Source organism: Trachurus japonicus, chromosome 19 (assembly GCF_045865225.1).
Source record: "Trachurus japonicus isolate A0001 chromosome 19, Traja_1.0".
NCBI lineage: Eukaryota > Metazoa > Chordata > Actinopteri > Carangiformes > Carangidae > Trachurus > Trachurus japonicus.
In genome coordinates, this window is record NC_140925.1 from 579152 (window position 1) to 866397 (window position 287246).

The window sequence follows — 287246 nt, forward strand, 5'->3', positions numbered from 1 at the left end:
TTTCCGGTTCGTCCAAATTTGACGAGAGCCGAGTTCCCCTTCTGATGGAACATATGGAAATATATTAGGCTATATTGTATAATAATAATATATATTCCCAGTTCGTCCAAATTTGACGAACCAGGAAGAGGAGCTTCAAGAAGCTTCCACTACAAACAAGCTTGAAATATAGACTTGTTTATTTTTTTCCGGGACAATTTCTCATTTCAGGGCTTCAATACAAGACGGACATTACTAGGGCTGACCCAAAAAAATCGAAGCTTCGAAGCTTCGTTCGTTGCCATTTTTTTTTTCTTCCTTTTTTCCTTCCTGACACCGGTTCTCATCGGCACTTGTTACATTAAAATGAGTAGGCGACTTGGCATCTGGAAACCTGCCTGATTTTGGAGATATGCAGTGTTAGTTTGCCATTACTGTCATTATTTACGCTATAACCCCCCCCCCCCCCCGCCCCGTTACGATCGTGCACCCCCCGGCCGTCGGAGCTTCGATTAAAATTGATTTTATGTCCGCGAAGCTTCGATTATCAAAATATGATAATCTGGTCAGCCCTAGACATTACATACGAGCAGCATGGAGGTATTTGGATGTTTTTTGGTGTGTCTTTTTGTTATGAAGACAGTTGGTATCCATTAGCAACCGTTATATGGACATGCACTGCTACGCCGAGACCCCCTGTAACTCAGAGAAGCCACGGAGGACTCTGAAACTTCTCCCAGCCCTTAGTCCACATGAGGGGGAGGAGGAGATAATGAGTTAGGGAATTTCAATTTTGGGTGAACTATCCCTTTAACAACTATTACAAACATGTTCCTGAGGGGACGAGAGGCCCGGAGCGACACCTGAACTCCACACGGGGACCACGGCAACAGGTCAGACCTGAATCTGGATCCACTTCACCTGGACCTGCTCCACATTCCTTTGTTTTTTCTTTTTTTTCACTGTTGTTTACTTGTTTTTATTTGCAATTATATCGTTTAGAAAACCTATAAAGACAGACAGTCCACACAGACACAATCCCATCCCCGACCCTGCAGAATATGAAAACACACGATAGAAAGCAGTTCAACACATACAGCTACCATACAATTATACATAATGACATTCAGCCAATGGAAGCTTCGATTTGAGGGATTGTTTTCATTAGAGGCCCCATTGAGACAAAGTCCTGGTTTGTCCTTCACACTGTAGCTACATCAGGTTCAATATGACAGAGTTTCATTCCACCGTCGTGCAGTTGTTGATTTACAATGTGTTAAAGGGACAACCAGGAGTTTTGTTAAAGTGAAGTGTTTCCTCACTACATTTCTGAGCCTCCGCACCGTGAAATTCTTTGACCGGCGCAAGACAGACTCATGTTTTCATTCATCAAGAATTAAAGTCAGAGGTTGGAAGACGATCACATACCGTCGTAGTTCCCACCATAAACGGAGATTCATACGGCGGCGTTATTCTCATGACTCGCCACGAAACCGAAAGTAAAGAAACGCTGGTCGGCTCGCCCAGCATTTCCACCACCACTAATAATAACAAAATAACCATAGACACAAAACCATAGATTTATCTAAAATGGACCATTAACAAGTGGTAACGGAGATTCATCCACATTAATATCAGACTTTTTATAACCAAATAGAAACTCATCGTTGTCCCTTTAAACTACATTTTCTAGCAGCTGTGGTGGGTAATAAACTCAGTCTGTTGCTGCTCCACATTCCTGCTTCAGGCTGATCGGCTCCAGATGCTCTGACTCCTCTGAGCCGGGGATCGAACCTCCGATCCCTGTACCCGCTGAGCTGCTGTCCCCTCAGGTAACAGGTACACAGATACACCTGTTACCTGTTACCTGAGGGGACAGCAGCTCAGGGGGGGCGGTGAGCTGTTTGTTCTGCAGCTCAAACACAAACTGTTGGTTTGGTCTCAAACGACTCAGTCACTGGGTGAGTTGGTGTAAACCACCGCCGGCTGTGACAAAAACATGATATTAAAGCTTTTTATTCTGCACTTAAAGGAGACATATTATGCTAAACTCACTTTTTCATAGCTTTAGTATAATGTGTATTTGCCTCTTCACCCCTTAAACGTCAGTTTTGACGACTACGTCAACATTTTGTAAACTGTCATAGTCAGAAAATGTGTCTCTTAACAAGCCGTTTTAATTTCACCCGGTTTATTACATCACAAGCTGGGTGATGTGAACATTCAAGCCCTCGCTCCCGTGGTTACCATGGTTACCTCAGCTACCAGAGCGAAGGATCTAAAGCAAGGGTGTCAAACATGCGGCCCGTGGGCCAGAACCGGCCCTGCGGAGGGTCCAATCTGGCCCTCAGGATGAATTTGTCAAGTGTGAAAATTTGAAATTGCACATATTTTTATCAATAAATTTCAAGTGGTTCATAATATGTTTTGTAAAAGGATAGTTCAGTAACTGCAAACATACAAAAACAGAGGAAAATTTCAATTTTAAAAATATATTTAAAGGTTATTGTGCTATTATTTTACTATAGTCCGGCCCACTTGAGATTAAATTGTGCTGTTTGTTGCCCCTGAACTAAATTGAGTTTGACATCCCTGTTCTAAACCGACTGTTTAGAGCAGGGCTGTGAAACTGGTGTGTAGTGAACCCAGCTGTGCTCAATCTGATAGCAGCATGTTAGTAACGTTACTGTTAGACATCAAGGTGCCATGTCAAGAAGCAGAGATGAGCAGAATATCCCTTTATTCCCTTTAATGTATTTTATTCAGCACTTAAGTAGCCTAATTATTATCAGTGAGATCCATAGTCTGAACCTGAACCTGAACTCCTTCATCTTTGTCTTTCAAGACCCAGAGAGACAAACTGCAAACAAAGAACTAAACCAGACTGAACTAACAACACAACACAGACACACAATCAACCTGATTACAGTCTGATGAGTTTAACAACACAACACAGACACACAATCAACCTGATTACAGTCTGATGAGTTTAACAACACAACAACACAACAGAGAACAAACAGAGGAGAAAGAAACACTGTGATGCCTCAGGAAGAGTGAGTCTGTCACATGGAGCTGCTGCTGCTGCTGCTGCTGCTGCTGCTGCTGCTGCTGCTGCTGCTGCTGCTGCTGCTGCTGCTGCTGCACAGGACCAAACTGGACTGCACTCAAACACAGTCAGAGGATTCAAGACTCAGTCCTCTGATGGAGAAACTGGAAGACAACCATGTTCACCTGTTCACCTGTACACCTTTCTACCTGTACAACATTACATCTTTATCTTTATCTCTACATCTCTCTATCCGTCTATCTCTCTCTCTATCTGTCTGTGGTAGCGACCTTAGCGATGCTCCTCCGGTCACAGCTGTTTCTACCTGAGCGCGTGTCGGTCGGTCGGTCGGTCGGACACCTGTCTGTCACACTGACGTCACACTGACGTCACACCGAAGCTGCGTTTTGGTGTAAAACACAAAATAAAAGCACTGAAACAGAGAATAATAAAGAGTTGTTACCTCAGAGTAAACCAGCCCCATGTCTCTGTCTCTGTCTGTGTGTGTGTCGACCGGCGGGAACTCACCTGGAGACGTCAACACCACACACCTGCTGCACGCGCACTTCCTGTCACCTTCTTTCAGAATAAAAGACCCACGCTCTCTGACTCTGTCGCTGCTTTTCATTTACTTAAATCAAACCTCCACAGTTCATTTAAAGGTGAACTCGTCACTCCACAGTGTGAACAGGACGGAAGTAAATACATTTAATGTTATTGTTCAGAAATAAAAGTTTAAACCGCCTGCTTTTATTTTGTAGTAGCAGCTGTGTGACTTCCTGTGTGTCACCGTCTCACTGCGGAGGAGCTGACGGATCAAACTGAAGGAAGAGAAAAGAATTCTTCTATCTGTGATTCAGTCATCTGACTCACACACACACACACACACACACACACACACACACACACACACACACACACACACACACACACACACACACACACACACACACACACACACACACACACACACACACACACACACAGCCTGTTCACACCTTGTTGTGATGAGACGAGTCCTCACAGGAACCAGAATCAGAGGCCAGATGGAACTGGATGAGAACAGATACAGATACAACCAAGGAGATGAAATCAGTAAATACATAAATCAAAGTTGTGGTATTGGTAGAGATACAGTAGCTACCATTCAACAGGTAGAAGAATTACACAGAGAGAAAAGAGAAAGGCCATGTTGGCTCAGGATCGAGTTGCACCTTATGCTCCACAGGGGTTCACCTGACAAAAAAAATTATAAATAAAATAAAAAAACTTTATGGATAGGTCTGAAGTTGCTGAACAGATTTGATGTGTTGAAAGTGAAAAAAATGTCATATATGAGATTTTTATTGCAGTTTAATGAGAGGGTCCTGAGGGTAACAGGTGGGGGGGGGGGGCACAAGGGTTAAGTTTGATCCCCATTAGCTGATGTAGTTTACATCAACTCTTCTTCCTGGGGTCCGATCATTGATAAACAGACACACCTGTATGAGGTCATCAGGTGTACGGTGGCCCCGAGGGACCAATCAGAAAACACAACAACTAAAGAGAAAACACAAATTAAGCGTATAGCGTTAGTTCTGGCAGGCCATGACGTCAAGCTCTAATCAGCACAGCGTAACTGTCTTCACCTGTGCAGGTCAGCTGATGGCTCAGCTGACTCCCCTATTGGGGAACTGCATTCAGGGCGCGCTGTTTAAACTGCTGTAGCCCGACGTCACCTCCCTTGCTGCTGCTGCTTCCTCTGCCGGCTTTTTTGCAACCCACCTCCGCCCCAGCTCCTCCTGTCATTATATCTTGTTGGTTGCTCTGCTCTGTCTGGGTTTTCTTTGCTGCTGCGCTCCCTGCTTATGCCGTTCATGATGGCTCGTGAAGGGCAGGAAGGTGCTCTTCCTGCCTCAGGCTTTCCACGCAAGCACGTGGAAGAGCAGGGGGTCCCAGAACAGTACCATACCGCCAAACTAAACTGTGCAAGTAAATTAATATTATTTTGACATAGTGGTCCTGACAGAACAGTCATTTGCCGTTAAAAACGCACTTCCCTCGCTTTTAACTCACCTTCATTTGAATTTGTTTTATCTGTCATTCTCTAAAAGCACTTGCAGTCTGTTCTTTTACTCTGCCCTTGCCTTGTCTCCTTACCTTGTCTCCTTACCTTGTCTCCTTACCTTGTCTCCTTGCCTTGTCTCCTTACCTTGTCTCCTTACCTTGTCTCCTTACCTTGTCTCCTTGCCTTGTCTCCTTACCTTGTCTCCTTGCCTTGTCTCCTTGCCTTGTCTCCTTACCTTGTCTCCTTACCTTGTCTCCTTGCCTTGTCTCCTTACCTTGTCTCCTTGCCTTGTCTCCTTACCTTGTCTCCTTGCCTTGTCTCCTTGCCTTGTCTCCTTACCTTGTCTCCTTACCTTGTCTCCTTACCTTGTCTCCTTACCTTGCCTCCTTGCCTTGTCTCCTTACCTTGTCTCCTTGCCTTGTCTCCTTGCCTTGTCTCCTTACCTTGTCTCCTTACCTTGTCTCCTTGCCTTGTCTCCTTGCCTTGTCTCCTTACCTTGTCTCCTTGCCTTGTCTCCTTACCTTGTCTCCTTGCCTTGTCTCCTTACCTTGTCTCCTTGCCTTGTCTCCTTACCTTGTCTCCTTGCCTTGTCTCCTTGCCTTGTCTCCTTACCTTGTCTCCTTACCTTGTCTCCTTACCTTGTCTCCTTGCCTTGTCTCCTTACCTTGTCTCCTTGCCTTGTCTCCTTGCCTTGTCTCCTTACCTTGTCTCCTTACCTTGTCTCCTTGCCTTGTCTCCTTACCTTGTCTCCTTGCCTTGTCTCCTTGCCTTGTCTCCTTACCTTGTCTCCTTACCTTGTCTCCTTGCCTTGTCTCCTTACCTTGTCTCCTTGCCTTGTCTCCTTGCCTTGTCTCCTTGCCTTGTCTCCTTACCTTGTCTCCTTGCCTTGTCTCCTTACCTTGTCTCCTTGCCTTGTCTCCTTACCTTGTCTCCTTACCTTGTCTCCTTACCTTGTCTCCTTGCCTTGTCTCCTTACCTTGTCTCCTTACCTTGTCTCCTTGCCTTGTCTCCTTACCTTGTCTCCTTGCCTTGTCTCCTTGCCTTGTCTCCTTACCTTGTCTCCTTACCTTGTCTCCTTACCTTGTCTCCTTGCCTTGTCTCCTTACCTTGTCTCCTTACCTTGTCTCCTTACCTTGTCTCCTTACTTTGTCTCCTTACCTTGTCTCCTTACCTTGTCTCCTTGCCTTGTCTCCTTGCCTTTTCTTGTTTGTTTTAAAGTGACTTTGTGTTTGTTGTGTTTCTGTTTTTTACCTTAATCTTAAATCTTTTTTGTCTCAATGTAAAACACTTTGGCCCCTGTGGTTTTTTAATGTGCTATATAAATAAAGTTGATTGCCGCCCCCCCCCCCCTCACCAGAGGCTGCCTTCATCAACTCCTGCTAACATGTCCATATTTCTCACATTCTGTGACATAAACTATAAACTGTTTTCTTGTCTGTAACAACATCTCTGTCCCGTCTAAGGACAGAGATGTTGTTATGATGGGATGTAAAGTCCTTTGAGACAAACTGGTGGTAAAACGGACTATACTAATAAAATTGCCTTGCCTGTGTGGGTCTGGTACCAGTAAACTTAGTCAGTGTGAGACCTCTTCTCTGATCCTCTCCGCCGTGTTGCGCATGCGCAGCTTCTCCGCCCACGCGGTAACCGGAAGGTTGAGGAGTGAAGAGGAGTGAGTCATCTTCTCTAGAGCAGCAGAGAAGATCTTTGTCTGTTTCTGTCTCCACCATCTCTGTCCCCGTCGCTGCTGCTGCTGCTGCTGCTGCTGCGGCTTCACTCCGTAGCTCTGATTCATTTCTCTAGGGACTAGTCCTCTAGTCCTCTAGTCCTCTAGTCCTCTAGTCCTCTAGTCCTCTAGACCTCTAGACCTCTAGTCCTCTAGTCCTCTAGTCCTCTAGTCCTCTAGACCTCTAGACCAGGACCCGAGACCCGGTCTGGTACTGAGACCCGGATCTGAACTGCACGTGACGGTGGGAGGTCGACGGAGCTCAGGTACACACACCTTTATGTTCCTCTTCTCAGTCCTCTGGTAGCTACTCCTCTACTCCTCCTTCTGCTCCTCCTCCTGGTCCTTCTTCTGAGTCCTCTGATCCACTACTCCTCCTTCTAGTCCTCTTTCTGGTCCTCATCTCAGTAGCTACTCCTCCTGCTCCTCCTGCTCCTCCTTCTAGTCCGCCTTCTAGTCCTCTGTTCCTCTAGTGTTCTGGTCCTCCTCTAGTCCTCTAGTCTTCCGATCCTCTTTCTGATCCTCATCTCAGTCCTCTAGTAGCTACTCCTCCTTCTGGTTCTCCTCTGCTCCTCCACCTAGTCCTCTAGTCTTCTGCTCCTCTAGTCCTCTAGTCCTCTAGTCCTCTAGTCCTCTGCTCCTCCACCTAGTCCTCTAGTCTTCTGCTCCTCTAGTCCTCTGCTCCTCTAGTCCTCTAGTCCTCTAGTCCTCTGCTCCTCCACCTAGTCCTCTAGTCTTCTGCTCCTCTAGTCCTCTGCTCCTCTAGTCCTCTGCTCCTCTAGTCCTCTGCTCCTCTAGTCCTCTAGTCTTCTGATCCTCTTTCTGATCCTCATCTCAGTCCTCTAGTAGCTACTCCTCCTGGTCCTCCTCTACTCTTCCTTCTGCTCCTCTGGTCCTCTAGTGTTCTGTTCCTCTAGTCCTCTGGTCCTCTAATCTTCTGTTCCTCTAGTCTTCTGGTCCTCTAGTCCTCTGGTCCTCTAGTCCTCTGGTCCTCTAGTCTTCTGTTCCTCTACTCCTCCTTCTAGTCCTCTAGTCCTCTAGTCCTCTAGTCCTCTAGTCTTCTGGCCCTCTAGTCTTCTGTTCCTCTAGTCCTCTAGTCTTCTGGTCCTCTAGTCCTCTAGTCTTCTGGTCATCTAGTCCTCTAGTCTTCTGTTCCTCTAGTCTTCTGGTCCTCTAGTCTTCTGGTCCTCTAGTCTTCTGTTCCTCTAGTCCTCTAGTCTTCTGTTCCTCTAGTCATCTAGTCTTCTGGTCCTCTAGTCTTCTGGTCCTCTAGTCTTCTGTTCCTCTAGTCCTCTAATCTTCTGTTCCTCTAGTCATCTAGTCTTCTGGTCCTCTAGTCCTCTTGTCTTCTGTTCCTCTGGTCCTCTAGTCCTCTAATCTTCTGGTCCTCTAATCTTCTGGTCCTCTAGTCTTCTGGTCCTCTAGTCCTCTAGTCTTCTGGTCCTCTAGTCTTCTGTTCCTCTAGTCCTCTAATCTTCTGGTCCTCTAATCTTCTGGTCCTCTAGTCCTCTAGTCTTCTGTTCCTCTAATCTTCTGGTCCTCTAGTTCTCTTGTCTTCTGTTCCTCTGTTCCTCTAGTCTTCTGGTCCTCTAATCTTCTGGTCCTCTAGTCCTCTAGTCCTCTAATCTTCTGGTCCTCTAATCTTCTGGTCATCTAGTCTTCTGGTCCTCTAGTCTTCTGTTCCTCTAGTCCTCTAATCTTCTGGTCCTCTAGTCTTCTGTTCCTCTAGTCCTCTAATCTTCTGGTCCTCTAGTCTTCTGTTCCTCTAGTCCTCTAATCTTCTGGTCCTCTAGTCCTTTAATCTTCTGTTCCTCTAGTCTTCTGTTCCTCTAGTCCTCTAGTCTTCTGTTCCTCTAGTCCTCTAGTCCTCTAGTCCTCTAGTCTTCTGGCCCTCTAGTCTTCTGTTCCTCTAGTCCTCTAGTCTTCTGGTCCTCTAGTCCTCTAGTCTTCTGGTCATCTAGTCCTCTAGTCTTCTGTTCCTCTAGTCTTCTGGTCCTCTAGTCTTCTGGTCCTCTAGTCTTCTGTTCCTCTAGTCCTCTAGTCTTCTGTTCCTCTAGTCATCTAGTCTTCTGGTCCTCTAGTCTTCTGGTCCTCTAGTCTTCTGTTCCTCTAGTCCTCTAATCTTCTGTTCCTCTAGTCATCTAGTCTTCTGGTCCTCTAGTCCTCTTGTCTTCTGTTCCTCTGGTCCTCTAGTCCTCTAATCTTCTGGTCCTCTAATCTTCTGGTCCTCTAGTCTTCTGGTCCTCTAGTCCTCTAGTCTTCTGGTCCTCTAGTCCTCTAATCTTCTGGTCCTCTAATCTTCTGGTCCTCTAGTCCTCTAGTCTTCTGTTCCTCTAATCTTCTGGTCCTCTAGTTCTCTTGTCTTCTGTTCCTCTGTTCCTCTAGTCTTCTGGTCCTCTAATCTTCTGATCCTCTAATCTTCTGGTCCTCTAATCTTCTGGTCATCTAGTCTTCTGGTCCTCTAGTCTTCTGGTCCTCTAGTCTTCTGTTCCTCTAGTCCTCTAATCTTCTGGTCCTCTAGTCTTCTGTTCCTCTAGTCCTCTAATCTTCTGGTCCTCTAGTCTTCTGTTCCTCTAGTCCTCTAATCTTCTGTTCCTCTAGTCTTCTGTTCCTCTAGTCCTCTAATCTTCTGGTCCTCTAGTCTTCTGTTCCTCTAGTCCTCTAATCTTCTGGTCCTCTAGTCTTCTGTTCCTCTAGTCCTCTAATCTTCTGTTCCTCTAGTCTTCTGTTCCTCTAGTCCTCTAGTCCTCAGTTCCTCTAGTCCTCTAGTCTTCTGTTCCTCTAGTCTTCTGTTCCTCTAGTCTTCTGTTCCTCTAGTCCTCTAGTCTTCTGTTCCTCTAGTCCTCTAGTCTTCTGGTCCTCTAGTCTTCTGGTCCTCTAGTCCTCTAGTCTTCTGGTCCTCTAGTCCTCTGGTCCTCTAGTCTTCTGGTCTTCTGTTCCTCTAGTCTTCTGTTCCTCTAGTCTTCTGGTCCTCTAGTCTTCTGGTCCTCTAGTCTTCTGTTCCTCTAGTCCTCTAGTCTTCTGTTCCTCTAGTCTTCTGTTCCTCTAGTCCTCTAGTCTTCTGTTCCTCTAGTCTTCTGGTCCTCTAGTCTTCTGGTCCTCTAGTCCTCTAGTCTTCTGTTCCTCTAGTCCTCTAGTCCTCTAGTCTTCTGTTCCTCTAGTCCTCTGGTCCTCTAGTCTTCTGTTCCTCTAGTCCTCTAGTCCTCTGGTCCTCTAGTCTTCTGTTCCTCTGGTCCTTTAGTCCTCTAGTCTTCTGTTCCTCTAGTCTTCTGTTCCTCTAGTCTTCTGGTCCTCTAGTCTTCTGTTCCTCTAGTCTTCTGTTCCTCTGGTCCTTTAGTCCTCTAGTCCTCTGGTCCTCTAGTCCTCTGTTCCTCTAGTCTTCTGTTCCTCTAGTCTTCTGTTCCTCTAGTCCTCTGGTCCTCTAGTCCTCTGATCCTCTAGTCCTCTAGTCCTCTAGTCCTCTGTTCCTCTAGTCCTCTAGTCCTCTGGTCCTCTAGTCTTCTGTTCCTCTGGTCCTTTAGTCCTCTAGTCTTCTGTTCCTCTAGTCCTCTAGTCTTCTGGTCCTCTAGTCTTCTGGTCCTCTAGTCCTCTAGTCTTCTGTTCCTCTAGTCCTCTGTTCCTCTAGTCTTCTGTTCCTCTAGTCTTCTGTTCCTCTAGTCCTCTGTTCCTCTAGTCTTCTGTTCCTCTAGTCCTCTAGTCCTCTAGTCTTCTGTTCCTCTAGTCTTCTGTTCCTCTAGTCCTCTAGTCTTCTGTTCCTCTAGTCTTCTGTTCCTCTAGTCTTCTGTTCCTCTGGTCCTTTAGTCCTCTAGTCCTCTGGTCCTCTAGTCCTCTGGTCCTCTAGTCCTCTGGTCCTCTAGTCCTCTGATCCTCTAGTCCTCTAGTCCTCTAATCTTCTGGTCCTCTAGTCTTCTGTTCCTCTAGTCCTCTAATCTTCTGTTCCTCTAGTCTTCTGTTCCTCTAGTCCTCTAATCTTCTGGTCCTCTAGTCTTCTGTTCCTCTAGTCCTCTAATCTTCTGGTCCTCTAGTCTTCTGTTCCTCTAGTCCTCTAATCTTCTGTTCCTCTAGTCTTCTGTTCCTCTAGTCCTCTAGTCCTCAGTTCCTCTAGTCCTCTAGTCTTCTGTTCCTCTAGTCTTCTGTTCCTCTAGTCCTCTAGTCTTCTGTTCCTCTAGTCCTCTAGTCTTCTGGTCCTCTAGTCTTCTGGTCCTCTAGTCCTCTAGTCTTCTGGTCCTCTAGTCCTCTGGTCCTCTAGTCTTCTGGTCTTCTGTTCCTCTAGTCTTCTGTTCCTCTAGTCTTCTGGTCCTCTAGTCTTCTGGTCCTCTAGTCTTCTGTTCCTCTAGTCCTCTAGTCTTCTGTTCCTCTAGTCTTCTGTTCCTCTAGTCCTCTAGTCTTCTGGTCCTCTAGTCTTCTGTTCCTCTAGTCCTCTAATCTTCTGGTCCTCTAGTCTTCTGTTCCTCTAGTCCTCTGTTCCTCTAGTCTTCTGTTACTCTAGTCTTCTGTTCCTCTAGTCCTCTGTTCCTCTAGTCTTCTGTTCCTCTAGTCCTCTGTTCCTGTAGTCTTCTGTTCCTCTAGTCCTCTAGTCCTCTAGTCTTCTGTTCCTCTAGTCTTCTGTTCCTCTAGTCCTCTAGTCTTCTGTTCCTCTAGTCTTCTGGTCCTCTAGTCTTCTGGTCCTCTAGTCCTCTAGTCTTCTGTTCCTCTAGTCCTCTAGTCCTCTAGTCTTCTGTTCCTCTAGTCCTCTGGTCCTCTAGTCTTCTGTTCCTCTAGTCCTCTAGTCCTCTGGTCCTCTAGTCTTCTGTTCCTCTGGTCCTTTAGTCCTCTAGTCTTCTGTTCCTCTAGTCTTCTGTTCCTCTAGTCTTCTGGTCCTCTAGTCTTCTGTTCCTCTAGTCTTCTGTTCCTCTGGTCCTTTAGTCCTCTAGTCCTCTGGTCCTCTAGTCCTCTGTTCCTCTAGTCTTCTGTTCCTCTAGTCTTCTGTTCCTCTAGTCCTCTGGTCCTCTAGTCCTCTGATCCTCTAGTCCTCTAGTCCTCTAGTCCTCTGTTCCTCTAGTCCTCTAGTCCTCTGGTCCTCTAGTCTTCTGTTCCTCTGGTCCTTTAGTCCTCTAGTCTTCTGTTCCTCTAGTCCTCTAGTCTTCTGGTCCTCTAGTCTTCTGGTCCTCTAGTCCTCTAGTCTTCTGTTCCTCTAGTCCTCTGTTCCTCTAGTCTTCTGTTCCTCTAGTCTTCTGTTCCTCTAGTCCTCTGTTCCTCTAGTCTTCTGTTCCTCTAGTCCTCTAGTCCTCTAGTCTTCTGTTCCTCTAGTCTTCTGTTCCTCTAGTCCTCTAGTCTTCTGTTCCTCTAGTCTTCTGTTCCTCTAGTCTTCTGTTCCTCTAGTCCTCTGTTCCTCTAGTCTTCTGTTCCTCTAGTCCTCTAGTCCTCTAGTCTTCTGTTCCTCTAGTCCTCTAGTCCTCTGGTCCTCTAGTCTTCTGTTCCTCTAGTCTTCTGTTCCTCTAGTCTTCTGTTCCTCTAGTCTTCTGTTCCTCTAGTCTTCTGTTCCTCTGGTCCTTTAGTCCTCTAGTCCTCTGTTCCTCTAGTCTTCTGTTCCTCTGATCCTCTAGTCCTCTAGTCCTCTAGTCGTCTAGTCCTCCTGAGTCCAGCTGCCGTGTTGTGTTCACTGTCACTGAGAGAAAAGAGGAAACGGTGGTTTCAGTTTCCTTCTGTCTCATGTGGTAAAACAGAACCAGGTGTTGGTCACAAGCTTTTATTTTGAAACTCAGAGGAGTTCAATGTTTAACAGCTTCAGACCCTCGACTCACCTCACCTGTCCCTCAGGTGGTTAGGTTCAGTCTGAGGTGAGGTGAGTCCCTCAGTGAGAGGATTCCTGTTGAACCGGATCACCCAGATGTTTCTCCGTCAGAGGGAATGTGGACGGACAGGAAGTCACCGCCACGAGGAGCTGCTCCACACCTGGTCTCAGTGATCAGCATCAGTGATGTGCAGCATCAGGTTGCCGTGACGATGGTCTCCAGGCTGCATGGCGGTGCTTGTTGCCGTGGCGACGTGGCGAGGCCGGGTGTCGATGCTGCTCTTTGTGTCCGTTCTTCCTCTCTGTTGTTGTTTAAGTGGATGAGTCAGTGGATCATTAGTTACCGGTCGTCATGGTAACCGTGGTGATGATGATGATGATGATGGGATGAGAGGCGCCTCGCCAGCCAGCCGCCACACGGCCGCCTCTGATTGGCTGTTAGCTTTAGCCACGTGCTAACTGTCAGTGAAGTGTCTTCTGTCCTGTTTGTCTCTGCAGTGAAGCATCATGGGAGGTGGCAGACGGACGTGGGCCGAGGAGTGACACACACACACACACACACACACACACACACACACACACACACACACACACCATGGACCAAGGCTTCAGTCTAAATACACTGGTAAGTGTGTGTGTGTGTGTGTGTGTGTGGATCTGAGCTTGTGGAGCGAATGTTTTGTTTTCTCTCTGTTGCATTTTTTTTCTTCCTCTCACACTGCAAAAACTCAAAAATCTTACCAAGAATATTTGTCTTATTTCTAGTCAAAACAAATCTAATTATCCCTAAAATCAGACTCATCACATTAAAAAGCAGCTTGTTTTTAGACACTTTTTACTTCTTTCAAGCAGATTTTCACTTGAAATAAGTAGAAAAATCTGATAGTGGAGCAAGTTTTTCTTTCTTATTACAAACACAAAAAACTTGCTTTCACTGGCAGATTTTTCTACTTATTTCAAGTGAAAATTAGTTTGAAACAAGTGAAAATGATCTAAAAACAAGTTCATTTTTAGGTGATGAGTCTTATTTTAAGTGGAAAGAGATTAGTTTTGATTAGAAATGAGACATTTTGACAAGAAACAAGACAAATATTCTTGGAAAGATGTAGAGTTTTTACAGTGCAGCTGAGCTAAACACACCTGAAACCACCTGGTCAGTGCAGAGATAACCCTGCGGGTGTTTTTTCGGTCTTTCATCCACACGTGGTCGTGAGCTCCTGAAACCAGAGTGTTTTGTAGTCGGAGTGTGGAAGTATAATCCACATTTTGCTGAATTTAGTTCGCCATTGTTGTTTTTCCGGTTGTTTTTCCAGCCTTGTGATTGGCTGAAGTGGCCGTCCTGTTAGGAGTGCTATCGCCACCTGCTGCTTTGTCATGTGCATGACGTCGCTTGAGGAGGATTTTGCGGTTTCATGTGTGGATGTGGATTTTTTTTAAAACTGGAGGCCAAAAGTTTGGTTTCAGAAACTCCCGTGTTGGTGTGGACGAGGCCTCAGAAAGATCTGAAACTGGAAAAAAGATCTGAAACTGAAAACATAAAACATGCAGCAAGAAAACGGATCCCAAATGTCACAACATATGAAAGTGAAAAACAATGACCATAATTGACCCTTTGTCAAGGCCCCGCCCCCCACGGTTACTGTTGCTAGGTTGGACAAACAATGGTCACGGAAGGGTTAACTCCCATTGGAAACCATTGAAAATTAGGCAGATTTAAATTGCTTGTAAAGAAAATTTTAATTAACTTATGCATCAGAAAAATAGTGTCCATGATAGAGGACAGACGTGGCTCAATAGCGATTGAACGGGCATTACCTGACTTTTCCGAAAAATGGGGAAAAATCATTGTTTTGGTCACTCACTAGCTAGTAGCTAACGACGCTAGCTAGCGTTAGCTACAAGCTAACGCCTAATCTCCGCCGATCTCCCGTTTTTCCTCGTAAAACTTCACAAAGTTCAAAAGACATTAGCAGCGGTAATGTTACGTTTGCTAGATAATTATGAAGGTATTAGATCCTCTCTGTCTATGAACACGACCAGAGAGTGGACTGGAGGATGAATGAGCTTCAATAGCACTTCAGTACAGCCAGGGAAAACAGGCTCACTTCTCATGAGGACTGCACACAACAACAACAACAAACAAAACTTTGCAGTTAACCCCTGACCTATGCCTAGAGCTCCCCCTAGTGGACCACCCCCAAACCCTATTATTAAGCTCAACTAACAGAAGGTTAAAGTAATATGTTATACAGTACACATGGGCCAAGTAGCCTATGTTTATTGATGTCTTAGGTTTGGGGAATGGGATAAAAATGACTCCAGGAATACGTTACAGATATCGTGAGTTGCTATTGCAGGAACCCCAGGCACATTTTAACTATATTGAAAAATTATTAAGTAGTTTTTGCCAAAAAAATTGCTGTCTACCTATCTCGTTTCATAGGGTTTCATTCCAGGGTTGTCCAACCTTAGAATGTTGTGCAACATGTGACATGGGGAGAAGCGCTCTGATTGGTGGATCAGCAGACCAATCAGAAGGCCAACAAAGGGTCAATTATATTTAACCTGAAAAACTGATTTTATTTATACGTTGATGTATTTTTCACATTTCAAATGTCATTTTTCAAGTAGAAACCATTCGACCCCCACAAAGCTCCCTGAGCTCTGAGACCTTCAGATTAAAAGTCTGCACCCCCCCCACCCCCTCCCCCCAGTGAACAGAGGACTGCTTATCAGTCTGTAACAAATGCTGCATTCAGGCTCACAGCAGAGACGGTAAATCGGAGTTTCCTGCCTGAAGACGCAGACACATGTTAATGTGATGGGGGGGGGGGGCTTCAGGACCGTGATGTCATGTTAGACCAGTTAAACCAGACGACTTGACAGAAATACTGGACGACTGGGTCAAAGGGACATTTAGGGATTTAGATAATAACACAACATTACCACACAGAGTTGTTTTAGAGGGAAATACAGAGACTGTTGATGAAAAACTGTCCCTGAAGGCAACGTGCATCAGTGGTTTTACATGAATTTCCCTCTAAAACAACTCTGTGTGGTAACGTTGTGTTATTATCTCATAGTGTGGTGAATGTGCAGCTCACAACTTGTCCACCAGAGCGTTGTGGAGTTGTTGGATTGTGTATTTGATGAGTTTGATGGAGGGAAACCAAGAAATCCCATAATGAGCCTCCGTAGCGTAGCTCTGAGCAGCTCACGGCTCTGCTCCGCCGTTCTAAAAACAGCTTGCACCGACAATTAAAGGTAACGAACCTACTGCTATGACTATAGGGGTTATGGTGATGGGCCAGTTTGACTAAATGTTGAACTATCCCTTTAAGCTGGGAGTCAAACAGTGTGTGTGTGTGTGTAGAAGAAGCTGGCTGCGGAGCCCGACTACACGGACGTGACTCTGACGGCGGCGGAGCGTGTGCGAGCGCTGGGGAAGCTGGGCGTTACCGTGGAGATCAACGAGGACGTGGCGCCGCGCCGCTACTTCCGCTCCGGCGTGGAGATGGAGCGGATGGCGGCCGTCTACCTGGAGGAGGGAAGTCTGGAGAACGCCTTCGTCCTCTACACCAAGTTCATCACGTAAGACACAAGACACGCCCCCTCTGACATCACAGCCAGACACGCCCCCTCTGACATCACAGACAGACACGCCCCCTCTGACATCACAGCTAGACACGCCCCCTCTGACATCACAGACAGACACGCCCCCTCTGACATCACAGCTAGACACGCCCCCTCTGACATCACAGACAGACACGCCCCCTCTGACATCACAGACAGACACGCCCCCTCTGACATCACAGCACCAGACACGCCCCCTCTGACATCACAGCCAGACACGCCCCCTCTGACATCACAGCACCAGACACGCCCCCTCTGACATCACAGCACCAGACACGCCCCCTCTGACATCACAGCTAGACACGCCCCCTCTGACATCACAGACAGACACGCCCCCTCTGACATCACAGCACCAGACACGCCCCCTCTGACATCACAGCTAGACACGCCCCCTCTGACATCACAGCACCAGACACGCCCCCTCTGACATCACAGCCAGACACGCCCCCTCTGACATCACAGCACCAGACACGCCCCCTCTGACATCACAGCTAGACACGCCCCCTCTGACATCACAGCTAGACACGCCCCCTCTGACATCACAGCACCAGACACGCCCCCTCTGACATCACAGCACCAGACACGCCCCCTCTGACATCACAGCTAGACACGCCCCCTCTGACATCACAGACAGACACGCCCCCTCTGACATCACAGCCAGACACGCCCCCTCTGACATCACAGCTAGACACGCCCCCTCTGACATCACAGCTAGACACGCCCCCTCTGACATCACAGACAGACACGCCCCCTCTGACATCACAGACAGACACGCCCCCTCTGACATCACAGACAGACACGCCCCCTCTGACATCACAGACAGACACGCCCCCTCTGACATCACAGCACCAGACACGCCCCCTCTGACATCACAGCACCAGACACGCCCCCTCTGACATCACAGACAGACACGCCCCCTCTGACATCACAGCACCAGACACGCCCCCTCTGACATCACAGCCAGACACGCCCCCTCTGACATCACAGCACCAGACACGCCCCCTCTGACATCACAGCACCAGACACGCCCCCTCTGACATCACAGCACCAGACACGCCCCCTCTGACATCACAGCCAGACACGCCCCCTCTGACATCACAGACAGACACGCCCCCTCTGACATCACAGCCAGACACGCCCCCTCTGACATCACGGCGCCGTGTGTTCAGTCTGTTTGTAGAGAAGCTGCCGGCTCACAGAGACTACCAGCAGAGCAGCGTCAGCGACAAGACGCTCATCATGAAGGTAACAACATGACCTCTGTCTTTCTTTCAATGGGCTTTTTATTAGAGACAAAGCATGTATAAGACATTATGAAGTCATTATGATGATTTTATGTCCACCATCCACCCACGACACAACATAACCCCTTGTGTCCAAACAACCGAACATGGACATACAGGACATACTCATACAGCCACTGAGAAAAAATAAATACAGTTAATAGAAATAGAAGAAAAAGAAAGAAAAAAAGTGGATAGACAGAATAAAAATCATACAAATGATTAACAACCATACTTAGAAAGAAAGAGGAAAGGAAAAAAATAAAAATAAAATAAAAAAATAATAATAATATTTGCGCTAGTATGGTTTTGGAAATGTGGATACGATGCACTACTTTAAATTGCAAAAGTGCATGTCGAGAACACATAGAAGAGGAGTGTATTTGATCTATCACCGAGTGGTAACACGACCTCTGACCTCTGTTCCAGCAGGTGTCGGTGTACTCGGGGAGTAACGGATTACGTCATTTAATTACAAAACTACATCATTGTAATCAGTTACATTACCAGGGAAAATGTGTAGCCTAATTAGATTACAGCTGCTTTTAGAAATTAAAAAATCTCAGATTTATCAAATAGTTTTTCCATGTCAACGTCGTCCTCTGATTGGTTCACTGCAAAAACTCTAAATCTTACCAAGAATATTTGTCTAATTTCTAGTCAAAACAAATCTCATTCTACTCAAAATAAGACTCATCACATTAAAGTAGTTTGTTTTTAGACACTTTTTACTTCTTTCAAGCAGATTTTCACTTGAAATAAGTAGAAAAATCTGATAGTGGAGCAAGTTTTTCTTTCTTATTACAAACACAAAAAACTTGCAAGTAAAAATTATGTTTGAAACAAGTGAAAACGATCTGAAAACAAGTAAATTTTTAGGTGATGAGTCTTATTTTAAGTGGAAAGAGTTTAGTATTGAGTAGAAATGAGACATTTTGACAAGAAACAAGACAAATATTCTTGGAAAGATGTTGAGTTTTTGCAGTGTCCCTCTAGTTGTGAAAGTCTAGATGCAAATTCTTCACTATTTTTCTTCCTTGGTCTTGACTCAAACCTTTAACCCAACTGCATTTACAGATATGAAATGTTTAGAGCTGCAACTAACGGTTATTTTCATTATCGATTAATCTGTCGATTATTTAAACAATTAATCGATTAGTTGTTTGGTCAATAAAACATCAATCAGTGTTTCTCAAACCACCAGACGACATCGTCCTCAAATGTCTTGTTTTGTCCACAAACCAAAGAGAGACTCAGTTTATTGTCATAAAGGAACAAAGAAACCAGAAATATTCACATTGAAGAAGCTGGAATCAGAGAATCTGGACTTTCTTTTAATTAAAAAACTACTCAAACTGATTATTAGATTATCAAAATAGTTGACAATTAATTTAATAATTGATTATTGTTCGTTTAATTGATGCATTGTTGCAGCTCTAGAAATGTTAGACTGTTATGTGTTATGGTTTTTGTTCTGACACAAAGTTGTTCACAGTTGTAGTTAAAGTTTAATAGGGAGCAATTTGATTGAATTTGTCCACATGCCAGTGACTGCTGTGAAGGTTTATGTGCAGATGTGTTGAGATGACGACAGATGTTCAGTGTAAACCATAGACTGTATAAAGGATGTGTATATAAACAGATGTTCTCACAGTAAAAGAGGAACTGGAGTTCTTTTATTTCATCGTCTTCATGTGGTTTTAAGTTACGGTTGAAGGATTTACACACTAACAGGTTTTAAAATGTGAAAATGGTTAAAACAGTTGAGAGAATTTATTCAAAATTAAGAAAAGTAATCAAAATGTAATCAAATGCAATTAGTTACATTATGTGTGTGTGTGTGTGTGTGCAGACGCTACAGGAAGTGGCGTTCCCGCGGCGAGACGAGCTGAAGCGGCGTCTGGAGGAGAAGTACAGCAGGGAACACACTCAGTACCTCAGAGCTCAGGTCAGTCTGCGCCGGCCAATCAGCTTTGACCTCTGACCTCCTCGGCCAATCAGACGGTGTTGTTTCCCCAGAGCCAGGCCGTGGTGGCGGCGGACGGGTGTGGCCAGCAGCTGCAGGGCCTCTCCCTATTGGAGGAGGACAGGAGGCGGGGCTTGCTGCTGGAGGGCGAGCGGCAGCGCGTCGCGGCGCTCCGACGGATGCAGATCGAGTCGGAGCAGTTCCGCTACTTCGAGGATCAGCTGAGGCGTCAGGAGCTGGCCAATAGGAGAGGAGAGGAGGCGGAGCTAAAGGTACCAACACACAGGCAGCAGTCTGGTCACATGATACAAACCTAAGGTGACCAGATTTCCAAAATGAAAATCGGGGACATTTTCAGGGCGTGGTCAAAATTAAAATGTTATCGTTATGAAATGAATAACAGGGGCAATTACATGTTAATGTATTTTGACAAAGCAAATGAGTATCCAATGAGAAGTTACCCTTAGCCCTTTCAACCTCTCAGTCACTTCTGGCTACCAGTTCAACAGCATCAGCAATAAACAACATCATCAAATGCTGTATTATAACTAGAGAATAGCCACCTCTGTTCAGGCTGCAGGAGATGTTTATTCTATCGTATGTCTCCAGCATTTAACATTAGAGCAAAAACAACAACAACAAAACAGAATTTATTCTGACTCAGTAATGGTCATTGCTAAGGCCAGGTCATTGTACAGGCCACACCCATTGACATAAAAGAGTCCTATTTTATTAGCCAACTCTGCCAGACAGGCACTATTGCAGACACAGATGCCAAATTATTTTTAGGAGCTAAATAATATTTGTTTGGACACAAACTGTTAACTGATATGAAGAACTTGAATTCTGATTGGACTCTGATTCTTCTTATGTTTTTTTTTTTATGTGTCAATTTATGTCAATCAACTCATGGGAGTTCGTCAACACGTGCACTCTTCCACTCGTGACTTAAGCCATATTTCACAGCAAAGCGTTACATGAGAGGATTTACACTTATGCTGTGCACTCCTTGTGATAGAAAGTCAGTACAAACTCTGAGTGCAACCTGCAACGCGTGCTTCACCCAAGGACGGTGGCCCTAAAATAAAAAGGAGGGGCTCTCCAGCCGGCTCCCCCGTCACTCACCTGCAGCTGCACAGACGAGCAGAGGAGCGCTCTGGCGTGGATGCGCCGCAGCACAGCGGGAGCAGCGCGTGTGTGTTTTTAAAAAAAAAAAAAAAAAAAGCAAACAAAAAGAGACCGGCCGGTCGACACAAGCCATTTACCGCACACGTAGCGTCAGCACGTTAGTTCAACCGGTTTAACCCTATGGTTTAACCATAATAAGTTTTTGCATCCATACGCAACTTTTTCTCCCCCATTCAAATCGGGGACATTTTCGGGGACAGCTTTAACCGGGGACAGGTCGGCCAAATCGGGGACTGTCCCCGAAAATCCGGGACGTCTGGTCACCCTATACAAACCACCATCAGAATCGCCAACATTTCTTTTTTTTCCGTGTCTTGCCTCACTCCCGAGTCCATGACCAGCAGATAGACACCATCCTTTCGACTGTGCGTGCAGTAACCATGGAGATAGAGCCGTATCGCCGTAATTAGCTTAGCTCAAACACTGGAAGTGTATGGGTAGTGTTAGCCTGCCTCCGCCTAAAATCGCTAATTAGCTTAGCTCAAACACTGGAAGTGTATGGGTAGTGTTAGCCTGCCTCCACCTAAAGTCGCTAATTAGCTTAGCTCAAACGCTGGAAGTGTATGGGTAGTGTTAGCCTGCCTCCACCTAAAGTCACTAATTAGCTTAGCTCAAACACTGAAAGTGTATGGGTAGTGTTAGCCTGCCTCCACCTAAAGTCGCTAATTAGCTTAGCTCAAACACTGAAAGTGTATGGGTAGTGTTAGCCTGCCTCCACCTAAAGTCGCTAATTAGCTTAGCTCAAACACTGGAAGTGTATGAGTAGTGTTAGCCTGCCTCCACCTAAAGTCGTAATTAGCTTAGCTCAAACACTGGAAGTGTATGGGTAGTGTTAGCCTGCCTCCACCTAAAGTCGCTAATTAGCTTAGCTCAAACACTGGAAGTGTATGGGTAGTGTTAGCCTGCCTCCACCTAAAGTCGCTAATTAGCTTAGCTCAAACACTGGAAGTGTATGGGTAGTGTTAGCCTGACTCCACCTAAAGTCGCTAATTAGCTTAGCTCAAACGCTGGAAGTGTATGGGTAGTGTTAGCCTGCCTCCTAGCTGAAATCAGCAGTCAGAAGCTGATTTCATTTTAGCTCTAAACTCTGTAAATATTTCACTTTATCCACATTTCAAACATGTTTAGGTGAGAAAGTAGCCGTTTAGATCAGCAGTGTGTCGTTAATTTGTCTAAATACCAGCTGTTTACTATTTTGTTCAGACGAATTCGGCGCTACTCAAGCTAGCCGTTGTGACCAACGCACTTCCAGTTAGTTTCACAAAATAAAACACTCGTTGTCCTCACAGTCGTGTTTTGTGATTGGCTGGTGATATGAACACCGGTCCTGGTCCAGACCGGTGCTACTGGTCTTCCTGGTCCTGCTGGTCCTGCTGGTTCTGTTGCCGTGACTACGTTACTACGTTTGTCCTGCAGGTGGAGACCAAAGTGCCTCAGGTGACGGACGGCTCGTCGCTCCCTCAGCAGCCAATCAGAGACGCCGTTCGGTCCCAGGGGGCGGACCCTAACAGAAACAGGCCGCCGCCTCCAACCGGCCAATCAGCTGCTACGCTGGCTGGAGTGCACTGTGAGCGCACACACACACACACACACACACACACACACACACACACACACACACACACACTGAGACACACACACACACACACACACACAGTTACTCAGTCCGTGCTGTGTGTGTTAACCCCGTGTCGCTGTGTGTTTGTTTCGCTGCAGCTCAGCGGGTGGAGCGTCTGAGGCGGGTGGTGATTCCCAGAGACCTGACGTACCGGTTCCTCCTGATCTCAGACACCAACACGGCCAGAGGCATCGAGACCTGTGGAGTGCTGTGTGGACGACTGGTTAGGCTGCTTTACTAGTTACTAGTTACTGACTAGTTACTGACTGGTTACTAGTTACTGACTGGTTACTAGTTACTGACTGATTACTGACACCAACACGGCCAGAGGCATCGAGACCTGTGGAGTGCTGTGTGGACGACTGGTTAGGCTGCTTTACTAGTTACTGACTAGTTACTGACTGGTTACTAGTTACTGACTAGTTACTGACTGGTTACTGACTGGTTACTGACTGGTTACTAGTTACTGACTAGTTACTGACTGGTTACTAGTTACTGACTGGTTACTGACTGGTTACTAGTTACTGGTTACTGACTGGTTACTAGTTACTGACTGGTTACTGACTGGTTACTGGTTACTGACTGGTTACTGACTAGTTACTAGTTACTGGTTACTGACTGGTTACTGGTTACTGACTGGTTACTGGTTACTGACTTGTTACTGGTTACTGACTAGTTACTGACTAGTTACTGACTAGTTACTGACTGGTTACTGGTTACTAACTGGTTACGAGTTACTGACTAGTTACTGTCTCTATGTCTCAGACCCACAACGAGCTGGTTACAGACTAGTTACTGACTGGTTACTAGTTACTAGTTACAGACTAGTTACTGACTGTCTCTCTGTGTCTCAGACCCACAACGAGCTGGTTACAGACTAGTTACTGACTGGTTACTAGTTACAGACTAGTTACTAGTTACTGACTGGTTACTAGTTACTGACTGTCTCTCTGTGTCTCAGACCCACAACGAGCTGGTTACAGACTAGTCACTGACTAGTTACTGATTGGTTACTGACTGGTTACTAGTTACTAGTTACTAGTTACTAACTGTGTCTCTATGTCTCAGACTCACAACGAGCTGGTTACAGACTAGTTACTAGTTACTAGTTACTAGTTACTGTCTCTCTCTGTGTCTCAGACCCACAACGAGCTGGTTACAGACTAGTCACTGACTAGTTACTGATTGGTTACAGACTAGTTACTAGTTACTAGTTACTAGTTACTGACTGTCTCTCTGTGCCTCAGACCCACAACGAGCTGGTTACAGACTAGTTACTGACTAGTTACTAGTTACTGTCTCTCTCTGTGCCTCAGACCCACAACGAGCTGGTTCTGACCCACGTCGTGATCCCGAAGCAGTCGGCCGGTCCAGATTTCTGTGACATGGAGAACGTGGAGGAACTCTTCAGCTTCCAGGACCAACAGAAGCTGCTGACGCTGGGCTGGATCCATGTACGGCCACACGGCAAGCACACGTTAAGAACACGCTAAGCACACGCTAAGCACACGCTAAGCACACGCTAGACACATGCCAAACCAACACTAAACACACGGTAAGCACAGGCTAAGCACACGCTAAGCACACGCTAAGCACATGCTAAGCACACGCTAGACACACGCTAAGCACAGGCTAGACACATGCTAAGCACAGGCTAGACACATGCTAAGCACACGCTAGACACACGCTAAACACATGCTAGACACACGCTAAGCAAACGCTAAGCACACGCTAAGCACAGGCTAGACACACGCTAAGCACAGGCTAAGCAAACGCTAAGCACACGCTAAGCACAGGCTAGACACATGCTAAGCACACGCTAAACACATGCTAGACACACGCTAAGCACACACTAAACACATGCTAGACACACGCTAAGCAAACGCTAAGCACACGCTAAGCACAGGCTAGACACGCGCTAGACACAGGCTAAGCACACGCTAGACACACGCTAAGCAAACGCTAAGCAGACGCTAAGCACAGGCTAGACACACGCTAAGCACATGCTAGACACGCGCTAGACACAGGCTAAGCAAACGCCAAGCACACGCTAAGCACATGCCAAACCAACGCTAAACACACGCTAATCACACACTAGACAGATGCTAGACATGGGCTAGACCCACGTTAAGCACATGCTAGACACACGCTAAGCACACGCTAGACACGCGCTAGACGCACATTAAGACACGCTAAGCACACGCTAGACACATGTTTAACATACACTAAACACATGCTAGGAACACGCTTGCTAGACGCACATTAAGACACATGCTGAACACGCGCTAGACACGCTAAACACACGCTAGACACACGCTAGACACACGCTAGACACACGTTAAACACACACTAAACACACGCTAAACACACGCTAGACACACTAAAAACACGCTAAACACACGCTAGACACACATTAAACACACACTAAACACACGTTAAACACATGCTAGACACACTAAAAGCACGCTTAACACACGCTAGACACACTAAAAACATGCTAGACACACGTTAAATACACGCTAAACACACGCTAAGAGCTCCAACAGGAAACAGAACACATGACTCTCTGTGTTGACGACTCTGAGGATTCGTCTCCTCTTCCACCGTGTCACATGTTCTTCATCAGCACGTCGTCATGGAGACGGGGATGTATGTGAGCTTCATTTGCATGATCCCAGATCGCCATGGCAACAGCTCCTGTGGTTGAAGCAGCAGAGATGGGAGCAGACGGACAGAGGCGTCACTCTGCAGAGATAGGAGCAGACGGACAGAGGCGTCACTCTGCTGACTGTCGATGTGCAGAGATAGGAGCAGACGGACAGAGGTGTCACTCTGCTGACTGTCGATGTGCAGAGATAGGAGCAGACGGACAGAGGCGTCACTCTGCTGACTGTCGATGTGCAGAGATAGGAGCAGACGGACAGAGGCGTCACTCTGCTGACCGTCGCTGTGCAGAGATAGGAACAGACGGACAGAGGCGTCACTCTGCTGACCGTCGGTGTGCAGAGATAGGAACAGACGGACAGAGGCGTCACTCTGCAGAGATAGGAACAGACGGACAGAGGCGTCACTCTGCAGAGATAGGAACAGACGGACAGAGGCGTCACTCTGCAGAGATAGGAACAGACGGACAGAGGCGTCACTCTGCTGACTGTCGGTGTGCAGAGATAGGAGCAGACGGACAGAGGCGTCACTCCGCTGACTGTCGGTGTGCAGACAGAGATAGGAGCGGACGGACAGAGGCGTCACTCTGCTGACTGTCGATGTGCAGAGATAGGAGCAGACGGACAGAGGTATCACTCTGCTGACTGTCGGTGTGCAGAGATAGGAGCGGACGGACAGAGGCGTCACTCTGCTGACTGTCGGTGTGCAGAGATATGAGCAGACGGACAGAGGTATCACTCTGCTGACTGTCGGTGTGCTGTGTGTTTCAGACTCATCCCACCCAGACGGCGTTCCTCTCCAGCGTCGACCTGCACACACACTGCTCCTACCAGCTGATGCTGCCCGAGGCCGTCGCCATCGTCTGCGCCCCCAAACACAACGAGTACGACGCACACACACACACACACACTAACACGCAGGGCCAGCCCAAACCTCCATGCGCCCGAAGCAAAACTTTATTTTGGGGCCAATAATACTGATTATTGATCATTTACACACCTAGTTACCCATTACCACACGTATTAAAGGGATAGTTCACCCAAAATTGAAATTTCACTCATTATCTCCTCCCCCTCATGTGGACTAAGGGCTGGGAGAAGTTTCAGAGTCCTCCGTGGCTTCTCTGAGTTACAGCGGGGCTCCGTGTAGCAGTGCATGTCCATATGACGGTTGAGAACGGAGCTCACTTTTCTTCATCGAAAAAGACACACCAAATAAACATCCAAATACCTCCATGCTGCTCGTCTGTAATGTCCCTCTTGTATTGAAGCCCCGACATGAGAAATTGTTCAGAAAAAAATTAAATGAGTCTATGTTTTAAGCTTGTTTATAGCGGAAGCTCCTTCACTGCTCTGCCTGTGTCTGTGCAAATTGCCCAAGATTTGCACAGACACAGGAAGAGCAGTGAACTGAGACACTGGGAGCTTCCGCTATAAACAAGCTTAAAATATAGACTTTACAGACGAGCTGTGTGGAGGTATTTGGATGTTTTTTGGTGTGTCTTTTTGGACGAAGAAAAGTGAGCTCCGTTCTCAACCGTCATATGGACATGCAGTGCTGCACGGAGCCCCGCTGTAACTAAGAGAAGCCACGGAGGACTCTGAAATCATTTCTTTATGAATCATCGTCCTTGTCTGGCAGGTTTTTACCCGTCTATGGTTTTAATCTGAAGTTCAGCTCAAAGTGCAGCCTGGGGTTGATTCACACGTCACATTCACAGTGATGTAGAACTGAGTGGGAAACTGAAGGACATCCAGGCCGACTAACAAACTAATAGACGATGCATTTTCTGTAGACACATCATCTGCTTTTTTATTTTTGGTTTTATATGAACTGCAACAACAACAACATTTATGTATTTAAGCAGCAGTTCTGTCTGGATCAACAGAAGTTGCTCTATAGATTTAAAACAGTTAGTTGCATTGTGGCGCCCCCCAGTGGTCATGGAGCCCAAAGAGGAGGTTAGTTCTCTTAGATGAATGAATGAATGAATTAATGTTTTATGCATATCCATATGAGATTACAAGACACAATAACAAATACAAAAACAAAGACTAGACAGTCCTTCCTGTTGGTGTTACCTGCTGCAGGTGTGACATAAATAAACTATTTAAGATTACTTTCAGTACTCAGCTATATATCGCTCTTCGTCTCATTGCCCAAGCCTTTTCAAGAAATAAAGAAAAAGCAAAAATAATCAAATGTAAAAGATGCTTTAGGTTCTCAGCATCGTCTAACCACACAAACCCATTATTTGGATCTACTTTACTAAACAGTTTGTTTCTTATAGAGTCATAGAAAGGACAGTAGAACACAAAATGACTTTAATTCTCCACCTCTTGGATGTCACATAAATTACAAATTCTATCGTCTTCTGCTGTGCCGACACATCTGCCTTATATCTTGGGCCGGCTCTGCACACACACACACACACACACACACACACACACACACACACACACACAGGTAACTCTAACCTCCCTCTCTCTCTCAGTACCGGTGTGTTCCGGTTGACCGGCTCGGGGATGTCGGAGGTGTCCGGCTGCAGAATGAAAGGTTTCCACCCCCACTCCAAGGAGCCGCCGCTCTTCACCGTGAGCACCTCTCTCTCTCTCTCTCTCTCCGTTCACTCTCTTTAGGTCCCTGAACGCCTCATGCACATTTGGAGCTATGCTAATATTTCCCCCCGTTTCCAGTGTTTGTGCTAAGCTAAGCTAAGATAAGCTACAGAGGAAACAAGAGGATTCACCTCAAAGTTCAGCTACAGATCAATAATTAACAGTATCAGTGTGCAGGTAAAAGCTGCTCATGTAGAGCTGGTTCTGGTTCTGGTTCTCAACCTGTGGTCCGGGGACCCCCAGCGGTCCTTCAGAGGGTAAAAGGGGGTCCCCAACTTTTTATTTAAATTTTACCACAATCTTTTTCCAGAAATTTTACATTTTTTCATGAAATTTCTTGAAAGTTGTTCCAAAAATTCACGCCATTAGCAGTAATTTCAATGTACATTGACTTGAAAAAAGTGACGTTTAAATATTTCTGTATTGGTGTTTGTTTCAAACTGTTGTCCAATGGGGGTCGATGGGTCTTTGATGTAAAAGAGTTTGAGAACCGCTGATGTAGAGGAGATCTGTCAGGCTTTTCTTTAGATTTAGATTGATTTATTTGTCATTGTGCCGTTTACAACCAAATATTGTTGTTGGAGCGAAACCTCCAGATGTCTAAAAGAAGAAGAAAGAAATAGAAAAGCAAAAATAATAGCTCAGTGAATCTACAGAAGTAATTTAAACTTAAACACATGTTTGTGTGTCTCTCAGGTGTGTAAACATGTGGTGGTGAGAGAGTCAAAGATCAGTCTGCTGGACCTCAGATGACAGAGAGGAGCCGCTGCAGTGCTTCGGTTTGTCAAGTGGAAACTGTGAACACCTGTGTGTGTGTGTGTGTGTGTGTGTGTGTGTGTGTGTGTGTGTGTGTGTGTGTGTGTGTGTGTGTGAGACTGTGTGTGTTTGTTTACAAAAACTGTGACAGGTGAAGTGACCGAGTGCCTTCACATCAACACATGAATGTTTCCTGTCAGCAGCACTGAGAGAGAGTGAGACACTGAGAGAGTGAGACACAGAGACTGAGACACTGAGACACTAGGTGTGTTTCCATGACCTCTAGAAATGCGCAAAACCTAAATATCGCAATAAAAGACAGATAATGGAAACAGAAACACCATTTTGAAAAAACTCTCAAATATCGCTAAAAAGTTTTTACGCTCTCATGAGGTGTTTGTTTTTCAGATGTATTGATATAAACGTGTATCGCAAAAGTGTAATGGAAACACTTATTTTACATTTACATTACATGTCACCGGCGTCACCAGAATTGTGTGTGTCCACGCTGTGTTGGTTTATGTGACTGGAGGCGACGAATGAACCACATGTGTGTTGTCATGCTGCTGACCTGGGCATTGTTTCTCAATAAATTAGAAAAAACCTTTCCTATCATTCCCCTTTTCCGTGCATGGTTGAAGGAGATCAGCTCCACGCTCCACTCCCTCCTGCTCCGACATGTCCCCTCTAGTCACATAAACCAGTACGGGTGTGTGGAACATGTCCCCTCTAGTCACATAAACCAGTACGAGTGTGTGGAACATGTCCCCTCTAGTCACATAAACCAGTACGGGTGTGTGGAACATGTCCCCTCTAGTCACATAAACCAGTACGGGTGTGTGGAACATGTCCCCTCTAGTCACATAAACCAGTACGGGTGTGTGGAACATGTCCCCTCTAGTCACATAAACCAGTACGGGTGTGTGGAACATGTCCCCTTTAGTCACATAAACCAGTACGGGTGTGTGAAACATGTCCCCTCTAGTCACATAAACCAGTACGGGTGTGTGGAACATGTCCCCTCTAGTCACATAAACCAGTACGGGTGTGTGGAACATGTCCCCTCTAGTCACATAAACCAGTACGGGTGTGTGGAACATGTCCCCTCTAGTCACATAAACCAGTACGGGTGTGTGGAACATGTCCCCTTTAGTCACATAAACCAGTACGGGTGTGTGGAACATGTCCCCTCTAGTCACATAAACCAGTACGGGTGTGTGGAACATGTCCCCTCTAGTCACATAAACCAGTACGGGTGTGTGGAACATGTCCCCTCTAGTCACATAAACCAGTACGGGTGTGTGGACCATGTCTCCTCTAGTCACATAAACCAGTACGGGTGTGTGGAACATGTCTCCTCTAGTCACATAAACCAGTACGGGTGTGTGGAACATGTCTCCTTTAGTCACATAAACCAGTACGGGTGTGTGGACCATGTCTCCTCTAGTCACATAAACCAGTACGGGTGTGTGGAACATGTCCCCTCTAGTCACATAAACCAGTACGGGTGTGTGGAACATGTCCCCTCTAGTCACATAAACCAGTACGGGTGTGTGGAACATGTCTCCTTTAGTCACATAAACCAGTACGGGTGTGTGGAACATGTCCCCTCTAGTCACATAAACCAGTACGGGTGTGTGGAACATGTCCCCTCTAGTCACATAAACCAGTACGGGTGTGTGGAACATGTCTCCTCTAGTCACATAAACCAGTACGGGTGTGTGGAACATGTCTCCTCTAGTCACATAAACCAGTACGGGTGTGTGGAACATGTCTCCTTTAGTCACATAAACCAGTACGGGTGTGTGGACCATGTCTCCTCTAGTCACATAAACCAGTACGGGTGTGTGGACCATGTCCCCTCTAGTCACATAAACCAGTACGGGTGTGTGGAACATGTCCCCTCTAGTCACATAAACCAGTACGGGTGTGTGGAACATGTCTCCTTTAGTCACATAAACCAGTACGGGTGTGTGGACTCAACCACCTCATCAACGCTGCCGGCGCTACACGGGCTTTTGCCTTTCAGCAATCAAGCGCTGTTTTCGTCTTTGAGACGCTTACGTCCAGCTTCCTCAATGTGAAGTTTCGCAGAGCGGGAATTATGGGATATCGCGAGACTAGATTACGGCTCATTCGCCAAACACCTTTCAATGGAAACACCCGCAAATAGCAGTTGTACTTTTTCGAAGTTTCAGAAATATCACTTTTATTTTGCGAAAATCTGTAATGGAAACGCAGCTAGTGAGAGAGTGAGACACTGAGAGAGTGAGACACAGAGAGAGTGAGACACTGAGAGAGTGAGACACCTGAGAGAGTGAGAGAGTGAGACACTGAGAGAGTGAGACAGTGAGAGAGTGAGAGAGTGAGACAGTGAGAGAGTGAGACACTGTGAGAGTGAGACACTGTGAGAGTGAGACACCTGTCCAATCCTCTGTGACAATTTGTCAGATCTGATTCTTCTTGTCCAATAAAAACTGTTAAAGTTTTACAGCGCAGTCCTTTTTCATTGGCTGGTGGATTAATCCTGATCATTGGTTGGTGGTCGACTCGCTGCATTTCAAAGTCAAGTGTTTGTGTGTGTGTGTGTTACTGCCGGCTCCCAGTGCTCCAAGGTTAGAAGGAAACAGTGAGTTACCATGTTTTTGTAGCAGTTAGCATAGTTAGCACCTGTCGGAGCTTTATGCTGCGTTGAGACACTCAGAGTTTTCTACTGGGAAAGATCCGAGTTCCGACATCAAACGCACCACGCCAGAATAACCAAAAACCATCCGATACGTATCTCGATACACGGGGTAAGATACGTTTCAGGAACGACTCTGGTTTTCTGATTCAAATTGGTTTTTCGTTACACCGCTAGTATTTTGCCATTTAAATGCATTTTAATTGATTTGATTGAGTTTTACCGTTGACGGTAGGCCTATCCCTCGCATCAGTGCAGATTGTTGTGACGTCAGACAGTTGATGCTTGGCCAAGTCGGGGGTTTTTTTCTCAGACTTCGCCAAGTTGGAGTTCGCGTTTGATTGCACTTTTCCAAGTTGGAGGTTGGAAAGATCTGAGTTTAGCATATTGTTCTTCTGTTCAGCCATTTTCTTTATACTTATTCCAAGTTCCTCTTCCCTTATTTTGTCTTTAACTACTCCTTCCTACTTTGTGCTATTTCAACAATTAAAATATCAAAATGTGCAGCTTTTTCTGGACATTATCGGAATGACTTTTCTCTTTTCAACTATTAATCCTTTTTTAAATATTAATTCTCCCACAAACTTCATTTGACTTTTAAACTGTAGACAAACTTTTAATCTATTCCTGTATGACTCATCTTATTGATATCTTCAACAGTTTCAGATTGGCAGTTTTAAAATCATTACATTTTTTTTGACAAAATCCAGCTTTATAATGGGTGTGTATTGCGTCTAACGAGCAGAGTTTAGAGTGAGAGAGAGGCAAAAAAACATTTTGGATTTTTTGGATAAACTGTCACCACCGCCACAAATTAAAATCTAGACACATGATTTTCTCCACGTTTGTAGCCACACTTATCTTCTTGCTAAAAATCTGGTCAAAAACGCAAAGAGACTTAGAAAATAATTTTAAATATGTTTTAAATGCAGCCTGGGTGCTCTGTCTCTCTGCCATTCACCCCAGTACAAACTTTTTCACAGCAGAGTAGAAGGAGCTCAATTTTGTAACTCGCTGGAAAGGACATTAGCCTATACTTTGTTTGAATTCACCAGAAAATAGTCACATGTCACAAAAAAGTCCTCTACTTACTTGGTGTGGCTCATTTCTACTCTATTCTTTTTTTTTTATAAGCAGAAGCCAGTGAGCCTCTTATACAGGGGTTTCTTTTGCCCTTCTCTCATTGAATGCAACTGTAGTCAAGTGGTTAGATCACTGGGCTGATGATCCTAAAGGTCTTCTGTTCTGACCATGAGCTTGTGGGTTTGATTCCTCCCTTGGTCACCTTTGCATGTTGATCACTAAGCTGCTTTCAGCATTCACATGTATTTCCTTTGGGAAATACAAATTCTAGTTAGCATCTGTTGTTTCTGAACACTGAGCGTCTGTCAGTTAGCCTGTCAGAGCAGTTAGGAGTTAACATGTATTAGCCTGTGTGTTAGCCTGTGTGTGTGTGTGTGTGTGTGTGTGTGTGTGTGTGTGTGTGTGTGTTAGCCTGTGTTTTAGCCTGTGTGTGAGCCTGTGTTTTAGCCTGTATTAGCCTGTGTGTTAGCCTGTGTTTTAGCCTGTTTTTAGCCTGTGTTTTAGCCAGTGTGTTAGCCTGTGTTAACCTGTGTATTAGCCTGTGTTTTAGCCTGTATTAGCCTGTGTTAGCCTGTGTTAACCTGTGTGTTAGCCTGTGTTAGCCTGTAGTGTGTTAACCTGTGTGTTAATCTGTGTGTTAGCCTGTATTAGCATGTGTTTTAGCCTGTATTAACCTGTGTGTTAGCCTGTGTGTTAGCCTGTATTAGCCAGTGAGGACTCGGACACAGTCGTCTTGTATGACAGCTCTTTATTGTCTTCCTGGGGCCATCTCATCGTCACCTCCATGTTGGCGACGTCACATCACACATTCTCTACAACACGCTACGGACACGGGCCACGCCCCCTGCACAGGCCACGCCCCCTGTTCAGGCCACGCCTCCTGCTCAGGCCACGCCCCCTGGTCAGGCCACGCCCCCTGCAGCTCACCCACCCAGAGTCCAACCAATGTGACGTCATCAGACACTCTGGGACATCATCATCCTAACGCAGGTAGAAAACACCGGCAGGCGACATTCAAGCTTTATTCATCAAAAATAAAAACACAAACTTTTGACAAGACACAGTAACAAAATGGAGGAGGGGAGGGGGGGGGGGGGGTCGGGGGGGTCGGGGGGGGTCGGAGGTGAAGCGAGGGGCGGTGGAGGGAAGTGGGCGGGGCAAAGATGGAGGACAAACGGCGCATTCACAGTTTTGAGGTGAGTGGAGAGTGGGTTTGGGGGGAGGGGGGTTTGATCTTCTGACGACGGTTCTGTAAATAATAAAGGTTCAGTTCACAAAAACACGTGGATCCACTGGAGACGACATCACTTCCTGTTCCCGGCTGACGTCCTTCCTTCCTGCTGTCGCCCCCGTGTGGCCGTTTTCGTTGTTGTTTTTCTTTGGGAGCTGATCTGGGACCGGTCTACTACTTGTGCTCAGTGAGGTTAACGTGAAGACATGAAGAGAGGAGCTGAAACTAGAAACCACAGAGGGGTGGTGGTGGCAGTGGTGGTGGTGGGGGGAGAAGGAGAAGGAGTAGGGGGGGGGCGGGGGGGCGTTGACCTTCTAGAAACACTTGCGGTGGACGATGGACGGACCGGCCTCGTCGTACTCCTGCTTACTGATCCACATCTGCTGGAAGGTGGAGAGGGAGGCCAGGATGGAGCCGCCGATCCACACCGAGTACTTCCTCTCAGGGGGGGCGATGATCTGAGGGGGAGGGGGGGGGGTGAAAGGGTTAAAACTCTGTGACACTGAATTAACACTGCAAAAACTGAAAATCTTTCCAAGAATATTTGTCTTATTTCTTGTCAAAATGTCTCATTTCTAGTCCAAACTAACCTCTTTTCACTTAAAATTAGACTCATCACCTAAAAATGAACTTGTTTTTAGATCATTTTCACTTGTTTCAAACTAATTTTCAATTGAAATAAGTAGAAAAATCTGCCAGTGAAAGCAAGTTTTTTGTGTTTGTAATAAGAAAGAAAAACTTGCTCCACTATCAGATTTTTCTACTTATTTCAAGTGAAAATCTGCTTGAAAGAAGTAAAAAGTGTCTAAAAACAAGCTGCTTTTTATGTGACGAGTCTGATTTTAGGTAGAATGAGATTTGTTTTGACTAGAAATAAGACAAATATTCTTCTGGAATGTAGTTCCGGCTGTATTTCCCTCTAAAACAACTCTGTGTGGTAACGTTGTGTTATTATCTCATAGCGTGGTGAATGTGCAGCTCACAACTTGTCCACCAGAGCGTTGTGGAGTTGTTGGATTGTGTATTTGATGAGTTTGATGAGGGAAACCAAGAAATCCCATAATGAGCCTCCGTAGCGTAGCTCTGAGCAGCTCACGGCTCTGCTCCGCCGTTCTAAAAACAACATGCACCTATAATTGAAGGTGATGAACCTGCTGCTATGACTATAGGGATTATGGTGAGAGGAGGATCTGACTAAATGTTGAACTACGTAAACAAACGATTCAAAGTCTAGAGAGACAGTAGCAGCTGACTCTGATCTGTTTCTCAGGTGGTTGAACAGATTAAAACCTGTTTTAACGAGACTCATCAACGTGTTCAGACATGGTCACCTTGATCTTCATGGTGCTGGGGGCCAGAGCGGTGATCTCCTTCTGCATGCGGTCGGCGATGCCCGGGTACATGGTGGTCCCTCCAGACAGCACGTTGTTGGCGTACAGGTCTTTACGGATGTCGATGTCGCACTTCATGATGCTGTTGTAGGTCGTCTCGTGGATGCCGGCCGACTCCATACCTGCAGGACCGGAGGCAAGGCAAGGCAGTTTTATTAGTATAGCCCGTTTTTACCAACAGTTTGTCTCAAAGGGCTTCACATCCCATCATAACAATATCCTCTGTCCATCTAGAGTAGTGATCTGATTAGAGAAAGTGTCCCTGAGATGTTTTTGGTCCAAACACAATGACCTCAGTTTTATCTGAATTCAGTAGCAGGAAGTTAGAGGACATCCAGGATCTAATGTCTTTCAGACAGTCTTGCAGATTGATGAGGCGGCTTCTGTCATCTGGCTCCATGGACAAGTAGAGTTGCGTATCATCCGCATAACAGTGAAATTTGATTGAGTGCTTCCGGATGATGCCACCTAATGGGAGCATGTAAAGAATGAAGAGGATTGGCCCTAAGACTGAACCCTGCGGTACACCATACGTAACTCTGCTGTACTCTGAGTGGTCGTTATTAACACACTGCAAAAACTCAAAATCTTTCCAAGAATATTTGTCTTTTTTCTTGTCAAAATTTCTAATTTCTAGTCAAAACTAATCTATTTCCACTTAAAATAAGACTCATCACCTAAAAATCAACTTGTTTTTAGATCATTTTCACTTGTTTCAAACTAAATTTCACTTGAAATAAGTAGAAAAATCTGCTGTTTAAGCAGCTGTTTTTTGTGTTTGTAATAAGAAAGAAAAACTTGCTCCACTATCAGATTTTTCTACTTATTTCAAGTGAAAATCTGCTTGAAAGAAGTAAAAAGTGTCTAAAAACAAGCTGCTTTTTATGTGATGAGTCTTATTTTAGGTAGAATTAGATTTGTTTTTGACTAGAAATAACATTTTGACTAGAAATAAGACAAATATTCTTGGTAAGATTTTGAATTTTTGCAGTGTAAGTATGACTTAAACCATTTTAGGGCCTTTTCATGGTCTAGTCTAGGGAGGACGGTTAGACAGTTAGACAGTGAGACAGACGGTTAGACAGTTAGACGGTTAGAGAGGAAGACAGTAAGACAGACAGGAGGACGGTGAGACAGGAGGACAGTTAGATGGTGAGACAGTGAGACGGTTAGACGGTTAGAGAGGAGGACAGTGAGACAGACAGGAGGACAGTTAGACAGTGGACTGACCGATGAAGGACGGCTGGAAGAGCGTCTCGGGGCAGCGGAAGCGCTCGTTGCCGATGGTGATGACCTGACCGTCAGGAAGCTCGTAGCTCTTCTCCAGAGAGGACGAGGTCGCCGCCGTGCCCATCTCGTTCTCGAAGTCCAGCGCCACGTAGCACAGCTTCTCCTTGATGTCTCGCACGATCTCTCTCTCAGCTGCACACACACAACAACACAACAACACAACACAACACAACACAACACACGGTCAGTCAGACTCTCTGTCGCCGCGCGGAGCAGCTGTCCCTAACCCTGTAACCCTCCGTACCACTGTTCCCTCTCAGGTGTTTTACTGCTCCTCCTCTTTGCCCAGAAGACAAAAAAGTTGCACTCAAATATCCCGACTAGTTTACTGTTTATTTCTCCCTAATGTGGCTTTGAACTGTGAAATGTAGCTATGACCTGAACCGTGGTCTGTAGTGCAACTACCATTGAAGTTTTTGCTTGAGAATTATTATTACTGTTCATATCAAGAAGCTTCAGTGCCAAGAGTTGATGACACCAACTTGATGTTAGTTAGTTTTTTCATATTGTTCATATGACAATAAATGCAAAATCTATTTTGCCAAAACAATATAGTATTTTGTTCTCATTAACTGTAACTGACCTATATATGGAGCAGCCTCAGTAATGTTGTCAAAATAATCTGTTATTAATCATTATAGTAATAGCCAATAGTATTGATATGTGGAGTTGGACAGAGGCCAGAGCAGCAGCATGTGGACGTTCTGTCTCACAGTCGCTCCAGCAGCTCATCAGGGAGTTGAGTTTCTGCTCAGGAGTTTTGAAAGTTAGAAGGAACATTGCTCCGTACCCGTGGTAACGAAGCTGTAGCCGCGCTCGGTCAGGATCTTCATGAGGTAGTCGGTGAGGTCACGGCCCGCCAGGTCCAACCTCATGATGGCGTGAGGCAGCGCGTAGCCCTCGTAGATCGGCACGTTGTGGGTCACGCCGTCGCCCGAGTCCAGCACGATACCTGCACAACGGGGTCAAAGGTCACAGCCTGGCCGTTAGTAAGAGAGCAGCTGTCTGAAAGGCTTTTATGTTGAAAAGCTTCAAGTGTCTGAAGGCTTTTATGTTGAAAAACTGCAGCTGTTTGAAAGGCTTTTATGTTGAAAAGCTGCAGCTGTTTGAAAGGCTTTTATGTTGAAAAGCTGCAGCTGTTTGAAAGGCTTTTATGTTGAAAAGCTACAGCTGGGAAAAATGTCAAAGAAGAACTGGAAAAAATGTTGGCAGTGGAACTTCCAATGGACTCTTTGTTATTTTTTATTAGATGTGTTTCCTGACCACCTGTTAACCACAGAACAATGTTATATATTACACATTTTGTTGATGATTGCAAGAAAAATGATGACTATAAATTGGATGAAGCCTGACCCCCCCATGATCCCTCAGTGGTTACAGAAAGTAAAACATGTCTACATGATGGAATATATGATGGCCCAATTACAGCTAAAAGTAGCTGTTTTTATGAGAAGGTGGACCCAAGTTACCGATTATTATATTATCACTTAAGACTCTTATACACGATTATTATCTAAAATATCCCTTTTTTTGGAATACAGAACCAGATAAAATATGTGCAATACCCTTAACAGTGCTATTTGTGTGACAGATGAGACCCGATCTCAAGATGTTTTGATCTGTTTTCCTTTGTGATGTTAATTGCCTGTTAATGTGCATAAAGGCAATAAAGTTCAAAAAAAGAAAAGCTGCAGCTGAAAGGCTTTTATGTTGAAAAGCTTCAAGTGTCTGAAGGCTTTTATGTTGAAAAGCTGCAGCTGTCTGAAAGGCTTTTATGTTGAAAAGCTGCAGCTGTCTGAAAGGCTTTTATGTTGAAAAGCTGCAGCTGTCTGAAAGGCTTTTATGTTGAAAAGCTGCAGCTGTTTGAAAAGGCTTTTATGTTGAAAAGCTGCAGCTGTTTGAAAAGGCTTTTATGTTGAAAAGCAGCAGGTGTCTGAAGGCTTTTATGTTGAAAAGCTGCAGCTGTCTGAAAGGCTTTTATGTTGAAAAGCTGCAGCTGTCTGAAAGGCTTTTATGTTGAAAAGCTGCAGCTGTTTGAAAAGGCTTTTATGTTGAAAAGCTGCAGCTGTTTGAAAAGGCTTTTATGTTGAAAAGCAGCAGGTGTCTGAAGGCTTTTATGTTGAAAAGCTGCAGCTGTCTGAAAGGCTTTTATGTTGAAAAGCTGCAGCTGTCTGAAAGGCTTTTATGTTGAAAAGCTGCAGCTGTTTGAAAAGGCTTTTATGTTGAAAAGCTGCAGCTGTCTGAAGGCTTTTATGTTGAAAAGCTGCAGCTGTCTGAAGGCTTTTATGTTGAAAAGCTGCAGCTGTTTAAAAGGCTTTTATGTTGAAAAGCTGCAGCTGTCTGAAAGGCTTTTATGTTGAAAAGCTGCAGCTGTTTAAAAGGCTTTTATGTTGAAAAGCTGCAGCTGTCTGAAGGCTTTTATGTTGAAAAGCTGCAGCTGTTTAAAAGGCTTTTATGTTGAAAAGCTGCAGCTGTCTGAAAGGCTTTTATGTTGAAAAGCTGCAGCTGTTTGAGGCTTTTATGTTGAAAAGCTGCAGCTGTTTGAAAGGCTTTTATGTTGAAAAGCTGCAGCTATTTGAGGCTTTTATGTTGAAAAGCTGCAGCTGAAAGGCTTTTATGTTGAAAAGCTGCAGCTGTTTGAGGCTTTTATGTTGAAAAGCTGCAGCTGAAAGGCTTTTATGTTGAAAAGCTGCAGCTGAAAGGCTTTTATGTTGAAAAGCAGCAGCTGCAGCTGAAAGGCTTTTATGTTGAAAAGCTGCAGCTGAAAGGCTTTTATGTTGAAAAGCTGCAGCTGAAAGGCTTTTATGTTGAAAAGCAGCAGCTGCAGCTGAAAGGCTTTTATGTTGAAAAGCTGCAGCTGAAAGGCTTTTATGTTGAAAAGCTGCAGCTGTCTGAGGCTTTTATGTTGAAAAGCTGCCGGTGTTTGGAAGGCTTTTATGTTGAAAAGCAGCGTGTGGTCCAACCTGTGGTTCGTCCCGAGGCGTACAGAGACAGGACGGCCTGGATCGCCACGTACATGGCCGGGACGTTGAAGGTCTCGAACATGATCTGGACACAAACACAGACACGGTTAACGGATGGGGAGGAGTGATGCATGCTGGGAGGGGGCGTGGCCTTGGAGGGGGCGTGGCCTCTGAGCGGTGAGGTCATCACCTGAGTCATCTTCTCGCGGTTGGCCTTGGGGTTGAGCGGAGCCTCGGTCAGCAGCGTGGGATGTTCCTCTGGAGCCACTCGCAGCTCGTTGTAGAACGAGTGATGCCAGATCTAGACCAATCAGAGCAAGCAGAGGGGGTCGTCACGGCAACGCCTAACCAATCAGAGCTGCAGCTGTGAGGACGAGGATGAGGACGAGGCTAGGGATGTCACGATTATAGATGTGTTTGGTACGATTATTGTCAGAGAAATTATCATGATTATTATGCATTAATTAATTTCACAACATAAAATCACATATAGCTAGATAAAATATACATTACTAATTATAAAAATCTATAAAAATATGACCAATTATTAACCCACCGGGGGAAGTGTTTGAAATATTCAAGTCATTAATTGTCATCGATACCAAATGTTTAAGTTAATTTTAATCTTTTTTTTTTTATTACAAATGACACTTTAACATTTAACTTCCTCCCAATTCAGCATTACTTTAGTTAAATGAACCAATATCTGTGTATTCACCTTTACTTTGGTGCACATCTGCCGATACGGTTCATACATAATCTTTTTTGGGAAAGTGACGGTATTTAGTATTTATTAATTTTGCCGTTTAATACTGTGATTAACTGTAAAAACAAGTAACATGACATCCCTAGCCGAGGCGGCGGCTCAGACCTTCTCCATGTCGTCCCAGTTGGTGATGATGCCGTGTTCGATGGGATACTTCAGGGTGAGGATTCCTCTCTTGCTCTGAGCCTCGTCTCCCACGTAGCTGTCCTTCTGTCCCATCCCCACCATCACCCCCTACAGACGGAGAGACAGAGACAGAGACAGTAGATTATCCACCTGGACTTTTCTGCTTTAATATCTGGTAATATCTGATGTTCTTCTGTTTGTGCTTCTTCTGGAACTGGAATCAATGTGAACGATTGGTTCTTTTGTTTTCTCTTATGGCTAAGTGTTGTGGCAGACAGGATATGGTGACTTCGTTGGCCTAAAGGCAAGACAATTTTATCTGTATAGCCCGTTTTTACCAACAGTTTCTCTCAAAGGGCTTCACATCCCATCATAACAACATCCTCTGTCCTTAGACCAGTGGTTCTCAAACTTTTTTTTACATCAAGGACCAAATTAGACCACGGACCCCCATTGGACAGAATTTTGACATATGCAAATATTTGTTCTGAAGATGAAGGATGTTACTTTTTTTGTCAATGTACATTCAAATCAGGGCCAATGAAGTGAATTTTTGGAAATATTATAGAGAAATTTCTGGAAAAAATGGTACAATTGTGTTTTTGGAGAAAAAAAAAAGTAAAAAATGAATAATAATAAAAACAAGGGGTAAGAAAAATCTCAAAAACTTCTCAATTCTAGAAAAAAGCAGTAAAATTTCAGGAAAAGGTTGGGGACCCCCCAGTTTGAGAACCACTGGCTTAGACCCTCACATCCACTGAGGAGAAACTCCATGGAAAACCCTTTTAACAGGGAAAACCAGGAGAAAGCTCAGGGTGAGCTAAAGGTTAATGGGTAGGTCAAAGGTCATTCACCATGTGTATAGGAGCTCCTCTCTGTCTAGAGAAGGAGGAGGTTTTGGAGTCAGATAAACGTTTATAAGTTCAGAGTTTTAGGCCATGGAGAGAGAGTTCTCACATTGGCACCAGAGATGCTCCACTGTTCTCCTGGTAAATAAACTCTTTGTGAATACAGTCTGATTCTGGTGATGCCTTGTCTTCACCAACACATCGGTATGTAAACCATAATAGACTCACCTGGTGTCGGGGTCGGCCCACGATGGAGGGGAAGACGGCCCTGGGAGCGTCGTCCCCGGCGAACCCGGCCTTACACAGACCTGAGCCGTTGTCACAGACCAGAGCGGTGCTCTCCTCATCATCACACATGACTGCAGGGGGCGCTGTGGAGGAGCTACGACACTACGACACCGAACCACACTGCAGCATGGGGAGAGAAACACAGACACTTCATTACCCAGAAGCCCCGGCTGCTGTTTACACATCCACCGTCACTGAGTCAGAAAACTGGTCATCACATTGATCACATCAAATACTCGAACTACTACTGTTGTTCATTTGCACTTCTACTGCTGCTGTTGTACCTTCTATATATATATATATATATATATATATATATATATATATAGGAGTATATAAAAGGCACATATACATATATATTCTCTAGATCTGTAGATGTTTTAGATGTTTATTTTTGCACCGAGGGAGAGAAACACAGCTTTAATCCTCTGTGTGTCTGGTACATAGTGTAGAATTAACAAGTTGACTTTGATAAATGAAGTAACTGATTAATTAATTATCTGTTTTAATAATAATCCAGTAATAATTACTAATGAACCCAAAGTGACACCTGTGGACAACAACATGGCCGACATCAAGACACAAACAGGATTTAACAAAATAAAATAAAAGCAACAGATAAAACCCTGAAAAGAAGAAAGATAAAGATGAAGTCTCTGTGTGTGTGTGAGCATCAGCCGTTCCACCTGAAACCTGCAGTCATGAGTTTTCCTCAGACTCGTCCACTTCACCCAAATTGGAGTTGTGAGGTTTTCACGTGACATCCCCTCCCCACCCTACCCCACCCTCTCCCCCCCCCCCCTCTCCACCCTTCTCCCACTAAAACTAAAACTACTACTGTCCTTTACTGAATGAACACGGCACTCTGGGAAAACTTCCTAATTAGGACATGAAGCCGAGTCCTGCCTGTGTTTGGTATGCTCTCTCTCCCTGGGCTCGCTCTACCTCGCTCGCCCACTGCTTCTCCCCCCTTTACCCCCCCCCCCCCCCCTCCTCCCCCCTCCCCTCTTCATCTGTCCTCCCTCGTCTCTCCTCGTCTCCCCCTCTCGGAGACTTTAGTCCATATTTAGTCATGGACTGTGAATCAGATGTTTGTGTGATGTTCAGCAGCAGCAGTAGAAAGGGTTCAGTCTGCCCTCAGTGCTGTCTGCTGCTGCACACACACACACACACACACACACACACACACACACACACACACACACACACCTGGCCACGCCCCCCTTGCTACACCAACACTGCAAAAACTCTACATCTTTCCAAGAATATCTGTCTTATTTCTTGTCAAAATGTCTAATTTCTATTCAAACTAATCTCTTTCCACTTAAAATAAGACTCATCACCTAAAAATTAACTTATTTTTAGATCATTTTCACTTGTTTCAAACTAATTTTCACTTGAAATAAGTAGAAAAATCTGCCAGTGAAAGCAAGTTTTTTGTGTTTGTAATAAGAAAGAAAAACTTGCTCCACTATCAGATTTTTCTACTTATTTCAAGTGAAAATCTGCTTGAAAGAAGTAAAAAGTGTCTAAAAACAAGCTGCTTTTTATGTGATGAGTCTTATTTTAAGTAGAATGAGATTAGTTTTGACTAGAAATAAGACAAATATTCTTGGTAAGATTTTGAGTTTTTGCAGTGAAGGCAAGGCAATTTTATTTGTATAGCCCGTTTCTACCAGCAGTTTGTCTCAAAGGGCTTTACATCCCATCATAACAACATCCTCTGTCCTTAGACCCTCACATCCACTGAGGAAAAACTCCATGGAAAACCCTTTTAACAGGGAAAACCAGGAGAAAGCTCAGGGTGAGCAACAGAGGAGGGATGACAGCTGTTACACCTCTGTCTCTCTCAGTGGTAAATAATAATAAATACCTTTAAGTTCAAATTAAATTGAGACAAAATAAATTTGTTCCAGACAAAACTAAAAACTATAGAAAAACTAGAGGGGAGGGTGAGTGCTGCAGAGGCCAGAGGAAAAAAGAGTAAAACAAAGTGTAGTGGCTCAAGGTTCTGGTCAAGGGAGAATAACAGAAATAAGTTGAGAGAAAACGGACTGTCTGTGGAGGATGGTGGACGTGTCGACGCTGTCTTCATCAGAGGTCACACCCTGATGAAGACAGCATCCAAACGCCTTGGGTCCTTTTTTATTTATTAAAATCTCTGCTACACCTCCAGAGCCTCGGGAAGCAGCACCATCCTCCACAGACACACAGTTTATTTCTAAGAAGAAGGTGAAGATGAAGATGAAGATGTCACTACAGTCTGTCAGACAGGAGGAGGAGGAGGAGGTGCTGCCTCCTGCAGGTCAAGTTCAACTGTTTCACTTCATATCCTGAAAGATGCTAAAATTAAATAAGAATTGAACAGTTTTTTTGTCTGATGGAGAGCAGATTGAGATCAATACGTCCTGAACCTCTGGGCCTCCGTAGTCTGAGCAGAGTCTTCCTCTGTTTAATCTGTGTCAACCTGTCAGTCAGTGCTCAGGGCAGCACTGAACCAACACACACTTTACACCTGACACACACACACACACACACACACACACACACACACACACACACACACACACACAGTTCTGACCCAGTGAACCAGTCAGGAAACACAGAGCGACGACGTGAAGACGTTTGTTTCATGAAGCTCAAAACTGAAAAGTCTGAAGAGTCTGGTCGGATGGAGAGAAGAGGAGGAGGAGGAGGAGGAGGAGGAAGAAGAAGAGGAGGAAGATGAAGAAGAGGAGGAGGAAGAAGAGGAAGATGAAGAGGAGGTGAAGCATCAGAGACTAAAAATACCAAAGTACAAGTCCAGTCTGGTCTGTGTGGAGAGGAGCAGTGAGGAGATGGAAGGACAGAGAGGAGGTGAAGAAGATGTGATGAGGAGGTGATAAAGAGATGATGAAGAGGTGAAGAGGAGGTGATGAAGGAGAGGTGATGAGGAGATGAGGAGGTGAAGGAGAGGAGGTTAAGAGCAGTTAACACAGGAGGAGGAGGAGAGAGGAGATGATAAAAGAGGTGAAGAAGGAGAACATAGGAGGTGATGATGTGAAGCGGAGATGAAGAGGAGGTGTAGAGAAGGTGCAGAGAAGATGAAGGAGGAGAAGAGGAGATGATGGAGAGGTGATAAAGGAGGTGTAGAGGAGGAGAAGAGGAGATGATGAAGAGGTGATAAAGGAGGTGTAGAGGAGGAGAAGAGGAGATGATGGAGAGGTGATAAAGGAGGTGCAGAGGAGGAGAAGAGGAGATGATGGAGAGGTGATAAAGGAGGTGTAGAGGAGGAGAAGAGGAGTCTTACCTTACGGTGCAGGCTGTGGGCCGTGGGGAGGGGGCAGGACAGAAGTGAAGTCTGAGTGTCTGAGAGCGACTTTATCAACCTTCCTCCTCCTCCTCCTCCTCCTCCTCCTCCTCTCCTCCTCCATCCCTCCATCCCAAACAAGGCCTGGACCTCCTCCTCTCCTCCTCACTCCCTCTCTCCCCTGCTTGATTCCTTATAGGGCAGGCCCCGACGGCAGCAGCCAATCAGACGGCTCGAGCCGCGGCCGGACTTTCTCCCATCATTCACAGCATTCCTCAGAGGGAGACGAAGAGACGAAGGCTGAATCTGATGTTTTGATAAAACATCAGATTCTTTCACTGATCAACAACTAAACAACTGATATTTCTACTGATCAACTGAATGAATCAATGAATCAACAGGTGTTTGATCTTTATTAGTTAACCCCGTCCTCTCCAGGTGTCTCCTCCTCTGTGTCTCTAACCCTCCTCTCCTCCATGTGCTTCATCTGTTTCCAACGAAGCCGGTGAGAAATCAATCCATGGAGCGGTGGATAAGGTTATTGATCATCTACCATGTTACCATGGTTACCATGTGTATATGTGTGTAGTCTTATCTGTCATCAACAAGAGATTACAGAGTTAAGGTGGAAATACTTGAAAGGTCACTACTTGGTGACTCCATCCATAATTGCTGGCTTCTATGACGAGGACAGCAAAGTAAGAATTTCATTGTCAGGGAAACTCACCTTTCCACTGTGCAAATGACAATAAACACTTTGAACTTTGAACTTGAACTTGAACTGATCTAACACGTCCTGTTAGCGTCTCGTCAGCTACATGCTAATCAGCAGCTGATCACAAACAGAACAGAAAACTCACTCATAATGATAATCCATCAGAAAAACAATACTGAAGATGTTTGTTTGGTTAGTGCACAACAAACTCATTCAACATCTGTGACGATACGATATGATAGCCTACTCAATTGTCCCACTCAGGGAAATTTGTCTTGGACTACATGGAACTTGGAATACATCATCAGCCATACCATAACTGACAACACATACATACACTATACATAAATAATACATGCTAAAAGATCAACATATAAAATTGAAAAATTATTGGACAAACTTCGGCCTCAAGCAGCATTGTTAAGGAATTTAAAGGAGGTTGGTTAGAATGAGATCTTAAAACGGTTGAGTTTACAGTGAGGGATCTTTATTGTAGAAGGTCATACTCCAAATGAAGAATATGGGATGGGTCCATCACCATCCTCTGGCTTGCCTGTTGTGATTAGCTACAGTGCTAATTAGGGCCACGGGGCAAACACACCGAGGCACTATTCTGTACCAAATTTCGATTTGAAACCCAGACAATTATCAAAAAATTATGTATCAAAATGTTTGGTTCGATCAAGATCACTGTGCTATTACTTTTCTCTACAGAATCCAGTTTTTTCATGATGTAAGTTGCAAAAAACTGCAAAAAATTTCTCAGAGAATGAATGGGATGAGGTCAGAAAACAAACAAATTATTGGACTTTTTCAAACATCTACTGCTCCGGCATACTTTCACCTAGAGACTCCATTTAAACTTCAAAATGTAGACACAAGTCTTGTCTATTTGTGTATTAATCCATGTGTCAATCACTGTTCAATGACAATGATCATTTTTGGAGAAATGTTGAGATTATAATGGGTGTGTATTGCGCGGAATGTTCGGGCTAGAGTGGGAGAAGTTGTCTGAAATTGTCTGAAACATTTCTCTTTCCAGGCTGCTCACGGCCACAATTTACACTCTACACACATGAATTTTTCCACAGTTGTAGACAAACTTATTCTGTTTCTCACCATGTGCTCAACAAAGCAGAGATACTTGCAGAATTTAAACTGTGAGCCTCTCAGTGCGGCCACGTCTGTCTCTGCTCCTCATTGACTCTTAAGATTTTCTGAGAGAAGCAGAACGGACCCCTGTTTATAACTTGCAAGTGTCTCCAAAATATTTACTGTAGAAACACCAGAATCACACCAAATCGTTCAGGAAGTCCTTACAACGACCACGGTCTGCTTCTTTTTCTAATAGGAGTTACTGTTTTGTCAGAATAAGCCCAAATGTGAGACCAGCGCAGAGGCAGAAAATCACCCCTTTTCTCTTCGATTCTGTCTGTCTCAGCCTGGGGTGACTCTATTGTCATGGCAACCACCTCAAGTTGCCGTGGTAACCTCTGAGCCTCAGGCCAGAGCCAATGAGACCAGTTGTCAAACACAACCACACACACCAACACACTGTCTGATCAGCTCTGTCTTGACCTTAAGATCGTGGGTTTGATTCCCATGTTGACAGAGATGCCCCCCCAGCAGTAGCCCCCCGTGGCCCACTCAAAACTTCTCAGAGGATATTTTCTAGTTTACAGTTACTGTATCATACTGTTATCTAAGCTTTAACGCAGTTGATGATGATGCTAGTGGCTGCACTCGTTAGCATAGCAGCGTAGCTAATGATGCTAATGTCCGTTACTGCAGCAGCTGTAGCATCAGTTAACAACACAACACTTTACCTGATGTTAACTGGATCATGTAGCACATAGCTTAGCAAAACGTAGCACATGAGCACCATGACACGTTCACTACAGTTTTTGTCTCCTCATTCAGCTGCACAGCAGAGTCTCAGAAGGTCCTTCAAGTCCTCCAGGACCTCCATGAATTCTGCTCCAAGACCTCCAATGCCTAATTACAATTCTAGTTTTCATCCCTAGCCCTAGCCCTTAACCCTTGCCCCTTGAAACGGAGCTACAATTCGTAGGGATTGACCTTCGAACCCTATGAATTGGGACGCCCCTTCAACAGTCACATACGTCATCAGTCGTCTCTGCTGGCTTTCACATAAGCAGACGTGACAAGCTTTTGCCACAAATCTTGTATTCAAAACCATGTTAACTTAATGTAAATGTGGTGGTTTGTGTCCGTAGGCTCCAGAGCCCCGAGGCAGCGCTAACTAATGCGACTGCCACAATTGTTACATTTCATCACTGAGACCAACATTTATCTCCTAGAAATACTTTAACCAGCCGGTGGTAAACCTCTAAAAACCTGCGGGTAAGTTAATTAGCGATGGTTTTCTCCCCCGGGATGAGGACGGAGGTTGGCCGGCTGACCAGCTCTCTGGACGGGTGGTGTCTCTGTGACGAGACGTTGATCTGCTCCACAGGTGGAGCTTCACTTCTCCCAGAAACATGGGAGCAAACGTCTAAACAGCCTCATGTGGATAAACCCACCGCACATTGGGATCTAAACAGCTACTTTCTCCGATGCTCCAATTCCTCCACGAACTCCAGGACCTCTTGGACCTCTGCTCTGAGATTCTGGAAACAGGTTTGTGTTTCCATTGTGTCCTTTGTGACGTGTGGACACGAGGACAGACCTCGACCTGGTTCTGGTTCTGGTCCATCAACGCCCAGTTCAACAGTCTGATGCTGTGATGACAAAATAAAAGACTGAGATTAAACTGTCACTGCTGACGACGCCTCCTCTGGTTCTGGTTCTGGTTTCAGGACTCGGCCGTGTTGACGGTGTCACTGACTTCAGGTTGACTCGCCGCCTGGCTGCTGAGCTAACGATGCTAACGGCGGTCTGTCATCACCAGCAGCTGCTTCACAAACAGCAACAAGGAACTGGTCTGGAGCCGCTGACTCCAGGGCCAGAGAGAGACACAGGCCTTTCCTTCAAAATAAAAGCACCAAGCTCATAAAATGTGGTGAAACTCTTTAATTTAAGGAATATAATTTACAAGAAAGTCCCAGAGCCATTAAAGCAGAAGTCAGCGATCCGGTGGTTTTGTCTAACTTCCTGTCAGCAGATGGAGTTAGCAGTCCCCGCCCTCGTCCCTACGTCACCACATTCAGGCGCATCCCTTGGCTGCACACACAGAGAGGACTGCCCCTTTATGCCGTTCTCTCTCCTCATTGGATAAAGGTTGTAGGATACAAGGAAAGTTTTCTCCTGGGCTCAGAGCAGAGCAGAGTGACTGACAGACCCGTGTTTCAGACCAAACACTCTATAGAAGTGATTGCTGTCGGAAGATACAACTATTTAAGACTTAGATTAACACAAACATTCACCTGACTTCTGCTTTAAGTTAACATTTTGCTTCTATTTTATAAGTTTTATGTTGGTGAATACTTTTACTTTGGTGAATTTGGTGATTTCCGGTTCCGCTAGAAGAAGTCGGAGCGTAACAGACACCAGGATGCGATGCTAACAAGGAACTGGAGACTCTAGTGGAAAAGACAAAGTGAGAAACTTATTCATTGTCTTTGGCTCCTCCCACCTGGAGGCGAACGCCGCTTTGCACACAGTGCAGAGTAGACGACCAGGTGCTGCAGTGAGGCCTCTACGCCCTGAGCTCTGACTGACAGGCTGACAGCAGCTGACAGGTGTTGAATCCTCCTGAGTCGACTGACCCCCCGTTCGCCCCCATCGATCTGTCACTAGCTGCTTAGACTGGTCTAGGATCAGCGTCTGACCTCGGAGCAGCAGCCAATAGGAGGCCACGATGCAAACGTTACATGTTGTTATAATTAATACGTTTGTACTCACACAGCTCAGGGAGGACGACACTTATCTTTCTTTTAAAAGAAATGTAAAACTGTGGTTGAGAGACGGTCAAGTATGTGACCATCTGCTCTGAAACTGTAATGTATTTGTATTTTATTGTATGCACTGTGATGTATTGTATACTATGTATTTTATAAGTAGGCATAGTACTGTTTTGTGTTTGTTTTTTTGTTTCTTTTTTAATGCATTTTAGTTATTGTAGTGCTGCAGTCACCTGCCCCAGAGACTACAGTTGATTAGCCAACTTAGCTAAACCAGCATGTTTACAGAAATGTTTATTAATCTGCATTGTCTCTATATATACTAATAAACTAAACTAAACAATTTATCACTGATAATCAATAATCACAACAAGACGATCGATACGAAGCCTCTGATCCTCCTCTGTCTGTCTGACTCTCAGCTCCTGATATGGCAGTGTAGCATGTTCACACACACACACACACACACACACACACACACACACACACACACACACACACACACACACACACACACACACTGTATACACTTCAGCCGCGTGCCAAACAGTGACATCATCAGTTTACACGACACACGACGACGAACCCCTTCTGAGGAGATCCCACACACACACACACACACACACACACTGAGGTGGTGATGTCATCGTCCACCAGACTGAACTGACCTGAAACCACGGGTCCTATACGACCTCTGACCTCTGACCTCACAGCGACCCCCCCCCCCTCCTCATTCATGTGGTTATGAAACATTTGTTTACATGTTTCTGTGACATCATCATGTGGATTTAATCAACTTCCTGTTAAATGTTTGAAAAGAAAATACTTCCTAATCTTCATCTTCATCATTGGCACATAATTATATATGCGTGACCTCACTGTGACCTCACTGTGACCTCACTGTTAAATGTTATCTGAGAGAAAGGAGTCTGACTGATTCATTGATTGATTAGTTTATTGATGCAGGTTGATCAAATCCCACGCGGAAAAAACCTGTAGGTTTTAATAAAGGTTTGAATATACGTGACTGACATAAAATTGGCCATTTTCATATAGGCATATATGCTAAAATATATGGTGCATATAGGCTACTGTATGCAGCCTATATGCACAGATAAACTGCATATAGGTTTCATATATGTGCATATATCCTATGTGCATATATCCTCATGAGGATATGCGCATATGAAACCTATATGCAGTTTATCTGTGCACCATATATTTTAGCATATATGCGTATATATGAAAACAGCCAATTTTATGTATGTCACATATATTCAAACCTGTAGGTTTTTTCCGGGTGGGATGTCAAACAGGATGTGAGTATTTTGTACTGTGAAATATTTCTGTGTCACTGTGTCATATCGGGGGGGGGGGGGGCAGTTCATCTCCTTAAAAAGACAAACACAGCATGAGGGAGGGAGAGGAGGAGGAGGAGAAGGAGGAAGAAGAAGGAGAATGTTTTGTGTTTGACTCTCAGATCCATATATGGAGTTGTTGAAAAGGATTCTGGGAGATGTAGGAAACTGAACTAAAACAACCAGGACTGGATCAGTCTGTGACCGATTTTCAAACAGTTTGTTTTGTTATGAATGTCTGAAATGTAGTTACGATACTGGTACCTAATGTCACCAATATGTTAATCATGTAGTTTTCTATGAAGGTAACATTATGTAAGTTCATATCTATATACTAGTGACAACATAACACTGCAGAGAGGGAGAGGGAGCGGTCCGATCCTCCTCTGTCTCTCACCCTGAACTCTCTCCTAGTTTCTCTCCTAGTTTCTCCTTGTGGACGTGACGGTCAGAGGTCAGAGGTCAGAGGATGTTGTTATGATGCTGGGTACAGACCTCAGAGACAAAAACTCAAAATCTTTCCAAAGATATTTGTCTAATTTCTTGTCAAAATGTCTCATTTCTAGTCAAAACTAATCTCTTTCCACTTAAAATAAGACTCATCACCTAAAAATGAACTTGTTTTCAGATCATTTTCACTTGTTTCAAACTAATTTTCACTTGAAATAAATAGAAAAATCTGCCAGTGAAAGCAAGTTTTTTGTGTTTGTAATAAGAAAGAAAAACTTGCTCCACTATCAGATTTTTCTACTTATTTCAAGTGAAAATCTGCTTGAAAGAAGTAAAAAGTGTCTAAAAACAAGCTGCTTTTAATGTGATGAGTCTGATTTTAATATAATGAGATTTGTTTTTGACTAGAAATGAGATAAATATTCTTGGTGAGATTTAGAGTTTTTGCAGTGTGGTGGTAAAAATAGGCTCCACCAATAAAACGGCCTTGTCCACCCAACATGGCCGCCTGTCTGCACCTCCTTGGATGAAACACCTGCACCAGGACGCAGCCTGATGACATCATCAGTGGTCACCGGCGCTGAGGCTCATGGGTAACGTAGTGAATAGACGGAGGAACGCGTGATGGTCAAACATGTCGGCCTATCAGCTGCTTCTCCTTATAAGGAAACTTTACTACAGGAAACACGACCACTTCCTGCTGCTCAGGCTCAGGCTCCGCCCCCTCAGCCTCGGAGAGATGGAGAGAGATTTAACCATCACATGAACACACCTTCACACCACAAACTGTACAACACAACACAACACAACACAACACAACACAACACAACACAACACAACACAACACAACACAACACAACAACAAATTAAATGGACACATCAACAGAAGAAGTTAAAAAGTCAAAGTAAAAAAAGTTGTATGCTGGAAAAATGTTTTGTTTGGCTTCACTGAATATGATAAAAAACTAAACTCCCAGTTTTATTTGATTCATTTACTCCTAATTTGGTAACACTTTACAATAAGGATCCCTTAATTAATGTTAATTAGTAGATTATTAAGCATTAATTACAGATATATTAACAATCATTATTATGTATTACTTAGGGGTAGGAAACACATTAATTAATGTAGCCTATAGTAAGCAGTTAATTAATGTTAACTACTCAAAGTAATCAATTAAAAGTTGAATAATATAATTAGTTATCATTATGTATGCATTACTCAGCATTAATTAACACATTAGTTTATATATTAATGCTTAATAATGTACTAGCTAACGTTATAGGGACTCTTATTGTAAAGTGTTACCAGTTATTTGATCTAAATGTTCTGTTAGAAGCCAGACGTCCTAGAACTGTCTGCATGTTGGTCAGTAATAATATTTCTCCTCCCTCCCTAAAAAGCTGTTAAACGTACGACCTCTGTAGCTTTACAACAGATTTATTTAACTTTATATCTTTTTCCTGGTGTATTTAGACAAGGCAGTTTTATCTGTATAGCCCGTTTTTTACCACCAGTTTGTCTCAAAGGGCTTTACATCCCATCATAACAACATCCTCTGTCCTTAGACCCTCACATCCACTGAGGAAAAACTCCATGGAACGACCCTTTTAACAGGGAAAACCAGGAGAAACTTTATGACGGTTTGGTTGTGTTTTAATGTTGTGTAGGCGACACTTCATCTCTAACTGTGTTCAGCCCTGTGTTTACTCTGGTTGTCAATAAAGATATGTTTAAAAAAAAAAAAAAGCGAGAGGGGGAGAGTGTGAGTCCTAATAAGGGAAGCTGCTGCTGCGTCGGGGGCGGAGCCTCCGTCTCCAAGTGTCCATCAGCATGTCCTTGTTTAGTTACAGTTCATCTCACACACACACACACACACACACACACACACACACACACACACACACACACACACACACACACACACACACACACACACACACACACACACACACACACACACACAGCTTGTTGTTGTGTGTTGACTTCCCATCATGCACCTGGACACAGAAACAGAGGTGAAGCTGCAGCTGAAACAGCAGGTAGAGCAGAGAGAGTGTGTGTGTCTGCGCCTCCATTCATGCCACTGACACACACACACACACACACACACACACACACACACACACACACACACATTCCTGAGCTGGTTGTGCTGTGTTGATGTTAGTCGACCAATCAGAGGCCGTTTCTCAGCGTCTGTACCGAGTCCAGCTGTTTTCCCATTTTCGGTCAAAGTCCAGGCAAAGTGTGTGTGTGTGTGTGTGTGTGTGTGTGTGTGTGTGTGTGGTCCACTACACTACAGACGACTTGATAACTTGTTACCAGGGCAACGAGGTCACAGCTTCCATCCCCTGCAGACTCAGAGGTCAGAGGTCAGACTGGAGGTGTGTGTGTGTTAACAGGTGGAGGAGGGACATCCCCCCCCCTCCCCCCTCCCCCATCCTGTCTGTGATGCTGCAGCGCCCCCTCCTGATTGGCTGCTGTATGTGCAGCGTTGCCGTAGTAACGGCCGCTGCCCAGCAGGTGGCGCCGTCTCCCTGACACACAGAGAGAGTTTTATTTTCTTGTGCAGCGCATGCCTACAAAAAAAATAAAAATTCTAATGTTTTTATTGTGAAGCAGACAGTCTGTCAAATATACATCCATCTTGGTTTATGCAATGCTTCAATATTTTGTGATATAAGTAACAAAGGTGTCCTACAAATAAGTAAATAATTGAAAGAAAAAAAAAAATGGGAGAAAAATCTGAAAAATATACAAAAATACAGTGCACTGCAGAGGAGATGGATGAATAAAAGAAAATGGCATCAAAGGGCTCTCACACCATCACAACTAATAATCAGTACACTGGACTTTGCTCTCTGTGGATTGGACCGTTCTGTGACTCTGTGACTCTGTGACTTTGTGACATGTCAGGCTACAAGATGAGACTGTTGTTCACTCATGACGGACAAATATGGACACATGTGCAGCAGACACACATGTAATCTGTATGTACTGTCTAGAGCTAGACTGCAGCTCTGTATACTACCTACTGCTGGAACATGTTATGTCCAAATGTCATAAGTAAAAGAATGTTATATCAAAATGTAAAAAAAAAAAAGCAAAAGAAAAGAAAAGATTATGATAAATATTTTATTCTGTGGGTAACGGGGGCGGGACTAGATCAGCTTTTGCTTCTCCCGCTTTCCCTTTTGGCCATGTGGATTGTATTACTGAACTAAGATGAAGTGTGATGATGATGATTTAAATTGACATGAAATAAACAAATTGATTGATTGATTGATTGATTGATTGATTGATTGATTGATTGATTTGTCTTATTTTTTCTACACTGCACATTGTCCTTGTAACTATGTGTGTGAATGGGACTTCTACACCTGCTGCTGCTGTGTCCTGCTACTGTCTCCAGTGTCTTGGTCCATCCCAGGCAGCAGGAGAGGGACATCACATCTGGATTCATCCATTTAGACTCGCACTTTATCTATTTAAACTTGCACTTGCACTTTATACCAGGCACTTTACAGATCACATGCACTTTATAGGTATGACTGTGTATATGATTGTGAACCACTGTTATAATTCTTGTGTATTTCTGTCTGTTTGTGTGTTACCTGCCAAGGGACTACGGATGCTAATTAGCAAGTTGCTAACTCTGACGCATTTACATTTGTGCACAGTCGTACGAATGTTCATTAATGTGTATTGTCCCTTTAAATAAATGAATAAATCCTCCTCCTGGAGGAGCTGCTGCTCTTATCAGTGATGTCATCATGGTCATGTGATCTGGGAAATACGAGCCGGGAGTTTTTCCTTTGGATTTTCCCAGAAAGCAGGAAACACACACACACACACACACACACACACACACACACACACACACACACACACACACACACACACACACATTCACTATTAGTGAGTCATACAGTTTGACTGAGGATCAAAGATGTTTATCAGAGTGAAGACGCTGTGGGACTGTGTAGTACTTTATATTTAACATAAACTATCATCTATTATATAATAGCTACATATATATATATATATATATATATATATCTATATACATTATTACCCCCCCCCCCCCCCATATGAAAATGTCACTTTTTTCTAAGTATTTCCCAAGTGCTGTTAAACAGAGCGAAGGGTTTCTAACACAGTGTTTTCAAACATTGTAGTTTTATTTTAAATGCTTACATTAATTTGTGTTTTGCACAAAGAAACAGACTTATTTCATCATTATCAGCCCCCCCCCAACCCCCTCCTTTCTGCTGTGTAACAGTGAACAGTGTGTTTTCTGTCTGCAGTGGAATCTCAGCCTGTTCTTCTCTCACTCCTCCAGACTGTAAATAAATGCAAGAATCCAAAATACAACTATGATGCTGGAAAAAAGCTGTGTTAAAAAAAATCCTTTCCTCAGCACTTAGGAAATACTTACAAAAAAGTGACATTTTCATAGAGGGGTAATAATGTCTTCCCCAGCTGTATATAATAGATCTATATCTATCTATATTTAAATAGCCCTTAAACACTCCAGGTGAGCTGAGGAGACCTGGTGTGCAGCTGAGGGGGGAGGAAGAGGAGGAGGAGAGAGAGAAAGAGAAAGAGAGGAGGAAGAGGGGGAGGGTTCTATTCTTCTGTCTCAGTGTTTTTGTGATAAATCGTTGAATCTGCAGTTCCCTCTCATTTTCACAACTCCTGAGCAGAAACTCAACTCCCTGATGATCTGCTTCAGCGACTACGTCCACATGCTGCTGCTCTGGCCTCTGTCCAACTCCACATATCAATACTATTGGCTATTACTATAATGATTAATAACAGATTATTTTGACAACATTACCTAGGCTGCTCCATGTCTAGGTCAGTAACAAAATACTATATTGTTTTGGCAAATAGAGTTTACATTTATTACCATATGAACAATATGAAAAAACTAACTAACATCAAGTTGGTGTCATCAACTCTTGGCACTGAAGCTTCTTGATATGAACAGTAATAATAATTCTCAAGCAAAAACTTCAATGGTAGTTGCACTACAGACCACGGTTAAGGTCATAGCTACATCTCACAATTCAAAGCCACATGAGGGAGAAATAAACAGGAAACTAGTCGGGGATGTTTGAGTGTGCAACTTTTTTGTCTTCTGGGCAAAGAGGTGGAGCAGTAAAACACCTGAGAGGGAACAGTGAGGGGGGGTGAGGGGGGGTCAGAGCAGGACTCGTCCTCCTGCCTCGACAGGCGATCGATGAGTCAGTCTCAGGTATGTGTGCAGGAGGACACGCTCCAGTGAGCCGGTCTCTGCAGGTCTCTGCTGGTCCAGGTGAGAAGGTGAAGGAACAGGTTCAGACTGAGGAACAGCTGCTACACACATATTATAATTATATTTTTATTATTGCGGATGGAAATTAGCTTTGAGCTAAATCCGGCATATTTACATGACGTGATGTGCTCGTCACAAGTTGTTCATTAATGTGCACTCAGTGTCCTGGTCAAATAAACAGTACACATGTCATCATTAGCTGTCTTTAGTTTAGACCATAGACCAGGGGTCTCAAACTCCCGGCCCGGGGGCCACATCTGGCCCGCGTCTTGACGTAAAAAATAAGGCTGTCAAAGTTAACGCGTTAATGCAAAATGCTTTTAACGGCACTATTTTTTTTAATGCACGATTAATGCGCTAACCTTGGGCCGCTCCGTAGTTTGGCCGTCTTATAATGTTACAAAAAACCTGCATGTTTTTTCTCCTCATGTTCCTAAACTAGAGAACTTGTTCTTCTTATCACCAAACAAGGCTGCTCTCTCTCTCTGACAGTTGATTTTTAAATACCATGAAAATGGTATTTGGAAGCATGGAAAACATAAGAAACATCTGGATGTTTCTTATGTTTTCCATTCATATTGCTGGTATTTCAAGCAAAAACAAAAAAAGATGCGATTAACTCAGGAAATTTTGAGATTAATCGCGATTAAAAATTTTAATCGTTTGACAGCCCTAATTATCATACAATATTTGAAAATCAACCCCGTTTTCAGAAATATTTTAATTTTTTTTTTTATACTTGTCTCGAACACTGAAGTGGCCTCCACTGAGACGATCAGTGCCAGCAGTGGCCCCCAGCTCATTTGAGTTTGAGACCCCTGCCATAGACTGTAAAAAGAATGGACGTAGCGTCCGTGACGTCCCCCATTGGTTGTGGGGAGTCGTTGTTGTGACTCCAACATGGCGGCCTGAACAGCGCCATGTTGGATTGGCCGGCCGAGAACCCGCCCACTGGCCTGGAAGCAGCTGTCCACGGAGCTGCTCGGACCTGTCACTCAACGTCTCTGCCCCCTTGGTTTAAACATGAACGACCTCTGTCTGTTGGGATGTTAATGTTATAATGTATGCTGATGATGCTGCTTTATAGAAGTGCAACCGAGGCCTTGACATTAACAAAGTTAATGACCAAGGTTATACAACCCATGTGTTAGGGGGCGTTCACACCGAACGCGACAGACGCGAATACAATCGCTTCAGACACTTGTATCGCGCCGCTTGGTCATTTTGGATCATTCGCGTCTGTCGTGCTTGTCGCTCTAGTCGCTCTAGACGCTCTAGACGCTCCGCCTGCTCATGTTTGAACCGCTACTCTCAACCCGCTCTCTTTCCACAGCGATCGAGGCTGATGTCACCACCGTTGCTGCACTGTACTACCGCTGTACAAGTCTCAGAAACACCAGAAAACCACATCATTGCATCATTTACATTGATTTACAATGTAGAGTTGCCGCTCCATTCGCGTCTATCGCGTTTGGTGTGAACGACCCTTTACAGTAAATGTTGAAAAGACTGTAACCATGTTCTCTACCAACAGGTGTAAACTTTGATTGTAGTAAATGGGTAAAAATAAAACATGTAGAGCAATGTAAACCCCTGGGGTGGGGGTGTAACTCTTATTCAACACTCACACCCTTTAAAGGGCATGTCAAACAGTTGAGTAACACACTGAAATATAATTTAGCAAAGTTACGACACATAAGAAACATGCAAACCTCAATGCAAATAAATATGGTGGGAGACCGGGGGCAGTTGCAACACTTTTTACATTTTTCTCAGTTACTCAGAGACTATTTGGACTCGGCTCACCAAACTTTTATAGATTAAACACACATGTGTCAGCTAATTAGTCACACCATTTAAAGGTGGTTACATATCACACATCAATCACAATGTTCATTTGAATGGAAGAATCCAGATGTTGCAACTGACCCCAGACGTGGGGACGGTTGCAACATATTAAACATACATTACATTTCACTAATTAACTTTTGATTTTTGTCATAGTGTTCCTAAAATATGCATTGTCTTACAATAATACTATAGTATTATTTAGTTATTTAGTAATATTTATCAGAGAACTGTTGGAGTTTTGTTTTGCATAGAACATAGGCCTGGAGTCAATGTGGTAATAGTTAACAGTGGTAATAAAACTCAATAGCTCAGTGTGAGACAAGAAGAATGGAACTATTTTCAATACAAAAAACTTTTATAAACACGTACTCTACTTTTGGATGATTTATTCACTATATGACATCAAATAAATTTACTTCTCTATAGGAAAATATACAGTACAGTATGTGGTTACTTCTGTCCCATAGAATAAGATACAACTAAGCTGTAGATACAAATAGCATATTTCATTATAGGAAGTTATCTGGGGAATTATTTTGAAATCTTAGTCTCTCATGGTTTAATATAAAGGCTGTTCTGTTCATCATGAGGAATAAAACAGATATATTGTGCCCATTTTAAGCTAAAAATGTTTCATTTTATACATTAGCATTTACATTTGCATAGTGCTTCCATATTCAAATGGCAGTTGTTGCAACCGTCCCCACCCTGTCAGCCATGACACAACATCATGTACTAGATACACAATGACACTGACACATCTAACCATGTCATTTGATAGTCAACTAAACAGTGATTCAAACTAGGTAGGTTTGGATTAAAGGGACAACGAGGAGTTTTGGAAAGCGAAGTGTTTCCTACTACATTTACCATGAGCCTCCACGCGCACGGTGAAATTCTTACACCGGCGCAAGACGGATGAAAGAAAAAACATTTGCCAAGAATGTTTTCATTCATCAACAATGAAGAGTCAGAGGTTGGAAGACGATCACATACCGTCGTAGTTCCCACCATAAACGGAGATTCATACGGCGGCGTTATTCTCATGACTCGCCACGAAACCGAAAGTAAAGAACCGCTGGTCGGCTCGCCCAGCATTTCCACCACCACTAATAATAACAAAATAACCATAGAGACAAAACCATAGATTTATCTAAAATGGACCATTAACAAGTGGTAACGGAGATTCATCCACATTAATATCAGACTTTTTTACCAATCCAAATACAAACTCCTGGTTGTCCCTTTAATTCATACAAAAGATCAGGAAAGTCTGACAAAAATACAGCTCAAGAAAAAAGCTACTTTCATCCCCTTAAAACAACTTAGTCTCAGTACAAGAAACAGGAGCAGAAGCTGAATATGTCTTCTCTATTCTTGGTGGTCGAGGGTCGAACTGTGAATGTTCAGTGTGAGTGTTTCTGATTGGAGAAATAAGACTTGTTACAACTCTCCCCAGTCTCCCCTAGTTTGAGCTTTGAAAACTTGATCATACTGTATATTCATTCAAATGTCTGTTTACTCCACAGAATGTTTTACAGTGCTTCTTCTCCCCTCCTGAAAAGGTTTGTTACACTCTCTTTATTTCTTCTTTTCCATGTGTGACCGTGAGTCAGTGGACGGTGCTTACCACAGAATTTACTTTATGTCCAAATCCCAAAACATTCTCATGCTTATCAAAGCGCTGGTTGTTGAGTAAGAGAAGCTTGCTCACAGTGTTGAGTTCCATGTGACTGAGTGTTATTGATATGTGTGTGTGTGTGTGTGTGTGTATGTGTGGTTCTTAGAGGAGGTGAGGACTGTTGTCTGTGTGTGTGCTTTTATCCTGTCATATGTCAGTGATTTTACAGTTATTGTCTCTCCACCTGTTCTTACCTGCCCAGGGACTATACAGGTGGGAATTAGCAAATGGCTCAACACATCTTCTTTCCTATGAGATGAATGTTTTTTGTGCATCGTCCCTGTTTTAAATAAATAAATTCTGATCCTAATTCCTGTCAATATCATTAATGTTCTAATCTAACAACACACAGACTGTATGAAGGTTGAAGGTTCTTTTATATTATCATCGTCTTTCACCATAAACCACTGACATGATAAATAACAACTGACAACTTAAATGTCAACAGTAGATTCATGTGACAGAAGCAGGAAGTGATGTCATCACGGCCGGTGGAGAAGAGTCTGAAGGACCTCGTGGTTCCTCGTGGTCCAGAGTCCAGACCAGGACAGAACTGGACCTTTAACAGCAGATGGTCCCACAGCGTCAGAAGCTACGTCCTTCAGAGGCTGAGTCCTTCACTGCAAAAACTCTAAATCTTACCAAGAATATTTGTCTTATTTCTAGTCAAAACAAATCTCATTCTACTTAAAATAAGACTCATCACATTAAAAGCAGCTTGTTTTTAGACACTTTTTACTTCTTTCAAGCAGATTTTCACTTGAAATAAGTAGAAAAATCTGATAGTGGAGCAAGTTTTTCTTTCTTATTACAAACACACAAAAAACTTGCATTCACTGGCAGATTTTTCTACTTATTTCAAGTGAAAATTAGTTTGAAACAAGTGAAAATGATCTAAAAACAAGTTCATTTTTAGGTGATGAGTCTTATTTTAAGTGGAAAGAGATTAGTTTTGACTAGAAATGAGACATTTTGACAAGAAAGAAGACAAATATTCTTGGAAAGATGTTGAGTTTTTGCAGTGGACATGTCCTTCAGATGCCTTTGACAGCGTTGGGACGAGGTCTGTCCCGGTCTCCTCCGTGGTGGCGTCCTGTATCCAGCTCTGAAGGCCGTCCCACCTACCACCTACCAACGATGGACAGAAGGCTGGGACCTCTGAAGGACGAGGAGGAGGTGGGAGATCCTGGAAAAACTGTTTTCACAGGTTGGTTTTGAAAATACACGATTCAGAAGTCCAATCCCTTTTCCTTCTTCCTTCTTCTCTCTGAAGCAGGAACGGCCAATGGTTGTTCAGCGTTGGGTTCAGGTCAAGGTGAAGCCTCGTCATCTTCTGTTGGACTTTGTAGTTTGGCCTTGGTGTCTCTACTCTGTCTGTGTTTCTGCCTTCATCAACTCCTGCTGACATTTCCATATTTTGCACATTCTGTGACAAACTGTAAACTGTTGTCTTGTCTGTAACAACATCTCTGTCCTGGGTGATGATCCCTCCTCTGTTGCTCACCCTGAGCTTTCTCCTGGTTTTCCCTGTTAAAAGGGTATTCTATGGAGTTTTTCCTCAGTGGATGTGAGGGTCTAAGGACAGAGGATGTTGTTATGATGGGATGTAAAGCCCTTTGAGACAAACTGGTGGTAAAAACGGGCTATACAAATAAAATTGCCTTGCCTTGCCTCGCTGCTCGCCACAGTATCGTCGAAAGCTGAAGCATCGGAAACTTTCCAGCAGCTTTTATTCATGGCTCATTCACAGGTAAGAAAACACCTGACATCATAGTAAACCAGAGGATTACTGACGCTGTCTGAGCACGCACACCATTAGTGAACAGATGGCTGGTTGATTGGGGTTTTTTGTTGTTTTTTTTGGTTTATTGTTTGCACTATAATAAAACATTACAAACAAAGAGTATATCACATAAAAGAAAAAGAAAATACAATAGATAATATATGATAAACTACAATGAATCAGTGCTGGAGAGGTTAGAAACCCTGGGAGGGCTTATCCAGAACCTCACCATAAAATAAATAAGTAAAATTAACAAATGAATTAATGAGAGAAAAAGAAACCAAATAACCAAAATTAGAAATGAATCAAGAGAATCAAGAGATAAATTACAATGGCAACTATTTAAAAAAAAGAGAGAGAAAAAACCCCACAGAGTATTAAGACAATCAGATGATCTTTTAATTTCCTTTTCTAGACGGGTAGGGAGGGAGAGCTGTTAGTCAGGTGGATATACTTGTTCCATTAAGTTGCACCTTTATATTTGATGGAAAACTGAGCTCTAGTGGTGCAACAGAGTGGAATATGCAGCAGCTTCGACTGCCCAGTTGTTCTGGAGGGAATGTTTGAGTTATTTTGAAAGTATTGTTGGAAATGATATGGAAGTGTGTGTCCCTGATACTGGACCTTGAAGACAAAAACACACGTTTCCACAGTGTTGACACGTCAAGATCCACTGTGACATTCAAACTGACTGGTTGGTGTTTTTACTGGATGCTCCGTCCCACTGGGGACTGGACCTTTATCACTCCGTTACTTTCCTGCAGACAGGGTGTGAACAGGGTTTCAAATAATACAATAATAAAAGCTCCAGAAATAATCTAACCTCTAACCTCTAACCTTAACTCTTTAACATAAACACCCGGCGTCTGTAGTTCAGTCATCATCATCGTCATCATCATCATCCTCATTCCAGTAAAAATGAAAATTCAACAGAAACAACAAAAGATTCAGTCGCTTGATGTGACCGCCTCAGTGTGATGTCACTTCCTCCAGGAGCTTCATGTAAACGGACGTTTTCCTGAAAGTGTTGAAGTGTTTCCCCGTCACACACACACATTTACACACATTAACACACATTTACACACACACACACACACACACACATGGACTGTTTTAACTCTGCTTATCGCTGGCTCAGTGTTTGCACTTTTATTGTGTGACTCTTCCTGTTTGCTTGGGAATTCCTCCATGATGATGACGAGGGGCTACAGGGAAATTCCTCTGCTCTGAGTCTGGTTAGACCACCACCACCACCACCACCACCACCACCACCAAACACACAGGGAATGATTTCTAGGAAGCTCTTGTTTTCCTCTAAGTGTGGTCTGCTCTGATCCAGTCTGAAGCTGCAATGAGAACACACTGTTAAGCATTAATAAATACTCAATTTATCATTTATAACACATGAATACTCATTAGTATGCAGTTTATAAACAGTTAAAGGGATAGTTCACCTTAGAATGATATTTCGCTCATTATCTACTCACCCTCATGTTGACTAAGGGCTGGGAGAAGTTTCAGAGTCCACCGTCCCTTCTCTGAGTTACAGGGGGTCTTGGCGTAGCAGTGCATGTCCATATAACGGTTGCAAAGGGACACCAGAGCTCTTCGTAAAAAAACACACACAAAAAAACATCCAAATACCTCCATGATGCTCGTATGTAATGTCCGTCTTGTATTGAAGCCCCAAATTGCGTAATTGTCCCGAAAAAAATTAAATAAGTCTATATTTTAAGCTTGTTTGTAGCGGAAGCTTCTCGAAGCTCCTCTTCCTGGTCCGTCCAAATCTCGCGTGATTCGCAGTAACCGCACTGACGCATGCTGACGCCGGCGCAAATCACGCGAGATTTGGACGGACCAGGAAGAGGAGCTTCGAGAAGCTTCCGCTACAAACAAGCTTGGAATGTGGACTTATTTAATTTTTTTCGGGACAATTACGCAATTTGGGGCTTCAGCACAAGACGGACATTACATACGAGCATCATGGAGGTATTTGGATGTTTTTTTGTGTGTGTTTTTTTACGAAGAGCTCCGGTGTCGCTTTGCAACCGTTATATGGACATGCACTGCTACACCAAGACCCCCTGTAACTCAGAGAAGCCACGGAGGAATCTGAAACTTCTTCCAGCCCTTAGTCAACATGAAGGTGAGTAGATAATGAGCGAAATATCATTCTAGGGTGAACTATCCTTTTAAAAATGTTATGCTCATCATTGATAAGGACTTACTGCATTATAAACTACATACTAATGAGTATTCATGCATTATAAATGAAGAATTCAGTATTTATTCATGCTTAACAGTGTTTTTTCCAGATGCTAACCCACTAATATGACCTGCTGCATAGACCAAATATTTAAACTGACACACACAGAGCTAAACCTCTTCTCAAGTCTCCACAACTTTAAACACATTTTCTGTTTCACACACATTTTAATTCAAAATGTCACTTTTTAAATTCACCGAACACGGTTCTCTGCATGAGACACGACACTCTGACAGAAAGTCACATGTTTGCTTCAACGCTGCCGTTCTGCAGTGGAAAAACATTTGCACACCGGTGGACAGAAAGGAAAGGAGCGGAACAACGTGGACTTGGCGAAGAAACTCCTGCACACTTTCTTCTTACTTGCAATATTGTCCCATATAATAATAATATAATAATGTCCCATTGGTTGGGTTTAGGAAATGAAGAAAGGAGTTGTAGTCCAGTAGGCTAATTTTAGGCCAAAAAAGGGGTCAACGTTAAACAAATTGCAACAGAAGCAAACTCAACTGGTTTTGTTTCCTCAACATGTCCTGAGTGAGGGAAAAAAAATCCCAGAAGAATCCCATTAGGGGAAAGTTTCGAAAAACACCCAAACATATCCCATTTATACGCATATTAAAAAAAATGTTCACGTGTATAGGGTAAAATTTTTAACCTTTAGATATCTCCATGAAAATTACTGAGTTGATTACTTACATTAAGACAAACAAAAAATGTATTACAAGTTTTTTGAAATTCTTTGTTAACATGAGCAAATTTGCATAAATTTGCATAAATCCCACTGTTTTGACGGCACATGATATGAATCATGAATCATGTTAACAAAGAATTTCAAAAAACTTGTAATACATTTTTTGTTTGTCTTAATGTCAGTAATCAACTCAGTAATTTTCATGGAGATATCTAAAGGTTAAAAATTTGACCCTATTCACGTGAAATTTTTTTTTTATATGCGTATAAATGGGATATGTTTGGGTGTTTTTCTAAACTTTCCCCTAATGGGATTCTTCTGGGCTTTTTTCCCTCACTCAGGTTATGTTGAAGATACAAAACCAGTTGAGTTTGATTCTGTTGCAGTTTGTTTAACCTTTTCTCATAAAATGACTGGACTATTGGTTAAGTTTAGTAAAAAGACCAGGTAGAGGCTGGACAGGCCAGATAGAGAGAGTCCAGATAAGTAGAGAGAGTCCATCAGCAACAGCGGGGAACATAGGACCTTTTTTGGGGAAAAACGGGGAACATAGGACCCTTTTTCAGAAAAAGGGTCCTAAGTTCCCCAGTGTGTATTGCGACCGGGGAACATAGGACCTTTTTTGGGGAAAATGGGGAAAAATGGGGACCTTTTTTCAAAAAGAGGGTCCTATATTCCCCGTTCAGGGAACATGGGACCCGGGGAACATGGGTACGCTCCCCAAAAAGGTCACGTCCTGTAATGTTGGAGGTCTCTGACTACGTTGTAATACGGCGGCTGTGAATAAAGAGACTCCTGTCCTCCAGCAGCTGATTCCTCTGTGATCCTCAACTCTTCAGGTGTGAACAGCAGCTTCAGCTGAACTCTCTGTCCCTCATGATTCACAGTGAGCCAGCATGACTCAGCTGTCACAGTGACAGAGAAGGAGTGTTACCACATCAGCTCTGTTTGCAACAGCATCGCTCACACTCCACAGTGGACGACATCCACACACCAGGAGGTGGCGCTAGAGAGGGAGCTGAAGAACATGTGAAGAACATGTGAACAGTGTTGGGAAAGTTCACTTTCTACATGAACTAGTTCAAAGTCAAGTTCTCAAATTTTAAAATGAAATGCGTTCAGTTGACGTTCGCCAAAATATGAACAAGTTCATTGAACGCGTTCAGGCACAAACTGCATGTGAAGAACATGTGAAGAACATGTGAAGAACATGTGAAGAACATGTGAAGAACAGAGCTAACAGTCGTGTCTGTCTGAACAGCTGCTAATGCTAACGGTAGCAGGTAGGTGAGTGTGAACTCTGCTCCCGGGCTTAACGAGGCCGAAAAGCAGTGAAAAGATGATTTCATTCACTGAAATAAAAAGTTAATAAAAAATAAAACATAAATAAAAACTAAACTGAACTGCAGCTTTGTTTTCCTGGTCCTTTTTCTCACTCGAATGCAGAGCATTTACAGTAAAAGCTTGACTTTTGATTGAGCTCCAGGTGACGGGTAAAGAACAAAATTAAAAGTTGTGGTAAACCATCAGGATCAACTTTAAATCAAACTATTTATTTTAATCTGAGCCATTGCTTGTGGGGCCGGTCCATTTACACAACATCTTTCAGAAAAGAGAATTTTATAAAATTGGAAAAAAGTCAACAAATTCCTACTTCTCAATGATTTTGCAATGGTGCCATTTTTGCGGCTTCTGAGCTAAAATGTTTAAAGCTTGTTTATAGAGTGAGAATCTAGTCAGTGGCTGAGTCAGTGGCCTGGTGATGCAATAGGACAAATGTGAAAGAACCATGGCATGCAGATATAAACGAGCTGCCTTAAAGGAGAGACATGACCTGATGAGTCTAAAACAGTTCAGACTAGTTTTTACAGTTTTAGAATGTGCTTCAAACTTAAGTTGAGGATCTAGAGTTATACCTAAATATTTAAACTCATTTACCACCTCAATTTCTTTACCGACAATAGTGATTTGAAATTTCTCTAGGACTTTCTTTCTTATTGAGAAGCACATTGATATTAAGTGTTAAGTGATTCCTTTGTAGCCATTCTGAAACAGTAACCATCTGTCTGCTTAATTAAGATATCTGAGGCTTGACGGGGATTCTTTGCTGAAACATAAAACACTGTGTCATCAGCATACATCTGACATTCAGTGTCTGTACAAATGGTCGGCAAATCATTTATGTCTAACTGTGTGTTCACACCAAAAGCTTCCAAAGCGTCAAAACGCCGGAAGTCAATTCATTTTCAATGAGAGCCGACGACACTGAGCCACCAAAGCGTCCACAGCTTCCAAAGCTTCACCAAACGAGAAGTTGAGCCCTGGTTAACTTTAGGGTAATTAGCTATGACGCAGTAACCGGCGGCAACCTGTCAGAATAGAGATGTCCTCCGGCTCCTTTTTTTTCCTCTTTTTTTTGTCCTTCAACTCTCCAATGACCAGCGCACTCGAACTTTGACGTCAGTCACGTGACGAGCGACCAAAGCAGCTAAAAATATTTGCCGTTTTGGGAGCTGTCTGGTCTGAAGCGCACCCTCGAGCGTTTTTGACACTTATTTGGAAGCTTTTGGTGTGAACGCACAGTAAGCAAAAAAGAACAGGACCTAAACCTATTAAACTCTCTACAAAAACTAATAAAACAAAACAAATGAAATCAGGAGCAATAGAATAAAGAGTAGCAGCAGCAGCAGCAGCATGAGCAGTGTCCTGGGGGAAGTCCTTCAGTGATTCCTGATAGTTGGATCAGTCAGAGTTGCTGTAACTGCTGAGTGGAGCGATGTGGTTTTGTGGGTGGGGGGTGTGATGTCAGCGGTCCAGACAGTGGGCGGTGTGTGTCTGAGGAGATGCTGCCGACCTTCTTCTTCCTCTTGTGGTCGGTGTAGAAGCTGTCCAGATGTGGAGCAGAGGAGGTCCAGCTGCACACCGCAAAAACTCAACATCTTACCAAGAATATTTGTCTTATTTCTAGTCAAAACAAATCTAATTATACTAAAAATAAGACTCATCACATAAAAAGCAGCTTGTTTTCAGACACTTTTTACTTCCTTCAGCTTCCTCAACACAAACAGTCGTAGCTGGACTTTGTTGACCAGGCTGTAGGTGGTGAAGGTCCACGTCAGAGTCACCAGAGTGACTTGACTCCACGGAACTCCACTGTTTCTCCATGTGCATGAAGGAACAATAACTGTTTATCAGGGAGTCCAGTGAACACACACTAATTATACTAAAAATAAGACTCATCACATTAAAAAGCAGCTTGTTTTTAGACACTTTTTACTTCTTTCAAGCAGATTTCCACTTGAAATAAGTAGAAAAATCTGATAGTGGAGCAAGTTTTTCTTTTTTTATTACAAACAAAAAACTTTCTTTCACTGGCAGATTTTTCTACTTATTTCAAGTGAAATTTTTTTTGAAACAAGTGAAAACTGTCTAAAAACAAGTTAAAGAGATTAGTTTTGACTAAAATTGAGACATTTTGACAAGAAATAGGACAAATATTCTTGGAAAGATTTTGAGTTTTTGCAGTGCAGCTTGTGCAGCAGCTCTGAATGTCTCAGCTTCCTCAACACAAACAGTCGTAGCTGGACTTTGTTGACCAGGCTGCAGGTGTTGAGGGTCCACGTCAGATGATTCACCAGAGTGATTTAACTCCACGGAACAATAACTGTTTATCAGGGAGTCCAGTGAACACACACAACCAGCTGTGTTTGACTTTCAGGTGAGGCGTTGTTGACGTCTGGTTCTTACGAAGGAGTATTAGGGCCAGCCAAAAAAAAAAAAAAGTCCAGCACAAGAAAAAAAAAAGCCAGGCAAAAAACAACAACAAAAAAACTGCAGGCTTGACCAGGTACCACAACAAAGCGACAAGCGACTGACTGCTCCATGACGGCAGCAGAGTGACAGACAGGCTCTTGTAGCAGTATTAAATACTACAAATACTACAGGAGAGGAGGAGGAGATAGGCCTATCCTGTATAGTATTTGTATTAGTAAATACTACAGGAGGAGGCAGAGACCTGGATCGCGGTGGTCTAGTCACGGAGGTGTCTCCAGTCACGTTTAGTCGCGTTAGCTCATATAACGTCTCTATTAACCTATAAATGATTGTGTGTGTTTGTTTTGGGGGGGGGGGGGGGGGGGGGGCAGCAATGAAGAACATGCATTGCTGATTGCTGTACGCAGGGTCGGCCCTAGGATGTTGGTGGCCCCCTAAACAAGGTTTTTGTTTGTGGCCCTGCACTCTAAGCTCAAACACCAAATCACTGGTTAAAACTGAATACAGACGTGTTTATCCCTCTGAGGTTTGAGGCCATTTTCTCCACTTTTACATATTTTCTTAAATGTATCTTTTTAAGATACTTGCAGATGTAACAATACTTTGTTTGTTTGTCCTAGAACACTGTAGAAAGAAATAATTTAGGACAAATGCTGGAAATTTGAGGTCTGCTTTTTGAAAAATGTCAAATCCCTTGTGAAAACACTCCTTCAGTCATGAGAATGAACTGTTTTGGTGCTTGAAATAGGATATGAATACAGTAATAGATACGTGTAGAAAACAAGTCTAAAATGACATTTTGTAAGATTGCTTTTTGAGCACAAATGTTGTCATTCTGCCGTTCTATTTTCACCAAATGTCTCAAATGTGAGATAAAAGAAGCTGAATATTGACTTCACATTACATATAAAGCTCATAGCTGCACGTGCAGACCTCAGGATGTTTAAATGACTTGATGAACCCCGGTACCTTTCTGATCATGTGGCCCCCCACCTAACGGCTGTGGCCCTAAACAACCGCATAGAGGGTTTATGCCAGCGGCCGACCCTGGGTGTACGTCAGCAGCAGTGGACACGGAAGTGATTCGTGTGCCAATTCTGAAGTCGGCCTACTGTACCGCTTAAGTTTTCTTGTTTTCATTGTCATACTCCGGCATTGAGTCAAAGTTAATCTGCTTTATTGTTCACTTTTATGGCGCTGCAGAGTTTGGCAGCCTGTCTGTCACTCTGCTGCTGTCATGGAGCCCTAATACTCCTTCGTAGGTTCTTTGTTTACCCAAGAATCAAAAATACATGAATAAATAAGAGAAAGTTTTAAAGTTTCTTATCAAAGTTTATTTTCACATTATTCAGTCTCTTTACAACACAAACACTCTTCTTCTCTCGCTCTGCTCCTCCTCCTCTCCACCTGCTTCACTTTCACTTCACTTTCACTCTACACTCATCATCATCTTCATCATCATCACTCATCTCACTTCCTCTGATCCACCTTAAACAAACCAGATCCACCTTAAATGGCGCTGTGGTGGAGAACCACTGACCTGTAGCTTATTACAACAAGATCATGGATGTTCAGTGAAGAACATCTGGCAACAGGTTTGTTCAATATGAACGTTTCTCCTGTTCACAATTACACTGTAAAAAAACAACAGTGTTGGTTCAGTGCTGGTGCAACGATAAACACTCTCTACGTACGTACACGTACTTACATGTACACATGTACTCAGTATACCTACAGTACATACATGCATATTCTGTACCTGTGTATTTTATACACAGGAAATGTACAGTCACAGTAAATCTCCTTGTGCAACATTTTGCTCTTGACTTCAGATCCTTCTTCAATGAAATACATTCTTGAACAGACTCAGTCGAAGTTGTGGAATGTAAATAAATGGAATGTAAATAAATAAATAACATATATATAATATATATATAGAGGGTATGCGTTTACGTCACGTTGCCCTCGGCAACACCCGCCTTCGTTCCTTGCGTCGTTTTTAAACTTTGGTGTCTCTGCCACTCGTCTTTTTGCCACTCAGTGGACGTTCCACAGCGACTTCCTGTGACGTCATGTGCATACCCTCTATGAAAATAAAACAGACAGTAATAATCAGTCTTTAGTGTCCAATGGCTTCAGTCCTCATCAGTCCACAGACTCTTATTCCGTGCACAGCGTGCCGGCCAGACGGTCCCAGTGGGTGAAGTAGGGGGCGAAGTTGCACCTGGACTTGAGGTGGTGCAGGTCGTGGTGCTTCGCGCCCCCGTACAGCCCCAGAGGCACCAGGCGGTGCGTGGCCCAGGGCAGGTCGTAGCCGCAGTGGTCCTCCACCGACAGCCAGATGTTGAGCAGGAAGAAGGCCAGCTCGGTGAGGGGGTGGCAGCCCAGCAGCACCGGGTTGGCTGCGGCGAAGAAGCCCAGACTCAGAGTCTCCCAGGCGCCGGAGTACTCGGTGGTCAGGGCCGAGGTGGAGGTGAAGGTGTGGTGCACCTGAGGAGCAGAGGAGCATTGATTATTGACTGATCAAGTGAATCTTCTGTTTATCTGAGAGATTATTAGATCATTGACATTGTGACGGTCATCAATTCAATTCAATTCATTTACTAAAGGGACAACGAGGAGTTTCTCCATCGGCAGAACGAAAAATTCATTTAACGTACATGAACAGACATCAACATCAGACCAGACGTTTTACATACAGACTACACATTTAACACAGACGGAGTTTGGAGATGAAACAAACCTTGTGGAAGGTGCGGTAGAGCCAGGGGACCTTATGGTGCAGCAGGTGCCAGACGAAGCTCTGGAAGTCGAAGAGCAGGAGGCAGACCAGCACCTGGGCCAGCAGCCGGGGGAGGGGCGGGGCTTCCTCCGGCAGCTGCACCGGCCTCAGGTACCAGTGCATCACGGTGAGCGGGAAGATGAAGACCAGGTGGTTGTAGAGCGTCAGACTCAGGGCGCTCCGGGCCGAGTCCCAGCTGACGGAGCTCTGAGGCTGCAGCTTGTAGCGGCGCACCGCGGCCCAGCGGGTGGACAGCAGGTCCAGCAGCAGGAAGGGCAGGCAGCAGCACAGGTAGACGCCGACCGAGAAGAACACGGGGAAGAACGGCGAGTGCAGCAGGGAGGAGTGTCCCAGCAAGAAAGTCCAGAGCGGCTGCAGAAACATGCTTCCATCAGAGTCGTTCAGAGTTTAGTTACCGACGGAGAGTTTCATCACCGGCTTTTATAAAGTCTCACTGGCCGCACCCCCCGAACTCCACCCCCACGCCCTTATAGGGTCACCCTTCCTGCTCTGTCAATGGGTTAGTTGGGTTGTTACATGTCCCGTGGCGTTCTTCCAGTCCAGCCCTCACAGACTCCACCACTGCCAGAGAGCACGCCTCTATGTTTACTGGAAGTGTGCGAGTGTGTGTGTGTATTGTGGCCCACTGTCAAATCTTCACATCAGTGAGTCAGCGAGTGAGACCTTCCTGCCTCCTTATTGTAGGTCAGAAATAACTCTGACTTACGATAAAGGAATTACAGTTTATTTACTTAATATTATTCATTTTTACAATGAACTAACGTAGACAGAGAGAGCTCCAGGTTTCTTTATTGTTAATGGACGGAGCAGTTTACTGTCAGTATTAGTCCAACGTTGCTTGTCACAACTGAGTATAGTTTGTGATTAATATCTGATGGTTTGGTCAGATCTGATCCAAGAACAGTTGTTTTCAGTCTGTCGCTCACAGTCCTTGTGCATGTTGAAAGTAAAAGGTAAATGATCGGTCCCAGACCAGACACAGTCAACAACACTGTGTGGTCATGATAACATGAGAGGAGGATAAGTGTTGTCCCGTGCCTGTTTACAGCATCTGGACCTTCAGACTTTCACTTACAGCTGACATCAGTCCAGGACTGGAGTCTTTAGCAGGCGGAGGGGAACTGGACCTCTGCGCCCTCTGGTGCTGAAACCAACACCAGATGGGGCTGGTTTGTTCCTGAAGGCCTGTGAAGGCAGCACGGTGACATCTACTGGTTGGTTGCAGTCACTGCACCTCACTGGTTGTAATAGTTCTTTAACGGACGGGGATTGTAGACTTCAGCCACAGCATCCTAGTGAGGTTTGGAAGCTGCACCAAGGCTGAGAGGAAGGCCCTATGAGAGTAATAAACACCACACAGTCCAACACCAACACACCCCTCACCCCTCACCCCTCAAAGACATCTACTGGTCCCAATGCCGACAAGGGGCAAACAACGTAGTAAAAGACTCAAAGCAAGGCAATTTTATTAGTATAGCCCATTTTTACAAACAGTTTGTCTCAAAGGGCTTTACATCCCATCATAACAACATCCTCTGCCCTTAGAGCCTCACATCCACTGAGGAAAAACTCCATGGAAAACCCTTTTAACAGGGAAAACCAGGAGAAAGCTCAGGGTGAGCAACAGAGGAGGGATGCAGAACATGGAAATGGTTAACAAGAGCTGATGAAGGCAGCTTCTGGTGGGAGGAAAGGCCAGCTCATCACACTCAGGAAACCTCCACTTCACTCTTCTGCCCTCTGGAAAGTGCTTTAGATGTTTGAAGGCCTGCACATCAAGATACCAGGACAGTTTTTATTCTTGTGCCACTAAGGAGCTGAACAGCAACTCTGTCATGAAACTAAAATACATTTATCAGCTACAAGATGTTCCCCCTACAAACCACAGGAAGCCAAATTACTGACTGATACGTTTCCTTCTGGAGATAAGAGGTTTCCTCAGGACAGCATGAGACAGCATTCACTCTGAGAAAAAAAAAAGGTTTCTCTCTGATAAATGAACATAAACAAATTAAACTCTCCTCTTTACAACATGTCAGAGAGGACGATTAGTTTCAGTTTCGTTTCTTTGTCCGATCTCAGGTCTCAGTTTCTGTGACGTCTCTCAGCTGATCCATAACTGGTCCATAACTCTCCTGCTCATCATCAGCTTCAGACCTGGTCTGGGTGTTTTCTGTTTTGCAGCTGAATCTTAACTGATTGTTTCATCATGAGGTGAGTTTACTTCACTCAAACTAAGAAATAAAAGGACAGCAATGTATTATTATTATTATTGTATTAGTCTAATCTGATGGTCCCTAAATGTCTCTTCAGATTAGTTTGTTCAGTCTTCTCCAACACTGAACTTTTATAAAGGTGAAGAATAAAAAAAATCCAGTACAGGATTAATTGATATTTTAATGTGCACCTTGTTTGGGAAACTTAAAACCCTGTTGGTTTTAAATATTAGATCTGAAGCACTTCAGTGAACAGGCCTTTCTCTGGGATCCAGTTGTTTTTGAGTGTCGGTAGTTTGATGCTGTTCAGTCGCACTTGTTCTCAAAATGGAGCTAAACGGCAACAAAACAAAGGGAGTGTTGTCAAATAGAAACAAGTTGCCAGCAGTTTTCTGTTCATCCCACAACACCCTCTACAGATCCCAAGGCATCTCAGTTGATGAGAACCTTTCTCTTCAGTGTCACTTTGATCCTTCTGAATTAAGTAAAAATTCAAAAGTTGTGTTTTTAGTTGAATGTCAGGAAACAGCTCGTAGCCTCTTCTTGATCTCGGTGACGTCATTTACACGAATTCCTCTGCCAGTTTTACAGATGTTGGACATGATTTATCATAGAGCACTAAGATTTATAACAGTCTGTAAACGTGCACTTTGTTCTCTCTGAAACTAGTTGTTGTTTTGCAGTGATGTCACTTCACCTGTAGATCCATCCTTGGAGTACTGCCAACATAGTATAGTTACAGTCTACACTCCCAGACCTTTAACACCATCAGTATCGTTTCCTCAGCACTTGACAAAAAAGCCTTTTCCTGCTCCGCCCATTCCACCTGCTACAGCATCGTCTGGAGTCTTCCAGCTTGATCCCAATGAGGGATTTTCAATTTATCTGGAAAAACCTTATTGGAAATTTGTTCTTGTTTTTGGTTTTAAGTATATTGATCTGTTCCAACTCAGTACTTCAACTTGAATGTTGTTTGTTCTGGACTAATAAATGTGTTTGTCTGCAAACAATTGTGTGTCTGTTGAAACATGTCTCTTGAGGTCTCTTGCCTCAGTGAGATTCTGGAACTGGACCCAAATGCCGACACAGACACTAGAACACAAAGGCAACACTGTGCATAAACGCAGATGATCCAACAAAGAGCAATGAGAAAACACTGAGGTAAAATACACAAGGGTGAAATGAAACACAGGAGGGGCAACCAAACATAGGTGAGACACATGAGGTGATCTCTGCTTGAAAAAGGTCCTGTGGACCGAAATGTTGTTTGTTTTATTAAAGTCTTTTGCAAGTGCCTTGACAGTGTGCGGGAGACCCTTTTTTCATTTGTTCATTCCTAACCTATGCTCCAACGCACCTGTTTTTTAAGATTTTTTAGGTGTGCATCAGCCTCCACACCTTGACACATGAGGTGATGACAGGAAGAAGAGCACAGGGAGGCAAGAGACAGGGATCTTCAAAATAAACAGGGAACAAGGGACAAACCATAACACCCCCCCTAAGGGTTGGATTCCAGACATCCTACTAGAAGACCAACACTGACGAGGGTGGGTGGTGAAAGTCTAGAGGAGGAACACAAGGGAAAGACAACAAGAACCACGTAGAACAAGAAGACCAAGACTCTGAGGCCAGCGGGGAGGCTGGCCATGAAGATACTGGAGGACCACCGGTCAGATGGACATGAAGTCCGTCTGGGAGCGTCAGCCAAGACCACCGAAGGTGAAAGCACCGAGGCATCGGACTGACATGGTGCCAAATCAACACTGGCTGGACACTGGAGATGGGAGTCAGAACCAATGAGACTGATATCTCGGGACTGCTGGGCACCAGGCAGGAACCAGGAGACCGGGGGCTGATTCACATCAGAGCTGGGGAGTGCAGAGGACTGGCATCTTTACCAGAGCCCAGAATGAGGCTGGGGCTGCTGATGGAGGCAAGAGGAAACCTCACTGGATGGCCTTGCAGAAGGTGTATCTGAGACCAACAACTCCTTTCTGTCTTTACTGCTTGGTAAACAAAGAACTCAAAAAGAGTCAACATCTGAGGAGCTGGTCTATGTTTCTGGAACCTGACCCACATGTAGACAGGCTGGAGAAAATCCCAACTGACATAGGCCAATGGCAGGGTTCAGTCAGTCAAATCCAGGACCTTCCTGCTTGGTGGTAACAGTGCTGACCACTGCCTTCTGTGCTGTTTAAATAAGAATAAATGAAGAGTTAACCTGACAGTTGTGTGCCCATGGCTTGACAACTCATTGATGTTCATGATGTTTGTCTCTTCCAGTGATTCCTGCAGTGTTCTACACTCCAGACTTCTTCAGCTGCAGAGTCGCTTCACATGGGATCTGAAGAAGGATGACCTGGATCTGGAAAACCTCAGCATTCGACTCCAGGACGACCTAGAGCTTCAGCTGTGGCAGGATGGTTCTGGGGCTCGCTCCTTCAGCTTCTTGGCTTACGTCAGGTACAGCAGCTAAAATATCTTTATTTCTGATGTGTTAAACTGAAGTGAACACCATCATGTGGAAAATGTCTCTCCTCAGGTATCTCCAGGATCAACCAGAGGACGCGGAGTCACTTCTTACCCAATCAGAGGAGAGTACCAGATATTGTTATGGCGAGGAGAGCGAGAAGCGGCTCATTGTGATTTATGGAGACCTGGCCTGGCTGAAGTACCACACTGGACACTACAAAGAGTCAGAAAGCTACTGTCAGAAGGTCGATGACATCCTGGTGAGCATCCAGACGCTGCTCTATGAGAACTCGTATCAGCTCCAGATTCAACTCTGTCCAAGTCACTCACTCTTCCTTCTGTCAACAGTCCAAGTTTCCTACTGGCGGTTCCACAGATCTCCACCCAGAGGTGTATGGAGAGAAGGCCTGGACCTACCTTAAGTTTTCAAGGTCTTACTACGACAAAGCCATCGACCTTTTCCACAAAGCATTGGAGCTGCAGCCTGATGACAGCGAGTTGAATGCTGGCCTTGCTATCGCACTTTATCGCATAGAAACAGTGAGTTGCTAAAGGAAACTAAAGCCTGAAGCTCTTGGCTGAACCAAAGTTGCACATTGAGTGGGAGGATCCATTAGTGGTTACTAGGGATGGGTACCTTTCACATTTAGATCAATACAATGTCGATACCTGGTTCCTGGGAACTGATACCGGTTAGAGATGATTAATTATTCATACTAAATAATTAAAGTTTTGCTTTTAAAACAATTTAGCTAATTACAATCTCATTTACAGTCAGGTTCAGAAACATTCCAGGAATCCTCTGAAGAGTCTCCGGCCACCAAGCAGCTCCGCAGAGCTCTGAACATCAACCCTTCTAATGCTGTCCTGATGTCCATGCTGGCTCTGAAGATGACGGAGTGCCATAAAAACAAAGAGGCTGAAAACCTTGTAGAGAAAGCACGGAGGACCGAACCTGACAATCCTTATGTCACCCGGTACATTGCCAAGTACCTACGTTATCAGGTAGGTCAGAATAATCATAAATCATATTTCCAACCCTCTGTCTGACTCTGTCCTTGTTCTCTGATCTGGTGGTTAAAATATTCATTCTGACCTTAAACAATCTGTATATCTGTGCCCATGTGGCAGGGTGAAACTGAGCAGTCCATTGAGCTGCTGAAGAAAGCACTGAAGAGGACGAGTCAGTCATCCTTCCTCCACCACCAGCTCGCTCTGTGCTACAAGAAGATGAAGATTGATGAACAGACCAAGAAGCCCCACGACAACCAAAGTATACACACACATGCCTTAGTACTTTGCCCTGCCATAGAAACTCCATTAATCGGATTTACCTTTTATTGCACTAGAAGTGAAGCAGTGGAAGGATCTAACTATTCAACACCTTAAGAAAGCTGTCAAGATAAGGCCTTCATTTATTCTTGCGACTGCTGATCTGGCCCTGATGTATGGAGAGGAAAGGGACCTTAGCAGGTACTGTCTGTCCCTCTGTCTGGTTCTGTCTGTCCCTGTATCTTCTTTTCTTGGACTCATCATCATCTCTTTCAGGGCTGAGGAGCTGTTCCAACAGGCGTTGATGATGATTAAGTCAGAGTCTGACAAGAGCATTTGGCAATTCGCCCATCGGCGCTATGCTGACTTTCATCATTATCACACCAAACAGCAGGCAGTGGCGATTGATCATTACACCCAGGTAGGTTTATATCTATATTTCCAGCTAATACATCAAATAATTCACACTACGTACCTACCTACCTACACAAACCAAACTTATCATAACTACGGATAATCAGACCTTTGGTTGAGGCTGACTCAGGTGCCTGGTGTGAAGGTCAGAGGTCTGGACTATGAAGCAAGTTCAACATATGCAGGATAACTTTTTGTTGCCTGGTTTCACTGAACCTAACATTGGTCTGTGTTCTGTTTCCTCCACACAACAGGGACTGCTGATAACATCCAAGACATGGGAGTTCAAAAGATGTGCTAAGGTGAGAATCAGGTTCCCCAGAAAGTGAACGACACACAGCTGTAAAGGTCTGTCAGGAAGTGTGTCCAACTGACACAGAGGCTTTTACCTTTTTACAAAACAAAAATGTGGCGACTGGACAGTCTCTAACACCTGGTGGTGTGGACATCATGTCACCAGCTGAAAATAAACCTGTGTTCATGTGTTTTTACTCCAGAAGCTGAAGCAGATCGCAGACAGACGTCTCTCTGTGGACAAGACCGATGGAAAGGCCTACGCTCTGCTCGCTGTGGTGGCCAAAGCTGAAGACGACAAGAAGGCGGCTGCTGACTTGTATGAGAAAGCTCTGGGCTGTGACGGAGACAATGACGAGTACCTGTCGGCTCTGTGTTCACTGCGCATGGAGCTGCAGTGACCTGAGAACACCTGAGGTCACTGGAACCACTGCTGTTCTGCTGCACCGGGATCAGGGACATCACTGGACCAGCACCGTCACCTGGTCTCCTTCACTTACCCAGGAGATGCTTCAATATATAAGGAGATATAATTAGCAGATGCATGTATATTGATTAGGTGTGTGAATATTTAAGGGACAACGAGGAGTTTTGTTAAAGCGAAGTGTTTCCACACTACATATATGAGCCTCCGCACCGTGAAATTCTTTGACCGGTGCAAGACAGACTCATGTTTTCATTCATCAAGAATTAAAGTCAGAGGTTGGAAGACGATCACATACCGTCGTAGTTCCCACCATAAACGGAGATTCGGCGGCGTTATTCTCATGACTCGCCACGAAACCGAAAGTAAAGAAACGCTGGTCGGCTCGCCCAGCATTTCCACCACCACTAATAATAACAAAATAACCATAGAGACAAAACCATAGATTTATCTAAAATGGACCATTAACAAGTGGTAACGTAGATTCATCCACATTAATATCAGACTTTTTATAACCAAATAGAAACTCCTGGTTGTCCCTCTAAGATGTATGTAGCCTATATTTGCTCTGTGATATTTATTTGATTTAAGTTAAACCTGTTGTTTTGATGCTCACATGTTGTAGGAAACATCACATGCACATTTAAAACATTCCAATCAAACACTGTCTCCCACTATCACATGACCTCAGATAAACGTTGCTGTTGCCATGGCACTGCCTCCATGTTGTGTCTTTATTCTCCACATAGTTGTTGGGTTGAGTTGTGATGAATTTCTGTGGTTCAGGATCAAATGTTCAAGCTGCTGTTACTGTTGTTGTTTACCTGGAGTCACGTAAAGGTGAAACCACGGCCTCTGACACTGACACGAGGGGAGCTGGCTCTGATTGGTTTGGACGAAGCAGCCGGGGAGTTGAAGGTCAAACATCTCCACTGGACACCTGGACAGGAAGTCCACCATTAATGATGTCATGGTCATGTGACAGTGATATAAAAAGTCATAAACCCTGCTGCTGCTCTATGTTCGAGCAAAGAGGCAGAAAACTTTAGCATCAGTTCAGCTCTACAGCAGAATTTACTCTGCCATAACACACAAATATATTTAAAACATTCAACAATGAGCACAAATGTGACTGTCAGAGGTATAACTCCAGCTAAGTCTACAGTTAAAGTAATAATCACGAATGTAACATAAAGGAAAGCAGTTCAACGTGGTGTGAAATCTACGTATTAACCCTTATATATCTTTTCAGTTTCATTAACATAAGAAAACAAACAAACCCCTTACTGTCTCATTAGCATTTCCATTGTACCACATTTTACTTTAGCAGTTAGCAACAGATCCAGCAACCTAGCATTGCAGCCAACAGCAGAACATCTTAATTTCACACATTACTACCAAACTACTCAGCTCTAAATTACATTTCTACACTCTTGTCCCTTGTTTAGGATAATGTACTTCAGAGGAATATGAACCCACCTGTATGTTTGCAGAAAACTTCAGCTCTACTGCAGGATTTATTCTGCAGTGTCTGCCTCTATGGGGTTTTAGGTTTCTCACAGGTGCAGGGCGCCCCCTACTGGTATGTTGGAGTATCGTACTAACACTACAACAAGGAGAGGACAATGAAATCAGCTCCTAAATCACACTTTAAGAAACAACAAAAGAAAAAATACATGTAGGGGTGTCTGTTTTATTTTTTTAATTTTTTAATTTTTTTACCACACTTAAACTTTTACAATGAACTTAGTAATAAACGTATTATTATTTTAGGCACAGTGACATGTGGAGGGTGGTGACAGTCAGAGATAAAAGGTTTCCTCAGGACAACATGAGACAGCATTCACTCTGAACAAAACACACAACAAACAGGGTTCTCTCTCTGGTAAATGAACATCAACTATTTCAACTCTCCTCTTTATATGATTTCAGAGAGGACAGTGAATGCATCACCACATAGTTTAAGTTTCGTTTCTTTGTCCGGACTTAGGTTTCAGTTTCTGTGACGTCTCTCAGCTGATGAAGCAGCCGGGTCCATAACTCTCCTGCTCATCATCAGCTTCAGACCTGGTTTGGGTGTTTTCTGTTTTGCAGCTGAATCTGAACTGACTGTTTCATCATGAGGTGAGTTTACTTCACTCAAACTAACAAATAAAAGCACAGAAGTGTATAGTGTTAGTGGGTTATTAATGTTTCTGACGGTCCCTGAATGTCTCTTTTTTTATATAAAGGTGAAGAATTAAAGGTTCACTGGAGATGATCAGAGTTTTAATCCAGTACAGGATTAATTGATATTTTAATGTGCACTTTGTTTGGGAAACTTAAAACCCTGTTGGTTTTAAATATTAGATCTGAAGCACTTCAGTGAACAGGCTTTTCTCTGGGATCCAGTTGTTTTTGAGTGTCTGTAGTTTGATGCTGTTCAGTCGCACTTGTTCTCAAAATGGAGCTAAATGGCAACAAAACAAAGGGAGTGTTGTCTAATAGAAACAAGTTGCCAGCAGTTTTCTGTTCATCTCAGTTGATGAAAACCTTTCTCTTCAGTGTCACTTTAATCCTTCTGAATTAAGTAAAAATTCAAAAGTTGTGTTTTTAGTTGAACAGCTCGTTGTCTCTTCTTGATCCCGGTGACATCATTTACATGAGTCCTCTGCCAGCTTTACGGATGTTGGACATGGTTTATCATAGAGCACGAAGATTTATAACAGGCTGTAAACGTACACTTTGTTCTCTCTGAAACTACAGACATTTGCAGTGATGTCACTTCATTTGCAGATCCGCCCTTGGAGTACTGCCAACACAGTGTAGTTACACACTCCCAGTGTAGTTACAAACTCCCAGACCTTTAACACCATCAGTATAGTTTCCTGAGAAAACACTTCGGTAAAATACACAAGGGAGAAATGAAACACAGGAGGGGCAATCAAACACTGGGCTGGGGAGTGCAGAGGACTGGCATCTTGACCAGAGCCCAGAATGAGGCTGAGGCTGCTGACGGAGGCAAGAGGAAACCTCACTGGATGGCCTTGCAGAAGGTGTATCTGAGACTGACAGCTCCTTTCTGTCTTTACTGCTTGGTAAACAAAGAACTCAAAAAGAGTCGACATCTGAGGAGCTGGTCTATGTTTGTGGAACCTGACCCAAATGCAGACAGGCTGGAGAAAATCCCAACTGACATAGGCCAATGGCAAGGTTCAGTCAGTCAAACCCAGGACCTTCCTGCTCAGTGGTAACAGTGCTGACCACTGCCTCCTGTGCTGTTTAAACAAGAATAAATGAAGAGTTAACCTGACAGTTGTGTGCCCATGGCTTGACAACTCCATGATGTTTGTCTCTTCCAGTGATTCCTGCAGTGCTCTACACTCCAGACTTCTTCAGCTGCAGAGTCGCTTCACCTGGGATCTGAAGAAGGATGACCTGGATCTGGAAAACCTCAGCACTCGACTCCAAGACCACATAGAGCTTCAGCTGGGACAGCGATATTCTGTGGCTCGCTCCTACAGCTTCTTGGCTTACGTCAGGTACAGTGGCTAAAATATCCAGCATTCAACTACATAAAGAGAGTTGAGAGTTGTGTAGGAGCTTATTTTTCTAAAACCTGAATGGGACACTTCTGTTTTTAGAGCGGTGATGTGTAGATATGAGCTTTTCCTTTAGACACCAAAACAGCATTTGATGCAGTTGATTAATTGGGACTGTCCATGTACAATAAAACAATAAAGTAAAAGTAAAGTAAAGCATCAGCTGCATCAGTCAGCGCATCCGTGTTCTAAGTGAGGGTTCTTTCAAAAGCTCCTGACTCCGGTGTTATTTTTTTTATCTTTCTATGTGTCTTTTTAACCATTGTTGTGAGTACGTGAGTATGTGTGCTATGTAGGAATGTGTGGTATCATTGTGTTGGGGATGTCTGCTTCTACAACGAAGTTCCTAACGGAAAGATAAAGTACTTTTGACTTTGACTTGACTTTGATTTATGATGTGTTCACTTTCTGTACGTACTCAACAGTGAAACTTTAAACTGAAGTGAACACCATCATGTGGAAAATGTCTCTCCTCAGGTATCTCCAGGATCAACCAGAGGAGGCGGAGTCACTTCTTACCCAATCAGAGGAGAAGACCAGAGAGTGTTATGGCGAGGAGAGCGAGAAGCGGCTCATTGTGACGTATGGAGACCTGGCCTGGCTGAAGTACCACACTGGACACTACAAAGAGTCAGAAAGCTACTGTCAGAAGGTCGATGACATCCTGGTGAGCATCCAGACGCTGCTCTATGAGAACTCGTATCAGCTCCAGATTCAACTCTGTCCAAGTCACTCACTCTTCCTTCTTTCAACAGTCCGAGTTTCCGACTGGCGGTTCCACAGATCTCCACCCAGAGGTGTATGGAGAGAAGGCCTGGACATACATTAAGTTTTCAAGGTCTTACTACGACAAAGCCATCAAATGTTTCCACAAAGCATTGGAGCTGCAGCCTGATGACAACGAGTCGAATGCTGGCCTTGCTATCGCACTTTATCGCACAGAAACAGTGAGTTGCTAAAGGAAACTAAAGCCTGAAGCTCTTGGCTGAACCAAAGTTGCACATTCAGTGGGAGCATCCATTACAGATGATTTCAAACACTTAAGGGTCAATTAAAGTTTCAGTGACTCAAGTCTTCTTTGAAAATGTCTCAGTCCAAGAACTTGAAACAATAAACTGATCACAATCTCATTTACAGCCAGGTTCAAAAAAATCCAAGAAATCCTCAGAGGAGTCCCCGGCCACCAAGCAGCTCCGGAGAGCTCTGGAAATCAACCCTGATGATGGGGTCCTGATGGCCATGCTGGCTCTGAAGATGATGACCTACCAGAAAAAACAAGAGGCTGAAACGCTTGTAGAGAGAGCACTGAGGACCGAACCTGACAACCCTCGCGTCACTCGGTACATTGCCAAGTACCTACGTAATCAGGTAGGTCAGAAATTATGTCTAACCCTAGTGATATTGGCAGCTGGCTTAAGAATATCCATTAAGTTAAGTGCTGCCCAGGACAGATGCGATATTCCTGAAGCATCCAGATGCTGAACAACCTCATTAACCTTGACGAGGGGTTCTGATTGCCCTTAACTGGGCACATGACTCTTGACTCATGACTTCTCTGATCTGGTGGTTGAAACGTTCTTTCTGACCTTAAACAATCTGTACATGTGACAGGGTGAAACTGAGCGGTCCATTGAGCTGCTGAAGAAAGCACTGGAGAGGACGAGTCAGTCAGCCTTCCTCCACCACCAGCTCGCTCTGTGCTACAAGAACAAGAAGATTGCTGAACAGACCAAGAGGCCATACAACAACCAAAGTATACACGCATATATATATAGGTCTAAAAATACTTTGTCCTGCCATAGAAACTCCATTAATCTGATCTACCTTTTAATGCACCACACTAGAAGTGAAGCAGTGGAGGCGTCTCTCTATTCAACACCTTGAGGAAGCCGTCAAGTTAAAGCCTTCATTTATCCTTGCGACTGCTGATCTGGCCCTGATGTATGGAGAGGAAAAGGACTTCAAAAGGTACCGTCAGTCTGTCTCTCTGTCTGGTTCTGTCTTTCTTTTCTTGGACTCATCATCATCTCTTTCAGGGCTGAGGAGCTGTTCCAGCACGTCTTGAAGATGATTAAGCCAGAGTCAGAGAAGAGCGTTTGGCAAGTTGTCCATCACCGCTATGCTGACTTTCATAACTATCACACCAAAAAGCAGGCAGTGGCGATTGATCATTACACCCAGGTAGGTGTATATATTTGTGGCTAATACATCAAATAATTCACACTACGCACCTACCTACACAAACCAAACGTATCATTACTACGGATAATCAGACCTTTGGTTGAGGCTGACTCAGGTGCCTGGTGTGAAGGTCAGAGGTCTGGACTATGAAGCAAGTTCAACATATGCAGGATAACTTTTTGTTGCCTGGTTTCACTGAACCTAACATTGGTCTGTGTTCTGTTTCCTCCACACAACAGGGTCTGCTGATAACATCCAAGACATGGGAGTTCAAAAAATGTGCTAAGGTGAGAATCCGGTTCCCCAGAAAGCCGGTGCATATTCTCATTTGCCCAGGTCATACAGAAAACCCACACATACAGACCAATATCTACTTTTCGACTCTCACCACCCTCTGGAACATAAGCTTGGTGTTATCAGAACCTTGCAACACAGAGCTGATAACGTGCCCACCAGCTCACAGGCCCAAGGGGCAGAACACAAGCACCTGAGAGGCGCCCTCACAACTTGTGGTTACCCTAACTGGACCTTTGTGAAAACTGCAGCTGCTTCCAGAAAGAAAACCAGCAAAGTGGTTGAGAAAGAAAGACAAAACAAGAGAAACAACATAGTCATTCCATATGTGTCTGGAGTATCAGAAAAACTCAGGAGGATCTTTAACAAACACCGTATCCCTGTGTATTTCAAACCCAGCAACACACTCAGACAGAGACTGGTACATCCCAAGGACAGAACACCACACACCCACAAAAGCAATCTGGTGTATGCAGTCCAATGCAACGAGGAATGCAAAGACCTCTACATTGGAGAAACAAAACAACCACTGCATAAACGCATGGCCCAACACAGGAGAGCAAACTCCTCAGGCCTGGACTCTGCTGTCCATTTACATCTCAAGGAGAAAGCCCACTCCTTTGAGGACAGCCATGTCCAAATCCTAGACAGAGAGGACAGATGGTTTGAAAGAGGAGTCAAAGAAGCCATCTATGTAAAAGTAGAGAAACCATCCCTCAACAGGGGAGGTGGCCTCAGACACCACCTATCTCCAATTTACAATGCTGCCCTTCCATCCCTTCCCAGGAGATTCAACAATCTAGCCTCAAAGAACAACCACTGTTCACAAGTGGCAAGTGACTCCAACGACTGTCGTTATAACAACATAGGGCACTAACGAAGTCGAAACCAACTTTCCACCAAAGACAGTCATTTAAACGACTGTCATTGGCACTTGGAGCACAAAAGGGAACCAGTAGCCATGTTTCCATCCAAAACTGATTCGCATTACTGGGCAATGCGCATTAAAAGAAATTCGAATCATGTGTGTTTCCATCTACGGACTTTGCACCCCCGCCCCCGGCCGGACTGACGGTCTGATTTGAACACATAGCGCGATTTAGCTCATGTTTATTACCGTCATAACGCGACCCGTGTGTGTGTGTGTGTGTGGGAGAGAGAGAGAGAGAGAGAGAGTTGCGCCGCCCCAGACTTTAATGATAAACTCTGGACGCGCTGGTTGATAAGTTTGGTTTTTACTGAGGAGGAACTATGAAGAACTGTGCAGTAATCACATATGAAGGTGTGTGGGGGCTTTTATTTTGCCGTGGCGATGCGCCACAATTAATTAATTGTTGTGTGACAGCGGAAACCCTGATGTTGTCTTGTGAGTGAACTGCAACACGGGAGCAGATGGGGTGAAAGTGGCTACGTCACACTTGATTCGCATACAGCTGTTTCCATCCCATTCGAATCAACCAAAACCCGGCCATAGCGAGCGTATTTCATTTTGTGCGAATCAGGGGATTTTAATGCGAATCACGGCGTTTCCATCATCATTTTCCCGATGCGATACATCTAGATGCGCATCTAAACAGCTGATGGAAACGCACCTAGTGACATCATCACCCTTGTGAACGCCCACACAAGAGGTTAAATAGTGAGTCTCCACACCAGATAGTTGGACCAGTCCCAGCCTGGTCAGATGCGTACATGAACTGATGAAGCCTCTTGGATGAGAGGTGAAACGTCTTCCTAGACAAATAACTAAGTCCAGTTGCTTTACATTTAACCTCTTTTAAAAAAAAAAAAAAAAAAAAGGTTCCCCAGAAAGTGAACACTGGCGGCAGTGGCTCAGGTGGTAGAGCGGGTTGTCCAATGAACAGAGGGTTGGCAGTTCAAATCCCGCTCTGTCCCAGTTGCTGCCGTAGTGTCCTTGGGCAAGACACCTTACCCACCTTGCTCCTGATGGGTCGTGGTTTGCGCCTTGGGTGAATGTGATGTACTGTAAAGCGCTTTGGGTATCGTTTCAGGTAGAAAAGCGCTATATAAATACAGACCATTTACCATACAGACCATTTACACAGCTGTAAAGGCAGCTGCAGTGTGTCCAACTGACACTTTTTTTTTTACAAAACCAACCCAGTCAGGTGAAGCAGTAGTGTGTTTCTCAATGTGTCCTCCACTGGTCCACAAACAGTCTGATCTCTCCTGTTAAGGAGGGGGGGACTTTGTCTCCATGTGGCGACTGGACAGTCTCTAACACCTGGTGGTGTGGACACGGTCCAATGTAACTGTCATGTCACCAGCTGAAAATAAACCTGTGTTCATGTGTTTTTACTCCAGAAGCTGAAGCAGATCGCAGAGCGACGTCTCTCTGCGGACAAGACCGATGGAAAGGCCTACGCTCTGCTCGCTGTGGTGGCCAAAGCTGAAGGCCACAAGAAGGAGGCTGCTGACTTCTATGAGAAAGCTCTGGGCTGTGACGGAGACAATGACGAGTACCTGTCGGCTCTGTGTTCACTGCGCATGGAGCTGCAGTGACCTGAGAACACCTGAGGTCACTGGAACCACTGCTGTTCTGCTGCACCGGGATCAGGGACATCACTGGACCAGCACCGTCACCTGGTCTTCACTTACCCAGGAGATGCTTCAATATATAAGGAGAGATATGTATAATTAGCAGATGTATGTATGTGAATATGAAGGAGATGTATGTAGCCTATATTTGCTCTGTGATATTTATTTGATTTAAGTTAAACCTGTCGTTTTGATGCTCACATGTTGTAGGAAACATCACATGCACATTTAAAACATCCCAATCAAACACTGTCTCCCACTATCACATGACCTCAGATAAACGTTGCTGTTGCCATGGCACTGCCTCCATGTTGTGTCTTTATTCTCCACATAGTTGTTGGGTTGAGTTGTGATGAATTTCTGTGGTTCAGGATCAAATGTTCAAGCTGCTGTTACTGTTGTTGTTTACCTGGAGTCACGTAAAGGTGAAACCACGGCCTCTGCCACTGACACGAGGGGAGCTGGCTCTGATTGGTTTGGACGAAGCAGCCGGGGAGTTGAAGGTCAAACATCTCCACTGGACACCTGGACAGGAAGTCCACCATTAATGATGTCATGGTCATGTGACAGTGATAGAAAAAGTCATAAACTCTGCTGCCACTGTATGTATGAGCAAAGAGGCAGAAAACTTTAGCATCAGTTCAGCTCTACAGCAGGATTTACTCTGCCATAACAAGTCACACAAATATATTTAAAACATTCAACAATGAGCATAAATGTGACTGTCAGAGGTATAACTCCAGCTAAGTCTACAGTTAAAGTAATAATCACACATGTAACAAAGGAAAGCAGTTCAACGTGGTGTGAAATCTACGTATTAACCCTTATATATCTTTTCAGTTTCATTAACATAAGAAAACAAACAAACCCCTTACGTGTCTCATTAGCATTTCCATTGTACCACATTTTACTTTAGCAGTTAGCAACAGATCCAGCAACCTAGCATTGCAGCCAACAGCAGAACATCTTAATTTCACACATTACTACCAAACTACTCAGCTCTAAATTACATTTCTACACTCTTGTCCCTTGTTTTGGGATAATGCATGCACTTCAGAGGAATATGAACCCACCTGTATGTCTGCAGAAAACTTCAGCTCTACTACAGGATTTATTCTGCAGTGTCTGCCTCTATGTGTTTTTAGGTTCTTCACAGGTGCAGGGCGCCCCCTACTGGCATTTTGGAGTATCGTACTAACACTACGACAAGGAGAGGACAATGAAATCAGCTCCTAAATCACACTTTAAGAAACAACAAAACAAAAAATACATGTAGGGGTGTCTGTTTTTTTTATTTTTTTTATTTTTTTTACACTTTTACAATGAACTTAGTAATAAACGTATTATTATTTTAGGCACAGTGACATGTGGAGGGTGGTGACAGTCAGAGATAAAAGGTTTCCTCAGGACAACATGAGACAGCATTCACTCTGAACAAAACAAACAGGGTTCTCTCTGGTAAATGAACATCAACTATTTTAACTCTCCCCTTTACATGATTTCAGAGAGGACAGTGAATGCATCACCACACAGTTTCAGTTTGGTTTTTTTGATATCAGGTCTCAAGTTTCTGTGCCGCTGATGAAGCAGCCAGGTTCCTGACTCTCCTCCTGCTTATCATCATCATCAGCTTCAGACCTGGTTTTGGGTGTTTTCTGTTTTGCAGCTGAGTCTGAACTGAAAGTTTCATCATGAGGTGAGTTTACTTCACTGAAACTAACACATAAAAGCACAGCAGCGTATAGTGTTAGTGGGTTATTAGTCTGTCTGACGGTCCCTGGGTCTCTTCAGTGACTCATAAACCAAACTCTCCTTCGTCCTCATCAGTCTACAGGTCTCAGCAGATCTGGTCTACAGGGTTTGTCCAGGTTTGTTCATTAGTGCAGATCCACTTATTTTGTTTGCCATGATCACTGATAGTTACTAATAAAGAAAAGATTTGCTGTCTGTGTTAATGAATGGAACTTAGATGTAAAACTGTGTGAAATGTCTGTGGTTCCTCACTGAGAACCTATCACACAGTTGAATGAGTCGTCTGCTCTTCAAAGGCAAAACTCACTCACTACACAATAACATACTACGTATCTGACAAATGACAATAATAATCAGTGTTGGGCAAGCTACTTGGAAAATGTAGTGAGCTAAGCTACAAGTTACTCTACATGAAATAAAGCTTCACTACACTGAAGCTACCCACCAGAGAAATGTAGCAAGCTACGCTACAATGCTTCAGCCTACACCTTTTCGGTCAAAGTAAATTGTTTTGCTTGTTGTGTTTTTGTTCTGATTTGTTTTGTTTTGTATTTATACCTTTATATTTGTCTATTGTATTTGTTTTTATGAGACCGAAATAAACATACTAAACTAAACTAAACTAAACTAAACAATAAAATGACAATACATACATCAAAGCTATATATATATATATATATATATTTTTTTTTTTACATCAAACCAATTTAATTCCAAGTAGGGGTGCACCGAATGGCATGTTTTTGGCGGAAGCCGAATACCGAATAAAATCAAAACGCTTGGCCGAATAACCGAATAATAACGAATACCGAAAGTGGTTTTAAAGTTGTTGTTTTTTTTTTTTTTAATAGGGCCTATTGGATAAATAAAATATTTTTTTAGACTTAATTTTCAAAGAAAGTAAATGTTTATTGACTATTCTGACAGTTTTTGAATATTCCAGTTGCCGTTGCTCATCAAAAAAGCACAAGAAGTTAAAAAAAAAAATTTCATTTATATCGGCCCATTGTGAGTGCTGAAAGATCTATGCAAGTACATTCCAAAAAAACCCAAGTGTCTTTTAAAACAGTGGTCCCTAACCTTTCTTGGTCAGATTTTTTAAAAATTCATCAATTAGGCTACTAGACATTTAGATAGCCTCATTTGAATTTCAGGCGACCCCACGTGGGGTCCCGACCCCAAGGTTGGGAAACACTGTTTTAAAAGACGTCGGCCACGGACGGAGTGGGCGACATGCTGGGACGAGGAACTTTCGTTTTAACTGCTGCAGCCGTCTCTCCCTCGTACTCAGCATGCTGTTCAGGGTGTTTGGTTTTTAAATGATTCATTAAAAGGTGCGTTCCTACAGGAACGGTCCCCTGGCTCACTCAGCGACGTGCAACGGTGCGCGCGGTCGCTGTGTAGCGATAAAGTTGTCCAGCTCATAGTCCAGCTACGGCTCTGATTCACAAACTTAACTATCCGTCCTCCTCTGTCACCTGCTGCGTGGATGGGCATCAGCAGAAGGATACGTACATGACGTCACATGGAAGCGGTGCATTTAAGGTCTACAAAATGCCTGGGGAAATGTAGCTTCTGTGGACGCTACCGCACTACTGATCAATAAAATAGCTTAACTACTGAAAAGCTATTTGATGTAGAAAACAGCAATGCTACGACCACGCTACTGAGAAATGTAGTTAAGTTACTAACGCCGCTTCTTGTAACGTCGCTACTGCCCAACACTGATAATAATGTGCAGCTTTTACATTTTAAAGGAAACACTGCCACGGCATGCTGTGAGCTAACCTTAGCTCACAGCAGGGTGGTGATCCGAGCCGCGCAGGGAAGTTACATTGTGCAGTTTCAGCCAACGTGACCCGGCTCAGGCTGCAGCGGCAGCACCATTCATCCTATTAACAGGGATGCAAACGGGTCAGGACCAAAAAAGAGAGGAATTGTCTGGCGTACTAACAAATTAGTAGGCTACATTACAATATCATGGAAAAGTCAATTTCCAGTAGTTCAACCCCAACCAAGTATTGAGTGCATATAGATGGACATAGTTTTCAGAAGGCCAACATTTCTATATTAAAAATGCTTAAAAAATAAAAAAAACATCCTTTGCAATATCTCAATTTTAGAGATACTGAATTTTAGGTCTTCACTGAATGTTAGTCATAATTATTACTATTAAAATAAACTGAATTGTTTCATTCAGTGTGTAATGGACATATAGGCCTCTATAATGTGTTAGTTTCACTTTAACTGAACACATTCTACATCTGAGGCGACGTCTTTCCACTTAGGGCTTCCTGCACCTCTGAAACGGGGCAGAGCTCCGTGGGAAACACCTGCCTGACACAGCAACGTAGGGAACCGTGCATGTCCGCGGCGCACAGCTCCATGGACATGCACGTTAATGAGCGCGCATGTCGCACGTCAACATTGGAGGTCGGCTGTTATCAGTATAATCAGAGACCATGAATGAGTTCGCCTCAGTTTCACGTGATTGTCACTGTCAGCCTGTTAGAAAAACATTTTACTGACCCCGGCTGAGACGCTGAGACCCCCCCCCTCCCAAAAACAAAAACTCTTCGGATCTGGACGATTCACACAAGTCACCTAATTGGTCATGAAAAAAGTGAGTTTCGCTTTTCGGCGCGCTGTTTGCATTCATGTATTAACCATTTCTCTACCATTGCAATGAGTCTGGAAACATTATTTTAAGGCCGAAAAACTCCGCAATGTTGCTTTAAAGAGCTCTTTATAAGTTTTGCTAGTGCTACAGTCAGTGTTAGCATTATCTCACAAAGAGCTACAGCCACTGTTTTGTCTATAAGATCAGATGTAATAACACATGGGGGCTTCAGTGACTGAGTATCAGGAAGCTGGAGGCAACTTTGACAACAGATGGTTAGGGTTTACTGTCTATTCTTCTGTTGGTGAGTGAAGAATAGACAATAAAACAGCTGCTAAAGCTAATACTGGCTAATGGTTAAACTACCTGACAGTCATGTGCCTTTGTTGGTGGACAGCTCCATAATGTTTGTTGTTGCAGCGTGCTATACTCCAGACTTCTTCAGCTGCAGAGTCGCTTCACCTGGGATCTGAAGAAGGACGATATGGATCTGGAAAGCCTCAGCATTCGACTCAAGGACCACATAGAGCTTCAGCTGGGACAGCGTGGTTCAGTGGCTCGCTCCTACAGCTTCTTGGCTTACGTCAGGTACAGTAGCTAAAATATCTTTATTTCTGATGTGTTCACTTACTGTACATTCTCAAGACTATTTAAACTACAGTAAAACTTTAAGCTGAAGTGAATGCTGTGATATGGAAAATGTCTCTCCTCAGGTATCTCCAGGATCAACCAAAAGAGGCGCAGTCACTTCTTTGGAAATCGGAGCAGAAGACCAGAGAGTGTTATGGCGAGGAGAGCGAGAAGCGGCTCATTGTGACGTATGGAGACCTGGCCTGGCTGAAGTACTACACTGGATACTACAAAGAGTCAGAAAGCTACTGTCAGAAGGTCGATGACATCCTGGTGAGCATCCAGACGCTGCTCTATGAGAACTCGTATCAGCTCCAGATTCAACTCTGTCCAAGTCACTCACTCTTCCTTCTGTCAACAGTCCAAGTTTCCGACTGGCGGTTCCACAGATCTCCACCCAGAGGTGTACGGAGAGAAGGCCTGGACCTACCTTAAGTTTTCAAGGTCTTACTACGACAAAGCCATTGAATGTTTCCACAAAGCATTGGAGCTGCAGCCTGATGACAGCGAGTTGAATGCCGGCCTTGCTATCGCACTTTATCGCACAGAAGCAGTAAGTTGCTAAAGGAAACTAAAACCTGAAGTTCTTGGCTGAACCAAAGTTGCACATTGAGTGGGAGCATCCATTAGTGGTTACTAGGGATGGGTACCTTTCACATTTAGACAGATTTGATGCCGATACCTGGTTCCTGGGAACTGGTATGTACCGAGTTCGGTACTAATCCCTAATGGTTACAGATGATTAATTATTCAAACACTTAAGTGTCAATTGAAGTTTAAGTGACTCAAGTTTTCTTTGAAAATGTCTCCGTCCAAGAACTTGAAACAATAAACTGACCATAATGTCATTTACAGCCAGGTCCAGAAACATCACAGGAATCCTCAGATGAGTCCCCGGCCACCAAGCAGCTCCGCAAAGCTCTGGAAATCAACCCTGATGATGCTATGCTGATGTCCATGCTGGCTCTGAAGATGACGGAGTGCCATAAAAACCAAGAGGCTGAAAATCTTGTAGAAAGAGCGCTCAGGATCGACCCTGACAACCCTCGTGTCACCCGGTACATTGCCAAGTACCTACGTAATCAGGTAGGTCAGAATAATCATAAATCATATTTCCAACCCTGGTGATATTGGCAGCTGGCTTAAGAGAATATCCATTAAGTCCTGGTCCTGATTCTGGCCAGGACAGATGCGATATTCCTGAAGCATCCAGATGCTGAACAACCTCATTAACCTTGACGAGGGGTTCTGATTGCCCTTAACTGGCCACAATGACTCCTTGTTCTCTGATCTGGTGGTTAAAGCATTCTTTCTGTCCTTAAACAATCTGTACCTCTGTGCCCATGTGACAGGGTGAAACTGAGCGGTCCATTGAGCTGCTGAAGAAAACACTGGAGAGGACGAGTCAGTCAGCCTTCCTCCACCACCAGCTCGCTCTGTGCTACAAGACAAAGAAGACTGCTGAACAGATCAAGAAGCCCCATGACAACCAAAGTATACACACATATATAGGTCTAAAAGTACTTTGGTCTGACATAGAAACTCTATTAATCTGACCTACCTTTTATTGCACCACAGTAGAAGTGAAGCAGTGGAGGTGTCTGTCTATTCAACACCTTAAGGAAGCCATCAAGATAAAGCCTTCATTTGTCCTCGCAATTGCGGATCTGGCCCTGATGTATGGAGAGGAAAAGGACTTCAAAAGGTACCGTCAGTCTGTCCCTCTGTCTGGTTCTGTCTTCGTTTCTTGGACTCATCATCATCTTTTTCACTCTCAGGGCTGAGGAGCTGTTCCAGCAGGCCTTGAAGATGATTCAAGAGTCAGAGCCAGAGAAAGTAAATTGGCAGATTGTCCATCAGCGCTATGCTGAATTTAATTTCTATGTGGTCAAAGAGATGGCTAAAGCATCTGATCACTACACCCAGGTAGGTGCATGTCTGCGCATGTGTTGACAATACATAAAATCATTTAGACTACACAAGTCAAGAGCCCCCAGTTGGAATTGTTAACCTGAGAATCAAAGGGTCACCTCTATGTGACTGGAAGTGACTTAAGGAATTCTTTTGACTGTTGCCTTTGCTCATGAGCTCAACAGGGTTCAGGGAATTTGACCTTTTTGAATTGGTGGGTTGCTGGGCAGTGCATGGCTCTCCATGAGGACCTAATTACACATTTGGACACTTTCAGACACACCCGATGGTAGGTATGTGAGAGTGACCGGTGACTAAAAATCCAGTGTAAAGAGAGGGAGCATCAAGAACAGCACATGGGCACCAGCCCTGGATTGACAGGGGCCAAGCTGAGAGGCACTTTAAAGGGTGCACTCGCACCAGGCAATTGTACCATGCTCAAGCACATTTGCTCCCTAAAGTCCAGATTACTTGGCTACTATGCAAGTGTATGTGTGGATTTTCAGCACGGCATGGAACAACTGGCCCTAGTCAAGTGTGACTGCAACCTAAGGATACAGTATTGAATCCTCGTGAGAATGAGACACAACCTTTTGCCAAATTAAGGAACATCCTGTGACGAAACTTATTTTGCAATGTAGAGCAGAAGGATAGGTGAAGGAGAAAGAAGAGAGCCAGGAAACATGCAGTCATCTTGTTGAACCCCTTTGGCTTTGTCAAAAACCTACTAGGACAAGTATAGCCTAGGTATAAGTCTTAAACTGTCAAGGGGAGGTTGCCCAGTTCCTCCAAAACACCTTGAGAGATCCACAGAGAAATCAAGCATTTCATTCCAAGAAGACAGATCAATGAAATGCCTGGAACACACAAGTATTGTCACCCAGTCTGGGAAACGAGATCTGGCGAGACAAGATCCTGTGTTTGGACTTGACTTGCCTACCTCAATGGAGAGGGAATGGAGAGAAGGGCTCACAAAGGCACAACAATTTAGGTCTACTAAGGTGATTGAAAGCCTGGACATGCTATCCTACCCAGGGTCTAGTGGCCAGACATAGGAGAGGAGGATCAGCAGCTTCATTCATAGGTGGCTAGGTTTCCCTGCAACCTGTCCCTGTAGAGGGCAGCGTTAACAGACCTGGATTTAGCTCTGAGGACCATAAAGACATGTTGATAGTGATGGGGCACCTGCTACAGGGGATCAATGTGACCTGACAGCCATGTGCCTTCATTGGTGGACAGCTCCATGATCTCTCGCAGTGATCCACACTTCTGCAGCTGCAGAGTTGTGTCACCTTGGATCCGAAGAAAGGATGATATGGACTTGAAAAACCTCAGCACTCGACTCAAGGACCGTGTAGCACTCTGACAGTACAGGGCCATGGCTCACTCAGACAGCTTCTTGGCCTACATCAAGTACAGTGGTTAAAGTGTGGGGAATATGGCTAAAGGCCCAGCTGGTCTTGGTTACTTCCTCAGGACTTTAATTCACAAAGTTAAGGGAGAAGAGAAGCACCCTCTTGTCCAGGAGGAAGTTCAGTCAGATGTGGAAGAAGAGAAAGCAAGCAGGATGAAGGATCTGGAACAGCAGGAAGCATGGACAAGATGGGGAACTGCGCAAGAGCGGCTCACATAAAGCAACAGGCTGTGTACAGTGGTTTACCAAGTCCTGCAAACCTCCACATCTGGGGGAAGAGTGAATCCCCATTTTGTGCCCTCAGATTTAGAAGAGGAGCAGATTCAAAGAAGCTCCTCGAAGGTTCTTCCAGAAGGCGGATACCGCTGGTGGTATGATCAAGCACAGAGAGCAGTTACCTCACCCAAGATCAGTACCCAGCCTCCCAGAGATGGGGACTCGAGTTTGCGACTCGAACTCGAGTCGCACTTAAGTCGCACCCACAGAGACTTCAGACTTGACTTGGACTCGTGCCCAAAAGACTTCAGACTCGACTCGGACTCGTGTTTTGAGACTCGTGAACAATCATTATTTTTTTGGCTCGTGCCTCCCTCCTGACAGAACGACCGACGATCTTTTTTTTTTTTGCCGTTAACACACCACTAGCGGAGCAGCGCCACATGGCTGGTAACGTTATTCAGATGGAGGTTAGATCTTCATATTGAACTCCTACAGAGTGCAGCCAAACACCAGTGTCTAAAGAGAGAGGAACAGCAGAGCTCCTCTGACAGCGCAGTCAGCTGCGGGTGAGTGACAGGTGACTGTGAACTGGCTTTTTTTTTTTTTTTTTAATAGCGGCACCGTTCGTAGCCTACATGTAGGGTACAACGTCCGTTTGTTGTCAGACCTTCCTTCATGGGGACTAGCTGCTGCATAACTGGCACATATCAGGCTACTGTAGGATAAATCCTCCTGTTTATTTAAGTTTTTGCTGCGCAATATGACTGAAGGCAGTATGGAAGTCGACACGCCCCCATGAGTTGACGGAGCTAATTAAAAAAATAATAACAACCAGTTCTTCTCTCAGAAACATGCGGTTCCAGAAAGGTTTTGCTGCACATAAAGATGTGAGCTATAGGTACCATACAGATCTAATGACCTATAATTAACAGCCTAAATCATTTTCCATGTTGTTCATCTGGGTTTTCTGAATTCAACAAAGCAAAAAAAAGAGAAAAGGCCAGTGCAGAGGGACAGAGCAGCCTTGATTCTTTCTTGACTCAGAATACAGTTTCCTTTAAAGGAAAGCTTTCATTGTGTGTTTTCTTCATATTGCAATATCCTGTTTAAAATGATCATATAATAAACAACTAATCAATACTGTATAGATAAAGGAGTGATAATAACCAACAGTAAATGCTTTGAATTTCTTAGATATAGCTGTGCAGTATCCTTAGTAGACTGGATAGCAGCAGATGATAGAAGGGTCATTACAACCAGAAGAGACAGGAGGCTTTTATTTTTTAGAGACTTGAGACTTGACTTGGACTCGTGACCAAAGACTTGAGACTTGATGAAGTCTCACCCCTCAAAGACTTGAGACTTGACTTGGACTCGTGACCAAAGACTTGAGACTTGACTTGGACTTGCAAAAAAAGACTTGTGAACATCTCTGCGAGCCTCCTCACCTCAGCAGCCAAATGGAAACTGAGAGTTGATCTTGACAAGCAGCTGTGGTTGCCACAACATATTGTCTCAACAACTCTCTGATCTTGGTAGAACAGGCTGTACCCTGGGAGCAGAGCATGGATGAAGCCTAAGAGTAAAAGTGCACCAAGTGCCAGGAGCTGACAGGTGCTTTAATGAGGGAGCTGAAGCAGGTTCAACATACACAGGATTTCTTCTTGTCATCTGTTTTAAAAGCAGTAGTAAGCGATCCGGTGGTTTTGTCTAACTTCCTGTCAGCCGATGGAGTTAGCAGCTCCCGCCCTCGTCATGGATCTATTGGTCCTCGTCCCTACGTCACCACATTCAGGCGCATCCCTTGGCTGCACACACAGAGAGGACTGCCCCTTTATGCCGTTCTCTCTCCTCATTGGATAAAGGTTGTAGGATACAAGGAAAGTTTTCTCCTGGGCTCAGAGCAGAGCAGAGTGACTGACAGACCCGTGTTTCAGACCAAACACTCTATAGAAGTGATTGCTGTCGGAAGATACAACTATTTAAGACTTAGATTAACACAAACATTCTCATTCCCATTCTTACTTCTGCTTTAACTGAATGTAACATTGTTTGTGTTTTGTTTATCCACTCAACAGTGTCTGTTAATACCACTGAAGTCATGGGAGTCCAAAAATTCTGCCAAGGTAAGTCTCAGGTTTCACAGACCTGCTGATGCAGTCGTGCATAATGAAGGTTGTGTTTGCATCCCAACTCGTCTCAGAGACTCTGCTGCTTGTTTTACTGTTGACTCTCATTTGTCATGCTCCACGGAGAAAACATTATATTCTTGCTCCGCGAGTCCGAATTTACTGCAGCAGTAGGAACTGTACAGTCGTGGTGGAGGCACCAATCTTGTTAGATGTAGGTTGTCAAGTTAGTAACCAAAATTTTATTTTATGTATGTATTTTTACTCCAGATGCTGAAAAAGATTGCAGAGATACGTCTCTCTGAGGACAAGGACGATGGACAGGCCTACGCTCTGCTCGCTGTGGTGGCCAAAGCTGAAGGCCACAAGAAGGAGGCTGCTGACTTCTATGAGAAAGCTCTGGACTGTGATGAAGACAATGACGAGTACCTGTCGGCTCTGTGTTCACTGCGCATGGAGATATCTATCAGAAAACTAGATGACTCACCCAACGCTGCTGACCAATGACACGGCATCACCACACGGCCTCCATCTTGGCTCGGTCCACCCGCTCCCTCAGAGCATTAGCTAAAGGTGTTAGCTACAAGTTTCATTCCTCCTGGCCAGTAGGTGTCGCACTCAAATTCGCCCACTCTCGCTCCAACCTTCAATTGGACTGGTTGCCAGGTAACACGCCTATCTAGTTGTTCCCCCAATTCCAATCCGCCCCCTAAAGACTCAGGACCTGAACCCTCACTGACTAAAGTGACGTCAGCTGTAAGTGACAGAGTGTGAGAGTGTGTGAGGGTCCAGATGCTGTAAACATGAATGGAACAGCACTTACACACTCTCACGACATGTTACCTTGACAACAACATGTTGTTGACTCTGGTCTTGGACCGATAATTTACCGTAGTTTCAACGCGCACAACGTGTGTGAGGGGGACGGACTCAAAACAAAATGTTCCTGGATCAGATCTGATCAAATCATCATCAATAATCACAAACTGCACGTTAATACTGACAGTAAACTTCTTCTCTTTTTTTTCTTTCTTTCTTTTTTTTGGTTGTTGCTCCTGTCCATTAACAATAAAGAGAGCGGCGGAGCTCTCTCTGTCCACGTGTGTTAATTTACTTTTTTTTTTTTTAACACTATTCCGACGGCATCTCATGTGTTTGACTTCACAGCGCTATGAACTGTGGGTAATTCCCCTACCCAAAGTCAGCATCGGTGCTGACTTACGGTAAGGGGGGGGGGGCAGTAAGGGCTCATTCACTGACTCACTGACTTGGTGATCTGACAGTGGAACAGCCCTCACACACTCACGGACTTCCCGTGAACGCGCCTCTAAGTCAGTGAGTCCGTGAGGGGTCGGATTGGAATTGGGCAGTTAAGTCCTGACATCACAAATTTATTTCCATGTCCACTGGCGTTATCGAGTCCAAAAACACAACAAAGTCGGCTACCTCATAGTCACGGTCCCATGACAAACAATGAAAACCAGTTATTTATGAATGTATACAGAGACGATATCATTACGTAATAAGTTTGTTTATCTGCTAATTGATTGATCACAGTTAACGCGAAGAAGCTGCTCGGCTACAGGCAGCATTAGCCGCTGTTAGCCTGGCTAACAGAGGCTAACGCTAACACTCAAAACATATGGACGGCGGAGCAGCTCCTGTATGGGGAGCGTGGCTCTGTCTTTGAAGGCACCAGAGTTGAACCATTAAGCGGCTACTGTCTCTACTCTATTTGAATTAAATGAATTCAATCCCTTTTTTTACTCTCAGAGATGTGTCATGGAAGAAAGAGTTTACAGATTCACTGGTTCTGCCATTGTTTACAACTTGTAACTGCCGGCGCTTGGACCCAGAAATTGAATATTTGCCACGGCTAGTAGCTAAAGCTAAGCTAACGGTAACCATATTTAACGAGCAGCAGCTCCGGTGTTGACAGCAGACTGGAAACACATCTGAATCATTTCACACTAACTCACCTGCAGACGAACCAGACGAACCCGCAGCATCACGTCAGCACTGGAAACGTTACAGCACCGGCTGACCGTTAGTTAGCATTAGCACGATGCTAGTTCTCCACAGAGCTATCACGATCTGGCCCCCTCTGAGCTCCGCCCAATATAATACATCCATGGCTCCACCTCATGCTGTTGCCCAGAGATCAAATCATGTCGACGTTGCCAACGCAACCAGATGTAAACATTTATATATTTTGGACCCGTCAAAATTTATAAAACAATTATTTATAGGCTATTCCATTTTTTTTTATAATCTGAAAAATTAATACTTTTATTCTGCACTCCTCTAGATTTTCTGTGGATGTATTATTTTTTGAAAAATTAATCATTTTGATGAAAAACTTGTAGCTATAACCTTTAAGCCTGTGGTGCATGTTCTACTAAAATTGTACATCTGTACAATCTGTACAAACTGTACATCTCAATAAACTGGAATATCATGGAAAAGTCCACTTCCAGTAGTTCAAGTCAAAGAGCCCAACCAAGTACTGAGTTCATATAGATGGACATACTTTTCAGATGGTCGACATTTCCATATTAAAAATGCTTTTTTAAATTGATCTTTTGTAATATTCAATTTGTTTTGAAATGCTGAATTTTAGGTTTTCATTAAATGTGAAGCCATAATCATTACAATTAAAATGAATTCAATAAATAAAGAGATGAAATGTTTCATTCTGTGTGTAATGGATCTACATAATGTTTATAGCCTCACAATGTAGGATTCGTGGTACTGGTACTCTGGTTGTACACTGTCTGCTACTGTCTTTATCCAGAGACATAGAGATGTACTTTTAATGGTGATATTTATTAGAATTCCTATTTTTAATGGGGTATTTATTCATTTTCTTACATGTAACTAGCAGACTTTGCACACAGCTGCCAACCCTGTTTTTTTCCTTTCTGGTTTCTCTGTTATGTTAAGTGTTTGTGCTATGAGCATGTGGTGTGCGAGCCACCAAATGGAATTGCCCTTTAAGGGATTAATAAAGTAGTCTTGAGTCTTGAGTCTTTCCCAGAGAAGCACAGTAGCCTAAGGGCGCTTTCACACCTGACCATTTGTTCCGAAACAGGGAGCGTTTACGTCATATATCGGTTCGTTTGGTCAGATGTGAACACAGCAATCGCGCTCGATGCGGAACAAAACAAGCGGGCCGAGATCGCTTGGGAGAGGCGGTCTCGGCTCGTTTCCATCCGAGCCCTGGAGCGGTTCGTTTGTAGTGAGAACGCAACCGACACATGTATCGGAACAAATTGACTGGTTACCTGGCAACCGGAGGAGGAGGACCACGGGCAACTGCCCCAAAAACATAATGGAGCATCAGCAGCGTGTCGTCTTGGCCTTAAAACAGGAAAGCCGGTGGCCAAAAGAAAAGAAAGACGCAAACTCAAGCCACGAGTCCACCAGCCTTTCCAAGCTGACCCGCGGCGATCAGCACCGGGCAGAGCTCCGCAAACAACCCCTATAACTAGTCATGCTACGGTGCCCGTTTACTAGAAGAAAAAAAGAGTCAAACTGTAGGGTGTGTTAGAGCAGTGGTTCTCAACCTTTTTGAGTCGCGACCCCCAATTTCACATGCACTGCTGTCCGCGACCCCCCGCCCCAACACACAAACACACACACGCCGGTGTGAACGCATGATGGATAAAGCGCAGCGCTGTCCGCGGTGGGTTTTTTTTTTTGCCTTTTTAGTTCTTGATCCCTGCACTGAAAAAAATAATTGGCTGCTGTAGTTTTGTCTCCATGGCCAATATTCCGACCTGGAGGTTTTCATCAGGGCAAAAGAACAAAACAAAGTGACGTAGTTTAAATAGATGCGGCTGGCGAGTTGATGCGGTGTCCACGGGGGGCGACCGCCATTCCGAAGGACCGCCATTCCGACGGTCTGCCAGTCCGAAAATTCCCGAAGGTCCGTCATTTCGAACTTCCCGAGGGGCCGCCGTTCCGAATGTGTTTTATTTTGAAAATTGACCGGATTCTCTCGTGGTTTGACTTCCTGCCCGGCTTGACACGACGCGCCGCGGGGACAGCGCCCGACCGGCCCCTCCCCCTCCCCCTCCAAAGTTTTACCCAGGTGCGAGTCTGATGCATTACATCCATTTGATGCAGCCGCGGCACTCCTGCTGAAAATAAATGTCCTTGCTCTGTGCTTTGGTTAGGTTTAGGCAATGTAGAAAGGAGTTGGTTAAGTTTAGTAAAAAGGTTAGGTAGAGGCCAATAAAATCTCTATTAATATATATCTCCCCCGGGAGTCGAACTCTGATCCACCACGTCAAGTGCAGATGCTCTGACCACTACGCTACCACCGCAATTAGGCTTATTTACTCCGTGCCGTAAACCATTCAAGATTTTTTCAGGTTCGGAATGGCACCCTTTCTTTCAGGTTCGTAATGGCACCCTTTTCCCATAAATAATTAAGGGTCGGCATTCCGACAAATTAAAGTAAACGTTCGGAGTGGCGGCCCTTCGGAATGGCACCCTGGAACCGGTGTCCACACACCCGGGCTGGTTTATGTGACATGCGAGGACCTGTCGGCGCAGGAGCGAGTGGAGCGTGGATGCAAGCCAATCTCCTTCAACCATGCACGGAAAAGGGGAATGACAAGAAAAGTTTTTCTAATTTATTAAGAAACAATGCCCAGGTCAGCAATGCATGCCAAGAAACATGTCGTTCATTCGCCCCCTCCAGCCACATCAACTGGGGTCGGGAGGGACCCCAAGGTTGAGAATGGCTGTGTTAGAGGACAATTCATCTGACATAACTATGACACCTGAAACTGAAAACACAGCTTGACCAACACAACCTGACCACCTCTCTCTCTCTCTGTCTCTCTCTCTCTCACGGGCAGTGACACGCTCTGTCATTCATTCACGTGTCAGCACTGAGACAGCGGACAGCACGCTTGGTCACTAGCTAATAATAATAATAATAATAATAATAATAAATAATAATGTAGCCTATTAGACTACATTTGTAGCTATAGCACATTATAGGCATACTTCAAGGTCTCGCCCCAGCCATAAACCAGTCAGCTTGGGCATTTTTTTAATTGAACTTAAACTAAATACTCGTCTGCCCAAATATTAATAAGAAATTGAACCTCCTCACTACTGCAAGTCAGCCCGCGGTTCATTGTTGCCATTGTTGCTGATCAGCTGATGGGGTGTTGTTAGGGCCGTTGCTATGGCGCTGTTCCACAGCGCAAAGCGCTGTACCGCTTTAGAATCATGCAATGTGAACACAAACGGCCCAGAAAAAAGAACGCAACAGTTGTATCGGTTTAGTTGCTGAATCGGAACAACTGCAGGTGTGAAAACGCCCTAAGTGAATTTGTTGCCGCCGCCGGTTAACCGGTGTTCTTACATAGTGCAGTTTCAGCCGCCGTGAGCCCACTCAGACAGCAGCAGCACCATTCATCATCATTTTCTACCACTTCAACGAGTTTAGAAACATTATTTTAGGATCAAAAAACTACATAGTGTTGCTTTAAGTTTCACTTTTTAAATTGAATTACTGATATAAATAAACTTTTCCATGATTCTAATTTACCTTAGACGCACCTGTAAGCCCCCCCACACCCCCAAAACACCAAACAGCTGCTGCCACCTTCACCTCACACGTTACCATAGTTACAGAGACTTTACGTTTATTTACATTAACACAAAGAAACATTTTCAGAATAAAATACCAGATTTGATTTGACTGCTGCTGATGGTTGAGGCTTTTATTTTGACAGGAAAAATCTCATTTACTTATAAAACTTGTTAGAAAATACTTTTATTTAAGGCGTGTGTGTGTGTGTGTGTGTGTGTGTGTGTGTGTGTGTGTGTGTGTGTGTGTGTGTCAGTGCTGGCTCGGTGTGTGTGTTGTGGTGAAGTCCAGCTGTGTGTCCTCGGTGGTGGTCAGGACTCTGTCCACTTGTCTCTGCAGCTCGGCGTCCAGCAGCAAAGCTCCGCCCCCAAATCGATCCTGAAGAAGAAGAAATAAAAAATTAAATTGATAAAGATTCAAGAGTTCAAATCTTAAAGGGACATTGCGTAGGAATTCCTCCATCTAGCGTTGTGGTTGTATATCTCAAGCAACTCAGTCGTATTTTTCATGCTGCATTCACCTGAAATTGGGCAGACGGACGACAGCCGCAAAACAATACACGTGACAATACGTTGTCATGGCGATGTGGTATTGTTTTACCGTCTTTCTCTGGACTTCTGTGACTAAAATGACATCTGGTTTGTTAGCGACGGCCGTCTGCCCGACTGCAGGTGAATGCAGCATCAGTGTAACGCTCCATTCCTCCTCACTGCGTTACCGCGGTGACTGAGCCGACAGCTCCGGTGTCTCCGCTGAGTTTCCGCGGTTTCCTACCGCCACGCTGCCACACTGGAAAAACTCTACATCTATCCAAGAATATTTGTCTTATTTCTTGTCAAAATGTCTAATTTCTAGTCCAAACTAATCTCTTTCCACTTAAAATAAGACTCATCACCTAAAAATGAACTTGTTTTTAGATCATTTTCACTTGTTTCAAACTAATTTTCACTTGAAATAAGTAGAAAAATCTGCCAGTGAATGCAAGTTTTTTGTGTGTTTGTAATAAGAAAGAAAAACTTGATCCACTCTCCGAGTCTTATTTTAACTCATTGAGTGCCGCGCTCCTTTCCAAAGTTTTAGTCAAGTGTACCGGCAAATTAGACCATATTTGACTTTTTATTTTAGAGCCATAGTGTATTCTATATTATTGCCACCAACACATACTGTAGCTCATTTGAAAGGTTTAACTTTATCCTTCAAATGGCCACAAACCGTTTGTTTCTACGTGCCTCCGTTCCTGAGAAAAGTCAAGCTAAACATGGCTGGGTTTCACCAAAATCCCTCCTTTTTTTCTAGAAAAGGAGATAGAGCGTCTTTTATGAAAGCTGCTCTGTTTGTGCCTGTCGCTCTTCTCACACTCGCATTTCTGGATCAAAGGGCTCGTATAAGATAAATATACACAACAATTGTTGTTCTATTCACAAAACCACCATCGGGGGCGGGGGGGGCGCCACTAAACAGCAATAACACAGACGCACCGTGCCGTGTCACAGCCTCTCGCCGCGGAACGTGAGGCTCTGCCGGCCACAGCGGCTCGCGAACACCGGTCCCGCCGGTGGTCGTGGTCCTTCTGTGGTACGGGTCGGTGGTGCCGGTCTGCTTTGACCCAGAGACCATCAGATTTTACCGCGGGAGGACTTTGGGGAGGACACGGTGTTGCTCCAGATGAAGACCGGGCGGGACAGTGGGCTGAGAGCTTCCTGGTTCAGCTCCCAGCTGCTGCAGCCTCGCGGGTGAGAGCGGAGCAGCAGCGGAGCAGCTGCTGCATCCACATGCAGAACTCCGTTTGCAGAAGCTGAGTTATGATAAAAACTTCCAGATCATGAGCTGTCATGTGACTTTGATCGTCATCTATTTCAGTTCTCCTCGTCGTAGAGTCCCCAAATTTACATATAATGTGTATTAAAGTGTCTATTTTCATAATTTAAAAAAAAAGTTTTTGGCACTCAACGCATGGGAACGAAAAACGAGAAATTACGTGGTTGGCACTCAATGAGTTAAGTGGAAAGAGATTAGTTTGGACTAGAAATGACATTTTTACTAGAAATAAGACAAATATTCTTGGTAAGATTTTTAGTTTTTGCAGTGCACTGAAGGTAAAAAACATGGAGACACCACATGGCAGCAGCACCGAGCTTACCCGCTCCATGGAGATAGGAATGATATGAACGGCTCATTCAGAGCTGAAAGGAACACTTCACTTTGTTGATTCATGAAAAACAGACTGAAGAACCAAATAATCAATTTTCCTGAATAGACAACAGGAGTGAAAGTTACACAATGTCCCTTTAAACCAGCTTAAACCTCTGATGTGTGAGGGTGCGTTTGGTTTCTCTACCTTCTTCTTGGTGGCGGGTGGAGCCACCGGGGGGTTGAAGGTCATATCTCTGACGCTGTAGTCACCAAACAGCTCGGCAGGGCTCCTGGACAGGAAGTGAAGGGTTAATGATGATGTCATCAGCAGCCATCAGTGGTGGACAGTAATGGAGTACATTTACTTGAGTATTAGATTTCTTTGGTACTTATTACTCTTACTTGAATACATTTCCAAGACAAATATTAGTACTTTTACTGGAGTTAATTAGTAGTAAGGCTGAAAAGTACTGGTTACTTTCAGGTCTTTTTCTAAAATCCTATTGGACACAAGCTGTGTTTGTCTGTGAAGGAAACCCTAACCCCTAAAAGCAGCACATCAGTGCAGCTGAGCAGCAAAGAGTTCATTCTCACTAACAAGAGTTAAAAGCTCCTTACATTCATTTACAAACTATTAGAGTCATTCACTGATGTGGAGAATAAGACATTTACTCTGACTCTGACTTTGACTTACAGTACATTTAAAAGCAAGTACTTTTTTACTCTTACTGGAGTAACATGTCGACTGAGATACTTTTACTTGTAACGGAGTACATTTTGACCAGTAGTATTTGTACTCTACAGGGGTACAAGTACAGGGGTGGAGTACTCTGTCCATCCATATTAATATTAATTTCAATCACTACAGCCTACTCTGTCGTATGAAGTATCCAGTCATGTTGATAAGTTTTGTGCAACGGTATGGAAATGTTTGTATTGTTTGTTACGTGGATGTTTGTGTTTCTGTGGCAAAGCAGTTTCCCCTCGGGGATCAATAAAGTTGTCTAATCTAATCCAGGGTTTATACAGGAAGTTAATTCTAAAACCTTTTTAAGACTTTTTCAAGACCTTCTCAACATTTTTCAACACCTCACCGCCACTTCAAGCTGTAACCATTTACATCAGTGACACTTTTAACTTAACAGTTTTAGTTTTTGTGATAAAGACTCTAGACCACTATGATACAACAGAATTCAAAATAGGCTGGGATAAGGCTAAGTTTATAAAAAAAAACATTGCTCAACTCTCAAAAAAACAAAAAAAACAATCTTCTTTTCTTTTTTATGCACCGGTTCATCTTTGTTTTTTTAATAAAAACAAATAAATTCACACACTTCCGCAATGTTTTTTACAACTCAAACTCTTGGACAGCTAATTCAGAAAAAATACCTTGAATATTTAAGACTTTATAAAGTCATGAAAAGACTTTTTTATACTTTTTAAGGGTCTTCATTTTCCCCAAATTGATTTATCACCTGTTAATACTTTTCAAGACCCCGCGGATACCCTGTAATCTCCACCAGCCGTCATGTGAGCATGTGGCCGTGCTGCAGCGGTCCTCACCTGCGGCTCAGCTTGACGCCCAGAGAGCCGGCCCCGTCGCTGGGAGCTCCGAGGCTCAGGTGAGCAGCAAACTGGCGTACGACGGGGTGGAAGTGTCTGCGCAGCGCGTGCAGCTCCCACAGCGCCGTGTTCTGGGCGTTGCAGTGCTCCGGCTCATCCAGCTCAGGGAGGAAGAACCCGCTGCCCTGGACCTCGTTGTCCAACAGGAAGTCACACTTAGGGAAGGACTGACACACACACACACACACACACACACACACTTTATTATGAATGAGTGAACGGAAAATGTTAATTTAAGAAGGGTAGGTAAAATCAGCTGATGTTTCAGCCTCTTACACCTTTTCAGTCAAAGTGAATTGTTTTGCTTGTTGTGTTTTTGTTCTGATTTGTTTTGTTTTGTATTTATACCTTTATATTTGTCTATTGTATTTGTTTTTATAAGACCGAAATAAACACACTAAACTAAACTAAACTAAACTAAAATAAACACAGTAAACTAAACTAAAATAAACTAAACTAACTAAACTAAACTAAACTAAACTAAACTAAACTAAACTAAAACTAAACTAAACTAAACTAAACTAAACTAAACTAAACTAAACTAAACTAACTAAACTAAACTAAACTAAACTAAACTAAAATAAACTAAACTAAAATAAAATAAACTAAACTACACTAAACTAAACTAAAATAAACTAAACTACACTAAACTAAACTAAAATAAAACTAAACTAACTAAACTAAACTAAAATAAAACTAAACTAAACTAAACTAAACTAAACTAAAATAAACTAAACTAAAATAAACTAAACTAAACTAAAATAAAATAAAACTAAACTAAACTAAACTAAACTAAAATAAACTAAACTAAAATAAACTAAACTACACTAAAATAAAATAAACTAAACTAAACTAAACTAAACTAAACTAAACTAAAATAAAATGATTGTGTCCTCGACTGAGGGTTTGCATAGTTGATTCTAATTGGTCAGATTTTGTCTTTAGTCGTCTAATCGTTTCCTCGTTGACTCATGACCTCATTTGTGTCTTTTCCCGCTCCGGAGAAAAACACCTAAATAAACACATTTAAAGGGACAACCAGGAGTTTTGGCAAGCAAAGTGTTTTCACTATATTTCCCATGAGCCTCTGCACGCATTGTGAAATTCTTGGACCGGCGCAAGACGGATGAGTGAAAACATTTGCCAAGAATGTTTTCATTGATCAAGAATGAAAGTCGGAGGTTGGAAGAGGATCAGATACCATCGTAGTCAATCAGTCAATCAGTCAATCATATCTATTACATCCGGTTTGCCTGTTCACCTGCTGGCTTTAATTAACATCCCTTGTTCTCTTTTAGTTTTTACTATGTTTTTTATTTGAACTTGTTTTATGAGTATTTTAAACTATTTATTGCACTCTCCGCACTTTCTCTTTTTTTCTCTTTTCTCTCTTGGATATGTGTGCCAGTGTTGTTACTGTAATGTATGTATTGTGCATGTATGTTTTACAAGTACAAAGCAGCTGTATTATGCCCAAGACAAATTTCCCTCCGGGACAAATAAAGTTTATTTGATTTGATTTTGAGTTCCGACCATAAACGATGCCGACTAGCGATCCGGCGGCGTTATTCCCATGACTCGCCGGACAGCGTCCGGGAAACCGAAACTAGGAAATGCTGGACGAGTCGACCACTAATTAATAATAATAACAAAATAACTAGGGCCGGGACTTTAACGCATTAATTACGATTAATTAACTACACAAAAAATAACGCATTAAAAAATTAACGCATTTTAATCGCACTTATTAAAAAAAATTATTTATTTATTTTTTCTCAACTTTTCTTTTTTTTTTTCCCTCACGTGTGTCTACGTGCGGTGCGCCGGCACGCGAGAGAGGCGGCAGTTTGAGAGGCTGACTGGCAGAGATGAGAGCTGGTGAAACGCTAGCATGGTTATTTAAAACACCATCTCTGATCTCTGCCTGCACATAGATACACAGACACGGCGCATGATAAATGCGCTATATCGCGCTAATTGCTCAGCTGCAGCGCTACATCTATGACCTGTCACTGTCACAGGTGCAGCTCATCTCATTATGACAGGAGCTCTGTCTCCAGACTGTCCTGACCTGTCCCTGAACATCACACAGGGACAACATGGAGCTGCTGTGTGATTTAAGTAGCCTAGTTAAATACTACAGTAATCATCATAGTGTATTGGAAGGAAAGACCATTTCATCTGTATGTATCAAATATTGATTAATGAATTAATGGATAATTTGCATCCCTAGTCTGTTGGTCTTGGTTAAGTAGCCTACCACCTTGAAAAAAAACAATGTTTTGTTGCTTAAGCTATTCAGTCATTCAATGATATACTAAAATCCATGTGAAAAAAAATGCTCAGGTCAAATATTTATATGCGATTAAAATGCGATTAATTGCGATTAATTAATTACAAAGCCTCTAATTAATTCGATTAATTTTTTTAATCGAGTCCCGGCCCTAATATTAAGACAAAACCATAGATTTATCTAAATGGACCATTAACAAGTGGTAACGTAGATTCATCCACATTAATATGAGACTTTTTTATAACCAAATAGAAACTCCTGGTTGTCCCTTTAATTCTTCAGTTGGTGTAAGATCACAACAACAGTCGTTCTCCATCCTCACACACACACACACACACACAGACTCACGTGCATGGCGGCCCTGCTGGCGGCGAGCGCGCCCACGCTGGCGTTGGGCAGCACGTGCAGACTGAGCGTGCTGAGCCGCTTGACGAAGGCCATGGCCCGCTGCAGCGTCACCTGCTTCCTGCGCCGCACCAACATGGCGTCCACGCACCGCAGCACGATGATGATGTCATCGTTGTGCGCCCCTAGGTCAGAGAGGTTGGATGTTAGAGAGGTTTCACCCAAGGGGGCAGTTGTCGGTCTGAGAAGTGAAGCTCACTTCCGCGTTCAAAAAACTGCAATCCCCTCGGATTCCTCTGGGGGCTGGTGTCAGAAGGGAGCATTCCCCATAGACCCCCATGTTAAAATCGCCGACTTTACATCCTCAGTAAACATGTTAAAAGCCTGGTGTCAGAACGTTTTTTCGTCTCAATCGATAGTTTCTACCCCCGCACACACTCTGAGGGGGGTGAATATTTTTTTAACTCTACAGTTTTACTGTTATTAGGTTAAAATTCTGGCCAATTAGGGCGCGGAAACGTTGAGTGACAGGTCTGAGCAGCTCCGTGGACAGCTGCTTCGAGGCCAGTGGGCGGGTTCTCGGCCGGCCAATCCAACATGGCGCTGTTCAGGCCGCCATATTTGAGTCACAAAAACGACTCCCCAAAACCAATGGGTGACGTCACGGACGCTACGTCCATTCTTTTTACAGTCTATGGTTTCACCGCAACAGTCTGAGCTCAGTTTTTGCAGCCGATGCCCAGACCACAGAGCAGTAGTCTAGGTCAGTGCTTCTCAACCTTTTGTACATCAAGGACCCTAAATTGACACAAATTAGACCACGGACCCCCATTGGACCAAATTTAAGTGTTAAGTAAACACCAGAAATACACAAATATTTGTTCTGAGACTGAAGAACATTACTTTTTTATACTTTTAAATTAGGGCCAATGGCGTGAATTTTGGAAATATTAGAGAGAAATTTCTGGAAAAAAGTGGGTTAGGGTTAGGGTTTAAACATTTCTAGGAAGAAATGGTAAAAATTAAAGAAAAAGAAAAAAAAGTAAAAAATTTCTAGAAAAAAGCGGTAACATTTCTAAAACAAAAAAGTGTAAAAAATAAAAAGAAACTTCTAGAAAAAAGTGGTAAAATTTCTTGTAAAAAATGTTCAAAATAAAAAAGTAAAAATTTTCTAGAAAAAAGCGGTAAAATTTCTAAAACAAAAAGTTTTTTAAAAAATCTAGAAAAAGTGGTAAAGTTTCAAGAAAAAATTGGGGACCCCCTTCAAATCTCTCAAGGACCCCTAGGGGTCCCCGGACCCCACGTTGAGAACCACTGATCTAGGTGGCACAACACCAAACTCTACAATCTGACACATGAGGGGTCGAGCAACAAAGGAAGCACATTTCCAACCAACCAACAGCTCTTCCCATTTTTAAGATCATTTGATTAATGTGATTATTAAAGGAAAGCCTGAAATCCACCATTACACCCAGGAGTTGAACAGTCTCTACTTGTTCCACAGGTACATTATTTAACTTTAAATCCAACTTTGGGCTACAAAACAGCTTGTGTCTTGAACCGATTAAAATGCTTTTTGTTTTAGGAACATTAAGGACTAACTTATTACAAGAAATCCAGTCATGTAAAATTTGCAGTTCCTTATTAAGGACATCATTCAACTCATTGTATGAAGGCAAAGCATAATACAAGGTTGAATCATCGGCATAAAACACAATTTCTGCTCTTTCAGTAGCCTAAGCAAGATCATTAATAAACACAGTGAACAGTAACGGTCCGAGGCAGCTGCCCTGAGGCACACCACATACTAGATCCCCACTATTATATATACACCACCATTTAGATGCACTTGTTGTGATCTAGAAGACAGATAGTTATGAATCCACAATAAAGCCAGTGGACCGAAACCATAACATTCAAGTTTTTTTTATCAAGAGAGAGTGATCAACACACACACAGACACACACAGACAGTTGGACCGACCTGCGTGCAGCTGCAGCAGCATCCTGTAGAGCTCCGAGTAGAAGGTCAGAGGGTCGATGTTCAGCACGTCACCTGGAAGACACAGTCACGGTCAGACTGAGGAATATTATATCACTTTTTCAAACGTCTACTACTCCGACATACTTTCACCTAGAGACTCCATTTAAGCTGTAAAATGTAGACACAAGTCTCGTCTAACGGTGTGTTAATCCAGGTGTCGATAGGTTTTATAGCTTTTGATCAATCACTGTTCAATCACCATGATCGTTTTGGGGAGAAGTGTTGAGATTATAGACCTTTTCAGAGAGTATAAACAAAGACAGGTGTGGCTCATTAGAAAACGCTCTGCTACACTAAATGGAATGGAGCCTTAATTAGTATCCTTGGTAACACCTGTATTTGTTTATACTCTCTGAAAAGGTCTATAATGGGTATGTGGGAGGAGTTGCCTGAAACGGTCTGAAACTTTTCTCTTTCCACGCTGCTCCACGGCCACAGTTTACACTCTACACTCATGATCTTTTTCCACAGTTGCAGACAAACTTGTCCACTCTCTAACAATGTGCTCAACAAAGCAGAGAGACTTACAGAGTTTAAACTGTGATCAGAGCGACCACTTCTCTTGAGTTAAAATATTCTTGCTGTGTTCTTTAGGAATAAATATGAACATGTTTTCTTTGCATTACTATTATTCAAGGTCTGAAAAGACTTGATATTTTTTGTTATTTAGACCAGTTTAGTCATTTACAGCCAATAAAAGCTCTAAATGACAATATTTTTATTTCAATTTTGGGAGAAATGTTGTTGGTAGTTGATAGAATAAAACAAAAACAATTTAATTTAATTTTACTCAAACACATACAGTAAAACCAGAGAAACTGATCATTTTGGGAGTGGTCTCTTCAGTTTTTCCAGAGCTGTATTTATATATAGACACAGACAGACTGACCTTGTCCTGACAGGATGGTGAAGACCGTCTGGATGCAGTGGAGACTCTCCCGATTGGTCAGACCCTGCGTGGATTGATCACAGCCACCAATCAATCAATCAATCAATCAATCGATCGATCGATCAGTTTGTACCCGAGCTGACAGGCGGTCGGTCGGTGGGCGGAGTCAAAGGTGAAAGGTCAATACTCACCCCTGAGCGGATGAGGCCCTGCAGCACGTTGAGCAGGTCGTCAAAGAACTCCAGGTTGATGAGGTGAGCAAAGCTGACAGGAAGTGACATCACAGTCAGACCAACACTCTGTGTGTGTGTGTGTGTGTGTGTGTGTGTGTGTGTGTGTATAAATGTGTGTATTGTGTGTGTGTCGTACTTGGCCAGTCCCTCCAGAACAGCAGGAAGAAGAACAGACTTCTGAGCCTTCTTCAAGATCCTGAAGTAGATGAGGAAGACGATGTTCAGAGTCTCTGTGTGCTGAGGAAGAGGAAGAGGAGGAAGAGGAGGAAGAGGAGGAAGAGAGAGGAGGAGGAGGAGGAAGAGAGAAGTTAAAAACTAAACAGAACCAGAACCAGAACCAGTAGCCCTAGCCCTTAACCGTTGCCCCTTGAAGCGGAGCTACAAGGGGTAGAGGTTGAAAGTCATTATCTACGAATTCAAAACCACGTTAACTTGATGTAAATGTGGTGGTTTGTGTCCGTAGGCTCCAGAGCCCCGAGGCAGCGCTGCTCTTCTGTCCAATAGAGAATGTGAAGATACGTCACGCCGTGGGACGTTGGGCGCCATCTTTGGAGGATCGCGGATGTAAACACTTGCTAGTCCCCCTAAAAAAAGTTCCCCAAAGTCGCTTAAAAGTAATCATGGTGGGACAGTACTGCTGCCACAGTAGTATATGCACTAATACCAAAAACCAGATAGTTCAGGATGTCTGGATAAGTCAGTGGAGGGAGTAAATCTGGGTCTTAATACGTTGTAGTTTTTCTGTGTACCTTGTTTCTCGTTAAATTTGAGTTTATCACGATACGTTCCTCCTTCGTTTCCCTTCCCCTTCTCCATTTCTTTTTTTTATTTTATTTTTGTCCGTCTTCCTCATCTCTTTTTCTTTCTCTTTTACTTCTTGCTCGTTTTCCTCCGTTTTCCCCACTCTCTGTTTACGTTTGTGTTCCTCCAAAGATGGCGCCAACGTCCCACAACACCAAAGCGGTGTGACGTCAGCTTCACATTCTCTATACACACAGGAAGCTTCACTTTACATTCAGACTAACTAATGCTACTGATACAGCTGTTAGATTTCATCACTGAGACCAACATTTATCTCCTAGAAATAATTTAACCAGCCGGTGGTAAACCTCTAAAAACCTGCGGGTAAGTTAATTAGCGATGGTTTTCTCCCCCGGGATGAGGACGGAGGTTGGCCGGCCGACCAGCTCTCTGGACGGGTGGTGTCTCTGTGACGAGCCGTTGATCTGCTCCACAGGTGGAGCTTCACTTCTCCCAAAAAACATGGGAGCAAACGTCTAAACAGCCTCATGTGGATAAACCGACCTCTACGATCTAAACAGCTACTTTCTCACATGAAAACATATTAAAACTTAACAAAGTGACGTAATAACAAATAAAACAGCTGCCGGTTGCCGCAAGATGCATTCTGGGAAACTTGTCATAGCCCTCGGTTTGAAGTGTGCCTCTGAAAAATCTCTGTTTGAAGGTCCAGATAGCCAGACCACTTCCCCCTAACCCTCGTCTGGACCAGAACCAGGTCAACACCACTTCACGTGAACGCACAAAACGAAGGAGTAGGGTATGGAGCTATTATTGTTGCAATATTATTTGCAAATGCGTATCTCAATCTGTGTGTGCGTATTCAGATCTGTGTGTGTGTAATATGATCTGTGTGTGTGTATTCAGATCTGTGTGTGTGTATTCAGATCTGTGTGTGTGTATTCAGACCTGTGTGTGTGTGTAAAAAAAATCTGTGTCCGTATTCAGATTTGCAAGTGAAGACAAATCTGCAAGTGCATGCAAAGATCTGTGAATGTGAACACAGATCTGTAAGTGTACATAGATCTGTAAATGTGTAAACCGATCTGTAAATGCGTACATAGATCTGTAAATGTCTGTCATCACTTACAACTCAGGCAGGAGCTCTCCATTGGCTGTGTTTTTACACGTGAATTTTGCAACACTTCTGCCGCGGCAGATCTGTGATCTGCAAATGTGTAGAAATGAGATTTGTCTGTGACCTCGGTGTTCCTTTGCCCTGAGCTCAGGCTCACAGGCTCACGCTGCCTGGCTGCAGTAGCAGTACCGACCCGGTCCGTGTACAAAGTATAATTCAATTACGTCGTTCACTTTGTACCATGAGAAATGTCGTTTTTACCGGTATTTCCTGTTTGATTGACGTGAGACGTACAACGCAATTCAGCGCACCGAAGTGCCCGCTTGTTCCTTTCTCCAACTTGTACAATGAAAATTGAAAAAGGAAGTCGAGAGCCGGAACCAGCCTTCAAAATAAAAGCTCCGCGTTTTGATGGCTACAGCAACGGACAATTTAAAAGAAAGAAGAAGAAAAACTCCGAAACGAATTAAATACTTAATTCACAACAAATCGCCTAAACGATTACCATTTACCCCAGTAAAAACGACATTTCTCATGGTACAAAGTGAACAACGTAATTGAATTATACTTTGTACACGGACCGGGTCGGTACTGCTACTGCAGCCAGGCAGCGTGAGCCTGTGAGCCTGAGCTCAGGGCAAAGGAACACCGAGGTCACAGACAAATCTCATTTCTACACATTTGCAGATCACAGATCTGCCGCGGCAGAAGTGTTGCAAAATTCACGTGTAAAAACACAGCCAATGGAGAGCTCCTGCCTGAGTTGTAAGTGATGACAGACATTTACAGATGTAAGTACGCATTTACAGATCGGTTTACACATTTACAGATCTATGTACACTTACAGATCTGTGTTCACATTCACAGATCTTTGCATGCACTTGCAGATTTGTCTTCACTTGCAAATCTGAATACGGACACAGATTTTTTTTACACACACACACAGGTCTGAATACACACACACAGATCTGAATACGCACACACAGATTGAGATACGCATTTGCAAATAATATTGCAACAATAATAGCTCCATAGTAGGGCCAAGGGCTCGGGCTGAGGGGGGGGGCTGGAATTCACCCTTAGCCAGCAGAGACGACTGATGACGTATGTGACTGTTGAAGTGGTGTCCCAATTCGTAGAGAATGACTTTCTACCTCTACCCCTTGTAGCTCCGTTTCAAGGGGCGAGGACTACAAATACACTACAATACAATACAATGCACTACAAATTGCCCTCCGGGGACAATAAAGATCTCTTGACTTGACTTGACTTGACTTGAGGGTTAAGGGCTAGGGGGAGGGATGAAGACTAGAATTGGGCCGAATTCCAGTTCTCCCCTCAGCCCTTGGCCCTAACCCTTCGTTTTGCGCGTTCACGTGAAGTGGTAGGGGTGTCCCAATTCTGGTTCAGACGAGGGTTAGGGGGAAGGGGTCTGGCTATCTCGACCTCGAAACGGAGATTTTTCAGGGGCACACTACGGACCGAGGGCTATGGCAAGTTTCCCAGAATGCATCTCTTGGCAACCGGCAGCTGTTTTATTTCTCACTGTAGCGCTGTTATTACGTCATTTTGTTAAGTTTTAATATGTTTTCATGAGAGAAAGTAGCTGTTTAGATCCCCAATGTGCGGTGGGTTTATCCACATGAGGCTGTTTAGACGTTTGCTCCCATGTTTTTGGGAGAAGTGAAGCTCCACGTTGGAGCCTCCACCTGTGGAGCAGATCAACGGCTCGTCACGGAGAAACCACCCGTCCAGAGAGCTGGTCAGCCGGCCAACCTCCCGACCTCGTCCCAGTAGAAAAGACGACCGCTAATTAACTTACCCGCAGGGTTTTAAAGGTTTACCGCCGCGTAGTTACATTCTTTTCAGGAGATAAATGCTGGTCTCATTGATGAAATGTAACAATTGTCGCATTCATTTGTTTGAATTAAAAGTGAAGCTTCATGTGTTTTGGACACAGGAGCAGCACTGCCTGGGGGATCTGTAGCCTATACAGAAATCACCACATTTACATCAATAAATAAATGTTTTACAATGAACCGATCAGTCTGCTTTCAATTTTATTTTATTTTATTAAGTTAACGTGGTTCTGAATAGAGGATTTGTGGCAAAAGCTCGTCACGTCTGCTTATATGAAAGCAGCAGAGACGACTGATGACGTATGTGACTGTTGAAGTGGTGTCCCAATTCGTAGGGGTTGACTTTCAACCCTACTCCTTGTAGCTCCGTTTCAAGGGCAAGGGTTAAGGGCTAGGGCTAGGGGGAGGGGTAGGGGGAGGGGTAGGGGTAGGGCTAGGGGTGAAAAATAGAATCGGAATTGGGCCTGGGAATTGGGCATAAAACAAGTGTTTGTTTCTCACCAGTTTGATCTTCTGCTCTTTGCTCTCTGACGCCTCGGCCTCCAGCAGCTCCTTCTCCAGCTTCTCCTCCGCCTTCTTCCACTGCACACACACACACACACAGAGTCAGATGCTAGCGATGCTAACGATGCTAGCGGTGCTACTTCCTGGTGAGGAGATGAAGCGCACCTTCCTCTGCATGCGGGACAGGTTCTTCCTCTTGTCCTTGTGGTTCATGAAGTTTCCTTTAGGGGCCGTGGCCTCCAGGTCCTTCTTCACCTCCACCTGCTTGATCCTCAGGCTGAGCAGCGTCCGCAGCACCTGTAGGGGGGGGGCAGCTGCTTTTACTCTCTTTCTCCATATATCTACCTCTTTCTATCTATCTATCCCTCCCTTTCTTTCTGCCTGTCTTTCTACACCCTTTCTCTGCCTTTTACTCCTTTCTCCTTGATCCTCAGGCTGAGCAGCGTCCGCAGCACCTGTAGGGGGGGGGGGGCAGCTGCTTTTACTCTCTTTCTTTCTCCATATATCTACCTCTTTCTATCTATCTATCCCTCCCTTTCTTTCTCCTTGATCCTCAGGCTGAGCAGTGTCCGCAGCACCTGTAGGGGGGGGGGGGGGGGGGGGCCGGGGGCAGCTGCTTTTACTCCTTTCTCTCTTTCTTTCTACCTCTCTGTCTTTTTCTTTCTATCTCTGTCTTTTTACTCCTTTCTTTCTTTCTTTCTTTCTACCCCCTTTCTGTCTTTTTGCTTCCTTCTTCAGCTGTTTTCAGCACTCACACACATTTCCTTCAGGAAATGCTATCTTTTTCTAGTTATTATATACACACACTATTTAGTTACTAGTTCCTTTCGTTACCTCAGGTCTGACGTTGTAGTTGAGGCTCTTGACGAGGCCGGAGACGACTCTGACCACGGCCAGAGAAGCTCCGCCCATTTTATCCTGCTGGAAGAGTTTCCTGAACGCATCACAGCACCGGTCTGACACCTGCAACACATCACACACTAGTGTTGGGTGATCTTGACATTCTGAGATCGTCCTAATCGTTGATAGGCGTATCCATGGCCGGGGGGGGGGGTGTCGTAACTTTTGCTTTTACCGTGCGGCGTGCACTGCTGTCATGCTGTCATGCATTGCATGCGCGCTTCTCTCTCTGTGTGTGGTGAAGGCCAATAGGCGGAGAAAGAGCGCTATGATCAATGAACGGAGTGATATCGCGTTGGTCGAGCCAATTACTGTCGATCGTGGCGGACGTGATTTATTTGTGGCGTATCAGTGAACACCTGGTCGGGCTGTGACAGGGCTGGGGTCAGCAGCCACACCACCAGCTACACGTGTTTCCTCAAATTTGAGGCGGAGTGGCCTCCCTGTTCACCACAGAGATGTTGTGTGCGGTCATATGACTACCTGGCTCCGTCTGATTGGACGTCGCCAGTGGCTGCATCTGATTGGTGAAACACTGTCATGTGACAGAGTATCTGTTGGAAGCAGCCAGAGAACCGGCTTCATTAAAACAAAACAAACAGATCACACATTAGATCAATAAAAAAAAGTAGCGAGTGTGTGTGTGTAAAATCGGCAAGAAAACAAAACATCGCCGATCGTCCTTCCAATCGCCGATAGACGATTGGAAGGACGATCGGATCACCAATCAGCACAACCCTATCACACACAGACACCTGAATGCATCACACAGCACCGGTCTAAGACCTGAAGGCATCACAGCAGCACGGCGGCCCCCTGCTGCTGTTGCTATGGCGACGGCGGCGGTCCGGCTGCACTCACCTCTCTGTGGGCGTCGTTCATCAGCGGCACCAGGGCGACCACGATGTTGTTGTGGAAGTTGAAGTGCGGCAGCGCCAGCAGCAGCTCACACAGGCATCGAACCGCCACCTCGGCCAGACCCACGTAGGCCGGCAGCGCCACCGCCTGGCTGCGCTTCCTCTTCTGCTGCTTCCAGTCTGATGAGCACACACACACAGAGACACACACACAGAGACACACACACACAGAGACACACACACACACACACACACACAGCTGTCACACACCTTCCCTCCAGAACAACTGGGCAGTCTGAGCTGCTGCATATTCCACTCTTTTGCACCACTAGAGCTCAGTTTTCCATCAAATATAAAGGTGTAACTTTATGGAACAAGTAAAATATTGCAGTTTAAAATCGTTATTCAATATATACAGGTAATACTCAGAAAATTAGAATATCGTGAAAAAGTTAATTCATTTACCGTAAGTAATTCAACTTAAAAGGTGAAATGAATATATTATTTAGACTCATAACAGGCATTGCAAGATATTTCAAGCTTTTATTTGTTAGAATTTTGATTATTATGGCTTACAGCTTATGAAAACCCCAAAATCAGAATCTCAAAAAATGTGAATATCGTGAAAAAGTTCAATGTTGTAGCTCAAATTGTCACAGCCTCGTCAGCCAATTAATCCAAAACACCTGCAAAGGGTTCCTGAGCCTTTAAAAGCTCTCTGTCTGGTTCAGTACAGTTCGCAATCATGGGGAAGTGAATGAACTTTTTCACGATATTCTAATTTTCTGAGTATTACCTGTAGTAGAGTGCAGTTGAGAACAAAATAACATAAAAATGATCAATGTAAATCAAAATTATCATCCCAGGTTGATGTCACACAGGTGTGATATACTTGGGAATGTGCTGTTTCAGTGTTCCCTTTATTTTTTTGAGCAGTGTATATTCACCTGACTAACAGCTCTCCCTCCCTACCCGTCTAGAAAAGGAAATTAAAAGATCATCTGTACTATGGGATTGTCTTAATACTCTGTTGTTGTTGTTGTTGTTTTTAACAGTTGCCATTGCAATTCATCTTTTGTTTCATTCTCTCGATTCTTTTGATTCATTTCAATTTATCTCTTGAGCCATTGCTTAATTACTATTTTGGTTATTTTGTTTTAATTTTGTTTTTTCTCTCTCATTAATTCATTTGTTATTTTATTTTGATAAGATACATTTAATATTACTTATTTATTTATTTTATGGTGATTTTCTCCATAAGCCCTCCCAGGGTTTCTAACCTCTGCAGCACTGATTCATTGTAGTTTATCATATATTATCTATTGTATATTTTCTTTCTTCCATGTGATATACTCCTTGTTTGTAATGTTTTAAAGTGCAAACAATAAACAAACAACCAAACAAACCTGAGTGTGTGTGGTTGTAGTTGTGTGTGTGGTTGTGTGTGTGTGTAGTTGTGGTTGTGTGTGTGTGTGTGTGTGTGTGGTTGTGTACCTCTGACCGTCTGCTCCAGATCCTCCAGGTAGAACTTGTACTGACTGACCAGACCTTCCTCGAACTCTCTGAGCTGCTGAGTCTCTTTCTTCACCTAAACAACACAACACACCACAGGGTTAACTACTATCTATTAGGGCTGTTCGATTTTGCCCAAAAATAAAATCTCGATTTTCTTCTCTGAAAAATCGATTTCCGATTACGATTTTTTTGTTACATGACAAACTATTTTGTGTGCTGTTTGTGTCTTTTTAAATGGACCTAATGGACCGTGAGAGCTGTAACTGTGTAGTGGAAAAGGGCCGTTGGTCTTTTTGGCAACGAAATCCTCACTGGTCTCAGCAAAATGCAACATGCTTGTTTACAGTGTTGTTTACATCTCTTTCTATCTGTCCACCCCTCTCTCTGTCTTTCTTTCTACCCCCTTTCTCTGTCTTTTTACTTCTTTCTCTCTTTCTTTCTAACCCTCTCTCTGTCTCTTTCTACTGTTCTTTCTTTCTCTCTATCTCTTTCTTCCCCCTTTCTCTGTCTTTTTACTTAATTCGTTCTTTCTTTCTTTCTTTCTTTCTTTCTTTCTTTCTACCCCTCTCTATCTCCATCTATCTACCTCTTTCTATCTATCCCCCTCTTTCTTTCTGTCTTTCTACCCCCTCTCTGTCTTTTTACTCCCTTCTTTCTTTCTACCCCCTTTCTCTGTCTTTTTACTTCTTTCTCTCTTTCTTTCTAACCCTCTCTCTGTCTCTTTCTACTGTTCTTTCTTTCTCTCTATCTCTTTCTTCCCCCTTTCTCTGTCTTTTTACTTAATTCGTTCTTTCTTTCTTTCTTTCTTTCTACCCCTCTCTATCTCCATCTATCTACCTCTTTCTATCTATCCCCCTCTTTCTTTCTGTCTTTCTACCCCCTCTCTGTCTTTTTACTCCCTTCTTTCTTTCTACCCTCTTTCTCTGTCTTTTTACTTCTTTCTCTCTTTCTTTCTTTCTAACCCTCTCTCTGTCTCTTTCTACTGTTCTTTCTTTCTCTCTATCTCTTTATTCCCCCTTTCTCTGTCTTTTTACTTAATTCTTTCTTTCTTTCTTTCTACCCCTCTCTATCTCCATCTATCTACCTCTTTCTATCTATCCCCCTCTTTCTTTCTGTCTTTTTACTCCCTTCTTTCTTTCTACCCCCTTTCTCTGTCTTTTTACTTAATTTGTTCTTTCTTTCTTTCTTTCTTTCTTTCTTTTTCTTTCTACCCCTCTCTATCTCCATCTATCTACCTCTTTCTATCTATCCCCCTCTTTCTTTCTGTCTTTCTACCCCATTTCTGTCTTTTTACTCCCTTCTTTCTTACTACCCCTCTCTCTGTCTTTTTCTTTCTTTCTTTCTTTCTTTCCTTTTACTAATTTCTCTCTTTCTTTCTACCTCTCTGTCTTTTTATTCCCTTCTTTCTTTCTGTCTTTTTGCTTCCTTCTTCAGCTGTTTTCAGCATTCACAATATTTTTCTAGTTATATAGTATACACTAGTTAGTTACTAGTTACTTCCCCCCAAAAGTAACTGAGTTAGTAACTGAATTACATCCTAGAAGTAACTAATGACTCTAGTTGTGAGTGGGGTCTGACCTTGGCGGTCTTCTCCTCGGCCGTCAGCGCTCTGATCCGATAGGACGGAGCGATGTCCTTGAAGATCTCCATCAGAGAAACCATGACCAGCTTCCTGACGGTGACGGCCACCGACGGGTCTGACTCCATCAGCATGGCCCGCAGCTCCTTCAGACGCTTCATCTGCACACACACACACAATTTGCATAATAATAATGTTACTTTAAAGGGATAGTTCAACATTTTGGCAATCCAACAACTCCACAACGCTCTGGTGGACAAGTTGTGAGCTGCACATTCACCACGCTATGAGATAATAACACAACGTTACCACACAGAGTTGTTTTAGAGGGAAATACAGAGACTGTTGATGAAAAACTGTCCCTGAAGGCAACGTGCATCAGAGGTTTTACATGAATTTCCCTCTACAACAACTCTGTGTGTCTGTCTGTCTATATAGTATGGGACTCACGTTGCTGACGGGGTCGGACACGACGGCTGATCCCAGAGCAGCGATGAGCAGCTTCTTCTGTCTGATGGTCTGAGCCCGGAGCTGCTCCCTCTGCTCGGGGCTCAGCAGCGCCCCCTCTGCTCCGGAGGACACACAACACAACACAACACAACACATTTGAAATATTTATTCATGCCCACATAATAAAGAAGTACAAGGGTTCTTGCACAAGGGACATAAACACTGCCAATGCAGTTGACAATGGAACACGGACACACACACCTCAGTCACTCACTCAGTACGTTCACATGCAGAGCTTAATCGAGCTATACTCAAAATTCGATTTTGGCGTCAAGTCGGACTTCTGTCCTTGTCTCAATATACATGCAATTGAGAAAACTGAATAACTGACGGGTCCATCGCCCCCTCATGCGGTGTCACCTGTTGTTTCAGCAGGTTAATACGCCCCCCTGTCCTGTTGACTTTTCTGTCACCTCCTAAAAAACTGAATATAAACAACTTAGTAGCTTAATAATAAATTCTCAACTGCAGTTCCCAACCAGACGCGTCAGTCTGGGCTGGATGCGCGCTGAGAATAGGGTACAGGCTTCCTTTTTTCCTCTCTCTCTCTCTCTTTTTTAATAAAACCCTCTTGCTGGTGGCGCTGTGTGAAATGCATTGAATCGGCGTTGTTGTTGGGTTTTTTCTTTACTTTGCCGGGTTCAGGCGGCTTCTCTGCTCCACTTGGTGCCGTCTCTACTGTTGTGGAGCATGAACACATGCATTGTCCAGTTCTACTCCGACTAAGGTGTTTACATGACGGAGAAAATCTAATTCCAATCGCATCATCTGGGTGTCTTAATCGGAGTTCTCAACTCCGATTTCAGTCGGACTAAGGTGTTTACATGTAGGCTACTTCAGTTGTCCAGTTATAGTTGGATTAAGGCAATAATTCGGTTTTTTCAAGTGTCATGTAAACGTACTGACTGTCAGCACACTTTGATTATTTCTAATCAATATTTTACTAATCAGACGTCTCTCATACCGTCCTCCTCCTCCTCCTCCTCCTCTAGCTCCTCCTCCTGGTCTGGCCCCGCCCCCTCTTCCTCCTCCTCCTCCTCCTCCGGCCGTTGGACAACTCGCTCCACGCTCTGAGGGATAACGCCCGTCTTGTCCTTGATGGGCAGCAGGTGGATCACCTCCTTCTCCTCCGTCCTCAGCATCTTCCTCGGCACCTTCTCGTAACCACGGACGACCTCGGCGCTCCGCTTCTTCCCGCTGTGCACCGGCTCGCTGTGACATCACACACACACACACACACGTACATGTCTATGGCCCAATTCCGATTCTATTTTTCATCCCTACCCCTCCCCCTACCCCTACCCCTCCCCCTAGCCCTTAACCCTTGCCCTTGAAACGGAGCTACAAGGAGTAGGGTTGAAAGTCAACCCCTACGAATTGGGACACCACTTCAACAATCACATGCGTCATCAGTCGTCTCTGCTGCTTTCACATAAGCAGACGTGACGAGCTTTAGCCACAAATCCTCTATTCAGAACCACGTTAACTTAATAAAATAAAATAAAATTTAAAGAAGAATGATCGGTTCATTGTAAAACATTTATTTATTGATGTAAATGTGGTGATTTCTGTACGTAGGCTACAGATCCCCCAGACAGTGCTGCTGCTGTGTCCAAAACACATGAAGCTTCACTTTTAATTCAAACAAATTAATGCGACAATTGTTACATTTCATCAATGAGACGAGCATTTATCTCCTAAAAAGAATGTAACTACGCGGCGGTAAACCTTTAAAACCCTGCGGGTAAGTTAATTAGCGGTCGTCTTTTCTACCGGGACGAGGACGGAGGTTGGCCGGCTGACCAGCTCTCTGGACGGGTGGTGTCTCTGTGACGACACGTTGATCTGCTCCACAGGTGGAGCTTCACTTCTCCCAAAAACATCGGAGCAAACGTCTAAACAGCCTCATGTGGATAAACCCACCGCACATTGGGATCTAAACAGCTACTTTCTCTCATGAAAAAATATTAAAACTTAACAAAATGACGTAATAACAGCGCTACAGTGAGAAATAAATCAGATGCCGGTTGCCGCAAGATGCATTCTGGGAAACTTGCCATAGCCCTCGGTCCGTAGTGTGCCCCTGAAAAATCTCCGTTTCGAGGGCGAGATAGCCAGACCACTTCCCCCTAACCCTCGTCTGAACCAGAATTGGGACACCCCTACCACTTCACGTGAACGCGCAAAACGAAGTGTTAGGGCCACGGGCTCTAGGGCTGAGGGGAGAATCGGAATTCGGCCTATATCTATAAACTGACGTCACCGCTGCTGGAACATCCTCCTTCATCAGACCAGACTCTGCTGCTCCTCGACCAGCTTCAGGAGGTTTAGGACTGAATCTAATCTCATCATCATGTGTTCAACAGTTCAAAAAGGACATGAATATTAACTAACTGCTCCTTTTCTGTAACTCTGACCCAGAAACAGTTGTTCATCTACAGACCTCAGCAGCTTCGTCACTGATCATCTCAACAGAGATTTTTATTTTACTCGGGGAAAATATTGTTTTTAGTTTCCATAAAGACTCTAAGAGAGAAGGAAATTATACATTTTTAATAAACCTGTGGTAACACTTCATAATAAGTACACACTATTAAGCATTAAATACTGATTTCATCATTTATAACATGAATACTGATCAGTCTGTAGTTTATAAACACAGTTAAAATGTTTGACTCATCACTGATCAGCACTAACTGTGCTTTGTGTTGCTTTGTTATGTTTTGTTTCTATACTTTTATATATTGTTGTTTTTACAAGACAGAAATAAACTACCAAACTGAACATTGTAACTAGAATTCAGTATTTATCAATGCTTCATAGTGTCTACTTGTTATAAAGGGTTAGAACATTCGTTTTATTTCTGGCAAAATTTCATTTTCATAAAAGTAAATTTACTAAGAAAACCTCCTGCTATGTTATTTTTCAAAAAGAAATGAACTTTACTTTAAGTTAATGACCAAATCAACAAATGAAAAGGCCGTTAAGTGTTATTATAGAACTTAAATGTTGTTATTGTGTAACATGTTGATATAATGTAGATGTTGACTATAAACTGTGTGTGTGTGTGTGGTTACCATGACGACAGGTCCCTGGTGACGAAGGAGGCGCGGCGGGCCATGGCGGCCAACTGCTGCAGGTCTCCGTCCTCCATCATGTCGATGGGCAGCGTCTCCAGGAACTCTTCCTCCTCCTCCTCCTCCTCTGTCCCACACAGACAGCAGCGGTTATTGTTTCATTGATTTTATTTCTTTCTTTAATTTTACCACTTTTCATAGAATTTTTTAGAAAAAAGGTTCTTCTCAGTTTTTCTGTTCTACTTTTTACTATTTTTTAAGAAATTTTACCCCTTTTTGTATTATTGTTTGTCCCCCCTTTTTTTGAAAATTTTTACCACTTTTCCTAGAATTTCTTTGAGAAATTTTACCAGTTTCTTCTAAAATCTTTTAAACTTTTTTTTTTTTAGAGATTTTACCAGATTTTTCTAAAAAAAAAAGATTTAAAACTTTTGGGTGGTGTTTAGCTCAGTTGGTAGAGCACCAGCCCCATGTGTTGAGGCTGTAGTCCTCGCTGCAGGTGACCCCGGTTCGAATCCTGCGTCGAGCGGCCCTGTCCTGCATGTCATTCCCCCCATCTCTGCCTCCCATTTCCTGTCTCTCTCGACTGCACTATCAAATAAAAGCATGAAAAGCCAAAAAATATACTTAAAATAAATAAATAAAAAAAAGATTTAAAACTTTTTTGTGAGAATTTTTACCACATTTTTCCAGAAATTTCTCTATAATCTTTCAAAAATGTACGCCTAATGTACATTGATTGTTTGTGTATTTCTGGTGTTTGCTTCAACATGTTGTCCAATGGGGGTCCGTGGTCTAATGGGCTTTATGCTCAACTCCACTACTTCCTGAAATAAGCCAGCTGGTTTAATAAGCCATCTGGATTAATCAGTTGGTCCAATAATGTAAAACAGGAAATAAACCAGCTGGCTTATTTCAGGAAGTAGTGGAGCTGAGCATAAAGCCTATTCCTTGATATAAAACAGTTAGAGAAGCGTCTATGTGATACAAGTATGAACAGTTTACCACCTCTATCTATCTATCTATCTATCTATCTATCTATCTATCTATCTATCTATCTATCTATCTATCTATCTATCTATCTATCTATCTATCTATCTATCTATCTATCTATCTATCTATCTATCTATCTACCTACCTATCTATCTACCTACCTATCTATCTATCTATCTATCTATCTATCTATCTATCTATCTATCTATCTATCTATCTATCTATCTATCTATCTATCTATCTATCTACCTACCTATCTATCTACCTACCTATCTATCTATCTATCTATCTATCTATCTATCGTAGCCTAACGGTGGTCTCACCCGGTCTCTTCCTGTGGGTCTATCTATCTATCTATCTATCTATCTATCTATCTATCTATCTATCTATCTATCTATCTATCTATCTATCTATCTATCTATCTATCTATCTATCTATCTATCTATCTACCTACCTATCTATCTATCTATCTATCTACCTACCTATCTATCTATCTATCTATCTATCTATCTATCTATCGTAGCCTAACGGTGGTCTCACCCGGTCTCTTCCTGTGGGTCTACCTACCTATCTATCTATCTATCTATCTACCTACCTATCTATCTATCTATCTATCTATCTATCTATCTATCTATCTATCTATCTATCTATCTATCTATCTATCTATCTATCTATCTACCTACCTATCTATCTATCTATCTATCTACCTACCTATCTATCTATCTATCTATCTATCTATCTATCTATCGTAGCCTAACGGTGGTCTCACCCGGTCTCTTCCTGTGGGTCTACCTACCTATCTATCTATCTATCTATCTACCTACCTATCTATCTATCTATCTACCTACCTATCTATCTATCTATCTACCTACCTATCTATCTATCTATCTACCTACCTATCTATCTATCTATCTATCTACCTACCTACCTATCTATCTATCTACCTACCTACCTATCTATCTATCTACCTACCTATCTATCTATCTATCTATCTACCTACCTACCTATCTATCTACCTACCTACCTATCTATCTATCTATCTATCTATCTATCTATCTATCTATCTATCTATCTATCTATCTATCTATCTATCTATCTATCGTAGCCTAACGGTGTGCGGTGGTCTTACCCGGTCTCTTCCTGTAGGTCTCTAGCGGTCTCGGCGCCCTGCCGGCGGCGTCCTTCACGGCCTGGCGCAGCTTCTTCTGCTCCTTCCTCTGCTTCTTGGCCACGTTCTGCTGCTTCAGGCTGCGGTTCTTCAGCTTGTTCTCCAGCTTCACGCCGCTCGTCTTCAGCAGCCGCCGGAACGTCGGCCGCCGCTTCTTGGAGCGAGGCTGAGGGGGGGGCGGAGTCAACTCATCATCATCATCATCACACACAACACAACACAACACAACACAACACAACACACACAGTTTCTTGGAGCGAGGCTGAAGGGGGGGCGGAGTCAACTCATCATCATCATCATCACACACAACACAACACAACACAACACAACACAACACACACAGTTTCTTGGAGCGAGGCTGAAGGGGGGGGGCGGAGTCAACTCATCATCATCACACACAGCTGGACTCAGACTCAGAACGCTTTTATTTTGAAATCGACTGTGAATCTGAAGCTGATTATTTATTGATTTTAAACATACATTTGCAAGGTTAAGCTTAAAGCAGAAGTCAGCGATCCGGTGGTTTTGGCTAATGCTGCGTTCCAGGCAGGCTTTTGAAACCGTAAATTACAGCTTCAAGTCACAACTTACGACTTTGTAGCGTTCCAGGCAACCCACTCGTGTTTCTCCGACCTGTTTTACCTGTGAAAGTCACTATAACAGCCACTCGTAACTTCTGACCCGTGAAGTCGTACCAGATCAAACTGGTACGACTTCACAGGTCGGAAAAACACCAGTTATGAGTTGCCTTGAACGCACCATAACAGTCCTCATCCATACGTCGCCACATTCAGGCGCATCCCTTGGCTGCACACACAGAGAGGACTGCCCCTTTATGCCGTTCTCTCTCCTCATTGGATAAAGGTTGTAGGATACAAGGAAAGTTTTCTCCTGGGCTCAGAGCAGAGCAGAGTGACTGACAGACCCGTGTTTCAGACCAAACACTCTATAGAAGTGATTGCTGTCGGAAGATACAACTATTTAAGACTTATAATAACACAAATATTCACCTGACTGCTGCTTTAAGCGTAAAACAAATGTGTATTTCTGTTGCAGGTGTAAAAGTACGGCATTCACAAAGCAAAGAGCTGAAAAGTTGTACAAGTATGTCTCAGTTTAAAGCAGAAGTAAGTGATATTTTTGTGTTAATCTAAGTCTTAAATAGTTATATCTTCCGACATCAATCACTTCTATAGAGTGTTTGGTCTGAAACACGGGTCTGTCAGTCACTCTGCTCTGCTCTGAGCCCAGGAGAAAACATTTATCGTATCCTACAACCTTTATCCAATGAGGAGAGAGAACGGCATAAAGGGGCAGTCCTCTCTGTGTGTGCAGCCAAGGGATGCGCCTGAATGTGGTGACGTAGGGACGAGGACTGTTATGGTGCGTTCAAGGCAACTCATAACTGGTGTTTTTCCGACCTGTGAAGTGGTACCAGTTCGATCTGGTACGAGTTCACGGGTCAGAAGTTACGAGTGGCCGTTATAGTGACTTTCACCGGTAAAACAGGTCGGAGAAACACGAGTGGGTTGCCTGGAACGCTACAAAGTCGTAAGTCGTGACTTGAAGCTGTAATTTACGGTTTCAAAAGCCTGCCTGGAACACAGCATTAGCCAAAACCACCGGATCGCTTACTTCTGCTTTAAAACAAATGTGTATTTCTGTTGCAGGTGTAAAACTATGGCATTCACAAAGCAAGGAAATGAAAAGTTGTACAAGTATGTCTCAGTTTAAGAAAATGTTTAAAAAAGAAAAGATAAGCGTCTACAAAAAAGAAGAAGGAGAAAGAGAAAAAGAAGGGGAAAAAGAAGAGATAGATAGACGAGTGGTGTCTACTGCTATTCTGTTTGTTTTCTTGTCACTACTATGTTTCATCATCTTTAATATTTTGAAATAGAGAATAATATTGGTGTTGATACTAAGCCAATGTAATGATAACAACAGAGAGGAGCAGCTACTGTAAGGTTTCTTCATCCTGCTGCTTTTCATTCATGGTGACTATGTGCAGCTACATTATGTAAATATGTGCAACCATGTGTAGAATGTAAACCATGAATGGAATAAATCACAATGAAATGAAATGAAATGATTGATCAGCAGCTTTAAATCAACCCCATCATCCTCAGACCGTCTGGTGTCTGTCCTACGCATCGTCTCACTGATGATGTCATAATGACTCGTGTTAGGCTGAAGCTGGCAGCAACAGACCATAATAACACTACAAACACAGAATGACACCAGACCTGAAACACTACAACAACCTACACCAGCTATTACAACTGAACTGTACAGACAATAACACACAAAGTAAAGAACTAACACACAACATGTTTGAGGAGAGATTGTTTTTCTACTTCCTGTTGCTGAACCAGCTGCAGAGGTTTAAAGGGATAGTTCACCCAAAATTAAAAATTCACTTATTATCTTACCAAAATGAAACACCAAAAAACATCCAAATAAAACACCTCCATCTGGTCTGTAAAATAAACTATGTAACATTTCTGAGTTCTGTTTGAATGAATGAATTCATTATTGAGAAAACACTTAGAAAACCCTGGTGGGATAGCCTGCTGCTTATGAATCATGTGGAGAACTGATCCTCTGTCTTATTCTCTCTCTCCTTCTTAAATCTGTTTTTAACATGTCTGTTGTTGTTGATATGGACCGCTGGTTGTGTCTGCAATTAAGATTAATAATAATAATTATTGATTATTGATCGATGTCTGACTGTTAACAACTAAGAACGAACTACTGACTAGGCTACTACTAATACTACTACTACTACTACTAATAATAATAATAATAATAATAAGCAGTGGTTATGACGTCACGCCGCAGCTCGGCATAGATAGGCTGTATACACGTGTATCTATGGCAGCTCAGAACCGGGGCTCTGAGGTTCGGTACCGGACTCGGTCCAGTCTCGTGTTACGTAGAGCTCGTGGATCTGAGCTCGTGAGGCTCCGCGAGGTGAAACCAGCTCCGTTAACGGGACCGGAGGAGCAGACCGGGAGGTGGAGGGTTAACTTAACTTACCGGACTCATGATGGCGGCTGGTCCTGGTTCTGGTCCTGGTCCTGGTCCTGGTTCTGGTCCTGGTCCTGGTCCTGGTTCTGGTCCTGGTTCTGGTTGTGGTTCAGTCCGGTGGAGCTGCAGCTGTGGTTGTTGTTGCTTCACGTGCTGGATGGGAAACCGGAAGTCACGTGGTGGTTGGTGACCCGGAAGCAGAGGAGAGAAGCCCCGCCCCCTTTTACCCCCCCTGGAGGAAACACAGCGACACCTGGAGGAACCTAGCAGAGTCTGGTTTGGACTGAATCATTTAAAGGGACAACCAGGAGTTTCTATCTGGTTATAAAAAGTCTGATATTAATGTGGATGAATCTCCGTTACCACTTGTTAATGGTCCATTTTAGATAAATCTATGGTTTTGTCTCTATGGTTATTTTGTTATTATTAGTGGTGGTGGAAATGCTGGGCGAGCCGACCAGCGTTTCTTTACTTTCGGTTTCGTGGCGAGTCATGAGAATAACGCCGCCGTATGAATCTCCGTTTATGGTGGGAACTACGACGGTATGTGATCGTCTTCCAACCTCTGACTTTAATTCTTGATGAATGAAAACATGAGTCTGTCTTGACCCGGTCAAAGAATTTCACGGTGCGGAGGCTCATAAATGTAGTGTGGAAACACTTCACTTTAACAAAACTCCTCATTGTCCCTTTAAATGAATTCCATCTCCATATTAAGTCCCTGAAATGTATTAAGTCCAAACATGCCAAAGACCTCTACTCAATGTTCAAAAATGATCTGACTAATGTAGCGTAACAATTGTTTAATCCTGGATGATTTAATGTATGTTTTTATTTATTTATTTACTTTTTCTTTTTCTCTTCTCTTCTATTTGATATGAGTTTGTTTTGTTTTTTACTCACTTATCTTAACTTTTGTTTATTTAATGTTATTCTTAATTCTTATCTCTGAAACATGATGTCTGCTCTTGTTACATTTGGGACAGATATAATATTTACCTGACTAGTTTGTAAATGCATTTGTTTAAAATAATAAGAATTAAAAAAAAAAAAGAAAGAAAAAAAAAGAGTTAATTAATCATGTTTTATAACCAACACTTTACTAGAACTTAGTGTTTTATAAGTTGGACTGAGAAGTAGCAGAGTGAAACTTTACAACTGAACCTGCTGGGGACATTTTATTAAACCTCACTCACATTTTCTGAGAGTTGGTGACGTGATTTGAATGAATGAATGAATGAATGAATGAACAAACGTCTTTATTGTCATTGCACAAGTACAACTACATTAGGTGCAGTCCCTAAGGTGCAAGTAGGAAAAATATAAAAATAAATAAAACATCTATAATAAATAAATAAATAAAATCAATTAAAAACACATAGCTAGAGAAAACAACAACACATATCCACATTCTGCATGTTTACATCATGGATATGTGTACATAAATCAACGAGACAGTTAATAAGATCAGACATAGTTGAATTCAGTGTCTTACACAAGCAGCTCAGTGATGGAAAGACAGTAAGACAAAGGAGTTCACATGTCGACTGAAACACTCCTCATCAACACAGAATTACACCCTTTGATTATTTTATAGAAAAGAGCTCTGCACTGTATTCAATGTAAAATAAAATGAACAGACCAGTGACTTGTTCTTGAGCAGCTGCACTGACGTTAATAAGAGATTTGGTCAAACTAGAAACTGTACAAATCATCCACAATAAGGTAAAACACAACCAACTACCCTGTAGCAGCATATTCAGAGACCAGAGAGCAGAGAGATAAACCTCCAGGGTTAACCACATGAACATTAACACACTGGTCACTCATTTACATAACATAAGAGTCAATGAAAATACAAATCGTTTCCTTTTACAAAAAAAAAGTTCATTTATTCAAATTAAATTAAATATTATTTAGTTGCAGCTCGTTTTGTTCCATCGCTCAGTTTGAATGTTTCATCAGAAGAGTTCAGTCAGTGGATCAGTCAGCTGCTGCAGGACGACAACACCTGAGACAGAACAAACACAACCTGTTACAGAACCGGCTCCTGTGATTGGCTGCCACACGCACAATTAAAGGAACAGTCCAGCACAAATGTTATAAATACAACACAATATAGAAATGATTCAATGATTGAGACATTATGCTGCGTTCATAACAACTCGGAGGTCGGGATTCCCAACTCGCTGCAGGAACTCGGGAGAATAAAAACCTGGATACCTGAAGGAAGTTTGTCGTATTGTGGCTCAGAGCTGAATATGATAAATCAAAGCAGCAGTAAATGATGTTTATTCTGGAGGAGAGGAGACGCTGCAGATGAGTCACATATAATGTTACAGCCTTGATAACAGTTAAACCTTATTTCATCACATACGAGGAAACACAATTTCACACCATACAACAATCACAACTTAAAGGGATAGTATCATTTTTTTAAAGTGGGGTTGTATGATCTACAAATAGCCCCTAAGTACTTTAATTGCAGTAGAAGACTCTCTGCACTCCTCCCGTTAGCAACGCCAGCCCATAATAGCCCTGCCCAGAGATTTACAACATACAGTGTTGTGAACAGACCCAAAGAAACGGCCTATTTTCACGGCCTAAAAGAGGTTTTACCTGTTGGTTAGGTCCAAATAAAAACTGTGTTTTTCCTGAACTTTGAAGGGCTGGAAAAAATTATATTATAGTGAACAATGGAACTGTGTATTATTTTTCAGGTAAAACCTCTTTTAGGCCGTGAAAATAGGCCGTTTCTTTGGGTCTGTTCACAACAATGTATGTTGTAAATCTCTGGGCAGGGCTATTATGGGCTGGCGTTGCTAACGGGAGGAGTGCAGAGAGTCTTCTACTGCAATTAAAGTACTTAGGGGCTATTTGGAGATCATACAACCACACTTTAAAAAAATGATACTATCCCTTTAATATAAACGTATTTCATATCTACTGCAATAATACACAAAAATATGCATTAAAACCTCAACAAATAACTTCAAATGTCTAAATTCTAAACGTTTAATTAAGACGAGGGCATGACGCCATGTTTTGATGTTGTTGTGACGTCAAGTCAGAAAGTCGGAGCTCTGATATGATACCAGAGTTTCCCACCTGTAATTTCCGACTTCCGAGTTGTCTTGAACGCAGCATTACACCTAACCTTCGGGGGGGGGGGGGGGGATTTGGTGGGGGAGGGGGTGTCATGTGACTCACCTGGCTCCACTTCCTGTTCCGGCTCTGCAGGGGCGTGGCCGAGATGCAGGAGAAGAGCCTATCAGAGAGCAGCTCCTCGTCGGGGAGGCGGGACAGGAACTGAGCTGCAGGAGCGACACGACAGAATAAAAGACGATTGATCCTCATCCTTGGGTGATTGATTGATTGATTGATTGAAAACTTTATTGAACAATATTAGACATGTGTTCAAAAGGATTAAAAACACAATAAAGCCCAAAGGTTGGTATTTCCATTGTGGTCCTATTTGATGGTAGACAGTAGAGTGTTTGTGCTAAACTAGGCTAATAGTTTCCCTCTGCCCCCAGTGTTTGTGCTAAGCTAGGCTAACAGTTTCCCTCCAGCCCCAGTGTTCATGCTAAACTAGGCTAACAGTTTCCCTCCGCTCCCAGTGTTTGTGCTAAGCTAGGCTAACAGTTTCCCTCCAACCCCAGTGTTCATGCTAAGCTAGGCTAACAGTTTCCCTCCGCTCCCAGTGTTTGTGCTAAACTAGGCTAACAGTTTCCCTCCGCTCCCAGTGTTTGTGCTAAGCTAGGCTAACAGTTTCCCTCCAACCCCAGTGTTCATGCTAAGCTAGGCTAACAGTTTCTGGGTGTGAGTGGCGTCGCCGTGGTAACAGCGGTTGACTCACCGATGGCGACCAGGTCCATGTGCAGCAGGACGTCCTGGTGCAGCCTCAGGATTCCCAGAGCCGTCCGGAACAGGAACTCCTCCCCGTCGCGGAAAAACACGTCCCACACTCTGCACGCCACGTCCAGGGGGAGGGGCTTAGTGTAGAGGGACAGCACCCTGGGGGGGGCAAGACGGTTAGCCTAGCTTAGCACGGAAGGAAACTGTTAGCCTAGCTTAGCACAAACACTGGAGGTAGAGGGAAACTGTTAACCTAGCTTAGCACAAACACTGGGGGCGGAGGGAAACTGTTAGCCTACCTTAGCACGGAGGGAAACTGTTAGCCTAGCTTAGCACAAACACTGGGGGCAAAGGGAAACTGTTAGCCTAGCTTAGCACAAACACTGGGGGCGGAGGGAAACTGTTAGCCTAATCTTTTGTTTTTATGTCGTTATACCTATTTGTTTTGGATAGAACTAGAAGACATGTTTAAAAAACAAAATATGAAAGACAGAAAAGCTTTGGAATGTTATAAATTATTACAAACAAAAATATGATTTAATAATACCTATAATATATAATATTAATACCCCTTTCTATGTATATATGTAGGCCTATATATTTTTTGTTTATTTGTTTCTTGTCTGTTTATTGTATGTATGTTTGTATGTATTTATATATATATACATATGTCTTAATTTAAAAAACCAAAAAAAAACTGTTAGCCTAGCTTAGCACAAACAGTGGGAGTGGAGGGAAACTGTTAGCCTAGTTTAGCACAGAGGGAAACGGTTAGCCTAGCTTAGCACAAACTCTGGGAGCGGAGGGAAACTGTTAGCCTAGCTTAGCACAAACACTGGGGGCGGAGGGAAACTGTTAGCCTAGCTTAGCACAAACACTGGGGGCGGAGGGAAACTGTTAGCCTAGCTTAGCACAAACACTGGGGGCGGAGGGAAACTGTTAGCCTAATCTTTTGTTTTTATGTCGTTATACCTATTTGTTTTGGATAGAACTAGAAGACATGTTTAAAAAACAAAATATGAAAGACAGAAAAGCTTTGGAATGTTATAAATTATTACAAACAAAAATATGATTTAATAATACCTAGAATATATACCTATAATATATAATATTAATACCCCTTTCTATGTATATATGTATATAGCCTTATGACATCGCCACAGAGCGGTGTGATGTCATGACGACTCACCAGTCCAGGAGGTAGAGGTCGGGGGTCAAACCCACCGACTGGAAGTGGAGGAAGAGATGAGGAAGAGCGTCTTCCAGGAACATCTGGAAGGCCCCGAAGTACCTGAACATCTGCAGGAGGAGCACAGGTGAGTCGCACACACACACACACACACACACACACACACACACACACACACACACACAACTCGTAACGATCTGTTATAATCTCATATCACATCTCCACCGTTCTAAAAACAGCTTGCACCAGCAATTAAAGGTAACAAATCTACTCCTAAAACTATAGGGATTATTATGGCATTGGGCCAATTTGCCAAAATATTGAAATATCCCTTTAACAGTTGCTTCCCCTAATTCTGCCTTCTTTCTTTTTCTTTACGCTTTTTCTTTTTCTGATACCCCGATTTATGTGTTTTGGGCGGCCTGATGAAAACCAGCCTCATTCAGTCTGGGCTCACTGACGTTACACTTGTCACCGGCCGCTGTCTATGGGCGGACTAAACCATTTTACGCCTCCAAGAGGGGAACCCCAGAATGTCTATGGGCGGACTAAACCATTTTACGCCTCCAAGAGGGGAACCCCAGAATGTCTATGGGCGGACTAAACCATTTTACGCCTCCAAGAGGGGAACCCCAGATTGTCTATGGGCGGACTAAACCATTTTACACCTCCAAGAGGGGAAACCCAGATTGTCTGTGGGCGGACTAAACCATTTTACACCTCCAAGAGGGGAACCCCAGATTGTCTATGGGCGGACTAAACCATTTTACCCCTCCAAATATGCCGGGAGGACTTTGACACAGAGTTTCATTTCATTTCATTTCATTTCTTTATTTATTGAATTGGGACAGTGCACATTCATCAACACTGACGCATTAAGCATCAGTGTAAATGTGCCGGACTTCGCACAACTGCTAAATTTCAGCCGCAGTCCCAAGGCAGGTTTCTAAAAGACATAAACACAGAAGACTTTAAAACCTTGTGATGACAAGTCGTCATACAGTGGACAATTACAAGACAGAGCACAGACTGACAATATCAAGGCAAAACAGACGCAGACAAACAAAATAAGAACAGACAAATTTGACCCACAGTTAAAGAACAATATACCATACATGCCCCGGGAACAGACATCAGATTAAACAGTATTTAAACTATATGAGTGCATGTCTGATTTGTTTTTAACCAATGTTTGAGATTTTTTTTAAAGACTAAATAGTTGTCACAGTTTCTGATGTGTGGTGGTAACTTATTCCAAGACTGTGTACCTCTTACAGAGCTGACCATTTGACAAAATGTTGTTCTGCGTCTCGGTACATTACAACCACCTCTTGTTAAGGCTCTGGTTCTTCCTCCTTCATTATTTTTTCTCTGAATAAATTTATTCAGTGGTGGTGGGGGGGGGGCAAGTGCGTTTAAAACTTTGAAGATGAGACAGACATCCATAAAAATCTGATAGCTGTCTAAATCAAGAATGTTAAACTTTTTTAAAAACATTACAATAATGAAAATGAAGAGGTTTCCTTTTTGAAGAGAGACTTGATGTTCATTCTCTCAGTTGATGTTATCAATATATTTGAAATAAATTATGACACCAATTAAATGGGGGGGGGGGGGGGGCAATTCATTCAAAATAAAAACATCACACAAAAAAAAAAGTAATAATTTCAGGATTTTCATGGGCCCTCTCCCTACTCAGGCCTAGTCAAGTCCCCGTTTCCCCCACTACCACGCCCATGCACACACACACACACACACACACACACACACTCACACACACACACACACACACACACACAGACACACACACACACACACCTGGTCTCCCCTGTAGAACACCAGCTGACAGGGTTTGTTGATGAGGTTGGAGAAAGTGACGAAGGCGTCGACTTCGTCCATGTTGAGGACGAGGACGGCGGCGATGGAGGACATCCCCTGCACCTGGCCGAGAGAAAAATATATAAAAGTATAAATATACAAAGAGTATAGAAGTATCATGTATTAAAAAATGCATCGATGTAAAGAAAAACATATTAAGAATAAAAAAAATGTCCAAAATAAAGTTTGTTTTTAAAGCCTTTGGCATTTCTGGTCCAATGATGTCGGTGCTGTATTGATAAAGTTCCTTCAAAAAAAGTGTAAAATTTGGTTTGCTGTCAGTCCATTTCTTTTTGTGGATATGAAATTTACCTAAAAATAAAACAAGTTGTACAAAAAAAATAAAATCATTTTCCATTTGGTTGTTTTCAAAGTAAAGATAAATGTCCTTTTCATGCAGATGTAGCTACTGAATGTCCAGTTTTCTTCTCAATAAAGTTTTGTACATTCAACCAAAACATTTGACAATATAAACAGTGAAAAAACAAATAGTATTCAATATCAAGTTAAAATCTTTCTAATGTTTTTTTTTTTTGCTGGATATATTTTGTGTATAATTTTGGAAGATACTTCCTTGATCTGATTGTTTAGACAGAGTTTATTACTGATCAACTCGTCCACATCTCTATGAAGAGATTTACAAACAATTAGCAGAAGGAAAAGTGACATTTACCAAAAGGTTTCTAATGTATTTATTTGTACGTGTGTGTGTGAGACTCACATATCCCACATCCGGCCTGTAGCAGGTGTACGCTCCCAGAATGCCTTGCAGCAGGTCATGGTAGGGGCCGCCCTACAAAATAAAAGTCTGGATTCATTCACTTCCTGTCTGCTGCAGCTGAACTTCCTGTTTGATCCGCGTGTCTCACCTGTTGGAAGACGCCGAGCGAGGGAAACGTCCTGGAGACGTCCTGACTGATCCGGTCCCGGCCGGACGCTCGGTCCCGCAGCGACGCCGTGTCTGGAGGGGAAACGGACACCAGCTGAGTTAATGGTCAATAGAGGGCGCTAGGCGCGAATAAGATCATAAAAAATAAAATAAAAATACGTTGGAGAGTTTATATATTTAGATGAGAGAGATAGAAGTGAGTTCAATGTGTCAGCTAACGTCTAACGTCTACATGTTTCTTATTCTCAAAAAATATATATATTTTGTTGTGTTTCTACCCTTTTCCTCCCCCCTCCCCCTCTTACCGCCCATTCATCCTATCATGTCTGTCTTTTTGTTTTTTAAGTATATTTTTTGGGCGTTTTTGCCTTTGACAACACATAGTTCGCACTCGTTAGCCAATGGGGACACACCCCTGAAAAGCCCCGCCCACCTGAGAGGTTTCTGTCAGAACTGAAAACTAAAACTAAAGTAAAGGAGAGAGAAGGTGGCAGCGAAACAACCGCTAAGACAACAGCAAGAGCTGAACATGAAGCAAAGTGAAACTGTGAACAAAAACACATTCATCAAAATAATTAAAGGACCAATAAATTTATAATTTGTTTTCAAGTTTTACATTTGGTTTTGAGATGACAGTTTTTTGCTTCTGTGAGTTTTTTTCTCTCTTAAATAAAGTTGTATTCTTTCTCAAGCTCTTGTTTTGTGTTGTTTGGATTGATTTGATAGAGACGTAATTCCATACGAGGCCCAGCTGATCTTCATGCTAGTCTAGTTTCATCTTTCTCACCTGTCTGTGTCTCGGCGGCGCTCCACTTCTCCTTGGCTCTGGACAGGAAGATGTGGTAGAGCTCTGAGGAGGGGGAGGAGGAGGAGGAGGGGATCAGCTCATAATCTATCCAAGAATATTTGTCTCATTTCTAGTCAAAACAAACCTCATTATACTTAAAGACTCATCACATACAATTTAGCTTGTTTTTGACACTTTTTACTTCTCGAAAACAAATTTTCAGTTGAAATAAGTGGAAAAATCTGATGGTGGAGCAAGTTTTTCTTTCTTATTACAAGCACAAAGAACTTTTTTCTACTTATTTCAAGTGAAAATGAGTTTGAAACAAGTGAAAACTAGAAAAAGAAGCATTTCCTGCAGAAAATGCGTGTGAATGCTGAAAGCAGCTTGACGCTGTTGCTGAAGCAATGCTGAATGAGCTGAAGAAATTGTTGAATCAATGCTAAGTTAGCTGAAGAAACTGCTAAAGCAATGTTGAAAAGGCTAATGCTAAAGCTGAAACATATACCTTGTAGTATGAGATGAATGTCTTTTAAAGGTAAAAAGCAGTAGAAATGCTAAAGGGAGAAGAAAACATTGAAATCCTGCATGTTTAAATGTAATGGTTAAATAGTTATTTTAAGTGAAAAGAGATTAGTTTTGACTAGAAATTAGACATTTTGACAGGAAATTGGAGAGGTTTGAGTTGAGCAAAAACTCAAAATCTTTCCAAGAATATTTGTCTTATTTCTTGTCAAAATGTCTCATTTCTAGTCAAAACTAATCTCTTTCCATTTAAAATAAGACTCATCACCTAAAAATGAACTTGTTTTTAGATCATTTTCACTTGTTTCAAACTAATTTTCACTTGAAATAAGTAGAAAAATCTGCCAGTGAAAGCAAGTTTTTTGTGCTTGTAATAAGAAAGAAAAACTTGCTCCACTATCAGATTTTTCTACTTATTTCAAGTGAAAATCTGCTTGAAAGAAGTAAAAAGTGTCTAAAAACAAGCTGCTTTTAATGTGATGAGTCTTATTTTAAGTAGAATTAGATTAGTTTTGACTAGAAATGAGACAAATATTCTTGGAAAGGTTTGAGTTTTTGCAGTGCAGATGACCAGCAGGTGCAGCAGGTCTCAGGTCCACACCGTCCTCCATCAGGTTCTCACCTGTAGTGATGTTGAGCTCGTTGCCGACGGCGAGGCTCCACACTCGGCCCCGCACGCTGGGAGGTAAACCCCCCCACCAGAGGTCCTGGGCTCGACGGCTGGTCCTCCTGAAACACCGCAGAGTTACAGAGTTAAAGACACGAACCACAGGAAAAACATTTCAACTGTTTTACTTCTTTAACACGACTTCTTTCAGACCAGAGGAAAGAAACGGGAGAAAATCCACTTCCACTTCTCCTAAACTCTCCAGGAGTTAGTCTGAGCCGTGTCATGTCAGGTGTCATTGTAAAGCTCTCTCTCTCCTCAACAATGATGTCATTTCCTTTGTATCATAGCAACAAATCCTAAAAGTAGGATTGACAATAACAATCTCTGTAGTTTTACAGTCCAAGTCTTTAAAGGGCGTTTCCTCAGAAAGAGTTGTTCAGACTCAGACTCCTCTCTAGAAATCTCCACTTCAGCAGCACTTCCAGACACCAAACCTTCCACTTTGATCCCTTTCTATATTCTGAAGGTTTTTACAGAGGGGATTGTTGATATATCATTCACAGCCTCATTTATACAACATTTTATTACTAAAAACATGGAGACATTAGATGTTTTAAAGGGCTGGTGACGGTATTTTCTCATTTACAGAGTGATAAAAAGAGATATCCACAATCCTCCTCTGGAAAAACTAAAGACTCTAATATGTCAACTAAATAAAACAAAGTAGCTTTATCCATTGGTCAGATTTATGGTCTGGAAATATATGCAAATTAGCGCATATTTAATGAGATAGGGTTAGGTCGTACATGGAGTCCCAGTGCGGCAGGATGAGCTGGTTCCAGACCAGCGCAGCGTTGGAGATCTCCTCTTCCTGTCGGACCTTCTCCTTCATCTGCTGCTGCCGCCGCTGGGCCTCCTTCACCTCTATAACACAGATAGATAGATAGATAGATAGATAGATAGATAGATAGATAGATAGATAGATAGATAGATAGATAGATAGATAGATAGATAGATAGATAGATAGATAGATCGATCATAGATGGATAGATAGATAGATAGATAGATAGATAGATAGATAGATAGATAGATAGATAGATAGATAGAATATCTGTCTTATTTCTTGTCAAAATGTCTCATTTCTAGTCAAAACTAATCTCTTTCCACTTAAAATAAGACTCATCACCTAAAAATGAACTTGTTTTTACATCATTTTCACTTGTTTCAAACTAATTTTCACTTGAAATAAGTAGAAAAATCTGCCAGTGAAAGCAAGTTTTTTGTGTTTGTAATAAGAAAGAAAAACTTGCTCCACTGTCAGATTTTTCTACTTATTTCAAGTGAAAATCTGCTTGAAAGAAGTAAAAAGTGTCTAAAAACAAGCTGCTTTTAATGTGATTTTACGTATAATGAGATTTGTTTTGACTCGTTTCTAGACCCACCTACGGAGCAAAGAGATCTGCTGCTGCTGCTGGGGGGCAGAGAGATTTATAGGCTAGGTTTTGACTAGAAATAAGACAAATATTCTTAGTAAGATTTTGAGTTTTTGCAGTGTAGATAGATAGATAGATAGATAGATAGATAGATAGATAGATAGATAGATAGATAGATAGATAGATAGATAGATAGATAGATAGATAGATAGATAGATAGATAGATAGATAGATAGATAACACACCTCTCCTCTTGGCTTCAGCCACCATCTGCTCGTACTGCAGCCGGTGTCTCTGTGTTTCCTCCGCCGACTTGGCTGGAAGGTTCCTGATCCACACAGACAGGAAGTGGTTGTCACCGCCCGGTTTACGTAGCGACTCGTTTACACGCATAGATATACAGTACTATATACTGACTAGATGGCGCCTTCTGCTTCTCAGCGTACGTCAACACGGCCGCCATCTTGGTCAGGGGTTTCTGACCATAGACATATAAACGTCTGACCAGCAGTCAGACCAGTCAGACCCTGTAGAACATGTTTCAGTGTCTGGATGCATGTGGGTGTGTGTCTGAATATGGAAGTGTATGTTTAATACATAAACATTGTTGTTGTATCATGAATATGTGTCTGACATTTATAAGAAACCAAACATCTTGAGAATGGGTTGAATATTCAGTGAGTTGTGGTGATGTTAATGGTTGATAGACCTCTAGTGCAGGAAGTAGACACGACTTCCCCCTGACCAAGATGGCCGCCGTGTTGACGTATTCCACTCAGTAGAGCTGCCTGGGAACGCAGCATCTAGTCAGTATATATATCTATGGTTTGCACGAATGGACCACCGTCTTGACCAGCTACGTACGACGACTCCACTTGGACAAACTGTAGCCGGCCAAGATGGCGGTCCGTTCGCGCATGTGCAAACGAGTCGCTACGCAAACCAGTGTGGTGGACACACAGACAGGAAGTGGTCGACACTAGGGATGGGCATGATTAATCGATGATCGATTATTGATAAGAGTTAAATTAATAAGAGTTTTATCGATCACGTAAATTTTTTATTGATTTATTATAAGGGATCATGTAGAGGGCAGAAGCTGTCATGGAGAAATAAACCCCGGTTTTATTTTTTCATAACAACCAATAAGCTCTATATAATTATATATTATTATTATTACATGGTTTAAGAGTGAAATTATTCATTAAATATGACGGGGCGCTTGTGTCGCGGACTCGGTGCAACAGAGACGAGAGGAGCTGTGACCCCGCGGCAGGCTGCAGGTGAGCCAGGCAGCACAACGGTGCTTTTTTTTTTTTTTTAATGCCGGTGTCGGCACGGTCGGCACCGTCCCTACAGGTGAAGCACAGACACAGACGTCCGTGTACGTTGTTGTCTGACCTTCTTCCTTCACGGGGACTGCCCTGGATTACTGGCACACGCCATAGCCGCACGCATTTTGTTTTTAATTATGAATATGAATATTAATATTAACGATTAATCGATAATTGATCGTTAATTTTCCCGATGATTGATGAAAACGATTTCTTCAAATGCCCATCCCTAGTCAACACACAGACAGGAAGTGTTCGTACGGGGGCCGGTCCTCTAGGATCAGCGCCGTCGTCGACAGCGGCTCAAACTCCCGGTTCTTCCGGCTGCTCTGCTGCTGCCCTGTTGCATGATGGGTAGGAGAGCAGCGCGCCTCGAACTCCTGCAGCGACAGACAGCACAACACACACCTCAGTCACCATGGCAACAGGCTGCATGCTGCAAGCCGGGGTCAGAGGTCAGAGGTCATACCTGCTGGATGACTCGCGCCTGTTTGGACGGACTCTGTCTGGGAGGAACTTTACCAAACAACTTCCAGCCGGGAACGCTGCAGCTGGAGCCACGGCCCCTGCTGCACGCACACACACACACACACACAGTTAAAGGGCCAGTGTGTAATAATTAACAAGGTTTATGGTTAAAATCTGAATCTACTACCCATGAATAACCCGTAAGTTACGACTTCAAGTCACAACTTTGTAGCGTTACCTATACACTTCCAGCGTTTGAGCTAAGCTAACTAGCGACTTTAGGTGGAGGCAGGCTAACACTACCTATACACTTCCAGCATTTGAGCTAAGCTAATTAGCGACTTTAGGTGGAGGCAGGCTAACACTACCTATACACTTCCAGCGTTTGAGCTAAGCTAATTAGCGACTTTAGGTGGAGGCAGGCTAACACTACCTATACACTTCCAGCGTTTGAGCTAAGCTAATTAGCGACTTTAGGTAGGAGGCAGGCTAACACTACCTATACACTTCCAGTGTTTGAGCTAAGCTAATTAGCGACTTTAGGTGGAGGCAGGCTAACACTACCCATACACTTCCAGTGTTTGAGCTAAGCTAATTAGCAACTTTAGGTGGAGGCAGGCTAACACTACCCATACACTTCCAGTGTTTGAGCTAAGCTAATTAGCGACTTTAGGTGGAGGCAGGCTAACACTACCTATACACTTCCAGTGTTTGAACTAAGCTAATTAGCGACTTTAGGTGGAGGCAGGCTAACACTACCCATACACTTCCAGCGTTTGAGCTAAGCTAATTAGCGACTTTAGGTGGAGGCAGGCTAACACTACCTATACACTTCCAGCGTTTGAGCTAAGCTAATTAGCGACTTTAGGTGGAGGCAGGCTAACACTACCTATACACTTCCAGCGTTTGAGCTAAGCTAATTAGCGACTTTAGGTGGAGGCAGGCTAACACTACCCATACACTTCCAGCGTTTGAGCTAAGCTAATTAGCGACTTTAGGTGGAGGCAGGCTAACACTACCCATACACTTCCAGCGTTTGAGCTAAGCTAATTAGCGACTTTAGGTGGAGGCAGGCTAACACTACCTATACACTTCCAGCGTTTGAGCTAAGCTAATTAGCGCCTTTAGGTGGAGGCAGGCTAACACTACCCATACACTTCCAGCGTTTGAGCTAAGCTAATTAGCGACTTTAGGTGGAGGCAGGCTAACACTACCTATACACTTCCAGCGTTTGAGCTAAGCTAATTAGCGCCTTTAGGTGGAGGCAGGCTAACACTACCCATACACTTCCAGCGTTTGAGCTAAGCTAATTAGAGACTTTAGGTGGAGGCAGGCTAACACTACCTATACACTTCCAGCGTTTGAGCTAAGCTAATTAGCGACTTTAGGTGGAGGCAGGCTAACACTACCTATACACTTCCAGCGTTTGAGCTAAGCTAATTAGCGACTTTAGGTGGAGGCAGGCTAACACTACCCATACACTTCCAGCGTTTGAGCTAAGCTAATTAGCGACTTTAGGTGGAGGCAGGCTAACACTACCTATACACTTCCAGCGTTTGAGCTAAGCTAATTAGCGACTTTAGGTGGAGGCAGGCTAACGCTACCCATACACTTCCAGTGTTTGAGCTAAGCTAATTAGCGACTTTAGGTGTTTTACCTGCTGAAGTACTCCACGATGTCCGGTCTCCTCGACTGCAGCTCGGACTCTGAGTTCTGGTCCTGGACCGGTTCACCGGCGGCGTTCTGCCGGTGGCCGGACTCGAACGTGTTCCTGGAGCGGCCGGCGGCGGCGGGGGGAGGGGTCATGTGACCTGGCGGCGGCGGCGACTCTGTGGTGAAGGCGTCATCGTCCTCCAGGAGGTCAGAGGTCACGGCGCTCCGCGTGGCTCCGCCCCCACAGCCGTCTGTAACGGTGACATCATCAGCTGCAGTTGACCCCGCCCCCTGGTCGTCACCGGAGCTTCTGATTGGCTCTCCTGGGCCGGAGGTGCTGATGACATCATCAGGGTCATAATAACGACACGGCGAGGACCCGTCTGTGTTGTTTGGTTTGGTTGCCCCTGGAGACGAACCATCATCACCTGTTTCCATTTCACTGGACACTTCCTGTCCGTGACTTTAAAAATAAAAGTCCTGAGTGTTGTTTATCGTCTGTCGCAGAGTCGACGACGCATTTAAAGACGTGAAACTCAAACGTGTTTCAGTTTCTACACATCACAGTTATTATTTAAATAAAAACCTGAACTTGTTCCCTGTTGAGGTATAAAAGTTAAACTAAAATCTTTTGAGGTTCAATCTGGTTTAGTGTGTTTGTTTTTTAACTTTGAAGGTAACTCCGCTGGTTTCCCGTCCTGTAATGTTTCAGGTTTTATTTTGAAGGGTTGAGCCGTCTGGTTTCTGGTCCTGTAATGTTTCAGGTTTTATTTTGAAGGGTTGAGCCGTCTGGTTTCCGGTCCTGTAGCTAATGTTTCAGGTTTTATTTTGAAGGGTTGAGCCGTCTGGTTTCCGGTCCTGTAATGTTTCAGGTTTTATTTTGAAGGGTTGACCCGTCTGGTTTCCGGTCCTGTAGTGTTTCAGGTTTTATTTTGAAGGGTTGAGCCGTCTGGTTTCCGGTCCTGTAGTGTTTCAGGTTTTATTTTGAAGGGTTGAGCCGTCTGGTTTCCGGTCCTGTAATGTTTCAGGTTTTATTTTGAAGGTTGACCCGTCTGGTTTCCGGTCCTGTAAAGTTTCAAGTTTTATTTTGAAGGTTGAGCTGTCTGGTTTCCGGTCCTGTAATGTTTCAGGTTTTATTTTGAAGGGTTGACCCGTCTGGTTTCCGGTCCTGTAGTGTTTCAGGTTTTATTTTGAAGGGTTGAGCCGTCTGGTTTCCGGTCCTGTAATGTTTCAGGTTTTATTTTGAAGGTTGACCCGTCTGGTTTCCGGTCCTGTAAAGTTTCAAGTTTTATTTTGAAGGTTGAGCTGTCTGGTTTCCGGTCCTGTAATGTTTTGGGTTTTATTTTGAAGGGTTGACCCGTCTGGTTTCCGGTCCTGTAACGTTTCAGGTTTTATTTTGAAGGGTTGAGCCGGCTGGTTTCTGGTCCTGTAGTGTTTCAGGTTTTATTTTGAAGGGTTGACCCGTCTGGTTTCTGGTCCTGTAATGTTTCAGGTTTTATTTTGAAGGGTTGACCCGTCTGGTTTCCGGTCCTGTAATGTTTCAGGTTTTATTTTGAAGGGTTGAGCCGTCTGGTTTCCGGTCCTGTAATATTTCAGGTTTTATTTTGAAGGGTTGACCCGTCTGGTTTCCGGTCCTGTAGCAAAGGTTTCCGGTTTTAAGGTTTTATTTTGAAGGTTGACCCGTTTGGTTTCCGGTCCTGTAATGTTTCAGGTTTTATTTTGAAGGGTTGAGCCGTCTGGTTTCCGGTCCTGTAGTGTTTCGGGTTTTATTTTGAAGGGTTGAGCCGTCTGGTTTCCGGTCCTGTAGTGTTTCAGGTATTATTTTGAAGGGTTGAGCCGTCTGGTTTCCGGTGTGGCTGTGGGTAACTTATCGTCAGCTCGTCTCTCCGGAGCTCCAGGTCCAGACAGCGGCTCCTCCTGACAAACCAAGCCGCCCTCGGCTCCTCATCCTCGGCGAGCAGCAGCGGAGTCTCCCGGAGCTTCAGGCCGAGCCGCGGAGCCTCAGGCCGGGGGAGAGACGCTCGCTGCGGCCGCTCTCATCCTCTCATCCTCGGCGCTGACAGGTGAAGCTCCGGGCGGAGAGGCGCCATGTTCTCACGTCCGGTGACGTAGTAAGGTTACGTTACGTCGGCGTTACGTTACACCGATTAGCTCATTAATGATTCTGATGGGGAAAAATTGATTTGAATCCCCCTTATGAAATCAATGCTTATTCTATTTTAGATTTAATTTATTTTTGACTATTTATTTTGATATGTTTATTTTAATTTTAATGTTATTTCAACTGCTCTAAATGTATTCTATTGAAGCACTAATGTGTATGTTGCTATTGTGAGTTTAACTTGCACTAATGTTGAATGATGTTCATCTGGCATTCCCTTGACACTTAAGGTATATGCACTATGAAAAATGCCAGTATTGTTTATTTTTGTACTTTTCAATAAAGAATTTTTAAAAAAAAGAAAGATTCTGATGGGGAAAATAAATAAATTTGATCATCGAAGACATGAATTATTGGATAAAATGTTTTTTCACTGTTTGGAATAAAAGACGAGTTTTATAAAATGTGAATAAAACAGAATGAACTGTCACTGAACTAATGTTTAAAACCTTTTCAAACTAATAAAGTTTTGTTGTGATGACGTAACACTGTTTATTTTATTACATAATAATGATAATAACTAATTTATAGAAAGAAGAAAACGAAGGCAGCTTAATAAACGATCTGGTGTAAAATAACACACACACGTGAACTCTGTAGATTTTATTTATATTTTTCGAACATGAAAAATATCATCTATAAAATTATAAAAAAGCAACAATGTGCATATTTACAGACACTTTCAGAATTAACTTAAATCCATTCGTTCCAACCAACCAGAGCGCAGTATTTCAGTGGGCGGGGCTTATCGGTCGGTCACAGACAAATAAAAACTCCCAGAGGGCATTGCTGCACAAACCATCCAATCAGCTCCGTCCCTGGTCTGGATGGAGTCGTCTCCATGGTGACAGTCCAGTTACCTGAGGCCAGGCCCCGCCCACTTCGACACCAGTGTGCTCTGATTGGTTAAAACAGCTCCACTTCCTGTCTAACCCGCAAACTGAAAAAATAAATCCTGTCCTCAAACTAAATATCTTTGACTCACATCTGATCCAAACATCTGGAAACATCTGGAACTACATTTACTTCTTTTTCCTGAACGTTCCAAACGGAAAAAAATAAAATAAAATAAAATAAAAAATGTTTTCAATCATTTTTATTCTCAGGTTTAATTTGCAGCAGAATCAGAACCAGAACTGGATTAAAGGGATAGTCGCATTTTTTTTTTAAAAGTGTGGTTGTATGATCTCCAAATAGCCCCTAAGTACTTTAATTGCAGTAGAAGACTCTCTGCACTCCTCCCGTTAGCAATGCCAGCCCATAATAGCCCTGCCCAGAGATTTACAACATACAGTGTTGTGAACAGACCCAAAGAAACGGCCTATTTTCACGGCCTAAAAGAGGTTTTACCTGGAAAAAAATACACAGTTCCATTGTTCACTATAATATAATTTTTTCCAGCCCTTCAAAGTGCAGGAAAAACACAGTTTTTATTTGGACCTAACCAACTCACGTATCCCTCCGCCCAGGGTTAGCGCCCGCCGATCAGCAGTTGGTTAGGTCCAAATAAAAACTGTGTTTTTCCTGCACTTTGAAGGGCTGGAAAAAACTATATTATATTTTTTCAGGTAAAACCTCTTTTAGGCCGTGAAAATAGGCCGTTTCTTTGGGTCTGTTCACAACACTGTATGTTGTAAATCTCTGGGCAGGGCTATTATGGGCTGGCGTTGCTAACGGGAGGAGTGCAGAGAGTCTTCTACTGCAATTAAAGTACTTAGGGGCTATTTGGAGATCATACAACCACACTTTAAAAAATGATACTATCCCTTTAAAAGCGTTTCTGTCCAGCCTCAAGCGTAGCCGCACTTGTGCAGCTTCAGGTTGCGCTGGTCCGAGTATCTCTTCCCACACTTATCACAGATGTACTGCTTGCCGCCGGCGTGCACGTGCCTCTTGTGCGTGCGCAGGTGGCTGCCCTGGCTGAACGTCTTCCCGCAGACGTCGCAGCCGTACGGCTTCTCGCCCGTGTGCACGCGCGTGTGCAGCTTCAGGCTGTTGGCGTTGTTGAACCTCTTGTCGCAGTCGGCGCAGGCGAAGGGCTTGGCGTCGGAGTGCGTGCGGCCGTGCGAGATGAGGCTGCTCTGCTGGCTGAACGTCTTGCCGCACTCCTTGCAGCCGAACGGCCGCTCGCCCGTGTGGATGCGGCGGTGGATCTTCAGGTTGACCGACTGGCGGAACGTCTTCCCGCAGACGTCGCAGCCGAACGGCCGCTCGCCGCTGTGCACGCGCCGGTGGTTCTTCAGGTTGACGGCGTGGCGGAACGTCTTGGGGCACTGCTCGCACTTCAGCGGCTTCTGCCCCGTGTGGATGAGCTCGTGGGCTTTGAGCGTGACGGAGCGCGTGAAGCCTTTCCCGCAGGCGCCGCAGACGAAGATCTTCTTGCCGGTGTGCGTGTGCGCGTGGCGGTGCAGGTTCTGCAGCAGGTTGAAGCGGCGGCCGCACACCTCGCAGCCGTGCGGCTTCTCGCCCGTGTGGATGATGGCGTGCGTCTTGAGCTGCGCCTGCTTGGTGAAGCGCTTGCCGCACTGCGCGCAGGCGTACGGCCGCTCGCCGGTGTGCACGCGCATGTGGCTCTGCAGGCTCTGGCGCTGGCGGAAGGCGCGGCCGCACTGCGCGCAGGCGAACGGCTTCTCGCCCGTGTGGATGCGGTAGTGGGACTTCAGGTTGCTCTGGGACGTGAACGACTTCCCGCACGCCGTGCACATGAAGTACTTCCACGTGACGCTCTGCAGGACGAACTGAGGCTCCGACGGCGGCTTCGCACGCACCGGAGCAACCGCTGCTGCTGCTGTCGCCATGGAGACGGGCTGGGATGCTTCCAGTCGAGCTCCTGGAGACAAAGACAGAGTTCAACAAGTGATGAAAAAGGAAAAGGAATTGTTTTTGTTGAATCTTTTTATTTTACAAGGAAAATATTATATCCATAAGTGTAAATGGTCCAAAAAACCAAATTTTTATGAGTTTAAAATAGAAATCAGATATATTATAGATAATAGATATATTACATGCAGCTACTACAAAATATGAAAGACAGAAAAGCTATAAAAACCTTGGAATATTATAAATTATTACAAACAACTATATGATTTAATAATACCTATAATATATAATATAATATGAATACCCCTTTCAATGTATGTATATATATTTTGTTTATCTGTTCATTGTATGTTTATTGTTTGTATATATACTGTATATGTTTAATAAAAAAAAGAAAAGAAAAAAAAAAGAGTTCAACAGGTGAGGTCACATGACAGAAACTGTTTCTGAACACTTCCTGTCAGCCTGTCACAATAAAAGCCTCCTGGGGCATCAGTAGGTATCTGCCCCATGAACTAGTGAAGGAAGGAAGGACAGAGGGAAGGATGGAGGATAGAAGGAAGGAAAAAAGGAAGGAAAGATAGAATGAGAGAGGGAACAGATTGGGCCAATTGGGTCAAAAAGGAAGGAAGGAAGGAAGGAAGGAAGGAAGGGAGGGAGGGAAAAGGGACTGTGGCAAGAAGGAAAGGAAAAGGGAAGAAAAGAAAGATGGAGGGAGGGAACAGATTGGTTCAAGGAAGGAGGAAGGAAGAAGAAGGAAGGAGGAAGGGAAAGAAGGAAGGAAGGAAGGAAGGAAAAAAAGGATTGTTGAAAGAAGGAAGGAAGTTGATGAGGTGCTCACTCTCAGCGATGGCTCCCAGGTCGATGTTTCCGTGTTCGTCTTTGACGGTGACGGCCATGACGAACGGAGTGTCGGCCGCCGCCTCCTCCTGCTTGGTCTGTGGAGACACAACGGACACAATGTACACAACGTACACACGTCAGAGTCAGAGACAGGTCAGTGAACGCACCACGGGGAGCAGGTCATGGTGCAGACACACCAACTCCGGCGGCGACTGATCGCCGAGCGCACCGGCGAGTGGGCGGTTCTGTGTGACGTGGTGCGGAGCTGAGTTTGGCTCTGCCGTTTCCAACATGGCGGCCGGGTCACAAACCATCTCATTTTACAGTTAAAGCAGAAGTAAGTGATATTTTTGTGTTAATCTAAGTCTTAAATAGTTGTATCTTCCGACAGCAATCACTTCTATAGAGTGTTTGGTCTGAAACACGGGTCTGTCAGTCACTCTGCTCTGCTCTGAGTCCAGGAGAAAACTTTCCTTGTATCCTACAACCTTTATCCAATGAGGAGAGAGAACGGCATAAAGGGGCAGTCCTCTCTGTGTGTGCAGCCAAGGGATGCGCCTGAATGTGGTGACGTAGGGACGAGGACCAATAGATCCATGACGAGGGCGGGGGCTGCTAACTCCATCTGCTGACAGGAAGTTAGACAAAACCACCGGATCGCTGACTGAAGCTTTAACCAACACACTAAAGTATGTTTCTGAAATGTGTAACAGTGCAGTAACAGAATCTGGATTCATATCTGATCAACACCGCCTAGTTTGATAATTTGAACGAAGTTTCTGAGCCGGCTGCATTGCGTTGGACGGATGTCATTTGCATAAAGTTCAATCTATCGAACTTTATGCAAATTCACATACGGCGACTGGGCCGTCAACTGGACGTGTTGTGTCCATGATGCACCGCGCAGCCGCAGCTGCTGCTCTACATAGACAATGAATGGGATCCGTTGACTTGACGTCCGTTGACAGAGTTGGTGTGTCAGTACCATCAGTGAACGCACCACGAGGAGCCGCTCAGTGAAGGCACCACGGGGACAGGTGAGCAGTCTTACCTGAGGGGACTCGTCGTCCTCGCTGCTCTGCAGGCGCAGTCCGTACGAGTGCTCCAGCTCTGGGACAGGAAATGACATCATCATCATTCAGCCTCCTGATTGGTCTGTGTGTGTGTGTGTGTGTGTGTGTGTCAAGGTTATTAGAGTTTCTAAATGTTCATTAGTTTTTATCTTTATTTAGTTTTTCAGTTTAGTTTCAGTGAGTTCAACAAGAGATGAATCAGTTTTAGTTTAGTTTTTATTGAGTCTTAGTTGTAGTTGTTGAGGTTTTAGCAGAAAGCCTCTGTCAGACCTCTGAAGATGAACTTGTTCCCTTTAGTTTTATTTCAGTTTACTAGATTATTTCTTCACTACTAGTTTAGTTTTAGTTTACTATAATAACCCTGCTGTGTGTGTGTGTGTGTGTGTGTGTGTGTGTGTGTGTGTGTACGCACCGACTCGTGTGTTGTCGAGGACGTGCAGCACGCTGGTCTGGTTCCTCCTGCCCCCCCCAGACTCCAGTAGTTTGGCTTCGTCCACGATGTTGAGGATTTTCCCCAGAGCCTCGTTCCCCAGAGTCTCCATGACCGAGGCAAACTGCACCTGGAGGGTCACAGTTATTAACCACTTATTACCCAGCAGCAGGACAGTGAACGCCTCACAGATCAGACTAATGGTGCCTTCATGTGCTATGGTAATTACGCCCTGACTTCCTGTTCATTTTGCAATAGTCATTTTGTTGAATGCACACTAAACATTGAGGTGAGGATATATTTGATCATTTTTATGGGTCAGAGTAATTTTTCATGTTTGTGTTATTTTTGTAATAACAGCTTATATGTTACTAGTCATTTCACAATAAAACACTCATTAACAAAACAAAAGTGGTAGTTTCTGTTGAGTCATCTTTTAGCCAGCAAGATAAAGCTATGTGGTAGTTAGTTTAACGTGTTTGTTAAATGGTCAGTTGGGGTTGGTTGTCTCACTGCTCTGGGGGTTGGTTGTCACATATGTGACAATGGCTTTCACAGTGAAATAATTTTACAGCACTGCTAATTCTTCCATTTTACTTCTCATTAGATAATTCAGAGAACTGATCACCTGCCTCAGTCTTATTATAATATTGGACATGTAGGCTTAATGAGGTAACTTATTCATAATGATTTGATAATTTGATCAGAGAACTGATCACCTGTCTCAGTCTTATTGTTTAAACGGGGCACTGGTGATTATTATAGAGGTGGTTTTTATTTCAAAAGTTATTTGGTGTGTCTAGAAAGTTACACATCTTCTTTTAAGATCCTAATATATGACTGAAACCCTATTGAACCTCCACAGGGACAACCAACCCCAGACCCAATGTGACAACCAACATGTGGTTGGTTGTCACATTGTGTCAGAGTGTCTTTCATGGTGAATTACTTCTTGTTGCAATATGTTCTAAAGACAAAAACGATACCAGTTTCAAGCCAAGACCTTAAGCTTTCATTTAATGGAAGAATTACTGTTCAAAGTTTTTTTCTGAAGATGAGCAATTCGTAGCTACATGAGTAAAAAAGTGTGACAACCAACCCCGGTCTCCCCTACACAGCTGTCCGACCTGCAGCAGGACAGTGAACACCTCACAGATAAACCCTGACTCATCCCGGGCTGCAGCCCAGCAGAGCCCGGCTCCTCATGGGGTCATTCCTATGTTCCCTCAGCCCTATGTTCCCACAGCCCTATGTTCCCACATTTCTAACTTTTGTTGTCACTGAAAATGAGGCCCTATGTTCCCTCAGCCCTTTGGTCCCACAGCCCTATGTTCCCTCAGCCCTATGTTCCCTCAGCCCTTTGGTCCCACCATTGGTTGGGTTTAGGCAATGAAGAAAGGAGTTGGTTAAGTTTAGTAAAAAGACCAGGTAGAGGCTAGATAGGCCAGATAGACAGAGTTCAGAGGGAACATAGGGCCTAATTTTGAGAAAAATCTTAGAACTGTGGGAACATAGGCATGGACCCCAGCCTGCAGCAGGACAGTGAACGCCTCACAGCTCAGTCTAAACCCTGACTCATCCCGACCTGCAGCAGGACAGTGAACGCCTCACAGCTAAACCCTGACTCATCCCGGGCTGCAGCTCCTCACCATCTTGTCCCGGGTCTGGTCCTGCTCTCTGGCCGCAGCAGGCGCCTCTCTCCCGGTCCCGGTCCCGGTGCTGGTCCCGGTGCTGGTCCCGGTCCGGACCGTGAGGCTGAAGCAGACCGACCCGTCCTCCACCAGCCGCTGCAGCTGCGCCACCGCAGCGTGGACCAGAGTCTCCATGACGGTGGCCAGCTGGGTGGTCAGCGGGACACAGCTGCTCATCAGGCCGGCCGCAGCGCGCTCTGCCCCGGCTTCACTCCGCCTCAGGGACCGCTGACTGGCCGGAGCATCCGGAGCTCCGGGGTTCGGTCGGTTCGGTCGGTTCAGTTGGAGCAGAGGAGAGTTAAAGTAACGAGAGTAACGAGAGTAACGTGAGTCAGAGCTGCTCGGTTGGTTCTGAACTTCTGACAACAGAGCACAGACCGGAACCGGAAGCAGTTGTTTGCTGTTTGTCTTCCGGGTCGGACTCGAACAGGAAGCTGCTGCTGAACCTGAACGCACCACGCAGTGTTTACACAACTGACCGAACCGGTTCTGTTCTGTTCTGAAGGAAAAGTTCTGCAGCGTTCAGGTCCAGAACCAGGTCCAGAACCAGAACCAGGTCTGTGAAACTGTTTCAACAACTTTATGAAGCGTCTCTGTCTCTGTGTGAGTTTGTGTTTAGATCCAGGAGTCAGGTCGGTGCCCACAGGGGGGCGGGGCTTCAGCTACAGGGGGCGGGGCTTCAGCCACATGGGGCGGGGCCTCGCTGATGACGTCACCCGAGGACGTCACATGCTTATCTAATTAAATCACCTGTAGTAAACAAAAACAGTGACTGGATAGATCAGTTGTTCTATGTCCACCTTTTTCCGAACGTTAAAAACGTAGCCTGTTTTGCCGGTTTTGCTCTTCCGGTGGAATTTCATGTTTACGTTTCCATGGTTTCGGTAGTCGGTAGTTCGGTTTTTGTTTTTTTTTTCCAATGAAAATCTGTAAAACGCATGGATCATCACAGCAGCTTTTAACAGTGGATATCACACAGACTGACATCCGTGTTAAAAGCCAGCGTTAATAGATCCATGCGTTTACCGCAACTATGACAACGACTGAAAACCATGGAAACGGAAACGTACTTTCCACCAAACCGGCAAAACCGGCTTCTGGTTCTGACCATAGATGACGTTCAGAAACTTGTGGATAGACAGAGAACGATGCTAACAGGTTCCTGTTGTTCTGCAGCTGAGCCTCTTTAACCCAGTCCGGTCCGGTCCAGAGTGATCCAGTCCGGTTCAGTCCAGTCCAGTCCGGTCCAGTTCAGCCCGGTCAAGTCCAGTCCAGTCCGGTTCAATCCGGTCCAGTCCGGTCCAGTCCAGAGTGGCGGCCATGTTGAGCTCCTCCAGGATTCTTCTCTGTGCCACAACTCGTCATGTGACCAGACGCTGCTCCAGCTTCATCTCCAGGATGAGGTCTGGAACTCTCTGAGACCTGATTGGTTGATTGACTGATTGATTGGTTGGTTGGTTGGTTGGTTGGTCGGTTGGTTGGTTGGTTGGTTGATTGGTTGATTGATTGGTTGATTGGTTGATTGGTTGGTTGATTGGTTGATTGGTTGATTGGTTGGTTCGTTGGTTCGTTGGTTGGTTGATTGGTTGATTGGTTGATTGAGTGATTGATTGGTTGATTGGTTGATTGAGTGATTGATTGGTTGATTGGTTGATTGAGTGATTGATTGGTTGATTGGTTGATTGATTGGTTGATTGGTTGATTGATTGGTTGATTGGTTGATTGAGTGATTGATTGGTTGATTGGTTGATTGATTGGTTGATTGGTTGATTTAGTGATTGATTGGTTGATTGGTTGGTTGGTTGATTGATTGATTGGTTGGTTGGTTGGTTGATTGGTTGATTGATTGGTTGATTGATTGGTTGATTGGTTGATTGGTTGGTTGATTGGTTGATTGGTTGATTGGTTGGTTCGTTGGTTCGTTGGTTGGTTGATTGGTTGATTGAGTGATTGATTGGTTGATTGGTTGATTGAGTGATTGATTGGTTGATTGGTTGATTGAGTGATTGATTGGTTGATTGATTGGTTGATTGGTTGATTGATTGGTTGATTGGTTGATTGAGTGATTGATTGGTTGATTGGTTGATTGATTGGTTGATTGGTTGATTTAGTGATTGATTGGTTGATTGGTTGGTTGGTTGATTGATTGATTGGTTGGTTGGTTGGTTGATTGGTTGGTTGATTGATTGATTGGTTGATTGATTGACTGGTTGGTTGGTTGGTTGATTGATTGGTTGGTTGGATGGTTGATTGATTGGTGGGTTGGTTGATTGGTTGGTTGGTTGGTTGGTTGATTGGTTGGTTGGATGGTTGATTGATTGATTGGTTGATTGATTGACTGATTGACTGACTGATTGATTGACTGATTGACTGACTGATTGATTGATTCGTTGGTTGATTGATTGACTTATTGATTGATCGATTGATTGATTGATTGATTGATTGACTGATTGATTGACTGACTGGTTGACTGATTGATTGATCGATTTCCTCTCAGGTTTCTGAACAGGTTAAAGGAGGACGATGGTTCCTGTGCTGCAGCTCTGCAGAACGCTGAGGTTCTCCTGTTCCACCGTCTGGCTCCTCTGCTGCAGCGCACGGAGAACCACAGAACCTTCAGACCACGGAACCTCAGGACCTCAGGTAGAGAAAAGAACTAGGGATGTGTACGGTTCCCCGAGTACTCGAGTACCCGAGTAAGAAATCTGCTACTCGGTTATGAATTATTACCTGGTTAATAGGATTTAAAAAACGTCTCGTTAGAGCAACAGTCTAGTGTCAGATCAAACTACATCATCATGCCGTGGTTTGGCTTTTTGTTGTGTTCAACAGTTTCAGATCGAGCAGCGTGATTCTCTGCTGTGTAAAAGCGTTTTTGGATCGAGCCTCGGACTTTGAAACCATTTACAAGAATCTGTGGTGGTTCCCTCGGTGTAACACCTCGTCCTGACATAGGCTACAGCGAGCGAGCCAGCGAAGCGGCAACGAAAACTTGCGTGAAGGTGTCCTGATGCAGCGTGACGATTTTGTCGCGAGTATTTTATTGGTTCAGAATCCAAACCAATCAAATTATCGAGGGACGTAGCTACACAAACTTGCGGCGCTATTCTGAGATTCCTGACATTTCCTGGTTGTTGTTTCTCACATCTCTGAGTGTTTGTTCCTCTCATATTCTCCTCTCTCTGATAACTAGCTTGTCAACAGGAAGCAGCGTGGACTTATCGACCAATCAGAAGTGTTTAGGGGCGGGACACCGCCGCCAAATGTCGTCCAGAGAGAGACAACGCGAGCGATAATTTCAGGGTTGAGCGACATCGCTGGACGGAGCGACGTCGCTCGCGGCGTCAGGACAGTCTGATTGAAAAGTAACGCATTCTAATCACTTTTCCTCGCTCGCATCGCTGTCGCATCGCTGTCGCATCGCTGTCGCATCGCTGTAGGTCAGGACGAGGTGTTAGTCGTCAGAACGGAGACGACAGGTGTCATCAAGTCTGTTAGAGAATCTGCTGCTTTCAGTTTAGAAACATTCTGAAACCTTCCCAGTTATTTCCTGAGACGATGCGAGGCCGAGAGGACCGAAGGCACCAACATGTAGTGTGGACTAATAAATAAGCATCGCTAATGATTTAATAAAAATTTAAAAAAACATTTTTTTCTGTCTGGTTCCAGATGTGCAGGCGGTTCTGCAGCGGCTCGGAGCAGACGGTTCCCTGCTGCAGGAGGCGGTTCTGGTCGGCTGTTCTGAACAGAACCAGGCTCAGTTCTGTCTGGATGTCGGTAAGAACAGATGTGACCTATTCTATTATTTTACCCTAATTTCAAAGCAATGACGTTCAAAAAACAATCTCCCAAAGTTTCACAGTCCAGATAATTGAGAAAAGGCACGAAAATGATGATTAAAGTCGACCTGCAACTTAAACCCTCTGAAAATGAGCGTTGCTTCGGTGCAAAACATGAAATATCTTCTGAACCGTTCATGATAGAGACGAGCTGTAAACTGCATCTGAATCGCGGGATTCTCCGCTTTCCAACGGTCATTGAATGTTGCCTCTATGACGAGATGGGACGGTACAGAAACAGATGCTAAACTGAGTAGCATTGATGCTAACAGAGCGTAGCATCGATGTTAACAGAGCGTAGCATCGATGCTAAACCGAACGTAGCATCAACGCTAACAGAGCGTAGCATCGATGCTAAACCGAGTAGCATCGTCGCTAACAGAGCGTAGCATCGATGCTAAACCGAACGTAGCATCAACGCTAACAGAGCGTAGCATCGATGCTAAACCGAACGTAGCATCAACGCTAACAGAGCGTAGCATCGATGCTAAACCGAACGTAGCATCAACGCTAACAGAGCGTAGCATCGATGCTAAACCGAACGTAGCATCAACGCTAACAGAGCGTAGCATCGATGCTAAACCGAACGTAGCATCAACGCTAACAGAGCGTAGCATCGATGCTAAACCGAACGTAGCATCGACACAACGCTTGCACATGTTTTACAAAATGTCAACAAAACATGACAACTTCTGAACCGTTTATGATAGAAACGAGCTGTAAAAAGCATCTGAATTGTGAGATTCTCTGCTTTCCGAGGGTCATTGAATGGTGTCTCTATGACAACAAGGGGCCGTATAGGGTGCGTGTAATCACGTGGTACAGGAACAGACGCCAGAGTCACTGGCAAAAACTTTAAATGCTATTTTCTCAGGTCAGAATAAGACATAGTAACATAGTAAGCTTTTGCTTCTCCCGCTTTTCCCTTTCGGCCATGTATTGTATTATTTGATGATGAAGTGTGATGATGATGATTTAAATTGACATGCCCGAAATAAACAAATTGATTGATTGATTGATTGATTGATGCTAAACCGAACGTAGCATCAACGCTAACAGAGCGTAGCATCGATGCTAAACCGAGTAGCATCGTCGCTAACAGAGCGTAGCATCGATGCTAAACCGAACGTAGCATCAACGCTAACAGAGCGTAGCATCGATGCTAAACCGAACGTAGCATCAACGCTAACAGAGCGTAGCATCGATGCTAAACCGAACGTAGCATCAACGCTAACAGAGCGTAGCATCGATGCTAAACCGAACGTAGCATCAACGCTAACAGAGCGTAGCATCGATGCTAAACCGAACGTAGCATCGACACAACGCTTGCACATGTTTTACAAAATGTCAACAAAACATGACAACTTCTGAACCGTTTATGATAGAAACGAGCTGTAAAAAGCATCTGAATTGTGAGATTCTCTGCTTTCCGAGGGTCATTGAATGGTGTCTCTATGACAACAAGGGGCCGTATAGGGTGCGTGTAATCACGTGGTACAGGAACAGACGCCAGAGTCACTGGCAAAAACTTTAAATGCTATTTTCTCAGGTCAGAATAAGAGAGTGAAAGATCGTAATTCAAATGGCCACATCTAGAAAACCATCAAATGTAGCTGTGACTTTGACTAAGGTATCATTTTAATGATTATTTTCTAATCTTTCCATTGATACCAAAATCTCAACTTTGAAATTTGGGGTCACTGTGACTCATTTTGATGGATCAGGTCACATATTGATCCAGATCTCTGCTGTGGTTCTGGTTCTGGTTCTGGTTCTGGTCCTGGTCCTGGTTCTGGATGTTGTGGTCTGTGTTGGGTTCTGCAGGAGAACTGGACCCGGCCGCAGTAGAAGAAGACTGCAAGGGGAACTTCATGGACCTGAAGAAGTCCTTCTTCCTGCTGACCGGCTCGGACGCCCCCCTAGTGGCCAAGGTCAGGAAGCTCCCGGACCGCTCGGTGTCAATCAGTAGCAATATAAACTTTATTAAGGGAAATGTGTCATGGACAGTCATGTTGCTGCATTACATAAATACACAAAACAGATTAAAAAAAACCCAGTACATTCGACATTCCTCACACAGTTCTCACAGATAAATACAAATATGGTAGATAAAAAATACTGATGAGAAACTATTAAAACTCAAATAAAGTGCAGTAGGAGTGTCTAGAGCAATGAAAGGAGTACAATCTCAAGAGATGAAAATTAGGGATAACAGCCCAATTAAGATTTAGCAGGTTTATTTAAGAGGGAAATGGATGGAAGGAAACTGAGTTTGTATCGGTTACTTTTGCATCGGCTCTATAGGCCTACTCTATACCTTCTCCCTGACGGTAATAGCTCATATTCTGGATACAGAATATGTGAGGGATGTGCCAGCTTCACCACCATGCCTTCGTAGACTGACTGAAGGGTCGGGGAGTCTTAGTCTTTGTTGCCAACTATTTTCATGGCCGTTTTCACCTGTTCAGTGTAAAGGGTCAGTTCAGGACCGGTCCTGGTCCTGGTTCTGGTTCTGGTTCTGGTTCTGGTTCTGGTTCTGGTTCTGGTTCTGAACGCAGAGCATTATGTATTATTATTATCAACAGTAATTTATTATTATTAGTAGTATGTTTTTATTATTGGTACTGTTTTTTAATGTATTACTGCACTATGTTGTGGTCAGTGACATGTCGATGTCTTGGATGCTGTTTTTTTGTCTTGTGTTTGTAATGCTGGCTGCAAATCCAGTTTCCCTGGGGATATAAATAAAAACTGAACTGAACTGAACTGAACTGATCCGATCCGGTTCTGTCCTGCAGGGCCAGGCTCTGCTGCGCTGGCACCAGACCAGCCGGTTCTGCAGCGCCACCGGGGAGCCGACCCAGAGGAACCGGGCCGGCAGCCAGAGGGTCTGCAGCAGCAGCGGCATCGTCTACTACCCCACGGTACTGGACCAGCCTGACCATCCAGACTATATGTACTATACTACTACTATACTATACTATACTATACTATACTATACTACATCATTACCATGTCTAGTGTGTCAACGAGCGGTAGACCTCGGCTCAGTCCAGGGGGCGGGATGAAGGCTGTCTGTCAAACTGCCTCTGCTCCAATAGGGTAGCGCTACGACCAATCAGAGCAAAGAGCAGGATGACGTCGCTAGATTAAACTTTTCCCACATCCCGTCGGCAAAACACCAAATCCATCCTTCTTCTGAATGAACGACTTCAGGTCAGTTTCTGGCTCAACTTTTAAAGAAAATGACAAGTTTAATTATTTCAAAGTTGATGCCAACGGCCGATTCAAACCATTCCTTTGCCAAAGCCATCTTCTTCTTGTCATGTTTTTCACTGTCGCAAGTACGTCGTCATGGCGTTAAACCGCCCAACGACTCTCTAAACAGATAGAGCGCTGTGATTGGTCAACACAAACGGTGTTCCAGACTCAAAAAGTTCCTCTGGCTCGTTTCTAGACCCACCTACGGAGCAAAGAGATCTGCTGCTGCTAGGGGGCAGAGAGATTTATAGGCTACAACATAGGCCTGGGACGATAATAAATTTTGCTGGACGATATATTGTCCCACAAATTATTGACGATAAACGATATTATTGACACATTTTTTTGAGAACAAATTAACCACTAATATAATAATAATATTTCATAATAATGCAAGTAGACCCTTTTAAATGCGATAAACTTTTATTTCTCATGAGTATTTTTTTTTAACCATTGTAATTGGAATGACAAGAACTTATAGCTACTATCCTAAATAAATAAAATAAACAAAAAATAATAAACAGTGCAGCTCTTCTGTCCAATAACGTTACACACCTGAAGCTCCACTTTTCATTCAAACAAACTAATGTGACAGATGTAAGATTTCATCAGTGAGACTAGCATTTATCTCCTATAAAGTATTAAACCAGCCGGTGGTAAACCTCTAAAAACCTGCTGATAAGTTTTCTTAGTCGTTTTCTCCCCCAATGACGGAGGTTGACCGGCCCGTGAGCTGCTGCAGACCATAATACATCCATGCTGCAGACCATAATACATCCATGCTGCAGACCATAATACATCCATGCTGCAGACCATAATACATCCATGCTGCAGACTGTGGGAAGCCCCGCTCCTCCTGCTCGCTGCTACCACATTAGCTCCAAAAACGTGGGAGGAAATCTCCTACCAGGCGATATGTGGATAAACTGACCACAGACTGGGGATCTAAACTGTGACTTTCTCACATGAAAAAATATTAAAACTTTAAAAAGTTACGTGTTAACAGCGCTGCAGCAAGAATTACGGTAAAATAGCTTTTAGCTGCTTAGCTTTACAGCTAGCGCTGCCGGTTGCTGCCAAATGCATTCTGGGAAACAAAGATCCTGGATGACTGAAAAGAGGGTTCACTCCATTTATTCTGCAAAACAAACGCCCAGGTGCTGAGACCGATGCACAGAGTGAAGCCTCTTGTCATCCAGCCTGGTTGGAGGCGAGAGACCAGGAAAACAAATACGTGCGCATGCACATGGCGATTTATCGAGGCCGGAAAAATTATTGAGTTCATTTTCATTTATCGTGCGATTAATTGATTTATTGATTATCGTCCCAGGCCTACTACAACTGGACCAGAACCGGGTCAGAATCCGCTTCAGACCGGATTTGGACCGGCTCGTCACTTCCTTGTAGAGTTGATGTGTAGAGTTCCAGGTCTGACTGGGTTTTCCTCTTCTCTCCTGGTCCTGGTCCTGGTCCTGGTCCTGGTCCCGGTCCACCTGGTCCATCTGGTCCTGGTCCCGGTCCACCTGGTCCATCTGGTCCTGGTCCCGGTCCACCTGGTCCATCTGGTCCTGGTCCCGGTCCACCTGGTCCATCTGGTCCTGGTCCTGGTCCTGGTCCTGGTCCTGGTCCTGGTCCTGGTCCTGGTCCTGGTCCCGGTCCACCTGGTCCATCTGGTCCTGGTCCAGATGTCTCCAGTGGTGATCGTCCTGGTAACGGACGGCAGCCGCTGCCTGCTGGCCCGCCAGGCTTCGTTCCCTCGGGGTCTCTACAGCGCTCTGGCTGGTTTCTGTGACATGGGTCAGTGTCACACACACACACACCTGTGGGCCTGTTGCCGTGGTTACATGCACCTGACACCCCGTCCTGACCTACAGCGATGTGACAGCGACGCAAGAGAGGAAAAGTGATTAGAATGTGTAGCTACTTTTCAATCAGCCTGTCCTGACGCCGCCCTGAAATTATCGCTCGCGTTGTCTCTATCTGGACGACGTTTGGCGGCGGTGTCCCGCCCCTAAACACTTCTGATTGGCTGATAAGTCCACGCTGCTTCCTGTTGACAAGCTAGTTATCAGAGAGAGGAGGATATGAGAGGAACAAACACTCAGAGATGTGAGAAACAACCAGGCAACCAGGAGATGTCAGGAATCTCAGAATAGCGCCGCAAGTTTGTGTAGCTACGTCCCTCGATAATTTGACTGGTTTGGATTCTGAACCAATCCACCACTTTCCGGAGAACGACGCTGGGTGTCGCCATGACACTCCATTCATTACATTTTAGATTAACCATAGCTGGGCTAACCGTTAGCTGTTAGCCATTAGCAGTGTCTTAAATAACTCAATAAACGGCCCATGAAAAAAATATTTTTTCCAGCGGATATCCTAGTTCCAACATGACTGAGCTAACTGGAGTAGTTTCATGTCGTGTCCGACAACGGGAACAGCTGACGTCCTGATAGTTAGCTTAGCTGCTGCTGTTGTTAGCTGTCAGCAGCAGCAAAGCTAACAACTATGATAACCATGACTAATTACAAAAACGTGGACACAGAAATAGTAATGTTTGTTCAATAATTCGTTTTATAGACTTAACAAACATCAGATTTAGTCAAAACGGTTTTGGCAGCCCAGAGCCCCCACATTTGGTGCCTACACCGGCGGCTAACACTACCAGTTAGCCGCTAACGCTACTAACGCTACCAGTTAGCCGCTAGCTAGAATGCTACTAAAACCGACTTCTGTTGTGGTGTGACGCAATGGATCATGGGAAAATAAAGTGGTGGATAGAATATACTCGCCACAAAATCGTCACGCTTCATATTGTAGCCTAATGGTAAATTTGAATATTCCTTTTGTTTTAATCACTTGTGACGTCCCTACCCCCTGCTTTCCCTCCAAGGTATCAGATCTTCTTTTGTTTGTGACCCATTTATATTTTAATGTCTAGACCTTGTAATTGCATTTCAAGTTCCAGAGACACCCAACCTCTCACTTCCTCATGATATACTCAAACCCTTTTGTAGCCTATTTTAAATTGCGTTGATTAGAGCTCTTAATCACACTCCAGGATGTCGTCAATACCTGTGAAAAGATATCCTGAGTTGGGGGCTGACCCCTGCAGCAGACAGAGGGATGTGGAATATAGCCTACCTGAGGGAGCGTTCCTCAAGTAGAAATGTTTATGTCTCCCCATTGTCTTGGTCTTTTCTTTACCATCACCCACTCGGATATGAACTGACCTTTCCTTGCAAGGAAATAAAAAGCTTGTCGGCCGACGAAGTCTCTATTTCATTATTCACCAACAGCAACGGCTTAAAATTTCCACAACAATATCAGGACACCTTCGCGCTAGTTTTCGTTGCCGCTTCGCTTGCTGCTCGCTGCATGTCAGGACGAGGTGTGACGATGCCCCTGTCACACACACCTGTTGGTTGGCCTGTTGCCGTGGTTACATGTTGTTGATGCAGCTGTATCTCCAGGTGAGTCAGTGGAGGAGGCGCTGAGCCGCGAGGTGGCGGAGGAGGTGGGTCTGGAGCTGCAGAGCTTCTCCTACAGCTCCTCTCAGCACTGGCCGTTCCCTCACAGCTCCTTCATGCTGGGCTGCCACGCTGCTGTCAGCCCCGCACACACACAGGTCAGCCTTCATATGGTACTCTACATTCATGTTTCTGTTGTTGATTGTTCATACAAGAATTAAAACTTGATAAAGTTCTACTCACAAATAAATCTGTTGTAGCCTAATGTCATGTCATGATTTAATTGTATTATTTTGCATGGATGTCTGCTTAGGACAAAACTAAATATTTACATGTATGTTTGGATATGATACAGTTTGTTTAAATTACCCCCAATTTCCAGTTCATTCCCATAAATTCCCCCAAATTCCCATTATTCACATAAATTCCCATAATTCCCATGGAAAGTTTCCAGTTTGGAATATTTAAAAAAAATTCCCCAGCTTAACCTCCCATGGAAAGTTACTGGAAATTTTCCGCCTCTTTGCAACTGAGCAGCTCACGTCTCTGCCCCGCCGATCTCAAAACAACATGCACCAATGACCGAAGTGCCGAAGCGGAAGCAGGAACTAACGTCACCATGGGAACTCAATTTGAAAAAAGTCTCCATAGAAAAGAACGGGAGTCAAAGTTTTGTTTCGTCATCTGATTGAATTGTGCCATGAGAAAAAAATATGTCCTCTACCTCTCAACTAGTCTCACTCTGGGTCATTAAGGCCCCGTCCATACGAACCCGGGTATTTTTGAAACCGTGTGTTTCTCTACACGGTTTGGCCTTTCGTCCACACGTAACCGCAGAACTGGGCTCCTGAAACCGGAGTTTTTTGTAACCGGAGTCCAGGGTGAACTTTTTCGAAAACTCCGGTTTCAGCTTCACGTGTGGACAGGAAAACCGGACATTTTTCAGAAATCCCTGCCCTCCCTAGTTACTGTTGCTAGCACGTCAAGTTCTCGACGCTGACCATGCGCTGACCACTCAGACGCTCCTGTGAATATCAATAATCACTAAACATGCGGACACTAATACAAAACCGCGTGGTCACCATATGTGGTTACATGCTGCTATTCCAACATGCCGCTATTTCGACATTGACTTCTAATTTTATTTTTCAAGCGTCCCACTATTCCGAGATTCTTTTTTTCATTGTCGGAGTGGGGGCACTTTACTATTTTTCAAACATTCCGCTTTTCCGACATTGATTGATTAGTCTACGTTATAGTCAGACCTGTCCTGATTTTTTTTCTTCATCTGAGACACTGTTTCTCATACACAAATACATAGGCCTATAAGAGAGAAGAAAAAACAAACCCTCCAAGTTTAAAAACACACCGGCAGCAGCGCCCCTGATCTGCAGCTACTGAGACTGTTATTATTCTGTCACTGAAGTCAGCTGAAGAGAGAATAACTTTGTTGCTGCTCCTCAGAGCGCACATGGCTAATTAATATGCACGTGCTGACCATATATGGTTGTGTCTACGCATTCCGGGACGGAGGTGTGTTCACGTGCACAACTGCACACCATTCTTGTATCCAGTTTGATTTATCAAAGAGAAATTGCGGAGAGTTGTGCATGCACAGTTTGATAGATCTGAAAAAGGTGTAAATATTTTGGGTGTCTTTTCTCCGTAGGCCTAAGCAAAACATTTAGTAGCAGCAGTTTTACACTGCTTACTTACAGTTTTGATAAATGAGGCCCCAGGCCCTGAGCCCAGAGCCCAGACGCTCACAGCTGCAGCTTCTCGCTGTCCGTGGTGCTGAAGGTGACAGGTTAACTTGACAAACAAACTGCAGCATAGTTCTGTTTGTTTATCATGTGTGTCAGTTTTGTTTGCGACTTGATAGTTGAGTTGTTGAAATTAAGAACATCACTCCCTCATCAAACCGGTGACAGGCATGCTGAAAAGAAAAGAGAGAGAGAGAGACGCGCCTGGGTATCGCAGCTGTAAAAAAAAAAAAAAAAAAAAAAAAAATCGGAATAGCGGTATCAAAAAGTGTCGGACTACCGGCATGTCTAGATAGAGGGATGTCGTCTAATAGCGGGATGTCTAAATAGAGACATGTCGGAATAGCGGGCGGACCCCACCATGCTGATATGGCTAAAATAGGCTTTTATCAAATAGTAAATTGCGGTCACTTCCCCACTGTGTTGCTTCCTTCCGTCCTGTACATTTGTTTTCAATGAAGCCTTTCAGAATCAATCAGTGGATCGATGGATTATCGTTGCGATGTGTGTATTTGTGTATTTTCGTATCTGTCATAAACAAGAGATTACGGGCGGGGTGTGTTAGTAGCGCGGACTAGCGGTGCCGGTCAGTTTGAGATGTTTGAGCCTCCACTCTCTCTGTACAAGTTATAGCTGCTTTCCTGTTAGGAGCAAGGGGGCAGTTGTCGGTCTGAGAAGTGAAGCTCACTTCCGCGTTCAAAAAACTGCAATCCCCTCTTCTTCCTCTGGGGGCTGGTGTCAGAAAGCAGCATTCTCCATAGACCCCCATGTTAAAATCACCCACTTTACATCCTCAATAAACATGTTAAAAGCCTGGTGTCAGAACGTTTTTTCGTCTCAATCGATAGTTTCTACCCCCGCACACACTCTGAGGGGGGTGAATTTTTTTTTAACTCTACAGTTTTACTGTTATTAGGTTAAAATTCTGGCCAATCAGGGCGCGGAAACATTGAGTGACAGGTCCGGAGCGGTTCGGAGACAGGCTGCTTCGAGGCCAGTGGGCGGGTTCTCGGCCGGCCAATCCAACATGGCGCTGTCCAGGCCGCCATATTTGAGTCACAAAAACGACTCCCCAAAACCAATGGGGGACGTCACGGACGCTACGTCCATTCTTTTTACAGTCTATGGTTAGGAGTGATATCACCACCTACTGCTTTGGAATGCACATGAAGACGGATTTGCGGTTTCATGTGGACGGAGTTATTTTTTATCACACCGGTGGTGTGGACGCGAATTTTTTTTTAACCGGGGTCCAGAAAAGTTCGGTTTCAAAAATACCCGTGTTCGTGTGGACTAGGCCTAAGTCGCAACCCACTTTTATAGAATTCAAGTTACCATGACAACTGCATGTACGGAAGTGAATGAAAAAATATCAAACTGCACAAAATGGAGACCAACAAAACGATATATTTGACTTCTAATGCATCTCTGCATTCAGAGCATGTTCACTAAAGTGAATAAATATCAAATTGCACAAAATAAAGACCCACAAAACAAAACCAGATTCACTGCATCAGGCCACATTAATAAGAAACTGAGATCTTTGCATTCAGAGCAAATAATAAGAAAGTGACAGTGCCTTTCAATATAAGTTATTTTTCAAAATAAAAGACATGTCCAACATCAGATGTGCATTAAATATTATTTACTTTTTTGACCAGCTGTCCGCGACCCATCCAGAACGGGTCTAGACCCACTTTTGGGTCCCGACCCACCAGTTGAGAACCACTGGACTACCTGTTTAAAACATCACGTTTCATGAAGAGAAACCAGCAGTTTGTTGTAAAACTATTGTAGAATAAAACTCAGAAGAGTCCGTAACCAGAAAGACTACAGGTGGCGTAGGTGACGTCACCATGGCGACCACATGGCGTCCTTCCTTTCCCGTGTCAGTTGGTGACGTATTTTTAGTGGGACACAGATCTGTAGTCTGTAGAGCGTCTTCACACTCAATACATTCTTCTGTTGCCGTGACAACAAACTGCTGGTTTCTCTTCATGAAACGTGATGTTTTACTTCAACTCAACTTCAACTTCAGCTTTATTGTCCCCTAGGGGAAATTCATGTTGCAGAAAGGTTAAAAAAAAACACAGAACATATAGAGTAGGCTACGTCCACACAACATTAAAATGACAAGTATCCCAGAGGGCAAACTGGGAGCTGTTCCATACAATCGAAAATAAATAAGTAAGTAAATAAGTAAATAGATAGGTAAGCGGGGTGTATCATGACTGTTTAGAATTTGAATTAAGTTGGGTGATGGCTTGTGTTATGAATGAGTTTTTCAGTCTGTTTGATTTGGCTTTTGGCAATCTAAATCTCCTGCCAGAGGGAAGGAGCTCAAACAGGTAGAGGACATATTTTTTACTCATGGCACAATTCAAACGGATCATGAAATAAAATTTGCTCCCGTTCTTTTCTATGGAGACTTTTTTCGAATTGAGGACCCATGGCGCCGTTAGTTCCTGCTTCCGCTTCGGCTCTCTATAGGGATTATGTTGAACTGTTCCTTTAATGACTATAGGGGTTATGACTAGATGTTGTACTGTCCCTTTAACCTCGGTCCAGCTGGACGTGGACCGCTCGGAGCTGGAAGACGCCCGCTGGTTCAGTCTGGAGGAAGTGACCTCGGCGCTGCAGCTGGAGGCCCCGCCCCCTAGAGGCCACGCCCCCGACCTCTGGCTGCCCCCACCACACGCCATCGCCCACCGCCTCATCACCGAGTGGACGGTCCGGCAGCGAGGGGCCACGGTCTGAGTCCAGAGACCAGAGGGTCCCCAAAGCATCATGGGAGATGGAGTTCTAATGTGGATATTTATTATTCTGAGCCACGGTTGAATGATTGACAGCTGAGGACACTAATGAACACACTCTACCTCTAATTACTGTTAAAGAACTGTTGATGTTTAGTTAAACTCATTAAAGCTTCTTCAAACTGTCGCCATCGTTTCATTTCTGCATCTTTTTATTTATATACGTATAGTTTAAAGGGACAACCAGGAGTTTTGTTAAAGCAAAGTGTTTCCACTACATTTATGAGCCTCCGCACCGTGAAATTCTTTGACCGGCGCAAGACAGACTCATGTTTTCATTCATCAAGAATTAAAGTCAGAGGTAGATAGATAGATAGATAGATAGATAGATAGATAGATAGATAGATAGATAGATAGATAGATAGATAGATAAAGTTTATTGGTCACATGCAAAGCTAAAACCAAGGTTAAAAAACAGTGCAGCGAAATGCAAAAAAAACCAAGCTCTCAACTGTACCAATGAAACACAAAAGTAGATAAAAAATATATATATATCATCCCCTCACTTACCCTCTCTCTCTCACACGCACACACATTTTAAAATGAAACAATTAGGGCCGGGACTTTAACGCGTTAAAGGACAATTCCAGGCGAATTCAACTCTGGGGTGTATTTTCATATCATTTTAGGTCTAAAAGAATGACTCTGAAGATTTTCAGTTTAATGTCTCCTGTTTTGCGGTAGTTGCGTCTGTCCCCGCGTCGCCACGGCAGCAATGAATGGGAGTGGATGTAAGTTCTGCTGTTTAGGCTGTTTCCAGCCCTCAAAGCCACAATTTTTTTCCACAGACAGCGTCAGATGGAGACTCAAACATGCACCGAGAAGTTTATTTACTTCAAGCAAGTCGACATGTTTGTAAAACTAGATCTAATTCAAAGTCTCCCGGAGTCTCACGCGAGCCCGAAGTTGCAGTGCTGGTGTGTTCAGGTGCAGTTGGAGCTATCGTTTGTGTCATAAACACAGGAATATCAACTCTTTACTTGCTTCAAGTGTACATTTTTTTCCACATACAGCGTCAGGTGGCTACTCAAACATGCGCCGAGAAGTTTTTTTTACTTGAAGCAAGTAAAGAGTTGATATTCCTGTGTTTATGACACAAACGGTAGCTTTTCCCACTGCACCTGAACACACCGAGCGGCAACTTGGGTCTCGACTCCGCCAGACTTTGAATTAGATCTAGTTTTACAAACATGTCGGCTTGTTGAAGTAAATAAACTTCTGGGTGCATGTTTGAGTCTCCATCTGACACTGTCTGTGGCTTTGAGGGCTGGAAACAGCCTAAACAGCAGAACTTACATCCACTCCCATTCGTTGCTGCCGTGGCGACGCGGGGACAGATGCAACTACCGCAAAACAGGAGACATTAAACTGAAAATCTTCAGATTCATTCTTTTAGACCTAAAATGATATGAAAATACACCCCAGAGTTGAATTCGCCTGGAATTGTCCTTTAATTACGATTAATTAATTACACAAAAAATTACGCGTTAAAAAAATTAACGCATTTTAATCGCAGGTTTGAAGACGATCATACCGTCGTAGTTCCCACCATAAACGGAGATTCATACGGCGGCGTTATTCTCATGACTCGCCACGAAACCGAAAGTAAAGAAACGCTGGTCGGCTCGCCCAGCATTTCCACCACCACTAATAATAACAAAATAACCATAGAGACAAAACCATAGATTTATCTAAAATGGACCATTAACAAGTGGTAACGGAGATTCATCCACATTAATATGAGACTTTTTTATAACCAGATAGAAACTCCTCGTTGACCCTTTAAAGTTTATTTCTTTATTTTTCTTTTCATCATTGACATGATGATAGAAAGCAGGTTGAGGCTTCGTCCACATTATAGTGACATCATCAGTGTTCATTAAAGCAGATATCAGTGGAATGTTTTTGTTAATATAAGTCCTAAATAGTCCTATTTTCCGTCAGCAATCACTTACATGAAGTATTTCAGCCTAAACACGAGTCTCTCCGTCACTCTGCTCTGCTGTAACCCGAGGAGAAAATTTTCCTTGTGGGATACAAGTGTTATCCAATGAGGGGAGAGAACGGCATGAAGGGCTGTGTGTGCAGCCAAGGGATGCGCGTGAATGTGGTGACGTAGCACGAGGACCAATTGATGCCTGACAAAGGCGGGGGCTGCTAACTCATGGTGCGTTCAAGGAAACTCGTACTTTGTGTTTTTCCTTCCTGTGAAGTCATACCAGTTCGATCTGGTACGAGTTCACGGCTCGGAAGTTACGAGTGGCCGTTATAGGGAACTTTCACAGACAACAGGACGGTAAAAACACGAGCTACGGGTTACCTGGAACGCTACCAAGTCGTAGTTGTGACTTGAAGCTGTAACTTACGGTTTCAAAAGCCTGCCTTGAACACAGCATTAGCCGAAACGGCCGTGCCGCTGATATCTGCTTTAATATTCACAGTTACTGAGGTAGCCATGGCCACCGACTATAGTACTTTGATATTTGATATAGGGTTAGGGTTTCTCAATTTATTTCTTTTTATACCTGGCCCTTTTTTTTTTTGCCAGATTTTTTCCCGATGTTTTATTTATTTTTGCCAGATTTTTTTTTCTGATGGCCTTTTTTTTTTTTTTTTGCCAGATTTTTTGCCAGATTTTTTTTCAGTGGCTTTTTTTCCTTATTTTTGTCCACTTCTCGGCTGCCATAGGTATGTGCATTACTGGATACTTTTTTTAAACAATAGGTAAATGAACAGAAAGAATTGGCATAGTACCAGAGAACTTCTAATAATATCCATAGACTGGCTCTGATAGTACAGTGCAATGCTGTTCCCTTTCACACACGGAGGTGGCGGAAGTAGCAGGAGCTCAGAGGCAGGACTACAGTTCCCATCAGGCCTTGCGGCAGCTGCACACACACGAACACACACATACAAACACACGTGTGTTGTCTTGGACAGACAGGCAGTGGGTCATGTCTGTGTTTATGGACCTGAACCTGAGCCTGAGCGTAGCGGCGGCGGAGCGGGAAGCGCTGCGGACCGCGGTGGAGACAGCGGCTCACTGTGAGTACTTTACCCGGAGATAGAGCTCTGAAACACGGCCTCAAGCTGGGCTACAGCCGGGGCCAGGGCCGGAGGTAGCAGAGGGAGCTAACGCTGCTAACGCTGCTAACGCTGCTAGCAGGGCTAATGAGGGGCATCAGCTGTGTGTGTGTGTGTGTGTGTGTGTGTGTGTGTGTGTGTGTGTGTGTGTGTGTGTGTGTGTGTGTGTGTGTGTGTGTGTGTGTGTGTGTGTGTGTTCTTCTTCTTCCTGCAGAACTGAGAGATTTAAGAGATCATTTGTTCCTGCTGCAGTCGTTTTATATAACACTTGTTAAAATGTTTTTTGTGTTCATCTTTTTTGTGTCGTTGTGTGAGCTACTGGACTAACTTGAATTTCCCTGCTAGGAATGAATAAAGTATTATCTATCTATCTATCTATCTATCTATCTATCTATCTATCTATCTATCTATCTATCTATCTATCTATCTATCTATCTTCTTTTTTTTCAAACTTTATTTAAAGTTGTAGCAACAACAACATTTCAGTCTTTCCAGCTCACATTCGTTACAACAATAACAGTAAAGTTACAGTTATGACACTATAACAAAGGTTAAGCAAAGGGAAAAAAACCCCAAAACAATCTTCTGCAGCTCATTCATGACTGCTGCTATTTTATAACATGCTTTTGTTTTTATTTTTTGTATTTTTTGTACCAGGGAACATCTATGTATGGGACAGCGGATGGAAATGAGCCTGTGGCTACAATCCGGCTTGTTTACCATTTTGTTTCGTTCATGAACTTGCATTGTCCCACTTTAAATAAATTGAATTGAATTGAAATTGAATGAACGGCTGATCAATCAGTGTGACGTCACAGTGCAGGTCGAGTTACTATGGTGACATGGGGACAACAGACAACAGTGCAGACAGACAGATCCATCCAATAATCAATAAGCATCATTGTTTCTCCTGCAGTGGGCTACTCCACCGTCGCCATCAACTACGTGTTTGAACCCGTGACCAAGAAGAAACAGGTGAGAGATGATGATGTCATGATGATGTCACACACACACACACACACACACACACACACACACACACACACAGAGGAAATGTTTCTGTGACTTGACTTTTATTTTGAAACTCTGTGTTTATTTCCTGTTTGTTTGTTTGTTTGTTTGCAGCAAATCCCCACCCCGACCCCGATCAATGAGCTGATCGATCAGCTGCCGATCGTTCAGGTACGGAGAGGAAGAGGAAGATGATGATGATTCATAGTCCAGTCATTTTAAGCCAAAATGGCGGTCAACGTTGAACAAACTGCAACAGAATCAAACTCAACTGGTTTTGTTTCCTCAACATGTCCTGAGTGAGGGAGAAAAAGCCCTGAAGAATCCCATTAGGGGAAAGTTTAGAAAAAGACCCAAATACAGCCCATAATACGCCTATTCATTATGTTTCTCACGTGAATAGGGTAACATTTTTAACCTTTTTTTTTTTTTGTGAGCAACTTTTTTATTGCCTTTCGAGGAAAACAAGTACAAGTAAAAGGTACATTGCAATCTAATAGAAATGAAAGATAAGGAAAATAATGGATAAAAAATAAAATTAAAATAAAAAAAACATTTTTAACCTTTAGATATCTCCATGAAAATTACTGAGTGGATTACTGACATTAAGACAAACAAAAAATGTATTACAAGTTTTTTTTTAATTCTTTGTTGAGCAAATTTGCATAAATCAGGGTATCCACGGGGTCTTGAAAAGTATTTAAAGGTGATAAATCAATTTGGGGAAAATGAAGACCCTTAAAAAGTATTAAAAAGTCTTTTCACGACTTTATAAAGTCTTACATTTTCAAGGTATTTTTTTCTGAATTAGCTGTCCAAGAGTTTGAGTTGTAAAAAACATTGCGAAAGTGTGTGAATTTATTTATTTTATTAAAAAACAAAGATGAACCGGTACATAAAAAAGAAAAGAAGACTGTTGTTTTGGTTTTTTGAGAGTGGAGCAATGTTTTTTTGTTTTTTTTTATTATAAACTTTGCCTTCTATTTATTATCGCAGCCTATTTTGAATTCTGTTGTATCATAGTGGTCTAGAGTCTTTATCACAAACTAAAACTGTTGAGTTAAAAGTGTCACTGATGTAAATGGTTACAGCTTGAAGCGGCGGTGAGGTGTTGAAAAATATTGAGAAGGTCTTGAAAAAGTCTTAAAAAGGTTTTAGAATTAACTTCAAGATTCCTGTATAAACCCTGTAAATGTGCATACATTCCAAGGATTTCAAAAAACTTGTAATACATGTTTTGTTTGTCTTAATGTCAGTAATCAACTCAGTAATTTTCATGGAGATATCTAAAGGTTAAAAATTTGACCCTATTCATGTGAGAAACATAATGAATAGGCGTATTATGGGCTGTATTTGGGTCTTTTTCTAAACTTTCCCCTAATGGGATTCTTCTGGGATTTTTTTCCCTCACTCAGGACATGCTGTTGCAGTTTGTTTAACCTTTTTTCATACAATGACTGGACTATGATGTGTGTTTATAGTTTGTTAATACGTGTGTGTGTGTGTGTGTGTGTCAGGGTCGCTCTCGTCCAATCAGAGTGCTGAACAGACTGACGATCGTGATGTCAGACCCCAGCCACTACGTGAGTGATGAAGATGGAGATGATAATGTCATCTATGTTGTCACTGGTTCAGACAGACGTTTACCTGTGTGTGTGTGTGTCTGTGTGTGTGTGTGTGTGTGTGTGTGTGCAGCGGGGGAAGACTCCAGAGTTCCGTGACTTCGACCTTCTCGCCGTTCAGCCGACCACGGAGAAACTCTTCCACGTGAGGTTCACTGACACACTTAAAAAGTCTTAAAAGGCATTGAATTCATTCATCTAAAAACAAAAACAAGGCCTTAATCGGCATTAAAATGTCTTAAATCAATTTTTAAAACGTCTTAAAAATGTTAACACATGGTAAGAGGTATTTTATGGTTGTAATTAGTCTCAAATCTCAAAATAATTGGTAACATTCTGACATAGAGAAGTTAGTGGCGGCCGTCAACGCTAAATCTCTCACCGCCACCAGCTCCCGAGTCAGTGTTTTTTTTTGTTTTTTTGGACTTTTTATGCATTTATTTTGAAAGGACAGTTGGAAAGAGACATTTATTTTGAAAGGACAGCTGGAAAGAGACATTTATTTTGAAAGGACAGCTGGAAAGAGACATTTATTTTGAAAGGACAGCTGGAAAGAGACACAATCCAATGTTCATGTAGCAGTCACTTTACCTTGGATCACAGAGGAAAGTGGGTAAATTTGTGTTTATTATGAAGTCAGTCTTAAATTTCATTTCAAGTGGCTTTAAAAAAGTCTTAAAAAGTCTTAAATTTAACTTGGCTTAAGCTGTAGGAACCCTGGTACATCTGACGTACACATAACAATATGAAGATTAACCTGTGTGTGTGTGTGTGTGTGTGTGTGTGTGTGTAGGGGGCGTGCACGACGTACGAGGTCGACATCATCTGTCTCCCCGTCACAGAGAAACTTCCCTTCATCGTCAAGAGAGCGCCGGTCAACGCCGTGAGTCGCCTTCATCATCAACATCATTAGTTAAATCCTCCTTTTCATTAATATGACAAGAGGATTTAACATTTAAAAGCTAAGTTTGACTCTCCAGAATTAACATTGTAGATATCAACAACGTCTTTGATATGGTCATAACTACATTTTGAATAGTTGGATTTTTCATTTAAGATATCTGTAATTCAGTTTTACCTCTTGTCAAAAAGAACATTTCAGATCCACAACTACGTTCTTCCTTCACTGTAACCATTCATGTGTATGGGGTTTGTCATTACAGATATCTACAGTTCAGTTGCAGATATCCACTATGTGAATTACAGATATCTGTAACTGAATTACGGCTATTACTAATTCCAGTTACAGATATCTACAATTTGATTCTGACTTGTCATAATTCCAGTTACAGATATCTACAACGTCATTTTGACTAGTTAAAGCTTAATTACAGATATCTGAACAGGGACATGTAGATATCTTTAATTGAGGTGAATTAAAGATATCTAGAACTGGAATTATGACTAGTCAGAATCAAGTTGTAGATATCTGTAACTGGAATTAGTACTAGTGGTAATTCAGTTCCAGATATCTGTAATTCACATAGTGGATATCTGCAACTGAACTGTAGATATCTGTAATGACAAACCCCATACACATGAACGTTACAGTGACGTCATCTGTCCTAGGAAGAACGTAGTTGTGGGTATCTGAAATGTTCTTTTTGACGAGACAAAACTGAATTACAGAGATCTGCAACACATATCCAGTCTGGCTTTTAAATGTTATAATGGCTCGCCATACATTTATTTCTTCTCCTTTTACTCTCGTGGCGACTTTCCAAAAAGAAACTTGATGAGTCAGCTGATGGCGGTTGGAGGAGTGAAGTCTTGTGTCAGTTGATGTTCTGGGTGAAGTTCCCAGTTATTGTAACAAAACATAGAAAGTTACCACAGGTTGATGTGGACTGGTTTCCTCCACCTCCGTCCCACTCCAACTCATTTTCACCTCATAGAGACTCTGTTTCAAGCAGCTGCTGGGTGGGAACATGGATCTGTTATAATATAATACATCCCTGGGTGGGAACTAATCACACAGGAATGAAACTATACTACACCCTTGTGGTCAAAACAAGGTACTGAACAACGGCTCGTACAACTCTCATGTCACTGCCACAAACTGTGTTTTTAATGTTCATTCACACATTTAATATAGAAACTAGAAAAAGATAGCATTTCCTGAAGGAAATGCGTGTGAATGCTGAAAGCAGCTGAAGAAGGAAGCAAAAAGACAGAAATGGGGTAGAAAGAAAGAAAGAAAGAAAGAAAGAAAGAAAGAAAGAAAGAAAAAGACAGAGAAAGGGGGTAGAAAGAAAGAGAGAAAGAAAAAGACAGAAAGGGAGAAATAAAGAAAGAGGGGGATAGATAGAAAGAGGTATATAGATGGAGATACAGAGGGAAAGAAAGAAGGAAGGGAGTAAAAAGACAGAGAAAGGGGGTAGAAAGACAGAAAGAGAGAAAGAAAAAGACAGAAAGGGAGAAATACAGAAAGAAAGAAAGAAAGAAAGAAAGAAAGAAAGAAAGAAAGAAAGAAAGAAAGAGGGGGATAGATAGAAAGAGGTAGATAATTGGAGATAGAGAGGGAAAGAAAGAAAGAAAGAAAGGAGTAAAAAGACAGAAAGGGGGTAGAAATACAGAAAGACAGACATTCCCCTGCATGAGTTACACCTCTTGTTTTTATATTTTACATCTTTTCATATTTTTTAATGTGTGCAGGCCATCGAGCGCGGCCTGGTGTTCGAGCTGTCCTACGCCGCCGCCCTCAGAGACTCCACCATGCGGCGCTACACCATCGCCAACGGCAACAGCCTGATGGACTGCTGCAAGGGGAAGGTGAGTTCACTGACCGTCGGGAAACTGCAGCGTCGCACAGCAACACAACTCTGTCCTCTGACCTCTGACCTCTGACCCCTGTGCTCCTCTGCAGGGCGTCATCCTGTCCAGTGCTGCTCACAAGGTCTGGATCAATACTCCACTCATCAATGTGTCTGTATCCATCAGTATTGATCAGTATTGGTCGGTATTGATCGGTTTTCAATCTGCTGTGTTTCAGGCTCTGGAGCTCAGAGGTCCTTATGACGTCACCAACCTGTATCCTGCTGCACCGTGTGTGTGTGTGTGTGTGTGTGTGTGTGTCTGTGTGTGTGTGTGTGTGTGTGTTATAGTGTGTCATAGTGTGTGTGTGTGTGTCTGTGTGTGTGTGTTATAGTGTGTCATAGTGTGTTGTTCTCCTGAGCTTCCTCCAGAGGGTTGTTGTTGGGTTTGTCAGACGGAGACGCTAAAGAAGCCGTGTCGTCCACCTGTCGCTCGGTGCTGCTGCACGCAGGTCAGTGACTGGACTGTACCACTACTACTACTACTGGCATTTAAAGGGATACGCCAACATTTTTTTTCATGTCTTGCCTCACTCCCAAGTCCATGACCAGCAGATAGACACCATCCTTTCTACTGTGCGTGCAGTAACCATGGAGATAGAGCCGTATCGCACGTAATTAGCTTAGCTCAAACACTGGAAGTGTATAGGTAGTGTTAGCCTGCCTCCACCTAAAGTCGCTAATTAGCTTAGCTCAAACACTGGAAGTGTATGGGTAGTGTTAGCCTGCCTCCACCTAAAGTTGCTAATTAGCTAGTAGCTAATGCTACCTATACACTTCCAGTGTTTGAGCTAAGCTAATTAAGGCGATACGGCTCTATCTCCATGGTTACTGCACGCACAGTGGAAAGGATGGTGTCTATCTGCTGGTCATGGACTCAGGAGTGAGGCAAGGCACGAAAAAAAAAATGTTGGCGTATCCCTTTAAAGGGTTAAAAACCTGAAAATTAATGTTTGGTAGATTTGAGCAGAGCTGAAGTGGTTTAGGAGAAAAAATATTGATATGATGATTTTAAATAAGTTCTTCTGTGCGTTCACTAGGGTTCGTAATGGGAGTAAAATTTTAAATCTGACACCACATAAAAAATAGTAATACAATGAAATCAATGTTGCAAAGTTTTGACATATCCAAGACTCTAATAACCAGCAACCCCCCCCCCACTATTCATTTTATTTAAAAACATCTCATATTTTGTGTTTTTTTTTTTTTTTTGTAAAACAAGAAGCAACATGTCTTCAAACTGGCATTTAAAGGGTTAAAATCCTGAATATTAATGAACATTTGGTCGTTTAGAGCAGAGCTGAAGTGGTTTAAGAGATTTACGCAAAAAAAAGAGCAGAAAACACCATTGATATGATGATTTTATAGAAGTTCTTTCTAGCAGAAACCCCCGACCTTCAGCTGCAATAGTTACTTTTCCTGGTAATTAGTTACTTTTATAATGTAGTGTAACTTACCCAACACTGATCCGACCCCTGACCTCTGACCTCAGAGACGAGGAAGACGGCGAGCGGCATCATGTTGACCATGAAGAGCGACGGTGGGCGGAGCCACGAGGAGGAGAAAGGGGCGGGGCCAGACTCAGAGCTCGGTGCGTTCACTGTCTCAGGTAAAACTCAGTAAAACTCAGCACTCGGCTGCTGCTCGACTCAACCTGCTCTCTGCTCTGTCACATGACCAGGGGACGCTCCCGTTGCCAAGCGACACAGACCGGCGACCGACAGCGGAGGGGGCGGGGCTTCAGCGTGACGGACAGCGGAGGAGGCGGGGCATCTGCATCCGCCGGCGTTTTGATTTGTTTGTACAAACTGTTGATTGACAGATTCATTTATGTTCACGATGTTTGAAATAAACAGTTTGAAAAGACTCAGTTTTGTATAAAGATTTAACATTTCAATTCTTCTTTTATTTATTACATAAATTAAAGGGATAGTTCAACATTTTGTCAAATTGGCCCATTGCCATAATCCCTATAGTCACAGCAGTAGGTTCGTTACCTTTAATTGTCGGTGCAAGCTGTTTTTAGAACGGCGGAGCAGAGCCGTGAGCTGCTCAGAGCTACGCTACGGAGGCTCATTATGGGATTTCTTGGTTTCCCTCATCATCAAACTCATCAAATACACAATCCAACAACTCCACAACGCTCTGGTGGACAAGTTGTGAGCTGCACATTCACCACGCTATGAGATAATAACACAACGTTACCACACAGAGTTGTTTTAGAGGGAAATTCATGTAAAACCGCTGATGCGCGTTGCCTTCAGGGACAGTTTTTCATCAACAGTCTCTGAATTTACCTCTAAAACAACTTGGGCCAGTTTGACTAAATGTTGAACTATCCCTTTAAACTATTTAGACGCTCTCTTCAGTGTTGATAAACAACAAGCGAACATTTAAATGACACCAAAGCTCAGACAGAGTTTCCAACAGGTTTTATTTTGAAATCAGGCTGCAGTGCAAACGTTGTCCTCCGATTGGTCAGACCCAAAGCAGGAAATGATGTCATCAAAAATAGAAATGTTTTTTTTTTTTTTTTTTGTTCGGTCACATTAAAAATAAATTTGTTCAAAATACAAAACTTTGCTTCATAAAAATAGAAATCTACAAACAGGAAGTTTCCCTGTGATTCACCACGTCCCTTGAACACACCACCGATCAGGTATTGATCAGAGATCGATCGATCCGATTGGCCGACCTGACGTAAACAGACATGCATCCCTTTCATTCATCTGCATCATAAACAGTGTAATAGCCCTTTACTGAGCGACCTCGGAGGCCCTGAACGCCTCACAGGGACGACGATGTCACAACGGGAGTCATTGATTATTGATCGGAAATAAGTTACACACAGTGAACCAATCAGAGGAGGGGGGAGGAGCCGGGGGGGCGGGGCCTCGGTCTTAAAGGAACAGTGTCATGAATTTATGACGGAGTGAATCGTCCTGACGGTGCGTTCAAGGTTTCACATAAGTATCACAATATGTTTTTGGATGATTTTTAAATTGATTTTTTTTTTTTCCCCCCAAATATTGATCTTCTTTTCTTTTTTTTTCAAAAATCGATTTTTTTTTTTTCGGAATTTTTTTTTCAAAAATCGATTTTTCTTTAGAATTTTTTTATTTTTTTTAGAATTTTTTTTATCTTTTTTCAAATATTGTGCAGTGTGCATTTGTTGGCCTTTTTTTACCGACAGAGAGTCCAGGTTTTGAAAAGGGACAGAACTCAGATCTACAGATGTCGGATTGTCCCTGAACGCACCAGCAGGAAATGAACAGACAAAACAAACACAAACATCTAATTGGTCCTAAGAGTGGGCGTGGCCATGATGACATCATCATGAGTGGATGGCTGTAGTGTGGACGGTGGACGACTCCTCTTCCTCTTCCTCCTCCTCCTCTTCCTCAGTGACCCATGATGTGGTTGATGTGACCCTGAAACAGAAACATCGTCTTCAGCCTACGACTCCCATGATGCATTTCACTGACAAACCAACAGGTGCGTTGGAGATTGTCCAATAAATAACCAATATATTTCTCAGGACAGAAGTTTGACTCAGTGTGAATATTTTTTAAAGCAGTTACTGTAGCCAGAGAATAATGAACACTTTTCACCTAAATTCCACTGTGTCCACTAGGGATGCACATGATGAACCGTTTAACCGTTAACCGATAACAAGAACTTTGACCGATTAATACTATCGGTTATTTATTTATTTTATTAGCTCCTTATGTCGTCATCTCATGGGGGCGTGTCGACACGTGCAGAGTTCACGTGCCTTCAGTCATATTCACAGCAAACAGTTACACAGGAGGACTGACAGTATGTGCAGCAGCCCCCATGAAGGAAGGTCAGACAATAAATGTAGCTACACGGACATAGATGTGAATCACCTGTAGCTACGGCGCTGGGGAAAAAAAAGAGAGGACGTCGCTGCTGTCCAGTCGTTCACCTGCAGCTCACCTGCAGCTCCACAGAGCAGCTGTCAGGAGCTCTGCTGCTCCTTCAGCCTGGTGTTTGGCTGCACTTTGTATAAAAACAGTTCTACTGTACATTGGACGATCTAACCTCCAGAGCGCGATCAGCTGAGACAGAGCACAGTGGATGTGGCGCTGCTCTGTCGCGGCGCACGTGTGTATTTAACGGCCCAAAAGAAAAAAAAAATTGAAACAAAAAAAATTTTTTTTTTTTTTTGGGCCGTGCGCCGCAAGATTCTTAATCTTATCGGTTAACGGTTAATAATCGGTTAACGAGCGTCGGTTATCGGTCAGAAAAAAAATTCAAAATGTGCATCCCTTGTGTCCACCCAAAATACGTTTATTAACAAATTAAATCTTCATTTCACAACGTGAGATTCATATAATCTAGCATTAAATATAACAATTACACAGAAATTTTGGATTTTCGACAACACGTAGGTAGTGTTTGCAGTCCTAGACACACACACACACAGACAGACACACACACACACACACACACACACACACACACACACACACACAGACAGACAGACACACTCTTACCGGTTCTCCTCCGAGACACCTGGGACACACCTGCTGTCTGGGTCGGACCTGTTATCAACACACACACACACATACATATGGTAGGCTACGTCAACACGTTTCCATAGCAACAGCTCATGTCAGTCAGTCAGTCACTTCACGGTTCGGTTCGTTATTATTTCGTCTCCATGGCAACAGCATCCCTGAGGCCTCGTGATGACCTCCACTGACTGACCTGCTGTTCTTCTCTCTGATTGGCCGCGGGGAAGCTGTGGCTCGTCTCCATTGGACACTCAGACGCCTGGAGCTCCGCCTCCAGACACAGCCGCTTCTGAAATCATCATGACATCATCATTACTAGGGGTGGGAGAAAAAAATCACATTCACATAACTATCACGATATCTTTTTTGACGATTTTTAAATCCTTTTTTTTTTTGACTCTTTTTTTTGTGACATTTTTTTAATATTGTGCATTTGTTCGCCTTTTTTACATCCAGAGAGTCCAGGTTTTGAAAAGGGTTTAAGTTCACTTTATAATGGAGTATGTTAAAGCAGAAGTAAGTGATATTTTTGTGTTAATCTAAGTCTTAAATAGTTGTATCTTCCGACAGCAATCACTTCTATAGAGTGTTTGGTCTGAAACACGGGTCTGTCAGTCACTCTGCTCTGCTCTGAGCCCAGGAGAAAACTTTCCTTGTATCCTACAACCTTTATCCAATGAGGAGAGAGAACGGCATAAAGGGGCAGTCCTCTCTGTGTGTGCAGCCAAGGGATGCGCCTGAATGTGGTGACGTAGGGACGAGGACCAATAGATCCATGACGAGGGCGGGGGCTGCTAACTCCATCTGCTGACAGGAAGTTATGGTGCGTTCAAGGCAACCCGTAACTGGTGTTTTTCTGACCTGTGAAGTCGTACCAGTTCGATCTGGTACGAGTTCACGGGTCAGAAGTTACGAGTGGCCGTTATAGTGACTTTCACAGGTAAAACAGGTCGGAGAAACACGAGTGGGTTGCCTGGAACGCTACAAAGTCGTAAGTCGTGACTTGAAGCTGTAATTTACGGTTTCAAAAGCCTGCCTGGAACGCAGCATTAGCCAAAACCACCGGATCGCTTACTTCTGCTTTAATTTATAGGCTCCTACAGTATTTGTGTGCAGATAAATGTTAAAAATGCTAAAGACTAAAAATCATAGAGAGAATCGGCAATATCGTAGAATCGCAATTTAAATCGAATCGCCATCCAAAAAAATCGTAGAAGAATCGAATCTGGAGAAAAGCGAATCGTCCCAGAACACCATTACATCATCATCATTGTAGACTGGAAGTGAAGAGGCTCTGATGACATCACAGGTGGGCGGGGCCAGCCTGCAGGTGTGTGTGTGGCTGTTGGACTCGTGAACAGGTATCATCAGCCGTTATCAGTGCTGGTCTCCGTGGTAACGGGGCGTAGCAGCAGCAGCAGCAGGAGCGAAGGTCAGCGTGGACTCTGAGACCCGACACTGAATAAATGCTGCAGGAGTCAGAGCTCTAAGTTTAGCTGCTGCTGCTCTAAAAATAAAATAAACCTCAACTCTTCATCTTCATCTGCTGTTTCCTCTCGATACAAAAAGTTTGATTCTCTCCATATGAATTTGTTTGATTGATTGATTGATATATCAGTTCAGCTTCAGAACTGATTCAAAGACTCAACAATTAATCGATGTATTGATCTGACATTGGATCACTGGCTAAGGGCAGCTTCACACTCGGTGTTGAAGGGATTGTTCAACATTTTTGGCAAAGGCAAATTCTCCTACTGCCATAATGGACAAGTTGTGAGCTGCACATTCACCACGCTATGAGATAATAACACAACGTTACCACACAGAGTTGTTTTAGAGGGAAATTCATGCAAAACCAGCTGATGCACGTTGCCTTCAGGGACAGTTTTTCATCATCAGTCTCTGTATTTCCCTCTAAAACAACTCTGTGTGGTAACGTTGTGTTATTATCTCATAGCGTGGTGAATGTGCAGCTCACAACTTGTCCACCAGAGCGTTGTGGAGTTGTTGGATTGTGTATTTGATGAGTTTGATGATGAGTTAGAAACCAAGAAATCCCATAATGAGCCTCCGTAGCGTAGCTCTGAGCAGCTCACGGCTCTGCTCCGCCGTTCTAAAAACAGCTTGCACCGACAATTAAAGGTAACGAACCTACTGCTATGACTATAGGGGTTATGGTGATGGGCCAGTTTGACTAAATGTTGAACTATCCCTTTAACTGTGTTCCTAATAAACTGGGCACTCATTCATCTTCATCATCTTCATCATCATCATCTTCATCTTCCTCACCGCTCTGCAGCTCCACGGTTCCGGGTCCAGACTCCTCTTCCTCAGCAGGTTGGAGCACTGCATGCTGCTGCTAGCCTGTTAGCTGCTAACGGCTAACGTCAACGGGCTGAACGGCTTTAGCCTGCTAGCCTGTTAGCTGCTAACGGCTAACGCACTGGACTCAGCAGCTTTAGCCTGTTAGCCTGCTGTTAGCCTGTTAGCCTGTTAGCCTGTTAGCTGGGAGCAACCGGACCAGAAGCTGTTTCGGTTTCCCGCTCACACTGAACAGACCCCGGGAATCGAACCGGGACCGGTGCTGCTGTTCTTGTTGTTGTTGTTGTGGAGCAGCAGCGACCTTCGTTGACCGGCGGCTCCAAGTCCACAGCAATGACGTCAGCGCTTCCGACGGAGACCTTCAAAATAAAAGCACCGGGATTTTCTATTATCAGGATAAGTAGTTTCAACATTTTTTATTGATTTTTTAGCACTGAATTAACAAAGAGACACAGTTTAATTATGTTATGTTTAATTATTCCATATGTTATTCGTTTTTAACCTGTAACAAATTTGGTTTTTGAATATGTGGGTGAGGTTTTTATATAAGCCCTTCTGGGTTTCATACCTCCCCTTTGCACATGCCAGTCATGATGTTTGTCCATGCTGTTTTTAATGACATTGTTCGTGCTAAATAAAAAAACCAAAAAAAAACCAAAGAGACACACAAACAAACAACAAAAAAACAACAACCTTTCGTTTCTTTGCAGCTTATTCTGGAAGTAAAAAAAAAAAAAAAAGAAGTTTACACATTAAAACAATAGTGGCTGCATTGTACAAACATTGTTTGAAACCCAGGCCGCCCTACAACTCTCCCAACTTGTCGTCTTTAGGTCCAAGTTGGATATTTGGGGATGTCCAGGGGTTACCCATCAAGGATAGATTATCAACAATTCAGAGGGAATAGATAAGTAGTAAGCAAGTAATTATACATTATAGTAAATAATAATGATAAATTATCAGGATAATTGATTTCCAATATGACAATGATATTTAAACAATTAATGTGATATGATTTATTATCTCATAAATCACAGTTTTAGTTTTAAACCCTGGAGACTTATGATTTTATGGTTCAAATATCCCTTAACATATCTATTGCTTATTCTAATGAACTTCTCATTTGCATTAATTTAAATTAAGATGACAGTTTTTAATTGGGCACTGCTACTAAAATGAATATTCATGTTAAATGTTGGAGTCTTTGTTCTCTCCTTGTGTTATTGAAGTCACACAGACTCACGAGATATTAGCTGTTGTTTATTTATTTTAATTTTAATTTTATTTCATACTCAGTATTTCTTAATGAAATATTGAATATTGCAGATGTTAATTAACTGAGATGACTTCACTCATAAAAACAAAGACAAGTCGGTTTTATTTTGAAGTCCCACTAATTTACCCGGAAGTCTGATTTCCGTTTGTTTGACACAAGTCACGTTTACATGTTTCACGCTCGTTTCCGTTTCAAATAGTGTGACGTCAACCAAACGGACCAATCACTGTGAGCGCAGACTCTCGCGAGATCTGGAGACGTTTATTGAGGCAGCTGGAACAAAGACACATAGAGAGATCATAGAGAGATATACAGTAGCCTATGTCTATCAGCTGGAATACCAGAATAAAACATTTAGAATATAAACAAAACAAAACAAAATAATAAATCTGAAGCTTCATTCAGTTCAAACTGTTCAATAATAAATCAATAAACTTCCTGTTGTAGTGGCGCTGCAGTGACACGTAGTGACCAGCAGGTGGCAGCAGATACATGCACATCAACCACAACCACTGAGCCCTCTGCAGCGGGCCCTGAACGCCTCATCACGGCCTCTGCAGCGGGCCCTGAACGCCTCATCACGGAGAAACACGGGGAGACGGGTGAACCTGAACGCATCACAGAGTTCAGGAGATGATTAAAAACTAAAGAGAAATGGAGAGATGGAGGGAAGAGTGGATGGAGGAATGGAAGGATTGATGGATAGAGTAGGGAAAGTAGAGTATAAGATGTAAGTTTGAAAGGACAGAGGGAAAGATGGAGGGATGATGGAAGGATGGAAGAATGGAAGAAGGTAAAGGAGGATGGATGGCTGGAGGGAAAGATGGAGGATGGAAGAATGGAGGGATAGAGGCAGTGGTGGACAGTAATGGAGTAAATTTACTTGAGTACTGGACTTAAGTACATATCCAGAGGATTTGTACTTTACTTGAGTATTAGATTTCTTTGGTACTTATTACTCTTACTTGAATACATTTCCAAGACAAATATTAGTACTTTTACTGGAGTTAATTAGTAGGAAGGCTGAAAAGTACTGGTTACTTTCAGGTCTTTTTCTAAAATCCTATTGGACACAAGCTGTGTTTGTCTGTGAAGGAAACCCTAACCCCTAAAAGCAGCACATCAGTGCAGCTGAGCAGCAAAGAGTTCATTCTCACTAACAAGAGTTAAAAGCTCCTTACATTCATTTACAAACTATTAGAGGAATAAGACATTTACTCTGACTCTGACTTTGACTTACAGTACCTTTAAAAGCAAGTACTTTTTTACTCTTACTGGAGTAACATGTCGACTGAGATACTTTTACTTGTAACAGAGTACATTTGGACCAGTAGTATTTGTACTCTTACTCAAGTAGGGTCGAGTACTCTGTCCATCTCTGGATGGAGGTAAGGACAGATGGAAAGATGGAGGAATAGATGGAGGGATGGATGGAGTAGGAACAGAAGGAAAGATGGAGGGATGGATGGAGGTAAAGATGGAGGGATGTTCCCTCCTGAGATTCTGTTAAACGAGTGGAAGCTGTTTGACCAAACAGAGCGAAAGAACAAGAAAGAGGAGAGGGAGTGAAGGTCGACAGAGTGCTAAACGTTGTTTTAGATGAAGGCTGTTCCCTCAGCGCCTCCTGCCCCCCCCCTCCCTCCCCCCTCTCCTCCTCTCCTCCTCCTCTTCTCCTCTTCCCCCCCTCTTGTCTCATATTATCTTCATGTTCAGAGACTCTGAGCGGAAAAATCAGAGTCCCTGAGGCTCCGAGACACAAACTGTTCATCTGCTGCTGGTCCCAGCCCCCAGAGGAAGAAGAGGGGACTGCAGTTTGTTGAACGAGGAAGTGACTTCACTTCTCAGACCGACTGTCGCTGCCCGATTTGCGTACAAGCGGAAGTCTGCTTAAAGTTCTGTAAATTTAAAGCAGAAGTAAGGTGAATGTTTGTGTTAATCTAAGTCTTAAATAGTTGTATCTTCCGACAGCAATCACTTCTATAGAGTGTTTGGTCTGAAACACGGGTCTGTCAGTCACTCTGCTCTGCTCTGAGCCCAGGAGAAAACTTTCCTTGTATCCTACAACCTTTATCCAATGAGGAGAGAGAACGGCATAAAGGGGCAGTCCTCTCTGTGTGTGCAGCCAAGGGATGCGCCTGAATGTGGTGACGAGGACTGTTATGGTGCGTTCAAGGCAACCCGTAACTGGTGTTTTTCCGACCTGTGAAGTGGTACCAGTTCGATCTGGTACGAGTTCACGGGTCAGAAGTTACGAGTGGCCGTTATAGTGACTTTCACCGGTAAAACAGGTCGGAGAAACACGAGTGGGTTGCCTGGAACGCTACAAAGTCGTAAGTCGTGACTTGAAGCTGTAATTTACGGTTTCAAAAGCCTGCCTGGAACGCAGCATTAGCCAAAACCACCGGATCGCTTATTTCTGCTTTAAAATACGGTAGCTACTGTGAAATGATTAAAAAAACAAAACAAAAAAAAACCCCGGACATCCGTCCTAAGACAGCCGTGGCAGACTCGTTTATTCAGTGAGTGTTGTGGTAGTTGTGATTGTTTGTGGTTGTCATGGTGATGAGGCCGGCGAGAAAAAACGAGAGTAAATATCCTAAGTCAATTCAACTAGGCTAAGTTTGTCCAAGTGGAGTTGCCGTACGTAGCTGTCACAAATCGGGCAGCGATGCAAATCGGGTAGTGACACGGACCACAACTGCCCCCTTGGCTGTAACAGCTCTGTGGCTATTAGCTTAGCTCGTTAGCTGTGGCTGTTAGCTTAGCTCGTTAGCTGTGGCTATTAGCTTAGCTCGTTAGCTGTGGCTATTAGCAGGGCTCCAGACTGCGACTAAATGGTCTGTTCTAGGATGAGTTTACCACAAGTGGTGTGTCTACTTGTTCTGTTATTGGTCAGTGTAGCCTAAACATTAACTTTATATTTTCAATATTTAAACTGTTGCACAATAAAATGTGAATTTAAAACATTATAGTTTCTGCATTTATGCAGTATTTATCAGTAATACAGTGAAAATTAGAGGAAATGTGCAAATTTACATTGCAAGTCGATTTCGGTGTGCGCCCCTAAATTTTCTGCTTGCGCTCCTAAAATTTTAAGTTAGGGGCCACTGTGCTCCTAGTCAAAAAAGTTAGTCTGGAGCCCTGATTAGCTTAGCTCGTTAGCTGTGGCTATTAGCTTAGCTGGTTAGCCGGTATTTCCTCCATATTCTACTCCAGTTTCTTTATCAGATTGATTTTTTTTTTTTTTTTTTTAAAGTATATTTTTCGGCTTTTTGCCTTTATTTGATAGTGATGACAGTAGAGATAGACAGGAAATGGGGAGGCAGAGAGAGGGGGAATGACACGCAGGAAAGGTCTGCCCGACGCGGGATTCGAACCGGGGACGCCTGCGGCGAGGACTGTAGCCTCTACATGGGGTGGCCGCTCTACCCACTGCGCCACGCACCGCCCCATCAGATTGATTTAATGCTGCCTGTTATTGTTGGGATGCTGCTGCCCAACTCCTTGCTAATTAGCTCGCTGCTCTTCTATGGGAGTAGAAAGTAGTGTACATCGCTTGTTCACTCAGTTTTGCGGTGCGTTGTGGGTGTTTTGTCGTATAGTGGATGAAATTCATCGCGGAGAATTCTAACAACACTACAACATGTTGAACACACTAGTAACTACACTGTGATAGGAGGAGATTTACCACACAGTTAAAGTGTCTGTGCTTTTATTTTGAAGGAGGATCAGACTGATCAGGGGTCAGTGTGTTTGATTGACAGGTCTGACAGCTGTGTGATTGATTACCCTCCACAGTGTGTGTGTGTGTGTGTGTGTGTGTGTGTGTGTGTGTGTGTGTGTGTGTGTGTGTGTGTGTGTGTCAGCAGACTGTGACGTCTCTATTACAGTGTGAGGTTGGTTGCCGTGGCGGCGGCGGCGTGATGAGGTCAGAGGTCAGACTGAAACAACTTGACTGAAGTTTGTTTGATCAGCAGCTGCAGGGTGACACGTCTGTCGCCACGGTGACACACTGTCAACACACACACACACACACACACACAGCCTTGTCTATATGCCATTGTAGGGACACAAGACGTGGACGTACAATCTGGGGACCACCCTTTCTGAAGGTTCTACAGCACTGAAAAAAATCAAGCAATATACTGGAACAGCCAGAAACACAGATGTCACTTCAAATTGTCAATCAGAAGAAGTAGAGTCCCTCACCTGACCAGGAACAACTTCCTGGGGACTTGTCATGTTTTTGTGATTGGTGGGGTCCACATATACACACTGTCTGATTTTTCTGTCTTCCTGTGGACCACTTAACACACATTCAGGTTCAACTTACTTTGTAGAGACCTTACACACCACTGACTCCGTTAACCAGTCAGTTCAACTTGTGAACCAGCTGAGAACCAATTTTATTTGTTACTTTATATGTCAGTTACGTAGCTGCGCTAATGTTTTTATGCAGCTGTTGCTCCTGGCTCTACTGGCATCTAAACACGCCTGATCAAATGTATTTGTGCTGCTTGGCAGCATGTTTTCTTAACCCTTATGCCTCACTCAAGACATTTTTGGCTTGTCTGTTAATTTTCTGGCTTTGGCTGGATTTTGGTGTTCATACATATGGCACCAATAGAACAAAATATGTTACACTTCAAATATGCTGTACATTCACTTATACAGTAAATGTACAGCACATTCACATACTGTGATGCAGATCTGCACATACACACATTTATGTACAGATACTCACACGTGCCAGAGATCACCTGTTGTCTGGACGAACAGTTCATGCAAAATGTGTGTCAGTGCCCATAATGCCTGTGTTTAAGCATTTATATCACTTAATGACAAACACAGTGGATGTGGGCCAAAGGCTACAGTTTTTAATAGCTTGACAGTCCACGGTACACAAATAATTGTAACTTTACAATTATGGTGGTATCACTAACTATTGGTATACCTAACTATACCCATATCAATACACATCAACTCTAACACATCTAACTCTAACTCTATCATTTAAGGGTTAACCCTTAAACAGGCAACGTGCACCAGGAGATACAGACTCTTTAACCTTCCTGTTGTCCTCCCGGGTCCTTCCTTCCTCCCTCAGATCTAAGTTCAGCTGTTAGGGTAAATGTTCCCTCCTTCTATCCTTTCTTCCTTCCTTCATCTGTCCTTCCTTCCTTCCTTCATCTGTCCTTTCTTCCTTCCTTCATCTGTCCTTTCTTCCTTCCTTCATCTGTCCTTCCTTCCTTCATCTGTCCTTTCTTCCTTCCTTCCATCTGTCCTTCCTTCCTTCATCTGTCCTTTCTTCCTTCCTTCATCTGTCCTTCCTTCCTTCATCTGTCCTTTCTTCCTTCCTTCCATCTGTCCTTTCTTCCATCCTTTCATCTGTCCTTTCTTCCTTCCTTCCATCTGTCCTTTCTTCCATCCTTTCATCTGTCCTTTCTTCCTTCCTTCCATCTGTCATTCCTTCCTTCATCTGTCCTTCCTTCCTTCATCTGTCCTTCCTTCCTTCCTTCCATCTGTCCTTTCTTCCATCCTTTCATCTGTCCTTTCTTCCATCCTTTCATCTGTCCTTCCTTCCTTCCTTCCTTCCTTCCTTCCTTCCTTCCTTCATCTGTCCTTTCTTCCTTCCTTCCATCTGTCCTTTCTTCCTTCCTTCATCTGTCCTTCCTTCCTTCATCTGTCCTTTCTTCCTTCCTTCCATCTGTCCTTTCTTCCATCCTTTCATCTGTCCTTTCTTCCTTCCTTCATCTGTCCTTCCTTCCTTCATCTGTCCTTTCTTCCTTCCTTCCATCTGTCCTTCCTTCCTTCATCTGTCCTTTCTTCCTTCCTTCATCTGTCCTTCCTTCCTTCATCTGTCCTTTCTTCCTTCCGTCCATCTGTCCTTTCTTCCATCCTTTCATCTGTCCTTTCTTCCTTCCTTCCATCTGTCCTTTCTTCCATCCTTTCATCTGTCCTTTCTTCCATCCTTTCATCTGTCCTTTCTTCCTTCCTTCATCTGTCCTTCCTTCCTTCATCTGTTCTTCTTCTTCCCTCCCTCCCTCCCGCCCATCCTTCTTCCTCCCTCCTTCCCTTCCTCCCTCCTTCCATCCCTCTTCCTCCCTCCTTCCCTCCCTCCCTCCTTCAATCCTTCTTCCTCCCTCCTTCCCTCCCTCCCTCCTTCCCTCCTTCTTCCTCCCTCCTTCCCTTCCTTTTTAAGGGTTAAACTCTACTTTTTTTTTTTCAGTGCTGTGATGCGATTTTTAACGTAAAACTTAAGACTTAGCCAGTTTCTATTTCGAAGGGCTTTTCTTTCACTGTCAAGGCACTTGTCACAGTCCCTTTTTCCAGGAACCCGACATGACTCTATGAAGGACATCATGTGCCTTTCCACGGCAGCGACCTCATCCTTCTCCCACATCCTTTTTTTGTTAGGTTGTCGCCCTATACACCAACACACAACACAAACAAAGTAGCTCTCGTTAATTTACTTATTTTTTGGCAGCCAATCTTGAAATTCAAATTTTAAAAACTTTACCTTTCAACCTCGTCAGAGGTTTGTGAGGATCCTGTTGTGATACTATTTTTCTGTGGCTCACATCTGACCCTGCTGTCTCACTTTCCTCTGTTGTGACAGAAGTTTCTAAAAACGAAAGACAAAAAAAAACAACAACAAATTACTGACATGCAAGTAGGAGGGAACCAGATGTGGCAGGTGTCAAACATGCGGCCCGTGGGCCAGAACCGGCCCACCAAGGGGTGCAATCCGGCCCACTTTCTTCCTTCCATCTGTCCTTCCTCCCTTTCTTCCTTCTGTCCTTCCTACTTCCTTTTATCATTTCTTTGGTCCTTCCTTCCTTCCTCCCTTTCTTTCTTCAGTCCTTTCTTCCTTCCATCTGTCCTTTTATCCTTTCTTTCTTCTGTCCTTTCCTTCCTTCCATCTGTCCTTTTATCCTTTCTTTCTTCTGTCCTTTCCTTCCTTCCATCTATCCTTCCTCCCTGTCTTCCTTCTGTCCTTCCTCCCTGTCTTCCTTCTGTCCTTCTTCCCTTCCATCTGCCCTTCTTCCCTTCTGTCCTTCCTCCCTGACCTGACTTCCTTCTGCCCTTTTAACCTCTTTCTTCCTTTTAACCGCTCTTTCTTCCTCCTGCCCTTCCTCCCCTTCTTCCTCATGCCCTTCCATCTGTCCTTCCTACTCCCTTTTATCCTTTATTTGTTCCTTCCTTCCCTTCTTCCTACCATCTGTTCTTCTTCCCTTTCTTCCATCTGTCGTTCCTACCTTCTTTCCCTCCATATTTCCTGGTTGACTGGTTGGTCCCAACTGAATCAGCTACGATGGTCCCCCCAAATAAAGAAACACCAGACAAGTGTGTAACATAGTAGTCATAGTAATGACTGGTTGGTCCCAACTGAATCAGGAAACCAGACTGTGCTTGCAGCATGTGTAAAACCAATGTTGCACTGATCTAAACTCAACCAAACAGTGTGCACAAGAGCAAAGTTGTACATATTTGACTAAAAATGAAACACAAAACACAATAAAGTGAGTCCTACCTGCATGATGGAGGATGATGGACTCTGTCTGGAGAGTTCAGTGTCAGCGGACTCAGCATCACATGGCTGTTCTTCTGCCTGAAATGATAAATCATCATTATTAAGCAACTAATCAACAAAACCAAAATCATTAGACCAAATAATAAGCAACCGTTAAAGGAGAACATCAATAATTTACATAAATATCAACATCTGTGAGTATCTGGCTCCAAATCACATTTTTTCCACATAAGTTGAACTTGGTTCTAGTTATAATACTGCAGTGATTGTTACAGCTGAAAACAAATGAATATCAAGTGTTACAGGGTTTGATTGACCTGCGATAGAAGAAGTGATGTGAACTATAGAAAGCAAAAGTAGCCCAGTGTTATAAGCTCTATGTAATATATGGTGTGTTGTTGACATTGTGAATCAAAGAGTAATATCAGTATCAGTAAATGTGGAGATTATCTCTCAGCTACGGTGGTCCCCACAAATGAAGAAACACCAGACAAGTGTGTAAGATAGCAGTCACAGTAATGACTGGTTGGTCCCTACTGAATCAGCTACGATGGTCCCCCCAAATAAAGAAACACCAGACAAGTGTGTAACATAGTAGTCGTAGTAATGACTGATTGGTCCCAACTGAATCAGCTACGGTGGTCCCCCCAAATAAAGAAACACCAGACAAGTGTGTAACATAGTAGTCATAGTAATGACTGGTTGGTCCCAACTGAATCAGGAAACCAGACTGTGCTTGCAGCATGTGTAAAACCAATGTTGCACTGATCTAAACTCAACCAAACAGTGTGCACAAGAGCAAAGTTGTACATATTTGACTAAAAATGAAACACAAAACACAATAAAGTGAGTCATACCTGCATGATGGAGGATGATGGACTCTGTCTGGAGAGTTCAGTGTCAGCGGACTCAGCATCACATGGCTGTTCTTCTGCCTGAAATGATAAATCATCATTATTAAGCAACTAATCAACAAAACCAAAATCATTAGACCAAATAATAAGCAACCGTTAAAGGAGAACATCAATAATTTACATAAATATCAACATCTGTGAGTATCTGGCTCCAAATCATATTTTTTCCACATAAGTTGAACTTGGTTCTAGTTATAATACTGCAGTGATTGTTACAGCTGAAAACAAATGAATATCAAGTGTTACAGGGTTTGATTGACCTGCGATAGAAGAAGTGATGTGAACTATAGAAAGCAAAAGTAGCCCAGTGTTATAAGCTCTATGTAATATATGGTGTGTTGTTGACATTGTGAATGAAAGAGTAATATCAGTATCAGTAAATGTGGAGATTATCTCTCAGCTACGGTGGTCCCCAGAAATGAAGAAACACCAGACAAGTGTGTAAGATAGCAGTCACAGTAATGACTGGTTGGTCCCTACTGAATCAGCTACGATGGTCCCCCCAAATAAAGAAACACCAGACAAGTGTGTAACATAGTAGTCATAGGAATGACTGGTTGGTCCCAACTGAATCAGCTACGGTGGTCCCCCCAAATAAAGAAACACCAGACAAGTGTGTAACATAGTAGTCATAGTAATGACTGGTTGGTCCCAACTGAATCAGGAAACCAGACTGTGCTTAACAGCATGTGTAAAACCAATGTTGCACTGATCTAAACTCAACCAAACAGTGTGCACAAGAGCAAAGTTGTACATATTTGACTAAAAATGAAACACAAAACACAATAAAGTGAGTCCTACCTGCATGATGGAGGATGATGGACTCTGTCTGGAGAGTTCAGTGTCAGCGGACTCAGCATCACATGACTGTTCTGCCTGAAATGATAAATCATCATTGCAACTAATCAACAAAACCAAAATCATTAGACCAAATAATAAGCAACCTTTAAAGGAGAACATAAATAATTTACATAAATATCAACATCTGTGAGTATCTGGCTCCAAGTCATATTTTTTCCACATAAGTTGAACTTGGTTCTAGTCAATGTGTCGTTTGTGTGTAGCCTGTTATAATACTGCAGTGATTGTTACAGCTGAAAACAAGTGAATATCAAGTGTTACAGGGTTGGATTGACCTGTGATAGAAGTGATGTGAACTATAGAAAGCAAACGTAGCCCAGTGTTATAGGCTCTATGTAATATATGGTGTGTTGTTGACATTGTGAATGAAAGAGTAATATCAGTATCAGTAAATGTGGAGATTATCTCTCAGCTACGGTGGTCCCCAGAAATGAAGAAACACCAGACAAGTGTATAAGATAGCAGTCACAGTAATGACTGGTTGGTCCCAACTGAATCAGCTACAATGGTCCCCCCAAATAAAGAAACACCAGACAAGTGTGTAACATAGTATTCATAGTAATGACTGGTTGTTCCCAACTGAATCAGGAAACCAGACTGTGCTTAGCAGCATGTGTAAAACCAATGTTGCACTGATCTAAACTCAACCAAACAGTGTGCACAAGAGCAAAGTTGTACATATTTGACTAAAAATGAAACACAAAACACAATAAAGTGAGTCCTACCTGCATGATGGAGGATGATGGACTCTGTCTGGAGAGTTCAGTGTCAGCGGACTCAGCATCACATGGCTGTTCTTCTGCCTGAAATGATAAATCATCATTATTAAGCAACTAATCAACAAAACCAAAATCATTAGACCAAATAATAAGCAACCGTTAAAGGAGAACATCAATAATTTACATAAATATCAACATCTGTGAGTATCTGGCTCCAAATCATATTTTTTCCACATAACGAGGGCTTGGAGCCAGAGGGGCGTAAGTGGCTTTTGACAAACTTTACAGGAGAGACAAAACAAAATTTTGACCACACTTCAATCAACTGTATTCATTAACCTTAAACCACAACATTGCAACCACTGACATACTTATATGAATGAGTATTTATGTAAGAAGCTTATGGCATATTAACACAATGAACATGTTCTAAAACATTTTAAAATCAAAAAAATATGGCAAAAACGTCAGATACGCCCTTTTGGCACCAAACATTTCCAAGTCTTCTATGGACATATTGGGCGTATCTGCTGAACAATGCATTGAATTGATTGAATAATTAACACTTGAATAACACTTGAATAAGTAATTAATTTTCATTTAACTCATTCATTAATTATTTCAAAAGGATCCTATGTTCCCCGCTGTTGCCGATCAATTGACTCTCTCTACTTATCTGGACTCTCTCTATCTATCTGGCCTGTCTAGCCTCTACCTGGTCTTTTTACTGTATTAAACTTAACCAACTCCTGTCTTTATTGCCTAAACCCAACCAATGGGACAATTACACTTCTCACTCAAAGTCACAACTCAACTTCTCACTCCAAAATAGGCAAAAATCTGCAAAGTCACAACTCCACTGCAGGTATGGGACCAAAAATGGCATGTTCCCCGGGTCCTTTTGGGGAAAAGTGGGGAACATAAAACCCTTTTTCTAAAAAAGGGTTTTATGTTCCCCAGTCACACACAAAACAGCTACATAGGACCCGGAGAACATAGGGATGACCCCAGTAAGGCTCTCAAGGCATGATTCTGTCTTACTGTCATCACTCTTGCGAGGACATACATTCAAAAACAACTCTGACTCATCTTCAACTTCTTCAATATAGGATTAATCAGTTTGTTTCATAATATTCATCAAAATATTTTCTGCCACAGACAGTTCCATGTCTGCAGTTTTCTCAGCCATTTTCAATGCTGTTTAAGGGCAACAACTACGCTTACGCCCTTCTGGCTCTGAACAAACATGTGGGTCCTACATGGATTTACATGTATTTTTCAGGGCCAGAAGGGCGTAAGTCCACTTACGCCCTTCTGGCTCCACACTTTTGTGTTAGGTCTTTATTGTTTTGTTGCTTTATTCAATACAGTTTGATCTCAGATAGGCCCATTGGCACCATTGGATAGAGCTCATCAAGACCTTTCTTTTGATATATAGAACTCATTTTCGCCCAAAGTGCCACTTACGCCCCTCTGGCTCCAAGCCCTCGATAAGTTGAACTTGGTTCTAGTTATAATACTGCAGTGATTGTTACAGCTGAAAACAAATGAATATCAAGTGTTACAGGGTTTGATTGACCTGTGATAGAAGAAGTGATGTGAACTATAGAAAGCAAAAGTAGCCCAGTGTTATAAGCTCTATGTAATATATGGTGTGTTGTTGACATTGTGAATGAAAGAGTAATGTCAGTATCAGTAAATGTGGAGATTATCTCTCAGCTACGATGGTCCCCCCAAATAAAGAAACACCAGACAAGTGTGTAACATAGTAGTCATAGTAATGACTGGTTGGTCCCAACTGAATCAGCTACGGTGGTCCCCCCAAATAAAGAAACACCAGACAAGTGTGTAACATAGTAGTCATAGTAATGACTGGTTGGTCCCAACATAAATATCAACATCTGTGAGTATCTGGCTCCAAATCATATTTTCTCCACATAAATTGAACTTGGTTCTAGTCAATGTGACGTTTGTGTAGCCTGTTATAATACTGCAGTGATTGTTACAGCTGAAAACAAGTGAATATCAAGTATTACAAGGTTGGATTGACCTGTGATAGAAGTGATGTGAACTATAGAAAGCAAACGTAGCCCAGTGTTATAGGCTCTATGTAATATATGGTGTGTTGTTGACATTGTGAATGAAAGAGTAATATCAGTATCAGTAAATGTGGAGATTATCTCTCAGCTACGGTGGTCCCCCCAAATAAAGAAACACCAGACAAGTGTGTAACATAGTATTCATAGTAATGACTGGTTGGTCCCAACTGAATCAGGAAACCAGACTGTGCTTAGCAGCATGTGTAAAACCAATGTTGCACTGATCTAAACTCAACCAAACAGTGTGCACAGGAGCAAAGTTGTACATATTTGACTAAAAATGAAACACAAAACACAATAAAATGAGTCCTACCTGCATGATGGAGGATGATGGACTCTGTCTGGAGAGTTCAGTGTCAGCGGACTCAGCATCACATGGCTGTTCTTCTGCCTGAAATGATAAATCATCATTATTAAGCAACTAATCAACAAAACCAAAATCATTAGACCAAATAATAAGCAACCGTTAAAGGAGAACATCAATAATTTACATAAATATCAACATCTGTGAGTATCTGGCTCCAAATCATAATTTTTCCAAATAAATTGAACTTGGTTCTAGTCAATGTGACGTAGCCTGTTATAATACTGCAGTTATTGTTACAGCTGAAAACAAATGAATATCAAGTGTTACAGGGTTGGATTGACCTGTGATGGAAGAAGTGATGTGAACTATTTGTTAACTTTTCATGTGAAATCTGATGATTTTAGCCCTAATTTCTGGAATAACTCACCAACACTTTGAGCTGGGAAGCTGAGCTTTTAGGTTCTAGTCCAGACTGGGGAATAGATTGTTTGTGCCAAAAATCAGAGCTCTGTTCCATTCAGAAGGGTCCAAAATGGCCAAAAACCAATGGTAATGTTTAAAGCCTCCTATTGCGGGAGACATATTTCAACAGCAATTATTTAATAGCTTCCACACGCTTTGAGTTATAAGCCTGAAACTTTCACACCTTTATCAGGAGCCTAGAGCCATCCAGTGTTTGCAATTACAGACTCGTCCACCCTTCACAGGGGTCAAAGGTCAACTTTTCATGTGAAATCTGATGATTTTAGCCCTAATTTCTGGAATAACTCACCAATATTTTAAGCTGGGAAGCTGAGCTTTTAGGTTCTAGTCCAGACTGGGGAATAGATTGTTTGTGCCAAAAATCAGAACTCTGTTCCATTCAGAAAGGTCCAAAATGGCCAAAAAGCAATGGTCATGTTTAAAGCCTCCTGTTGCGGGAGACATATTTCAACAGCAATTATTTAATAGCGTCTATGCGCTTTGAGTTATCAGCCTTAAACTTTCAGATCTTTATCAGGAGCCTAGGGCCATCCAGTGGTTGCAATTACAGACTCATCCACCCTTCACAGGGGGCAAACGTAGCCCAGTGTTATAGGCTCTATGTAATATATGGTGTGTTGTTGACATTGTGAATGAAAGAGTAATACCAGTATCAGTAATTGTGGAGATTATCTCTCAGCTAGGGATGTCCCGATCCGATATTGATATCGGATTTATGTCCGATATCAGCCAAAAAAACGAATATCGGATTATATCGGACTGCATCTAAAATCTCCGATATAAACGCTCCGATAAAAGCAGTCCATTATTCCGCTCCAGCACTTCTGTCCCATATGAATAGGTGACTCTCGTTCACGCTTTAACACAGTAGGTGGCGCTAATGCACCTTAATGTTGGTGCGCCGCCTGCCAGAGAAGAAGAGCGGCCGGCTGCAGCATGCAGAGATCACATGATCACAATAACAACAGCGTGTCACACACAGACACAGGTGCATGGACAGGTCGCGCTTGCCCGCTAATCAACGGTAAATGCGCTATATTGCTCTAAAGGTCAGTGGTCAGATTCTTCTGGAGGAAGACCAGCTGGTCCACATGTTGTGCCGTGTTACGGTCAGGTTACGGTGCGTTCACACCGGGCGCGAGTAACAGTGCTAAAAAGCCAGCATTAAATTAACGATGCTAATTTCTGTTAGCCTGTCTATGGCGTTTTACATTATACGTTAGCATTAAGCTAGCGGGCTTTATGCTTAGTTGTGACGCTGGCTGTGTGTTTTGAACGTTGTTTCAAACTATGTGGGTTTGATTAAACATCTTTGATGCTTAAATATTGCTGCTTAATATATTGCTTTACTCCTCTTTTTATTTGATGTATGCCATTTTTACTGTAAGGCAGGCTATAATCTTCAATTTGGAGTGACAAATAAAACCTTGAAGCAAGAAGATTTTGCCTTTTGTTTGACATTGATGTACCTACAGTAATTCAATAACAGTTGTAAATAAGGTTTATTTTTTAATATTTCACAGTTCAAAAGTAAGCTCACTACTGTTTGTCCCATAGAAGAACATGACAGCAGCAGCCTGTCAGTCAGCAACAGGAGGACTCTCCTTTGTATTAGAATTTGAAACATATAAATAATTATATATAAATATATATATATATATATATATATATATATATATATATAATAATTAGTTTTTTTTTTCACCACCCCTAATATCGGATCAATATCGGTATCGGGCCGATATTGAAGGCTGCAATATCGGTATCGTATCGGAAGTGAAAAAGTGGTATCGGGACATCCCTACTCTCAGCTACGGTGGTCCCCACAAATGAAGAAACACCAGACAAGTGTGTAACATTGTAGTCATAGTAATGACTGGTTGGTCCCAACAGAATCAGGAAACCAGACTTTGCTTAGCAGCATGTGTAAAACCAATGTTGCACTGATCTAAACTCAACCAAACAGTGTGCACAAGAGAGTCCTACCTGCATGATGGAGGATGATGGACTCTGTCTGGAGAGTTCAGTGTCAGCGGACTCAGCATCACATGGCTGTTCTGCCTGAAATGATAAATCATCATAATTAAGCAACTAATCAACAAAACCAAAATCATTAGACCAAATAATAAGCAACAGTTAAAGGAGAACATAAATATCAACATCTGTGAGTATCTGGCTCCAAGTCATATTTTATACACATAAGTTGAACTTGGTTCTAGCCAATGTGTCGTTTGTGTGTAGCCTGTTATAATACTGCAGTGATTGTTACAGCTGAAAACAAGTCAATATCAAGTGTTACTAGGTTGGATTGACCTGTGATAGAAGTGATGTGAACTATAGAAAGCAAACGTAGCCCAGTGTTATAGGCTCTATGTAATATATGGTGTGTTGTTGACATTGTGAATGAAAGAGTAATATCAGTATCAGTAAATGTGGAGATTATCTCTCAGCTACGGTGGTCCCCACAAATGAAGAAACACCAGACAAGTGTGTAACATAGTATTCATAGTAATGACTGGTTGGTCCCAACTGAATCAGGAAACTAGACTGTGCTTAGCAGCATGTGTAAAACCAATGTTGCACTGATCTAAACTCAACCAAACAGTGTGCACAAGAGCAAAGTTGTACATATTTGACTAAAAATGAAACACAAAACACAATAAAGGGAGTCCTACCTGCATGATGGAGGATGATGGACTCTGTCTGGAGAGTTCAGTGTCAGCGGACTCAGCATCACATGGCTGTTCTTCTGCCTGAAATGATAAATCATCATTATTAAGCAACTAATCAACAAAACCAAAATCATTAGACCAAATAATAACCAACAGTTAAAGGAGAACATCAATAATTTACATAAATATCAACATCTGTGAGTATCTGGCTCCAAATCATATTTTTTTCCACATAAGTTGAACTTGGTTCTAGTCAATGTGATGTTTATATAGCCAGGGTTGTCCAAACTATTCCACAAAGGGCCATGTGGCTACAGGTTTTCATTCCAACCAAGCAGGAGCACACCAGACTTGATTCATTTAATCAGCTGATCTCAGTCTTCAGACAGCTGATTGGTCAAATGGTGTGCTCTTGATTGGTTGGACCTAAAACCTGCAGCCACATGGCCCTTTGTGGAATAGTTTAGACACGCCTGGTGTAGCCTGTTATTATACTGCAGTGGTTGTTACAGCTGAAAACAAATGAATATCAAGTGTTACAGGGTTGGATTGACATGTGATAGAAGAAGTGATGTGAACTGTAGAAAGCAAACGTAGCCCAGTGTTATAAGCTCTATGTAATATATGGTGTGTTGTTGACATTGTGAATCAAAGAGTAATATCAGTATCAGTAAATGTGGAGATTATCCCTCAGCTACGGTGGTCCCCACAAATGAAGAAACACCAGACAAGTGTATAAGATAGCAGTCACAGTAATGACTGGTTGGTCCCAACTGAATCAGCTACGATGGTCCCCCCAAATAAAGAAACACCAGACAAGTGTGTAACATAGTAGTCACAGTAATGACTGGTTGGTCCCAACTGAATCAGGAAACCAGACTGTGCTTAGCAGCATGTGTAAAACCAATGTTGCACTGATCTAAACTCAACCAAACAGTGTGCACAAGAGCAAAGTTGTACATATTTGACTAAAAATGAAACACAAAACACAATAAAGCGAGTCCTACCTGCATGATGGAGGATGATGGACTCTGTCTGGAGAGTTCAGTGTCAGCGGACTCAGCATCACATGGCTGTTCTTCTGCCTGAAATGATAAATCATCATTATTAAGCAACTAATCAACAAAACCAAAATCATTAGACCAAATAATAAGCAACCGTTAAAGGAGAACATCAATAATTTACATAAATATCAACATCTGTGAGTATCTGGCTCCAAATCATATTTTTTCCACATAAGTTGAACTTGGTTCTAGTTATAATACTGCAGTGATTGTTACAGCTGAAAACAAATGAATATCAAGTGTTACAGGGTTTGATTGACCTGTGATAGAAGAAGTGATGTGAACTATAGAAAGCAAAAGTAGCCCAGTGTTATAAGCTCTATGTAATATATGGTGTGTTGTTGACATTGTGAATCAAAGAGTAATATCAGTATCAGTAAATGTGGAGATTATCTCTCAGCTACGGTGGTCCCCACAAATGAAGAAACACCAGACAAGTGTATAAGATAGCAGTCACAGTAATGACTGGTTGGTCCCAACTGAATCAGCTACGATGGTCCCCCCAAATAAAGAAACACCAAACAAGTGTGTAACATAGTAGTCATAGTAATGACTGGTTGGTCCCAACTGAATCAGCTACGGTGGTCCCCCCAAATAAAGAAACACCAGACAAGTGTGTAACATAGTAGTCATAGTAATGACTGGTTGGTCCCAACTGAATCAGGAAACCAGACTGTGCTTAACAGCATGTGTAAAACCAATGTTGCACTGATCTAAACTCAACCAAACAGTGTGCACAAGAGCAAAGTTGTACATATTTGACTAAAAATGAAACACAAAACACAATAAAGTGAGTCCTACCTGCATGATGGAGGATGATGGACTCTGTCTGGAGAGTTCAGTGTCAGCGGACTCAGCATCACATGACTGTTCTGCCTGAAATGATAAATCATCATTGCAACTAATCAACAAAACCAAAATCATTAGACCAAATAATAAGCAACCTTTAAAGGAGAACATAAATAATTTACATAAATATCAACATCTGTGAGTATCTGGCTCCAAGTCATATTTTTTCCACATAAGTTGAACTTGGTTCTAGTCAATGTGTCGTTTGTGTGTAGCCTGTTATAATACTGCAGTGATTGTTACAGCTGAAAACAAGTGAATATCAAGTGTTACAGGGTTGGATTGACCTGTGATAGAAGTGATGTGAACTATAGAAAGCAAACGTAGCCCAGTGTTATAGGCTCTATGTAATATATGGTGTGTTGTTGACATTGTGAATGAAAGAGTAATATCAGTATCAGTAAATGTGGAGATTATCTCTCAGCTACGGTGGTCCCCAGAAATGAAGAAACACCAGACAAGTGTATAAGATAGCAGTCACAGTAATGACTGGTTGGTCCCAACTGAATCAGCTACAATGGTCCCCCCAAATAAAGAAACACCAGACAAGTGTGTAACATAGTATTCATAGTAATGACTGGTTGTTCCCAACTGAATCAGGAAACCAGACTGTGCTTAGCAGCATGTGTAAAACCAATGTTGCACTGATCTAAACTCAACCAAACAGTGTGCACAAGAGCAAAGTTGTACATATTTGACTAAAAATGAAACACAAAACACAATAAAGTGAGTCCTACCTGCATGATGGAGGATGATGGACTCTGTCTGGAGAGTTCAGTGTCAGCGGACTCAGCATCACATGGCTGTTCTTCTGCCTGAAATGATAAATCATCATTATTAAGCAACTAATCAACAAAACCAAAATCATTAGACCAAATAATAAGCAACAGTTAAAGGAGAACATAAATAATTTACATAAATATCAACATCTGTGAGTATCTTGCTCCAAGTCATATTTTTTCCACATAAGTTGAACTTGGTTCTAGTCAATGTGTCGTTTGTGTGTAGCCTGTTATAATACTGCAGTGATTGTTACAGCTGAAAACAAGTGAATATCAAGTATTACAAGGTTGGATTGACCTGTGATAGAAGTGATGTGAACTATAGAAAGCAAACGTAGCCCAGTGTTATAGGCTCTATGTAATATATGGTGTGTTGTTGACATTGTGAATGAAAGAGTAATATCAGTATCAGTAAATGTGGAGATTATCTCTCAGCTACGGTGGTCCCCCCAAATGAAGAAACACCAGACAAGTGTGTAACATAGTAGTCATAGTAATGACTGGTTGGTCCCAACTGAATCAGCTACGGTGGTCCCCCAAAATAAAGAAACACCAGACAAGTGTGTAACATAGTATTCATAGTAATGACTGGTTGGTCCCAACTGAATCAGGAAACCAGACTGTGCTTAGCAGCAAGGGCCTAGAATTGGGTAGGGACGCTAGGGACACGTCCCTACCAATACTCAGCCGCTGTGTCCGCTGTCCGTGGTGTTTAGTCAAATGATTATGGCAGAAAAAGGGTTAACAGCCGGTCTCTGCTAGAAGTCCCACCTCTAACCTAAATATCTACCTATTGGTCCGGCCGTTTCTCGCTAACGTACATGTGATTGGCCGTCCCCGCTGTCACTCGCGAATGTAAGTTGTCAACATGTTCGGCATTTGTTCTGTAACTGTAGAGCCTCAACAATAGGCTACAGATAATGAATAAAAGCCAATATTTAATGGCAAACAGATAAGGTTTTTTTTTTACTACCAGCTTATTACTTCCATGTATCCTCCTTTGTGAAAGGGAGCAACTGCTTAAAAAAACAAAAATAAAGAACATTGGTCGGGAAAATAGGCCTACAAAAAAAACCTCAGATGCTCATGTAATTTTATACATCCATATTTTCGGGGAATAAATTACACATTGTGTGAAAGTAAAAGCCTTTTTTCCTCATGCAATAACTGTACCATCAAGCTCTATGATCATTGTATCCCTCATGTATCTGTTCATATGTCCTGCATCAACATATTCAGTCAGGTGACAGAGACAGACAGTAGAGAGGCTGGAGGAGATGGAGAGACCAGAGGAGGTAGAGGAGAGGCTAGAACAGATGAAGGAGGAGAGGCAGGAAGAGGTAGAGAAGGAGGAGATGGAGAGACCAGAGGAGGTAGAGGAGGAGAGGCTAGAACAGATGAAGGAGGAGAGGCAGGAAGAGGTAGAGAAGGAGGAGATGGAGAGACCAGAGGAGGTAGAGGAGGAGAGGCTAGAACAGATGAAGGAGGAGAGGCAGGAAGAGGTAGAGAAGGAGGAGATGGAGAGACCAGAGGAGGTAGAGGAGGAGAGGCTAGAACAGAGGGAGGAGAGGCAGGAAGAGGTAGAGAAGGAGGAGATGGAGAAGGAGAGACCAGAGGAGGTAGAGGAGGAGAGGCTAGAACAGAGGGAGGAGAGGCAGGAAGAGGTAGAGAAGGAGGAGATGGAGAGACCAGAGGAGGTAGAGGAGGAGAGGCTAGAACAGATGAAGGAGGAGAGGCAGGAAGAGGTAGAGAAGGAGGAGATGGAGAGACCAGAGGAGGTAGAGGAGGAGAGGCTAGAACAGAAGGCGGAGAGGCAGGAAGAGGTAGAGAAGGAGGAGATGGAGAGACCAGAGGAGGTAGAGGAGGAGAGGCTAGAACAGAAGGCGGAGAGGCAGGAAGAGGTAGAGAAGGAGGAGATGGAGAGACCAGAGGAGGTAGAGGAGGAGAGGCTAGAACAGAGGGAGGAGAGGCAGGAAGAGGTAGAGAAGGAGGAGATGGAGAGACCAGAGGAGGTAGAGGAGGAGAGGCTAGAACAGAGGGAGGAGAGGCAGGAAGAGGTAGAGAAGGAGGAGATGGAGAGACCAGAGGAGGTAGAGGAGGAGAGGCTAGAACAGATGAAGGAGGAGAGGCAGGAAGAGGTAGAGAAGGAGGAGATGGAGAGACCAGAGGAGGAGAGGCTAGAACAGATGAAGGAGGAGAGGCAGGAAGAGGTAGAGAAGGAGGAGATGGAGAGACCAGAGGAGGTAGAGGAGGAGAGGCTAGAACAGATGAAGGAGGAGAGGCAGGAAGAGGTAGAGAAGGAGGAGATGGAGAGACCAGAGGAGGTAGAGGAGGAGAGGCTAGAACAGATGAAGGAGGAGAGGCAGGAAGAGGTAGAGAAGGAGGAGATGGAGAAGGAGAGACCAGAGGAGGTAGAGAAGGAGAGGCTAGAACAGATGAAGGAGGAGAGGCAGGAAGAGGTAGAGAAGGAGGAGATGGAGAGACCAGAGGAGGTAGAGAAGGAGAGGCTAGAACAGAGGGAGGAGAGGCAGGAAGAGGTAGAGAAGGAGGAGATGGAGAGACCAGAGGAGGTAGAGGAGGAGAGGCTAGAACAGATGAAGGAGGAGAGGCAGGAAGAGGTAGAGAAGGAGGAGATGGAGAAGGAGAGACCAGAGGAGGTAGAGGAGGAGAGGCTAGAACAGAGGGAGGAGAGGCAGGAAGAGGTAGAGAAGGAGGAGATGGAGAGACCAGAGGAGGTAGAGGAGGAGAGGCTAGAACAGAGGGAGGAGAGGCAGGAAGAGGTAGAGAAGGAGGAGATGGAGAGACCAGAGGAGGTAGAGAAGGAGAGGCTAGAACAGAAGGAGGAGAGGCAGGAAGAGGTAGAGAAGGAGGAGAAGGAGAGACCAGAGGAGGTAGAGGAGGAGAGGCTAGAACAGAGGGAGGAGAGGCAGGAAGAGGTAGAGAAGGAGGAGATGGAGAGACCAGAGGAGGTAGAGGAGGAGAGGCTAGAACAGAGGGAGGAGAGGCAGGAAGAGGTAGAGAAGGAGGAGATGGAGAGACCAGAGGAGGTAGAGGAGGAGAGGCTAGAACAGAGGGAGGAGAGGCAGGAAGAGGTAGAGAAGGAGGAGATGGAGAGACCAGAGGAGGTAGAGGAGGAGAGGCTAGAACAGATGAAGGAGGAGAGGCAGGAAGAGGTAGAGAAGGAGGAGATGGAGAGACCAGAGGAGGTAGAGGAGGAGAGGCTAGAACAGATGAAGGAGGAGAGGCAGGAAGAGGTAGAGAAGGAGGAGATGGAGAGACCAGAGGAGGTAGAGGAGGAGAGGCTAGAACAGATGAAGGAGGAGAGGCAGGAAGAGGTAGAGAAGGAGGAGATGGAGGAGGTAGAGAAGGAGGAGATGGAGGAGAGGCAGGAAGAGGTAGAGAAGGAGAAGCTGGAGGAGGTAGAGAAGGAGGAGATGGAGGAGAGGCTGGAAATTCACAGGTGAGGTTAAATAATGATGGATGTGTTAGTCATGATGATGCACAGTTGACTTCAGCCAGAGCAATGAGAACTCTTCTAAATTGCCTTCTTGTCTTTCATTAGTTGCTCATTAGTTACCCCTACGTAACATGAAATTATGATTGCAAATGCAAAAAACATCAACTTTCAGGAGCGATGCCTCGGAGCACTTTTGTGTCCCCACCAATGTCAAAATCAAACCTACTCCCTTGCTTAGCAGCATGTGTAAAACCAATGTTGCACTGATCTAAACTCAACCAAACAGTGTGCACAAGAGCAAAGTTGTACATATTTGACTAAAAATGAAACACAAAACACAATAAAGTGAGTCCTACCTGCATGATGGAGGATGATGGACTCTGTCTGGAGAGTTCAGTGTCAGCGGACTCAGCATCACATGGCTGTTCTTCTGCCTGAAATGATAAATCATCATTATTAAGCAACTAATCAACAAAACCAAAATCATTAGACCAAATAATAAGAAACCGTTAAAGGAGAACATCAATAATTTACATAAATATCAACATCTGTGAGTATCTGGCTCCAAGTCATATTTTTTCCACATAAGTTGAACTTGGTTCTAGCCAATGTGACGTTTGTGTAGCCTGTTATAATACTGCAGTGATTGTTACAGCTGAAAACAAATGAATATCAAGTGTTACAGGGTTGGATTGACCTGTGATAGAAGTGATGTGAACTATAGAAAGCAAAAGTAGCCCAGTGTTATAAGCTCTATGTAATATATGGTGTGTTGGGACACACTGAAGGAGGGACATGAAACACGCGTGAGTCAGGTCAAACAGCTGTGGAGCCTCCTGCTTACACTAGCTGTGGATGCACAGTTGAACACAATTTTCAGTCTTTAAACAGCTGCATGTGTAGACTCTCTCTCTTCCTCTCTATCCTTCCCCCGATAGTCTGAACGAGAGGAAACTGAAGTCAAACTCAAAGTGTGAACAGAGGAGACTTGCAGTTCAAGTTCTGCGTGCACTGTGCCCCAGGCTGCATGTTAGTCAATTAACTTAGCTAGCGCGAGCTGCTCTGCTAACGTTAGGTAGCTCTCCTTCATGTAAACATTTAGTCAATTAGCTAGCAGCTGCTCTGCTAACGTTAGGTAGCTCCCCCTTCATGTAAACATTTAGTCAATTAGCTAGCAGCTGCTCTGCTAACGTTAGGTAGCTCCCCCTTCATGTAAACATTTAGTCAATTAGCTAGCAGCTGCTCTGCTAACGTTAGGTAGCTCCCCCTTCATGTAAACATTTAGTCAATTAGCTAGCAGCTGCTCTGCTAACGTTAGGTAGCTCCCCCTTCATGTAAACATTTAGTCAATTAGCTAGCAGCTGCTCTGCTAACGTTAGGTAGCTCTCCTTCATGTAAACATTTAGTCAATTAGCTAGCAGCTGCTCTGCTAACGTTAGGTAGCTCCCCCTTCATGTAAACATTTAGTCAAGCTAGCGCGAGCTGCTCTGCTAACCTTAGGTAGCCCCCCTTCATGTAAACATTTCACTCCATGACCGAATGCAACGCGGTGAAGTTGCTTTTTTGTTTCTTTAACACACCTACCTGCTATTTGTGAGAAATTACAACTAACCTTTTCGTTGGGGCCAAGCTGCCACTTGACCGCTTCTCTGTGCCGTTCTCTCCCTCCTGTCGAGCCAAGGAGCGCTCACCTCACAGCGACCAAGCTTTGATAAACAAACCGGATCCGCCCTGTGTGTCGCTACCTGAGCTTATGGTGCGTTCGAGGCAACCCGTAACTCGTATTTTTCCGACCTGTTTCTATGGTTACCCGTTAGAACGTACAGTCAAACTCGTAACTTCCCACCTGTGAACTCGTGCTAGATCGATCTACTCCCAGTTCCCAGTTCGTAACTCGTAACTTGCCTGGAACGCTACAAACTCATAACTGGTGACTTGAAGTCGTGACTTACGGGTTAAAAAGCCTGCCTGGAACGCACCATATAATTAAAAAAAAAAAAAAGCGCTCGTTGAGGTGGAGCTGAGAACAGCGGAGTTTCCTCTGCTGCAGCTGATCAGCTGACATGTGGTCAAGACGTGGCATCAGTGTTTCCCACAGGATTTCAGGACACCATGGCACAACAAACTGAATTTCAGAAACATTATCTTGGCTAACAATGTGGAACAACAAGGTGGATGCACAAAAAAACTTATTTCACCGCTCCATGTATTGATTTTTCGGCAGCTGTCAACAAATGCACATGGCCATGTATTGATTTTTCGCTGCGTCTTTGTAAACAGATCCACGTGGCCATGTATTGATTTTTTGCCTTTATTGTAAAGAGCGACATGATGCTGCTGTGTGTAGGAGTCACAAGCCAAAAACCACTGGGTTACCATCAGCCTGGTTACATCAGGCTGAGTTCCACAAATCAGTTTATGCTTCTGTGATTTAAGTAGTTAAATATTAATGAATTAATCATAATTTGCATCCCTAGTCTGTTGGTCTTGGTTAAAGGGATAGTTCACCCAAAATTCAAATTTCACTCATTATCTACTCATGTTGACTAAGAGCTGTGAGAATTTTCAGAGTCCTCCGTTCCTTCTCTGAGTTACGGGGGGGTCCTCGCAGCAGTATTTGTCCATATAGAGAGCCTAAGCGGAAGCAGGAAGCAAGGGAGTAGGTTTGATTTTGACATTGGTGGGGACACAAAAGTGCTCCGAGGCATCGCTCCTGAAAGTTGATGTTTTTTGCATTTGCAATCATAATTTCATGTTACGTAGGGGTAACTAATGAGCAACTAATGAAAGACAAGAAGGCAATTTAGAAGAGTTCTCAGTTGCTCTGGCTGAAGTCAACTGTGCATCATCATGACTAACACATCCATCATTATTTAACCTCACCTGTGAATTTCCAGCCTCTCCTCCATCTCCTCCTTCTCTACCTCCTCCAGCTTCTCCTTCTCTACCTCTTCCTGCCTCTCCTCCATCTCCTCCTTCTCTACCTCCTCCATCTCCTCCTTCTCTACCTCTTCCTGCCTCTCCTCCATCTCCTCCTTCTCTACCTCCTCCAGCTTCTCCTTCTCTACCTCTTCCTGCCTCTCCTCCATCTCCTCCTTCTCTACCTCCTCCAGCTTCTCCTTCTCTACCTCATCCTGCCTCTCCTCCATCTCCTCCTTCTCTACCTCCTCCAGCTTCTCCTTCTCTACCTCTTCCTGCCTCTCCTCCCTCTGTTCTAGCCTCTCCTCCTCTACCTCCTCTGGTCTCTCCTTCTCCATCTCCTCCTTCTCTACCTCTTCCTGCCTCTCCTCCTTCATCTGTTCTAGCCTCTCCTCCTCTACCCCCTCTGGTCTCTCCATCTCCTCCTTCTCTACCTCTTCCAGTCTCTCCTCCTTCTGTTCTAGCCTCTCCTCCTCTACCTCCTCTGGTCTCTCCATCTCCTCCTTCTCTACCTCTTCCTGCCTCTCCTCCCTCTGTTCTAGCCTCTCCTCCTCTACCTCCTCTGGTCTCTCCATCTCCTCCTTCTCTACCTCTTCCTGCCTCTCCGCCTTCTGTTCTAGCCTCTCCTCCTCTACCTCCTCTGGTCTCTCCTTCTCCATCTCCTCCTTCTCTACCTCTTCCTGCCTCTCCTCCCTCTGTTCTAGCCTCTCCTCCTCTACCTCCTCTGGTCTCTCCATCTCCTCCTTCTCTACCTCTTCCTGCCTCTCCTCCTTCATCTGTTCTAGCCTCTCCTCCTCTACCTCCTCTGGTCTCTCCATCTCCTCCTTCTCTACCTCTTCCTGCCTCTCCTCCCTCTGTTCTAGCCTCTCCTCCTCTACCTCCTCTGGTCTCTCCATCTCCTCCTTCTCTACCTCTTCCTGCCTCTCCTCCTTCATCTGTTCTAGCCTCTCCTCTACCTCCTCTGGTCTCTCCATCTCCTCCAGCCTCTCTACTGTCTGTCTCTGTCACCTGACTGAATATGTTGATGCAGGACATATGAACAGATACATGAGGGATACAATGATCATAGAGCTTGATGGTACAGTTATTGCATGAGGAAAAAAAGGCTTTTACTTTCACACAATGTGTAATTTATTCCCCGAAAATATGGATGTATAAAATTACATGAGCATCTGAGGTTTTTTTTGTAGGCCTATTTTCCCGACCAATGTTCTTTATTTTTGTTTTTTTAAGCAGTTGCTCCCTTTCACAAAGGAGGATATATGGAAATAATAAGCTAGTAGTAAAAAAAAAAACCTTATCTGTTTGCCATTAAATATTGGCTTTTATTCATTATCTGTAGCCTATTGTTGAGGCTCTACAGTTACAGAACAAATGCCGAACATGTTGACAACTTACATTCGCGAGTGACAGCGGGGACGGCCAATCACATGTACGTTAGCGAGAAACGGCCGGACCAATAGGTAGATATTTAGGTTAGAGGTGGGACTTCTAGCAGAGACCGGCTGTTAACCCTTTTTCTGCCATAATCATTTGACTAAACACCACGGACAGCGGACACAGCGGCTGAGTATTGGTAGGGACGTGTCCCTAGCGTCCCTACCCAATTCTACGCCCTTGGCAGGAAGTAACGTCGCCATGGGACCTCAACTCTGAAAAACTTGCCATTCACTTGCATTGGACTGACAATTTTATTTCGCGATCCGATTGAATTGCGCCATGAGAAAAAAATATGACCTCTACCTGTTTAAAACATCACGTTTCGACCGAAAAAAGCAGCAGTTTATTGTAAAATGACAACAGGAGAATGTATTTTGTGTGAAGACTGCTCTACGGACTACAGATCTGCTGTCCCACAGAAAATACGTCACCAACTGACACGGGAAAGGGCGGCATGTGGTCGCCATGGTGACGTCACTACGCGGCTTGTAGTCTTTCTGGTTACGGATTCTTCCGAATTTTATTCTACAATAGTTTTACGATAACCTGCTGATTTCTCTTCATGAAACGTGATGTTTTAAACAGGTAGAGGTCATATTTTTTTCTCATGACGCAATTCAATCGGATCGCGAAATAAAATTGTCAGTCCAATGCAAGTGAATGGCAAGTTTTTCAGAGTTGAGGTCCCATGGTGACCGTTACTTCCTGCTTCCGCTTAGGCTCTCTATAATGGTTGTCTATGGACACCAACTTTCTTGGTCCAAAAAGACACACCAAAAAACATTCAAATACCTCCATGCTGCTCGTCTGTAATGTCCCTCTTGTATTGAAGCCCCGACATGAGAAATTGTTCTGAAAAAAGTTAAATAAGTCTATATTTTAAGCTTGTTTGTAGCGGAAGCTCCCAGTGTGTCGGTTCACTGCTCTTCCTGTGTCAGTGCTAATCTCTCATGATTTGCACTGACCGGCGGAACAATTTCTCATGTGGGGGCCTCAATACAAGAGGGACATTACAGACCAGCAGTATGGAGGTATTTGGATGTTTTTTGGTGTGTCTTTTTGGACCAAGAAAGTTGGTGTCCATAGACAACCATTATATGGACAAATACTGCTGTGCGGACCCCCGTATCTCAGAGAAGGAACGGAGGACTCTGAAAATTCTCACAGCTCTTAGTTGACATGAGGGTGAGTAGATAATGAGTGAAATTTGAATTTTGGGTGAACTATCCCTTTAAGTACCACTTTGAAAAAAAAAAGTTTTGTTGCTTAAGCTTATGTATTCAATCATTATTCAATGATAGCTATACTAAAATTCATGTGACAAAAAAATGCTTCTCACTGTTCTCAGGTCAAATATTTATATGCGATTAAAATGCGATTAATTGCTATTAATTAATTACACAGCCTCTAATTAATTAGATTAATTTTTTTAATCGAGTCCCGGCCCTAAAATTAATACTATTTTTTAACAGAGAATTACGGAATTAATTAAGAATAAATGCCAGTTTTCTTTGTCTATGTACTTAATAAAAGATATTATATCCGTTACTTTTTGATAAGATGTTATTTGATAATAAATCAAAAGCTTGTCGTTTCCACTGGTACTTACATACAGGAAAATACATTCAATAGTTATAACATTATCTAATAACCTTTATAATTAATAACCCTCACTAAGTCAGTCAGTGTAGTATCTGTCTTTGCAGTAAACCAATTGCTTGCACATGCGCAGATGACCAAGTGTGTGTGAAGTGTGTGTGTCTGCCTTACCAGGTCTGACCAGTAGGGGGCGATACTGAGTAAATTTCACTCAAGCACACTTAAGCACACTTGTCAGGTTTTCGTGACTGGTGGGGTAACCCCTGAAAATTTGACAGGGCATCCCTGTGACCTTTTTTACATCAATGCAATGCTTTTCTTGGTGGGGACCAGCATTTTGGTCCCCACCAAAATTTTGGTGCCCACACTGTGAGTGTGCTGTCCGACGGTGGTTCCCACCAAGTAACATAGACAAACACACACACACACACACACACACACACACACACACACACACACACACACACACACAGGTAAACCATGACAACCACCGAACCAATCAGAGCAACGCATGGTGGTAGTCACGGTAACCAAGTGATGGTCGTTAGGAAAAGCAGCTTCCTGTCTTCATAAGAGTAGAGAGATGAAGAAGAGGAGGAGGAAAAGGAGGAAGAGGAGGAGGAGGAGGAGAGATGAAGAGGAGGAGGAGGAAAAGGAGGAGAGATGAAGAAGAGGAGGAGGAAAAGGAGGAGAGATGAAGAAGAGGAGGAGGAAGAGGAGAGATGAAGAAGAGGAGGAGGAAGAGGAGAGATGAAGAACAGGAGGAGGAAGAGGAGAGATGAAGAAGAGGAGGAGGAAAAGGAGGAGAGATGAAGAAGAGGAGGAGGAAGAGGAGAGATGAAGAAGAGGAGGAAGAGGAGAGATGAAGAAGAGGAGGAGAAAGAGGAGGAGGAGAGATGAAGAGGAGGAGGAGGAAGAGGAGGAGGAGGAAGAAGAGGAGGAGGAGGAAGAGGAGAGAGGAAGAAGAGGAGAAGGAAAAGGAGGAGGAGGAGAGATGAAGAAGAGGAGGAGGAAGAGGAGAGATGAAGAGGAGGAGGAGGAGGAGAGATGAAGAACAGGAGGAGGAAGAGGAGAGATGAAGAAGAGGAGGAAGAGGAGAGATGAAGAAGAGGAGGAGAAAGAGGAGGAGGAGAGATGAAGAGGAGGAGGAGGAGGAAGAGGAGGAGGAGGAAGAAGAGGAGGAGGAGGAGAAGGAGAGATGAAGAAGAGGAGGAGGAGGAGGAGAGAGGAAGAAGAGGAGAAGGAAAAGGAGGAGGAGGAGGAGAGATGAAGAAGAGGAGAAAGAGGAAGAGGAGGAGGAGGAGGGGAGATGAAGAAGAGGAGGAGGAGGGGAGATGAAGAAGAGGAGGAAGAGGAGAAAGAGGAAGAGGAGGAGGAGAGATGAAGAGGAGAAGGAATAGGAGGAGGAGGAGAGATGAAGAAGAGGAGGAGGAGGAGAGGTGAAGAACAGGAGGAGGAAGAGGAGAGATGAAGAAGAGGAGGAAGAGGAGAAAGAGGAAGAGGAGAGATGAAGAAGAGGAGGAGGAGAGATGAAGAAGAGGAGGAGAAGGAGAGATGAAGAAGAGGAGGAGGAGAGATGAAGAAGAGGAGGAGGAAGAGGAGAGATGAAGAAGAGGAGGAGGAAGAGGAGAGATGAAAAAGAGGAGGAGGAGGAGAGATGAAGAAGAGGAGGAGGAGGAGAGATGAGGAAGAGGAAGAGGAGAGATGAAGAAGAGGAGGAAGAGGAGGAGGAGGAGAGATGAGGAAGAGGAAGAGGAGAGATGAAGAAGAGGAGGAAGAGGAGGAGGAGGAGAGATGAAGAGGAGGAGGAGGAGGAGGAGGAGAGATGAAGGTTTCCATTGATTTCCTGTCAGTTTGCAGCAGAGTAAAGAAACTGCTGTTTGACCAAAATGTTCAAATAACGTCCCAGAGGAGTGTGTGTGTGTGTGTGTGTGTGTGTGTGTGAGTGTGTGTCACTACAGAGCAGTGTGTGTGTGTGTGTGTGTGTGTCACTACAGAGCAGTGTGTGTGTGTGTGTGTGTGTGTGTGTGTGTGTGTGTGTGTGTCACTACAGAGCAGTGTGTGTGTGTGTGTGTGTGTGTGTGTGTTTCATGTGATTCTCTGTTCAACTTAATGAGAATTAATTGAAGTTAATTAAGTTAATTGATCGTTATGGGCAACGTCCATCAGCTACACACACACACACACACACACACACACACACACACACACACAACCACAGTGTGAAGTCGAGTCCCACAGGAAACACTTCTCTCTCTCTCTGTGTTCAAGGTCGCTGTGACCTTTGACCTTCGACCATCAAAATCAGTAATGAACCACTTACACAACATAGTGTGACGTACTTCCCCTTTAAGAAGTTACGGTCCGCTCATCGTTACCATAGCGCTGCTGTATTTAGATTAGCCTATATAACACTTTACACCTAACTTCTACATTCTATGTTTGTACATGATGTTACTAGTATAGTCGCTTCAGTTTGTATTTGTTTATATAGTAGTCGAAGCGTTTTTATCATTTAATCATTGATCACATTTTACCGTTAGCCGCCCGGCTAACTTAGCATACTGGCTATATGGAAATTAGAGGCTAAATAAAATTACAAACAACACTTTCATTCTTCATTCATGTTTGTACATGTTGTTACTAGTATAGTCAGTTCTGTTTGCATTTTTATAGGCTAGTAGTCGAAGCATTTGTGATCATTTAATCATTGATAGCATTTTGCCGTTAGCCGCTCGGCTAGCGGCTAACTAGCCGTTAGCGTAATGAGCCATTAGCAGCTAGTTAGCCGCTTGGCTTTTATTAAAAAAAAACAACAACACTGTAATGTTTCTTAAGAGGGCAACCAGTTTAGAAGGACTTTTTTCAGCCTCTCTTTGCTCCTCATGTCTTAGTTTCTCCTCCGTGACTTTTCACTCATTATCAGATGTTAGCTTAGCGGCAGGTTAAGCTAACGCTACGAACTACTAGTAGATCGATGATTAAAAATGATCTCAATTTTTTGGAACACTATACCTATAGGCCGACACACTGAACACTAACTGAAACTATAACAATATGTACAAAATTTTATTTAGCCTCTAATTTCCATATAGCCAGTATGCTAAGTTAGCCGGGCAGCTAACGGCAAAATACGATCAATGATTAAATGATAAAAATGCTTTGACTACTATATATGAAAATACAAACTGAACCGACAATACTACAACATGTACAAACATAACTATGGATGTAGAATGAGAGAGTTATATTAGCTGTAAAGTGTTAGATGTAGCTAATCTAAATACAGCAGCGCTATGGTAACGATGAGCAGACCGTAACTTCTTAAAGGGGAAGTACGTCACACTACGTTGTGCAAGTAGTCCATATGTGACCAGTTCTATTTTTAGATTATCAGCTGATAATGTGGAAAACCCATAGAAAATCCCAAATTTTTTTTTTTACCCTAATTTCAAAGCAATGACATTCAAAAACAATCTCCCAAAGTTTCACAGTCCAGATAATTGAGAACAGGCACGAACATGATGATTAAATTTGACTTGCAACTTAAACTATCTGAAGATGAGTGTTGCTTCGGTGCAAAACACGAAATATCTTCTGAACCGTTCATGATAGAGACGAGCTGTAAACTGCATCTGAATTGCGGGATTCTCCGCTTTCCGACGGTCATTGAATGGTGCCTCTATGACGAGAAGGGACGGGTACAGAAACAGATGCTAAACTGAGTAGCATCGATGCTAACAGAGCGTAGCATCGACGCTAAACCGAACGTACACGCTTGCACATGTTTTACAAAACGTCAACAAAACATGACAACTTCTGAACCGTTTATGACAGAGACGAGCTGTAAAAAGCATCTGAATTGTGAGATTCTCTGCTTTCCGAGGGTCATTGAATGGTGTCTCTATGACAACAAGGGACCGTATAGGGAGCGTGTAATCACGTGGTACAGGAACAGACGCCAGAGTCACTGGCAAAAACTGTAACTGCTATTTTAACAGGTTTTAGAACGGAATAAGAGAGTGAAAGATCGTAATTCAAATGGCCACATCTAGAAAACCATCAAATGTAGCTATGACTCTGACTAGGGTATCATTTTAAAGCTTATTTTCTAATCTTTCCATTGATACCAAAATTTCAACTTTGAAATTTGGGGTCACTGTGACTCATTTTGATGGATCAGGTCACAAATGGCCGACTGTGTAGTCCGATCCACCATGATGACGACCTGGAGACAACATGGACGCCACACACAGGGACAGGAAGAGATGGCCGACATACGACAAGGTCAGAGCAACAAACAAACAGACAAACAAACAAACAAACAAACAAAGGGGGGGGTTGAAGAGACTTCAGAGAACCAGAATAATCTGCTGCTGCCGGACCGGGACAATCCTGGAAGGACCGGGAGCCCAGGGACCGGGATCAGGGTCCAGAACAAAGACCTGGTCCACAGCCAGTCTATCACACACACACACACACACACACACACACACACACACACACACACACACACACACACACACACACACACACACACACACACACACACACACACTCAGAGCTGATCCAGGTTCAGAGGAGCCAACAGATCAGATTATAACTCTCAGAGGGAGTTCTGCTGAGGAGGAGCTACATGGGGGGGGGGGGGGGAGAGAGAGGAGGAAGAGGGGGGGGAGAGGAGGAGAGAGGAAGAGGAGGAAGAGGAGGAGAAAGAGGGGAAGAAGAGGAGGAGAGAGAGGAGGAAGAGGAGGAGAGAGAGAAAAAGGGGAGGAAGAGGAGAAGAGAGAGAAAGAGGGGAGGAAGAGGACGAGAGAGGAAGAGGAGGAAGAGGAGAGAGAAAGAGTGGAGGAAGAGGAGAAGAGAGAGAAAGAGGGGAGGAAGAGGAGGAAGAGGAGAGAGAGAAAGAGTGGAGGAAGAGGAGGAGAGAGAGAAAGAGGGGAGGAAGAGGACGAGAGAGGAAGAGGAGGAAGAGGAGAGAGAAAGAGTGGAGGAAGAGGAGAAGAGAGAGAAAGAGGGGAGGAAGAGGAGGAAGAGGAGAGAGAGAAAGAGTGGAGGAAGAGGAGGAGAGAGAGAAAGAGGGGAGGAAGAGGACGAGAGAGAGAAAGAGAAAGGGGGAGGAAGAGGAGGACAGAGAGGAAGAGGAAGAGGGGGAGGAAGAAGAGGACGGGAGGAGAGAGGAAGAGGAGGAGGGAGGAAGAGGAGGAGAGAGGAGGGGGAGGAGAGAGAGAAAGAGGGGAGGAAGAATAGGAGAGAGGAAGAGGAGGAGAAAGAAAAAGAGAGAAAGAGGGGAAGAGGAGGAGGAGGAGGAAGAGGAGGAGGAAGAAGGAAGAAGAAGAGGAGGAGGAAGAGGAAGGAGGAAGAGGGGGAGAAAGAAGAGGAGGAAGAGGAGGAGGAGGAAGGAGGAGGAAGAGGAAGAGGAGGAGGAAGGAGGAGGAAGAGGAAGAGGAGGAAGAGGAGGGAAGAGGAGGAGGAGGAGGAGGAGAGGAGGAGGAAGAGGAGGGAAGAGGAGGAGGAAGAGAGGATGAGGAAGAGGAGGAAGAGGAGAGAGAGGAGGAGGAGGAAGAGGAGGAGGAGAGAGGGGGAGGAAGAGGAGGAGAGAGGAAGAGGAAGAGGAGGAGGAGGAGAGGAAGAAGAGGAGGAGGAGGGAGGAGGAGAGAGGAAGAGGAGGAGGAGGAAGAAGAGGAGGAGGAGGAAGAAAGAGGAAGAAGAGGAGGAGCAGGAGGAAGGAGGAAGAGGAGGAGGAGGAAGAGGAAGAAGAGGAGGAGGAGGAGGAGAGGAGGAAGAGGGGAGGAAGAGGAAGAGATAAAGGAGGAAGAGGAAGAAGAGGAGGAGGAGGAAGAGGAGTTTTATTCTTCAGTGTTTTTGTGATAAATCGTTGATTCTGCAGTTTGTTTATATTTAATACAGAAGCAATTAAAGAGTTGAACTGTGTGTGTGTGTGTGTGTGTGTGTGTGTGTGTGTGTGTGTGTGTCTCTGTGTGTGTGTGAGTGTGTGTGAGTGTGTGTGTGTGTGTGTGTGTGTGTGTGTGTGTGTGTGTGTGTGTGTGTGTGTGTGTGTGTGTGTGTGTGTGTGTCTCTGTGTGTGTGTGAGTGTGTGTGAGTGTGTGTGTGTGTGTGTGTGTGTGTGTGTGTGTGTGTGTGTGTGTGTGTGTGAGTGTGTGTGTGTGTGTGTGTGTGTGTGTGTGTGTGTGTGTGTGTGTGTGTGTGTGTGTGTGTGTGTGTGTCTCTGTGTGTGTGTGAGTGTGTGTGAGTGTGTGTGTGTGTGTGTGTGTGTGTGTGTGTGTGTGTGAGTGTGTGTGTGTGTGTGTGTGTGTGTGGGTGTGTGTGTGTGTGTGTGTGTGTGTGTGTGTGTGTCTGTGTGTGTGTGTGTGTGTGTGTGTGTGTGTGTGGTGTGTGTGTGTGTGTTCTTGTACATACTACATTGTGAGGACCGGCGAGAGTTTTTAACCAACACTGTGAGGACACTTTTGGGATGTGAGGACATTTTGGCCGGTCCTCACTTTGTCAAGCTTTAAATTAGCTCTAAATGCTATAAATAAGCTCCCCTCTGTTTTTCACAGAGGGTCCTCAGTTTGATAGTAAGTTAAGAATTTTTCGCCAGAATTTCACACACTTTTTGCTCTCTGCTCCGCCTACTGGTGAAATTTGGTACTGCACCCAAATATTCACCAAACGCTTAGGCATATAGGACTAATCTCCTGCTGCTGTACTAAGACATTACTAGAAATCATGTTTGTTTTGTTTTGCATGGCCATTTATGATTTTTTGAAAATTGTTTTAATTAATTCAATGGATAATTATTGAATTTGTGCTATGACAATATTTTTCCATGTGATTTGTTTAAATTTAAAAGGATTAACATTTAAAATGTTATTATTATTATTATTATTATTAATAATAATAATAATAATAATAATAATAATAAGCAAATTAAGGCTAAGTGCTGTCCAAAACCCACTGTCATATTTGTGAAACTTTTATTGTCGTTTAGACTTCATTTTACATGGTCCAGATCCAAAACTACTCTACTTAGACAAGACAGATCATTAGTTACATTACTAGATCATGACAGAAGCTGGAGACCTACCAATTTTTAGTTATATAAAACCTTTATTCTATTTATGAAAATGCAATAAAGAGACATTTTGCTGTTTTTCTTTTTCCACGTCTAGACCATTCATGTCCGAAATAGTGAAAGCTTTTTTTCTAGTTTTATAGTTCAGTAAGAACAGTTTTCTGTTTGACACGTAGACCACGTTGGACCAGGTCCATATCCAAAATCACCATACAGAGGCAACTAGTAACTAGGTACTAGATTAAATACTGTCTTTTTGGACAAATCATCTTCTTGCATGAGCACTACTGGTCTATGTGGTCTACATCTGGGGGAAAAAACAATTAAAATGTCTTTTTTTTTTCATTATCATAAATAAAGCACAGTGGTGGTGAGGCATTCCTTACTTTTACAATGTATGGCGTGCCATCACAACAGATGAGCAACAATGAGAGGACCACTGTTTGTTACCCTACAGTTTCCCCTCTACATCAGAGGCTGTGGACCAGAAGCCATCCTCAATGTCATCCATGACTCTACCTGCTGCATGCGGAAACTAATGACTTTTTTTTTTAAAGAGGGCAGTTAATGGCTCATTATAGTTACTGTGCGTTCAGACCGAAAGCGTCGAGAGCGTCGCGGTGGCCGGAAGTCATTCATTTTCAATGAGAACCAGCGTCGAGGAGCGTTGAAGAGCGTCAAAGGCGTTGGCGTCGCGTTTTGGCGGCGAGAGCGTCAGGAGAAAGTTGAAATCTCCTGAACTTTATGCTAATGAGCGATGATGCGGAGCAGCGGCAACCAATCAGAGTGTAGATGTCCCCCACTCAACCAACCACAACCGACGTCAACTTCTTTGACGCGCGTCAAAAACGCCAGGGTGTTCAGACCACCAGCGTCGCGGAAAAGCGTCAAGAGTGTCAAGAGCCTCTTTTGACGCTTTTGGTCTGAACGACCCATTAGGCCTATCTTCCAGTCGCCTTTAAAGCAGATATCAGGTGAATGTTTTTGTTAATATAAGTCCTAAATAGTCCTATTTTCTGTCAGCATCACTTCCATAGAGTGTTTGGTCTCTCCGTCACTCTGCTCTGCTGTAACCCGAGGAGAAAACTTTCCTTGTAGGATACAAGTGTTATCCAATGAGGAGAGAGAACGGCATGAAGGGCTGTGTGTGCAGCCAAGGGATGCGCATGAATGTGGTGACGTAGGGACGAGGACCAATTGATGCCTGACGAGGGCGGGGGCTGCTAACTCATGGTGCGTTCAAGGAAACTCGTAACTTGTGTTTTTCCTTCCTGTGAAGTCATACCAGTTCGATCTGGTACGAGTTCACGGGTCGGAAGTTACGAGTGGCCGTTATAGTGACTTTCACAGGCAACAGGACGGTAAAAACACGAGCTACGGGTTGGAACGCTACAAAGTCGTAACAAAGCTGTAACTTACGGTTTCAAAAGCCTGGAACGCAGCATTAGACAAAACCACCGGATCGCTGATATCTGTTTTAATATGTGAAGTGGTCTGACTTCAGGAAAATGTTGATAATTCACGGTTTTATAATGATTATTCATTTTAATAGTTTTGGCTGATACAAAGACATGACATGGCCATAAATATGTGGCAAGGAAAATTTGATATTTTATCTTTTTCAATCATTACCTAGTTGAGTACTATATTCTTTATTTATTAATATAATATAAATACTTAAAGATTCCCTAAACCAAAAATCGTCTTTTTAAAATAATTAACATGTCAATTTAGTGTATGGGCTCTGCTACAAGGCATTTCAGGAGCAAAATTGCTAATCCACGCAATAACTGAGCATTTTAGACTTGAAAATGCAGTTTTAGTACCAGAGTCTGAAAAAACTGAATTCAATTTTTCAAATTGGAGTCCGTTTTCGTGCGTCACGAAACTATAGCAACCAATCCCGTTGATTTCCCCCCCATCTCATTATATAAATTACCCACAGGGTGTAAAGCTGGAGTAACGTACGTTAAACAGCGATGACGGCGACGTTGCTCTGTGCTCGGTGAGGAGCGGTTAAGGACGGTGATACCAGCCTGTTACCAGTAGCTCAGAGACTGTGGGCGTGGCCTCTGGATGCGAGCACCTAAAGAACTTTATAATTCACAGCAGCGGCGGCTCAGGAGCTCATGCCGCTGTTTGTTGTAGTAATTCACCGCGATAGCGGCACTTCACTCCTACATAACAGCTGGATGCACCACAAAATTATGTGTGGCAGCGGTGGCAATGTGGTAATGTCGCTGACTTATAATCTGTAGACTTGGGTTCGAATCCTGTGATCCATTTTCTTTCTCTGTCTTTAAACTTCATTCACTTTTCGGTTTACATTCAAATTTGCATTTTAATACAAAGACTCCCCAGAGGAAACACAAGCTTGCACTTGAAACCTGACGTGAGCTTCGTGTTTTCAAATCACCTGTCTGTCTTCCTTGCCCCTGACGCATTGACGCGGGGGGGAGGGGGGGGGGCAGCCAATGAGTGCTCGCGGCAGCGCCGCTGCTCGTTGAATACAGCTGTAATAACGTGATTTCAGGTCCTGAAACATTTGTAATATCTCTGGAAAAAGTCACTAGATTTGTCGCTAGTCGCTTTTTACAAAAGAAGTCGCCAAGAGGGTTTGGAAAGTCGCCAGTTGGCAACACTGCGCGCACCGCCGTTACCTAGCAACCCTGACCAAGCAAATCATGCATATTAATAAGATGTGAATTTTTCAATGAGGGAGAAATATGGACGTGTTGTTAGTGTCTTTGGAGATTTATTTTAAACAACTTTTTTTTATCAAAAAATAGTCATAGCAGAGCATTTTTACACATTTTTTTACATGCACATCATGCCCATGACAATGGGACTTGAGCTTTCATTAGTTTTCACAGCACAAACAACATGATTTAAAGTCAACAGTGAACATTACGGCCCTTTCCTGTATGTCATTCCCCCCTCTCTCTGCCTCCCATTTCCTTTCACACTCTGAACTGTCCTATCAAATAAAGGTATGAAAAGCCAAAAATACTGTATATAGGCTACTTAAAAAAAAAGACAGACGACAGTCGCCATGGTGGGGATCGGCCCACATAATAGGTGCCAGGGGTCTGCTGCACTTGACTCGTCTTGAAACACAAACCAAGGAGTCCGAAGGGACAGTGTTGTTGTGTGTCCTTGAGAGGAACAAGAACGACAAACACACGGTGACCTTTGACACGTCTGAGGGTCGCACGGAACTCCACACAGTTGATGGGCCTCACTTCCTGATACACAAACTCAAATGTCTGCCTCCTAGCTTAAAGCGTTAGTGAATTATTTGGTGTAGATTTGAATCAGCTGTTCTAAACCCTCTCACGCCTTCTCTATTTCCCACTTGCGCTGGTTGGAGGGACGGAGGTGGGAAAGAGGAGGATTTGCAGTAGGGTGCGTGGTGGACGAAAATTGCAAAGTGTGCCTAAACACGACAGAGACTGGGAGAGAGCTACGAAATTAGAGCCCTTAATGTGAAAAAGAAAATATATCTAAAGGCATAAAAAGTGATGCACTTTTTTTTTAATTTAGACTTTATCCAGTTAAAGGAATTGTGTGAAAATATGTTTGTGTTTTATGGTCAAAACGTCTTCAGTAAGGCAAAATACTGAAAGGGTTAACAGGGTTTTAGTGAGGTGCTGGAGAAGCAGAAGCAGGACTGGGGCTCTGCTAATTAACGACCCATCAACTCAGCAGCCAGAGCACTCTGTGCAAGGTGAAGAGTTCACCGGCTGAGTGACACTGGCTGCCTCTCACCTGTTAAAGAGACAGATGGAGAAATTTAAAAGACTGCAATTTCATTATATAAAAACAATGATGGAGGATCATATTAATTCAAAGGACTATGAAATTTTGATTTGGAAATTTTCAGGAAATGTAAAGTATTGATGCATTTTCTTCCTCCATCTGATTCAAATTTACCCATCCTAATACAGCTCCTGAAGAACGGTTCAGCTAGAGAGATGGCTGAGGTCTAATTTTCTTAGATTCTAAGAGTTATATGCTAAGAGTGCAAGGAGGAGGAAAATCAATATACAGATCATCTTTACAGTATATGGAACTGTACAGGACAGATAACTATCCCCTCAAGATTTTCTCCTCAATAACACAAAATTTTATTTACTCTGGGAATCTCATTTGAGACTTTTGCTGAAAGTATATCAGACAGACAGAATAGTGAACTCAAACAGTATGTCACAAAAAAACTTCAGTGAAAGTTACAGATACCGGAATTAACTTTAACAGAGGTTTATCATATCATGTAGCTCGTGTTATGGTGGTGGAGCACTACAAGTGGGTCCACAGTCTCCAAGAGATAATAACAGACTGAGATCTGGAAAGTCTGTAGCTACAGAGTTAATTCATGTTATTTTTCATATTTATTAAATCATTATGATGCAAAGCTAGTTAAGACAGATAACAGTCAGTCTTGGCTATGCTGCTGCCGACACTGCTGCTGCCCTGCTGGGACCCTTACTGCTTCTTCATGTTACTGCTGTTGCCCCTCCTACCCATGAGGTTTTGCAAACCCACCACCTCCCCAGCATCCACCTGTGGGCTCTGTCTCTATGATTTCCTGCGAGGCCCTGCTTTCATTCCCTGTAATGTCTGTCAAAGTAGATCATTATTCAGGGAATGAATATCTGAGACAGAGCCTGTTGCCTGCTCATTGTTATTAATTGTTCTAATTTTGAGTTGCCTGACTGAATTGTACAATTTTATATGTTTCTCCACTCATTTGTTCATTTCCTCCAATAAATAAATCAAGAGGTTAAATCAATATTGACATAAATTTAATCTGAATTTTTTAATTAGGTGTCCCCTTGAGTTATGTGAAACTCTGATGCTCTTTATATGTCAAAGAGACCATGAAGTCACTTCACCGCAGTGAAAGTGTTCATCAAAATAAAACTTTAAATTCTGGGGCGATAGCTCTGTGTGCTCATTCCAATTTAATTTCCACATCATCTTTGATTGCCAGTTTTGTAAGCAGGGTTTCCACCGAATCAACTGCCTTTTTTTTTTTTTTTTACACACCGCAACATATGGTTCACGTCATAACTTCATATTTTGGCCATTCAAGCTTCCATAGTCCATAGTTCACTTGTTTGTTTGATAGTTCAAAGACTTTTGGTTAAGTAGCCATGGATAGCTACCCCGCCGTCATTGCGGCCATCGCCGGCCATCGCTGGCCAAGTGTGTTCTGTTTCCTCATGATAACAAGATAAATCTTATTTTAAGAAGAAAAGTTTTGTTATCCTGAGAGAGCAATATGCACACATCTTGTCACCTTTGATTTTAGGGAATTTCCATCTGTCATTTGAAGGGTTAAAATCCTGTTTATGATGATGGAGATTATTTTATGATCAAGACTGAATGTGGGAAAAAAAATATAAAAAAAATACACTCATTATATTTTTATTCATATTTATGAATATGTACACAAAATGTATATGAGGGTTTTTTGAGAATGCACTTGTTGGAACTGTGAAAATATGTTCAGGTGTTAGGGTCAGCCTTCATCAGAAAGGCAGAGCAGTAACAGAGTTGTTGAGAGCTGCTGGAGAAGCAGAAGCTGGGGCCTCTGCTAATTAATGGCCCATCAACAGCAGCCAATCAGAGCGCAAGGTGAAAAGTTCAAATCGGTCCTCACTCTGATGGTTAAAAACTTTTTTCCTGAAACTTTGTTTTTCACACAATCTGAACGAATGTATAGTTTGTTGGTTCCCCCTAGTGTTCAGACATATGTTTCCTGTGTTGACATGAGGTCTAGAAATGCCGGTCCTCACTTTGCAGGAAATTCACTCGGTCCTCACTATGCAGCAAGTACAAGAATGTGTGTGTGTGTGTGTGTGTGTGTGTGAGTGTGTGTGTGTGTGTGTGTGTGTCTGTGTGTGTGTGTGTGTGTGTGTGTGTGTGTGTGTGTGTGTGTGTGTGTGTGTGTGTGTGTGTGTCTCTGTGTGTGTGTGAGTGTGTGTGAGTGTGTGTGTGTGTGTGTGTGTGTGTGTGTGTGTGTGTGTGTGTGTGTGTGTGTGTGTGTGTGTGTGTGAGTGTGTGTTCTTGTACATACTACATTGTGAGGACCGGCGAGAGTTTTTAACCAACACTGTGAGGACACTTTTGGGATGTGAGGACATTTTGGCCGGTCCTCACTTTGTCAAGCTTTAAATTAGCTCTAAATGCTATAAATAAGCTCCCCTCTGTTTTTCACAGAGGGTCCTCAGTTTGATAGTAAGTTAAGAATTTTTCGCCAGAATTTCACACACTTTTTGCTCTCTGCTCCGCCTACTGGTGAAATTTGGTACTGCACCCAAATATTCACCAAACGCTTAGGCATATAGGACTAATCTCCTGCTGCTGTACTAAGACATTACTAGAAATCATGTTTGTTTTGTTTTGCATGGCCATTTATGATTTTTTGAAAATTGTTTTAATTAATTCAATGGATAATTATTGAATTTGTGCTATGACAATATTTTTCCATGTGATTTGTTTAAATTTAAAAGGATTAACATTTAAAATGTTATTATTATTATTATTATTATTAATAATAATAATAATAATAATAATAAGCAAATTAAGGCTAAGTGCTGTCCAAAACCCACTGTCATATTTGTGAAACTTTTATTGTCGTTTAGACTTCATTTTACATGGTCCAGATCCAAAACTACTCTACTTAGACAAGACAGATCATTAGTTACATTACTAGATCATGACAGAAGCTGGAGACCTACCAATTTTTAGTTATATAAAACCTTTATTCTATTTATGAAAATGCAATAAAGAGACATTTTGCTGTTTTTTCTTTTTCCACGTCTAGACCATTCATGTCCGAAATAGTGAAAGCTTTTTTTCTAGTTTTATAGTTCAGTAAGAACAGTTTTCTGTTTGACACGTAGACCACGTTGGACCAGGTCCATATCCAAAATCACCATACAGAGGCAACTAGTAACTAGGTACTAGAATTAAATACTGTCTTTTTGGACAAATCATCTTCTTGCATGAGCACTACTGGTCTATGTGGTCTACATCTGGGGGAAAAAACAATTAAAATGTCTTTTTTTTTTCATTATCATAAATAAAGCACAGTGGTGGTGAGGCATTCCTTACTTTTACAATGTATGGCGTGCCATCACAACAGATGAGCAACAATGAGAGGACCACTGTTTGTTACCCTACAGTTTCCCCTCTACATCAGAGGCTGTGGACCAGAAGCCATCCTCAATGTCATCCATGACTCTACCTGCTGCATGCGGAAACTAATGACTTTTTTTTTTAAAGAGGGCAGTTAATGGCTCATTATAGTTAGGCCTATCTTCCAGTCGCCTTTAAAGCAGATATCAGGTGAATGTTTTTGTTAATATAAGTCCTAAATAGTCCTATTTTCTGTCAGCATCACTTCCATAGAGTGTTTGGTCTCTCCGTCACTCTGCTCTGCTGTAAACCAGGAGAAAACTTTCCTTGTAGGATACAAGTGTTATCCAATGAGGAGAGAGAACGGCATGAAGGGCTGTGTGTGCAGCCAAGGGATGCGCATGAATGTGGTGACGTAGGGACGAGGACCAATAGATGCCTGACGAGGGCGGGGGCTGCTAACTCATGGTGCGTTCAAGGAAACTCGTAACTTGTGTTTTTCCTTCCTGTGAAGTCATACCAGTTCGATCTGGTACGAGTTCACGGGTCGGAAGTTACGAGTGGCCGTTATAGTGACTTTCACAGGCAACAGGACGGTAAAAACACGAGCTACGGGTTGGAACGCTACAAAGTCGTAACAAAGCTGTAACTTACGGTTTCAAAAGCCTGGAACGCAGCATTAGACAAAACCACGGATCGCTGATATCTGTTTTAATATGTGAAGTGGTCTGACTTCAGGAAAATGTTGATAATTCACGGTTTTATAATGATTATTCATTTTAATAGTTTTGGCTGATACAAAGACATGACATGGCCATAAATATGTGGCAAGGAAAATTTGATATTTTATCTTTTTCAATCATTACCTAGTTGAGTACTATATTCTTTATTTATTAATATAATATAAATACTTAAAGATTCCCTAAACCAAAAATCGTCTTTTTAAAATAATTAACATGTCAATTTAGTGTATGGGCTCTGCTACAAGGCATTTCAGGAGCAAAATTGCTAATCCACGCAATAACTGAGCATTTTAGACTTGAAAATGCAGTTTTAGTACCAGAGTCTGAAAAAACTGAATTCAATTTTTCAAATTGGAGTCCGTTTTCGTGCGTCACGAAACTATAGCAACCAATCCCGTTGATTCCCCCCCATCTCATTATATAAATTACCCACAGGGTGTAAAGCTGGAGTAACGTACGTTAAACAGCGATGACGGCGACGTTGCTCTGTGCTCGGTGAGGAGCGGTTAAGGACGGTGATACCAGCCTGTTACCAGTAGCTCAGAGACTGTGGGCGTGGCCTCTGGATGCGAGCACCTAAAGAACTTTATAATTCACAGCAGCGGCGGCTCAGGAGCTCATGCCGCTGTTTGTTGTAGTAATTCACGCGATAGCGGCACTTCACTCCTACATAACAGCTGGATGCACCACAAAATTATGTGTGGCAGCGGTGGCAATGTGGTAATGTCGCTGACTTATAATCTGTAGACTTGGGTTCGAATCCTGTGATCCATTTTCTTTCTCTGTCTTTAAACTTCATTCACTTTTCGGTTTACATTCAAATTTGCATTTTAATACAAAGACTCCCCAGAGGAAACACAAGCTTGCACTTGAAACCTGACGTGAGCTTCGTGTTTTCAAATCACCTGTCTGTCTTCCTTGCCCCTGACGCATTGACGCGGGGGGGGGGGGGGGGGGGCAGCCAATGAGTGCTCGCGGCAGCGCCGCTGCTCGTTGAATACAGCTGTAATAACGTGATTTCAGGTCCTGAAACATTTGTAATATCTCTGGAAAAAGTCACTAGATTTGTCGCTAGTCGCTTTTTACAAAAGAAGTCGCCAAGAGGGTTTGGAAAGTCGCCAGTTGGCAACACTGCGCGCACCGCCGTTACCTAGCAACCCTGACCAAGCAAATCATGCATATTAATAAGATGTGAATTTTTCAATGAGGGAGAAATATGGACGTGTTGTTAGTGTCTTTGGAGATTTATTTTAAACAACTTTTTTTTATCAAAAAATAGTCATAGCAGAGCATTTTTACACATTTTTTTACATGCACATCATGCCCATGACAATGGGACTTGAGCTTTCATTAGTTTTCACAGCACAAACAACATGATTTAAAGTCAACAGTGAACATTACGGCCCTTTCCTGTATGTCATTCCCCCCTCTCTCTGCCTCCCATTTCCTTTCACACTCTGAACTGTCCTATCAAATAAAGGTATGAAAAGCCAAAAATACTGTATATAGGCTACTTAAAAAAAAAAGACAGACGACAGTCGCCATGGTGGGGATCGGCCCACATAATAGGTGCCAGGGGTCTGCTGCACTTGACTGTCTTGAAACACAAACCAAGGAGTCCGAAGGGACAGTGTTGTTGTGTGTCCTTGAGAGGAACAAGAACGACAAACACACGGTGACCTTTGACACGTCTGAGGGTCGCACGGAACTCCACACAGTTGATGGGCCTCACTTCCTGATACACAAACTCAAATGTCTGCCTCCTAGCTTAAAGCGTTAGTGAATTATTTGGTGTAGATTTGAATCAGCTGTTCTAAACCCTCTCACGCCTTCTCTATTTCCCACTTGCGCTGGTTGGAGGGACGGAGGTGGGAAAGAGGAGGATTTGCAGTAGGGTGCGTGGTGGACGAAAATTGCAAAGTGTGCCTAAACACGACAGAGACTGGGAGAGAGCTACGAAATTAGAGCCCTTAATGTGAAAAAGAAAATATATCTAAAGGCATAAAAAGTGATGCACTTTTTTTTTAATTTAGACTTTATCCAGTTAAAGGAATTGTGTGAAAATATGTTTGTGTTTTATGGTCAAACGTCTTCAGTAAGGCAAAATACTGAAAGGGTTAACAGGGTTTTAGTGAGGTGCTGGAGAAGCAGAAGCAGGACTGGGGCTCTGCTAATTAACGACCCATCAACTCAGCAGCCAGAGCACTCTGTGCAAGGTGAAGAGTTCACGGCTGAGTGACACTGGCTGCCTCTCACCTGTTAAAGAGACAGATGGAGAAATTTAAAAGACTGCAATTTCATTATATAAAAACAATGATGGAGGATCATATTAATTCAAAGGACTATGAAATTTTTGATTTGGAAATTTTCAGGAAATGTAAAGTATTGATGCATTTTCTTCCTCCATCTGATTCAAATTTACCCATCCTAATACAGCTCCTGAAGAACGGTTCAGCTAGAGAGATGGCTGAGGTCTAATTTTCTTAGATTCTAAGAGTTATATGCTAAGAGTGCAAGGAGGAGGAAAATCAATATACAGATCATCTTTACAGTATATGGAACTGTACAGGACAGATAACTATCCCCTCAAGATTTTCTCCTCAATAACACAAAATTTTATTTACTCTGGGAATCTCATTTGAGACTTTTGCTGAAAGTATATCAGACAGACAGAATAGTGAACTCAAACAGTATGTCACAAAAGAACATCAGAGAAAGTTACAGATACCGGAATTAACTTTAACAGAGGTTTATCATATCATGTAGCTCGTGTTATGGTGGTGGAGCACTACAAGTGGGTCCACAGTCTCCAAGAGATAATAACAGACTGAGATCTGGAAAGTCTGTAGCTACAGAGTTAATTCATGTTATTTTTCATATTTATTAAATCATATGATGCAAAGCTAGTTAAGACAGATAACAGTCAGTCTTGGCTATGCTGCTGCCGACACTGCTGCTGCCCTGCTGGGACCCTTACTGCTTCTTCATGTTACTGCTGTTGCAGGTTGGCTCCTACCCATGAGGTTTTGCAAACCCACCACCTCCCCAGCATCCACCTGTGGGCTCTGTCTCTATGATTTCCTGCGAGGCCCTGCTTTCATTCCCTGTAATGTCTGTCAAAGTAGATCATTATTCAGGGAATGAATATCTGAGACAGAGCCTGTTGCCTGCTCATTGTTATTAATTGTTCTAATTTTGAGTTGCCTGACTGAATTGTACAATTTTATATGTTTCTCCACTCATTTGTTCATTTCCTCAATAAATAAATCAAGAGGTTAAATCAATATTGACATAAATTTAATCTGAATTTTTTAATTAGGTGTCCCCTTGAGTTATGTGAAACTCTGATGCTCTTTATATGTCAAAGAGACCATGAAGTCACTTCACCGCAGTGAAAGTGTTCATCAAAATAAAACTTTAAATTCTGGGGCGATAGCTCTGTGTGCTCATTCCAATTTAATTTCCACATCATCTTTGATTGCCAGTTTTGTAAGCAGGGTTTCCACCGAATCAACTGCCTTTTTTTTTTTTTTTTACACACCGCAACATATGGTTCACGTCATAACTTCATATTTTGGCCATTCAAGCTTCCATAGTCCATAGTTCACTTGTTTGTTTGGTAGTTCAAAGACTTTTGGTTAAGTAGCCATGGATAGCTACCCCGCCGTCATTGCGGCCATCGCCGGCCATCGCTGGCCAAGTGTGTTCTGTTTCCTCATGATAACAAGATAAATCTTATTTTAAGAAGAAAAGTTTTGTTATCCTGAGAGAGCAATATGCACACATCTTGTCACCTTTGATTTTAGGGAATTTCCATCTGTCATTTGAAGGGTTAAAATCCTGTTTATGATGATGGAGATTATTTTATGATCAAGACTGAATGTGGGAAAAAAAATATAAAAAAAATACACTCATTATATTTTTATTCATATTTATGAATATGTACACAAAATGTATATGAGGGTTTTTTGAGAATGCACTTGTTGGAACTGTGAAAATATGTTCAGGTGTTAGGGTCAGCCTTCATCAGAAAGGCAGAGCAGTAACAGAGTTGTTGAGAGCTGCTGGAGAAGCAGAAGCTGGGGCCTCTGCTAATTAATGGCCATCAACAGCAGCCAATCAGAGCGCAAGGTGAAAAGTTCAAATCGGTCCTCACTCTGATGGTTAAAAACTTTTTTCCTGAAACTTTGTTTTTCACACAATCTGAACGAATGTATAGTTTGTTGGTTCCCCCTAGTGTTCAGACATATGTTTCCTGTGTTGACATGAGGTCTAGAAATGCCGGTCCTCACTTTGCAGGAAATTCACTCGGTCCTCACTATGCAGCAAGTACAAGAATGTGTGTGTGTGTGTGTGTGTGTGTGTGTGTGTGTGTGTGTGTGTGTGTGTGTGTCTGTGTGTGTGTGTGTGTGTGTGTGTGTGTGTGTGTGTGTCTGTGTGTGTGTGTGTGTGTGTGTGTGTGTGTGTGTGAGTGTGTGTGTGTGTGTGTGTGTGTCTGTGTGTGTGTGTGTGTGTGTGTGTGTGTGTGTGTGTGTGTGTGTGTGTGTGTGTGTGTGTCTCCAGGGGAAACATTCTAATTAAACTGTGAGTTTCTATGATTTCATGACAATGGAAGAGAAACAGAATCAGAGGAGGTCATCTTCATCCTCATCCTCCTCCTCTTCCTCTTCCTTTTTCTCCTCCTCTTCCTCTTCTTCCTTCCTCCTCCTCTTCCCTCCTCTCCCTCCTCCTCCTCCTCCTTTCTCCTCCTCTTCCTCTTTCTCCTCCTCCTCTTCCTCCTCTTCTTCTCTCTTCCCCCTCCTCCTCTTCCTCCTCCTCCTCCTCCTCTTCCTCCTCCTCCTCTTCTTCTCTCTTCCTCCTCCTCCTCTTCCTCCTCCTCCTCTTCCTCTCTCTTCCTCCTCCTCCTCTTCCTCCTTCCTCCTCCTCCTCCTCCTCTTCCTCCTCCTCCTCCTCCTCTTCCTCCTCTTCTTCTCTCTTCCTCCTCCTCCTCCTCTTCCTCTCTCTTCCTCCTCCTCCTCTTCATCTTCCTCCTCTTCTTCCTCTCTCTTCCTCCTCTTCCTCCTTCCTCCTCCTCCTCCTCTTTCTCCTCCTCCTCTTTCTCTCTCCTCCTCTTCCTCCTCCTCTTCCTCTCTCTTCCTCCTCTCTCCTCCTCCTCTTCCTCCTCCTCTTCCTCTTTCTCTCTCCTCCTCTTCCTCCTCCTCTTCCTCCTCATCCTCTCTCCTCCTCCTCCTCCCCCTCTCCTCTTCCTCCTCCTCCTCTTTCTCTCTCCTCCTCTTCCTCCTCCTCTTCCTCCTCTTCCTCCTCTCTCCTCCTCCTCCTCTTCCTCCTCTCTCCTCCTCCTCCTCCTCCTCCTCCTCCTCCTCATTAGCTGCAGGTAAACAGCGGAGGTCAGAGGTTGTGTGTTAATGAGGAGGATCTGCATCTGATCGACTGCATCACAACACCTGAGAGGTCAAAGGTCACACACACACACACACACACACACACACACACACACACACACACATATATACACAACGATATCTTACACATCTAATCGATATGAAACACAGTGAGTTGTGTGTGTGTGTGTGTGTGTGTGTGTGTGAGGGCACAGAGCTACAGGTTAATGAGAGGAAGTAGAAACATCCTCCACATCAACACTAACAGTAACAGTCAGTAAAAGTTCCTAAAGCCTGGTTTCTGTCAGTACGGTTCGGGTACGGTTGATTTAACAGAGAAAATACATAGAAATACTGACCAATTGACCCTTTGTTGGCCTTCTGATTGGTCTGCTGTTCCACCAATCAGAGCGCTTCTCCCCATGTCACGTGTTGTGCAACATTCTAAGGTTGGACAACCCTGGAATGAAACCCTATGAAACAAGATAGGTAGACAGCAATTTTTGGGCAAAAACTACTTTATAATTGTTCAATATAGTTAAAATGTGCCTGGGGTTCCTGCAATAGCAACTCACAATATCTGGAACGTATTGGAGTCATTTTTATCCCATTCCCCAAACACAAGACATCAATAAACATACTTAGCCTATGTACTGTATATAATATTACTTTAACTTTCTGTTATGTATTTAGTTGAGCTTAATAATAGGGTTTGGGGGTGGTCCACTAGGGGGAGCTGTAGGCATAGGTCAGGGGTTAACTGCATAGTTTTGTTTGTTGTTGTTGTGTGCAGTCCTCATGAGAAGTGAGCCTGTTTTTCCCTGGCTGTACTGTGCTAAGTGCTAAGCTCATTCATCCTCCAGTCCACTCTCTGGTCGTGTTCATAGACAGAGAAGATCTAATACCTTCAAAGTTATCTAGCAAACGTAACATTACCGCTGCTAATGTCTTTTGAACTTTGTGAAGTTTTACGAGGAAAAACAGGAGATCGGCGGAGATTAAGCGTTAGCTTGTAGCTAACCCTAGCTTAACGCCGTTAGCTACTAGCTAGTGAGTGACCAAAACAATGATTTTTCCCCATTTTTCGAAAAAGTCGGGTAATGCCCGTTCAATCGTTCTTTAGCCACGTCTGTCTTTTATCACGGACACCATTTTTCTGATATGTAAGTTAATTCAAATTTCCCTTACTAGCAATTTAAATCTTCCTAATTTTCAATGGATTTCAATGGGAGTTAACCCTTCCGTGACCATTGTTTGTCCAACCTAGCAACAGTAACCGTGGGGGGCGGGGCCTTGACAAAGGGTCAATTCTAAGTCATAAAGTGGTAATAATCTTTGCCATGTACAGTAACCATGTTGACTCAACAGAATAAAATGTATTAGACTGATCGGTTCATTGTAAAACATTGATTTATTTACGTAAATGTGGTGATTTCAGTCCGTAGCCCAGAGGCAGTCCTGCTCACTTTACATTCAAACAAACTAATCAAACTAATGCCACTACCACAGTTGTTAAATTTCATCAATGAGACCAACATTAATCTCCTAAAAACAATTTAACCAGCCAGTGGTAAACCTCTAAAAGCGTGCGGGATCCCCCCGGGATGAGGACGGAGTTCGGCCCCGGCAGATCAGGTCAGGTTGCGGCTTCCACAGACTCTGCACTTCTCCCAAACAAACATCGGAGCAAATTTCCTAGCAAGCGTTTTATAAACTGACCACAGACTCTGGATTAAACGGTGACGTGTTAACAGCGCTAAAAGCCAGAATTAAAACTGTTTTTAGCAGCTTTACTGCTGTGGCTCGGTTGCTGCGAAATGGCTATAGCAATGCTAATTTCTGTTAGCCCGTCTATGTGTTTTGAACGTTGTTTCAAACTATGTGGGTTTGATGCTTAAATACATGTTGCCGCTTAATATATTGCTTTACTCCTCTTTTTATTTTATGTGCCATTTTTACTGTAGGGCTACTGGCTACCAGCCTATAGCCACTGGCTCACGGTCGATTGTGTTGTTGTGCTTCAGATGTCCGTCGACCAATCACCAGCTCGCAGTGCTTCGGCTCCTCCCCAAGGGAACCGGTCCTGTGTGCTAGATAGGCTACCCCAACCAGAAGGGTTACAACCATGGTAACGGGTACCATGGTAACCAGTACGGTTCCATGGTAGTGGAAACACTGAAATAAGCGTACCGTTCCGTACCGACCCGTACCGTACGTGATATTTTTTTTCGTAGGATGAGTCCGGGAAAGTCCCGTCTTTCCCGCCGTTCCCGCCTCTGATTGGCTAGATGGGCTTCATTTTCGACTCTGATTGGCTAGTAGGACTCTTGGTTGTTTGTTTTGGCTGTGAAACGCAGGCTGTCGGCAATCTAGTGTGATAAGTGCCTAGATCTACCTGGACTCTCTCTACTTATCTGGCCTGTCTAGCCTCTATCTGGTCTTTTTACTAAACTTAACCAATTCCTTTCTTCGTTGCCTAAACCCAACCAATGGCACAATTACACTTCTCTCAAACTCAAAATGGAAACTTGGAATATAAATTTAAAAACAAAATTTTTCGGAATGTGAAACCAGCGGGGATCGAACTCAGATTCACCACACCGCGGGCGAAAATGCAAACTGTTACACCATGGAATCTGATTACACTTAGATTTTCAGTTGTGTATATTTTAGTTGACTACAGTACTGTTGTGAGATGACGTCAATCGGAGGAGAGTTCATCCAGCCAATCAGAGGCGGGGAAGGCGGGACCTTCCCAGACCTATCCTACGGAAAAAAAATACTGCGTACCGTACTGCATAGTGGAAACGGGGCTGAACAGCCAGTTCCTTCAGGTGAATCTGACTCCGACTGACACTGATGTGACCTCTGACCTCTGACCAAAGGAATTAAATCACTCCGATAAACACCAGAATGTTTATGGAGCCTCACTGTGTGTGTGTGTGTGACTCTGTGTGTGTGTGTGTGTGTGTGTGTGTGTGTGACTCTGTGTGTGTGTGTGTGTGTGTGTGTGTGTGTGTGTGTGTGTGTGTGTGTGTGACTCTGTGTGTGTGTGTGTGTGTGTGTGTGTGTGTGTGTGTGTGTCCCTCGGCTCCGAGCCGTGTGTGACTGCAACATGGAAACTCCATTAGAGCAGGACGCTAACATTAGCCGCTAACAGAAACTGTTCTGTCTGTGAGACTCTGAGATCCTCTAGAGAGAGAGAGAGAGACCCCCCCCTCCCTCCCCCCCCCCAGGTGGTCTTGGTATTAAAGCAGTTCAGTCTGTCAGGAGGAGGGGGGGGGAGGGGGGGGGCTGAGGTTCAATCAGCAGCTCGTTAGTGACACCTTGATGTCTTTAACGAGCTCTTCCAGCTGCTTCCTGCTCCTCCCACACCAATTAAGACCTCGTTAAGGACTCAGAGTCACATGATCCCTGAGAACACACACACCTGGACCAGGATCGGAGCCTTCTCCTTCTTCTCCGGTTGTAAACTGGACTTCCTGTCACAGCTTCTTAAAGGGATAGTTCACCCAAAACTGAAATTTCACTCATTTTCTACTCACCCTCATGTCGACTAAGGGCTGGGAGCTTTGAGGAGCTTCCGCTACAAACAAGCTTGAAATATAGACTTATTTAATTGTTTTCAGGACAATTTCTCATGTTGGGGCTTCAATATAAGACGGACATTACATACGAGCAGCATGGAGGTATTAGGATGTTTTTTGGTGTGTCTTTTTGTTACGAAGACAGTTGGTATCCATTTGCAACCGTCATATGGACATGCACTGCTACGCCGAGACCCCCTGTAACTCAGAGAAGCCACGGAGGACTCTGAAACTTCTCCCAGCCCTTAGTCCACATGAGGGGGAGGAGATCATGAGGGAAATTTCAATTTTGGGTGAACTATCCCTTTAAGGACTTAGAGTCACATGATCCCTGAGAACACACACACCTAGACCTGGTTCTTACTGAGCCTTCTCCTTCTTCTCCGGTTGTGAACTGGACTTCCTGTCACAGCTTCTTACAGTTAAGTTTCTTTGTGTCAGTGTTTCCATGGTAACCGTCATTAATGCAGAGTGGATTACTTTACTGATCAAATTATGTTCCCTTATAATAACCACGCCGGCGACGATGACGACGGTCGGTGTTTAAACTTTAATGATGAAGATCTGATCATTAACTCACCTTCACTTTCATCTTTAATTCATCAGCTCCTTTCATCTGAGACATGGAAGTCCTTCATCTTCCTCTTCTTCACTCACGCTACGTCTCTGCTTCCTCCTTCCCTCTCACTCACTCAAAGGTGGGAAGTAACACATACTTTCTTATTGTACTTAAAGGGATACGCCAATTTTTTTTTTTCATGTCTTGCCTCACTCCCGAGTCCATGACCAGCAGATAGACACCATCCTTTCCACTGTGCGTGCAGTAACCATGGAGATAGAGCCGTATCACCCTGATTAGCTTAGCTCAAACACTGGAAGTGTATGGGTAGTGTTAGCCTGCCTCCTACCTAAAGTCGCTAATTAGCTTAGCTTAAACACTGGAAGTGTATGGGTAGTGTTAGCCTGCCTCCACCTAAAGTCGCTAATTAGCTTAGCTTAAACACTGGAAGTGTATGGGTAGTGTTAGCCTGCCTCCACCTAAAGTCGCTAATTAGCTTAGCTCAAACACTGGAAGTGTATAGGTAATGTTAGCCTGCCTCCACCTAAAGTCGCTAATTAGCTTAGCTCAAACGCTGGAAGTGTATAGACCTAGTGTTAGCCTGCCTCCACCTAAAGTCGCTAATTAGCTTAGCTCAAACACTGGAAGTGTATAGGTAGTGTTAGCCTGCCTCCACCTAAAGTCACTAATTAGCTTAGCTCAAACACTGGAAGTGTATGGGTAGTGTTACCTGCCTCCTACCTAAAGTCGCTAATTAGCTTAGCTCAAACACTGGAAGTGTATAGGTAGTGTTAGCCTGCCTCCACCTAAAGTCGCTAATTAGCTTAGCTCAAACACTGGAAGTGTAGGCTATGGGTAGTGTTTGACCAGATCGGTCAAAACGGACGGTTCAAGCAAAGACGCTTTATTTTGGTTCAAGCTAGCTACATCAAGGGTAGGTTAGCTTCCTGTTTCAAAGTAAAAGCACAAATTCTAGCTTGAGTAGCGCCAAATTCGAGTTGTAAACATGTAGCCTAACGCTAAGAACTGAACCACAATTAACTCTTTCTCAAGGATCCCAGGACTCACACCAGGCTTCACCTGAGGCATCATGGGAAATGTCCGAGTCCACACGGGAAGTTGTTCCCACGCTGAGTGACAGCTGGTTGCCGTGGTTTCAGAGAGAGAGGAGACTGAGAGAGAGAGGGAGTGTATTTTATTGGCTGAGCTCCGTCGGCCTTAACGAGCTCTCATTATTAGCTCGTTAGCTCATTAAGATGGGAGGGGTCATTAAGGAGACAAACTGACCAGCCCCCGGACACACACACACACACACACACACACACAGCTGCTGTGTGATGACCACCGCACATTAAAACTTTAATTTTTTCCTTTTATGAGTCTCGTTAATGTTTTTTTTTAGAGCTCTGCTAATGCCCCCCCCCTCCCCCCCCCTCCACCATGATACCTGTGGTTTTATCCCCGTCGTTACCTTTCACTCAGTCGACCTTTACAACAACTGACTGATCCAGGACCAGTTGAATCCAGGTGAGAAGCTGAGACCTGGTCTGACCGCTAGAAGTGTAAGAAATCAGGATTTAGAAGGAAATTGAAACTGTTTTGAGTAAAGAAATTAGGTTAAATTCAGTTGACTGATGTGTGTAAAGCTGTAGAGTGCCTTATTTTGTATTTTTTAGTTTAAACTTGTACAGAGAATGTGTCAGTGAATGTGTGTGTGGGCATATGTGTGCGTATGTATGTGTAGCTGCTTGTACACTGCAAAAACTCTAAATCTTTCCAAGGATATTTGTCTTATTTCTTGTCAAAATGTCTCATTTCTAGTCAAAACTAATCTCTTTTCATTTAAAATGAGACTTGTCACCTAAAAATCAACTTGTTTTTAGATCATTTTCACTTGTTAGTGTGACTGCTGAAGCAGTCACACTATTGTTCTTCTGTTTGGCCATTTTCTTCCGCCTTTTTACGGTCTTCTTCTAGTCCTTCATACTTTGTGCTATTTCAACAATTCATATATCAAAAACGTGCAGCTTTTTTTGAACTTTATCGGCATTACTTTTCTCTTTTTAACTATTTATACTTTTTCAAATATTTAACTTTTTCACAAAAAATCTCACATTCATCAAAGTCTCAACCTCTCTTCTTCACAACTCCACTGTAGTGTAGGGGGTAGAGTGGCCGTTTGCCAACCCTAAGGTCACTGGTTCGAATCCAAGGGAAGAACTCTTGTTATGTTATGTTGAATTCTGCTCTCCTCCCCCGCCTTCAATTGGTTACAGGTGTTTGTTATCTCCTTGATTACTCGTACCAGTTTGCAGCACATCATCACATTACAATGAATGACAACAGTCTTGAAAGCAGTGTGCTCTCTGTAGCCGAGTGGCAGAGTAAAGGTTTAGTGATCATATGGTCATGGGTTCGATTCCTGCCTCAGTCTTTTCACATCATTGCTTGACTTTTGATTCCAATTATTCAGCTGTCATTGGACAGTCTTTGATTCCTCATAGTATAAAGCTCATTGTAACTCAGGTTCTCTGTGGCCATATGGTTAGTGCTCAGCCTGAAATTCACAGACATTTTCATTCTAAGTCATTCAAGCTTGACTCTCAAGCTTTCTTGATGTTGACAGTGTGCAGATCATTAACAGACAACAGTCTCTGCAACTGTGTGTGCACCGTGGCCTAGAGGCAGAGTGGAAGTCTAATGACTATGAGGATGTGGGTTCGATTCTGACCTTGGTCAAACATTTGTATGGTGATCACAGCTTGCACTATTTGCTAATTCTGCAACAGCGTTCAGTTGCTGTCAGCAGTCACACCATTTCCATTCTTGGAAATGCTTTTTCTAGTTTCAAACTAATTTTTACTTGAAATAAGTAGAAAAATCTGTCAGTGCTTGTAATAAGAAAGAAAAACTTGCTCCACTATCAGATTTTTCTACTTATTTCAAGTGAAAATCTGCTTGAAAGAAGTAAAAAGTGTCTAAAAACAAGCTGCTTTTAATGTGATGAGTCTTATTTTAAGTAGAATGAGATTTGTTTTGACTAGAAATAAGACAAATATTCTTGGTAAGATTTTGAGTTTTTGCAGTGACAGTAGCCTACTATGTATGTTGTACTTGTACTGTGTGAATGTAGATATGTGTGTGTGTGAGTGGGTGTGTGTATTGCACACGTTATGGATGTATACATATAAGTCATCAAGTATTTTTACTTCATTATAATTTAATTGCTTGTTTCTTATTCTTATTTTTGTATTTTGTATTTTTTGTGATTTCTATTTTGGGAACACTGTATAGGAACTGTTATTTGTCTTGGTGAGGGACCCCAGGAAGAATAGTCAAATATGGTGACAACTAATGGGGATCCAATAAACAATAAGCAATAAACCTCATCAGGTTCCAGTTGTTCAAATCTGATTGGATTCTGGATCACGGATCGGATCAAATCTTGAAAATGAGTTGTTTCAAAACCAAAACGGATTCTGAGACCAGATCAGATCACGTGATCCAGTCCTGGTTTTCATCTGGATCAAACCCTCAGTTTGTGTTGATCAGAACTTTTTAGTCGGATCGGGAAAAATTTGACCCAGAACATGAGGATTATTCTGATCCAGCAGTTTGGAGGATTCAGGAACAACATGGGATTCAGATTACATTCAAACTGGTCAAATAAAATAATGTAGTATATATACATTTATTGATTGAATATTCTACACCTGAAAAACTTTTCCTCAAAACTGAATTTAAAGCAGAAGTAAGTGATCCGGTGGTTTTGGATAATGCGTGAATTACAGCTTCAAGTCACAACTTACGACTTTGTAGCGTTCCAGGCAACCCACTCGTGTTTCTCCGACCTGTTTTACCTGTGAAAGTCACTATAACGGCCACTCGTAACTTCTGACCCGTGAACTCGTACCAGATCGAACTGGTACCACTTCACAGGTCGGAAAAACACGAGTTACGGGTTGCCCTGAACGCACCATAACGTCTTGTCAGCAGATGGAGTTAGCAGCCCCCGCCCTCGTCATGGATCTATTGGTCCTCGTCCCTACGTCACCACATTCAGGCGCATCCCTTGGCTGCACACACAGAGAGGACTGCCCCTTTATGCCGTTCTCTCTCCTCATTGGATAAAGGTTGTAGGATACAAGGAAAGTTTTCTCCTGGGCTCAGAGCAGAGCAGAGTGACTGACAGACCCGTGTTTCAGACCAAACACTCTATAGAAGTGATTGCTGTCGGAAGATACAACTATTTAAGACTTAGATTAACACAAATATATCACTTACTTCTGCTTTAATGAAATTTGAAGTTTGAATTTGAAACACATGGGGAAATATTCACAATTTCACTAATGTACTGTAAATTTGCTTTTTAAAATGTATTGTACCAGCCCGACCAGATGGAGTCTGACTGTTTAAAAGACACTGAAGAAACGACAACGAGCTCAGAAAACAACACAAACACTCGACTGAGACGGATCACATGATCCTGGATGGGAAAAGAAGGGAATTCAAAATCCGGATCATTTTTATCCAGATTACACCTTTAAGACAACTGGGCTCAGGAAACAAGAACCACGGGTCCAACACACACACACACACACACACACACACACACACACACACACACACACACACAAAACGCACGGATGTGAGTCGACATTAGAGGGAATATATGATATTTCCCAGAATGCTTCAGGGCGCTCAAGTCCTCTAAACTGTGAGCTGTGATAGATATCTGAACTGACACACACACACACACACACACACACACACACACAGGGACACACTAACACACACACACACACACACACACACGCACACACGACCAGTGATTGAAGTTCAGCTCTTAAAGGAGAATTCCGCATTTTTCATCAGCTGATATGGACCAGAACCAGACTGATCCTGGTCTCCATGGTCTCTCTCTCTTTCTCTCTTCTTTCTTTCTCTCCCCCCCCCCCTTATCTTCCTTTACCCCCCCCCCCTCCCCCTTTACCCTCCCCCCCCCCCTCCCCCCTCTCTCCAGGCCTGAGGACAAACAGTGAAATTATAAAGTGTCAGAAACAGTGAAACACAGAAAGTGACGAGTGAAGAGTCTCTGGTGACGGCAGCTAATCTCCTCTGATGACACACACACACACACACACACACACACACACACACACACACACACACACACACACACACACACACACACACACACACACTCCTCAGTAATTAGTAGTCCTGTGTTCTTGCTGCCAAGCTGTTACTGTGGCTCTCAGCTGCCAATCACAGCTATTCCCTCTGTGACTCAACAGCCAATCAGCAGCAGAGAAGCCCTGCAGCTACAACCAGGGGGGGGGTGTAGGGGGGGGTGAGGGGGGAATTAAAGAGACAAGAGAGAGAGAGAGAGAGAGAGAGAGAGATGCTCGTCTGAATCTGTAAACACAGCATCATCAGGCTCCGCCCCCCCGACTCCACACGGCAAAAACTCTAAATCTTTCCAAGAATATTTGTCTCATTTCTAGTCAAAACTAATCTCTTTCCACTTAAAATAAGACTCATCACCTAAAAATGAACTTGTTTTTAGATCATTTTCACTTGTTTCAAACTAATTTTCACTTGAAATAAGTAGAAAAATCTGCCAGTGAAAGCAAGTTTTTTGTGCTTGTAATAAGAAAGAAAAACTTGCTCCACTATCAGATTTTTCTACTTATTTCAAGTGAAAATCTGCTTGAAAGAAGTAAAAAGTGTCTAAAAACAAGCTGCTTTTTAATATGATGAGTCTGGTTTTAAATCTATTTCTGAATCTCCCTAAATGATTTTGTAAATAATTCACTCAGCCTCTGTCAAAGAGCTGTTCTATACAGAGTCCTGATGTCCACTACAGTGTAGGCTACATTAGCAAAATTAGCTTTTTTTCATATGAAAAGTAAACAATTCAGTTCTGAAAAATCACTTAAATGTTGCTGAGATGTTTATTTATAATAAACAATCAACATATAAGACTCAAAATACTTAAAATTGTCAATATCTTGCTCACATTTACTCTTTCCCATAAAATGTGCTTGTTGAGATGTCGGCCATTTTTAAAAGAGATGCACAGGAAGTTTGGAAGGTCACACCCCCCCACACAAGATATCATTGTAAAGGGCCAGTTCTCCTCTGTAGTGAACGACAGGACTTAATAAGGTGACCGAATCTCCTTGTTGTTTACATTCTACTTCCGGGTAGAAAACCAGCACGTAATTTGAATGAGATCAATAGTAACGAACGAGAGTTTAGCTATATAGCCTATATCATATTTTTCAGGCCCTATCACCGTTTAGACAAATCTGAAATGATTGAAGAAACATTACTATTTCTGTGTGTGTGTTTTGTGTTGCTATGTGTTGTATTTATTCAGTTTGGGGGAATCACAGTGTCTAGAAAGCATCAGTGGCTCAGCTGACAGGGCAAGGCAAGGCAAGGCAAGGCAATTTTATTTGTATAGCCCGTTTTTACAAACAGTTTGTCTCAAAGGGCTTTACATGGCATCGTAGCAACATCCTCTGTCCTTAGACCCTCACATCCACTGAGGAAAAACTCCATGGAAAACCCTTTTAACAGGGAAAAGTCGGAGAAACCTCAGGGTGAGCAACAGAGGAGGGATCCCTCACCCAGGACGGACAGACGTGCAATAGATGTTGTTACAGACAAGGGACAGCTAACGGTAGCTAAGCTAACGGTGGTAGCTAAGCTAACGGTAGCTAAGCTAAGCTAACGGTAGCTAAACTAACAGCAGGACGTCAGCTGTTAAAACCCTCCCGTTGTGGGACACCACATGAAACTACTCCAGTTAGCTCAGTCATGTTGGAACTCAGATATCCGCTGGAGAAAATATTTTTTCATGGAGCGTTTATTGAGTCACTGAGTTATTAAAGTTAAACAGGTAGCTAACCGTTAGCCCGGCTAATCTATGATAACCATGACTAATTACAAAAATGTGCACACATAAATAGTAATGTTTGTCCAATCATTGGTTTTATAAACTTTACAAACATCAGATTAGTCTAAACGGCGATATAATGACATGAAAAAGTAGATAAATATAGTGAAACTCTCGTCCGTCACTATTGTTCGAATGCTGGTTTTCTGCCAGGAAGTAGTTGTAAACAACAAGGAGATTCGTCCTATAGTATAAGAGAAATGGGCTTGAACATGACGTGCACTACAGTGTACAAAAATGCATTGCCGGGTCTCAGGAGGATTAGAGATTAGTTTAGACTAGAAATAAGACAGATATTCTAGGTGAGATGTAGAGTTGTTGCAGTGTTGAACCTTGAACCAGACTTGAACCGTTTCTCTTCGGTCCCTAACTCGTTAATAAAGGAGGCGGAGCTCGTTACCTCCGGCCTGCAGATCGGTTACACACTCAGACACAAACAGAGAAACAATTAGAGGAGTGTGTTGGTGTGTTGGTGTAAACACACACACGCAGCAGCAGCTCGTTAACACTCTCTGATGCTAACGAGCTCATATTGGTTTTGTCTGTATAATTAAATCGTCTGTGTTACACTCAAGGCTCCCAGCTAACGAGCTCACACTGTAAACTAATTACTGAGAATCCACAGCACTAACGAGCCCACACACACACACACACACACACACACACACACACACACACACACACACACACACACACACACACACACACAGCCTGTTGGTTAAACATGTCTCAGATATTCCTACACATAAAGACTTCTCTGATGACGATCGTAACTATGGAACAATGTTTAATATTTACATTTTCCAAGAGCCTCATCGGGAGAAGTTGAGTCTTAAAGGGATAGTTCAACATTTAGTCAAATTGGCCCATTGCCATAATCCCTATAGTCATAGCAGTAGGTTCGTTACCTTTAATTGTCGGTGCAAGCTGTTTTTAGAACGGCGGAGCAGAGCCGTGAGCTGCTCAGAGCTACGCTACAGAGGAGGCTCATTATGGGATTTCTTTGGTTTCTAGGGGTGTGACGATACACTCATCTCACGAGAACGAAACAAGACGAGATTTTAAGAAAACTACAATGACAAAATATCTGACTGGACCAACAGACTTTTATTTAACTGAGTTGCACATGCATTTTGAAATGTTTTATTATAACTCTTTACATGCATGATGTAAGCACGAGCTTTTAAAGGACAATTCCAGGCGAATTCAACTCGGGGTGTATTTTCCTATCATTTTAGGTCTAAAAGAATGAATCTGAAGATTTTCAGTTTAATCGCTCCTGTTTTGCGGTAGTTGCGTCTGTCCGCGCATCGCCACGGCAGCAATGAATGGGAGTGGATGTAAGTTCTGCTGTTTAGGCTGTTTCCATCCCTCAAAGCCACAGACAGAGTCAGATGGAGACTCAAACATGCAGCCAGAAGTTTATTTACTTCAACAAGCCGACATGTTTGTAAAACTAGATCTAATTCAAAGTCTCCTGGAGTCTCGCGCGAGACCCAGTTGCCGTGCTCGGTGTGTTCAGGTGCAGTGGGAAAAGCTACCGTTTGTGTCATAAACACAGGAATATCAACTCTTTACTTGCTTCAAGTAAAAAAAACTTCTCGGCGCATCTTTGAGTCTCCACCTGACGCTGTCTGTGGAAAAAAATGTACACTTCAAGCAAGTAAAGAGTTGATATTCCTGTGTTTATGACACAAACGGTAGCTTTTCCCACTGCTCCTGAACACACCGAGCACGGCAACTGGGTCTCGCGCGAGACTCCGGGAGACTTTGAATTAGATCTAGTTTTACAAACATGTCGGCTTGTTGAAGTAAATAAACTTCTGGCTGCATGTTTGAGTCTCCATCTGACGCTGTCTGTGGCTTTGAGGGATGTAAACAGCCTAAACAGCAGAACTTACATCCACTCCCATTCATCGCTGCCGTGGCGATGCAGGGACAGACACAACTACCGCAAAACAGGAGCAATTAAACTGAAAATCTTCAGATTCCTTCTTTTAGACCTAAAATGATATGAAAATACACCCCAGAGTTGAATTCGACTGGAATTGTCCTTTAACTTCTTCTTCCACAAATTGCAACTAAAACTAAAATTTGTAAAAGTTAAAATAAAATATTCCTTTCTGTTTTTCAAATGCAAACAATATTATGTGCAGTGTTTCCTCTAGGATTTTTTTTTTAAAGTAGGCAGGTGCCACACCCCTATTGGTTTCCCTCATCGTCAAACTCATCAAATACACAATCCAACAACTCCACAACGCTCTGGTGGACAAGTTGTGAGCTGCACATTCACCACGCTATGAGATAATAACACAACGTTACCACACAGAGTTGTTTTAGAGGGAAATACAGAGACTGTTGATGAAAAACTGTCCCTGAAGGCAACGTAAAAGTAAAAGTACAAGTGAGACAAAGTCCAGTGATGGAGCAGGTTGTGACAGGGGACAGTGGTGTGTTTGATTTCCTTTAGAAATGAACTGTTTGTGTTGTTGTAACCATGGCAACAAGTGTCATTGGACATAATCAATATCAATAAAACACAAACTGCAACAGACTACAGTGGGATCTCTGACAATCACAACAAATATCACTGTATGAACGAGTGTGTATGAGTAGCCTATATTTAAGCATATTAGCATTAGCAGGTGTATGGAGGTGCAGCTGCAACTTAAAGGGATAGTTCAACATTTTGGCAAATTGGCCCATTGGCCCACGGAGTTGTTTTAGAGGGAAATACAGAGACTGTTGATGAAAAACTGTCCCTGAAGGCAACGTGCATCAGTGGTTTTACATGAATTTCCCTCTAAAACAACTCTGTGTGGTAACGTTGTGTTATTATCTCATAGCGTGGTGAATGTGCAGCTCACAACTTGTCCACCAGAGCGTTGTGGAGTTGTTCACTGCAAAAACTCAAAATCTTTCCAAGAATATTTGTCTTATTTCTTGTCAAAATGTCTCATTTCTAGTCAAAACTAATCTCATTCTACTTAAAATAAGACTCATCACATGAAAAGTAACTTGTTTTTAGACACTTTTTACTTCTTTCAAGCAGATTTTCACTAGAAATAATGTGATAATGGGGCAAGTTTTTCTTTCTTATTCTAAGCACAAAAAACTTGCTTTCACTGGCAGATTTTTCTACTTATTTCAACTGAAAATTAGTTTGAAACAAGTGAAAATGATCTAAAAACAAGTTCATTTTTAGGTGATGAGTCTTATTTTAAGTGGAAAGAGATTTTGACTAGAAATGAGACATTTTGACAAGAAATAAAACAAATATTCTTGGAAAGATTTTGGGTTTTTGCAGTGTTGGATTGTGTATTTGATGGAGTTTCTGATGTGAATACAACCTGTATATTCAGATTCAGATCAGACACGTTAACCTTTGACCTTTGACCTTTGACCTTCGGCCTGGTGAATGTCAGGCTGCGGTGGCTCCAGCTGTGCGGCCTTACACAGACGTTGTGTCGGTGCGACGCTCCACTCCGCTGCAGCTTTGAACACAGCCAGAGTCCCGATGCTCAGAAATGTCAGTGAACATGGAGCTCACACACACACACACACACACACACACACACACACACACGACCGTTACCGAGGCGTCTGTCTGTCAGGTTACTACTACTACTACAGTCGCCATGGAAACACATCAGTCATCGTCACGGTAGCTGTTATTACAGCTGAGTGAGAGGAACTGAGATGTTATTTAACTTCTGAAGGCCGATCTACACACACCGCTGTTAATTAGCTCTGTCAGTCACCCTGCACCGTGTGTGTGTGTGTGTGTGTGTGTGTGTCTCAGCTGGCTCCTGATTGGTCGGTTTCCAGCTGTCAGTCAAATGAAACAAATTCCTCCTTTAAAACATCAAAGAAGTTTCAAACGTGCGTCACTGTTAGTTAGAATTTTGGGTGAACTATCCCTTTAAGTTTATTTCGGACATGTTAACCCTCCTGTCTGTTCCCTTCCTCCATCCTTCCCTCTTTCCCTCCTTTCTCTCATCCTTCTCTCCACAATCCTTTTTCCCTTCCTTCCTTGAACCAATCTATTCCCTCCCTCCGTCTTTCCTTCCTTCCTTCCTTTTTCCCTTCCTTCTTTCCATCCTTCCTTCCTCCCTTCTTTCCCTTCATCCATCCTTCTGCTTCCTTCTTTGACCTAATCTGTTCCCTCCCTCCATCTTTCTCCCCTTCCTTCCTTTTCCCTTCACTTTTCCTTCCTTCCTTCGTTCCCTTCGTCCTTACTACTTCTTTCCTTTTTGACCCAACTGACCTCTCTCCATCTTTCCTTCCTTCCTTCCTTCCTTCCTTCCTTCGTCCTTACTTCTTCCTTCCTTTTTGACCCAATTGACCCAATCTGTTCCCTCCCTCCATCTTTCTTTCCTTCCTTTTCCCTTCCTTCTTTCCACAATCCTTCCTTCCTTCCTTCCTTCCTTCCTTCCTTCCTTCCTTCCTTCCTTCCTTCCTTCCACAATCCTTCCTTCCTTCCTTCCCTTCGTCCTTCCTTCCTTGGCCCAGGAGGACAACAGGAGGGTTAAAGGCAATAAAATAATAATACAGTAATGAACAGACATAACAAATAAATACTTTGCAAAGACAACACATGAACAAAAATAATAAAATAATTGAAAATAAAGATAATTTGTTTTGTTTTTTTTCATATCCAAAAAGGAGTGGGAAGAAGTAAAACTTAGATTTACTCCCACCCCTTTATTCATAAATTAGCTATCAAGCTTCCTGCTCATTATAATCTATAAAATAAGTTAATTTATAAGTTTATAGCTGGATTTATTCTAATATATTATCACTAACCTTTATCTCTCTAATATATAAGCATATACATAATAACTGCACTTTAATCTGTATCATTTAACTACTGTATATTCATACAGCATCTATATAGGAAAGAAACATATATTATATTTATAATCCCCATGCACTTTGTGTAATGACAATACATTGAATCAATGAATCAATCAATCAATTATATATAAAGACATCACCATGGTAACAGTAGGCTATACACCCTGAAACCAACAGAAACTTTTTCTACTGAAGCTGATTTGACCTTGAACCGTGAACACTGCAGCTCATCAAGGTCGCAGGTTCGATTCCCCTGAAGCAGCAGCAGCAGCAGCAGCAGCAGCAGCAGCTGGCCACACACACACACACACACACACACACACACACACACACACACACACACACACACACACACACTAATTAAGATTAATGACCTGCTCATTAATCTACGCTCGGCGTCCTGAGGAGAGACACGACACGGCGACCACAGAGGTGGTTTCTATAGCGACAGAGACAAAAATGGAAACAACAAAAACAAACAATGAAGGACGAACCAACGCTAACGCTAACTCCACCCGGCTGACACTAACTCCACCCGGCTGACACTAACTCCACCCGGCTGACACTAACTCCACCCGGCTGACACTAAGGCCCAATCCCATTTCTCTTTTTTACCCCTTGCCCCTCGCCCCTTGAAACGGAGCTACAAGGGGTAGAAAGCCAACCCCTATGAACTGGGACGCCCCTTCAACAATCACATACGTCATCACGTAGTCTCACTGGCTTTTACGTAAGCTGATGCGGCGAGCAATTAGCCAGTTAAATCAAATAGCCGTGTACCATATAACTTAATAAAATAAAATAAAACTTAATGCAGACTGATCGATTCATTGTAAAACATTTATTTACTGATGTAAATGTGGTGATTAATGTACGTACAGAGCCCAGAGGCAGCGCTGCTCTCAAAAAACAATGCTACTGCCACAATTGTTAGATTTCATCACTGAGACCAACATTTATCTCCTAAAAATACTTTAACCAGCCGGTGGTAAACCTCTAAAAACCTGCGGGTAAGTTAATTAGCGATGGTTTTCTCCCCCGGGAGGACGACGGAGGTTGGTCGGCCGAGCAGCTCTGCAGACCGGCTGCTGTCTCTGTGATGTCCCGGTCGCTGCAGAGCTTCACTTCTCTGAAAAACATCGGAGTAAACTTCTAAACAGCCGTCGTTTGGATCAACTGGCCGTATATTTGGGATCTAAACAGTTACTTTCTCGCATGAAAAAATATTAAAACTTAATAAAGTGACGTAATAACAGCGCTAGAGCCAGAAATAAAACAGCTGTTCGTTTTACAGCCACCGCTGCCGGTTGCCGCAAGATGCTGTGGTATATTGATGTGTTGATGAAGAGAAGGGATCACTGCCGACACGTCGTTTCTTGCATTCAAAAAGAGTTTATTACAAGAAGAAGAACAGTGTACAAAAATGCCGAATCCTGGAGCATCTCTGGTCCAATATGAGATCTCTCTCTCTTGGCCTAAAGCTCTAACCTTATATACGTTTTCTAAAACTCCACCTTCTCCCACAGAAGGATATAACTGACCAGGATGGTCAGACAAAGACAGGATCTAAAAACAGAATCTAACCTTCTGACATTTAACCTCTTGACCAAGCTAACTTAAACATAGATACAGTGTCAAGTTTCCCCAAAAACTATGACCCACAGAGATGGGTAGATGACAAGAAACACATTTCTCAGGGTACATTCCACACTACTACTAGACACCTAATCTAAACATCTTGCTGTAAATGTATGCGTGTGCCTTTTCTCTTGTAACATCTGAATTTATTCATATTTATTCCATTTAACTATAAACTGTTACTTATCATAAATGAAGTTCCTATCCAAATGGTGACTTACTTCTGACATATCCCTTAACTTTTAGGCTGAGAAAACACCATAAAAAACATAAGATAATTCAAGATATTAAAGCAAAAATGTTCAGGTGGAAAATACACTACAATGCATTCTGGGAAACTTTTCATACCCCTCCGTTTGGAGTGTGCCTCTGAAAAATCTCCGTTTGGAGGGGTATGTAGCCCTGCCACTTCCCCCTACCCCTCTGTCCTAACGGGGACTGGGACACCCCTACCCCGACACGTGAAGCGGAGGGGTAGTAGTCCAGTCATTTTAGGCCAAAAAAGGGGTAAACGTTAAACAAATTGCAACAGAAGCAAACTCAACTGATTTTGTATCCTCAACATGTCCTGAGTGAGGGAAAAAAAGCCCCAAAGAATCCCATTAGGGGAAAGTTTAGAAAAACACCAGAACATATCCCATTTATACGCATATACATTTTTTTTCATGTGAATAGGGTACAATTTTTAACCTTTAGATATCTCCATGAAAATTAGTGAGTTGATTACTTACATTAAGACAAACAAAAAATGTATTACAAGTTTTTTGAAATTCTTTGTTAACATGAGCAAATTTGCATAAATTTGCATGCATTTGCATAAATGCCACAGTTTTGACGGCACATGTATATATGAAGTTGCTGTGGTGGTACCGGCATGAAAATTGGAATGAGTTGACTCCATCGGTCAACCGACAAGTTGACCACTTTAAATTTCAAGATGACTGCAATTTTTCAAGATAGAGCTGGTATGACATGCTCCGTCTCTATTAATGCTCATGGGCCTAAATTGGTTCCATTCCTTAAGTTTTTTTAACTGTAATATGTTAACAAGATTGAACAAGACATTTTCACCTGCTATACCCAATGTTTAGATCAGGTGTTGTATGTATGCAAATTAGCCATATGTAATTGGATTATGCACTGTTGGCTCATGTCATACCTGCTCTACTAAGGATGTGGCTGTCTTGAATAAATTGCAGTCATCTTGAAATTTAAAGTGGTCAAAACGGTGGAATTTATGCAAATGTATGCAAATTTGCTCATGTTAACAAAGAATTTCAAAAAACTTGTAATAGCCTACATTTTTTGTTTGTCTTAATGTCAGTAATCAACTCAGTAATTTTCATGGAGATATCTAAAGGTTAAAAATGTTACCCTATTCATGTGAAAAAAAATGTTTATATGCGTAAATGGGATATGTTTGGGTGTTTTTCTAAACTTTCCCCTAATGGGATTCTTTGGGGCTTTTTTCCCCTCACTCAGGACATGTTGAGGATACAAAACCAGTTGAGTTTGATTCTGTTGCAATTTGTTTAACCTTTTCTCATAAAATGACTGGACTATAGGGGGAAGTGGTAGGGCCAAGGGGTGAAATGGGATTGGGCCTTACTCCACCCGTCTGACACAAACTAACTCCACCCGTCTGTGGCGAGGTGTAGGCCGGGGAAGTTTGTGGAAACAACCTGAACTTTTTCTCTGGTCCAATCAGAACTCTCTTCAGTCTCACTCCTGATTGGCCGACACTGTGCTGCAGCCATGTTTAATTCAGCCGTTCCATAATGGAGCCGACAAGGCAGCGTTAGTTATTAAAACACTGTTAAAAACACTTCAGTCCGCCTTAAAAACCACTTAGTGTGTTAAATATTGAGCAGCCGTGTCCTGCAGCCACTTCCTCCTTAAGTGGCTTCACTCAGTCGAGTCGTCGGCGGCCTCGGAGCTTCACGCCGCTTCACGCCGACTCCACTCCATTAAACAGCTCAGACTCACGTTGATCCTGTTTGGACAAAATATTAAGCAGAAGAAATGAGTCAAATAATCATCAGAGTGAGACGCGCTCATCTGGAAACCAAGCGCACCTCAAGTATTAAACAGCCCAGGTCCAGATGTTGAGGAGGCAGCAGGCGGAGGATTTCATCTCCGAGTACGACGGAGCTCAGAGGTTCAACATCGTCGTTGTTGTTGTTGTTGTTGTTGTTGTTGTTGTTGTTGTTGTTGAACTCATTTAACCCTCCTGTTGTCCTCCTGGGTCAAGGAAGGAAGGACAAAGGGAAAGAAGGAAGGAAAGATAGAAGGAACAGATTGGGTCAAAAAGGAAGGAATAAGTAAGGACGAAGGGAAGGAAGGAAGGGAAAGAAAGGAGGGAACAGATCAGGTCAATTGGATCAAAAGAGGAAGAAAGGAAGGATAAAGGGAAGGAGGGAAGGAAGGAAGGAAGGGAATAAGGATTGTGGAAAGAAGCAAGGGGAAAAGGAAGGAAAGAAAGATGGAGGGAGGGAACAGATCAGGTCAATTGGATCAAAAGAGGAAGGAAGGAAGGAAGGACGAAGGGAAGGAAGGAAGCAAGGAAAGACGGAAGGGAAAAGGGAAAGTAAGATAGAAGGAGGGAGGGAACAGATTGGGTCAAAAAGGAAGGGAGAAGTAAGGATGAAGGGAAGGAAGGAAGGAAAGGAAGGAAAAAGGAAGGAAAGAAAGATGAAGTCAGGGAACAGATTCGTTCAAGGAAGGAAGAAAGAAGGGAAAGAAAGGAGGGAACAGATCAGGTCAATTGAAAAGAGGAAGAAAGTAAGGACAAAGGGAAGGAAGGAAGGAATGAAGGAAGGGAAAAAAGATTGTGGAAAGAAGGAATGGGAAAATGAAGGAAAGAAAGATGGAGGAAGGGAGCAGATTCGTTCAAAGAAGGAAGGAAGAAGGGAAAGAAGGAAGGGGAAAAGGAAGGAAAGAAAGATGGAGGTAGGGGACAGATCAGGTCAATTGGATCAAAAGAGGAAGAAAGGAGGGACAAAGGGAAGGAAGGAAGGAAGGAAGGGAATAAGGATTGTGGAAAGAAGGAAGGATGGAGGAAGGGAACAGATTGGGTTAATTTGACCCATAAGGACGACAATCGGGTCAAACAGCTTGGTGATGGTTTGGTTTCATCATCAACAGCGGGTGTTTTAATTGGCTGCTTCTGTATGACATCATCATGACGTCATCATAGAGCTGCTGTTTGTAAAGGAAACAAAGTGGCTGTGTTCGAAATCATCCACTCACTCACTCACTCACTCCCTCCCTCTCCACTACATCATGTAGACGATGTAGTGAACGACGGGAGGAGAATTCGGACACTAGACGGTAATTTTCTGGACGTGGTTGCGTCAGCTGATGCTCCAGGTGTTAGCGTGTTAGCGTGTTAGCGTGTTAGCGTACTGCTGTGACGGAAGCAGACGCGCCGAGAATCATGTAAACAAACCATGGATGTATGAAACAAACCGGACACATGAAAATAAAAACCAGACTCTTGCAGGAACATTTTAGGATGTGATTCTGTGTGGTTGTGTTACTCGGACAATAAACTGTTGAAATATCGGAAGTTTGGTTTGGTAAACTACTGTTGTGTGTCCCGATCGTGAGCCGTTAGCGGTTCTGTGGCTATTAGCTTAGCTCGTCAGATCGTATTTACTACATATTCTACTACAGTTTCTTTATCAGATTGATTTAATGCTGCCTGTTAATGTTTGGATGCTGCTGCCCAACTCCTGCTGCTCAGGCAAACGGAGCCAAGGCAAATACGTCTGAGGAGTTTTTTTGGTAAATTGCCTAAATAAATCGTAGCTAACATGCTAATTAGCTTCCTCTTCTTCTCTGGCAAAACACGACCGCATTGCATTGTGGGATACATACAGGAGTAGAAAGTAGTGTACATCGCTTGTTCACTCAATTTTGCGGTGCATTGTGGGTGTTTTGTCGTATAGTGGATGAAATTAATCGCGGAGAATTCGAACAACACTACAAAATGGCGAACACACTATATAGTTAGTGAACTACATCCGTGATAGGAGGAGATTTACAACACAGCCAAAGTGTCTCAGGTGAATGAGGTCGTCGGTGAGGTCACTTCCTGTTGGACACGAGAAATCTGGAGAAAACATTTCCAGGAATGTGTCGAAAATACACAACGACGATCGGACACGGACACACACACACACACACACACACACACACACACACACACACACACACACACACACACAGAGAGAGAGCAGGGGGTTATGGGCCGTACAGCATTCAGCCTGCAGCTAAACAGAGATGAGAGGTTTCCTGTTTCAAGCCACTCTAACACACATGAATAAATAAACAATGACACACACACACAAACAGACACACACACACACACACACACACACACACACACACACACACACACTCATGTTTATCTGATTGGACAGATGTGTGTGTGTTGGAGAAAAGACACATGTTCTGTAACACACACTGAACAAAACCACTTTAAGCTGAAGAATATGTGTGTGCGCATGAATTTGTCTGTGTGTGTCTGTGTGTGTGTGTGTGTGTGTGTGTGTGTGTGTGTGTGTGTGTAGGTGTGTGTGTGTGTGTGTTATGCTAATTGCTCGGCCTCGTTCGTTATTTAAATGTGAACAAATGGACTCAGATTCATTAAGACAGAGAGAAAATCCTCGTTAAACTTTGATGCTAACAGTGAATTTTTCAGCAGCACCGAGGCAACAGAGGTGCACGTGTGTGTGTGTCTGTGTGTGTGTGTGTGTGTGTGTGAGAGAGTGTGTGTGTGTGTGAGAGTGTGTGTGTGCGTGTGTACATGAATTATCCAGCCGTGACATGAAATATTAAAGCAGACCTCAGCTCTGATCTGCATCACTGGTTCATCCGCTGGAACAGAGGAGTCACAACCAGACACAATCGCACAACCAGACGACCGCACAGCACCGAACACACGGCTTATCAATACACACGGCTTCAATACACTGGTATATCAATACACACAGCTTATCAATACACCGATCAATACACGGCTTATCAATACACCGGCTTATCAATATATCAATACATGGCTTATCAATATATCAATACATGGATAATCAATACACAGGGCTTATCAATATATCAATACACGACTTATCAATATATCAATATACTGGCTTATCAATATATCAATACACGGCTTATCAATACACACAGCTTATCAATATATCAATACACTGATATATCAATACACGGCTTATAAATATATCAATACACGGCTTATAAATATATCAATACACACGGCTTATCAATATATCAATACACGGCTTATCAATATATCAATACACGGCTTATCAATACACTGATCAATACACGGCTTATCAATATATCAATACACGGTTTATCAATATATCAATACACGGCTTATCAATACACTGATATATCAATACACGGCTTATCAATACACTGATATATCAATACATCCGCTGGTTGTAAACTAAGACCAGCTGACTGTAAACTAGGACCAGCTGACTGTAAACTAAGACCAGCTGACTGTAAACTAAGACCAGCTGACTGTAAACTAAGACCAGCTGACTGTAAACTAAGACCAGCTGGTTGTAAACTAAGACCAGCTGATTGTAAACTAAGACCAGCTGATTGTAAACTAAGACCAGCTGACTGTAAACTAAGACCAGCTGATTGTAAACTAAGACCAGCTGATTGTAAACTAAGACCAGCTGATTGTAAACTGAGACCAGCTGGTTGTAAACTGAGACCAGCTGGTTGTAAACTAAGACCAGCTGACTGTGAACTGAGACCAGCTGGTTGTAAACTAGGACCAGCTGACTGTAAACTGAGACCAGCTGGTTGTAAACTAAGACCAGCTGATTGTAAACTAAGACCAGCTGATTGTAAACTAAGACCAGCTGATTGTAAACTAAGACCAGCTGATTGTAAACTAGGACCAGCTGATTGTAAACTATGACCAGCTGACTGTAAACTAAGACCAGCTGATTGTAAACTAAGACCAGCTGATTGTAAACTAAGACCAGCTGATTGTAAACTAGGACCAGCTGATTGTAAACTAAGACCAGCTGATTGTAAACTAAGACCAGCTGGTTGTAAACTAAGACCAGCTGGTTGTAAACTAAGACCAGCTGGTTGTAAACTAAGACCAGCTGATTGTAAACTAAGACCAGCTGATTGTAAACTAGGACCAGCTGACTGTAAACTGAGACCAGCTGGTTGTAAACTAGGACCAGCTGATTGTAAACTAGGACCAGCTGATTGTAAACTAAGACCAGCTGATTGTAAACTAAGACCAGCTGATTGTAAACTAGGACCAGCTGATTGTAAACTAAGACCAGCTGATTGTAAACTAAGACCAGCTGACTGTAAACTAAGACCAGCTGACTGTAAACTAAGACCAGCTGACTGTAAACTAGGACCAGCTGATTGTAAACTAAGACCAGCTGATTGTAAACTGAGACCAACTGATTGTAAACTGAGACCAGCTGGTTGTAAACTAAGACCAGCTGACTGTAAACTAAGACCAGCTGACTGTAAACTAGGACCAGCTGGTTGTAAACTAAGACCAGCTGACTGTAAACTAAGACCAGCTGACTGTAAACTAGGACCAGCTGGTTGTAAACTAAGACCAGCTGACTGTAAACTAAGACCAGCTGATTGTAAACTAAGACCAGCTGATTGTAAACTAGGACCAGCTGATTGTAAACTAAGACCAGCTGATTGTAAACTAAGACCAGCTGACTGTAAACTAAGACCAGCTGACTGTAAACTAAGACCAGCTGACTGTAAACTAAGACCAGCTGATTGTAAACTGAGACCAACTGATTGTAAACTGAGACCAGCTGACTGTAAACTAGGACCAGCTGATTGTAAACTAAGACCAGCTGATTGTAAACTGAGACCAACTGATTGTAAACTGAGACCAGCTGGTTGTAAACTAAGACCAGCTGACTGTAAACTAAGACCAGCTGACTGTAAACTAGGACCAGCTGGTTGTAAACTAAGACCAGCTGACTGTAAACTAAGACCAGCTGACTGTAAACTAGGACCAGCTGGTTGTAAACTAAGACCAGCTGGTTGTAAACTAAGACCAGCTGACTGTAAACTAAGACCAGCTGACTGTAAACTAGGACCAGCTGGTTGTAAACTAAGACCAGCTGACTGTAAACTAAGACCAGCTGATTGTAAACTAAGACCAGCTGGTTGTAAACTAAGACCAGCTGGTTGTAAACTAAGACCAGCTGACTGTAAACTAAGACCAGCTGACTGTAAACTAGGACCAGCTGGTTGTAAACTAAGACCAGCTGGTTGTAAACTAAGACCAGCTGACTGTAAACTAAGACCAGCTGACTGTAAACTAGGACCAGCTGGTTGTAAACTAAGACCAGCTGACTGTAAACTAAGACCAGCTGACTGTAAACTAAGACCAGCTGATTGTAAACTAAGACCAGCTGGTTGTAAACTAAGGCCAGCTGACTGTAAACTAGGACCAGCTGATTGTAAACTAAGACCAGCTGACTGTAAACTAAGACCAGCTGACTGTAAACTAGGACCAGCTGATTGTAAACTAAGACCAGCTGATTGTAAACTAAGACCAGCTGACTGTAAACTAGGACCAGCTGATTGTAAACTAAGACCAGCTGACTGTAAACTAAGACCAGCTGACTGTAAACTAAGACCAGCTGACTGTAAACTAAGACCAGCTGACTGTAAACTAGGACCAGCTGATTGTAAACTAAGACCAGCTGACTGTAAACTAGGACCAGCTGATTGTAAACTAAGACCAGCTGATTGTAAACTAAGACCAGCTGACTGTAAACTAGGACCAGCTGATTGTAAACTAGGACCAGCTGACTGTAAACTAAGACCAGCTGACTGTAAACTAAGACCAGCTGATTGTAAACTAAGACCAGCTGGTTGTAAACTAAGACCAGCTGACTGTAAACTAAGACCAGCTGACTGTAAACTAGGACCAGCTGATTGTAAACTAAGACCAGCTGATTGTAAACTAAGACCAGCTGACTGTAAACTAGGACCAGCTGATTGTAAACTAAGACCAGCTGACTGTAAACTAAGACCAGCTGACTGTAAACTAAGACCAGCTGACTGTAAACTAGGACCAGCTGATTGTAAACTAAGACCAGCTGATTGTAAACTAAGACCAGCTGGTTGTAAACTAAGACCAGCTGATTGTAAAGTAGGACCAGCTGACTGTAAACTAAGACCAGCTGACTGTAAACTAAGACCAGCTGACTGTAAACTAGGACCAGCTGATTGTAAACTAAGACCAGCTGATTGTAAACTGAGACCAACTGATTGTAAACTGAGACCAGCTGGTTGTAAACTAAGACCAGCTGACTGTAAACTAAGACCAGCTGACTGTAAACTAGGACCAGCTGGTTGTAAACTAAGACCAGCTGACTGTAAACTAAGACCAGCTGGTTGTAAACTAAGACCAGCTGACTGTGAACTGAGACCAGCTGGTTGTAAACTAGGACCAGCTGACTGTAAACTGAGACCAGCTGGTTGTAAACTAAGACCAGCTGATTGTAAACTAAGACCAGCTGATTGTAAACTAAGACCAGCTGATTGTAAACTGAGACCAACTGATTGTAAACTGAGACCAGCTGACTGTAAACTAGGACCAGCTGATTGTAAACTAAGACCAGCTGATTGTAAACTGAGACCAACTGATTGTAAACTGAGACCAGCTGGTTGTAAACTAAGACCAGCTGACTGTAAACTAAGACCAGCTGACTGTAAACTAGGACCAGCTGGTTGTAAACTAAGACCAGCTGACTGTAAACTAAGACCAGCTGACTGTAAACTAGGACCAGCTGGTTGTAAACTAAGACCAGCTGACTGTAAACTAAGACCAGCTGATTGTAAACTAAGACCAGCTGATTGTAAACTAAGACCAGCTGGTTGTAAACTAAGACCAGCTGATTGTAAAGTAGGACCAGCTGACTGTAAACTAAGACCAGCTGACTGTAAACTAAGACCAGCTGACTGTAAACTAGGACCAGCTGATTGTAAACTAAGACCAGCTGATTGTAAACTAGGAAACTGATTGAGGAAGTGATGATTATGAGCATCATGTTACATGGAAACAAGAATACAAATAAAGTTTTCTGCAGTTTCTACTGTAGAGCTGCAACCCATACCCATACACACACAAATACCCACATAGACACACACACACACACACTCCGGCCAAACGCAGTCCGTCACATCACACTAATAGACTGCCAACTGGTCAACACACCAACACACACACACACACACACAAACACTGTACCACACACACTCAGAGGGCGGTGACCTGCTATTACTGAGCTTTTCTGCTTCACTGCAGCCTGGTAATGATGGTCAGCTGTGTGCGTGTGTGTGTGTATGTGTGTGTGTGTGTGTGTGTGTGTGTGTGTGTGTGTGTGTGTGTGCGTGTGTGTATGTGTGTGTTCGGAAACTAGTAATGTGTCGGTTGAGTAACTGAGTGATTGACAGCTACCCAGAGAGAGAGAAGGTGGGGTGATGTATTGGTGGTCTGTGTGTGTGTGTGTGTGTGTCTCTCTCTGTGTGTGTGTGTGTGTGTGTGTGTGTGTGTGTGTGTTGGGGTGATGGGGGGGGGGGGTGACAGACAGTGTGACAGGAGGAAAAAAGAAACGGAGAAATGGAAAATCGGGAAAGTGTGAGTGTGTTGACCCGACTCCTTCCTCGACCAGAGTTCAACGTCAGACTGACACCCGTAAAATGGCTGCCACACACACACACACACACACACACACACACACACACACACACACACACACACACACACACACACACACACACACACACACACACACACACACACACACACACACCTACACACACACACACACACACACAGGGAGCAGGGTTTTAATTAGTGCTGTAGTTTTAGTTGAGTGATCAGCTTGTTGTAACAATGTTTGCTGCTCTCTGCAAAAACACAACAAGCTCATTTAATTCAACACACACACACACACACACACACATACACACACACACACGGCTGGTAAATTAACTCCGGTTAAATCAATTTCATTTTGTGCCCATAGGATGAAACAGCGTCAACAACAGAGATATTTTTGTTTAGTTTTTAGATATTTGGGCACTGACACCGATCACCATGTTTCTCTGTTATAAACCGTTTTCTTGTCTGTAACAACATCTCTGTCCTGGGTGATGATCCCTCCTCTGTTGTTCACCCTGAGCTTTCTCCTGGTTTTCCCTGTTAAAAGGGTTTTCCATGGAGTTTTTCCTCAGTGGATGTGAGGGTCTAAGCAGTGGCGTAGGCAGAATTTTAATTTTGGGTGGGCCAGTACAAAATTGGATGGGCCATCTTTTCTCAGGACAGTGCATTTCATCTAGCGCACATCACTGTTAACCATTTTATTGCACAACTTTTTTCTTTTTTTTTTGTAACTAGCTCTTGACCAACACTAATATTTGATACATACAGATGAAATGATCTTTCCTGCCACTATGATGATAAACTGTATTTAACTGTACCTATGTAAACAGTAAAACTCAATCACACAGGCAGCTCCATGTTCATGTTGTCCCTGTGTGGTGTTCAGGGACAGGTCAGGACAGTCTGAGGACAGAGCTCTGAGGTTGAAGTCCTATAAAAATGAAATGCACCTGTGACTATGAAAGGTCTTTTTAGCTGCGTCTTGACCACATGTCAGCTGATCAGCTGTAGTAGAGGAAACTCCTATTATTTATCGTATTTATCAAAGTGTCACTGTGCTGAAGCACCTGGGGCCTCATTTATCAAAGAGGGTGTAAAACTGCTACTAAATATTTGCGTACGGCGAAAAGACGAAAATGGCGTACACCCGAAATATTTACACCTTTTTCAGTTCAATCAAACTGTGCGTACGCACAACTCTCCGCAATAATTCACACAGGACTCAAGAATGGTGCACACGTGAACACACCTCTTACTCCGCCCCCGGAACGCCTATATACAACTATATATGGTCAGCACGTGCATATTTAATTAGCCATGTGCTCTCTGTGGAGCGGCAACAAGTGACAACAAAGACAACGGAGACAACGGGCGGAGGACGGGGAAAGAAGCGGAACTTCTCCGCTTCTCCGAAAGCAGATACACGGGCAATAAATCAGTCAGAAAAATGATCTTGCATTTTAATAAGCTACAATAAAAACAAAAACCTCCCAAATCTCAACAAACAGGAGCAGAAAGAAGAAGAATCTTATGTAATCATCTGCCCCTTTATCACAGAAAATCTCTTTTTTTTTTTTTACACCTAGATGTTAAAACAATAAGCAGGATTTCCACGATAGTTACCATTACTTTGAACGGTTACGTTGTCTCAGTCTTTATTCTCTCGTCAGCTCCAAACTCACGTGCACCTCATTAACTCAGGTGACAGAATAATAACAGTCTAGGCTGCAGATCAGTTTGCGCTGCTGCCGATGTGTTTTTAAACTTGGCGAGTTTGATCCTTGTCGGACGTCACACTAGAGTGTGTAAAAGCAAAAAAGCAAAATCCTCAATCCGCTCTGTTTATCAATTAACATATAGCCTAGTGTTATTATAGAGCGGGTTGGATTGCCAGCATCAACGGTCCACCACTACCACAATTACTTCAAAGAAATCCTACTGTCTCTTCTAAATGTACTCCGCTCCTCTCTCCCTCTCACACTGCAGTTCTCTGACTCAGCAACGGTGTCGCCAATTCCTCCTGTTCCTCAAAAAAGGCGTACGCCAGGGTCAAAATGGGTGTAAATGTCCGCACTTTTCCCCGTCAGGTTTTGGTTTGATAGATCCCAAATTTGGCGGAGAAAAGTGCGTACGCACAAAACGAGGGGAAAATGGCGTAAAAAAAGGTGTATCCACAATGATAAATGAGGCCCCAGGCCCACTCCTGCCTACGCGCCTGGGTCTAAGGACAGAGGATGTTGTTATGATGGGATGTAAAGCTCTTTGAGACAAACTGGTGGTAAAAACGGGCTATAATGTGGGTTTTTCATTGGTGTTTGTATGTCTATGTCTATTCTGTATCTCCTTGTTGTTGGTTTTATGGATTGGATTGTACTTTATTGGGCTCAGAGCCACTGCATACACAAGACAATACATACGAGACATTCATACAAAATACTTTCACACATTTGACACACATTCAAAACAGGGAAGGGTGCTTCCACTCTATACAAATAAGTCATTAAAACTGATCAAACCAGCAGCTCTTCAGTTAAAGTGCTACGTGCTCAGTGGTTCGACACAGAGAAAAACTAAACCAGTAGAATAAAACCAACAGCACATAAATAAACCAGAGTGCTACATCACAATGTTTGCATATAAAAAATAACTATATGATCAAGAGTGAAATAATGAAAACAATTCAACAATAAAACTTGAAAAATGTTATGTTAAATTGTGTTTTTCTTAACTTATGTTTCTTTTATGCACAAGTCTAAGCAGGGATTCTGATTCTAACTGTTCGGAGCTCAAACTGATGACAATTTTCTGTCCTTGTGATGGACAATAAAGTTTATTGAATTGAATTGAATATCACATGATCGATTAAACGACTTGCATTAGATTGATTAGTGGTCAGCTGATCAGCATTTACTATTCTTCATGATTTAACCTCCTGTTCATCCATCATCTTCATCTTCATCATCTCCTTTGTTCTTCTTTTTCTTTGTCTTCAACTTTTCTTCTCCTTCTTCTCCTCATCCGTCTTCATCTCTCTCTCTCTCTCCATCACTCCACATTACCTCTCTCTCTCCTCTATTACCTCCTCTGTGTCGTCCATTAGTAACAGCTGAATCCTTCTATTAGGCGGCGGCGGCGGCCTCATAAATCGGCGGCGCCGTAGAGCCGCCTCACTGTGTCTGGTAATGAAAGATCTGCGTTAGCTCCACATTACCTTTGTAATGTACTTCATGCTTCAGCCTATCAGCTCGCAGCGTTTATTAACTCCAGTCTGACGTCCGTCTAGCTGAAGGTCGAGGTCACCGCTGCAGCAAGGCATCATGGGAAACTCTGACTGGTGGTCACCGCTGCAGCAAGGCATCATGGGAAACTCTGACTGGTGGTCACACGGCTGCAGCAAGGCATCATGGGAAACTCTGACTGGTGCACTGCAAAAATTCAAAGTCTTACTACTCTAAGAATATTTGTCTCATTTCTAGTCAAAATAAATCTAATTTTACTTAAAATAAGACTCATCACATTAAAAAGCAGCTTGTTTGTAGACACTTTTTACTTTTTTCAAGCAAATTTTCCACTTAAAATAATTTGAAGTTTCATTCTTATTACAAGCACAAAAAACTTGCTTTCACTGGCAGATTTTTCTACTTATTTTAAGTGGAAAATTTGCTTGAAACAAGTGAAAATGATCTAAAAACAAGTTCATTTTTAGGTGATGAGTCTTGTTTTAAGTGGAAAGAGATGAGTTTTCACTAGAAATGAGACATTTTGACAAGAAAGAAGACAAATATTCTTGGAAAGATTTTGAGTTTTTGCAGTGTGGTCACAGCTGCAGCAAGGCATCATGGGAAACTCTGACTGGTGGTCACACGGCTGCAGCAAGGCATCATGGGAAACTCTGACTGGTGGTCACACGGCTGCAGCAAGGCATCATGGGAAACTCTGACTGGTGGTCACCGCTGCAGCAAGGCATCATGGGAAACTCTGACTGGTGGTCACACAGCTGCAGCAAGGCATCATGGGAAACTCTGACTGGTGGTCACACGGCTGCAGCAAGGCATCATGGGAAACTCTGACTGGTGGTCACAGCTGCAGCAAGGCATCATGGGAAACTAAACTCTGACTGGTGGTCACACAGCTGCAGCAAGGCATCATGGGAAACTCTGACTGGTGGTCACACGGCTGCAGCAAGGCATCATGGGAAACTCTGACTGGTGGTCACACGGCTGCAGCAAGGCATCATGGGAAACTCTGACTGGTGGTCACACGGCTGCAGCAAGGCATCATGGGAAACTCTGACTGGTGGTCACCGCTGCAGCAAGGCATCATGGGAAACTCTGACTGGTGGTCACACAGCTGCAGCAAGGCATCATGGGAAACTCTGACTGGTGGTCACACGGCTGCAGCAAGGCATCATGGGAAACTCTGACTGGTGGTCACAGCTGCAGCAAGGCATCATGGGAAACTCTGACTGGTGGTCACAGCTGCAGCAAGGCATCATGGGAAACTAAACTCTGACTGGTGGTCACACAGCTGCAGCAAGGCATCATGGGAAACTCTGACTGGTGGTCACCGCTGCAGCAAGGCATCATGGGAAACTCTGACTGGTGGTCACACGGCTGCAGCAAGGCATCATGGGAAACTCTGACTGGTGGTCACAGCTGCAGCAAGGCATCATGGGAAACTAAACTCTGACTGGTGGTCACAGCTGCAGCAAGGCATCATGGGAAACTCTGACTGGTGGTCACACGGCTGCAGCAAGGCATCATGGGAAACTCTGACTGGTGGTCACACAGCTGCAGCAAGGCATCATGGGAAACTCTGACTGGTGGTCACACAGCTGCAGCAAGGCATCATGGGAAACTCTGACTGGTGGTCACACAGCTGCAGCAAGGCATCATGGGAAACTCTGACTGGTGGTCACCACTGCAGCAAGGCATCATGGGAAACTCTGACTGGTGGTCACCGCTGCAGCAAGGCATCATGGGAAACTCTGACTGGTGGTCACAGCTGCAGCAAGGCATCATGGGAAACTCTGACTGGTGGTCACAGCTGCAGCAAGGCCTCATGGGAAACTCTGACTGGTGGTCACAGCTGCAGCAAGGCATCATGGGAAACTCTGACTGGTGGTCACAGCTGCAGCAAGGCATCATGGGAAACTCTGACTGGTGGTCACCGCTGCAGCAAGGCATCATGGGAAACTCCCATAGATATATATACGTAGATGCCTCTGCCTCTGACGCTGCTGCCCATTGGAACGGATTGTGGCCGCCGCCGCCATCTTGAGCAGGAGGTGTCTAACTTCTACTTCCTGTATCTCCAGAGGCAGTAGAGGTCTGTCACTGAAGCCCTTTGTTTTCATAGAAATACTACAACTCAGCTACATAACTCACCTTAGCAGTTAGGGTTCATGTCAGTGCCATGAAACTGATTTAATATGGCCTAGCACAATTATATAGGTAGCCTACAGTGGTTTACACTCACTCGCCGGCCTCATCACCATGGCAACCACAAACTCACAGCCGGGGGAAACAGCTGATAAGCCTAATAGCCTACACATACAGGCAACAAAATAACAAACTATTAATATATGAACTAGCGGTATATGCACTAAATGTAACACATCTCCACCCTATGATACGTTACGTTAGTTTCATTTATGTCAGATAACTCACCTACATCACATTCAACAAGTTCATAACAGTTCTATAATATAAAACAACTTATTACTGGAGAAAAGTTATTCCATGTTCTTTCATGGGAACATCCGTACGCGGCACAAATGTTCTGCATTTCACCAGATTCACAGCTGTCAAACGGTCTGATGGTCTGACTGTTGATGCTGCTCAGGAGGAACTCCCCCCCAAGATGGCCGCCGTCAGACATTCCTGACCAGCCCCAATGCTGCTTCTACGTGTAGATATCTATGGGAAACTCTGACTGGTCACAGCTGCAGCAGCAGAAACATGTCTTCTCCTTCTTCTCCTCCATCTCCTCTTTCATCTCCTCCTTCATCTCGTCTTTCATCTCCTTCTATCACTTCCTTCTTCTCCTCTTTCATCTCCTTTTTCATCTCCTTCTTCTCCTCCATCTCCTCTTTCATCTCCTCCTTCATCTCCTTTTTCATCTCCTCCTCCTCCTCCTCCATCTCCTCTTTCATCTCCTCCTTCATCTCGTCTTTCATCTCCTTCTATCACTTCCTTCTTCTCCTCTTTCATCTCCTTTTTCATCTCCTTCTTCTCCTCTTTCATCTCCTTCTCCTCCTCCATTACCTAATTTTTCTCCTCCTTCATTTCCTCTTTCATCTCCTCTTTTATGTCCTTCTCCTCTTTCATCTCCTCCTTCATCTCCTCTTTCATCTCCTCTTTCATCTCCTCCTTCATCTCCTCTTTTATATCCTTCTCCTCTTTCATCTCCTTCTCCTTCTCCTCCTCCATTACCTCATTTTTCTCCTCCTTCATCTCCTCTTTCATCTCCTCCTTCATCTCCTCTTTCATCTCCTCCTTCATCCCCTCTTTCATCTCCTCTTTCATCTCCTCCTTCATCTCCTCTTTTATATCCTTCTCCTCTTTCATCTCCTTCTCCTCCTCCATTACCTCATTTTTCTCCTCCTTCATCTCCTCTTTCATCTCCTCCTTCATCTCCTCTTTCATCTCCTCCTTCATCTCCTCTTTCATCTCCTCTTTCATCTCCTCCTTCATCTCCTCTTTTATATCCTTCTCCTCTTTCATCTCCTTCTCCTCCTCCATTACCTCATTTTTCTCCTCCTTCATCTCCTCTTTCATCTCCTCTTTTATGTCCTTCTCCTCTTTCATCTCCTTCATCTCCTCTTTCATCTCCTCCTTCATCTCCTCTTTCATCTCCTCTTTCATCTCCTCCTTCATCTCCTCTTTCATCTCCTCTTTCATCTCCTCCTTCATCTCCTCTTTCATCTCCTCTTTCATCTCCTCTTTCATCTCCTCCTTTATCTCCTTCTTCATCTCCTCTTTCATCTCCTCCTTATCTCCTCTTTTATATCCTTCTCCTCTTTCATCTCCTCCTTCATCTCCTCTTTCATCTCCTCCTTCATCTCCTCTTTCATCTCCTCTTTCATCTCCTCTTTCATCTCCTCCTTATCTCCTCTTTTATATCCTTCTCCTCTTTCATCTCCTCCTTCATCTCCTCTTTCATCTCCTCTTTCATCTCCTCCTTCATCTCCTCTTTCATCTCCTCCTTCATCTCCTCTTTCATCTCCTCTTTCATCTCCTCTTTCATCTCCTCCTTCATCTCCTCTTTCATCTCCTCCTTATCTCCTCTTTTATATCCTTCTCCTCTTTCATCTCCTCTTTCATCTCCTCCTTCATCTCCTCTTTCATCTCCTCTTTCATCTCCTCCTTCATCTCCTCTTTCATCTCCTCTTTCATCTCCTCTTTCATCTCCTCCTTCATCTCCTCTTTTATATCCTTCTCCTCTTTCATCTCCTCCTTTATCTCCTTCTTCATCTCCTCCTCCATCTCCTCTTTTTTATCTCCTCCTCCATCTCCTTCTCCTCTTTCATCTCCTCTTTCATCTCCTCTTTTCATCTCCTTTTTCATCTCCTCTTTCATCTCCTTCTCCTCCTCCATTACCTCATTTTTCTCCTCTTTCATCTTCTTCTCCATCACCTCTTTCATTTCCTCCTTCATCTTCTCCTTCATCTTCTCCTTCATCTTCTCCTTCCTTCTCCTCTTCCATCTCCTCTTTTATATAAACAGTAATGAAGGTATTTTATTGAAATGTTTATTAATGTGCATCGTCTCTGTATATTTAAACCAATTCATTCAAATTCAAATTCAAATATCCATCTCCTCTTTCACCTCCTCTTCACCTCCTCTATCTCCTCCTCTTCACCTCCTCTTCACCTCCTCCTCACCCTGTTTTGACCCAACTCCTCTGGACTCTCCAGGAACAGGAAGTTTCTTTCTGTCTAAATGTTGTTGAACTGCTCCTCTTTTATTTTGGCGGGAGGTTTATCGGTCTGAACTTTGGAGTTCATCATCTTCCCCCTCCGACAGACAGACCTCTACATGTGTGTGTGTGTGTGTGTGTGTGTGTGTGTGTGTGTGTCTCTGTGTGTCTGTGTGTGTGTGTGTGTGTGTAGTATAGTATTAACAGGACTTTATGGAGCTCGTATCATGAAAATTGATTAGTCGTACAGAAAAGAAGGTTAATCGAGACCTTAAATAAGAACTATAACTCTCTCTCTCTTTCTCTCTGGAAGGTGTCACCCCCCCTCCCCCCTTCTGCCCCATCCTGCCCCCCCTGCCCCCCCTCACCCCCCCCTCCAGGTGCTTTATGGAGCCGCGGCCTTAACGACGTCTAACAAAATGTCAGCAGCCGACCAATGAGGCACCGGCAGCAGAGAGAGAGAGAAGAGAGAGATTTAGTCGAGTGGGAAGAAGAAAGAAGAGTCTTTAAGAGTCGTTTTAGAGAGAGAGATAAAGAGGGAGGGGGGAGGGGAGGGGGGGGGGGGCAGGTAGATGGAGAGATAAAGAGGAGGAGGAAGAGGAGGAGGGGGGAGCAGAGGTTTAAATCAGCAGAGGTGTTAAAGAGCAGTAATTTTCTGCTGAGGCGGCAGTTTCTCCATCATTCAGACAAATGGAAGATAAAGAGAGTGTGTGTCAGTGTGTGTGTCTGTGAGTGTGTGTCTGAGTGTGTGTGTGTGTGTGTGTGTGTGTGTGAACATCTGTATTTATATTGACTCTGACTCTGTTAATAATGATATTATTAAAGGACAATTCTGGGCTGTATGTTCCTATAACATTTTAGGTCTGAAAGAAGGAATCTGTAGATGTTCAGTTTAATTGCTCCTGTTTTGCTTTTGTAGTTGTCAATCAATCGATTCAATATCTGGGAGATGTGCAATAACTGATGCTTGTTAGTTAGTTAGTTTACTTTTTAATCTTTTTTAACCCTTAACTGGGCGTGTCATGAGTGTGTGTGTACATGTCAACTGTCATTTATGTATTTTATGTATATTAAGGCAGAGTCCACGACAAATTTCCCCGGTGGGACATGAAAGTTTATTCTATTCTATTCTATTCTATTCTATTCTAAGAGGTACACAGTCTTGGAATAAGTTACCACCACACATCAGAAACTGCGACAACTATTTAGTCTTTAAAAAACATCTCAAACATTGGTTAAAAACAAATCAGACATGCACTCATATAGTTTAAATACTGTTTAAACCTGATGTCTGTTCCCGGGGCATGTATGGTATATTGTTCTTTAACTTTGGGTCAAATTTGTCTGTTCTTATTTTGTTTGTCTGCGTCTGTTTTGCCTTGATATTGTCAGTCTGTGTTCTGTCTTGTAATTGTCCACTGTATGACGACTTGTCATCACAAGGTTTTAAAGTCTTCTGTGTTTATGTTTTTTAGAAACCTGCCTTGGGACTGCGGCTGAAATTTAGCAGTTGTGCGAAGTCCGGCACATTTACACTGGTACTTAATGCGTCAGTGTTGATGAATGTGCACTGTCCCAATTCAATAAATAAAGAAATGAAATGAAATATTCTATTCTATTCTATTCTATTCAATCAATCAATCAATCAATCAATCAATCAATCAGGCTTTATTTGTATAGCACTTTTCATGCCCACGGCAGCTCAAAGTGCTTCACATGATAAAAACAAGCGATATACAGTAGGGAACACATGTAGGGAGACACACATACATTCGCAAACACACATTCACACAATGATTTTATCGGGGAAACGCTGTCTTACACTCAATCATTGCAGTGAGGAAAACACTAGATAAAATGAAGTAAAATAGACAGGTTTAGTAGGATAAAATAGAAAGAAAAATGGATGAATTAAAGGGACAACGAGGAGTTTGTATTTGGTTATAAAAAGTCTGATATTAATGTGGATGAATCTCCGTTACCACTTGTTAATGGTCCATTTTAGATAAATCTATGGTTTTGTCTCTATGGTTATTTTGTTATTATTAGTGGTGGTGGAAATGCTGGGCGAGCCGACCAGCGTTTCTTTACTTTCGGTTTCGTGGCGAGTCATGAGAATAACGCCGTATGAATCTCCGTTTATGGTGGGAACTACGACGGTATGTGATCGTCTTCCAACCTCTGACTTTAATTCTTGATGAATGAAAACATGAGTCTGTCTTGCACCGGTCAAAGAATTTCACGGTGCGGAGGCTCATAAATGTAGTGTGGAAACACTTCGCTTTAATAAAACTCCTTGTTGTCCCTTTAAAATAGAATTTTTAAAAAGATAATAATAATAAATAAATAGGAAAAGAAAAGAAATTAAATTAAATGAATGTTTTAGAATAATAAAAATAGTAAGAATCAGTTAAAAGCGAAGCTATAAAGGTACTGTAGGTCTTCAGTTTGCTTTGTGTCTGTCCCCGCGTCGCCACGGCAGCGATGAATGGGAGTGGATTGAAGTTCTGCTGCTTAGGCTGTTTCCATCCCTCAAAGCCACAGACAGCGTCAGATGGAGACTCAAACATGCAGCCAGAAGTTTATTTACTTCAACAAGCCGACATGTTTGTAAAACTAGATCTAATTCAAAGTCTGGCGGAGTCGAGACCCAAGTTGACGCTCGGTGTGTTCAGGTGCAGTGGGAAGCTCCCGTTGGTGTCAGAAACACTGCAAAAACTCAACAACTTACCAAGAATATTTGTCTTATTTCTAGTCAAAACTAATCTCTTTCCACTTAAAATAAGACTCATCACATTAAAAAGCAGCTTGTTTTTAGACACTTTTTACTTCTTTCAAACATATTTTCACTTATTACAAGCACAAAAAACTCGCTTTCAGATTCTTGTACTTATTTTAAGTAAAAATGTGTTTGAAACAAGTGAAAATGATCTAAAAACAAGTTCATTTTTAGGTGATGAGTCTTATTTTAAGTGGAGAGAGATTAGTTTCGACTAGAAATGAGACATTTTGACAAGAAATAAGACAAATATTCTTGGAAAAATGTTGAGTTTTTGCAGTGAACACATCAACTCTGGACTTGAAGCTTGAAGTAAATAAACTTCTGGCTGCATGTTTGAGTCTCCATCTGACGCTGTCTGTGGCTTTGAGGGATGGAAACAGCCTAAGCAGCAGAACTTCAATCCGCTCCCATTCATCGTTGCCGTGGCGATGCGGGGACAGACCATAACTACCGCAAAACAGGAGACATTAAACTGGAAACCTTCAGAATCCTTCTGTTAGACCTGAAATGATAGGAACATACAGCCTGAGGTGAATTTGCCCGGAATTGTCCTTTAATGAGGATACAGTGGAAACTAAAACCACTGAGCTGCTGTTTGTTGTTGAGATGTTTTGTATGAATTAAGGCAATTACTGTGACACACACACACACACACACACACACACACACACACACACACACACACACACACACAGCATCCATCATCAGTGTGTGTGTTTCAGGCATCAGCTCTAATTGTTCATTGATCAGTTTGGTTATTAAATGTTGAAACTTTCCCTCTTTAAATGCTAATGTTCATCTGTGTGTGTGTGTGTTTGTGTGTGTCTATGTGTGTATGTGTGTGTGTTCATCTGTGTGTGTGTGTTTGTGTGTGTCTATGTGTGTGTGTGTGTGTGTGTGTGTGTGTACAATTATTTTCCAGGCGGTGAGTAAATCAATCAATAATTCCCTCGTCGCTGCTGCTGCAGAAAAGCCAATCAGGAGAAAACAGGGAATCATATTTATGAAGCAACAAACTGCTCACACAGCAAAACACTGAGTGTGTGTGTGTGTGTGTGTGTGTGTGTGTGTGTCTGTGTGTGTGTGTGTGTGTGTGTGTGTGTGTGTATGTGTGTGGCATGTGTCAATAACAGCAGTGTTTCTACATAGGAAGTGAACAAAAAGACTTAATCGTCTTCACGCCGACCAATGAAACTGGAACTGAAAGTAAAACAAAGAAACTAAAGATAAAAACCAATAAACTATAAATATATATATTATATATATATATATTTATATTTATATATATATATATATATATATATATATAAATATACTATAACCCTAATCAATCGATCAATTAGCACAAAGTTAAAAAATATAAATGAAGTTAAACATGTAAGTAGGTCATAAAGTCAGCGGATAAACCTGAGTGTGTGTGTGTGTGTGCGTGTGTGTATGTGTGTGTGTGTGTGTGTGTATGTGTGTGTGTGTGTGTGTGTGTGTGTATGTGTGTGTGTGTGTGTGTGTGTGCGTGTGTGTGTGTGTGTGTGTGTGTGTGTTGCGGGCGACTGAGCAAACACCAACAACAAACCGCAGCAGAAGGAAACACGCATTGACGAGGGGACGATCGATCGATGGAGCGTCGGAGCGAAGACACGTCGCCATGGTGACGGGCTGTCAACAAAACACCCGCCATGCAACCGGAGACGGGTGCATCCCATAATCCACTTCTACATATTGTAACTCAATACATTTCTTTACACTTATGTTTTACTTTGAACAAATAATTGAAAAATGGAAGAAATAAAAAATATTGCAAAAATACTGTTTGGTCATAAAAACTGAAACTGCTGTTTTTATTAAACCTCCTGGGTCAAGGAAGGAAGGAAGGAGGGAAGGAAGGAAGAAAAGATAGAAGAAGGGAGGGAACAAATTGGGTTAATTGGGTCAAAAAGGAAGGAAGGAAGGAAGGAAGGAAGGAAGGAAGGGGAAAAGGATTGTGGAAAGAAGGAAGGAAAGAAAATGGAGCGAGGGAACAGATTGGGTCAAAAAGGAAGGAAGAAGTAAGGACGAAGGGAAGGAAGGAAGGAAGGAAGGACAGAGGGAAAAGGAAAGGAAAAAGGAAGGAAAGATAGGAGGAGGGAGGGAACAAATTGGGTTAATTGGGTCAAAAAGGAAGGAAGGAAGGAAGGAAGGAAGGGAAGGGAAAAGGATTATGGAAAGAAAGATGGAGGGAGGGAACAGATTTGTTCAAGGAAGGAAGAAGGAATGAAGGGAGGAAAGAAAGATGGAGGGAGAGGGAACAGAGGGTCAACTGGATCAAAAGAGGAAGGAAGAAGAAGTAAGGACAAAGGGAAGGGAGGAAGGAAGGAAAGAAGGAAGGATGGAGGGAAGGAACAGATTAGGTCAATTTGACCCAGAAAGACAATTACATCACATCCAAGCACTTTAAAAGGATTTTCATATATATGTTCATTCTTTTGATTTAATGAAGAAAAGCTTTTAAATGCTCTTTTAATCATGATTGAATGTGGTTTTAAATGTCAGAAAGTGTTTGTATGAAGCTACAAACTGATGATTTTACTTCATCAAATCAGATGCTACTGTGCTAAATGACCATAATCATGTTTAGTGAGAACTCTCTAGAGAAATTAAGAGGAAACTGTTTCTAATTGGGTCACGGACCGAGCTATGAAAACAATGCAATCACAATTTCAAGCAGTTTATTCAAAATCCAGTAACTTGAAAACCTTGAATATATAATTACAATTCAAGCGTTTCCAAAGTACTAGACGTAGCTGCTGTGTTGCCAAGGACATAGCGTTAATAAACTAAACAGATCGGTCTTGGTTTAAACAGTTAATGTGATGTACGTCGGATTAATTCCTGCAAAATTCATCAACAGAGCAGCTAGCTCGCTAGCTAACCCGCTAGCTGCTTTACATACAAGTCAATGGAGCCGAGTTAGCGCCCGTTAGCATGGCCGCGATCTCTCAGTTATTGATCGTTACACCCTAGTTTCTGACAATTCAAATAGTTGGCTCGCATGATATGTTGGTTGGCGTTCGTATATGGTCTTAACGGCTACTTTAAAGGGACAGTTCAACATTCCTCCATTCACCACGCTATGAGATAATAACACAACGTTACCACACAGAGTTGTTTTAGAGGGAAATGCAGCTGGAACTACATTCAAGACACGGCTGCTGCTGGGCGGAGGGATCTCAGAAGAGAAAGTAGTTCAGGTAACTCTTTAATTTACAGGCTGTTAAAGGGGAACTAAACCCCTCAGTTTTGGATGACGTGCTATAAGCTTGAAATTCAAAAAATGCCTTGATTATGGGCGGGACTCAGGAGCACTCTCCGATCCCCCCTCCCCCCTGCGCCCCATTCACACCCGCGAAATCACACAAAAGAGAAAAAAAAGTAATAAACACACATCGACATTTCTGCTAGGGCTAACGAGCTACTAACGAGCGACTCAGCACTAGTAGCGCGGACACGACTAGGAGAGGACGCCAGAGCCGTGACACAGCATCTACAGCTGATCCGCCGGCTCGTTAACTCGTTAACGGCTCGTTAGCGCCGGCCGCACTAACGATTCCCGTTCAGGCAGCTGTTAGCAGCCGTTAGCCGCAGCAGAGCAGCTAGAGCGCCTAGCAGCCGTTAGCCGCAGCAGAGCAGCTAGAGCGCCTAGCAACCGTTAGCCGCAGCAGAGCAGCTAGAGTGCCTAGCAACCGTTAGTGGCAGGCAGCAACCGGTGCTGATTGGTCGGGGAGCTGGTGGCCGGTGACGAAAGCTGCCTCCAAAACGTCATCTGCCTCCATCTCAGCCAATAGGAAAATTCGATTGTAATAGCCGTGTTTCAACCCATAGAGGGCAGTCACTCTACATTTTTACTACAAAATACACCAAGTTGAAATATTTTGACTAAAATGTCAAAAGTTGGACCAGAATCAACTGACAACACTACCTTATACCCAAATACATTTGTTTTCAGCAGAAAAAAGTGGTTTAGGGGTTTAGTTCCTCTTTAATTATGTGATAATGTCTAGAAATAGTCAAGAAATAACAGTCAATTTCATATGACATGTTTTTCGTAAAGGTAAAAGATTACACATGCTTGGAATTCTTTTGGAAAGACCAGAATTTTTCTCCTCAAAGTCCTTTCAATTGACCGATATTTCTGGGCTATTTCTATGCAATCAATCGTTATTTCTTGCGCATATTTCTCGACATTACTCTGAAATTGACCGTTATTTCTTGCCTATTATTTGATTCATTATCACGTGAGTCGCCAGACTTCCAAGTATTTGCTTCATGTGTTGTGATGTTACATAACGTTGTGTTATTATCTCATAGTGTGGTGAATGTGCAGCTCACAACTTGTCCACCAGAGCGTTGTGGAGTTGTTGGATTGTTGGATTGTGTATTTGATGAGTTTGATGAGGGAAACCAAGAAATCCCATAATGAGCCTCCGTAGCGTAGCTCTGAGCAGCTCACGGCTCTGCTCCGCCGTTCTAAAAACAGCTTGCACCGACAATTAAAGGTAACAAACCTTCTGCTATGACTATAGGGATTATGGTGATGGGACAATTTGACTAAATGTTGAACTAAGCTGAATCTGATCAGTGGTGACAGAAAAAGGCTTTTACTTTGAAATCTACTGACTGTGTGTGTGTGTGTGTGTGTGTGTCTGGTTGTGTGTGTGTGTGTGTGTGTGTGTGTGTGTGTGTGTGTGTGTGTGTGTGTGTGTGTGTGTGTGTGATAAGACTGTGCTTGTTAATTAGCAGCAGGAAGCTTTGTGGCCGAGACAAAAGACACTAATAGGAGCTTTGTTCCTGCAGATTGGTCTGTTCCTCACACACACACACACAGACACACACACACACACACACACACACACACACACACACACACACACACACACACACACACACACACAACCACACATACACACACACACACACACAGATGATGATGATGATGAGGATGTTCACTGTGATTTCACTTCCTGGTCCAGTAGAAGATGATGTCACTTCCTGTTGATGACAACAATTATCGGTGTGTAGACAACAATGTAACACACACACACACACACACACACACACACACACACACACACACACACACACACACACACACACACACTAGCGCAGTGCAAACACACAATCATAGTTTCTCTCTCTTCCTCTCTGTCCTTCGCCCCCTCCTCTCTTTTCTTTTATTCTACTCACTTTTACATTTACATCCCCCTCTTCTCCTCCCCCCTCATCCCCCCTTCCTTCTCTTTCTCCCCCCCCCCCCTCTCTCTCTCTCTCTGGGGAGGGACGGCAGATTGCTTTTCTCACCCTGCTGCTCTAAATGTCACTTTACAGAGAGAGAGAGAGAGAGAAACATCTACACACGTGTGTTGAAATCTGCTGCTTTATTCTCCACTGACTCTCCCTCTCTCTCTCTCTGTGTGTGTGTGTGTTTATTATGGGATGTTTCATTGTCTCCGCTCACAGACAGTAAATCATCTCCATCATCGTGTCTCTGATCAGGTTGATCATCAATAAACACCAGTTAATGATCAATAATAACATAATAACATCAATTAATGATCAATAATAATTGTTATAAATTAATCTGTGCATCTACAAAGGCAAAGTGCAGAATCTGTAAAAAATGCCAAACTGAGAAAATGAAAAACAGCTTTTAGTGTTTTTCATTGTCCGGTTTAAGCATCAAATGATGAATAACTACCAAGACTATAATTGATTAGATAAAGGTGGACTGGGTTAAATGTATTTTGTAGTTCATCTTTCTGACTATTTTTGACCGTTTTATGGCAGATACGGCATTTGCCTTGGTATAGAGTAAACTAGAGAATGCATTTCCTGAAGGAAATATGGGTGAATGTTGAAAGCTGGAAGCTGAATGAGCTGAATAAATAGTTGAAACTATGCTGAATTAAATGTATGAATTAAATGTAGTTTGTCTTTCTGACCATTTTATGGCAGATACGGCACTTTGCCTTGGTTTTACTCCAATGGAATCATACACTGTTAGACTTTTCACTGTAAATTTACAGTATTATACTGGCAGCAGCTTCACCAGCATAATACTGTAAAATTACAGCAATTTGCTGTATCTTATAATTACAGCAAAATACTGTAATTCAAATACTGTAAATTTACAGTATTATACTGGCGAAGCTGCTGCCAGTATAATACTGTAAATTTACAGTATTTGAATATACAGTGATATCCTGTATTTAATGATGATTACAGAATATTACTGTAATAGGCTACTACTACTACTACTACTACTACTACTACTAATGATAATAATAATAATAATAATAATAATAATAATAATAATAATAATAATAATAATAATAATAATAAAGAAATGACAGCAAGACAGTATTCATTTTTCAATTCAAATATTTATTGCAATAAAAATGTATTTCAGTTACAGTGCATAATGACATTTGGTAACTCACTGACAATTTGTATTTGTGAGGCAGGAACATCAAATTGTTTTAATAATCCCGTAATATAGGAAATGCAGAAAACAGCCAGGACAAATGCCTGGACTAAACGTACATTTTTCTGGCCACTCGAACTCACGGACACGGCGAGGAGATGACGAGGAACTGCTTGAAAGCGGACGTCTGCCTTGCAGAATGGACACAGGCTCTAGAATGAGAAAAATGTTGCATCAGTACATGGATTATCCGTTACTCTTAACAACGTTTTTTCTCATCACGGCGATTTCACCAACATAAACAGATATATTTTTAAACGGCTAAAAAAGTGGAGTAATAATAATACTAATTAAAAAGAAAAATCCTGTTCAGTGTAGCACCGTTCTATTGTTAGGTCAGCTGCAACTTGTGGCAGAAGCCAGAGGACCCACGTGCAGAAACCGGTGGAGAAAAAAAAAGTCAAAGTCAAGGACTAAATAAAAAAAATGTCACTGTCTCTCTCACGAGCAGTGCTGTCATTCAAATTTCAGCACTGACACAGCGGACAGCGCGCCTGCATGAAATGCATGCTCCGGAGGCGATCTTTTTTCAGTTAGTTTTGCCTCTTCACAGAGATTTTTCTGTGGAGATTTTTTCTATTTTTTAAACAAGTACGAAAAATACCTGCAGGCTATTCGTGCTAACGTTAGCTACTCCAGGCATAAGTTAGACCAGTTCTGCCAGTAAAATCGTGTTGTTTAAACAGGGTTACACAATGCTATGCTCTATAATTTCAGCTAAGCTTGAATGAAAATTGAGCTAGCTAACTGAAAATGAAAAGACAACAACTTTGTCCAAACACGGTTCTAAATGACAGAAAATTCAACTGGAAAAAAAATCCAAACCTTCTCCTAAGTCCGGAAAAAAAGATAAATTTATGTGAACTTACTCAGTGGACAGCTCCAGACATCAGAGGTGAGCAGGTAGCCTTCCTGTGACTGCTCACACACAAGCTGCAAAAAAACTGTCAACTGTTGATTTTCAAATTTATTTTTCCCACACTTTTCACCTTCCCACAATGCTCTGCTGTTTACAGTAATCCTGTAAAAAAAAAGGGCCTTCTCTTAAAGTGCTGTAATCACATTTTTTTCTCCCAGATTGCATTGCAGTTTACAGTATGATACTGCAGTTTTACAGTAAAATACTGCTCAGATTTTACTGTAAATTTACAGAAAAGGGTTACAGTGTAGAGTAAACTAGAGAATGCATTTCCTGATGGAAATACGGGTGAATGCTGGAAGCTGAATGAGCTGAATAAATCGTTGAAACAATGTTGAATTAAATGTATGATTTGAATGTATTTTGTAGTTTGTCTTTTTGACAAATTTTGACCGTTTTATGGCAGATACTGCACTTTGCCTTGGTTTAACTCCAATGGAATTATCCACAAGTTTCCGAACGTCATCTATGGTCAAAACCAGAAGCCAGTTTTGCCGTGTTGGTGGAATTGTACATTTACGTTTCCATGGTTTTCAGTCGTTGTCATAGTTGCGGTAAACGCATCTATTAACGCTGGCTTTTAACACGGATGTCAGTTTGTGTGATATCCACTGTTAAAAGCTGCTGTGATGATCCATGCGTTTTACAGATTTTCAGTGAAAAAAAAAAAAAAAAAATCCATGCATTTACCGCGACTACCGAAACCATGGAAACGTAAACATAAAATTCTACCGGAAGAGCAAAACCGGCAAAACAGGCTACGTTTTAGACGTTCGGAAAAAGGTGGATATAGTGAACTAGAGAATTACGGGTGAAAGCTGGAAGCTGAATGAGCTGAATAAATTGTTGAAACAATGCTGAATTAAATGTGTTTTGTAGTTTGTCTTTTTGACCAGTTTTGACCGTTTTATGGCAGATACTGCACTTTGCCTTGGTTTTACTCCAATGGAATCATAGAGTAAATTATGGGATGTAGGTAGAGTACAGTTACTCTTTGCAGATACTGCACGTTGCCTTGGTTTCACAGAGCTTTTTTGGATGGACAGCTAAATAAAAAGCCCAATAACTCTGGAAATTTTAGCAAAACCAATGTCAAATTCTACCAGGCTGAAGAGAATATGCCTTTACACTTTGATTGGTCAAAAAAAGAAAAGAAAAAAAAGAAAAAATGCAGATACTGCCCTTTGCATTTCTCTAAACATTTGATAAAACAGTTTTACAGTTCAACACAGATCACTGGTAAAAGCTCATCTCTCTCTCTAAACAGTTCACTCATGTGTCAAAACTAAATTTCCTTCTCATATAAATAGTCAGTTTACCCAGAATGCATCATGTCACTGCAGGGCAACATGTTCAGATGTTTTGACCATGGGAACGTTGCGGTATTCCTCGGTTTTCCTGTCCACACATGAAGCTGAAACCGGACTTTTCGGAAAAAGTTCACCCTGGACTCTGGTTACAAGAAACTCCAGTTTCATGAGCCACAACTGCGGTTACGTGTGGATGAAAGAACAAACCGTGAAGAGAAACACACAGTTTCAAAAATACCTGCGGTCGTGTGGACGGCCTCTGAGAATCAACAATCAGTTTAGACCATAGACTGTAAAGAGAAGAGGGGTTTGAACCGCGCCATGTTGGATTCTACTGCCATATTTGGAGAGGTGGAGAGCCCGCCCACTGGCCTCGAAGCAGCGGTCTACGGACCTGTCACTCAACGGTTCTGCGCCCTAATTGGCCAGAACTTTTAACCTAATAACAGTAAAACAGTAGAGTTTAAAAAAAATTCACCCCCCTCAGAGTGTGTGCGGGGGTAGAAACTATCAGTTGAGACCAAAAAAATAAAATGTACCAGGCTGTAAATATGTTTTTTTAAGCTGTAAAGTCGGCTATTTTAACATGGGGGTCTATGGAGAATGCTGCTTTCTGACACCAGCCCCCAGAGGAAGAAGAGGGGATTGCAGCTTGTTGAACGAGGAAGTGACTTCACTTCTCAGACCGACAACTGAACCCTTGTTGGTGATAGCACTCCTAACAGGAAGGCCATTTTAGCCAATCACAAGGTTGGAAAAATTCATACCGGAAAAACAACAATGGCTATTAGTAGGGAGGTTAAGCGACTTTTGACTTCAAGTCATGATGCAAAGGTCCCTGTGTGATCTCACTTGTGTCTTAGGATAGATTTATTTGTATGACCCTAAGGTACTTCCATACCAAAGGGGACCTTTGCATCATGACTTGAGGTCAAAGGCCTATTTTTTGGGCTTAACCTCCCTACTATATGCTAAATGCTAAATGCTAAATAGCACCAGTAACAGCAACTCCGTCAGCTGGTCACGTCTAGAGCTCCACAAGTCTCCATGGATACAATCCAGAATCAGCAATCAGTTTAGATCAATTAGATCTATTCACCTGGACACGGTGCTACTTCATCATTTATAAAGATGAACTGACACATTTACAACGTGATGGAATGAATGAGAAACTCAGTTCTGCAAGGCAAGGCAAGGCAGTTTTATCTGTATAGCCCGTTTTTACCAGCAGTTTGTCTCAAAAGGCTTCACATCCCATCATAACAACATCCTCTGTCCTTAGACCCTCACATCCACTGAGGAAAAACTCCATGGAAAACCCTGTAGTGACCAGTCACCAGGAGGTTTGTCCACGTTGAACTGAGACAAACTGTAATATCACAATGTATCTTCATCATCTTCATCTTCATCTTCATCGTCAGTGTGTGTGTGTGTGTGTAGTTGTGTAGCTGTGATGCTGAACACCAGGGGGAGCTCTGGGCCTGTTCTGCTGCCCACACACACACACACACACACACACACACACTTAAGAGGAATAAAAGAGTCTTCCTCCATTTCTTCTTCTTCTTCTTCTTCTCTCACATCTCCTCTCTGCCCCCCCCTCCTCCCCCCGGAGTCTCTCTCTCTCTCTCTTTTCTTTTTCTCTCTTTGTTTGCAGTTTTCTCAGCTGCAGCGCTCTTCCTCTTCCTCCTCTCTTTCTTCCTCTTCCTCCTCCCTTTCTTCCTCTTCCTCTTCCCATTCTTCCTCTTCTTCTTCCTCCTCTCTTTCTTCCTCTTCTTCCTCCTCTTTCTTCCTCCTCTTCTTCTTCCTCCTCTCCCTCTTCTTCCTCCTCTCTTTCTTCCTCTCCCTCTTCTTCCTCCTCTCTTTCTTCCTCTTCCTCCTCTCTTTCTTCCTCTTCTTCTTCCTCCTCTCTCTCTCTTCCTCTTCCTCTTCTTCTTCCTCCTCTCTTTCTTCCTCTTTCTTCCTCCTCTCTTTCTTCCTCTTCCTCCTCTCTTTCTTCCTCTTTCTCTTCCTCTCTTTCTTCCTCTTCCTCTTCCTCCTCTTCTTCTTCCTCTTCTTCTTCCTCCTCTCCCTCTTCTTCCTCCTCCTCTCTTTCTTCCTCTTCCTCTTCTTCTTCCTCCTCTCTTTCTTCCTCTTCCTCCTCTCTTTATTCCTCTTCTTCTTCCTCCTCTCTTTCTTCCTCTTCTTCTTCCTCTTCTCTCTCTTCCTCTTCTTCTTCCTCCTCTCTCTCTTCCTCTTCTTCTTCCTCATCTCTTTCTTCCTCTTCTTCTTCCTCCTCTCTTTCTTCCTCTTCCTCTTCTTCTTCCTCCTCTTTCTCTTCTTCCTCCTCCTCTCTTTCTTCCTCTTCCTCCTCTCTTTCTCTTCTTCTTTCTCCTCTCTTTCTTCCTCTTCCTCCTCCTCTCTTTTCTTCCTCTTCCTCTTCTTCTTCCTCCTCTCTTTCTTCTTCTTCCTTCTTTCTTTCTTCCTCTTCCTCCTCTCTTTCTTAATCTTCCTCTTCCTCCTCTCTTTCTTCCTCTTCTTCTTCCTCCTCTCTTTCTTCCTCTTCCTCTTCTTCTTCCTCCTCTTTCTCTTCTTCGTCCTCCTTTCTTTCTTCCTCTTCCTCCTCTCTTTCTTCCTCTTTCTCCTTTTCCTCCTCCTCTCTTTCTTCCTCTTCTCTTTCTTCTTCTTCTTCCTCCTCTCTTTCTTAATCTTCCTCTTCCTCCTCTCTTTCTTCCTCTTCCTCTTCTTCTCTTTCTTCCTCTTCTTCTTCCTCCTCTCCCTCTTCTTCCTCCTCTCTCTCTCTCTCTTCCTCTTCCTCTTCCTCTTCTCCCTCTTCTTCCTCCTCTCTTCCTCCTCCTCCTCTTCCTCGCTGTGACGTTCTGTTGGTTCCTCTGACAACAAACTCATGAAGAAGAAAGTTTTTATGAACCTGAACTCAGTGTGTGTGTGTGTGTGTGTGTGTGTGTAGCTGTCACTGCTGGGTGATAATTGGTTAAAACACACACACACACGCACACACACACACACACACACACACACACACACACACACGCACACACACACGCTGGTTAAATTATCGCTCCCCGTCTCTGTGACTGTTTCCCGTTGCCAGGGCAGCGATGATGATGATGATGATGTGTTGTTACCACGGTAACTACTGAAGCAGAACAGCCAGAAGACAGGAGGGGTCAGAGGTCAACCCCCCCCACAATGCAATCCCACAATGCAATGCTCCCCTGACATCTAACCTAAAACAGTAACACTTTACAATAAGGGTCCCTTAATTAACGGTAGTTAGTACATTATTAAGCATTAATTAAGTGTTTAAAAATGTATTAACCATCATTATTATGTATTACTTAGCATTAGGAAACACATTAATTATGTAGCCTGTTAGTAAGCAGTTAATTCATGTTTACTACTCAAAGTTAGTTAATAAAGTATTAAGCATAATGTTGTAATTAGTTATCATTATGTATGCATTACTCAGCATTAATTATACATTAGTTAATATATTAATGCTTAATAATGTGCTAACTAATGTTAATTAAGGGAACCTTATTTCATTTCATTTCATTTCATTTTGATTTATTTCATTCATGGTTCTCACATAGTTGCACATATACATTGTGTACACATTTTCACCATGAATGAAAAGCAGCAGGATGAAGAGAGAACTTATAGTACCGGCCCCTCTCTGTTGTTACAAATTTCATTGGCTTACTTCAACACCAGTATTATTCTCTGTTTCAAAATATCAAAGATAATGAAACATAGTAATGACAAGAAAACAAACAAACAAAATAACGGTAGACACCACTCGTCTATCTATCTTTTTCTTTTTTTCCCTTCTTTTTCTCTTTCTCCTTCTACTTTTTTGTAAATACTTATCTTTTCTTTTTTAAATATTTTCTTAAACTGAGACATACTTTTCAATTCCTTGCTTTGTGAATGCCATACTTTTACACCTGCAACAGAAATACACATTTGTTTTAAGATTTAACCTTGCAAATGAATGTTTAAAATCAAGCTTCAGTCTGTTGTCCCCTTCCTCCAGTTTAAACAAGCTTTGTAAATGTTCTGGTAATGGTTATTGTAAAGTGTTACCAATAACACTTACTGCAGACTGATGTGTTGATTGTAAAACATGTATTTCTTGATGTAAATGTGGTGGTTTGTGTCCGTAGGCTCCAGAGCCCCGAGGCAGCGCTGCTCTTCTGTCCAATACACACAGGAAGCTTCACTTTACATTCAGACTAACTAATGCTACTGATACAGCTGTTAGATTTCATCACTGAGACCAACATTTATCTCCTAGAAATAATGTAACCAGCCGGTGGTAAACCTCTAAAAACCTGTAGGTAAGTTAATTAGCGATGGTTTTCTCCCCCGGGATGACGACGGAGGTTGGCCGGCCGAGCAGCTCTGCAGACCGGCTGCTGTTTCTATATTGTGGAGCTTCACTTCTCTGAAAAACATCGGAGCAAACTTCTAAACAGCCGTCGTTTGGATCAACTGGCCGTAGATTTGGGATCTAAACATTTACTTTCTCACATGAAAACATATTAAAACTTAATAAAGTTACATAATAACAGCGCTACAGTGAGAAATAAAATAGCTTTTCACCTGTTTTACAGCTACCGCTGCCGGTTGCCGCGAAATGCATTCTGGGAAACTTGTATACACTGCAAAAACTCAAAATCTTTCCAAGAATATTTGTCTTACTTCTTGTCAAAATGTCTCATTTCTAGTCAAAACGAATCTCTTTCCACTTAAAATAAGACTCATCACCTAAAAATTTACTTGTTTTTAGATCATTTTCACTTGTTTCAAGCAGATTTTCACTTGAAATAAGTAGAAAAATCTGCCAGTGAAAGCAGGTTTTTCGTGCTTGTAATAAGAATGAAAAACTTGATCCACTATCAGATTTTTCTACTTATTTCAAGTGTAAAATTAGCTTTAAAAAAGTAAAAAAGTGTCTAAAAACAAGATGCTTTTTAAATGTGATGAGTCTTTATTTTGACTAGAAATGACATTTTGACTAGAAATAAGACAAATATTCTTGGTAAGATTTTGAATTTTTGCAGTGTAATGTTACTGCGGTGTGAACGGTGTCGGTCTGCTGACATCACACACACATTCACATACAGGTGTGTGTGTGTGAGTGTGTGTGTGTGTGTGAATGTGTGTGTGTTGCCCTTTAAAGGAAATGATCTGTGCTTCTCCTCAATGTCTCTCACCCTCTAATAAAACTCTCTCTCTCTCTCTCTCTTTTTCATTTCTCTTCTGAAACATATTTTATTCTGTTTGAACTTTTTATTACTGAGAAAAAAAACTTTTCATCTTCATGAAGTTTAATATTCCAGAGTCAGAGTCAGTCATCTATCTATCTATCTATCTATCTATCTATCTATCTATCTATCTATCTATCTATCTATCTATCTATCTATCTATCTATCTATCTATCTGTCTATCTACTCACCTGTCATTGGCTGTGTCTGAATGTTTAGTGATAGTAATGTTCATATATTATAGTGACTGAATTGCAGCACTTCACCACAAAATGTAGCTAGTGAACATCCGATGGCCACTAACCGGTGCAAGATATCCCATCATGCATTGCGGTCACGGATCGCCGTTACCGGCCGTTACAATCGCAGTCGGAACGTTTCAATTATGCGACGTAATACGTAGCCTAATTAACTAGCTTATTAAAGGATAATTTCCGTTTTTTACAATCTGGACCTTATTTCTAGCATAAAATAAGATCATTTTACTCACCCAGACAACTTTGGTGTCATTTGGAGTTGTTTTGATGAAATTAGCCCCAGTGGAGCGGCGCGTATATCCGTATAATGCGAGAACACGGGGCAGCAGAATGCAGCCTCTAAATAACACATTATCCGCCGCAAAACTCGTTCATTTCGCCAATATTTTGTTATGATACATTAGTGCTATTCCCCTCCGAGCCCGTGGTGGCATGTTATCAACATCCGGGGTCTGTAGGTTGACCTACTGACCTCTGACCTGGATGATGTCATCTCCGACCGCTGCCCGGCGCGGCTAACTTGCTACCGCTAATACTATGGTTCGTTTCTGTGTGTTTGTGACTTGTCAGAATAAAATGAGCAGCTGGATGAAGTTCAGCTTCCACAGGCTTCCTCTCCTCAACCTGGACTCACTAAAGCTCCGGCTGGTTGAGATAAAAATGGACCCGAATGCCGAAGCAGAATGATTATTATCAGAATGAGCCGCGCGGCGCTCAGAGATGACATCATCCAGGTCAGAGGTCAGTAGGTCAACCTACAGACCCCGGATGTTGATAACAGCTAACCCCGGACTCAGAGGGGAATAGCACTAGCCTATCAGAACTAAATATTGGCGAAATTAAGGAGTTTTGCGGCGGATAATGTGTTATTTAGAGGCTGCATTGCACTGCTCCGTGCTCTCGCATTATACGGATATACGCGCCGCTCCACTGGGGCTAATTTCGTCAAAACAACTCCAAATGACACCAAAGTTGTCTGGGTGAGTAAAATGATCGTATTTTATGCTAGAAATAAGGTCCAGGTTGTAAAAAACGGAAATTATCCTTTAATTAGCGGAGTAGTGTCTGAAAGTGTTTTTTATTTGACCAGTGAGTCACTATATAGTTACTATACTGAATCCACTATATGATGAGTAGGAAGGAGCCACAGAGGAGCCATTAGTTAACTACTAATTTATCCTGTTGCCATGGTAACTGTAGT

General features: G+C 43.1%; 12 protein-coding genes across 15 annotated transcripts in view; 5 read left to right on the forward strand and 7 right to left on the reverse strand.

Moving 5' to 3' along the window:
- The window catches only part of ankrd22 (ankyrin repeat domain 22), a 9325-nt gene extending 5799 nt beyond the window's left edge, over positions 1-3526 (reverse strand). Inside the window, exon 1 of the mRNA XM_085761328.1 lies at positions 3492-3526. Within this exon, the coding sequence (XP_085617454.1) occupies positions 3492-3512 (21 nt within the window). The 5' untranslated portion in view covers positions 3513-3526. The remainder of the gene's footprint in view (positions 1-3491) is intronic.
- A 3493-nt stretch (positions 3527-7019) lies between these two features.
- stambpl1 (STAM binding protein-like 1) lies at positions 7020-28515 on the forward strand. Its single transcript, XM_085761675.1, has 12 exons — positions 7020-7067; positions 13073-13199; positions 15948-16165; positions 17377-17452; positions 19343-19438; positions 19510-19728; positions 22061-22211; positions 22361-22485; positions 23579-23716; positions 25697-25809; positions 27421-27520; positions 28241-28515. Exons 2-12 carry the CDS (start codon positions 13170-13172, stop codon positions 28295-28297), a joined length of 1323 nt encoding a protein of 440 aa, XP_085617801.1. The 5' UTR covers positions 7020-7067; positions 13073-13169; the 3' UTR covers positions 28298-28515.
- Positions 28516-33072: 4557 nt separating this feature from the next.
- Positions 33073-44304, reverse strand: acta2 (actin alpha 2, smooth muscle). The gene is made up of 9 exons (XM_085761871.1): positions 44259-44304; positions 40910-41089; positions 39813-39941; positions 39132-39242; positions 38942-39026; positions 36769-36930; positions 35919-36110; positions 34629-34810; positions 33073-33755 (listed from the first exon to the last, which is right to left on the reverse strand). The coding sequence occupies exons 2-9, from the start codon at positions 41036-41038 to the stop codon at positions 33612-33614; spliced, it is 1134 nt and encodes a 377-aa protein (XP_085617997.1). The 5' UTR covers positions 41039-41089; positions 44259-44304; the 3' UTR covers positions 33073-33611.
- A 25819-nt stretch (positions 44305-70123) lies between these two features.
- On the reverse strand, positions 70124-71224 carry ch25h (cholesterol 25-hydroxylase). Its single transcript, XM_085761743.1, has 2 exons — positions 70761-71224; positions 70124-70507 (listed from the first exon to the last, which is right to left on the reverse strand). Exons 1-2 carry the CDS (start codon positions 71181-71183, stop codon positions 70178-70180), a joined length of 753 nt encoding a protein of 250 aa, XP_085617869.1. The 5' UTR covers positions 71184-71224; the 3' UTR covers positions 70124-70177.
- A 1717-nt stretch (positions 71225-72941) lies between these two features.
- Positions 72942-78028, forward strand: LOC146967073 (interferon-induced protein with tetratricopeptide repeats 5-like). Of its 2 annotated transcripts, XM_085761454.1 has the most exons (10): positions 72942-73034; positions 75320-75499; positions 75579-75768; positions 75857-76048; positions 76283-76513; positions 76640-76781; positions 76858-76981; positions 77057-77201; positions 77449-77496; positions 77692-78028. In XM_085761454.1, the coding sequence occupies exons 1-10, from the start codon at positions 73030-73032 to the stop codon at positions 77887-77889; spliced, it is 1455 nt and encodes a 484-aa protein (XP_085617580.1). In that variant the 5' UTR covers positions 72942-73029; the 3' UTR covers positions 77890-78028. The 2 variants fall into 2 exon arrangements, with proteins under 2 accessions (XP_085617580.1, XP_085617579.1); XM_085761453.1 differs by having other exon boundaries at positions 76858-77201.
- A 1869-nt stretch (positions 78029-79897) lies between these two features.
- LOC146967074 (interferon-induced protein with tetratricopeptide repeats 5-like) lies at positions 79898-97734 on the forward strand. Of its 2 annotated transcripts, none has more exons than XM_085761456.1 (10): positions 79898-80036; positions 81254-81433; positions 81971-82160; positions 82249-82440; positions 82631-82861; positions 83105-83246; positions 83338-83461; positions 83530-83674; positions 83914-83961; positions 86294-86892. In XM_085761456.1, exons 1-10 carry the CDS (start codon positions 80032-80034, stop codon positions 86489-86491), a joined length of 1455 nt encoding a protein of 484 aa, XP_085617582.1. In that variant the 5' UTR covers positions 79898-80031; the 3' UTR covers positions 86492-86892. The 2 variants fall into 2 exon arrangements, with proteins under 2 accessions (XP_085617582.1, XP_085617581.1); XM_085761455.1 differs by lacking the exons at positions 81254-81433; positions 81971-82160; positions 82249-82440; ... (4 more) ...; positions 83914-83961; positions 86294-86892 and adding exons at positions 91320-91487; positions 91613-91802; positions 91891-92082; ... (4 more) ...; positions 97152-97199; positions 97473-97734 and having other exon boundaries at positions 79942-80036.
- A 5116-nt stretch (positions 97735-102850) lies between these two features.
- On the reverse strand, positions 102851-130304 carry noc3l (NOC3-like DNA replication regulator). Its single transcript, XM_085761751.1, has 19 exons — positions 130250-130304; positions 127175-127379; positions 125053-125179; positions 122940-123187; positions 121916-122031; positions 121465-121626; positions 119866-119959; positions 118376-118551; positions 117449-117577; positions 116780-116911; positions 116612-116692; positions 112509-112609; positions 112331-112403; positions 112140-112203; positions 111191-111262; positions 109211-109392; positions 106510-106736; positions 105152-105236; positions 102851-103191 (listed from the first exon to the last, which is right to left on the reverse strand). Exons 1-19 carry the CDS (start codon positions 130256-130258, stop codon positions 103066-103068), a joined length of 2409 nt encoding a protein of 802 aa, XP_085617877.1. The 5' UTR covers positions 130259-130304; the 3' UTR covers positions 102851-103065.
- A 1805-nt stretch (positions 130305-132109) lies between these two features.
- Positions 132110-145610, reverse strand: LOC146967076 (TBC1 domain family member 12-like). Of its 2 annotated transcripts, none has more exons than XM_085760927.1 (14): positions 144869-145610; positions 143213-143312; positions 143005-143123; positions 141655-141737; positions 140783-140900; positions 139989-140095; positions 138842-138904; positions 138035-138126; positions 137887-137958; positions 137106-137228; positions 135288-135397; positions 134100-134257; positions 133451-133554; positions 132110-132251 (listed from the first exon to the last, which is right to left on the reverse strand). In XM_085760927.1, exons 1-14 carry the CDS (start codon positions 145300-145302, stop codon positions 132228-132230), a joined length of 1707 nt encoding a protein of 568 aa, XP_085617053.1. In that variant the 5' UTR covers positions 145303-145610; the 3' UTR covers positions 132110-132227. The 2 variants fall into 2 exon arrangements, with proteins under 2 accessions (XP_085617053.1, XP_085617052.1); XM_085760926.1 differs by having other exon boundaries at positions 137100-137228.
- Positions 145611-148815: 3205 nt separating this feature from the next.
- On the reverse strand, positions 148816-154074 carry LOC146967077 (uncharacterized). Its single transcript, XM_085761754.1, has 5 exons — positions 153841-154074; positions 152174-152321; positions 151740-151798; positions 150687-150783; positions 148816-149855 (listed from the first exon to the last, which is right to left on the reverse strand). Exons 1-5 carry the CDS (start codon positions 154057-154059, stop codon positions 148816-148818), a joined length of 1563 nt encoding a protein of 520 aa, XP_085617880.1. The 5' UTR covers positions 154060-154074.
- A 116-nt stretch (positions 154075-154190) lies between these two features.
- Positions 154191-168982, forward strand: nudt13 (nudix (nucleoside diphosphate linked moiety X)-type motif 13). Its single transcript, XM_085761755.1, has 9 exons — positions 154191-154438; positions 155059-155285; positions 156380-156525; positions 157552-157659; positions 159546-159652; positions 160520-160645; positions 162668-162779; positions 164456-164610; positions 168784-168982. The coding sequence occupies exons 2-9, from the start codon at positions 155203-155205 to the stop codon at positions 168970-168972; spliced, it is 1026 nt and encodes a 341-aa protein (XP_085617881.1). The 5' UTR covers positions 154191-154438; positions 155059-155202; the 3' UTR covers positions 168973-168982.
- A 2955-nt stretch (positions 168983-171937) lies between these two features.
- On the forward strand, positions 171938-179342 carry rpp30 (ribonuclease P/MRP 30 subunit). The gene is made up of 12 exons (XM_085761116.1): positions 171938-172073; positions 173029-173087; positions 173238-173294; positions 174641-174706; positions 174819-174890; positions 175539-175628; positions 177401-177517; positions 177612-177641; positions 177738-177775; positions 177931-178010; positions 179051-179149; positions 179240-179342. The coding sequence occupies exons 1-12, from the start codon at positions 171983-171985 to the stop codon at positions 179305-179307; spliced, it is 867 nt and encodes a 288-aa protein (XP_085617242.1). The 5' UTR covers positions 171938-171982; the 3' UTR covers positions 179308-179342.
- Positions 179343-179976: 634 nt separating this feature from the next.
- Positions 179977-184761, reverse strand: LOC146967080 (uncharacterized). Its single transcript, XM_085761794.1, has 4 exons — positions 184389-184761; positions 182293-182388; positions 182079-182126; positions 179977-180989 (listed from the first exon to the last, which is right to left on the reverse strand). Exons 1-4 carry the CDS (start codon positions 184449-184451, stop codon positions 180960-180962), a joined length of 237 nt encoding a protein of 78 aa, XP_085617920.1. The 5' UTR covers positions 184452-184761; the 3' UTR covers positions 179977-180959.
- Between the last annotated feature and the right edge of the window lie 102485 nt (positions 184762-287246).

What these genes read in the sequence shown, in the direction of transcription:
- LOC146967073 (XM_085761453.1), top strand. An exon ending in AGAAGGTCGATGACATCCTG is followed by an intron (nt 75,769 to 75,856) that starts GTGAGCATCCAG and finishes TTCTGTCAACAG; the next exon opens with TCCAAGTTTCCTACTGGCGG. An exon ending in AGTTCAAAAGATGTGCTAAG is followed by an intron (nt 77,497 to 77,691) that starts GTGAGAATCAGG and finishes TTTTTACTCCAG; the next exon opens with AAGCTGAAGCAGATCGCAGA.
- acta2 (XM_085761871.1), bottom strand. Translation starts at nt 41,038, where the DNA reads ATGTGTGATGATGAGGAGAGCACCGCTCTGGTCTGTGACAACGGCTCA. An exon ending in ACTGGGACGACATGGAGAAG is followed by an intron (nt 39,243 to 39,812) that starts GTCTGAGCCGCC and finishes TGATTGGTCTAG; the next exon opens with ATCTGGCATCACTCGTTCTA. An exon ending in CGCCTCGGGACGAACCACAG is followed by an intron (nt 36,931 to 38,941) that starts GTTGGACCACAC and finishes CCCGTTGTGCAG; the next exon opens with GTATCGTGCTGGACTCGGGC.
- LOC146967080 (XM_085761794.1), bottom strand. Translation starts at nt 184,451, where the DNA reads ATGCAGTGCTCCAACCTGCTGAGGAAGAGGAGTCTGGACCCGGAACCG. An exon ending in ATCAGAGAGAAGAACAGCAG is followed by an intron (nt 182,127 to 182,292) that starts GTCAGTCAGTGG and finishes TGTTGATAACAG; the next exon opens with GTCCGACCCAGACAGCAGGT. An exon ending in GGTGTCTCGGAGGAGAACCG is followed by an intron (nt 180,990 to 182,078) that starts GTAAGAGTGTGT and finishes TTTCTGTTTCAG; the next exon opens with GGTCACATCAACCACATCAT.
- LOC146967077 (XM_085761754.1), bottom strand. Translation starts at nt 154,059, where the DNA reads ATGAGCAGCTGTGTCCCGCTGACCACCCAGCTGGCCACCGTCATGGAG. An exon ending in CCTCGACAACACACGAGTCG is followed by an intron (nt 151,799 to 152,173) that starts GTGCGTACACAC and finishes TTCCTGTCCCAG; the next exon opens with AGCTGGAGCACTCGTACGGA. An exon ending in AGGACGACGAGTCCCCTCAG is followed by an intron (nt 150,784 to 151,739) that starts GTAAGACTGCTC and finishes GTGTCTCCACAG; the next exon opens with ACCAAGCAGGAGGAGGCGGC.
- LOC146967076 (XM_085760926.1), bottom strand. Translation starts at nt 145,302, where the DNA reads ATGGAAACAGGTGATGATGGTTCGTCTCCAGGGGCAACCAAACCAAAC. An exon ending in CGCTCGGCGTCTTCCAACAG is followed by an intron (nt 137,959 to 138,034) that starts GTGAGACACGCG and finishes TTTATTTTGTAG; the next exon opens with GGCGGCCCCTACCATGACCT. An exon ending in GGAACAGGAAGTGGAGCCAG is followed by an intron (nt 132,252 to 133,450) that starts GTGAGTCACATG and finishes GTTCTGTCTCAG; the next exon opens with GTGTTGTCGTCCTGCAGCAG.
- nudt13 (XM_085761755.1), top strand. Translation starts at nt 155,203, where the DNA reads ATGTTGAGCTCCTCCAGGATTCTTCTCTGTGCCACAACTCGTCATGTG. An exon ending in ACGCCCCCCTAGTGGCCAAG is followed by an intron (nt 159,653 to 160,519) that starts GTCAGGAAGCTC and finishes TCTGTCCTGCAG; the next exon opens with GGCCAGGCTCTGCTGCGCTG. An exon ending in TCAGCCCCGCACACACACAG is followed by an intron (nt 164,611 to 168,783) that starts GTCAGCCTTCAT and finishes ACCTCGGTCCAG; the next exon opens with CTGGACGTGGACCGCTCGGA.
- stambpl1 (XM_085761675.1), top strand. Translation starts at nt 13,170, where the DNA reads ATGGACCAAGGCTTCAGTCTAAATACACTG. An exon ending in ACAAGACGCTCATCATGAAG is followed by an intron (nt 17,453 to 19,342) that starts GTAACAACATGA and finishes GTGTGTGTGCAG; the next exon opens with ACGCTACAGGAAGTGGCGTT. An exon ending in GAGAGGAGGCGGAGCTAAAG is followed by an intron (nt 19,729 to 22,060) that starts GTACCAACACAC and finishes TTTGTCCTGCAG; the next exon opens with GTGGAGACCAAAGTGCCTCA.
- noc3l (XM_085761751.1), bottom strand. An exon ending in GGAGGAGGAGGAGGAGGACG is followed by an intron (nt 122,032 to 122,939) that starts GTATGAGAGACG and finishes CCTCCGGAGCAG; the next exon opens with AGGGGGCGCTGCTGAGCCCC. An exon ending in AGGGCCTCATCCGCTCAGGG is followed by an intron (nt 112,204 to 112,330) that starts GTGAGTATTGAC and finishes CAATCCACGCAG; the next exon opens with GGTCTGACCAATCGGGAGAG.
- LOC146967074 (XM_085761455.1), top strand. An exon ending in CACTTTATCGCACAGAAGCA is followed by an intron (nt 92,083 to 92,384) that starts GTAAGTTGCTAA and finishes TGTCATTTACAG; the next exon opens with CCAGGTCCAGAAACATCACA. An exon ending in CATCTGATCACTACACCCAG is followed by an intron (nt 93,456 to 97,151) that starts GTAGGTGCATGT and finishes TCCACTCAACAG; the next exon opens with TGTCTGTTAATACCACTGAA.
- ch25h (XM_085761743.1), bottom strand. Translation starts at nt 71,183, where the DNA reads ATGTTTCTGCAGCCGCTCTGGACTTTCTTGCTGGGACACTCCTCCCTG. An exon ending in TCTACCGCACCTTCCACAAG is followed by an intron (nt 70,508 to 70,760) that starts GTTTGTTTCATC and finishes TCTGCTCCTCAG; the next exon opens with GTGCACCACACCTTCACCTC.
- rpp30 (XM_085761116.1), top strand. Translation starts at nt 171,983, where the DNA reads ATGTCTGTGTTTATGGACCTGAACCTGAGCCTGAGCGTAGCGGCGGCG. An exon ending in GGTGGAGACAGCGGCTCACT is followed by an intron (nt 172,074 to 173,028) that starts GTGAGTACTTTA and finishes TTTCTCCTGCAG; the next exon opens with TGGGCTACTCCACCGTCGCC. An exon ending in AGAGAGCGCCGGTCAACGCC is followed by an intron (nt 175,629 to 177,400) that starts GTGAGTCGCCTT and finishes TAATGTGTGCAG; the next exon opens with GCCATCGAGCGCGGCCTGGT.